This window comes from Hemibagrus wyckioides, linkage group LG06 (assembly GCF_019097595.1).
Source record: "Hemibagrus wyckioides isolate EC202008001 linkage group LG06, SWU_Hwy_1.0, whole genome shotgun sequence".
Lineage (NCBI taxonomy): Eukaryota > Metazoa > Chordata > Actinopteri > Siluriformes > Bagridae > Hemibagrus > Hemibagrus wyckioides.
This window is the reverse complement of record NC_080715.1, coordinates 21341725-21549572: the sequence shown is the minus strand read 5'-3', so window position 1 is coordinate 21549572 and position 207848 is coordinate 21341725. Positions and strand designations below refer to the sequence as shown.

Sequence of the window (207848 nt, the reverse complement as noted above, 5' to 3'; positions counted from 1 at the left end):
TCCCTTTGCTGTTATAGTAACCTTCACTCTTCTGGAAAGATTTTTTACTATGTGTTGGAGCGTGGCTATGGGGATTTGTGTTCGTTCAACCTGTAAGAGCATTAGTGAGATCAGACGCTGATTTTGGATGAGGCCTTGGGTTCAGTCAGCATTCAAGTTCATCCCAAAGGTGTTCAGTGGGGTTGAGGTCAGGTTTCTCTCCACTTGCACTCTAAGTTTGGCAAACCATGTTTTCATGGAGTGTACTCCATGCACAGAGGTATTATCATGCTAGAAGATGTTTGGGCTCCCCAGATCCAGTGAAAGCAAATTGTAAATCTACAGCATATGCTGTCCTATACAATTGTGCGCTTCCAACATTGTGGCAACAGTTTGTGGACGAACAACATCAGGTATCCACAAATGTCACCCAAATGAGGATGAGTTCCCTTTTGAGTCTGGTTCCTCTTAAGGTTTCTTCATACCATCTAAGGGAGTTTTTCCTTGGCACCGTCACCTCAAGCTTGCTCACTATGGATGATTTTGTCTAACATCTAGGACTTTTTGCACTCTGTTTTTGTTTCTTATGTTCTGTAAAGCTGCTTTGAGACAATGTTCATTGTTAAAAGCGCTGTACAAATAACATTTAATTGAATTGAATTGAACTTTTGGCCATAAAGTGTAAGAATCTGGTGTCTGTCCCTAATCCTGAGTAGATTACATTTGTTGTCTGAGATTCTCCAGTGACTCACAAAACCTTTGTTTCTACAGAACCAGCATTGTCACAGGCACCTGAGTGTGTTACTTCTCTGACCATGTGACAATATTACAGGAAGTAAAGAGACAGACAGAGGTCAGAGCACAACATGGTCATGACCTAAGTGTAGATCATTTAGTTTTTGTCATGACCCAAGTGTCATGACCAAAGTGTAGTCATGACCTAGAGGTCATGACCTAAGTGTAGATTATCTAGTTTTGCTTGTTTTAAGTGACACTGTTCTTTGCAAAGGACTTCAGCTTTTCCACACTGAATAATCCTGGCAGTGGGATACGATTAGGACAGGAGAGGAATGAATGGCACGCAGGTCATATGGTAGGCACGAGTGCCATCCCTTCAGGCACTCTTAAGGAAAGGAACAATGTGACTTTTTGTGATATCTGCCCTTTCTTTATTCTCTGGGAACTTACAAGTCTAATATCACATCATTTTATCTCTCCAGTGTAATTCTTACTCACTGTTTGTGCTGCTCTTTTAAGGTAGAGTACATTAAAGCCCCATGGATTTGCAGACTTCTGAGCTGGATTGGCTTGTTCAGTGTGTGTGTGTGTGTGTGTGTGTGTGTGTGTGTGTGAGTTAAAGTGGCCTAAATGTTAAAGTGATACTATCAGCATGCTGAAATAAAAGAAGAGCAAGACAGGAGTATCAAACTGTGATGGTAAAATCTTACCTACAGAAATTGGTAACAAAAAAATCTATGCTCTATTATATGTTAAATAAGGGTGAAATATACATTCTTTGTTTCAACTGTTCCTTTAAAAAAAAAAAGAAAGAAAGAAAAACAGAAAATGACCTGTCTTATCTGGTGTGTTTCAATAGCAGTCACTGGCAAAAAATGGCTCGTCTCTGAGCAAGTCCATGCACATTAGAGGAGGAGAAACAAGACACCATACATAATTTCTTTCTCTCTCTCTCTCTCTCTCTCATTTCTTTTCTGTTTTTAAGTGTGTTTTGGAAAGAGAGAGAGGGGTGGGTTCTATTTTGTTCTGTTGTTAAGACATGAGTTCTGATCGTGGGAACAGTTGAATCCTTTCACCTCTCATCTTATGAAAAATAATTCTTTTGAACCTTAAGCATCTAAAGCACCATCATCACAGGCACAGGAGTGTTGAGTGTACTGCATGCAAAATTACTGGGTCTTCATCCATCAGCCATCACTCAAAGCACTCCGTCTGGACCTTCTTTGGCCTTCAGTATTGTGCACTAATAGACCACCACTAAAGCCTTGTCAGCAGTTCAACTAAATCCTGTCAGCTTTCAGGAAAGAGAATATATTACATATATTATGGCTTCTACCTTACGTACTGAGACACTCACATGGTCAGATTACATCCTGAGAAAAATAGTCCAGAATGGTTTGGGTGCTTCTGTGCAGATTGAGATGAGTGTGTGATTGACAACTCTGAGCTGAGTGTGTGATTGCAGCCTAAGCATGGTGCTTTGCTGCAGTCAGCAGAGCCAAGCTGAATGCTGACTCTCTTTACTGCTTATATTACTCCCCTAAAGCTCCTCAGCCTCAGAATAGCTCTGAGCAATTTTTTTATTTGTATATTTTTTTATTTTGTTTTTAGCCAGACCTGAATGTTTGGATGAAGAGGAAAAGATGTTATCCAGGATCCAGTGCTAGTACACCATTACTACTCAATTTATATAGTCAATGTACTGTACTCAGTAATATGCTATGTATTGTTCTAATAAAAACTCCAATTATTAAAAAAAGAACTTGGCTAATCATCCAAAATCAAGATTTACTTTTCTTTATAATAGATTAGGAGCGATGAGATGATTTGGACCTTCCACTATAGTGAGCCTGGATCAGCTATAAACAGCCCCAGAGCTGACATCAGCAGGGCAACGTGTCTGAACAGGCATGGCTGTCCCCATGGAACCCAAACAGCCCATAACAGCCAGGCCAAACACAACATCATTATCCCACACCAGATCAAGTGCACCAATCAAAGAAAACCCAGCAGCTCAAGTCACTAACACAGAGCAGCCCACATGCCTGAGCCCAAACCTGACCACAGACACATCATGCAGTTCACCATGTGCTTGCCACAATCACAGCAGTACATGCAAACAGCAGGGAGCATCAAAACAAGTTTGGATGCCTCTTTCTGTCAAACTCACACATTTATGTAATTTCTGTTAATGTTTAGAACAATGAGAAAGTTTTTCCAATCAGCTGGAAGCCCTGTATTACAATCAGCCTGAAGTGGTCTCTTGGCCCATCGGATAAGAGTTATATTTATATTTATATGATGCCTGGGAAAACCCACACAGTGAAATGTTGACCTTTCTACTCTTACATACTGATTTAATGCTAATGATGTTTTCAAGCATCATGTTTAACAGACAAGATGTTATCTCACAGGAACTGATTGCTACAATTCACTGTCATGGTGGTGGCTTTTCACTATTGTGTGAGACTAATCTAACATTGAATCTCCCAGCCTGTCTATTTCACACCAACACTCTTTTGATACTTATCCAATCTATAAAACTCTAAAAGACAGAAATCATACGTTCCTCAGCAAGAAAGCTGTGATCTGACACTAAAATTACAATCAGAAAAATACAGGTTTTCCTGAATAGAAATATATTTGTCTTGTGCAGAATTTATTTATATTTTCTTGCAGAAATCAAGTAAAATCTCAAAAAGGGAGAAAAATTACATTTAATAATCACATTTCAATTCCACTGAAATACCAACACTCTTAGTGTCTAGAAGCAACTGCCATGTATTCATTTAGTTTACATTTAATATATAATATTAGATATAATATTCCATGTATAATAATAACGTCCTTGAGTCAATTGATTTGAAAAATGAATCTGATCTAAATGGTTATGTTTACATTATAAACTAGATTAAACTAGGAGTCCTTAATAACACTGCTGGCATCTGCATTATTTCAGTTGGATTTATCATCGCCTGATTTGATATTATTTTAGGATGCAAGCTTTTTGCAAGCGTATTCCCCACCTACCTCTACATTTGTAACTTAATTTCTTTATTAAAAATGACATTAGTGACAGTGTTATCAAACAACTATCAGCTTACGATGGAAAACAACTCATCATTTTGAACATCATCATCATCCATATCATTCTTTCTAGTCTCATCTCTCTTTACTTTTTTGCTTCAGTCTTCACTCAGACGTCAGTGCTGAATTACTTCAGTGTTTTTTTCTGTTGATTAAATTTCCCATATTTTTCCAATTAACATTCAGACATTACACATGTGTCCTCTGTCATCTCTACTGTTTAATCAGCAGTGTGTATGCAACATGGATAATTTGACAGTGGGTATTTACATCGTTCACCTACTCCGTTTTCCTACAACTTGATCAAAACCTGATAGTCAGTGCATGAGGAAAGCACACACAGCTTATGAGCTATTTTACTGAAACATCTTTAGGCAGACAGACTTTCCTTAGCAACAAAAATTGGTGAACTGGCTTATTTGCATGATATTTGTCTAAGTAAGAAAGGTTTTTATGTCATTTGTGGTAGTTTAGCCATAGTAACTTCCAGATTTGCTACACTGCCACACAAATGTCTTGTACATTTAGCTTGCCATAAGGTTTACAATCTATCAAAACACCAAGATACAATGAGACTAAGGTGGACTTTGAGCTGTGGTGGTTTTCACACTGGACACATTTACTGTGGTACGAATCTATTGGTCTGGTTTCAGACTCAATTGATTTTATTAAACCCTGGTGCATATGTGTTCATCTAACAGCATCTCAAATGTGCATGGAGAACACAACACGACTTACCATATTTTTTTTGTTTATTTTATTATTTTGGCACTATTACGCACCTCTTCTGTGTCCCACATTGTTCCCCTGCCCCTGTTATGAAAACTAACGATGTCGTCATCTGCTTAAAAACACATGCAGGTTACTTTACTTTGTGAACAAGTGCAGACCCGAATATGAGTTGCATTCACATTCACAGGAATCACAACACAGTTCCAGTGCAGCCGAATTCACACCACCTCCTACAGGTAGCTTCGGGTTCTATGCTTCCTGGTCCAAATGACGGCTTTCGCATTGTGTGAAAGCCCCTAAAGTGTTTCTGATCTCATAAGCATGGTGCTCATGATTAGGCCTGAAAAATGTAAACAAAAACCTGAGACTAAGAATCTACTACTTCAATATTATGTTCTTGAAATTGTTTTATAAGCATGTAAACTATTAAAAATTGACATATTTTAAAATGTTTTAGATGTTTACAAACAAAAAAACTCATTTGCTTTTGCACATTAAATAATGTCACTATAATAAAATATAGTCACTATAGGCAACAGTATGTCTTCTACCTGTATGTCTTCTTGTTTTTTCACTAGTTATAAACAGTAGCAAAGTGTTTGTCTTATGGCTTTAGAATAAAAGATTCCATTATAGCCAGAGATTTGTCCTTATTCGGTGTCTGGTGAGGTTTTTTGACCTTGTATAACATTCAGTTTGGCCCCTGAATCTCAAATGTGGTTGGTTTAATGTCTGTCAGCTCTGCAGTGACTGAAACACTGTGCATTTCATCTAAAGCTGGGATCTGAACCATAAAGCCAAGTACAGACTGTAACAACAAGAAATGAAACTTTTAGAGACCCTTAGAGCAAGCACCCTGAATTGCTGTCAATCCTAAACACAAACAAACAAACAAACACACAAATAAATAAACAAACAAACTACATAGCACATTAGCCAGCAGTCTGTAATTCCCACTTGGATTTCTGTCAAATAATCACAAGCTGGTGTCTAAACAAGATGGATTGATCTTATTAATACACCAGCTTGTGATCATTTGCTAACACCCATAAAATTGAAATGGTAAGGTTCTGTGTTTAGAGTGACAATGAAAGATTAGATTCAGCATAATGCTTATGTACATGGATATACTGTAGTGTATGCTGTATTGGTCTTTTATATTCAGACTCTGTTCATAGGTCTGTCCAAAGTATTGTGTCTGCCTAAAGTAGATTATAAAAGACTAGAAAAGAATATTTTCTTTTACTGTGTTCACCCCCTGACTGATTTATGTAGTAAACAGACTTTCTTCCTTGAGGACAGTGATGTGCCATCACCTTGACTTCCTGACCTGACCTTGGAATCTTGCAGCCCTTACCATTCCACCCTGCAGCATCAGACACCCACACACACACACATAGACAAAGCATAAACACCCCCAGCCACCTGCAAATACACACACACACAAGCATATACATTTCCAGCCACCTGAAATACACACACACACACACACACACACACACATATATATATATATACATATATATATATATATATATATATATATATATATATATATATATATATATATATATATATAATTCAGGCTCTTGCACATCAACAAAACAGAAAACGGGGTAAAGCATGTAAAAGCTGCTTGGGAATTGGAAAGTAGTGCCCACCTCCCAAGCCAGGGTTTTAAGTGAGTATGCTGTGCTAAATTGTCCTGAGGTGTGTCCTGACATGGACTGGCTTCCTATCACATATGTATTTCTGCCTCACAACCGGTGTTCCTTGGGCAGGCTCCTGATCCGCCATGACCCTGACAAGGAGAAGTGGTTCTGAAAATGAATGAGTAAATAAGGGAGGGAGGGAGGGAGGGAGGGAGGGAAAGAGGGAGAGAGTGAGTAAATGAGAGAGTGAGTGAGTGAGTGAGTGAGTGAGCAGGTGAGTGATGAATGAGTGAGCGAGTGAGTGAGTGAATGAGTGAGTGAGCGAGTGAGTGAGTGAGCAGGTGAGTGATGAATGAGTGAGTGAGTGAATGAGTGAGTGAGCGAGTGAGTGAGGAATGAGTGAGTGAGCAGGTGAGTGAATGAGTAAATAAGTGAGTGAGTGAATGAGTGAGTGAGCGAGTGAGTGAGTGATGAATGAGTGAGTGAGTGAGTGAGTGAGTGAATGAGTGTATGAGTGAGTGAGCGGGTGAGTGAGTGAGTGTATGAGTGAGTGAGTGAATGAGTGAGTGAGCAGGTGAGTGATGAGTGAGTGAGTGAGCAGGTGAGTGAATGAGTGAATAAGTGAGTGAGTGAGTGAGTGAGTGAGCAGGTGAGTGAATGAGTAAATAAGTGAGTGAGTGAATGAGTGAGTGAGTGTATGAGTGAGTGAGTGAATGAGTGAGTGAGTGAATGAGTGAGTGAATGAGTGAGTGAGTGAGTGAACAATACAAAATTCATATTAATTTCATACAAAATGTGTTGTGCTAATTTCAAATTTGCATATAGAAGCATCCCAATTAAAACTTGTGTAAATGGTAATAAATAATATAAAACATGTACACAGCAAGAATGTATTAGTAATGTATTAGTAACAACATAATCAACCATGGATATTGAAAACTTACTTTTCATTAAATTCCAATATAACTGTAACACATAGACTAGTCCTCCTTTTTCAAACCACCCACTTGTGAACATGCAAATGAATAATATTATCTGATTTTTATGACTAATACAGGTCATAAAACAGGGAGAAACAGATAACTATTTTATTTCAGTCTTGTATAATTGCAAGCAATATGTCAAGCTACATGCCTACCTCTAAAAACCTGCTGACCTTGAGAAAGGTAAACAGTGGGAGTATATGTTAATTAATTCACCAGCCATGTAATTAAAAACAGCTGTATTATCATAATAGAATAAATTTCAGTTTAGGCATCTTCATATCAGTGGAAAATTCCACTGACTTAGATAGTAGTCACCAATAAACAGTGAGCAGGTGGATTAAACATCAAAAGTAGAATTTTTGTGTTAAATTGTCCACATTCACTTGAGAAAATCAATACTTCTTGTTTTTCAAATTGCTTCTCATAGCAACGTGATATCTGAAGCAACAATATATTTATTTATAACAGATTTAATTCACCGGAGGTTAACTGTAATCTCCAACCACATGGCGTTGTGGGTGTGCTTTACCTATCATTAGGATGTTTTGCCCCGTGTGATTTATTAAACACACTGTATGTACCTTCAAGACACTGCTACATTAACACTCCCAAAATGGTGCACTATGTACTGGATAGGGAACTGTTAAAGCAATCCTTTTTCTTCATATAAATATATATATATATATATATATATATATATATATATATATATATATATATATATATATATATATATATATATATATATATATATAATAAAACATTCTGATGATCCTCTAATGATGCTAGAGGAGAGATAATTACACACTTACACATAAGGCTCAAACTTAAAAATCCTACTCAGTCAAGAAAGAGTAACTGTCCTAGTTCAGGGCTCCACATTTCATATAAAGCATGAATTTATGCCCTGCAGCTCCACTGTGACATGGATTCTTTAACATTCAGTTTTTAAAGCACTAATCATTGCATTCAGGGCGTATCCTCTGCAGACACCCAACTACAGAAACAATGCTAATGATTATACAGCCATGGAGGTAATCCCTTTGTATACCTTTAGCTTCTGCAGCCTTATTGGATTTGTCTCTCTGGCTCAATATAACCCACAATTAGAAATAATGGGCTTTAAGCTTGCTAATAAATTGCATACCTATATCCCTGACTCAAGCATTCAGAGGGAGAGGGATTTGAGAAGAGCTGGATCATGTAAGCAATGCTCAGTCTCTCTTTCTTCATCTCTCTCTCTCTCTCTCTCTCTCTCTCTCTTTCTCTCTTTCTCTCTCTCTCTCTCTCTCTCTCTTTCTCTCGTTTGCAGAGAACATTTATCTTTCTACTGTCAACTACTCTTCAATGCCTTCCTCTTTGTTGATATTTTCCATTCTGCTAGCCTTTAGTTCAAGGTCAGAGGTTGGGCAAGGCCTTACATTGGATGACAGAGGTGGAGGGGAGAGAAGATAAAGGAATGTAATGCTCTGTAAAAGGCTATTGAAATGAACACATATGCAAATTAACCTACCCACCTCCAGCATCCAGCATGTTTTATTTTCTCGCTTTATGTTCAGAAAAAAGGCCATCAAGATCCGTCATTGTACATAGACAAGAGTGTAAGTTTGACAAATGGACTTGATCTAATTGTTTGTGTTTGTGAATGGTTTGATGGATTGCTCCATCAATAAGTGAATGCCCACACAATATCAATAAGATTCAAAAGTGAAAGCCTACAAACATATGGTTCATGCTACATTATCTTTATCAGCACTACTCACTGCATTAACTTAAGTCAGTACAATATCCTGAGCAATGTGGGCCTGTGGATTGTGTGTAAAAGCACTATGATTCAGACAGGGTTATCAGTGCTAATCAGTAGGCCATGCATGGCTGTCGCACTGCGTAATGGGACTGCCTTAAAGACGACTGTTTCTGTAATGAAGCAGGATCACTTGGTAGAGAAGCTGAGTGATGACATGGCAGCTTGTGTGATTTAGTGCCCAGAGTGATTACCAGAGTGATTACTAAACCTGAGGTGATTTAAACCTTATCACCTCATGCATACATCTACTGCTGATTTTAAATTGCATAATGTAGCGTGAAAACCAGTGAAACCTAAGATGTAATACAAAAGGGTAAGATAAAGTGGACTGGTTAGAATGTGAAATGAGAGGCTTAGAATTTAATTCATCTCTACAAATGAAGCTCAGTTTGGCAAAAATTGAGATTATCGTCATCCCTGCCTACCACTCAATCAACCACAACCTCACCATACAGCTACACTCCACCACACTCAAGCCAACCAGTACAGCCAGTACCCTGCAAACTTTCCTGACCACGTTTCAACAAATGCACTGTTATGTAGGTTCATTCTGTCTATCATCAAGATAATCAGACACTCTATATCTGATCACAGCTACTAGTTTAGGTTCTTGTTACCTCAAAATTGGGCTATTGCAACACACAAGTTCAAGACCTCCCAGCCAGCTCCATCAAACCCCTTCAAATGATTTAGAATGCAGCAGCATGCCTTGTCTTCAACCAGACCAAAATGACACACTTCACACCCCTCTTCGTCTCCCTACACTGGCTTCATCTATGTGCTTGCATCAAATTCAAGGTCCTGCTCACATACAAGACCTTTTCTGGAACAGCACCCCCCCACACACCTCAACATTCTGCTTAAAGTTTATGGTCCCTCCTGTGACCTGCGATCCGTTGATAGTGCCTACAAGGCATGAGGTCCCATTCCACAACTTGGTGGAATAAACTTCCAACCTCAATCCAGACAGCAGAATCGTCACTATCTTCAAAAACATCTAAAGACCCACCTCTTCCGTGAACACTTAACTAACTCCCAACTCATCCCCAGTAAAAAAAAAAACTGCAACTTCACATAAATCTTGTATGGTAGCATCGCTTGTATCATCCTCTGTATGAATATATCACCTTGCTTGTGTTTACTCATTTGTAAGTCGCTTAGGAGAAAAGTGTCTGCTGAATGAATAAATGTAAATGTAAATAAAACAGCAGAGCAGTGAACTAAGTATGCCTACAGTACAACCCTCTATAAATACACAAACATGCATGACCAATGCTAATGTCCCCTAGATATGCTGAGCTAGAGCTGCTGAGCAATTCCTCATCAACCACAGCCTGTCAAGTGAGATATAATGTGTGTGTGTGTGTGTGAGAGAGAGAGAGAGAGAGAGAGAGAGAGAGAATGATTTCAATGTCTAAACTCGCTCCTTATTGGGTATATTCACAGATAAGAAATTCCCTTTGTTTTTCTGCCTAAGTGTTTAATTTCACTGCACTATGGGGAGAGAGGAGATGTGTGCATGTAGATTAATTCAGCACTTTCTCTGTATCTATAACAGACACTATCCCCTGTATAAATACTAATTAAGCCAATATGATCCCCACGTGTATTTTTAGCTGCACTTTCATAAGGCTGGACGAAATGTCAGCACAGATAATAGAGTTATATACAAAACAGATTAAAAGTGTAAAGCAGTAGTGTCCAATATTATCTGGAAAGAGCCAGTGTGGGTGCAGGTTTTCATTCCAACCAAGCAGAAGCTACACCTGAGTCTTTTGAAAGCCAAGATCAGCTGATTAAAAAAGTGGACTCAGGTGTGGCTCCTGCCTGATTGGAATAAAAAACCTGCACCCACACCGGCCCTTCTGGATAAGATCAGACTTATCCTGCTGCTGGTGTAAAGGAAGATCAGTGTGATCTACCAGGTAATTTCTCTCATGCTCTTTTTGCTGTTTAAGAATGGGTGCATAAGAAAACTAATCTAAATTCCCAAGCCCATTAAAAATTGTATCTCACACATAGAAGGTGGGGGGCAGGGGGAGAAAATTGGACTAGTGGGGCAATAATTTGAGGTTTTACACTTATAAAATTCTTTTATCATTTAGCACAAAGGAAAACCAAAGACACAAAATAGACAGATGTTTGCTGACCTGAACAACCTTTGTAATGATACACAAAATAAATACCAAAAAGAAAGTTTCCTTGCTGAATCATTCTTATTAGTGATGGGAAGTTCAGATCATTTTAGTGACTCGGATCTTTGAGTCTCGTTCAGCAAAATGAAGTTATCTTTTTCATTTTGTTCATTTCAGCAGAATATAATTACAGTCTTAAGTGTTAATAGCCAATTACCTTGACACATCTACTTACACAAACGTTTCACATTTAGAATAAGTCAAAACTATAAATCAACCAAGGCCAAATTGTAGGAAACAGAAATGATTAATGCAATCTGTTGGTTTACCTCATCTCCCATCCGAGTCTTTCATTCTTCTTTCATGTCAAATTCTTATAGATTGAAATTATGCAGTTTTTGTACCATAAAAAGAGAAGTTCATCTCCTGAGTCTCCAGGTCCGAGTCACTTGTTGTTTTGTCACCTGATGTGACAGCAGTATTGGTTACAGAAATTAGTTAATTTCTAACCTTCCATACAAGCACACGCATAATCAGTTATTTTTAACTCTTAGTTACATGATTGGTTTCTGGCCTTATTTGGAACTCAAAATTATTTCTTACAATTTGTAAATTTGTGAATTTCTCTCAAGATGGGTCTTTTCCATATTGAATTTGGTAATAAAAATTTGGTTAATGCCTTAAACTTTATCCATATGATGGGGAAATACGAATTTGATAAAGCAAATATACTTGTTTACAGTGGATTCTAATCTAATGATTAGATTAATTATTTAAATCCATACTGTTATTTGCCACTGTCGTACCACTGTGTCTCTTATGACATAATTTTTAATTTTTTTTTTTTGTTACATGTCCAGTCTGCAGTGGACTTCACCTGCACAAAAACAGCAGCTAAACAACGGTTTTACTCACAGCAAACGCCTCACGGAGAGCACACAGCTTCAGGCTCATATCAGTCACCCCTCTGTCTGTAAGATGGTCTCTAATATCCAAGAGATGTAAATGCTTAGTGTATTAAACATGCACTACACTGTTACACCATTAAACTGTGAAGAGGCTTATACCTAATAAAGGGCACCTCCATCTCCTCTTGGTTGGCTCTCCTCACTTTCCTGCAAGACACATTAGCAATAAATCATTCAAACTCGCACAGTAAATGTTACAGCCTCCCATTCAGGGGAATAGCAGCATCTGTAGATACACATCAGGTCTGAAATGCAGAATTACCTCAGAGTCATACTGTTCCTCTGAATAACTGTGGGGAGAGTGAACCTGCTCCTGCTCCCAGGTGGAGGTGTTCACCTGACCATTTTTAGCCATATGCGGGAACGTGCAGGACACTTTTATTTAATGTTTGCTGTTAAATTAAAAAACAACCAAGCCAAAAAAAAAGATTAGCACTACAGACACATAAATGTACAAAAGACAAAATTTCAAAAGTAACTATTTACCATACTTCATAACATTGCAATAAATTTACCACTTAATCCTCAAGCTTCATGGAATGGGTTTCCATGGCCAAGCAGCTGCATCCAAGCCATACATCAAGTGCAATGCAAAGCGTCGGATGCAGTGGTGTAAAGCACGCCGCCACTGGACTCTAGAGCAGTGGAGATGCGTTCTCTGGAGTGACGAATCGCGCTTCTCCATCTGGCAATCTGATGGACGAGTCTGGGTTTGGCGGTTGCCAGGAGAACGGTACTTGTCTGACTGCATTGTGCCAAGTGTAAAGTTTGGTGGAGGGGGGATTATGGTGTGGGGTTGTTTTTCAGGAGCTGGGCTTGGCCCCTTAGTTCCAGTGAAAGGAACTCTGAATGCTTCAGCATACCAAGACATTTTGGACAATTCCATGCTCCCAACTTTGTGGGAACAGTTTGGAGCTGGCCCCTTCCTCTTCCAACATGACTGTGCACCAGGGCATAAAGCAAGGTCCATAAAGACATGGATGACAGAGTCTGGTGTGGATGAACTTGACTGGCCTGCACAGAGTCCTGACCTCAACCCGATAGAACACCTTTGGGATGAATTAGAGCAGAGACTGAGAGCCAGGCCTTCTCGTCCAACATCAGTGTGTGACCTAATAAATGCGCTTCTGGAAGAATGGTCAAAAATTCCCATAAACACACTCCTAAACCTTGTGGACAGCCTTCCCAGGAGAGCTGAAGCTGTTATAGCTGGAAAGGGTGGACCGACGTCATATTGAACCCTATGGATTAGGAATGGGATGTCACTTAAGTTCATATGCGAGTCAAGGCAGGTGAGCGAATACTTTTGGCAATATAGTGTGTATATATATATATATATATATGTCAAGTTTCTATGGCCCATACGACTGGGAGCACTACCTGTCCCTAGTGTTTGAACAGGCAATTTCATTAGCCAGGTTAATTTTAAATGTATTTGTCAGAGACTGCAAAAGCAGGTGGACAGAATTATGCGGTACACATCATGGGTCACATCAGTCAATTGTACACAGATTTTCAAAGAAACTGAAAGGTGTGAGATAGGGGCCTGACCTCTATGCCTTCATTAAAACTGGTTATAATGCCTGCAAAAGCTAAATGAGTGCATAGGCCAGATCAGTTAGCTTGATTCCTTGCAAAATATTTCATGATTTTTCCATTAAAATTCATTTAGCTATGGATACCTGTTAATTGGCCCTAAAAGGACAGTTTTACAGACTTACAGACATTTATTAAGCAAAAACATGGAGCTCAGCATCTAATTTTGACAGGTTTTGCAGCTTCACTGCATCCCACGTGATTCTCATGTTTGAATGAATGATACTTAATAGAGAACAACATGCACACTTTGACTAAACGTTTTTGTTAAAAACAAAATAAAGGGAGGCATCAACATTATGAGTGCTGTGTGTTATTTCCTGATGGGTGCACTGCCAGGACATGTTAAGGATATGCTTTGATATGCTGTCTTCCCTAGTTTTAAAGGAATTGCCCTTGTAACATGGAACATAAAGAAGTTAAACAGAAAGTTACATATGTAAAAATGATTCAACAACAAAATGGAGGACCTCCAGGACAGCTTGGTCCTTCGGATCAATGAGAATAGCCAGAGATATGATGTTGATGAACATCTGCTATATGCCATCCTCATAGTGTTAGGGTCACAAGGAGACAAATTTTTATTCTATAAAGGAACTACTCAACTAGTTGTTAAAGAAATTGACCTACCAGCCATTCACCTAGTTGTAGGACCACAGTTACATATGTAACCTTTTCTTTTTGGAAAAATATTAGCTTATTACACATATTAACTTTCACTATATAGATCAAAAATTTCTACAAACCATTAGAAAAAGATCTCCTAACAATTAGGGAAAATACAGTCTCAAAGGAACAGTGGGAAAATATTAAGGGAGAAACATCCCGATTGTGTTTTCATTATTACTTTGAAGCCTATCTAAACATTAAAGTCATATATCTTTAGCATGACTATTGACCATGAAGAAAGGAAAAGAAAGAGGCTTAACTTTGCATTACAGTTCATTTCCTCTTAGGCAGCCCTTAACTTTTGCTCTCTACATGACCCCATATCTTTAGGGCTGTGTCTATGTGAGTAGCATCCAGTCCCACTGGGCCCTTTACTCACATATGTGGGTCAAAGGTCATCTGTGAATTCTCAGGACACACCCATTAGACCACTGTCTGCTCCATATGTGAAAGGACAGCAATCTAACCTTAGTACTGAGCTAAGATTCATTACTCCAGCAACCGACACTTCAGGAAGGGTTCAAGCTCTCTGCCTCCTGTACAGCCCTAGGATTGTGCCTTTATACCACCATAAACAGACACATGCACACAGGGGATTACACCGCCTCACATGTGTTGCCCCACTGTTTGTTTACTTTCTCAGGTAATTGTTCTTTGAACTGTGTACTGCCTTGACAAAGGAAATAATAATGAAATGCCAGCAATGGGATCAAGGTCAAAGATTAACCGGAAAACAACAGCGTAAACTGCAAAGTAGCCTCAGTGTTATTTAACATGAATGTCAAAATGAAAATGAATGTTTTTTTCCTGTGGGCTAAAAAGTTAGAAAGATACATAATTAAACAACTACATCTTTTCATTCAATAAAATTGATGAGGGAAGCATCGTTATTATGAGCTTCAAAAAATAGTAAAGTTCCTACATTTTTAGTAACAGAAACAATGACAATAATATTACTGCTTGTCTAATATAAGACATAATATTTCCATAATATTAGCGTTTGTCTGATGTAAAACATTGTGTGACTATTTGAAGCAACCCATTATTACAGCAGATCCTCAGAATTTTCTGTGAACAAATCTGTGAACCAATAGATCTGTAATGTTCAGAAACCTTTCTGCTAACTTGAAATTATTAGCTGAGACATTCAGCAGCCACTTCCACAGACTTGTGCTGCTTTTTTTTTTTACTCCAAAGCATTTGGTTCAGCAAGGGATTCTCAACCATCTGATGGTAGTGGCACAACAGGAGGTGCACGCAGGCCCTCATGCATTTTATATCTGATAGCAGACCTTCAGCATACAAAAGAGATTAGCCATTATCAGCTCCACACAGAGAGAGAACATGCATGTGTGTGTCTGTGTGTCCACTTGTTCTCCGAAAAACATGACAGAAATGACAGAGCAAATGTACAATTTAAGAAGTAAAATGTACCAGCATGTAGTCCATGACAAAAAGATGAGAAAATAAAAAGATAAGATTCAGTAGGAATAGCTGAGCAGGCGAGCGCAGACAGGTGGATGGAAAGAACGAGCAACGATAGTGAGACGGAATACAAAGCAAGCTGTGATGGCTCGCTGCCCACCCATCGCCCACTTTCCTCTTCCTCCTCTCATCCCACACACACTCTGTTCCTGTGACGTCCACTCAAATCCCCCACGCTCGGCCGTGGGCGTCTGCTCGCCCATTCATCCATACGCCTCTGTTCTCAGCGCTGCTCCTTCTTCCTCTCCAGCTCCCACTCCCATTCTCAATGAACTCCTGTCTCAGAGGTGTGATCCGGGCTGCAATTCGTGATGGAGAGAAAGCAGGATGCTGGCTAACAAGGCATCAGTATTTCTTCTATCTATATATAAGCTCTATTGCAAAACTGAATCTGACTAACTTTAAGTCTTTATAGAGAAAGCAACTTGTCATGGCAGGGACCTGAGCAGTGGGTTATTGTATTTCAGTGCTTAAGTTTCAGCACAGGATGCTGGGCCTGCTCCTAGGCACCTTCTTCTCTCAGGTTCACCGTGTCCTAATGTTACCTCCAGGGAGGAATAGTCAGCTGATGTGCCAGACTTATTTCAACTGGTCGCAGAGTTGCAGCATTTTCCGTAGGTCTCTCCTAATCCTATCAAAACACACATCATACTTTCCATGGAGACTAACCTGTTTTCAGGGAAAATGCCCTCCTGCTCCATTACCATTACACAATGAGTTGGATTACAGCACCATCATTCATTATTAGTAGATATAAATGCCACCCCTATTTTAAATGATTACAAGCTTGAACAGGATATTGCAGTTACTTTCCAGTGCGTTCCCTGTAGATTCCCAGTGTGCAAATATGTTTCTGCCATATACTGCTTAAGAGCTTTTAATTCAGCTTCACCTCTGATGTTTTGTCAGTTACTAAGATATAATGTTGGAGAATTGAGTAGGGCAACTCTTTTTAGCAACGCTGCCTTCCTATTCGTTGAAAGCTTTTCATGTTTTTCTGGAATGGCTTGGTTCATTTGCCACATGGCAGGATATTTGCAGAAAAGAAATAATATCCAGCATGGATATATGATGTAGTTGGAATAAAAAAAGTTGGAATAAAAAAAGACGCAGATCTCAAAAGATCAATACTGGATTATTCTTTTCCAGGTACTTTCTCTTATTGCTGCTCTTTAAATGTACAGTATATTCTTACAAATTCAACAAAAGTGATTTTTTCTCCGAAATAGTTTTCTGAAATATATACTTAAAAAATTGTACAGTCTCAGTTATGTTTTCCTCTTCACAGCATGTCGGCTTTTACAGTATTTTGTAGGTTTTTCTGTAGAAACGTCAGATGAAACTAGAACTACGTGCAGAACACCTTTTGCTGTAATGCGATAGCCTCAGTGCTTTTTCACCTGTGTTGCAGGGAGGCTGACTCACCACTGCTAAAGAATGAGTTGTATGGGTTACGCCCCTTCACATACACACTACTGATATTCCATGAATAGGGAAAAGTCCACAGTTTCTGATATGAACCAACCATCTTAATTGTGTTTGCTGTTGTGAGACCCAAAAGATGAAAAGTTCCAATATTTACAGCAGATTTCAGTAAGATGCCAACATTTAGGATTTAATTGACATTTATTTGGACTTTTTTTTAGCCATGGAATGAATAAAGATTAGTCTTTTTGTTGGCGTGTTTGTTAACTTACTTGATTTAATAACATTACATATGGTTTATTAATGCTGAAGGTCCTTGTTTTTTTCCACATTAAATAACACTCTAAAATATGTAAGTTAAGGGAACTTTAATGGCCTCACCGATATTTTATTGCTCATCTGTCTGACAGGAGATTCCCTCTAGCATAAACATGGTCTCACTTATTGAATCATCAAGGACATACCTTTATCCTGACATTGTTGGACTGAATCATGCATTCTTAACTATTAATACAGTTAGAAATCAAAAACAGGCATGTGAATAGCAAGTCTATTAACCACATCTAAGGTTTTTATAAATACCACTAATCTTATTAATCCTTTTAGCATTCAAAGCTCTGGTCCATACCATGCATGAGACACAGTTTCATCAAGATCATAACTGTTTTCTCCCACATTCACATGAGGGGCTAGATGAAAGTAGTAAGTGTGGGCCAGCACTAGGCTATTACTCATGATTCATTTGCTATCTCTTGTTACCTGTTTTTCTTATCCTTCAGCAAATGCATAAAAGTCCCTGATCACTGTCGTTCAACAAAGAAGATTGTTTGATTTGGGACAATGGGATAATGTGATCTTGCTCAAATCTTTCATTGGATACTTGAATGTCATGATTTATGTATCCCTTCATCTTGTCCAGCTTATCCACCCATCCCTCCTTCCCTAAATGCTGTTTACCTCCAGGTGTGTGTGTGTGTGTGTGTGTGTGAGAGAGAGAGAGAGAGAGAGAGAGAGAGAGATGAACAAACAGGAACTTTATGTGATTTTACATGGGTTTGTTTTCATTCCCACAGTCACCGCTGCAGTCATTCATATAAAATAACACCCTTTGACGCTTATACAGGAAGGGTATAGTAACTCATATAATCACTCTTAATTGCAAACTGTTACAAATGATACAAATTCTGACTCTACAAACTGTTGTGTGTGAAAATCCCAGGAGATCAGCAGTTTCTGAAATACTCAAATCAGACCATCTGGTACCAACATCCATGCAAAAATTCCAGATATCAAACTTTTTATACCTTTCTGATGCTTGATGTGAACATTAATTGAATCTCTCGACCTGTATCTGCCTGATCTTATGCATTGTGCTCCTTCCACATGACTGAATCATTAGATAACTTGAATCATTAGATAACCTAACTATACAGGTGCAGGTATACAGATGTTCCTATTAAAGTGTAAAGTGAGTGTACCAGATACCACTCATTTTGTTTAATGTCCTTCTAACAGTTTTTAACCATTATCTTTCTAAATATCATATCGAGGACGTTAAAAAGCACATACTGTGGTTTGTAAAGTGGTAAGTGTAAAGTAAAGTAGAATACACAGGTCAGTGTCCTCGACCAAGTCAGATTAAACCTTAGCAAATGTTTAAAAAAAAATAGAAATAAATAAATTAGATCAAAATAAATAATTATATGGAGATGAGAATTCATAAAGCTGGATGCTAATCTGGATGAATGATCATACATTGGGACTTGTGATAACATGATAATATGTCGTGGCACAGGTTGGCAAACTCTGGCAGTGTGCATTAAACCTTACAGTTTGACTCCCTTTAATTCAGTTCTAGTTGTCAGACATTATTTACAGCCTGACTGAATGCTTAGTGATATCCAGACCAATTATGTTTTCCATTTATCTGCAATGGGTTTTTACTGTGGTTGTAAGTGACATAAAATACAAAAATAGCTGTTTGTTTATAGTCCATAAACATATCCTGTGAGTGTAGCTGTGTGTTAGTGAGTGTATTTATATATTTAAGCGTGGGTTTGTATGTTTGGGGAATCGAAATGAAATTGTGGTTTCACACCCAGACTACATGATGTTGTACGCTTTATTTGTGTGAGGACACGTCACACAATAGTCTGTTGAGTAGTGAATTTAATCTCGCACTGTTTTGTGTTCAGATGGATTAAAATGATCTCTGTAGGTGATAATTCAACACTAAACTTAATTAAACTCTGGGGATATTGCGCTTTCTAGTTGTGACACACACACTCTTGAACCATGTATTAATAAACTGATAAGTACTACAATGCTCTTGGAGAGATCAGACCCAGCATAAATAAATAAACATACAGAAAGCAGAGTTGTTGTTTTTTTCATATGCTCAGTGTTGGTGTATTTAGACTGAGGCTGAATGAAACACATCAAGCTTACTGCAGGGTGTGGTACAGCCATGAATGGGATGCTTGTAGTTCTGCAATGCACCATGTGTTTGTGTTTGTAGCATGGGTTAGTGTTTGGACAGGATAGACAGCATTTGCAAAGATAAACATACAGAGGTCTTCCAACATGAGGACTTCGGGAATAGAAAGAATGAATAATGGTAGTTATTTGACCGATGACTGGTGTGTGTGTGTGTGTCTGTCTGTGTTAAGGAGGGTGAAGGCATGTGAGTGCATTTATCCTATCCTCATGTTTCATCATTGTCAGTTGGTTGTAACCTGAACGGATGGGTTAGTCTTTTGAGTAGGTCAGGGGTCACTGCCCAATCCAATCATTCACACCTGCAGAGGTCAAAGCAGGGTGACTCAGATTTATATATATATATATATATATATATATATATATATATATATATATATATATATATATATATATATATATATATTATTATAATCATTGCAAAATAAAGTAGCTCATTAAATCTGTGGCAAATTTCAGTCCAAATAAAAATAAAAGACATTATGTTAAACAGTTCAGCTCTGTTCTGCTTATGCTAATAAAAATGCCATTTCATGAGTCATGGCTAAATGTACGGCTCAGCGTTCTGGCAGGGAAAATAATCAGTCTCCTTTTGTGTCTATTTTACATTTGTTCCTATAATTTATCATGTGTTATATCAAGAAAGAAAGAAAACAAGCAGAAGAAACCTCAGCCATGTCAAGAGAAAAAATTCACTGGACAGCTAGCTAAACAAGCTGCTTATTTCCTTGAGAGCTCAAATACTTGACAGTCATTAGTAGTGTGTGTGTGTGTGTGTGTGTGTGTGTGTGTGTGCGTGTGTGTGTGTAGGCAATGCCATGGATCTGAGATGGCAGTGAAGAAGGAGCTGGGGTCCACTTATGATGCATTTGTATATGTGAGAAAGAAAGTGCGTTTGATAGAGAATGTGTATAAAGTTGTTGGGCTTTTTCTTCTGCATAGATATTGCCAGCAGCAGTGTTACTTGGCAGAAAAGGAGTTCTTTGGCATTGGGAGAGTGTTCCAATAGCCTCAGGAGCCATCTTCTAGTGCTGGAACAGCACACTTGTTCATGGCACACCATGCTCAAAATGCCTCCACACAACCTGGCACCACACAAGGCACATGCATAATACGAGTCCATTTCTGTACCTAGCAGCAGCACCATATCCTAAACAGCAGCACAGTTTTCCTGTGAAGTGAAATGAGCTGTGCAGATCTACGAAGCATGTTCTTTATTCATCTACAGGAAAGCCAGTCAGCGGGTGTTGCTCTTTTCTATCAAATGCATGAGTGCCAAAGGTGCAGTTTTGTTGCTATATGCCCTCATATGGAAAACAATTGTAATGGATCATGACAGTGGCAGATCTGGGCATATAGACAATATAGCCAGCCTCCTAGGATGGCAACGCACTCAGGGGTGGCAAGAAGCACCTCCTCTACATGCAGCTTTCAGACATGCACTTCATCTCTTTATAGTTCATTTGAGGCTGTTTCACACTGGATTGTGCCAGCTCTTTGTTTCATATGGCACAAGATGCACCCCACTCATTGAAAATTAAATCTTTTGCAGCTCCTTTTGGTACACTTCTCCTTTCTGCCATCCATCACACCCCTGCTTATGTCTGTCTGCTTACTAAAAGCTTTAAATGAGGAGAGATGATATTTTAATATTGCCTTACAAAAAAAAAGGGAAATTGCAATAAGATGCTTCCCTACTCTTGATGTACAACAGATATCATATGATGAAGTCATTGATGGCTTTGCATCAATGAAGACCAGGAGAACCAAATAGAGGGGTGTTTGTGTTCACCAGAAGCCCCACTGGATAAAGACATTACAATCAACAGCTTTGTGGTGCTGGATTTGCCTTTCAACAATCTGGAATTAATCAATTAATCCTAGTATCCAATCTAATTGCAAAAATATTAGCAGGAAGAAAACATATTTTGGAAGATTATGCTGCTTTCTCCTTAAATTGAAAGCTTCAATCAGAAGTTTTAGTCATTTTTAATGGAACCAATAAAATGCAGGGTACAGCATGTACATTCAGCATGCTCAGAACTAATCTGACAGAACCACAATTTCCAACAATTTCCTAATCTGTTTGCAAAAAATACAATGGAAGGTAATGGAAGGCAGTGTTTTTGCTATAAAAAGGGAGATCAGGCTTAATTGTAATAGTCTATCACAGGTTATGTGCACACAGTGAGACATAGCTCATGAATATTTAAGCAGAGAACATATAACACATAACATGTCACCCTGAACAAATTGGTGAACATGTTGAACAGCATGTGAATAGCAGCATTTAAAGCTATTACTAACAATTATTATTGAAGATAATCCATCTTCTAGATACAGAGCACCATTGAAATGTAAACTAGAGAAATATACAAATGGAAAGAATGTAAACCTGACTGTTTCTGTCATAGGAAAAAGAAATTTAACTTTTTTTCAGGTTCTAAATAAATTGTGTGGTCCTCTCCACACAATTTAAATTGAAGTGACCAAAATAAACCCACAACAGATTTCAATACATAGCAATTTTTCCAGAAAGTACACCAACATTTGAAACCAGGTGCATCCTTTAATTCAGTAACATGTAAAACCGTCTTTGTTGAAGTGAACATTTTCTGTAGGAGTTTCAGTGAATCACATCATAATGGAGAAATTTTGATCCACCCTTCTTTACACCCTTCTTGTCATTGATGAAACACCTGCCATGGCATCTCAATATGGTTGAGGTCTGGACATTCTAGCACCTTGATTTTTTTCTTCTTTAGCCATTCAGATGTTGATTTGCTGGTGTGCTTGTGATAATTGTTTAGTTGCATGACCCAATTTTGCCCAGTTTAGGCTGCTAGATAGATGGCCTAACATTTGTCCCAAGAATCATCATCATTATCTTCTTCTTCTTCTTCTTCTTCTTCTTCTTCTTCTTCTTCTGGTTTTCCCCTCAGGGGTCATCTGAGTGAATCATCTCTCTCCACCTATCCCTATCTTTTGCATCCCCAAAACTTGCACCCACTAGCTTCATATCCTCATTTATTACATCCATAATTTGCCCCAAAAATATTCTGGGATAAAGTGGAGTTTATCAATGACTTTATACTACGATTTTCCCAGGTCCTGTGATGGCAAAGCAAACCTGAATGATTACCCCTCCACCACCACCATGCTTGACAATTGGTATAAGATGTGTGATTTTCACTAAACACTGCATTGGGTATGAAGACCAATCTTGGCCTAAGAGATATTATTCCAGGACATTTCAAACCTAAACCATGCTTTCGTGTTCTTTTTGGGGAGAAGGGGCCACCCTAACCACCCTTCCATGAAAGCCATACTTGTTCAATCTTTTCCTGACTGTGTCATCATGAACATAAAAATTTTATGTGCTTACTGAGGCCTGTCAGTCACATGTACTGTAGCTCTTCAGTTTATTCTTTTTATATCGGAGCATTAAACAGTCTGACCTTGAACTGATGGGATCTTCATTCCTGGGAAGATTGACAATTGTCTTGAAGGCTCTCCATTTGTAACCAGTCCTTCTTTCTGGAGCATGGTGAATTTCAAATTGTTTGGAGATGGCCTTATAACCTCTCCTAGAGTGATGACCAGCATCAATTGCTCCTCTGTGGTCATGGCTGAAGTCCTTTCTTTGGAATGATGTAGAAAGTTCTCCAGAACACCAAACTGCCAAAAGTTGTGGTTTTATAGAGATAGTCACACTTCTTGATGGTTAACTAATCTTGTGCATTGCATTAGTAGCACCTGGCTGCTAATTACTACACTCTTGGGAGTCAGAAGGGCATACTTATTTTTCCAACCTGATTTTTGAATATTGGGTTACTTTTTGGGACAAAATGACTACATAGTCATTTTAGCTCTCTAATAACCTGTCTGTATAAGGGTGCACAGCCCGCAGTGTGTGTGGATGGGTGGGTGAGTGAGTGTATTCAGCCATTCAGTCACCTACACACACTCAATAGTGACAAAACAACCTTTGATCTTGTATATCTGTGGTTGGGTTTGAATGTGTGAGTATGTGATACCTTTAATATTCAGACACCCTGAGGTAATGTTCCCTTGAGAGGTAAATAGTACCTCTGTTGTTTTTTGATGCACTGTGTACATTCATGCTAGCAGGTGCACTCAAGTTCTAGGTAAGATTAGGCAATAGTTTTGGGAAAGCCACCTCTCTCACTTTTTCACACTGAGCCTCAGGCACCAGAATCAGCTCTTTGTTTACCTGCCACATAACACTGAGCGGGAGTAAATCTTCAAGAAACAGGGTGAAACAAAAGATGTTACAGGAAAATACGATGAGACCTGTTCACAGTGTACTTTTGGCAAAGGACGAGTGGTGGAGTAAGAACAAGAGAGGGAGGTGTGGTGAGGTGTGGTGTATAATACTGTCTTAGAATGTTTGTGAGAATAAGCATATGAATAAGAATGATCACCTAGGAGATCATGTAGGTAATTCCTCTAATGTAAAAGTGTAAAGAATAAGAAAACACATAATAGGATTCATAGCAAATGCAATAATTATAGCATATTGTAGCATACAAATAAAAAAAAAAAAAACAATCCAGTAAATCCCAAAAAGGTGTGTTGAAATGACGTTACCAGAAGTGTAATATATAATGTAAAGGTCCATTCAAGGTCCCTCAAAATATATTTTGATAGTAGAACCAGGAGGAAGAAAAAATTGCCTGAAAAAAGGCATAGAAACTGCAACACCATTGCACTTTCATTTCTCTAGTGACTTCACATCCCATCAGTAAGCACATATGGCCAATTATAGGAGTGGATTCCATGAAGGCATTTTTCCCAAGTGACCTTGAACCATGCATTCACAAATGTTTACCCATGCTACCATACCTCAGTCATGAGACTATGCTCATTCAGCTGATTGGTTGCCAAGAGGCATGTTTGTTCAGCCTCCATTGATATCACTGTGGCACACGTCAGAAAAGATTAACAGGATTAGCTTCTTTTTGGGTTACGGTTATCAGGTTCTCTAACACTCTATGTCCCTTTTTAAGTTTTATCTTATATTGTGTTATGTAATTGCTTGACTCTTCTGGACATGTTTCCCATCCCATCCATATTTAATAACTGAATGTCCAGACAAGACACTATGAGCTCACTGCATACTCATCAGCACACTCATCTACTTAATTTTTTTGAAATAAAGGACCCCTCACCTAGATGTCCAGCCATTGAACCCTACTCATCCTGCTCAAGTGTAGTGTCTCCAATGGAATTTCACAGCCTTGCTCAACTCCTCCACTGGCTACATAAACACTCACTATTGTAACTGTGAACCCAAGTACATACTTTAGACTAACTCAAAAGCGCCGCATGACGAAGACAGGGGAAAATACCAGAGGTGGTTAAGAGTATCTTTCAAAGTGTGTGTATATATATATTTTTAAGGATTATACACCACAGATATTTTATATGGCATCCTCTCACAGAATCCTATTATAGTGGTGAATATTTTACATTCTTGATTACAAGAAGTCTGCATTCTCAGTGTGAAGAACCTCTAACCTTCCATTAAGGACACAGAACTGAAATATTTATTCTTCTTATTTCCAGAACTTAAAAGTGCAACAGGTCTCAGCAATGAAGCAATGTTGTATTACACTACTGTTCCTGGGATAATCTTTTTGGCATGGCTCTTCTCTAATAATCTGCCCAATATTTTAATGCTGCATCGCCCTCTGCAGTCAAACATGTGTCTCCACCTAGTGTATTTCTCATCTAGTTTGTCTGCAGCTGCAATTTCAAAGGGGTCCTCTGACAACTGAAAATAAAGCAGCTGAAAACAAAAACACTGTATCATGTAAAAGGTTTTTAACAAGTTGAATGATTCCAGACATTTCTGGCAGTGTTACAATATGTACAGAGGAACCTAGTAACCTTTTAGTTAAAATGTTCCAGTCACTTGTGTGCGGTCACAGTAGTTCTTCTCAGGTCGGTTAGAACACAGAAAAATATTTTTGAAAACTGAAGATTTGTGTCGAAAATTCAGTTCAGATTAATATTCGTTCGAATTTGTTTGCAATGTTGATATTCGTTGCAAACCTGTATGAAACAAGAGCCAATGTTCCTGACGGTCGTGTTGTACACCAAAAATATTTTCGTACACCAAGGTCAAATTGACTTGAAAATTCGAATTGAATACCGAAAGTTCGAGCACAGGGGTGGTCAAGGACTGAGGTACCACTGTATATGGATATAATAAATGAGGATATGAAGCTAGTGGGTGCAAGTGTTGAGGATACAGAAGATAGGGATAGGTGGAGATAGATGATTTTCTGTGGTGAGCCCTGAAGGGAAAAGCCAAAAGAAGAAGAAGAAGAAGTCAGTACCATCCAATAATGGTCTTAAATAGTACTAATTGTGATTCTTCTCAATACAATGGTATTTCCATTCAATGGGTGGGGAAAAACCTCAGCTAGCACTTTAAAACACAACAGTGCACTTCATGTAACATTTCCTTATATGAACTCAGGCTTAAACGGCTTAAATTTAAATATATATTTCAGCAAAATATGTAATTTAGACAGATTAATACCATTGATTTTAGGGTAATTACTTGCTTATGAAGTTACAGTATTTTACCATCAATTTAATTAACATTTTCTATTTTCACAGTAACAGTGTGTATTTTTTGCTTATTAGGACAGTAAAAATAAAAGAAAGAAGATGGACAGTCACAAGCCATCAAACAAATTCCACCAAATTTAGTTTCCTTAGTTAGTACATTAGTATTAATGTTGTCTTTGCATTTTTGAGGTCTGAAAACACTGCATCTTTTTTGGTATTTTGACCAGTTGTCATTTTCTGCAAATAAATGCTCTAAATGACAATATGTTGTTTATTTGGAACTTGGGAGAAATGTTGTCAGTAGTTTCTATAATCAAACTAAAATGTTCACCTTATTCAAACACATACCTATAAATAGGAAAACCAGAGAAACTGATAATTTTGCAGTGGTCTCTTAATTTTTGCCAGAGCTGTATTAATCATAGTTTCTCAGAACAGTACATCCTTTTCTTCTCTTTCTACCTATCTAAGTTAAACAGGAGGTAATAAATTACCAGTAATCAATGTGCAAGTTGCCAATTGAATCGCCAATTTAAGCTACTCTATTGAATTCACATATATTTGTAAATATATTCTGACCATGAACCTTACCACACGTCACTGGTGTGAGCATATTGTGAATAAGAGTCTCAGGATCAGCTCAGTTTTTATGATTACAGCAGTAAGGTTTTTATTTTTCAATATGTTTATATGTTTATTGTCATTTCCTTCTCCCACCACACCTCATCATACAAACATCATACCTCAGAAACAACCACCCCACACACATATCCCACTCATCACGCATACTTGCATGAAAAAAATCAACAAAAATAAATAAAACTAAAACAAGATAAAACAAAATACAATACAATAAGTATGAATATTGTTTCCAATTCATTTTCAAGTAATGCCTGTATTCCCAGTTTTCACAATGCTCATGTATGGTTCCCAGAGCTGAACAGAACTTTCCGCTTGTCCTTAACAATGCAAGTTAGTCTTTCTAACCCAATACAGTCTGCTATTTCCCTTATCCACATTCTCAAAGATGCCATCTTCATACTCTTCCAGCACAATACAGTCACTCTACAGGCTTGGAGACATCAGAAATCTAGAAGTTTAGTCTGTTTCAGTGTTTGTATAAAGTCCATTAAATATTTTCTAGGAACACTGAGTTTAACGTTGAAGAGGATTTAGTGTTAAATGTATCTGGCAGACATTTTATAATCTCCTTCCAGAAATTGGGAATTTCTGGACATTCCCAATGGCAGTGATACACTGTACCTTTCTCATCCAAACATTTAGCACACGTCTGGAATATTAGCAGACATATGATGAAGTTTAACAGGAATTATATACTTTCTCATTAACCATTTTCATTGAAGTAATTTAAACCTTGTATTTATTATCTGTGTTTGTGCTTTTAGGCAAGCATTATTCCAGTCTATCTCATCAATGTCTTCTTGTATGTCCATTTTCCGACCATTTAACTTCTCTAATGTTGATTCAGTACTATATTTAACCACTATGTTGTAATATCTAGCTGTATTTCTGTTCCTTTCTAAATTACCAAGTCTTTTTTCTTCAAATTTTGATCAAGGTGGTGTACATGTTATATGTTTATATTTCGATGACCTGTAACAGTTTAATTCATCTTTTTTCCTCTGAGAGCTACTTTGACAAAATGAAGGTGGCCAGGTGGCTAACCGAGTTAATGAGGTTTTATCAATTTTGTACATATTCTGTGAAAAGAGGTGGGTACCAGTGGCTCGTGAACAACATGTTGGAGACCCCTGAATCCTTTCTTTATTTGTGGAAAATAAATAAAATAAAACATATGGCAGCAGCATATTAAAAAGAGCAAACAGAAATCATCCAGTTTACGTTTAAATAGGACTGAAGGTCATTTAAGTGTGCCATCATCCTCTCTTTTCTTTTCTCAGACACCTACAGCATTCAACAGTCGAAACCACATCTACATGAATTTAGGGTCCAATATGCAAATATATATATATATATATATATAGTATATAATATATAAATAATAGTGTATTAAATGATAGCCACAAAACTAGCCACAGTAGTTCTTGAAAGTACATTTGAAAGTATGTTTGCTCTTCTCAGCTTTCTGCAGCAGTTCTGAAATTGCTCTTTTTCGCTCATCTCCAGCTTTGGACTTTTCAGTAAATGTCATATGTTTGTTCTGGACATGTCTTTCTACATTAGATATATATATATTTTTTTTTTTTTTCCTAAATTTCTCACCACATATCAAGCATCTCGGTAAACCAGCATTATTAGGCAGGTGGTCATAATGTTATGCCTGAACAGTGTATATGATATATAATGAAACGTATACAATTGTATAATATAAACTCCAGCAGTTCTACGTATATTTAAAAGGATATTCAATATGAGTATATTGTGAATAAGAATCTCAGGATGAACTCCTCCTGAGTTTTCATGATTACAGCAGAAGTTTATAAATTCAAGTCTACATTATATTCATATGAGATCTTCGACTGAAGCAATGGTGAGATTTGGGCATAAACTGTTGATAGGAAGTGCAGATTTTTAAGCTATCCATGTGTGTTCATCCACAGCAGCAGAAGTTGAGTCATAAATGCAGACAGCTCCAAGCAGAAGATCATTAATATGATGATATTGAATGAAAGCAAACAGCAGCCAGACAGATATGATGATCATAATTTATTTAATTTATTAAGTTTATTAAATTTATTATTATTTATAAGGAATTGATTTACAGTAATTAAAATTTATTTACAGGAATATATTTACAGTGATTCTAATATATTGGTAATTACAATTTGTTGGGTAAGTTGTTGGGTGCTGATGTTCTGATCCAACATGGCCTATTCATCATCTGTGGAATAAAAACATGTTTAAATTAATATAGAGTATTGTAGAACATAATGTTTCCTTATTTGATTTCTTCATGTTCATGTTTCTCTCAAGAAAATAAAATTACATAAGACTTTATTTTTATAGAAGAATGCAGTAGTGTTCTAGTACAATCCATGTGATCTAGATTATATTCTATGTTAGTTCATTTTAAGTAGATCTGATGTTTTACCTGGCTAACCTGAAAGGTCTTCTGTGAACCACCCATGTTTACTGATCTGCCTCAGGCTTGGTCTTTTGGTGGGATCTTGCTCCAAGCACCAGTTGATCAGATGACAGTAGGCTGTGTGGGCAGTGATATGAAACAGAGACAGAAATTTAGTCACAAATTTTTAACTTCTGCTTGCAGCTTCACTATCATTTTTCTCAGATTTAGTTAGATACAACTAGTTAGATGACTGTAACTATGTACTATACCCTAAAAAGAACAACCAGTCTCAGTAAGACTGGACCCTTACAGCCACATCACATAGTCACAGCCACACCATACATCAGTACCCCTAAATAAACAGTTCAATCACACATGTATCTAAATTACACACACAAACAAAATACAAATGATGCCTTTGTGGATTGTTTTTCTTAGTATTACTAACTTCACCATTATTATTTGCATTTGTGCATCACTTTGTGTTCTCCATTTTCAGGGATTTTTACTTTGTGAAGCATCTGATAAAGCTAGCAAACATGTTATCACGAGTCAATCAAGAACAAACAAATCAACAGCAAACAAATTCTTTAGTTATCCAAAGAGGGACCATAGTGAAAGATGAATCACCTGCAGCATGATCATTTTGGCCAGCACCTCACTGAGTGTGCCTCCTTCACTCAACAGTAGCTCATATACGTCCATGCAGGGGATTGGTCTTTCCAGGACTAACAGGAGGCAGTTGTCCATTTCAAACGAGTCCACAAGCTGCAGAACGTACTGGCAGTGAGGTGGCTTTGACAGCATTTGCATTAAAGCCACCTCTAGATGGAGCTTGCAGGTCTCGCCAGGCTAGCAATAAAAAAATCCCATAAAATTAGCATAGTTTCATAGTTTTCAGTATATGAAACCTAGATGCTGCTGTGAGCTAAGACTAATGTGACTGAACTGAGGAGAATTAGACTTTGAAAGAAAGATATTTGCAGAATATGGATGTAAGAATCACAAAGAACAGGTATAAAAAAAGAAGACATTACTTTTTATAGGAATTATAGTGCTGTTTAGCTTTTCTTTATCTCAGTCTCAGTTCTTCACTAATGTATGTGAAATTTTGGAGGTCATGTGACGTCCGGTAAGATGTTATCATGGTGAAAGTACGCTAGTTTGAAGTGTCAGTTACCTTTAGATCATATTATATTACTTGTTCAATTTATAATGAATATGTTGTTGCTTATATATGATTTGATGTAATCTAGTTATTGACCCTAACTATCTGATTGGAGTGGGGGTGTTGACTTATGAAAGTAGTCAGGAACAGTGACTAATGCAGCATCTAGGATTCTTATACTGAAAAATGACAGCAAGTTGCATTCGTTTTGCATAGTTTTGGTCTTTAAAGAAATTGTAAACAGGACTTTATTGCTACTATAACAGCAGTCACGTAAGGTTACTTACAACTGTGATGTACAGCTCCGAGCCATCCTTACGGATGTGTTTAATGGCGACCTACAAACAAAACAAAAACAAAACGTAAACAAATAGGAACGAGCCTTAAGCATTAAATCTAGTAATAGCTCTGTTCAGTGTGTATCTTATTACAACCGATATTAGAACTAAAACCTAGACACATTTTATTTATACCATTTATAGGTTAGCTCTGTACCTTATGACAGTTGGTAGGTTAATGTCTCTAACTAGATAATCAACTTGTGCGTTGTAACCGAATAAACTACCAGTAAATTTTATAGGGATAATGTAATTGCATTTTCTAAGGTGTAATCTGTCCCAGCATTTCCTTATTCCTGTGTCAGGAAATAAAAATGTGACATCACACGAGCTGGAGACAGAACCTGGGTGTCTAAAACCACTAAACACCTGGTGTATATATAGGGAGGCTTATCAAGGGAAACAGGTGAGGGCAGAAGGTGCGAACAGAACAGTGAAATAGGTGGGACAAATAACAACGAGATCACGTGACACAGAATTCATAACCGCAAGCTTAAAACTAGTCCCGGGATTAATATAGTTCTATCTAATCTTATCTTATCTGATCTTATCTTATGAAAAACAAAAAAAGTATTTCAATAATCCTCTTTTTAAAAAAAAAACAATGAGGACTTGAATCCTGTGAAGTAAACCTACAAAAAAGGGATGCCCTACAATGAAATTACAACCTTATTATAGATTTAAATCACCAGAGAAAGTTTTTGAAGAAAGTGCACATGCAGAAATCTGGACAATGCTCATGTCATTAACCTCATTAATGCTCTACAGTTCATGTATTGTGTTGACCAGTGCAATCTGCAGGATTTGCACAGGCATTTACCTGCTGTCCATCTTTCCTACGAACTCCTTCGTACACTGATCCAAAGCCTCCACTCCCCAGCAGATTTCCGATGGTGTACAGATCGAGAAATCTCTGTGCTAAAGAAAACAAATAAAGAAAGACACGAAATGAGCCTCGTGTTTGTTGTCCTCTTCTGTGTGTATGTAGCGCGCTGAGTTAGCATTAACGTAAGGGATCGCTCGCCTAACTCAAGATGCAGCAGAAATCACACGAAGCTCACACAGGTCGCATTTCACATCTCGAGGGGTTTTTAATAGCAACAGCGTTATTTATTTAAAGAAGACAACTTAAATGAGCAACAGAAATGAAAATAAAAAGATCGGAGCCGCACACATGCTGTACTCGCGGCTCAGGTGACTGCAGACTGACCACAACAAAAAACAAAAATGGCGCTCTGCTCTTAAAGGAGCCACAGCTTATTTCACTCGTTACAGGTGAAATGGTCAGTAATAAATCAGAGGTTTATTTCATGTATTTATTTCAGTCATTTGTCTTACATACCCTTTGGATCAGTGAGGAATTCCAGACAAGCAGGGTGTAAAGTGGGCACTGTCATGGGGGCTTCCACCTCTACCTCGCGACCACGCCCCCCATCACCGGAGTTCTAACACCCTCACCTGACACATTATCTCACACACTACATATCTCCCTCTCACCACACGAGCAGCGGCTAGTATTAAAGTTATTAGGTGATGTTCCTGTCTGCTTTCCCCCAAGCCCTACGTCGTGCTAACCGCTGCTTCTGCCCCATCTCACCGTGTGGAAACACATCTTCAGTTCTCCATCCACTTGCACAGATAACACTCTTTAAGTTACGTTTTCAGTTTGCTTTCAGTTTTGCACTTCTTGGATAAATAAAGCACCACGTTACTCACCATCTGCTCTCCGGTCTCTGTTCCTGGATCCAGTGTGACAGGCACCTCTTGGACCTGAAATATCCAATATCACCTTTACAAAAGTATTCTCTCACATTATTTGTACATACATATTGCTACAGCAGCGTTTGGCTCAAGTATAAAAATAAGATATAACTTGAATTAAAAAAGAGTTTATTACCTCGTCGTCCACATCCCAATCCTCAGACTGGATAGTCTTGGTAGGTTGTGAACTTTCAAATTCAAATTTTATTAAATCAAATTCAAATTTTATCAAATTCAGATTTTATTAGTCACATACATAATTGTATACAGTATGATATGCAGTGAAATGCTTACACGACTGTTATGACCCTAGGAAAAGGAAAAGGAATAAGGACAGAACAAAAGACAGGATAAAAAATATAAAAAAAATAAGAATACAAATTATACTAAAATACGAAATATAAAAATATAAGAACAAGTTCACAGTAAGCTAAAAATATAATAGAATAAAAATAGAATAAAATATAATAAATATAAATAAAGTAGGGTATGTATATATAATATGTATATAAAATAAGATAGAATATGTGTAAAAGTGTAAAATGTACAGGAAGTATAAAATACAACAGCTGTGATGCAAAGTTATGTAAAATTATAAAATTATATAAAGTGTAAAGTGAATAGAGTGTAGTGCAATAGTGTCCAAGGTGCAGACAGCAGCAGTGCAAAATTATTGCAAAAGTATATAAAGTGAAGTGTGTAGTGTGCAATAGTGACCAAGATGCAGACAGCAGCAGTACTGGGTGGTCACGAAGTGGAATGAGGTGATGAGAGTAGTGGTATTGTCCATCTTAAAGTGCAGATGTGCAAAAGTCCTTCTTTGTATGTACAGGAGCAGACTGTGCAACATGTATGTTATGTGTTTGTATTGTGTGCACAGTATTGAAATGTGCAAATGTGCAGATGTACATTGTGTGTTTATTGTGTGCCACAGTCCTGTAATGTGCAATGTCTGGTGTGGTTGGTTGGAGTTCCAACACATGTGTGTAGGAGCATAGTAGGTCTAATCAGATGAGTCCTATGTGAGGTTCTGATTGAGAGACCATATAGCCTGTGGGAAGAAGCTTCTCAGTCTCTCAGTGTTGGCCTTCAGGGAGCGGAAGCGCTTCCCAGACCTCGACAGAGAGAAAAGTCCATTGTTGGGATGGCTGAGGTCCTTCACGATCTTCCTGGCCTTGGTCCAGCACCACTTGTTGTAGATCGAGTGCAGGTCAGGGGGCTCGGTACGGATGATGCACTCAGCTGATCGTACCACCCTCTGAAGAGCTCATCTGTCCTGCATGGTGCTGTTCCCGAACCAGGTGGTGATGTTTCCCATCAGGATGCTTTCTATGGTGCAGGAATAAAAGTTCCTTAGCACCTTAGCAGGCAGTCTAAAGTCTCTCAAGCTTCTGAGGTGGAAGACACGCTGTCAGGCCTTCTTCACCATGGTGTTGATGTGACAGGACCACAACAGATCCTGCGTGATGTGAACACCGAGGTATCTGAAGCTGTCCACTCTCTCCACTGGGCTGCTGTTGATCACAGGGGTCTGGTAGTTCCTCTCCTGCTTTCTGCTGAAGTCCACTATCAACTCCTTAGTCTTGCTGACGTTAAGGTGGAGGTTGTTCCACCGGCACCAGTCCTCCAGAGTCTTAATCTCCTCCAGGTAGGCCGTCTCATTGTTGTCGGAGATCAATCCGACCACAACGGTGTTGTCAGCAAACTTGATAATGTTGGTGGAGTTGGTAGTGGCCATGCAGTCATACATGTACAAAGAGTACAGCAGGGGGCTCAGAACACAACCCTGAGGGGCTCCAGTGCTGAGGGTGAGTGAGGCTGACACATGTCTGCCCATCATTACTGCCTGTGGTCTGCCAGTTAGGAAATTGGAGATCCACTGACAAAGAGATGGGCTGAGTCCCAGGTGCTCCAGCTTGGTGGTGAGTGTGGAGGGGATTATAGTGTTAAACGCTGAACTGTAGTCAACAAACAGCATTCTAACATAATTCCCCTTCCTAATGTCCAGGTGAGTGAGTGATGTGTGAAGGAGGTGGGAAATGGCATTGTCAGTTGAGTGGTTTGGGCGGTAGGTGAACTGTAATGGATCCACTGTGTCTGGTAGTGAAGTGATGATGAAGTCTCTGACCAGCCGTTCAAAGCACTTCATCACTACCAAGGTCAAGGCTACAGGGCGATAGTCATTGAGGGAAGCAGGATGGGGTTTCTTTGGGACAGGAACAATGATGGACTCTTTGAAGCACGTGGGGATTGGTGACTGGGTTAAGGAGAGGTTGAATATGTCTGTGAACACTGGTGCTAGCTGGTCAGCGCAGGCTCTGAGGAATCAACCTGAGATTCATATCAGAGTGCTGGCCATCCCACCTTTGTATTCTACAGCTGTGCCATGCTAAGGCGAAGGTTAAATGATTTTGTAGTGTTATTTAAGAATTGTTGTTCTTTAACATCCGGGCTGCCCACAACCCGTGGGGCTCTCCGTGGACACCGCGTGCACCTGCACAGCAAGGAAATCAGACCCATGCGCAGGAGTAAATGAAGCACTGCTTTATTCACAGGGGTAAGACAAGACTAAACAAAATGTTAAACAAAACTAAACATAAAAAAATGAACGGTCCGTCATACGGACCGGTAAATGTAGAAACATGACAAAACAAACAAACAATGACTGTCAAAGGACAGGTACACAAGGGCTCATATTATATATATATACAGTATCTCACAAAAGTGAGTACACCCCTCACATTTTTGTAAATATTTCATTATTCTTTTCATGTGACAACACTGAAGAAATGACACTCTGCTACAATGTAAAGTAGTGAGTGTACAGCCTGTATAACAGTGTAAATTTACTGTTCCCTCAAAATAACTCAACACACAGCCATTAATGTCTAAACCGTTGGCAACAAAAGTGAATACACCCCTAAGTGGAAATGTCCAAATTGGGCCCAAAATGTCAATATTTTGTGTGGCCACCATTATTTTCCAGCACTGCCTTAACCTTCTTGGGCATGGAGTTCACCAGAGCTTCACAGGTTGCCACTGGAGTCCTCTTCCACTCCTCCATGATGACATCACAGAGCTGATGGATGTTAGAGACCTTGCGCTCCCCCACCTTCCATTTGAGGATGTCCCACAGATGCTCAATAGGGTTTGCTGTAGGTCTGGAGACATGCTTGGCCAGTCCATCACCTTTACCCTCAGCTTCTTTAGCAAGGCAGTGGTCATCTTGGAGGTGGTTTTGGGATCATTATCATGTTGGAATACTGCCCTGCGGCCCAGTTTCTGAAGGGAGGGGAGCATGCTCTGCTTCAGTATGTCACAGTACATGTTGGCATTCATGGTTCCCTCAGTGAACTGTATCTCCCCAGTGCTGGCAGCACTCATGAAGGCCCAGACCATGACACTCCCACCACCATGCTTGACTGTAGGCAAGACACACTTGTCTTTGTACTCCTCACCTGGTTGCCGCCACACACACCATCTGAACCAAATAAATTCATCTTGGTCTTATCGGACCACAGGACATGGTTTCAGTAATCCATGGCCTAGGCCATCTTTATGTAGAGCAACAATTCTTATTTTCAGATCCTCAGAGAGTTCTTTGCCATGAGGTGCCATGTTGAACTTCCAGTTACCAGTATGAGAGAGTGTGAGGATGATAACAGCAAATTTAACACATCTGCTCCCCATTCACACCTGAGACCTTGTAACACTAATAAGTCACATGACACCGGGAAGGGTAAATGGGTAATTGGGCCCAATTTGGACATTTCCACTTAGGGGTGTACTCACTTTTGTTGCCAACGGTTTAGACATTAATGGCTGTGTGTTGAGGACCATTACATCGCCCAGATTGGTGTTACCGGGGCCCCAACCTGGAGCCAGGCCTAGGGCTGGGGCACGCAGGCGAGGGCCTGGTTGCCGAGTCTTCGCCTATGGGACTCGGCCGGGCACAGCCCGAAAGAGCAACGTAGGCCCGTCTTCCCGTAGGCCCACCACCCACAGGAAGGAGCATAAGGGACTGGTGCTATGTGATTTGGGTAGCAGTCATGGGAGGGGGCCTAGATGACCCAAACCCTGGTTAAAGAATCTGGCTCTTGGGACATGGAATGTCACCTCACTGGGGTGTATATATATATATATATATATATATATATATATATATATATATATATATATATATATATATATATATTTAGTATATTTTTTTAAATATATTTAGTTTCAAGAGTGACAATTTGGGTGTACTGAAAGTGATCACAGCAAAGTCGACTGATGGCAAAACAAAAACTGACTTTCCTTATAAACTATATAAGGACAAAAGGGACAGTTTGGGTGTAATGAAATAGATCATAGCAATGTCCAGTGATGTCCAAAGGGACAATGATTCTCCCTCTAAACTATATTACTATATCAATATATATATGTGTGTTTATATATATATATAGTGTATATATATATATATATATATATATATATATATATATACACTATATTGCCAAAAGTATTCGCTCACCCATCCAAATAATCAGAATCAGGTGTTCCAATCACTTCCATGGCCACAGGTGTATAAAATCAAGCACCTAGGCATGCAGACTGTTTTTACAAACATTTGTGAAAGAATGGGTCGCTCTCAGGAGCTCAGTGAATTCCAGCGTGGAACTGTGATAGGATGCCACCTGTGCAACAAATCCAGTCGTGAAATTTCCTCGCTCCTAAATATTCCACAGTCAACTGTCAGCTGTATTATAAGAACGTGGAAGTGTTTGGGAACGACAGCAACTCAGCCACGAAGTGGTAGGCCACGTAAACTGACGGAGCGGGGTCAGCGGATGCTGAGGTCGCCAACTTTCTGCAGAGTCAATCGCTACAGACCTCCAAACTTCGTGGCCTTCAGATTAGCTCAAGAACAGTGCGCAGAGAGCTTCATGGAATGGGTTTCCATGGCCGAGCAGCTGCATCCAAGCCATACATCACCAAGTGCAATGCAAAGCGTCGGATGCAGTGGTGTAAAGCACGCCGCCACTGGACTCTAGAGCAGTGGAGACACGTTCTCTGGAGTGACAAATCGCTCTTCTCCATCTGGCAATCTGATGGACGAGTCTGGGTTTGGCGGTTGCCAGGAGAACGGTACTTGTCTGACAGCATTGTGCCAAGTGTAAAGTTTGGTGGAGGGGGGATTATGATGTGGGGTTGTTTTTCAGGAGCTGGGCTTGCCCCCTTAGTTCCAGTGAAAGGAACTCTGAATGCTTCAGCATACCAAGACATTTTGGACAATTCCATGCTCCCAACTATGTGGGAACAGTTTGGAGCTGGCCCCTTCCTCTTCCAACATGACTGTGCACCAGTGACCAAAGCACAAAGGTCCATAAAGACATGGATGACAGAGTCTGGTGTGGATGAACTTGACTGGCCTGCACAGAGTCCTGACCTCAACCCGATAGAACACCTTTGGGATGAATTAGAGAGACTGAGAGCCAGACCTTCTCGTCCAACATCAGTGTGTGACCTCACAAATGCGCTTCTAGAAGAATGGTCAAAAATTCCCATAAACACACTCCTAAACCTTGTGGACAGCCTTCCCAGAAGAGTTGAAGCTGTTATAGCTGCAAAGGGTGGACCGACGTCATATTGAACCCTATGGATTAGGAATGGGATGTCACTTAAGTTCATATGCGAGTCAAGGCAGGTGAGCGAATACTTTTGGCAATATAGTGTATATATATATATATATATATATATAGAGAGAGAGAGAGAGAGAGAGAGAGAGTCACCCAGAAAAATGTATACACATGTATACATTTGTATGCAATGTATACACATTTATACAAGGTATACACATTTCAGGATTTAAGAAATTTTTTTATACAAAAATTTGTATAAATATTGTATTACTAAATTTATTTCTATACGTTATGGATTGATTTATATGATGATATTATGATAATATTATGATAATATTATTAATATTATATTAATATTATTTACATCATACTATTTTACTTTTCCTGAAGTGTATATACATTTTTTGGCTGACTCTGTGTATATAAATTGTGAACATGAAGCCATATTTAAAAATATAAAAATAAAGGGGAAAGAGCCTCTAGTGGACATAGTCTAGTACTGCAGGAGTCAGGCCAAAACCAAGTCTAGTCAATGGACTGATAAATTTAAATTTTGTTGTGAGCGGTTTGAGCATCACAAAGTCATGAAACTAGGCAAACTTATTCACAACCAGTTGTTCGTTCTATGTAAAATGTTTTGAAACATTAGGACTTTCCACTGTTAAGATATAAAAAGATTAATTTTCTTCTATTATGTCCTCACCATAGCAACATCATTCACAATATCACAAATTCCTTCACAGTTTCACATCTGCCATGTCTTGCTATTATTCTGACTGATTTTCAACCAAATCAGATGAAAGAAAGGGACAATATATTAGATTTCTAAAAGTGACACACTTCCTGCTGCCAGTTGGTGGCGCTATGACTGAGACTCACAGTAGTCATGTCTGTGTGATCAGCTTTCTTCTCTTAACATAAAGTTGTGGTTTGATGTACATCACTGATTTTACAACGAAGTTATTAGCCACTTCCTGTTTCCTTTTATTCGTCATAAGTTTAAGAGCTCCTCACGGCTGAACTGTTTGAGATTTTTGATCCTCAATGTTCAGATCATATTGGACCCTGTTTGGTCAAAATCATACAAATCCCCTAGGAGGAGTATATCACATTCCGTTGGGTGCGTTTTTCAAACATCCCAAAATAACTGACTTCCTGTTGAGCAGATCCCATGACAGGTGGATGAACGTCATGTAGCTCAATGAGATCTAAATCTATACCGCATGTCATGCATATACGTGCAAGTGAATATGAGCTGTGCAGCTATATTTCTGACAAAGTTCCAGGGGGCACTGTGACAGCCCTGTGCCACACCCGGGAACCAGCCACACTGGACTTTCTCATATCCATTTACACTCTCTATGTGAAATATTTTGGAACATTAGGCCTTTCCACTCGTAAGATATGAGAAGATTCATTTTCTTCTATTATGGTCTCATGTAAATCGTCGCCATAGTAACACGATTCAAGGTATTAAAAATTCCTTCACAGTTTCACATCAGCCATGTCTTGTCATTATCCTGACTGGTTTTGAACCACATCAGGTGAAAGTAAGGGAGAAAATATTAGAGATTTCAAAAAGTGACACACTTCCTGCTGCCAGTTGGTGGTGCTATGACCAAGACTCACAGTTGTCATATCATTGTGATCAGCTTTCAATGCTTAACATAATCCTAAGGTTTCATGTAGATCACTCAATGTACACAGAAGTTATTAGCCACTTCCTGTTTCGTTTTATTCACCGTAAGTTTAAGGGCTTCTCACGGCTGAACCATTTGAGATATCAAAAATCCCTCATCAATTTTGCATTATCAATGTCTTGGCATCATTTTAGCCTAGTGGCAGTTGTATCAGTTCCCTAGGAGGAATATTTCAAATTCCATTTGGTGCGTTTTGCAAACAACTCAAAATAACTCACTTCAGACTTAATGACATGCAGTGTGAAAGTTGTTCAGTTCAATGAGACCTAAGTGTGTACCAAGTTGTACATGGATATGTGCAAGTGTGTATCAGCTATGCAGCATGATGTTCCAGGGGGTGCTGTAATGGGTGTGTGCCACGCCCAGGGCCGAGCCACAGTGACTTCCTATTTGCCGCAGATTCCAACCTGTCTGCTGATTTTCAAGAGTTTTTGAGCATGTTAAGGGGTCCAAAATGCCCTGAAAGTTTGAGAAAAATAAAAAATAAAAATAAATAAATAAATAAATATAAAATTCTAACAAATACAATAGGGCTTCCGCACCTACGGTGCAAGGCCTCTGGCCTTGCTCCTTCAGTGCTCGGGCCCTATATATAAAATTCTAATGAAAACAATAGGGCTTCCTCACCTACAGTGCAAGGCCTCTGGTCTTGCTCCTTCGGTGCTTGGGTCCTAAATAAATAAATATAAAATTCTAACCAAAACAATAGGGCTTCCGCACCTACGGTGCAAGGCCTCTGGCCTTGCTCCTTCGGTGCTCGGGCCCTAAATATAAAATTCTAACAAAAACAATAGGGCTTCCGCACCTACAGTGCAAGGCCTCTGGCCTTGCTCCTTCGGTGCTCGGGCCCTAATAATCCTTAGAAGAACAAGAGGTCCCTTCTGCTAGTGCCTGGGCCCTAAATATAGTTGCAAGCAACGATGATCAGGCCCAAGCAACGGCACCATCTCTGCCCAGGTGCACCAGACACAGTGGGTACATGCATTTAAATACCAAAAGGACAAAAGTGACAATTTGGGTCTAATGAAAGTGATCACAGCGATGTACACTGATGGCAAAAAGACAACTGCCTCTGCGTCTAAACTATATAAGGACAAAAGTGACAGTTTGGGTGTAATGAAACAGATCATAGCAATGTCCAGTGATGTCAAACGAGACAATGACTCTCCCTCTAAAACTATATCACTATAGCAGTTTATATATATATATATACAGTGAAACCTTGACTTATGACTAACTCAACTTACGAGTTTTCCGAGATATGAGCCATCGCTCAGTCGATTTTTTGCTTTAAGACACGAGCTGTGATCTGAGTTGCGAGCGAGCGAGCTTATGCCACCTGCCACTAGGTAGCCCAGCGAGCGGTCAGGTCACGTGGTTATCTTGCCGTGCAAGCATCTCTGTCGTAAATTTCTTAATTTTAACCATGGGTCCTAAGAAAGTGAGTGCCAAGATCAGTGCTGAGAATAATAAAAGGATGATGTCCTTGGATATAAAGCACAAAATCATCGAAAAACATGAGCAAGGTGTGCGTGTTGTCAACTTGGCGAAGCAGTACAATCGTAGTACTTCTATGATATGTACAATTTTGAAGCAGAATGAGTCAATAAAGGCTATAACGCCAGCCAAAGGCATTTAAGATTATTCCAAAGTTCCAGACCTCTGTCCATGAAGAGATGGAAAAGTTGTTGTTGGTGTGGTTGATGGAGAAGCAGCTCGCAGGAGATACTGTGACTGAGAGCATCATCTGTGAGAAGGCACGAGTCATTCAAAGCCAGTCAGGGATGGTTTGATAATTTTAAGAAGAGGACTGGCATTCATTCCGTCCTCAGGCATGGTGAGGCAGCAAGCTCGGATGTGAAGGCAGCTGAGGATTTTATAATAATTTTTGCCAAACTGATAGAAGCCGAAGGATACATCCCCCAGCAAGTCTTCAACTGTGACGAGACAAGGCTCTTCTGGAAAAAGATGCCGAGGAGGACGTATATAGGGGCAGAGGAGAAGAGCATGCCTGGCCACAAACCTATGAAGGATAGGTTAACCCTTGCACTTGCGAATGTGATTGGTGACTGCAAGATTAAACCACTACTCGTATATCACTCTGAAAACCCCAGAGCCTTTAAGTCTCATAAGATACTTAAAGAAAAACTGCAGGTTATGTGGGTCACCAGGGAGTTCTTGTGCAGAGGGTAAACCTGGTCTTTGGTCCTGCGGTCAAGAAGTACCTTTTGGAAAATAACCTACCCCTGCAAGCCCACAGTTGAATTCCTTGGTGTCCATCTGGCGGAGAACTTCACCTGGTCACTCAACACCAGCTCCATCACCAAGAAAGCCCAGCAGCGCCTCTACTTCCTGAGGAGGCTGAGTAAAGCCCATCTCCCTCCCCCCATCCTGTCTGTGTTCTACAGAGGGACCATCGAGAGCGTCCTGAGCAGCTGCATCACTGCCTGGTTTGGGAACTGCACCGTCTCAGATCGCAAGACCCTTCAGCGGATAGTGAGGACAGCTGAGAAGATCATCGGAGTCTCTCTCCCCTCTATCACAGACATTTACACCGCACGCTGCATCCGCAAAGCCATCAGCATTGTGGCTGACCCCACACACCCCTCACACACACTCTTCACCCTCCTGCCATCTGGAAAGAGGTACCGGAGCATTCGGGCCCTCACAACCAGACTGTGTAACAGTTTCTTTCCTCAAGCCATTAGGCTCCTCAACACCCGGGACTGAACTGTTCTACACTCTCACACACACTCTCACTCAGGACTGAACTGTTCTACACTCTCTCACACACACACACTCTCACTCAGGACTGAACTGTTCTACACTCTCTCACACACACACACTCTCACTCAGGACTGAGCTGTATACTAACTCTCTGTCTCTCACACACAGATACACACACTCTCTCTTGACTGTGTGGACACAAACACACACACACATAATTTATACTGTTCATTACTTACTGCACTACCTCTACCTGTCATCCGCTGCTATAGTTATATTTATGTTTATTCTATTTGCACTACCTCAACTGCTGCTGTGTATTTTTGCACAATATTTTTGCACAATACTTTTTTTTTTCTACATCATTTCACTTTATCTATTTTATTTCACTTACATTCCAGTACACGTTCTTTTATTTCCTTTCAGCGCTAAGTGTCCTGTGTTCTTTTGTGTTGTCTTTATTGTATTTATTGTCTTTTTTGCACTGTCTTGTCTATGCTCTGTTTGCACCTAGCTGCACACTGTGCACTTTACGTGGCTAAGACAAGCTTCTGTCCTAGCTCTGTGGTGTTGTTTGTTGTTTTGTATTGTACTAGTAGTTGTATGTTTATGTAGCACCAGGTCACAATGTACTGCGCCAGCTATATGTGGTTGAAATGACAATAAAAGCTTCTTGAATCTTGAATCTTGAATCTTGAATCCTTCTCGTCCTTGATAATGCTCCCGCGCACCCACCAAACCTCGCAGATAACATCCTTGAAGAATTTAAGTTTATTAAGGTCCTTTACCTTCCAGCCAACACCACCCCTATCCTGCAGCCCATGGACCAGCAGGTGATTTCAAATTTCAAAAAGCTCTTCACCAAGCACCTGTTCCAGCACTGCTTTGAGGATACGGAGAGCACAAACCTCACCCTTCGAGAGTTCTGGAAGGATCACTACAATATCGTGACCTGCCTCAGAATTATCGACAAACTCTGCATGGAAGAAGCTGTGGCCTGAGGTTCTGTCGGAAAGGGATTTCGAAGGATTCAAACCTGAAGTGTTAGTGGTGGAAGAGATTGTGTCCCTCGGAAAGTCCATGAGCCTGGAAGTGAATGAAGAAGACGTTAACGACCTCATAGAGAAACACAATGAGGAACTGACAATGGAGGAATTAAAGGAGCTAAAGCAGCAGCAGCATGCAGAGGTTTTGCAGCTAATTAACGTAGAGGAGCCAGAGGCGGAGGAGGTTATCCCTACAAGTGAGATTAAGGAAATGTTGGGAATGTGGGAGAAAATTTCAGAGTTTATTGAAAAGAAACACCCTGAAAAAGTTGCAACAGGTCGTGTGTTGGCGCTGTGTAACGACACTTGCCTCACTCATTTCCAAAACATTTTGAAAGGGAGGAAGAAACAAACCTCCTTGGACAGGTTTTTATTGAAACGCCCAGCAAGTGAGAGCAAGGCAAAAAAAGGGCAAAAGTCAGTGAAGAAGAATAAGATTAAGTAAGTAAAATTTAGCAATAAATTGTAGCATGTGTAGCGAGTAAGTTAAGCGATAGAGCATGAATTGGAAAAACTCCGCAAATTTCCTCCACCTCCGCCAGCATATTCGTCAGATGTTCAACGTACATACTGTGCACTTAATAAAACCAGTTCATTTCTTTACGTTCTCTGTTATTATGTGTGATTTTTTACACATTATTTGTTATTTATAAAGTACATTAAAAACACGTAACAGAAAAAATGGTGTGGTTTTTGGGGTGCTGGAATGGATTAATAACATTTCAATTCATTTTAATGGAGAAATTTGATTTGATATACGAGCAAATTGAGTTACGAGCTCGGTCACAGAATGAATTAAACTCGTAAGTCAAGGTTTCACTGTATATATATATATATATATATATATATATATATATATATATATATATATATATATATATATATATATATACTACCAGTCAAAAGTTTGGACACACCTTCTAATTCCATGGTCTTTACTGAAAATAATGCACAATAATGTCCTTTGAACAGTTGATATTGAGATATGTCTGCTACTTATGCTCTGTAAAGCCTTCATAACGGCTCTAATCTGAGGTGCTGTTAATTCTGGTTGGTAACTCTAAATGTACTTCCCCTCTGCAGGTAAGTTTTGGTCTTGTTTTACTGGGAGCCAGTGTGAGCCAGTTTCATCATGATGCTTGATGGTTTTTGTAAATGCACTTGACAATACTGTTCTTGCAAAAACTATTCCAGAACACCTGACCTTCGTGTCTTAAAATAACAACTGACTGTTTTTTGTGGTCATTACATATGGATTACTTAAGTCCATGTGTGTTATTTCAGTTTTGAAATCTCCAGTATTGTTCTAGAATGTACAAAATAAATCCCTAAAAAAAATAACACTGAATTAAAAGGTGTGTCCAAACTTTTGACTGGTAGTATATATATATAGCCTTCAATATATATATATATTGAAGGCTACGCTTCCTCTATACTGGATTACATTAACACCACGACAGACAGCGTCACCACCCAGAAACAGATCACCATGTACCCAAATCAGAAGCCTTGGATGAACAAAGAGGTTCACCTCTTACTGAAGGCCCGCAACGCTGCCTTTACATCTGATGATGCACAGGCCTACAGTACAGCCAGGGCCAATCTGAAGCGGGGCATTAAGATGGCCAAGTACTGCTACAAGCTGAGTATTGAAGAACACTTCTCCAACTGCAATCCCCAGCAGATGTGGCAGGGCATTCACGCCATTAGCAACTACAGGTTCATCAACCCTTCACCCCTGTCTACTGATATCTCCTTTCTCAATGATCTAAACAACTTCTATGCTCGCTTTGAAGGGATAATCTGGAGCCAGTAATCAAAATCGAGCTCCTGGCAGACTTCCAGCCACTCACATGCTCCACTAATGATGTCAGTGCAGTACTAAGCAGGATCAATGCAAGGAAAGCAGCAGTGCCTGACGGTATCCCCAGGCGCGTCCTCAGAGCATGTGCTGGGGAGCTGGCAGGGGTCCTAACAGACTTATTCAAGCTGTCTCTAGCCCAAGCTATTGTGCCCACCTGCCTTAAGACCACCTCCATTGTGCCTGTACCAAAAAACTCCACTGCATCCTGCCTTAATGACTACCGCCCAGTAGTGCTCACCCCCATCATCACTAAGTGCTTTGAGCGGCTGGTCCTGGCACACCTCAAAACCTGTCTTCCTGCCACCCTTGACCCATCAATTTGCTTACCGTCAGAACAGGAGCACGGAGGACACAGTTTCCACAGCGCTGCACTCAGTCCTCTCTCACGTGCACAATAAAGACACCTATGCATATATTGTTTATATATGCAAATTATTTATTGCTATATATTATAGCATTATATAGCATTATATATGCTAATTATTTGCACTGCGAAAATGCACTTCTGGTTAGATGCTAACTGCATTTCATTGCCTTGTACCCACATGTGCAGTGACAATAAAGTTGAATCTAATCTAATCTAATCTAATCTACTCTAATCTAATCTAATCTAATCTAATCTAATCTAATCTAATCTAATCTAATCTAATCTAATCTAATACTACTCACAAAAAGTTAAGGATATTTGGCTTTTGGGTGAAATTTATGGAAAATGTAGTTCATGCTATAGTGATATTATATCATGAAAGTAGGGCATTTAAGTAGAAGCATGCAATGGTGATTTCCTCATCTCAAACAATTTATTGAAACAAAAGCCAACAATAGTGGTGGGTATACCACAACAAAAAATGTCAGTGTCTCAATAATTTGTCATGTGCCCTTGACCGTCAATTACAGCTTGACAACGACATCTCATGCTGTTCATGAGTCGACTTATTGTCTGCTGAGGCATGGCATTCCACTCTTCTTGAAGGGCGCCCCTCAGGTCATTGAGGTTCTGGGGAGCAGGGTTACAAGCCTCTACACGGCGACTCAGCTGATCCCATATGTTTTCTATCGGATTCAGGTCTGGAGAAAGTGCAGCCCACTCCATTTGAGGTACCCCAGCCTCCAGCAGCCATTCCCTAATGATGCGACCTCGATGAGCTGGAGCATTGTTGTCCATGAAGATAAAATTAGGCCTGTGTTGTTCATGCAGGGGCACAATGACTGGATTAATGATGTTGTACCATTCACAAGATTTAGGGCAGTTCTGTATTGAGTAGACAGACCTGCCCAGACTGTAACACCACCAGCACCAAAGGCTCGTCTGGTGACAACAGTGGCTGATGCATAGCGCTCTCCTTGATGTCTCCAACATCGTTGGTGGCCATCATTTCTGCTCAACTTGAATTGACTTTCATCAGAGAACAGCACTGAGGCCCACTGGTCCCTCGTCCAACATAAATGCTCCCTGGCCCATGATGCCTGTGCCTGGTGGTGTGGTCAGGTGGCAGGTCATCTAGCACGCAGACCACGCTGATGTAGATGGTTTCGAATGGTCTGATGTGACACTTGGGTGCCTCTCACCTCCCTTAAATGTGCCTGGAGTTGAGTGGCATTCATCATCCAGTTCCACAGGGCACTGTACACTTCTATGTCTTTCTGTGACTCTTCCAGTCTCTCTGTATCTCTGTCGCAACCTGCTGATGACACTCTAAGCTCAGTGGCCACTTGTTCTGAGAACATCCTGTTTGAAGCCTCGCAATCGCGAGGTACTGTTGATCAATTGTTAGGTGTCGTCTTGGTCTCATGATGTGGTCAAAATGTGAACAGCATGATGAAGAGGACTGTTTAAATACCAATTCTAATTGAACCAGAAAATTTTTTGGTCAATTTATGGAACAAACACCAGTTGTGAATATTGCTGTTAAGCACCTTGTTAGAGAACAGCAAGTTACGCAAAAAGTACTGAAACACTGAACAGTTGGACATGTGCATTCAAAAGTGTAGAGAAGGTCAAATTAAGTTCACCTGTAAAGGTTATAGTGCATTTTAGGTGCATCCTGAAATTTCACCCAAAAGCTGAATATCCTTCACTTTTTGTGAGTAGTGTATTTAATTTGTCCTTAGAAATGTGTTTGGAAGTTGTCTCCCCCACTCTCATACGTTCACTCAGGTTTGTTGATGGTGGAGTGGCTGGAGCTTTATGTCCCAGGAGGCCCTTATGTCTGTGTCAGCTTCTGGCTCTCTTTTTTAGTTATACTTTTGCAATGCCCCCTCCAAGTCACCAGTGTGAGCCCTCACCTGAATATTGAACTTCTTGGTCAAGATCACTTCTGACATGTCATTGTCCCAGTATATCACAGTGACCATCAGACTGGATAATATGCTGTGACAGCAACAGTATAAAGGGTTTATCTCAGATTCAGACTCAGTACTTGGGAGCTCCCTAAATCAGACAAGGTGCTGCAGTGAATCTGATCAATTAACACCTCATCTGGGAACTACGACTTCCCACGATACCATGCACTACTCCTCTCCATGTCACCGACGTCGCTAAAAAAAAGTGCACAGACCCTATTGGAGAAGGCTACATCATGTATCAAACCAATGATTCCACATACACATTTTTGTCCAACCTTTTATTGATAATTTAGTGGGGTGGATGAAGTAGAGAAACAGTTGCATCCCTACCCTATAGCAGGGTCTATTCAAGATTTAAATGCAGCTACCATTCTAGATTTCAATGGATACAGTGACCATAATTGGGATTACAAAGCATTGTCCCATCTCTTCCCCTTCTCCCACTAACTAGTCAGTATGCCTTGCTCTTTATTAATACATGTCTAAATAATATACATAGTAAGACAGTACAACTGATCAGAGAGACCTCATAGAGTTTGCAAACTATGACTGCTGCATTTACAACCAGAGGAACCTGTGCAAAGTGCAGGCAGGGACTCCAGCAAAACTAGCTATTACAGCTTAACTAAAAGGGAGAGCCAGAAGGTTACACCATCATGACAGCTTCCTGGGACATAAAGCATCCAACCACTTCATAGTCATCAAGCCTGCATGAATTGCAAGAGTACTAAGGTGACAGTATCCAAACATCCTGGTACATCAAACACACCATGCCCATGAACTAACCAGATCTAAAGTCAAGTCAAGAAGCTTTTATTGTCATTTCAACCACATATAGCTGACGCAATACATAGTGAAATGGAACAAAGTTTGTTGTATGTTGTGCTACATAACATACAACATATAATTACAAACAGAAACAACAACACAGAGCTAGGACAGAAGTTTGTCCTAGCTACATAAAATGCAATGTGTGCAACTAGGTGCAAACAGTGCAAAGACAAGACAGTGCAAAAACAGGAAGTACAAAAAACAACACAAGACAGGACACATAGCGCCAAAGAAGAACATGTGCAATGAAACAAAATGGAATGATGTGCGAATTTGAGAACTCTAAAAACCAGGTATGACTGTAACATACATATAGCGGCATGACAATGTGGATTGTGCAAAAATGCGGTAGCAGCAGATGAAGTAGTGCAAATAAGAAATAAACATTATAGCAGTGGTTAAAATATAACAGTGGTTGAAGTAGTGCAAATAAGTAGTGAACATTATATTGTGAGTCTGTTTACACAGGTGAGTGTGCGTGTGTGTGTGTGTGAGAGAGAGTTTTGTACAGTTTCAGTTCTGGATGTTGAGGAGCCTGATGGCTTGAGGGAAGAAACTGTTCAACAGTCTGGTTGTGAGGTCCAGACAGCAGGAGGGTGAAGAGTGTGTGTGAGGGTTGTGTGGGGTCATCCACAATGCTGTTGGCTTTGCAGATGCAGCGTGTGGTGTAAATGTCCGTGATAGAGGGGAGAGAGAATCCAATGATCTTTTCAGCTGTCCTCACAATCCGCTGCAGGGTCTTGCGATTCGAGACAGTACAATTCCCAAACCAGGCAATGATGCAGCTGCTCAGGACACTCTCAATGGTCCCTCTGTATAACACTGTTGATCTGCTCCTTTACATAAGAAAAACTATACATTTGTTTTCAGTCTAGACTTAAAAACTGAGACTGTGTCTGAATCCCCCACTAATTGGAAGGCTGTTCCATTACTGTGTGCTTTTGTAAGAAAAGGCTTACAGTCACTGCCAAACATATCTCTATTAGTTCTAGATACTGTAACAGAGGGGTACAAACCTCCTCACACCGACCCCAGGTGCCGTGACCACTGTAGTGCGCAGGGAACAGAGCCAGTCTCTCTCTCCCTCTCTCTCCTGTGCACGGGGGTCATAGAGTGTCATATTCCATTGCATCCAAGAGGGTTCACTGTTTGTTTTTAGATTGCATCAAGTTTCAAAGCAGGACAATCATCAGGGATGTAACAGGCACATACTTCTGCATTAAAGAATAAGAGAGATACTTTGGTCAAGTCCAGTCCCCCGCAAGTCACTGGGTTGTACATGGGTTATAGACCAGACCCTGTGGCAGCCTCATGGTATCCATGCACTAATCTGCATAAATGACTGGCTGCTTCTAGTTCAGTCATTGTACTGTCACAGTCTTTCCCTGATGGATGTTGCTCTTATGGGCTGGGATGCGGTTCTTGGACGTCATCCCTACCAGGGCTTTTGGGGAGGTTCTTGCCTTCCCTGGTGTGTGAACTGCCCAGGAATGAGTGCAGTGTTTTCGCCACTGGAATTCCAACACAACCCAGGGACTAGTATGTGCAGGACTGCCCAGACACCCACATCTATTTAGAACAAGCTTCACTAGTGCTCCTAAAAGTACTCCTGGAAGTTTATTAGGAACTCGCTTTTAGTGGTGCCATGGTGGCTCACCCAGGTTTAGCCCATAGACATGGGGTCTCTCCTTAGTGTCACTATTTAAACAATTCCTGACAGAAGGGACTTTTTACCATTATACCATACTACCCCATCTAAACATGTGATTTGTCCCCTTATGGGGACAAGCTCATAGACATTGGCCTCTTGGCTTTGGATTCCCTCAACCAGAAACTATATGCCCTGAAGTTGAGGTTTTCTGCCAGTGGTGCACTTGGCTCCAGCCTCCTGCCCTACTGGAGTTCCTCCAACAATATCTCATGTCAGAGTTAGCTCCTGCTTACCTTGAGGTGTACATGATGGTGTTTTTGGCCAGCCATGCACCGATTCTCAGGACTTCCATTCACATGCAGCCATGCGTGGTGCCAGAAGGCCATTTCTGCAGGCCACAAACCTCTTGGGCTTCCTGGTGGAGATTATCAACCTGTTTGAGCCACTGGAGTCAACCTCAGAGAAGATTCTGGCTCTGGAAAAGGCTCTCATCTTAGTCTTTACCTCACTTATAAGGTTTACCTCTTAATATCAGTGCCCACCCTGAGGTTTAGCATAATGTCAAGCCATGATGCAGTGTTGAGTTCCTTCAAAAGGGAACGTCTCAGGTTACTTATGTATCTCACTTCCCTGAGAACGGAATGAGACACAGCATTGCTTGCCATATATTGAACATGCCTGATGTCTTCCAGAATCTGTAGGACACATTTATTGTTACAACCCCGGTTCCGCAAATGCGTGTGCCACAGCACCAAGTCATAATGCAGTGCACAAACAAATATGCTCAAACTTTCCCTTTCAGACCAATTGGTGATTTAATACAATATGTTTATATACGGTTAATGGTTCAATGACTTCATTGACCATATGTTAAAAGACACAGATGTAAGAAGTTTAGTCACTTATGATCTTTTTCACCTCAGGTATTTCTGTCTGGTATATCTTCTGTCAGGTGTTGAATACAAACCTCTTAGTGATTTATATTTTTTAGTGTTCCAGACCCACAATGATTGGGGTTCATGATGTGTTTCCTCAAAATAGCAAACACAGAAAACAGAAAAGCTGTAACCTACAACCTAAGGTGGCTGTCTGAAGTTGGACAAAACCATGCCATCAAACCAACAGGATATTCAATGTTCTGAGCAGTACAAAAGAAATATTTTGTAAATGCAATGGAGGGGGTGTACGTTTTACAGTCAACAATGCTTGGGGAATTACAGAAACATTCATTCTTTTGGGTCCTTCCCAAAAAAGCAAGTCAGCAAGGCTTTAGATTTCTTTTGCATTTTTGACTGCAAGTGTTGATGTAGACCTACAGATTGAGCCAATTAGCTACTGGTTGATAACCTTTAATGATCACTATTAAATCCATTTCAGTTTCAAGTTATAATTTTTCTTAAGTTATAATTTTCATAAACACTTTACGCGCTCAACAAAATCCAGATAATTCATATATTTTATGGTGACTGTAACAAAATGCCGGAGGTGGATGAAGTAGGATCCATGTGCATATTTATTAAATAATCCAAAACACAAGGCAAACATGGAAATGCGGATGGGAAATCAAATACCGAAAAATACAAACACAGTAGCAAACAAAACTGACAGATGCAAAACTGGGAACCGAAAACGAGAAATAACAGGCGAGAGTCAAACACAGTAATCCAATAGCAATAGACAATGGCAAGGCTCGGCAACGTGGCAATCACAATACTTCGTGTATTGACGAGGCTAGCACGCTACTTAAATGTCTATGAAACCCAGAAGTGTTCCTTCGCTGGTGGCATCAAAACCCGATGCCGGAGGTGATGTTACAGTGACACTATTAGTCAATCAGTAAGCACGATTTTTTGCTATATAAATAACTGAGCTTGTACAGTAGACAATCATTTTTGCCAAACATGGACAGAGGAACAGTGGGAAACAAATGTAGTACATTTATATTTTATTAATCATGAAAGTGGTTATAAATAGCAATATTAATAAATGGTTAAATAAATGCAGTGCCAAAGTATCATACAATTCTATTAATAAAATAATGACAAAATAATGTATGATGTGAAAAGAACTGCTCATGTAGTACCCTCTAAATCTGTGAAAGTGAAAATTGTGAAAATTATGTTAAATAAATCATGCAGGAACAGGAGCTGCTACATATACAATTTTATACCATTGAATACAATAATTAGGTGAGTATGTTTTGTCCATCGCTAGCATGACTAGCATGACCTGAGCCTATTTGTATACTAAACACATAAAACTCATAACAGCACAAACTTTTAACAAAAAACACTTGTGGAAACAATAACGTTTTCCACAGATAGTGCAAACCTATAGTGCCAACTTTATATTGTCATTGAAATTAAACATTACATACCTGTAAAAGGGGAAAATTGTGTTAAATAAATCACACAGGAACCAGAGCTGCTGTTTCACTGCCCCTTCCCCCACAGGTGAATACTCTCAGTGAACAGTAATCAATAACATAACAACAGACATAATTAATAACATATATAAATAAAGGTAAATTAAAAGACAAAGATCACATTTTCAGCATTTGAAATATTTTCTATAATATACACACAAAACAATCTCACAAAAGTGAGTACACCCCTCACATTTTTGTAAATACTTTATTATATCTTTTCATGTGACAACGCTGAAGAAATGACACTCTGCTCCAATGTAAAGTAGTGAGTGTACAGCCTGTATAACAGTGTAAATTTGCTGTCCCCTCAACATAACTCAACACACAGCCATTAATGTCTAAACCGTTGGCAACAAAAGTGAGTACAACCCTAAGTGGAAATGTCCAAATTGGGCCCAGTTAGCCATTTACCCTCCCCCAGGAGCATTTCTAGGATTGAAAACATCAGGGGCTGAGCCCGAAAGATCAGGGGCTAATTAGGGAGAAGGGCTAAGCAAGAATAACATAAGTTTTGAAAGAGCATTTTTATGTAATATTGTTTAATAATAAACACAAATAAACAGTATCCAACTTCGCACACTCTCGCGGTATTTTGGCGTGTGTGCCAAAAAAACATTCGGGGCTAGATTAAAATCATTCGGGGCTCGAGCCCTAGCGACGCCCCTGCCCTCCCCGGTATCATGTGACTCGTTAGTGTTACAAGGTATCAGGAGTGAATGGGGAGCAGGTGTGTTAAATTTGGTGTTATTGTTCTCACATTCTCTGATACTGGTCACTGGAAGTTCAACATGGCACCTCATGGCAAAGAACTCTCTGACGATCTGAGAGCAAGGTGGGCAAGACCATACAGCAGTTTTACAGGACAGGTTCCACTCAGAACAGGCCTCGCCATGGTCGACCAAAGAAGTTGAGTGCACGTGCTCAGCATCATATCCGGAGGGTGTCTTTGGGAAATAGACGTATGAGTGCTGCCAGCATTGCTGCAGAGGTTGAAGGGGTGGGGGGTCAGCCTGTCAGTGCTCAGACCATACGCCGCACACCGCATCAAATTGGTCTGCATGGCTGTCGTCCCAGAAGGAAGCCTCTACTAAAGATGATGCACAAGAAGCCCGCATACAGTTTGCTGAAGACAAGCAGACTAAGGACATGCATTACTGGAACCATGTCCTGTGGTCTGATGAGACAAAGATAAACTTATTTGGTTCAGATGGGGTCAAGTGTGTGTGGCGGCAACCAGGTGAGGAGTACAAAGACAAGTGTGTCTTGCCTACAGTCAAGCATGGTGGTGGGAGTGTCATGGTCTGGGCCTGCATGAATGCCAACATGTACTGTGACATACTGAAGCAGAGCATGATCCCCTCCATTTGGAGACTGGGCCGCAGGGCAGTATTCCAACATGATAACGACCCCAAACACACCTCCAAGACGACCACTGCCTTGCTAAAGAAGCTGACGGTAAAGGTGATGGACTGGCCAAGCATGTCTCCAGACCTAAACCCTATTGAGCATCTGTGGGGCATCCTCAAACGGAAGGTGGGGGTGAAGGTCTCTAACATCCTCCAGCTCTGTGATGTCATCATGGAGGAGTGGAAGAGGACTCCAGGGGCAACCTGTGAAGCTCTGGTGAACTCCATGCCCAAGAGGGTTAAGGCAGTGCTTGAAAATAATGGTCAATAAATATTGACACTTTGGGCCCAATTTGGACATTTTCACTTAGGAGTGTACTCACTTTTGTTGCCAACAGTTTAGACATTAATGGCTGTGTATTGAGTTATTTTGAGAGGACAGGAAATTTACACTGTTATACAGGCTGTACACTCACTACTTTACATTGTAACAGAGTGTCATTTCTTCAGTATTGTCACATGAAAAGGTATAATAAAATATTTACAAAAATGTGAGGGGTGTACTCACTTTTGTGAGATACTGTATGTATAATATACACTATATTGCCAAAAGTATTCGCTCACCCATCCAAATAATCAGAATCAGGTGTTCCAATCACTTCCATGGCCACAGGTGTATAAAATCAAGCACCTAGGCATGCAGACTGTTTTTACAAACATTTGTGAAAGAATGGGTCGCTCTCAGGAGCTCAGTGAATTCCAGCGTGGAACTGTGATAGGATGCCACCTGTGCAACAAATCCAGTCGTGAAATTTCCTCGCTCCTAAATATTCCACAGTCAACTGTCAGCTGTATTATAAGAATGTGGAAGTGTTTGGGAACGACAACAACTCAGCCACGAAGTGGTAGGCCACGTAAACTGACGGAGCGGGGTCAGCGGATGCTGAGGCGCATAGTGCGAAGAGGTCGCCAACTTTCTGCAGAGTCAATCGCTACAGACCTCCAAACTTCATGTGACCTTCAGATTAGCTCAAGAACAGTGCGCAGAGAGCTTCATGGAATGGGTTTCCATGGCCGAGCAGCTGCAGCCAAGCCATACATCACCAAGTGCAATGCAAAGCGTCGGATGCAGTGGTGTAAAGCACGCCGCCACTGGACTCTAGAGCAGTGGAGACGCGTTCTCTGGAGTGACGAATCGCGCTTCTCCATCTGGCAATCTGATGGACGAGTCTGGGTTTGGCGGTTTCCAGGAGAACGGTACTTGTCTGACTGCATTGTGCCAAGTGAAAAGTTTGGTGGAGGGGGGATTATGGTGTGGGGTTGTTTTTCAGGAGCTGGGCTTGGCCCCTTAGTTCCAGTGAAAGGAACTCTGAATGCTTCAGCATACCAAGACATTTTGGACAATTCCATGCTCCCAACTTTGTGGGAACACTTTGGAGCTGGCCCCTTCCTCTTCCAACATGACTGTGCACCAGTGCACAAAGCAAGGTCCATAAAGACATGGATGACAGAGTCTGGTGTGGATGAACTTGACTGGCCTGCACAGAGTCCTGACCTCAACCTGATAGAACACCTTTGGGATGAATTAGAGCGGAGACTGAGAGCCAGGCCTTCTCATCCAACATCAGTGTGTGACCTCACAAATGCGCTTCTGGAAGAATGGTCAAAAATTCCCATAAACACACTCCTAAACCTTGTGGACAGCCTTCCCAGAAGAGTTGAAGCTGTTATAGCTGCAAAGGGTGGACCGACGTCATATTGAACCCTATGGATTAGGAATGGGATGTCACTTAAGTTCATATGCGAGTCAAGGCAGGTGAGCGAATACTGTTGGCAATATAGTGTAGGCCTACACTTCAACCCATGCTGGTGCAACAGACATTAATCTACAGGACATTTGGATTACTGTATGGACAGTAGGACAATGGACAGATAAGGCTTCCTTTGTTTCACACCTTTTCAAACAGCAGTGACTGAAATGCATGGGTATGCCTTTGGGTTTCTGTGTTGCAGTGGTTGTTATGTTTTGGGGGATTTGTTTATGAAAATTTTTTGTGTCCTTTCAAATAAACTCATACTTTTGGTGTACATGGTCCTGGGATTATGTATTTAGGTTTTAACACAAGGGTTAATTTGTGATTAATTAGTAATCTGGTTGGTGACTCCCTCGCTCTCTTTAGCAGTTAGTAGGGAGATCGTTACAACACTATGGTCTTCAGTAGGCATGATTTTTCTGTAAATGCATATTCGAGCTTTTATTTGAGATAGGATGACTTTTACAAATCTTTTTACAACACAAGGATACATGAACATTGAGGAATTTATGTAGTAAATGTTTCTTTTATAAATAAATAGTGATAGATAGCAATATTAAAAAAATAAGTGCTGTGCCGAAATATAATACAACTCTGTAAATAAAATAATGACAAAATAATCTATGATGTGGAAAGAACTCACAGCCAAGATGTTTTCCAACAAATTCCTTTTTTTTGGTCAGTATTTAATGTCAAGTAGTTTTTAATCTCTACTTCTCCCCTAAAACTCTTATTATAATGTACAGAGTTATAGCAATTACAACTGATGTTATCAGGTGAAATTCAAACATAAAACTTTTTACATTTGTTTCATTTAAATAGAATCTAAAACAAACAAAAAAAAAATAGATTTAAAGGTCACAAGTTTCATTTTCTACTGTATTATTTTTTTCTTCTTTAACCTTGTGAAACACAACTCCATCTGGTTGTTTGTGCCATTTCATTGTGATGTTCTCTGTATTCAAATTATCCTTCAGTTTCTGGTTGATCTGAAGAACAGAATAAGACTTTTATTACTAAATAATGCAGGATACAGACTCTTCTGTAGAAAAAAATTATACAAACCTGAATACAACAATCAGAATCTAGTTTTTATATGCCAGAGCTTGATGAACACTGTGAAATATAGATTATAATTCTTGTGAGACCCACCTGCTCCAAGATGGCTGCCTTTACTGCATCATTCACATCCTCACTGGACTGGACCTTCACTCTTACTATTTGTTGCCCTGTGATTACTAAATGCAGAAACAATAACTATTAAATTATCATTCTGAATTCAGTTTAATTTTCCTATATACACACGGAATAAAACATTAACTCACCTGAGTAATAGAAGAAAGGCATTATGTCTGAGCACTGTGCATCAACAGCCTGAACGTTATTTAAATAAGCACAGTTTTCATTCTTCAGGGCATTATCAGGTTTTCCAGTCATCCAGCTGATGGTAGAGAAATTGGTTTTGTCTGTCCACTTCCAGGAGTCTCTGAACAGACCAAACCAAGTCCAACCAGGGATCAGTCCCTTTATTACTGAGTCTTCAGTTGCATCTCTTGAGCTGGCCAAGTCTGTGTGATGCAGTCTACAGTAAGCCTGAGCTTTATGCCATGTCATAGTAGTAGAAATGTAAATGTACTGCTGATTTCCAGTATTCCTGTCTGTGAGAATTAAAAAAAAAAAACACACATGACAAAACATTAGTATTCAGGAAATTTTAATACTTTCAAAAATAAAAGTTATACAGATTAAAAATCACAAGGCAATATTAAAAAAAAACATACAGGTCAGAATTTTTATTACAAAACAGCATTTTCTATTGACAAATAGGAAAGTGATCAATAAGTGAAGTGATCAATAAAGGTGTGTTTCGCTCTGCAGTAAGCCTGAGCATCACTCCAGGTTTTCCCCTGCTGGATCAGATAGTACTTACGAGGGACAAAGGGAACCACTCCTTTGGAAGAGAGTGTTAAAGGATTCATCAATGTTAGGACTTTTAGAAATTAGGTTTTAGAAATACTACTAATGTTCTTGTTCAATCTTTTCAATGTGAAAGGTCTTTTTCTCATATATTTGTTTACTTAATTGCAAAAGATCTTATTTTAGAAGTAATTATTTTGGTTGTGATGAAAACTCTGTGTTCAAAAATTATTATAAAAATGTGCCAAATTTTTAGATCAAAAATCAATTATTAGCTTATATAATTTAATTATTTCAAATGTAAATTAAAAATGTATTAACAAAATGTTAATGAAATTTTTAAATAAAATTTTTTTTTTACATAAATGTTTGTCCACATTTTTAAATCCTTACTGTGACAGTTTATCAAAGCCAAATAAATCAATTGCCAAAAAACAAAAAAAAAGGTTATCAAAAAACAAATAAATTCCCTGACAAAGAAAACAAGCTTGATGCTATGGGAATACCCCAGTGGAAGCATTTGTGAACACATGAAAATTTCATTGGTTTTAAAGGGGGTCACATATCCCCAGATTTTAATTCTGTAAAGGAAAACATCAGGCATGCCAGGAAGTGTGGCAAGCGATATACACATAGGGTCGATTCCAGGTTTAAACTGTAACACCAAATTAATGTGTTCAGAGAGGCTCTGCATGCTGCGGCACAAGTATTATGCAGGGGGATGTCCCTGGCCCTGCATGATGCTATAATCCTGAGTGGGCCCTGATACCTGAAAGTGAGGCCATCCCATGTGCCTCATATGAAGGAGCAATGTTATCTGTAACCCAATAAGAGATTTGCTGCTTGGAAAAGGGTCACCGAAGCAGGCAAAGAGTTGAGAAGACTTACATTTCAGAGTCAGGAACTTCTCAGAGACTGACTTAATGGGCTCAAAGGGGGCTTGTAAAAAACACTTCAGAACCACAGAGAGGTCCCAGGAGGAAATTTTTGGTCTGCAAGAAGGCCTCAGACATCTGTTAGCTAAATAGCCAACCATTATAGCACTGGGAAAGTGATTGTGGCGAGGAAAGCCCCTGATCTTGACCTGGAACTGGAACCATCTCATGCTCAGAAGGCCCAAAGAAATGACGCTGGCTGCAGTTGCCATGAGACCTTATAACCTTCGAGTCCGTAGGACTGACAGATCTTGGCATAGCTTGATGCTGTTCACAGTTGCAGGGATTGAATCCACACAAGCAGGAGACAGATGTTCCTGTGTGACTGATTTGTGTCACAATGATTCTGCACATCAACATATTAAATCTGAATGTAATCAAAATACAGTTCAAGGCATGCAGATCTAGAATGGGTCGCAGCACCGGGTCATCTTGGGTACTAACTAAAGTACCAACAAAAGCCTGATTCACCTACAAGTATGGGAACATTCACTATGGCCCAGGAGAGAGAAAAGATCCTGCTGGAGAAATAGGATTTTTTCCATGTAAAGCACTGAGGGCAGCACATCTTTGAAACAAGGGAGCATTAAGCAAACTGAATTCTCTACTCTTTTAATTCAGTATCTAGAACTCATTGAGATACATTTTGCAGCAGCAGCAATGCTGTCAAATCCGAGGGGGGATCAGTTTTTTGACAGTCTAGGCCTGTTCATGGGCCTAAAGCAGCATAGGATGACTGAACAGGTTGAGAAAAGATTGTAGAAGTGCGAGTCAAGGGCAGATGTACTGCCAGGTTCACATGCTCCCTGAAACAATGGAGATGGCAGGGGTGTCTCTGGAGAGCATCAGAGTGGGTCGGGGACCAAGTGTAAAAGTATAGTAGTCTGAGCCAAGCTGAGGGGGACTGATACTAGATAGCTGATCCCTCATGTGTCAGGCGCCATTTTTGGCGGCCTTTCTCTTGGAGATGATCGTCTCTTCCCAGCTAAGGCTGACACCGAGTGTGATGGTAGAGGCTCCCAGCTCCAGAATATAGCAAGGGATGAACTCCTTGAACGCCAAGTATAGGTTCTTCTATGACCTCAGAGTGAAGGTCTGGGAAAAAAGGAAGTTTGCGATGCAGAGGTAGCATGTGGCCTGACGTCAGAAAGTAGTCATCAAGTACAGAGCAGATAAAGCTATATTGCTCATCAAGCCAATCTAAGCACAATTTAGTCACCACACATATAACTACCTTGAACAGCACCTCTAAAACAACCAAAATGAGGAGGCTGCTCTGCCACAACCCAAGATTTTTCACTAACATCAAGCTCCACAGAGCCTTAATTAATTCCTTGTTCAGCTTGGAGGAAATCAAAGAGCAAGCTTTTGAGTTTAAAACTCAGAATCAACTCAACATGAGTCAAGTCAGAGGAAAGAGAGCAGGACATAGGGGATCAACTGGGTCATGCTCTGCTTCCATTAAATCAATCTGCAAGCCCCATAGTCTCAGCTCAGTTGTGCCACCTTAGCAGTTGAGGTACCCTTTTATGGTCTTGTTGACTCATGCTCCTACATCACCTGACCTTCTTTTCAGCGAATGAAATTTGCATGTGTTCATTTGTGCTACAGACACTGGTGGCAGCATTGATCTTCCCTTGAAAGGGAACCCTAATTTTCCCTGGACAAAAAAAGGTAAATATCCAATTCTTTCTGAATATCCCTACCACAGATCCTATGATTTATGATATTCGGGTCCAGGGTGAGAAATAAATCGATTCTAGAACAAGAATAGCATTTCTAGCGTAGTATAAAACCATATACTTATTTATAATACTTATATATATATATATATATATATATATATATATATATATATATATATATATATATATATATATATATATATATATATATATAAAAAACTCATCTTTCAATTGACATCAAGGTTGTATTTGTAAAATGTAGTAGCATGGTCGCTTGTGTTTGCTTTGTAGCACACACAGTTTCGTGTTTTTTTTTCTGTGTTCATTTAGCTGCTTGATGTTGGATTTGTGTTTAGTTGGAAATAGTCCTGGAAGTCTTAGAGCTGAGCTTTTTCTCTTTCTTCTGGTAGAGCTGTATGTTTAAGAAAGGATAAATACTAAGGAAAAAGCTGAATTTTTAGAAGGGGTTCTATTGCTTCTGGTATTATCTGTTTGAAGAAACTTATGAAGGTAAGGGATCTAGTACACAAGTTGGTGATTTTGAAGAGGAAATTCATTTAATTAGTTATTTATCTTAGTCTGTCAGGTTTTAAATTTATAGTAATTTTTTTTCTGCCTGACTTTCAATTATACCTTTGAAATAATTCAAGTTATTGCCACTACATATTGATGGTGTGCATGTTTGAGGATGGCCCCACATGAACCGCATGGAGATACATGGAGCCATGGAGGTGGCTTTGGACTGCAGCTGGTGCAGTAGTCTAATTTTGTGTCATGTTAATATTAAAAAACTTCAAATCTGTATTTATTGGGCTATTTAAATGCATTTGTGGTGCCTTATAACTACTTCTCTTACATTTTACACACACACACACACTCTCTCTCTCTCTCTCTCTCTCTCTCTTATCATTTCTCTTACCTGTGAAAAACATGAGTAGAATCAGAAAATTCTTCATAACTTATGGTTTGCTGGAGAATCTGAAAGGTAGAGGTTAATAAGAAAGTGAGTGTTAAAATCTCTGAACACTCTTACTTAAAATAGTGACACTGGCCCCGGGGCCATATTCTGAATTCCTCTGTGAATTTCAGATTCATACATAGTTGTTTCTCTAGACAAAGCATTAATTGTGAGAGACACAAATAATAATGTTGATACTATAAATACATAATATTAATAAAATGAATATTATTAAACTACAGCAAGATGGCAGAGCATTTGTTGCAATAGATTTCCCGGTCGGTGCTTTGTTTGTTGTTTTGTGTACGTGTTGTTTCTCGTCTTGTGTATATCCTGTTGGGCGAACAAGACCTACAGCTAGCACAATCTCCTTAAGATAGGAGTTTGTTATGAGCGAAGTGCTACAGACGAGTTTCTCCACTCACACTACATTCCAGTGGACATGTTGGTGTGTGTTTTGATTTTCACAACAGGCAACACAGCACCTGTCAACAATGCCACACATGCCTGGCCAATAGAAGCAGGCCAATGGACAGTTTTATGTTTTGTCCTGACCTAAATGCCTTGCCATGATGAGCTGAAAGGAATACAATTTCAATAACATAGTTTATAACAAAGTTTTCTCTATAACATAGTATAACTGTTATAATCCTTAATAATCTCAAAGCATGGGAAGAATAGTGTACGGTTTGGCTGAAACTGGTGAATATAATTGCTTTCACTTTGGCCACAGAGGCCTGCCTAAATGTTTTGTCTTGCGTCTGCTCCAAGGAGAAATACCTAAGGGTAATTTTTCTAAAGTGAGGAGGGGTAGATCTAGGCTTCCTGACCTATATCTAACAGTGATGACACCAGGTAACATCTGCTTGCCCAATGCAGTGCACATCATGCACCATACTACACTGCTGCAGGATCCATCCACACACTTTCCCCTCAACAACAAGTGAAATGACACCACAGATGTGTGAAATGTTGTTCAGATGAACACCCAGGTATTTATAGGAATGTCCTTTCTGCAAGTGTAAATAGTTAAGTGAGGAGATTTTGAATAATATTTAAGTATGAGAATCAGCATGATTTCTGAATTAATTAAAGATTTAACAATTTCCTTCCTGCTTAAGCCATCAAATGTTCAATGATGGATAATCGAGCGCAAGACGGTAGCAACAGTTCAAAGCCACCACCATGGTCTCCAAGTGGTACTATCCACAGCAGTCCCAAATATCCCCAGGTAGTCCATGTGGGGCAGCAGCAAGAAGTAATCAGAAGTAGGGTTTTAGGATGGACTAGGCAGGTCAGAGCAGAATCAGTCAAGATCTCTGGGAGAACAGGAGTAACATAAAATTATAAAGTATGCTTGTGTTCATGTAATGGTTAATGACAATGTACATTATGTGCAAAGTAAAAGGTAGGGACTCCGACAAGACAAGCTATGATAGCATAACTAAAACAGAGCCAAAAGGTGACACTGACATGAAAGCTTCTTGGAAACTAAGCAGCTAGCTACTCCACTGTTAACCTGAGTGAACACTTGAGAGTCAACGGAACAACGCACGCAGAGCACACAAGACATTTACAAGTAATAGCGCATGATCCATTCAGTGGAATATCCTGTTTTGAGGGACATTTTACATAAACAGGTACTATTTGAACAATTTGCTGGAAATATTCCTTTTTAATATGTTTGAGGACTGTTCATACAGCTATTTGTGCGCTGATTCTGCAAAATGGATGATGATGACTCAGCACATTGCAGTACAGATTCTCGCCACAAGGCGCCAAATGATACGGTGCAAATGGAAGAAGCTTCCAACGTCCGACGGAAAAGGACACTTAAAGTAACTGAAAAGGCATTAGAACTAAAGCTGCACAGTCTAAAAAGGACAGAAGAGCAAAACTTGGCCAAATTACCAAGCTAATGAACGAAATGATAGTCTTAAAGATGATGAGAGGAATCTGAATAATGTTGAGGAAAAGCTTCAGAACTTTTCAGAGTTAAATAAAGAATTCAATTACCTCAATGCTGAATTAGGAGTCCTTCTGTCTGCGGAGGAAAGAAAAGCAGATCATGATAACTGGTTTCAGCATAAGGCTAACTATATCGAGGAGTTTGTAAAACAGATGCAAACTTGGATTCTTAACACCAAAGATACGATAGAAGCTTTTAACATTGGACCTGAAGACAGTGTTTCTGTTGTTTCATCTCAAAGACACAAAAAGAATTATGGGTCCACTGGACGAAGGTCAAATGCATCTAATCGAAGTTCTACAGCTCACCTTAAACAAGAAGCAGAACGTGTAGCATTATTAGCTCGTGCCGCGGCTTTGAGAAAGAAACAATCCATTGAGCAAGAGGTGGCAAAATTGAACGCAGAACAAGAGCAGTTGGAGATTGAGACAGAAATTGCAGCTTCTTTTGCTAAGGTATCTTTTGCTAAATGCTCAAGGTATTTAAAGACTATGACCTCCTGCTTGAAAATGAATGAGTGAATGTCAATCAAAAAGTGCAGATGTACATAGTACAAAGGAACAGAAAGACTCTTCCCTCGTGGAACAGCATAGTAAAAGAGACCTGACACTACCGCCTTCCTAGAGAACCCACAGTACAAGATTTAGAAAAGAACTTGTCAAAGATAGAAGTTCTGGGGAACTTGAAGGTGATTTATATAGTGTAATGCAACGACAGAATGAGATCACTGAGATGTTTGTTAAACAACAAAATTTGTCTCATTTGCCACAAAGAGACATTCCAATATTCACAGGAAATTTGACGGAATACAGAACCGTTGTCAGGGCTTTTGAACGTGCTATCGACACCAAAACGGAGAGTGCAAGAGACAAATTACTACTAATACAAATATACTATTTGGAGCAGTACACTGGTGGAGAAGCCAAAGATCTTGTCCATAGCTGTGTTCATATGGAACCTTATAAAGGCTACAAGAAAGCTTGGGACCTTTTGCACAAGGAGTTTGGCGATGAGCTGAAAATAGCTAGTGCCTATATAGACAAAATGCTGAATTGGGCTCAGATAAAAACAGAGGATGGAAAGGCATTGAAGACATATGCTCTTTTTCTTATTGGATGTCGAAATGTAATGGAGGATCTTGAATACATGGACATAAAGCCTTTGAAATTCAAGAACAACGTGGAAGGAGAGCAAGATTTGCAGACCTTGTGGACTTTATAGACAGAGAAGCTAAGGTAGTCACAGATCCATTGTATGGAGAAATTCAAAGCTTTTCTGTTGGGGGTGAAGGAAAAGAAAAGGCTACAACTTTCAATATCAAAGTTCCAAAGAGGATTCCGCAAAAGGGTAACAGCTTTGTCACAGCCATTAATTCTCTTGGAAGGGAAGCACCAGGCTCTTCTGCAAAAACAACCCCAGTGGTAACTGTCAGCGCATTTGAGAAACCATGTTTGTTTTGTCAGAAGAATCACACACTTGAATCCTGTAGTAAATTTGTAGAGTGCTCTTCAAAAGAAAGAATAGACTTTTTAAAGTCAAATGGCTTATGCTTCGGCTGTCTGACATTGGGTCATCTTAGTAAGAACTGTAGAAAAAGAATGATATGCCAACAATGTTCACAGAGACACCCAAGTATACTCCACATTGATAAGAACGGTGATCAAGTATACAAGCAAAAGAAAGAAGACAGTACGGAAGAACAAAGTGTGTCCTCTGCTCTGGTCTCACTTGAAAAGGAATCATGCAGTAGTACTGGGGCTGGAGAGGGTTAGTCTATTCTTGCAATTGTGGCCGGAAAAGTCAAATCCAAATGGAGTGAGAAAACTTTTTTTATGGATCCGGGTAGCTTAGCTACGTTTTGTACTGAGACATTGATGAGACGTTGAATGTTAGAGGAAGGAAAACTAAAATACTGCTTCAAACAATGGGGCAGGAAAGGCCAGTGGATAGTTACATTGTGTCAGATCTGTAAGTTTGTGGACTGGAAGAAAAAGAGTATATAGATCTTCCAAGAGAAGATCACAGAAAAGTATTCCAGTAAGGAAAGGAAACATTCTCTCACAATGACACATAGAGAAATGGCCATACTTGAGTAAAGTGCACCTTCCTACTACTGATGAAGAAATTGGCTTGTTAATAGGAACCAACATTCCTAAAGCATTGGAACCTTGGCAGGTCATTAATAGCAAAGGAAATGGTCCCCATTAAAAACTACCTTGGGTTGGGAAGTAAATGGGCTCAGCCAAGAAACCGATAGCTGTTGTAGTAGAAAGGGAATGCAGCCAGCCATTGCTGTCAATCGGATCTCTGTTGAGAGCATTGAACACTTGTTAGTGCAGCAATACAATACAGAATTTGCAGAACACTGCAGTGAAGACAAACCTGAGATGTCACAGGAGGACCAGGAGGCCAGTTCATGAGGTTTGTTGAAAAGTCAACACAATTAGTAGATGGGCGCTACTGCATTGGCTTACCAATGAAACATGAAACTGTGAAAATGCCAAATAATTATGGTGTTGCAGAACAATGTGCTAACAGTTTGGAAAAGAAGGCTGAGTATGAACCAAGACTTGCATTAGGATTACAAAATCTTCATGAAGGATATCATAGCGAGAGGTTATGCAGTCCGAGTTCCAAAAGAGCAACTAAGCAGAGATGATGGCAGAGTGTGGTATCCTAAAAAGCATAAGAGTCATGTAGTCTTTGATTGCAATGCAGCGTATCAAGGTACCTCACTGAACAAGCAGCTGCTGCAGGGACCTGATCTCACAAATTCTCTGTTAGGAGTTTGAATTAGGTTCAAACAAGAACCAGTGGCTCTTATGGCAGACATAGAGTCTATGTTTTATCGAGTAAGGATTCCAGACAAAGACACTGATCTGCTACGTTTCTTATGGTGGCCAGAGGGTGACTTGAGACAACCCCTTGTGGAATACAGAATGGTTGTGCATCTGTTTGGGGCCACATCTTCCCCAAGCTGTGCAACCTATGCATTTAGGAGAAAGGTGGAAGATGCCAGACATAAAGTATCTCTGGAATTAGTGGACACAGTGTTGCGGAACTTTTACGTTGATGATTATTTGAACTCTGTGTCAACAGAGACTCATGCTATAATCTTGGCAGAACAGCTCAGAAATTTATGTTCTAGTGGTGGGTTTCGCTTGACCAAGTGAATTAGTAACAGCAGAGCAGTCTTGTCTTCCATTCCCATAGAACACAGAGCTAAAGAAGTCAAAGACTTAGATTTGAGTCACAATATTTTACCTATGGAAAGAGCTCTAGGAGTCCAGTGGTCAACTGAAACTGACATGTTCACATTTAAAGTGCAGATACAAGTAAAACACGCTCATGTCGGTTTCTTCTGTACAACATTAGAAGGATTCGACCATTCCTCAAAATACTCAAGTGCTTGTTCAGTCTCTGGTTATTTTGAGACTGGACTACTGCAACTCTTTACTGGCAGGTCTTCCTCTGAATGCCATTCGTCCACTGCAAATGATCCAAAATGCAGCTGCACGGCTTGTTTTCAACCTGCCTAAGTTCTCCCACACCACCCCACTGCTGCGTTCCCTCCACTGACTTCCGGTAGCTGCACGCATCAGATTCAAAGCACTGATGCTTGCCTACATAGCCAAGAATGGACCAGCACCATCTTACCTCAAAGATCTTATTACTCCTCGCACTGCACCTTGCTCCCTCCGATCCACTAGCACTGTCCGACTGGTCCCACCGTCTCTCAGGGTAAAAGGTAGGTATTCATCTAGACTCTTCTCTGTTCTGGCACTGAGGTGGTGGAATGAACTTCCCCTAGATGTCCGTAGAGCAGAGTCTCGGACTGTCTTCATACAACGTCTTAAGACCTACCTTTTCCTGAAGCACTTAAACTAGCTTTTATCTTTCCCTGTTCATGTATTGTTATATGTTTAATAAAAAAAAAAAACATCCAATTTTAGGCTAATGATATCCTAAGTCTGTAACCTATTGAACCAGTGTTAATGTATTCAATGATAGAGACTTAAAGCACTTTTGTATGTCGCTCTGCCAAAGAGCGTCTACCAAATGCCAGAAATGTAAATGTATAACAGACATTATGTAAATAGGAATATATTGAAGTATATTGTTACAATTGTTAGTACTGCATTTGTATTTTTTTATGACCTTTAACAATGTTTACACTGTTATATGTGCTTTATTATGTCCTTGTTAACTGATGAGGTGACTAAGACATCATATCCGGGGACTAAGACGTCTTATCTGGGTCAGTGGTGTAGCAAGCAAGAGACAGAGCAATACAGTTTTGTACAGTGGTCGTTCCATATTATGTTGTTATTAGGGCTGTCAAAATTAACGTGTTAATAATGCGTTAATGCAAATTCATTTTAACGGCACTAATTTTATTAACGCGCAATTAATGCAGCGCACATTTTCTGTTTGACCCTTGGCCTTGCCCGTAGTTTAGGAAATGGGAGATGCAGCAGCAAACTGAAATTGAGAAAGAAAAACATCTTTATATATAAAACGATGCCTGATGGTTCAGTCAACAAGACAAAAGTTTGCATTTATTGTCGGTGTGAATTAAGTTCTCACCACAGCAGGTCGAATTTAAAATATCACTTGATGGCGAAGCATACAGCTGATGCAGAGAGCTCTCCTGCCCCTCTCCAAAGGCAGACAATACTAGAGTGTTTTCAGCGGAGACGCAACGTGAACCTGTGTTATGTTCTTTTCTTCATGTGTTTGTCATGAACAAGTTATTTGACAAACATGTCTATGTTCTTTATGCTCTATATTTAAGGCGGTTTCAGTAATAAATGTACACCTTGCGTGTTTAGAAGAAGTGATCTGAAAATGTTAACAGGCTTGTGTAAGTAAATAGCTCAGTGCAAAGAAAGAAGTAATTGTTTTCTATGTTCTTTTTTTCATATGTTTAATAGACATGAACAAGTTCTTTGAAAAATATCTATGACCTTTGAAACATGTCTAGTCTTCATGCTCTATGTTGAGTATGGTTTCACTAATAATAAACAACATACGTTTCAGTATTTGTCCATACCCATGTTGATTAGAGTATTAAAAAACTAAAAAAGTATTAATTTAAGGTACATTTAGAATGGCTAGAAATGTGCAATTAAGTGGCGATTAATCACGAGTTAACTCATGACAATCATGTGATTAATCGCGATTTCAGGAGTAAAGTCACCCAACAGCAATGAGAAAGACTGATCAAGTTCATGCCAAGACATATGGAATTCATGTGATTGAAAATAAGGGTTATTTCACCAAATATTGATTTTTGTAATTCAAAATTTTGCAAGTTAAAACATTAGTGTTGTGTTGTTCAAAAATGAATGAGTTGGTTTTCTTTGCATTATTTGAGGACTAGAAACACTGAATCCTTTTTGTTATTTTGACCGATTGTAATTTTCTGCAAATAAATGCTGTTTATTTGTAATTTAGGAGAAATGTTGTGAGTAGTTTATAGAATTAAACAAAAATGTTCATTGCACTTTAACGCATACCTATAAATAGTAAAACCTGCTAAACTGATCATTTTGTAGTGGTCTCTTAATTTTTTCCAGAGCTGTATTTAGTCACACGTTTGATTTACTACAGTAGTATTTTTCTCTTTTTTTCTCCTTGTGAAACACAACTCCATCTGGTTGTTTGCACCATTTCACTGTTAAGTTCTCTGCCATCAAACAATCCTTCAGTTTCTGGTTGATCTGAAGAACAGAATAAACTTTTTATTTTATTTTGTTATTAAATAAGGCAAGAGGCCTCCTGGTGGTCCAGCAGCAGGATCCTGCGCTCTCATTGCCGCGGCCTGGGTTCGATTCCCGGGCGGGGCGCCACCCCAGCCACTGAAGAGTTGACTCTCAGTGCCAGTCCCAAGCCTAAGGCAAGAATATTCTAATCCTCTACAGTCAGTCAGAATCTAATTGCTATATATTTTTTTATGTGTCAGAGTTTGATGAATACTGGGAAATGTCCAATATAAGCCTTGTAAAAAATGAGCTCCACCTGCTCCAAGATGGCTGCCTTCACTGCAGGATCATTCACATCCTCTTTGAACTGGACTTTCACTTTTACAATTTGTTGTTATCCTGTGATTACTAAATGCAGAAATGCAAACAATAACACAAAGTTAAATTATCATTCTGAATTCAGTTTAATTTTTCTATATACAGACTGAATAAAACATTAACTCACCTGAGTAACAGAAGAAAGGCATTGTGTCTGAACACTGTGCATCAGCAGCCTGACCATTATTTAAATAACCACAGTTTTCATTCGACAGGGCATTATCAGGTTTTCCAGTCATCCGGCTGATGGTAGAGAAATTGGTTTTGTCTGTTCACTTCCAGGAGTCTCTGAACAGACAAGTGAAGCTAGAGATCAGTCCCTTTATAAATGAGTCTTCAGTTGCATCTCTCACGATGGCCAAGTCTGTGTGATGCAGTCTATAGTAAGCCTGAGCTTCATGCCATGTCATAGGATTAGAAAGGTAAATGAATCTCTGATTGCCAGTTTTACTCTCTGAGGATAAAAAATGAAAAATGAATACATAAGTATTCATTCTGGATAAAATAGTACTTAGGAGGGACAGATTTGACAAGGGGGACCACTTGTGGATGAGAGTTTTAAAGATTTTATTATTGTTAAGACAATTATTTATCAATGTTTTATCAAGGGTAAGAGCCTTTCTCAAGGGCCCAAAATTGGCAGCTTGACAGTGCTGGGGGTGGAACCTCTGAGCATCTACTCCATAACTCAGAGCCTTAACATGTGAGCCACATATTGATGATATTAAAATTAAGCACACAGATATGCAGTGTCCATACACTACCACTGAACCTCACTTAGAGTTTAGTGTGAGTTAATACTGAACATGAATGCATTGATAAAACACTGCACACATAGATTTCTGTTATTTTATACCTGGCCAACTGTTTGTGCATGTGTGCTTGTATTTATTATTTTTTGCTGTTATATTAAGCTCCACTCTTCTGGTAAGGCTTTTCACTTGATGTTGGAATGTGGCTGATAGAATTTGTGTAAATTCAGCTACAACAGCATTAGTGAGGTCAGGGGTTCTGTGTAGGACACATTGTATGCTTGCCTAAAACCCTAAGAATACCTGATATGCTCCCAGTATACACCTAACCAGTGCTGCTGAAGTCCCTAAGTCCTAGCTAATTTCACATGCCTAGATAAATTTACATGCCTTAAGATGAAGTCTATTATTATCTATCAATTTTCTCACAGGGTGCTTCACTGAGGGGAGCAAAGTTCTTAGACATGTGAAAAAGAGAGGAGTGGTGCTCTCGTGGAGGAGCCTTACCATTACTACACTGTATAATGTACTCACTGTGCATGAAGTGGAATATTTATAATCTGTCTTTTTATATGTGTCTTTCTTCTGGATATTTTCTTGAATCTCAAATAAGTTTAAATCCCACATTAGGTGTTTTGTTCCCCAGCATATTATTGCCCATTTTTTAAATTCAATTAAAATACACTCCTGAACAAAATCTTAAGGCTGAGGGAAACACACAATACAACAATTACATCCCTGCACACCATGGCGGTCTTGCAGGCTGACTTGCTGAAAGAGCTCGACTGTGGCGAGGGATTTAACCCTAAAGCAGTCTCTGAGCTCCATCGAGCCACAGATCTCGCGGTCTGTGCCATGAAGCAGATGGCCACGCCATAGGCCGTTCTATGGCTGCGTTAGTTGCCACAGACAGGTACCTGTGGCTTAACTTAACAGGGATTAAGGATCGAGATAACTCCTTTCTCCTAGATGCCCCCACTTTGCCTCAGGTCCTGTTCAGCTACGCAGTGAGCACAATCGTCGACCGGCACCAGGAGGTGAAGCCCCTTCATCAGATCATTGGAGTCTCTCACCCCTCTATCAAGGACATTTACACTACATGTTGCATCCGCAAAGCAAACAGCATTGTGGATGACCCCACACACCCCTCACACACACTCTTCGCCCTCCTGCCATCTGGAAAGAGGTACGGAAGCCATCAGGCTTCTCAACACCCAGGACTGAACTGTACAAAAACTCTCTTTCTCTCTCTCACACTCACACACACACACACCCAGGACTGAACTGTACAAAAACTCTCTTTCTCTCTCTCACACTCACACACACACACACCCAGGACTGAACTGTACAAAAACTCTCTTTCTCTCTCTCACACTCACACACACACACACCCAGGACTGAACTGTACAAAAACTCTCTTTCTCTCTCTCACACTCACACACACACACACCCAGGACTGAACTGTACATAACATATATATGTTCCAATCACATCATTTCATTTTATTTCATTTCATTTCATTGCACATGTTCTTTTTCCTGCGCTAAGTGTCCTGTTTTTTCTGTTGCTTTCTTGTACTTATTGTTTCTGCACTTTGCTCTGTTTGCACCTAGTGGCACACTTTGAACTTTATGTGGCTAAGACAAACTTATGTCAGGGCTCTGTGTTGTTTTTTGTGTTTGAACTTTATTTTGTATGTTTATGTAGAACCAGGGACCTGGAGAAACGTTGTTTCATTTCACTATGTACTATGTCAGCTACATGTGGTTGAAATGACAATAAAAGCTTCTTGAATCTTGATCTTGAGCAACCTGCTGTGGGTTGAGCAAGGCAGGTAGCAGATGTAGTCTCTGATGAGCCTCTCAGAGCATCTACTGACAATAGGGTCCAGAGCAACAGGACGCCAGTCATTTAAGCAGTCTACCACTGATTTCTTTGGTAAATGTGTGTGGATATCACAGCTTTCAGTGAGTGAATGTGTTCCACTCTAAGCTGGACTTGTGCATGGGACTGTCTGTGCTCTAACTGTTAATTCATAACAACCTGTTTTCAAAATTTTAGTTTTCAATGAATTACTGCCTCTGGCTTCAAGTTCAGCTGAAGCCGTTATTCTGATTTGCTCAGCTGTATGTCACTCGTTTATCTTGTGTTGATTGGTTGAAGTGTTGAGAGTGGAGGAGGCATGCAGACTCAGTCACATTGGCTTTAGTTTAGTTAGTTCATTGTCTAAATGTCAGAAAACAGAGAAAACAATGGTGGAAATTGTTTAAAAACAAATAGAAATAGTTCATCAGGCATGATGGTCAATTAGAGAAATTAAAGCAGGACTCATAAGCTGAGTAAGAGTTATCACTATAGCTTAATCATGTATCTGACCAATGTGTTTATATTGGCTTCCTTCAGTGGTGATCTTGCACCATTATTATTTGCATTTGTGCATCACTTTGTGTTCTCCATTTTCATGGGATTTGTACTTTGTGAAGCATCTGATAAATCACGAGTCAATCAAGAACAAACAAATCAACAGCAAACAAATTCTTTGGTTATCCAAAGAGGGACCATAGTGAAAGATGAATCACCTGCAGCATGATCATTTTGGCCAGCACCTCACTGAGTGTGCCTCCTTCACTCAATAGCTCATATACGTCCATGCAGGGGATTGGTCTTTCCAGGACTAACAGGAGGTTATTGTCCATTTCAAACCAATCCACAAGCTGCAGAACGTACTGGCAGTGAGGTGGCTTTGACAGCATTTGCATTAAAGCCACCTCTAGATGGAGCTGCATTCGTTTTGCATAGTTTTGGTCTTTAAAGAAATTGTAAACAGGACTTTATTGCTACTATCACAGCAGTCATGTAAGGTTACTTACAACTGTGATGTACAGCTCCGAGCCATCCTTACGGATGTGTTTAATGGCGAGCTACAAACAAAACAAAAACAAAACATAAACAAACAGGAACAAGCCTTAAGCATTAAATCTAGTAATAGCTCTGTTCAGTGTTATTGTAACGGCGTATGCGGAGTCAGAACACCAGAGGGCACCGTCACCCGAGTATCGATAAGTTGGTACTCATTTCCAGTCTTGCTCGGTTATTTAAACAGCTCCCTATCTAGTGTTCTCTGTGAAGTATCGTTTACCCATTTGGAGTACGTACTGAGCCTTGTCTGATTATTTCTAGATTGTCTTAGTGTATGACCTGTGCCTGTTCTTGTGATTACGATTCCTGGTTTTGCGGTTTTGGTTTGTTTTTCCGAGTGTGTTTGATTTCCCGGCTTTTGACCCTGTTGGCTATTCCATATCGTTTCCGATTTTGCCTGCTGTTTTAGATTTAATAAAGATCTGCAATATGGATTCTACTTCATTCGCGTCCGGCGTATCCTTACAGTTATCTTATTACGACCGATAATAGAACTAAAACCTAGACACATTTTATTTATACCATTTATAGGTTAGCTCTGTACCTTATGACAGTTGGTAGTGTAATGTCTCTAACTAGATAATCAACTTGTGCGTTGTAACTGAATAAACTATCAGTAAATTTTATAGGGATAATGTAATTGCATTTTCTAATGTGTAATCTGTCCCAGCATTTCCTTATTCCTGTGTCAGGAAATAAAAATGTGACATCACACGAGCTGGAGACAGAACCTGGGTGTCTAAAACCACTAAACACCTGGTGTATATATAGGGAGGCTTATCAAGGGAAACAGGTGAGGGCAGAAGGTGCGAACAGAACAGTGAAATAGGTGGGACAAATAACAACGAGATCACGTGACACAGAAATCATAAACACAAGCTTAAAACTAGTCCCGGGATTAATACAGTTCTATCTAATCTTATCTTATCTGATCTGATCTTATCTTATGAAAAACAAAAAAAGTATTTCAATAATCCTCTTTTTAAAAAAACAATGAGGACTTGAATCCTGTGAAGTAAACCTACAAAAAAGGGATGCCCTACAATGAAATTACAACCTTATTATAGATTTAAATCACCAGAGAAAGTTTTTGGAGCACATGCAAAAATCTGGACAATGCTCATGTCATTAACCTCATTAATGCTCTACAGTTCATGTACTGTGTTGACCAGTGCAATCTGCAGGATTTGCACAGGCATTTACCTTCTGTCCATCTTTTCCCATGAACACCTTCGTACACTTATTTAATAGTAACCTATTAAATAAAAGAACAACTATAAGGACCTCCATTTTAAGACATCCACTCTGTTATACAACATAGACAGTCATGAAGGATCGTGAAAATTGTAGCTGTGTTTGTGTTATATCAATGAATATAAAAAGTATTAGAACAGTTGAGCAAGTGACCAAAACGTAGCATGTATGACAAGGTCCAAAGATCAACTCTTGAGGAACTCCACATACTAACTTAGAAGACACACATAAGGGACACAATTACTGATGCAGGGCAGTACCAGTTCAGTGGAGCTGAGTATTGACAACATTAATGAGAAATCAGAATGCTGGCCATCCCACCTTTGTATTCTACAGCTGTGCCATGCTAAGGAGAAGGTTAAATGATTTTGTAATGTTATTTAAGAATTGTTGTTCTGTAACATCCGGGCTGCCCGCACTCCATGGGGTTCAAACCCAGATCTCTGTGGACACAGCGTGTTGAAAAGTACTGAAAAGTACAACCACTTATTAATATTTATCCTCGACAAGACCAGCGTCTGATAAAAAAGGAGGACTTATAGAAAAGGAAAGTGATTGATGAGTTCCATTCTAAGAACAACTGCTTGCAGATGACAGCAACAAAGACAGTAAGAAATATATTCTCCTAAGTGAAAGTGAAATTATCTCAAGCATCTCTTTTATACTTTTAAGTATGTAGGTTGCAAATTACAATCAAATGTCTATATTCAATTAAATGAATAAATAAATAAATGAATAAATAAATAAATACCCTGTGCTTGGTGGGTTTCCTCCGGATGCTCCGGTTTCCTCCCACAGTCCAAAGACATGCTTCTAGGCTGACTGGAGTCTCTAAAATTGCATAAATTAAAATCACTTGCTACCACACTTACAACATATTGTTATTCAGGCAGTCAAGGTTCAATTCTAGCTTAGGCTCTTTGCTGCAAATCATAAATATAAATAGTTTAGAATCTCACCATATTGCTGGGGGTCACAGTGGGCAGCAAGTTGTTTCCTCCAAGTCTATAACCGCTAATATGAGTTTAAATGCATACCTGAAATGTTGCAACATTTACTGTTTTTGATGACACGATGGCTTATACAATAGTAATGTGTTCAAAAAAACTAAAAGTGTGTAGATTGTCAAGAGCACCAAATTCCTTGGTGTTCACCTGGCGGAGGACCTCACCTGGTCACTCAACACCAGCTCCATCACCAGAAAAACCCTGCGAAGGCTGAGGAAGACTCATCTTCCACCTCCCATCCTGACCACCTTCTACAGAGGGACCATCAAGAGCATCCTGAGCAGCTGCATCACTGCCTGGTTTGGGAACTGCACTGTCTCGGATCGCAAGACCCTTCAGCGGATAGTGAGGACAGCTGAAAAGATCACTGGAATCTCTCTCCCCTCTATCACAGACATTTACTCCACACGCTGCATCTGCAAAGCTAACAGCATTGTGGATGATCCCACACACCCCTCACACACACTCTTCACCCTTCTGCCATCCAGAAAGAGGTACCGGAGCATTCGGACCTGCACAACCGTTAAACTGTTAAACAGTTTCTTCTCTCAGGCAATCAGGTATCTCAACAGATCTCTATGTTTAGCTCTATGTTTGTCTGCGTCACTGTACTTTGTCTGTGTTATGTGTAGCACCTCTGGTCTAGGAGGAACATTGCTTCACTGCACTGTGTACTGTATCAGCTATATATGGTTGAAGTGACAATAAAGCTTCTTGACTTTCATAATCAGAGAGGTTTGAGATGAGTGGTAGGACTCTCTGTCCACTGTTCACTGTTGTCTGTTCACTGACAATTGCTACTTGTTTTTCATATTTTCAACTTTTGTTGAAAAAAATTGTTGTTCACAATTTTGTAGTCTGTAATCAGCATAAACTGCTCTGAGGCATAGCAGAAGGTTCCTGCAAAGAAGATACTGGTAGAAAATAAATAACATCACACCAGTCAGTACCATCCAATAATCTAGCTATGGAGGTCACAGTCCAGTGACTTCTGTGCCGGTTAATAGAGAGCGTTACGTCAGGAAGGGCATCCGGCGTAAAAAATTGCCAAATGTAATAATGCGAATCGCCAGTACTCTGAATTTCCTATTGGATTGGTCAAGGCCCGGGTTAACAACGACTGCCATCGGCACCGTTGACCTACAGGGCACCAGTAGAAATTGGGCTACTGTTGGTTGAGGAAGTAGAGGAGGGAGGAGAGTGTGTAGACAAAGAGAGAAGAGGAAAGGTGAGAGTGTAGGACTGAGCATAGGAACTCTGAATGTTGGAACTATGACAGGGAAGGGTAGAGAGCTAGCTGATATGATGGAGAGAAGGAAGGTGGATATACTGTGTGTACAGGAGACCAGGTGGAAGGGTAGCAAGGCTTATAGTAGAGGAGCAGGATTCAAACTGTTATTATGGTGTGGATAGTAAGAGAAATGTGGTAGGTGTGGTCCTGAAGGAGGAGTTTGTGAGGAATGTTCTGGAGGTGAAGAGAGTGTCAGACAGGGTGAGGAGTCTGAAGTTAGAGGTTGAAGGGGTGATGTTGAATGTTGTTAGTAGTTATGCCCCACAGGTAGGTTGTGAGTCAGAGGAGAAAGAGAGATTCTGGAGTGAATTAGATGAGGTGATAGAGAATATTCCCATGGGTGAGAGAGTGGTGATAGGAGCAGATTTTAATGTACATGTTGGTGAGGGGAACACAGGTGATGAGGAGGTGATGGGCAAGTTTGGAGTTAAGGAAAGGAACCTAGAAGGACAGATGGTAGTGGACTTTGCTAAGAGGATAGACATGGCTGTGGTTAACACTTATTTTCAGAAGAGGGAGGAGAGCACACAAGAGTGGAGGTAGGAGCACACAGGTAGACTACATCCTATGTAGAAGAGGCAATCTGAAAGAGATTAGTGACTGTAAAGTGGTAGTGGGAGAGAGTGTAGCCAGACAGCATAGGATGGTGGTGTGTAGGATGGCTTTGATGGTCTGTAAGAAGAGGTCAGAGATAGAGATAGAGAAGAAAACCAAGTGGTGGAAGCTGAAAAAGGAGGAATGTTGTGAGGAATTTAGACAGAAGTTTAGGCAGGCTCTGGGTGGTCAGGTAGTGCTGCCAGATGACTGGGAAACTACAGCAGAAGTGATCAGGGAGACAGGAAGAAAGGTGCTGGGTGTGTCATTGGATGGAGGAAAGAAGATAAGGAGACTTGGTGGTGGAATGAGGAAGTTCAGGATAGTATTCAGAGGAAGAGGTTAGCCAAGAAGAAGTGGGGCATGGACAGGACTGAAGAGAATAGACAGGAATACAAGGAGTTACAGCGCAGAGTGAAGAGGGAGGTGTCTAAGGCCAAGCAGAAAGCATATGATGAGTTGTACACTAGGCTAGACACTAGAGACGGAGAGAAGGACTTGTACAGGTTAGCTAGGCAGAGGGATCGAGATGGGAAGGATGTGCAGCAAGTTAGAGTTATTAAGGATAGAGATGGAAAGGTGCTCACAAGTGAGGAGAGTGTACAGAGGAGATGGAAGGAGTACTTTGAAGAGCTGATGAATGAGGAAAATGAGAGGGGAAAAAGAGTAGAAGAGGTGAACTCTGTGGAACAGAAAGTAGATAAGATTAGAAAGGATGAAGTCAGGAAGACTTTGAAGAGGATGAAAAGTGGAAAGGCAGTTGGTCCTGACGACATCCCGGTGGACGTCTGAAAGTGTCTAGGACAGGCAGCCAAAACTGTTAAACTGTCAATCAAATGCAGGAAAAATTCATCTTTTTTGAGAAAATAAAATATGCAGTACATTTCATCAGAGAACCAATCACTTTCCCTGTGGAAAAAAATCAAGGACTTGGCTGTAATTTTCTGTTTGCCCCGCCGCGCACTAGAAGATGAACTGATGGATGTTCACGCAAGAGGACACAGCCATACCGTGCAGCAGTCATCCTCAGTTGCAGAAATGTGCCGAAACACCTCTGGATAAAACCTCAGATCATTAAGTTCAAAAGTGCTTTCCATATTTGGATCAACATACATTTGCGAACGCACATTGAACTTGGCCATAGTGTGGCCCACTGAAAAAAAAGGTTGAGAACCACTGGTCCAGAGTAATGGAGCGTGTGGGAAAGAGGAAAAGAAGCGAGTGCAGGCAGGTTGGAATGGGTGGAGAAAGGTGTCGGGAGTTCTGTGTGATAGAAAAATATCAGCGAGAATCAAGGGGAAGGTGTACAAGACAGTGGTGAGACCGGCCATGCTGTATGGTTTAGAGGCAGTGTCACTGAAGAAGAGACAGGAGTCAGAGCTGGAGGTAGCAGAGCTGAAGATGTTAAGGTTCTCTTTGAGAGTGACAAGGTTGGACAGGATTAGGAACAAGTACATCAGAGAGACAGCTCATGTTGGACATTTGTGGGAAAAAGTTATGGAGACCAGATTAAGATGGTTTGGACATGTTCAGAGGAGGGAGTGTAAGTATATTGGTAGTAGAATGTTGGACATGGAGCTGCCAGGCAGGAGGCAAAGAGGAGGGCCAAAAAGAAGGTCCAGTGGTACCTTGGTGTTCAACCTTAATTCATTCCAAGTCTGGTGGAATACCGATTTGGTTGAAAACCGAATTATGTTCCCCATAGGAAATAACGAATTTATCTGTTTCAACTCGATGGTTGATCTCACAACTTTCCTCTTTGCAACATTGATGCCTGATTTACCCTTTTTCAGAGACATGGCTACAGAAATTATACCACAAAAGATAGTGTGAGGTTATAACACAAGCACTCACAGATGATGCTTTCAGAACAGATGACCCGCGTAAACTGCTTTATCTCCATTGTCTACGCCAGGGTACGTCGCATGTAAAGCGTGTGCGGCATGGCCATCGCTAGGCCATTTTTGGGGGGGCTAACACTAAACATTTCTAACATTTCTACTCAGCCCCCCTAATAATTCTGAGATTCTCCATAAACTGTACTCAAATTCGTGATGGCCTCAGTCCCCTTTAAATTTCATATGAAAACGGCGGCAGACTTCGGCTCCTCCACGTCCTTCAGCGCGTTCTTCAACCTGCAGACTGCGGCATCACAGAGCGAGGATCAGAGGACAAGTGTGTGTCTGTGTGTGTGTGTGTGTGGAATGCTGCAATAAGTTTACCACCCTACCCTGTTAGTCAAATGTTTATTTTATTTAATTTTTTTATTTTTTACTATTATACCCTCTTTGGGGGCTGAGCCCCACTTTAATAAAAATCCTAGAATCGCCCCTGCTTGAAGATGATAAATAAGGGTATCACTGAAGTTAAATTATTTGAAGACAAACCTCCATACACAAGAGGTGAACTAAGGGCCCCATTCAGAGACAGTGTCTTCCTGAAAAAAACAATAAAATCTAATGACATTCTGAAATTCAGGCTCTGCATTTTACAACTCAGTACATGCTTTCATAGGAATCAATAGACCTTTGAAGAAAAAAAAAAAAGAATTGCTAATAAGCCCTGTGAAGCAGGAAGATCAGATATGCAGTTTGAAGAGAGATGGAAACAAAGTTTATTAGGCATAAACATCTGTTCAAGAAGCACCACTGGGAATGACATAGAAGAGTTTGTTCAAGCCTACAGTGTAGATTCAATTCAGCCAAATTAATTTAATTAACAACCTGAGCCACATCTGTATGCAACAGCCACCATGATGCAGCAGTGTGGTGCACACCTGGATGATTGGAACTGAGGGAGGTTTCAGCAAATGCAACCTGTTTTTGGTCTTAATACCTCTTCTTTTGTTTTGGCTTTTAAGCAATTCCTTTTCACAGTTTCACAGATATTTTGTATTTTATACAGATGTTTACTTTTACAGATATTTTATACAGATGTGCACTCAAAGCTTTTTGCACTAACGGACTTATTCCATGTATCATCATACATCAATTTTATTTTATTTTATTTTATTTTATTTTATTTTATTTTATTTTGTATTTGCACTGATCCTTTTTTTAACTACTCTGTGTGCCATAAATTGCCCCTTGGGGATAAATAAAGTTTTTTTTTAAATGGAACTAAATTTAATTTAATTGAACTGAATTGAATTGAAATTCAGAGTTGGATTTCAACCATATACTTCCAGTGAAGAGGTTCTAGCACACATGGGCATTGTAAAATATTCCCACATTCTTGGAGCCTGGTGTATAGTTACCATTAAAATGAAATCATAAAAAAAATTATTTAAAAAAAGCCCCCACCGAACCTGGTGCTGTTAAGTCTGGTGATGCATAAGTACTGAGAGAAGATGCTGAGCCACCAGGAGACTTTATTCTGCAAAGACATTTTTCATTAACGTAAATGGCTTTAGATGTGCACTTTAGTATAATTATCCTTGCACTTCATGAAAGTGGAAGAGAGAATTTCAGATCAACTGCAGACCTCAAAAGTGGCCAGACTTCTCAAAAATACTTGTAGATTTTGGCCAATCCAGGAAATACATTATAACCTATTGCACAGGTCTGGGGTGGAAGCAATCAACTAACGTACATTACATATTTCAGCTTTTACATCAGCTTCTAATAAAAACAGAAAAAACAGGTTTGATATGATTTTCTAAGGAAGTGGAGCAGATTCAAATATTGTTAATACAAACAACTTGCATTTCTTTTAGTTCCTTGTTAATAAATAGAATCATATAATAAATAGAGTCAAATAGAGTCATACAAAGCCCATTGTGCTCATTCACAGTGATTGTTATTTTCCATTTCCAAACTTTAGTCCTTCAACTATAAATCTGTGAAGTCCTCTAGACCAGCATTTTTTTTAACTGGAGGCCAGCCTCCAAACCTGATTGATTAATGTTGTAGTGGAAAATTCTTCAAGCAAGAAAAGGATATAGGGACATAGGTCAGGTTCATTAATTCAGGTTCAATAAAAAATACAAGATGTTACATTTGACACTAATATGCATATATTCTATGACTGTAAACAACTAAACCAATATAAAATATATTTATATATAGAAAAATAGCTCACAGGTAAACTAATCCTTCACTTCTCAAACTACAGGGAAACAGCGCCCTCAAGTGTACCACTAGGTAAACTATTATAAGATTCCAAAACCAATCCCATACTCTGACCGCCTGATCACCCGTTCTTTAAACAATTTGGGTTGATGGCTCATTATTTAAGTCCTCTTTGTAAGACCCAGCTTTCTAACTAACTCTCTAGCTCCCTCATGTTAAATCTATTCACTCATCTCAGATTTTAGACCCAAATTGGTGCAGCTCAGACATAAAAACCACATGCTGCATGATCCCTAAAGAAATAGGAATCACAATTTATTATTTTAGAATTAAAATTATGATTCTTACTAATTCTTTGACCAGATTTGTAGGCTGCATTTGATAATGCTTGCATTATTCACATTACTGTAATACTGTAATAACAAAAAAAGATCTGCTATTCATAATGAAACTATAATTATAAAAGGGAATATAATGGGTCCTAGCAGCATGTCTTGACCATGATCATATCCTGATCAGGAGCAAACAAGGTACAAAAATCATCCTGGAAATTTGCTGTAAACTGATCCCCATACATTTGTTCAAATGGTATAAATGAAAGTGTATCAACTATTATTACAACTTACAGTAGGACTACACTGAAAAAAATAATTAAACATACCCAAAACAAAAAAAAGCTATAGGCAACAAATGTGTTGTGCGAAATTATGAATCTTTTAGTCTAGAATGTTTTTTCTTTTACAGGATCTTGCAAAGGCTTGTTTTGTGATTAGACTTTTTGTAATTATTGCCTGATTTCAATTAAACATCAAATAAACAACATGCTAAAGGTAAAACACATACATGCACCTCATCTTATATACTTTATCCAATAATTTCTTTACTGAAGCAGTGACATTGCTGATTGGTTAGCAACATTCTGATCAAATTTTGATTTCGTGAAATTGCACTGGTGTTAATATTTATTAACATTTCTTTCTCTCAAATGTTTTGATGTATGATATACAATTGAATAGAATGCAGTATTATTATGTAATGTTATAAAGCAAATAAGACTTAAAATCCCTCTGTATTGCTCCTGAAATGATCCCAACTGCCCTCTCAATCACCAGCTCTGGAGTATGTTATGTATTGGGGTCTGCTTTGATTCCTTCAGATGTGAAAGAGTGACATAAGATTTCTACAACAAAAGACTTCTACCTAAAACGTCTACAAAAAGCATTTGTCCATGTTCAGTTTGAGTCCAATGATGTTTTTTCCCAGCTATTGTTTTATCTCTGCACATACAAGAACAACATCCAAGTACCATATTATAGTAGTCAGCCCACATAATCTAGAGCATGTGATCTTTCAGTAAGCCTCAGGTGCATGATATCATCCAAATGGGACCGTAGAAGAATGATAGCACCTGCAGTGTGATGAAGGTTGCAAAATATCTTGATTCTTTTTTCCAGATTTACTTGGCAAAACTCAATCTCCATTATTCATGCCAAACTCTAACACTTCCTATTGCTTAGTCATCCCAACTGCCTCTCTTATTTATCCCAATCCCTCCCTCACTCATCCCAATTGCCTCTCTCATTTATCTCCACCCCTCCCTCCCTCACTCATTCCAACTCCCTCTCTCACTTATGCCCACCCACCCTCCCCACTCATCCCAACTACACTATATTGCCAAAAGTATTCGCTCACCTGCCTTGACTCGCATATGAACTTAAGTGACACCCCATTCCTAATCCATAGGATTCAATATGACGTCGGTCCACCCTTTGCAGCTATAACAGCTTCAACTCTTCTGGGAAGGCTGTCCACAAGGTTTAGGAGTGTGTTTATGGGAATTTTTGACCATTCTTCCAGAAGCGCATTTGTGAGGTCACACACTGATGTTGGACGAGAAGGCCTGGCTCTCAGTCTCCGCTCTAATTCATCCCAAAGGTGTTCTATCGGGTTGAGGTCAGGACTCTGTGCAGGCCAGTCAAGTTCATCCACACCAGACTCTGTCATCCATGTCTTTATGGACCTTGCTTTGGTCACTGGTGCACAGTCATGTTGGAAGAGGAAGGGGCCAGCTCCAAACTGTTCCCACAAAGTTGGGAGCATGGAATTGTCCAAAATGTCTTGGTATGCTGAAGCATTCAGAGTTCCTTTCACTGGAACTAAGGGGCCAAGCCCAGCTCCTGAAAAACAACCCCACACCATAATCCCCCCTCCACCAAACTTTACACTTGGCACAATGCAGTCAGACAAGTACCGTTCTCCTGGCAACCGCCAAACCCAGACTCGTCCATCAGATTGCCAGATGGAGAAGCGCGATTCGTCACTCCAGAGAACGCGTCTCCACTGCTCTAGAGTCCAGTGGCGGCGTGCTTTACACCACTGCATCCGACGCTTTGCATTGCACTTGGTGATGTATGGCTTGGATGCAGCTGCTCGGCCATGGAAACCCATTCCATGAAGCTCTCTGCGCACTGTTCTTGAGCTAATCTGAAGGCCACATGAAGTTTGGAGGTCTGTAGCGATTGACTGCAGAAAGTTGGCGACCTCTTCGCACTATGCGCCTCAGCATCCGCTGACCCTGCTCTGTCAGTTTACGTGGCCTACCACTTCGTGGCTGAGTTGCTGTCGTTCCCAAACACTTCCACGTTCTTATAATACAGCTGACAGTTGACTGTGGAATATTTAGGAGCGAGGAAATTTCACGACTGGATTTGTTGCACAGGTGGCATCCTATCACAGTTCCACGCTGGAATTCACTGAGCTCCTGAGAGCGACCCATTCTTTCACAAATGTTTGTAAAAACAGTCTGCATGCCTAGGTGATTGATTTTATACACCTGTGGCCATGGAAGTGATTGGAACACCTGATTCTGATTATTTGGATGGGTGAGCGAATACTTTTGGCAATATAGTGTATATCACTCACCCAAGCTTCTTCCGTCACTCAACCTCACTCCCTCACTCATCCCCACTTATCCCTCACTCACTCATCCCAACTTCCTCTATCATTCATCACTCAGCAACTTCTTGATGTGTAGATTCTTTTCATTCTTAGAACACAAGCCATGATTACTTGAGCCATGTCCTATGCTGCATACTGCTAGACTATAAAGTATATTTCTATATTATTAGGGTTAATACTATTAGGTGTACTATATTTTGTGCATTGTGATAGTTGTAATAGAGCATTGAATTCTAAATTAAATGTATTTATAGCAGAAGGTAATATGAGGCAATGCATTACTGCTGTATATAAATAGTAACCATGGAAACTTGTTAGCATTCAGGATAGTAACCTGTAATGGCAAGTGGTGGACACTGATGTAACAGGGGTGTATACACACACATACATACATACATACAAATGTACACAAAACACACTCTAGTGTTGTATAGGGTATTTAACATGTAAAAGAAAAGCTGTGGTAACAATAGCATTATTATATGAGGACCTGCAAGGCTTTATCTAAACAGATGTCAATGACTGGTAATACACTACTCTTTGTAGCAACCTTTATTCTTGGAGTAATATGATATGGATCATTTCCTGTGTGTGTGCTGTTGTGGTGCCAGCTGTGAAGTTGTGTATTTTACTGACATATCTTGTTGGAAAATTGCCTTGGAAATAACAGACAGCCAAAAAATGGACAAACTGATTTATTGTATGTGTTCAATACAGAAGGGACAAAGACACAAAGTGAACTAATTTGAAACTCAAGAAAAACCCTGTTCTTGAAAACCCCATCCATCTCTGTATTCTTCCATGAATCACAATGGTGAGCAAGTGCTTTTAATACTGCAACTGAACATTCACGAGAAAGACAACACCAGCAAAAACCCCAAAGCACAATAACTTGTAAGTGGGCTTAGTGACATTACATGAAAGAATACAATCAGTTGGTATGAGATAAACCAGGACAAACATTTTATGGGTACTCTAAAGTAAATCCTTATAAAACAGAAGAGGAAGCACTGGGGGAAACCTCTTGTAATTTATGAGGATTGTGATATGTTACATTAGATGCCTTAGAGATTTGGCTAAAACAGTGGCATAGTTTTAACTGAATATATTCCTTGTGGAGAATATAGGGGATCCTGAAATATATAACATTTGCAAAGTCAAGTATATTCAGTGTAAAACTAGGTATGTGCATATGTGCATATTCTTTGGTCTAGCATTCAATTACCACTTAAGACAGCAAAAGGAATTGAGACACATGGAGTCTAGCAAGAAAAATAATCAAGTGTCTTGAGGAGAAGGAGCAAAAGTCAGATAAAGGAAAGGAACATGGCAATCATGCTCAGTTTTTATTGACATCACCTGCATGGTAAAATTCTTAATGCTGGCCTTGAGAACTGCACGTAGTCACATATATGCTGTACATGTTCAGCTTCAGATTAGTGTAGAATGCTAGTGTTTACCTAAATCAGGGAATCTACCTATTAGGTTGAGGGTGTGTGTGTGTGTGTGAAAGGTATTCGACTTCTCAAGAAACAATGTGTCATGAAAGGACTCACACCACTGAGATACACTGCTGTGTGTAAGATTGAAAACTAATCAGACAAACTGGGAAAATGTCCTCTCAAATAAGAAGGTATGACCACTGAGGGATGGCAAAATGCATGCACACACATTGCACACTATTTGCACAAAAAAATGCTGATATTGCTTGTATGATGTAAACATGTTTTGCCCCACTGCACTCTCTGGCACTGAAATAATAATCACACGCTTCAAAGCTATACACAGATATATGCTTACTTAAGCATATAGTGATAAATTCTACAATTCACTATTATGTGCCTTAATCAAATTGCAAATTATATTGTGACTTGGTCAAGAGAGTGGAAATGGCCATATACAAAATGTGTCCTTGGTCTCATTATGTCTTATAGCCTTCATAAATAATTCTGACAAAACTAAATGTATTTTCCTGAAGAGATTATGTTGACAAGATGTTAATTATAAAACAAAGCGATATATTTACAACAGAGCACAAAGTACATCCTGGCTTCTGGACTACATGGAGGACAGACATAACTTATAGTATATTACTGGAAAAAAAACCTCTAAAGTTAGTATATGATAATGAAAAACTGAGTGGAACAAAAGAGAGAGATAAACAGGATACTTATTCTGGGTGTTGTTAAGTAAACTGGGCAAAACAGTACTTAGAATTTTAACCAAAAGTATAGCTGTATTTATTAAAACATGATTCAGAAGACCTCTTTTCAAAATGGCTGCCTGTTTACTAATAGATGTATTCAGTGCAATTGCAAACAGGTGTCATTTATTTAGGAAAGACAATGAGGATATTAGTGTAGTGTTCTATATGAAGCAGAAGCACCAGGGTTTGGGGTTCCATCACTCTGGAACTTCTTATATTGTTTCGTTCAGCAATCTTAAGTCTGAAAGAACATTTCAGTCCATCTCTTCTCTCTCTCTCTCTCTCTCTCTCTCTGTGAAGTAGCACCATACTGTTTTTCTTTTGTAAGACTGGAACATAAAAGCCAACTGCGGAAAAAGGTGTATGACCAGGTTAAGTCCTCTTCATGCACACTTGACACCTACTGATGTGAGTTCGCAGATTCCCAGCCTTTAGTGTGGTGGGGACAGGTTTGCTGCAAAGAGATATGGAAATTAATCAAAGGAATATAAGTTTTAATTCTCCAAAACACATCAAAGCAGCCAGACAGTTTGCTAATATTAGATTAAATATGCCAGGTTTGGAAGAAGTCACCCTGATGTACAATTTTCCCAAGTAACTGGGAGAAAATAAGCCATAAATAACTCATTTCAAATCTTTCAAATCTCTCATGACAAAATACCCATCTGACAACAGACAAGTGTCCATTACTGACTGGCCAGACTGAAATTATGCAGATTTTGGTCCTTTTTAAGTCTGTCCTACTCTAGCATGATTTGGAGCACAACTATATTTTCTTTCAAGCCTACATTAAGTTTAATGTGTAACTGTAATCTTTTCAGTGTCGTCTAAAAGTCTGGATTTTTCACTTTTCTAACCAAAATCTACCCGTCAGATGAACATTACAGCATTTAAACATTTGTGCTCACTGTATATACTAAACATGAACAAACCTCAATGGCATGAAAGTTAGAACTATCACAGGTGGAAGTTTACATACATAGATTACTACTTAATGACTGAGAGCTGATAAATGATTCTGACATGAGTTGATATTTGTGACATTTACTTTGGATTACATTCTCTTTTCCTTCAGCTTTCCTAAACCCTGGCATATTTATGTTTGCTGTGAGCAAATGAATGTCTTTAGATTACAATATCTCTCTGCAGTCATGAAGTTCTCATTGACATTGCCCGACAAATTACAATTTCATTATGATAACCACATTGTACTGCATCATGAGTGGCTTCATGACGGGCTATAATAAGCCAAATCATCAGATATAAGCACTGAACCATGGACATGCAAGTGCAAGACAAACACAAACGGTTTTTGCTCCAGGCCTGTGCAGATGGAATATTTGCATAAACGAGTGTTCTGCTGCCCTCTAGTGACTGAAACATAGACATTTGCTTTCATCCTGAATTCCCAGGGAATGTTAATTATAACAATTGCAATTCTGGCTTACTTAAGATATAAGAATCTAATCTGGAATAAATTGCTTCCATAAAGAAGGATGTATTTCCATGCAGTTAAACAAGTCGCAAATTTCATATAGTGAAACATGCAAATACTTACCTAAACATCTCATTATCCTCAATGGTGGCCAACCAGAAGCTGTAGGAGTTTGCATAGTAGTTGCAGGTGCCACGGCCATGACACTCAATGAAAGGAGCAGAACGGAACTCCTCCAGACAGGACCCAGGAGAAGCCAGAGCCTGACCGGAGCCCTCAGCACCTGCACTGGTATGCTGAAACAGAGACAGAAAGCATGGCACACTGATCACTACTTGGTTGTTCAGGGTTCATAATTGACACTGTGTTTGCTGTTTTTTTCTCACCATGACAAAGGAATAACCAATCCACAGAGAGATCCAGCCTTGAGGGCAGGGTGGGATGGCTATAGTCTGACTGTGAACAGCAATCACCATGGCAGGGGCTTCACACACTGCACATCTATGGCAAGACACACACACACATGAACATCACTGTAGATAGCTACAGATAGAAAAACATCAACAAGACATTCAGCTGCCCACTCTCAGTCACTGATGCACAAACACACCGACCTGCTGATGAAAGGTTTGATGCTCTCGCCAGTGATTGGAGCCATGCTCATAGGCATGGGCTCAGGAGATGTGAGCCAGTAAGAATAGTCATTACGAGAGGCAAAGTTGCACACATTGTTGATGTTACAGAAGAGGAATGGCATTGGGCTGAACTTCCTCAAACAGCTACCCGCCGTACCTGTGAAGAAAGATAAGCATTTGCAATATATCTAATTATATAGTTTTCTGTTTATTTGACATGTCCACAATTTGCTTCATCCACAGTAAGAATGTATTTGCATCACTGACCAAGGTCTTGGCCATGGGATCGCTCATTTCCCTGCACGTACAGGAGGGAGTACCCATCATAGATCAGAGTGGTGCCTTGTGGACACAGGGGCACTTCGACTGACTGACTGTGCCGAGTCACTAGAAAACCATGGTCCATGGAAGAGGGTCCAGGAGGGCCAACCTGACCTGGGACACCATCAGGACCCGGAGGACCTGGATATCCTCTGGGTCCTAAAGGAAGCAGAGTAAAATAAAAAATTATACTGGGAGAATGTGGCATAGACAAAACTGCATAAATAATATGAGGAAGTTAATATACCAGAAGGTCCATTATGCCCTTGTTCTCCTTTAGCTCCAGGAAACCCATTAAATCCTGGTGTCCCATCCTCTCCTTTAATACCTTGTATACCCAACAATCCTTAATAGGTAGGAGAATGAGAAAAATATGAGATGGTCAAAAGACAGAGACACAACTCATACAAAATATTAAATATGTTTTCCTGAAGCACTGTTTACATCTAACAGAGTGTTTGCTTATAAGATTACCTTGCTGTCCTTTTGGTCCAGGATACCCTTGAGGCCCTGGTAAACCTTGGGGACCCTGTGGTCCTGGGAAACCAATGTCTCCTTTTATAAAAGTATGGGGTCCAGGAGGTCCGGGAGGGCCATCATTACCTGAAATATATGATATAATGAATAAAAAGTATTTATACTTGAAAAAAACGTTTAAGTGCCAAATGTGAACAGCATTCACAGATCCTATTATTCCACACACCTTTAGCACCTGGAAATCCTCTGTCACCAGTTTCTCCTTTGAAACCAGTCAAACCAGCCTCACCCTTTATTCCTGAGAAAAAACATGTTGCAATGTAATCATATTCATGTTTAATTAGCAATACACAAAAGTGATTGAAAAAATCAAGCAATAAGATAAGAACTATCATGCATTCAACACATTGCACTGTTTATAAATCACATTATACTGTTATTGTCCATCAAAAAAAATCCCTTCTATTATCTATTTCCCTTCTATTATCTCCTCTGTTTTCTATTGCAGAATTGTACAGCAAGTAAAAATATAAACATCAGTAGTCATTTGGTATTATCTTTTTGTTCAACCTTAAATATGGCTCTTACCTTGGAACCCAGGAAGGCCTGCAGGTCCCATTTCACCCTTTACTCCTTTACTGCCTGGTATACCAGGTTCACCCTGTATGGCACATAATACACATTTATAAAATATGTCTTGATCTTGTTCAATATTGTTGAATTTTAAATTTATTTTACGCCTTCTGTACATAATTTAACTCACAATGTCTCCAATGAAGCCTTTATCGCCTTTCAAACCATGATGACCCTGTATGCCTGGGAAGCCTTTTTCTCCTTTCTCACCTTTAGTTCCAGCACTACCTGGAACACCTGCTGGACCTGGAGAACCAGTCTGCCCTAGAAGTGTGATATGAGAAAAATATCAATTACACTATCTACTAGATTTCATGTATTCACTATATTCAACACTATATACTACTTACTACAACAGTGTCTCAAAGCTTAAGTTGGCAGAAGAGGTTTACCTGGCTCTCCAGGCTCTCCCTGAATTCCTTTATCCCCTTTAGGGCCTTCCATTGATGGCCCTGGAAGTCCTCTTTCACCAGGTCGACCATGAGTACCTTGGAATCCAGGTAGGCCTTTCTCTCCTTTGGTTCCAGGAACACCAGGGCTTCCAGCCATGCCAGGGGGACCTGGGTTGCCTTTTTCACCTAAGAATTGAAGAGGCGTTTTCTAGTACAAAGAAAGCACTCAGTATCCAGCAACTCAATAGCCAGGCCAAATTCTGCCACGTTTTTTACTATTATTGAAAAAATTATTTAATTATAAATTATAAATATAAATAATATGAAGAAACCCCAAAACATCACCGGAAGGGAAGACCGAATGTGTTACTGCAATACCTACACTATATTGCCAAAAGTATTCGCTCACCTGCCTTGACTCGCATATGAACTTAAGTGACATCTCATTCCTAATCCATAGGGTTCAATATGACGTCAGTCCACCCTTTGCAGCTATAACAGCTTCAACTCTTCTGGGAAGGCTGTCCACAAGGTTTAGGAGTGTGTTTATGGGAATTTTTGACCATTCTTCCAGAAGCGCATTTGTGAGGTCACACACTGATGTTGGACGAGAAGGCCTGGCTCTCAGTCTCCGCTCTAATTCATCCCAAAGGTGTTCTATCGGGTTGAGGTCAGGACTCTGTGCAGGCCAGTCAAGTTCATCCACACCAGACTCTGTCATCCATGTCTTTATGGACCTTGCTTTGTGCACTGGTGCACAGTCATGTTGGAAGAGGAAGGGGCCAGCTCCAAACTGTTCCCACAAAGTTGGGAGCTTGGAATTGTCCAAAATGTCTTGGTATGCTGAAGCATTCAGAGTTCCTTTCACTGGAACTAAGGGGCCAAGCCCAGCTCCTGAAAAACAACCCCACACCATAATCCCCCCTCCACCAAACTTTACACTTGGCACAATGCAGTCAGACAAGTACCGTTCTCCTGGCAACCGCCAAACCCAGACTCGTCCATCAGATTGCCAGATGGAGAAGCGCAATTCGTCACTCCAGAGAATGCGTCTCCACTGCTCTAGAGTCCAGTGGCGGCGTGCTTTACACCACTGCATCTGAAGCTTTGTATTGCACTTGGTGATGTATGGCTTGGATGCAGCTGCTCGGCCATGGAAACCCATTCCATGAAGCTCTCTGCGCACTGTTCTTGAGCTAATCTGAAGGCCACATGAAGTTTGGAGGTCTGTAGCGATTGACTCTGCAGAAAGTTGGTGACCTCTTCGCACTATGCACCTCAGCATCCGCTGACCCCGCTCCGTCAGTTTACGTGGCCTACCACTTCGTGGCTGAGTTGCTGTCATTCCCAAACACTTCCACGTTCTTATAATACAGCTGACAGTTGACTGTGGAATATTTAGGAGCGAGGAAATTTCACGACTGGATTTGTTGCACAGGTGGCATACTATCACAGTTCCACGCTGGAATTCACTGAGCTCCTGAGAGCGACCCATTCTTTCACAAATGTTTGTAAAAACAGTCTGCATACCTAGGTGCTTGATTTTATACACCTGTGGCCATGGAAGTGATTGGAACACCTGATTCTGATTATTTGGATGGGTGAGTGAATACTTTTGGCAGTATAGTGTATGTAGTTTCTATTTGTGTCCAAAATCCCAAAAACTGAATAAAAGTGAATATATGCAAGATGATACACAGTAATTATTTCATATAATTCTTCCAGGTAGATCAGAAACTGACCTTTTTCACCTGCCTGCCCATGGGTTCCTGGAAATCCTCTACCAGGTATACCTAAAGAATAAAACAAAACAAGCAAATCAGCAAATTTCTCGAAATATAGTGCATTTAGTATCTGTTTAAATCTGTTTGTCTGTGTTCATGAAAGATTTAAGACCAATATTATAGCTAAGCAACCAACCTGGGAGACCCCTTTCTCCAGCAGCTCCAGGGAATCCGTCTTTTCCTGGCTCTCCTTTCGTCCCCTGTGTCCCTGGGGGACCCTGCAGTCCAGGTTCACCTGGATACAGAAATATGTTTCAACAGGACTATTTATTTTGGCTTTCAATAAGTGGATAGTCACAGACGAAAACTGTTCTTGAAAACTTATATACTTAATAATCTCAGAAGGAACATACACAGAAACATAGTAACAATAGAAACATAGGAAATGTCAGCTAAACATTATTATGTATTTATTCATGGTTAAAAGGTCTGTTTACCCACCTGGCTGTCCTTTAAGACCAGTCTGCCCTGGTAATCCAGGCAATCCAATGGCTCCTTTTTCACCTGGCACCCCAGGGCTACCTGTTCAGATAGCAGAAATATTTGCATTTGAGGAAAGCTAGCAATGTACGTTCAACAGAAATGGCAAACATTTCAAATCTCAGACTTAACTATAGACTTAACCTCTATTCATAGGTTACATGAGAGTTGTACAGGTACATTAACAAGCAGAGAACAAAGGATCTTGCCTGGGTAACCAATCAGTCCTTGGTCTCCTTTTATCCCTGGGGTTCCAGGTATGCCTGGGATTCCCATGGAACCTTTCACTCCCTTCTGTCCAGACTCCCCAGGAAAACCAGGTGGACCCATTTCACCCTACATGTATAAGATACAGGGAGTACACATCATGAATATAACAATGATTGGTTTGAGCTAGAATTTTGAATATAATTTTTAAATAAGACTTTCTAAAAATATTTGTAGTAATGCCCTTGCCTTTGACCAACACATGTATCATATCTGCATGCATATATATGTGTGCATATATATATGTGTGTGTGTGTGTGTGTGTGTGTCTGTGTGTATGTGTGTGTGTGTGTACCTTCTCTCCAGGGAGGCCAGGAATTCCTATTCCTGGAAGCCCTGCTACTCCCTTTTCACCCTTTTCTCCTGTATCGCCCTTAAACCCAAAATGGCCAGGCTGACCAGCAATACCTTTACTGCCTTTTGGCCCAGATGGTCCTGCAAACCCACACATAAATAGGTTACTACCCATCTGTGGCTCAACCATAGGGGCAGGTGTGGCAACACCCCACCATTTAACAAATCATTCATAACTCAGTGCATTTTGAATTCTATTTAAATCCAACTACCTGTAATGAGAACTTTAAAATAATTTAACAGATATTCTTTTGCTTTGCTTGTATTTTTAGATGTTCTGGGCCAGACAGCTTCCATACAGTTATTAAAGCCTTTTTTGCCTAGTGGTCAAAAACTATAACTGCAACAAATTCTAACACTGGGGAACCCAATCCAGCTGTTCCAAGAAGGAAACTGAAAAGTTTGGGCCAGATTGGACCAGTATAAAATTCAGTGGCCAGCAAGATCTTGTTTTATAGCAAATAACTGCAGTTACATGTAATAACAATAACAAATCTGTAAAATTGTTCAATAAAGACTTAATTATGTTATTTTAAACTGATTTTCAATTTGGTATATTTACATTTTCTTCATTGTCTCCCTTACAGTAAGAAACAGTAATGCTACAGATAGTGTTGTATGTTAGTTGGGGAAAATGCATTATACATAACAGAAAATAGAGTGATAAATAAATAACTAAATTTATAGTTATCAAAAAGACTCAGTTTTAGGGTAAAATTAAGTATATTTATATAGCAGTTATAAGTAGTTTTTTAAAAAAATAAATTTTAGAAAAATAAATATTAACAATTGTACCAGTTATACAAGTAGGTTTTAAGGTGCCATAATATATTGACAACAGGATCATTAATCAAAAGAAACAGTCAACTAATCCATTATCAACAAAATTGAAAGTGACAGCGCTACTTGTTTCTGCATTATTCCACTATGCCACTGAAGTAGCTGACTTGAACCGGTTGTTTTACAAGTCTTACTGAAGAAGTTGATAAAGCCAGATCATGAATCACTGATCAATTACTCAGTTCAGTACAATTATTAAATCCAGGTTTATTTGTAATAGAGTACTATACAGAGCATATTCAATGCTCCACATGTCAACATTTAGTTCTATGATTTGTGCATTTTCATTTGTACCTGGCAATCCCATTTCTCCCATGCTGCCCTTTGCTCCAGGCTGCCCATCTGGTCCGGTTTGTCCAGGAAATCCTGGATCACCTTTATCACCTAAGTTGCAAAAAATGTAACATTAAAAATAGGTCACATAATTTTCTTTTGCTGCTGTGGTAAACTATACAACTGAGAAAATGATAAGATCTTGTTTACAGATTGCTGACATAAACTTTACCTGGCTTTCCTGGTGAACCAGGCATTCCATCCTTTCCAGGCATTCCAGGATCTCCAGATTCTCCAGCAACCCCCTTCTGTCCTGTAGGGCCTGGATCCCCTGTAAATGGATATCACATGTCATTTACTCACCAATTACATGTATATGTAATTCTACATACTGATGCAGAATTGCACTAAGCCTTCACTGTTAAGATAAGTCTCGAACCTCTCTCTCCGCTGTCTCCCTTTTCTCCTTTCATATGCTCCATTTCCACATCAGTCATATTACCAGGTGGTCCTTGAAGACCAGGATCTCCTCTTTCTCCTTTAGGGCCTGCTTCGCCAAACTCTCCCGTAGGCCCTCTCTGACCAGGGTCACCTACCAGTTTAAAGAACATTTTAAGCATAGGTAACCAATACATGCATGCATAACCAATAAAAAAGACAATTAAAATAAATTTGTAAAAATGTTCACAAATTGTTCAGCAGAGAAATCTGAAAATGTTTGAAATAGGTTAATTTGACAGTAAGACAGCAAAAAAAATTTAATAAATCCTCTTTAGAAAATCCAAATCCTCTACCTCTAGGTCCGACGGCACCAGGGAATCCTGTATTCCCCGGGAATCCAGGTGACCCTGGAATTCCCATTATTCCAATATCTCCTTTGGGACCTAGAAATAAATAAATCCAACAGTGAAATAAGGTTAATTTGTTGATTTCTGATTATTTTTCATGATGATTTGATCATTTTCATTTTTTTCATGTTCATTGATGATTTTTATAGAAGAGTGTATATAAAGAGATTATTACAGAAAAGTACAGGGAATCACACAGTTCTTACCTCTCTCCCCAGGGAATCCATCTTTACCTGGACTTCCTGGTTCACCTGGCAACCCTTTAGGGCCTGGTGATCCAGGTAAACCGGAGCTGCCTTTCTCACCTTGAGGACCAGGTTTTGCAGGACCAGGAAAACCTTGGGGGCCTTTCTCTCCCTTTTCACCAATTCGACCTAAAACATTACAGAAATACAGTATAGGGGTCATCAAGTGTCAATAATGATCATGAATCATATACAGTTTAGACATTTCTACTTAAGAAGAAACTTGCCTAAGGGACCAGGTTCTCCAGGAGGTCCCATTGGTCCTGGTTGTCCAGGCTCCCCGAATCCTGGGGGTCCAGGTGGGCCTGACAAACCTGGGAACCCAGGAGGGCCAGAATCACCTAGAAGTGAAAGATTAAGGTAAATCACAGAAATTTGGTTCCATTTGATTTTCTGGTAATGCTGTAAGACTAAGACACTAAAAATACTAATTTATTGTACCTTTTATACCCTGAGGACCAGGTGGTCCAGGTTCTCCTTCAGTTCCAGGTACACCTGGCATTCCTAAATTACCCTTTTCACCTGGAAATCCTTGAATTCCTGGCTGTCCCATAGAGCCCTTGGGTCCACGAAGGCCAATGCCAGGTTCACCCTTTATGATAATAACAGCAGTTAATTAAAACAGGAGCAAATTAGTTTGTACATACAATTTGATACTCTTTCAAAATCAGTATTTCTGTCAAAATAATACTTTTGGTCCAGGTGTTCCTGGGTGTCCGGGAGAACCATCCTGGCCTGGATTTCCAGGGTCTCCATTGAACCCTGGTGCACCTGGTAAACCAGAGTGACCTAAACAAAAATAGAAAGAAAGGCATTTCTGAAATATCTGGCATTATGAAAGTAATTTATTGTTATAATTTCCAATTTAAAGCAGCATTTTATATAAAAAATCTAATATACCTTTTGGACCTGGTGGACCCGGAAGTCCAATTCCTGGAAGACCAGGGTCTCCTTTTTCACCTGGAAATCCTGGCAATCCTTGATCTCCAACATAACCCCTTTCACCTTCAGAAGAAATGCAACCAAACATAGAACTTTAACTGAATCTAAGTGAATGCAATAAACTTAAGCATATATATTGCATTTTGCCATTTTAAAACACTAATGATATTGGTAAAAGCTACATATTAAGTTACCTTGAAGGCCACGTAATCCTGCCTCACCACGAGGTCCTGGTGGACCTGGAGGTCCTGGTGTACTTATACCTTTTCCAGGTTCACCTTTAGGTCCTGTTGTAAGGATGGGAGATTCTTATATTAATATTTTAGTCAAAAAAGTATGTGCATTTTGTACATATAAATTTTATATATTCACATGACAATTGAAAACACTTTTCACTTTTTGAAAACAATTTTTTCAACAAGTACAGTTGGAAGTACTGGCCTGCTTTTCCTGGTGTTCCTGGAACACCAGGAGCTCCTTGACTGCCCTTTTCTCCTGGCTCTCCAGGCCGGCCGATTCCAGGGAGACCTGGGGGTCCTCTCTCACCAGTTGGTCCTCTTAGCCCAGTATCTCCATCTGGGCCACGGTCACCTTTAATGCCCTCTCTAGCCTTTGAATTAATAATGGTTTGTAGATTACATACACAGATATTCTTTTATTTAATTATAAATTTCAAGTATCTACACACATACTCATATAATGCTTGGTGTAGTTTGTTTAAGATATGAAAACTATTAGTACTTACTGGTTCTCCTTTCTGTCCTGGCAAACCTGGACGTCCATCTGCACCTGGTATTCCATCTATGCCTGGCAGTCCCCTACTACCAGGAAACCCTGGTAAGCCCTTTTCTCCCTTCAGCTCTGGGGATATATAGATATCACCTGGTTCACCCTTTGCCCCAGGAGTACCCATTAAACCTTGGGTGCCATCAATCCCCTGTGGTTTAGAGACAAGACAAAGGGTTTTTTTTATTATGCAATTGTTAAATACGAAATTGTTAAATGCACTAGCCCACAGTGTCCACGCTAGCCTTAGCACATTTGGTGGCCTAGCTACCAACAGCACAGTCAGGTTTGAATATACCCCTAGGTCCTGCCTAAATTATGTTGATGTATGGATGTTTTGCTTTGTGGGAGTGGTAAATTAGGCTACCTTCCTTCCAGAACTGGACAAATCATTTCAACACCATGGTTAAATTCATTTCAGAGTCCTACTGGCCAGGTAAGCCTGATAATGAATGAAAAAAATCCAGAATCAAATATAAAACTGTGATTTCCATCACCCACCGGATATCCAGAAGGTCCAACAGGGCCAGTCTCACCCTTTTGTCCTTTACTACCTGTAGGTCCAGGGAAACCTACATAAAAAAATGATAACCAAATGCATTACTCATATTAAACCAATAAACTAATATGAATACATACATGAACAGTAGATGGAGAGACCCATGCCTCGTAGTTTTTTGGCAAATGTTAAATAAGCATTTGTGTTCCTCTTGGTTAACAGTGAGTTTTGTCCTGTAGCTCTCCCACAGATAAGCTTTTGCCCTGTTTACCTCTAATGGTGGAATCACAATCACCCTAATCTGAGTATCATGTCTCATTGAGAGGCAAATTAGACCTGATTTTACATGATGTTTAGACTTTTGAATGGCAGTTAGCAATGCTGGGTGTCAATTCAATATGGTTAACTTATTTGATTGTATTAGGTGGTAATTACATTTTCAAACAGGGAATGTTGGTGTTGGATATTTTGTGCTTCCATACATTAAATTATTATTTAAAAACTGTAGTTTGTGTTCATTCAGGTTGTCTTTGTCTTATATTCTCTTTAATATATAAAAAAGAGAATATAATGTTATATATGTGTGTGTATTTATATATATATATATATATATATGTATATATATACTCTCGCTCAGGAAACACAAACAAAATTAGTCTGAATAGAAAATATAGCAAAAGAACAGGACATGCTGACATGTCAGAGTTATAAATACTGTAATGATTTTGATGGAAATGATGAATGTTTTCTTCAAACTTTGCCTTCATAAAAAAGACCTTTTGTAGCAATTACAGCCTGGGCATTCTAGCTGTCAATTTTTACAAGATAATATGATGAGATTTCACCCCATGCCTCCTGGAGCATCTCCCACAAGATGGATTGGCTGATGGAGTCTTCCTCCATAGCTGAAATCAAGCTGAATTATGCAAGTGATCCCAAACTTTTGAGCGGTAGTGTATATATAGTGTATATATATGTATGTCATACTTCATACTTATAATTTACTAATCCTCTATTAGCAGTAGTTAACACAAACCCTTGCACTGCCAAGTCACTTGTGACCGTCATCTGCCAGTGGCGGGCCATGAATTTCACACCTAGGCCTTCACTGGCCTTCACCAAATAGATTTCTTATCCTCTGTCAGCCATTGTGGGTTAAAATATATATATTTTATTTAGTTTGTGTGGTTTGCAGTCTCTGACCACTCCAATTATCCAATCAAAGGACAGGAAATTGCTGACATAATCGTATGCCTGCTAGATGGCCCCAGTGACACCAACTTGAAATCTGATTGGTTAATGGAACAGTTTCATTGTCACTTATTTTAAGCTATGGGCGCCTGCACTATTGATTCTGAAGGCCTTAAGGCAGATTTCTTTCACCCTGGCAACACACAATGTCAGCCACTGGCTGAAATATGATTGGATAAATATTCTTATCATATAGACTATTGGTAATAATTTATTACACATATATGAAAAAATATATTAAATATAATAAAATGCAAATCAGTGATTCAGATCACTGCTGTTTAGGCCAGCAGAGAAGGCCTTGCTGGCCTTGACAGCCCACCACTGTGTAAATGCATTATTAAAACACCTACTTTTTACAGATATTTCACATGATTCAAAATAAATCATCTAAAAATAAATCACTGAAATCTGATGACGTTTTTTATTCATTGCTAAAATTGTCAACATATCAAGAGTCACTACCTTGATTTCCTTTTGGTCCCTGAGTACCGGGTAAACCTGGGGGTCCGCTAGCAGAGCATTGTATACAAGTGTCTCCTTTTTCACCTAAACAAGGAGGTCAGCAAAACAAATAATAAAAGGTCAGTTAAAAACTTTCAATTATTAGTTATTCCAAAAACTGTAATTTAACAATATCAGCATGACTATGTTTCAAACTGAGGCACAATGTCTAATGTCTCTTGATTGATCTTACTTGTTTGTACTTTACTTCATAATTTATGTGCATTTAAACCCTTGTGTGTCTCATCATCTCGAAGAAGTGTTCGTTCAATTCATACTTAGAGCCTATCAATACCAAGCCTTTTGTTCATGTTCGCAGTTTTTGTTTTTTTGATTCTTGCTATGTTCACTGTTTTGATTTTGCTTGCAATTGTCTGATCTGTTCGATGATCACCAGACCTCTGCCTGGTTTGGATTATGCTGTGATTTTGCCATGTGTTTTGGACTGTGTTATTATTGTTATTGTCATTATGATTAAATATTATTCTACCTACAGTTGCATCAGTCTCAGCCAATAGTTTGTGATTGGATAACAATACACTAAATATGATTTATTATGCTCCATGATTCACAGAAATATAAGTGATACATGAAACAAATAAATAATTTATAATATTTAAAAGATGTGGAAATACTTCTGTGGTATCAGTTTATTCTATGAACAAAGTTGTCATGGGCAGCTTGGACAGTTCCCTGCCAAAACACCAGAGGATGTTCTGGCAGAGATTCTTTCTGTTATGTCTTGTGCCATGTGCTTTTATTTTTGCACATAATTGCCCCACCCAATCCTTTATCCTGTTCCTGACTTTGCACACCTATTCAGTTTCCTTAACTACCTCTGTATATACCTGCTGTCTTGTGTTTACTTTTTGCTGAGTCCTTGCCTTTTGTAACCCGTTTTCAGTCTCCTGTTTTCTGCCTCATGTTTTCTTGTTTATTTTTCTGTATTTTTGTTGCCTAAGTTTTATCCCTAGTGTTTCTTGTGTCTGTTAGTGTCTGCTTGTTTAGTTATTTTACTAATAAAAACCCCGTCTGCCACTTATCCATGCATTTGTGTCTGGATTCTGTTCCTACAGAGGCACCCGCAACTGACAAAAATCATTTCAGAGGATTTTCACCAAGGTTAAAATCTCCTTTTTGTGTTTATAAATGGCTTAAGGTGCTTGAGTACATTCTTTCTCACCTTTCTGTCCCACCTCTCCTTGCAAGCCAGGAGGTCCAGGAGGACCTGGTTCTCCATAATTAATGTCACACTCCTCACCTACAGGAAAATAAAATGACAAGCAACAATGTATTAAAATAGGAACAGACACATTAGGCAAGAAAACACCATAAAATAGTTTCCTGTAATAAGTATTGTATTATGTCTTGATAAAATTAGTAGCATATGACGAATTAGCAGTGCAATAACAATTAGCAGTTGTTATATGTTGATATTTTTGCAATATAAATTTTTATTTATTTATTTATTTATTTTTTGGTTCTGGTCTAAGATTGCTGGCCTACACCTAGGCATACTATACCCACCTACTGGTCCAGGGGGTCCAGGTGGACCAGGAAGTCCATCAGCTCCCTTGGGTCCTCTGAGAGACTCTCCATCAGCACCTTTGTCTCCTTTCTGTCCAATCTCTCCAGGAAAGCCCCTCTCTCCAGGGGGTCCAACAAGGCTTTTACCTATAACCAACCAAGGACACAAGGAAAGAACACCACAGTGTGAGGCAAAAAACTTTGATGATACAGTCAAGGGAATTCAAGAGAAACATTTATTTAAGAATATTTTTATTTATTTATTTATTTATTTTTATTATTTAAACTGATAGTTGGATTACAATGTATTTGGAGTTAACATCAAGTACTTCTCTTACCTGGGGAACCAGGATCTCCAGGATACCCAGGGGGGCCTGTGAAAAAAGACCAGGTCTTATTCTGGAATGATTCCACATTATGTTTTTAGTTCATATAATTTCTTTGTTAGCAAATCAATAGTGGGTGAAATTACTCTTTTTGCAAGCCTCAAAAACATAGCAACTGTATGTGAACTCCTTTAATGGTTTGGATTTTATTCATTTTAGTACAGATTAGATCAAGACCACCAGAGGGCAACACTGTACATATTTTTGAGTTTCTTCTTTTGTTGTGTTTTTCATTTCCTCCCATGATCATGCCCACCTGTGTTGTGTTGTCACATTTAAGTTGCTGTTTTCCCATCATGTGTTTGCCGTGCAGGTGTTGTCATCACTGTGTCTGTGTCTTGCTTACCATAGTCTTTATCCTAGTGCACTCTACTAAATATTTTTTTTGCACTTGTGTCTGTCTCCATCTTCATATTGTGTTGTTGGCTTACCTGTCTCTCCAACTGGTCCGGGTGAGCCTGGAGGACCAGGAGGGCCAGGTGCACCATGACCCTTAAAAATATATTGCAGTACATTACAGTTTGAGCTGGTTTATAGACTAAAAACTAGGTGCTTAAAATCGCTACTATAAAATATGTATGCTGTATATCTAAATAGTATGAATATAAATGGTTGCATTCTTACATATCCTGGAGGTCCTTTCTCTCCCTTTTGCCCCTGTTAGGAAAAAGATGAATATCAAATTCCATTCAAAAGCACTAAACGAGATGAATATACCTGTTGCTGTGGCATATTGTAAAAGAAAAAATGCATTCACCTTTAAGCCAGAATAGCCAGGAATACCAGCATCACCCTTTTCCCCCTTTAAGAAAGAAAGAATATTGTAAAATATTTCCCACATATCTTCTTTGTTTAGGTAGAATGTACCTAATATTAGCCCTAAGCTAAGGTATTAAGGTACATTATCAGGTAACACATATAGAAAATGTGCATAATACCTTAGCTCCATGTTCTCCATGCTTTCCCTCTTTTCCCTACAAGGAAAAAAATATATTAGGTTACTTTATGTGCATTTGAGCTACCTATATTTGTATTTTTTAAGTTCAAAAGCTTAAGATCATTACAATTAGGAATTTGTTGCAAAAATGATGTCAGAGCTTAAACATCAACTCACTATAGGGCCTGGAGATCCTGGTTCGCCTTTAATTCCTGCTTGAAATGGTGAACACTGCTCGAACACAGAATGGTTAACCATTACCATAACAAGAAAGGATGAATTCCATCTTACTGCTGACTACATGTATTTTCTCTTAGAGACTATAAAAATGCATTTTTCCATATTTCAGATCTCCTATGTTAAACCTTTAAAACATTCACATCATGTCTGGGCACAGATATGATTAAAATCACTCACGTTTTCACCCTGTTGTCCAGGAGGCCCCTTATCACCCTACAAACAAACAGTTTGTTGAAGTTGTAAGTTACAATAACAAATAAAGTTAATAATTTCATAATAACTTCCCTCGAGTAACAGGTTTCCAGAGATTTAAATAATTCACTGATGCATGACAAGCAATCTGATTTATTAGTTGAACTTACTGCAGCTGTGGGTAAATTAATAGAAATCTGGATTATCAATCAAATTAGTCTAAAAAATATCAAAGCCATACCTTTAGTCCTTTAAGATAAACCAATAAACTTCCTTCTTGCCCTAAAGGAATTCCAGGGGGCCCTGGTGGACCTGTGAGACCTTTTTCACCCTGATAAAGGAAGTACACAGCGAATTGAATGATGTTAAATTTCTAGAGCTGACAGCAGTGTTGATTACTGGGCAGTTTAACATTCACTATATAAATTCAGCCTTCACATGAAATTCAAGCCTCAAATTTTTCTTGTGTGTAAGTAAAAAAAAAAAAGACTTGTGTAGCATACAATGTTGTCTGTGGATGCAGACCACATTTTGTACCAGGTAGCTACTGTAGTTCAGGTTGGTCATATGTTTTTGCGAACTGTTTATTGAGCAATTTTGCATAATGAGTGACTTAATTTAGTTGCAGGTGATTTAAAGTTCTTGAGATAATACTGTCTTCTGATATGACCTTAGACGCTGATCAGGATGTGTATTTATGTTTATTAAGACTGCATCAAGGCTGCTGTAAGTTTACATTATCAATGTTTAATACGAAGTTGTTTTCTAAGTATGTCTGTGTCTGGTGGCCTCATTACCTCGACTAATTTTTTAATTACAATTTGTGCACATCCATGAAAATAAACATTGAAAACCAACTAGCAGAAAGATTATTCTCATATTATAACTAGATTATATGTCCAACCTTTGGTCTTAATAAAATTACACTTGAAAAGGAAACATTACACTCAGGAAAAAGTGCCTGAAAATGATATTTATGTCGGTCAACCTCAAGCTTAGTGACAAAGAAGTGTTCTTCTAGGTGATATGAGGTGTGTTTACCTTGTTGTCATGATGAACAGGTGTGTGTGTGTGTGTGTGTGTGTGTGCCTTACTCACCTTTTCACCTTTCGGACCAACAAAAGAAAGCCTATCACCCTGCAATACAAATCAAACAGTTATCTATACAATTTACTTTTATCAGCATACTACTTATTAATAAAATAATAAGAACTTTAAAACTTACAGGAGGGCCAGGAGGGCCGGGTTCACCAGGATATCCCTGAAAGGAAGGGTAAGGAAAAGAGGGATGTCATTGGATGAGGTTTAGAATTGATATCAATTATAAACAGCTACTGCAAACATTATTCTCATGTACAATAATGCTTGTATATTTCTTTCTGTCTGTTTGAAGCATTTACTGTGTCTGGTTAGATGCAGTCACTCACTCGATTCCCATCTAATCCTGGTGGGCCAATTGGTCCTGGTGGTCCAGGGTTTCCTGGTGACCCCTTAAAAAGAGGAGAGAAAATTCAATACTACATATAACATATGCATATTAATTAGGGAAAAAAACATAAGAACATATAAAACTGTATCAAGGCCACACTTACTTGCTCTCCTGGTGTTCCTGAAAATCCTCTTTCTCCTTTCTGAGGAATAAACCCACCAATAACACCACCTGGGTCACCCTGAAAGAGAGAAACATAAGATAATGTGTATACTAGACTTCTCTGAATGAACAAGTGAAAGGTTAAAATTAGGGTTTTAAAAAAATCACACAATGAAAAATGTAATAAATTATGTCAACATCAGGCCTTGTTTTTTTTGTACCTTCATTCCTGGATCACCTGGAAAACCCTATAAAAAATAGGAAAATCTAATTAATGAAACTTAAATGGTGTTAAATATAATTATTTCAGATAATCACAGAGGCAAGTGTATAGCTAAGCAGTCTAAAAAGCTGCTATTTCTGTGAAATTAGTTGGCTTTTCCTTACTGGTGGTCCTGGCAATCCTGGTATGCCCGGGATTCCATCTCTACCTTGATCCCCCTGCAATATAAAAACACTTCCTTCATTTGGATTTGAAATGCTAAAATATGCAAATTTGCAAGAGATATTCTAGATTCAACACACATTTTCTTATTTAGTAACAAAAAGACAAAATGTTAATGTTTGCCTTTGTTCCATTGCAGCCTGGGATACCCGGTGGTCCCTGTGGGCCATCTTGACCTGGGATACCCTGAAGTGGAAATACGACACACAATCTAGTTACATACACTTTAGTTTATTTCAGCATTTCTGAAGGCACACAAGGAATAAAATATAAATAAATAATTTGATATATTCAGTATAAAAATAGAAAGAGTATGCATCACATTACAGGGTCAAGGGTCATGTCTATTAGGAAATTTAACTCATGAACACATGATTGTTTTGAAAATAATGAATTGTTATGCTGCCATCTACTGTGCTGAGCATGCATGTGACCGATGGTACAGAAATTAAAATTAACCAGGTAGTAACCAGGTAGGAAACAGTAAGTACAGCCTATTATTCTGTTTCATTTTATCACCTTCTGCATGAATAAATTAAAGTAAATATTTTCTGTAGGAGTTTTAGTCCATCACATCAGTTTGGAAAATTTTGACTCTTTACAACATTGCTTCAGGTGAGTGATGTTTGTGAGAATTTTTTATGCACATCTATCTTAAGATCCCACCACAGCATCTCAGTATGACTGGGGTCTGGATCATTCTAACACCCATGGCTGTAAAACAAGCCTGACAGATCACATGTCCACCACTACACTTAACAGTTGGTATGAGGTGTTTGTGGTTATACACTGTATTTCATTTTTTACCAAATATGATGTTATGCATGAAGACCAAACATCTTCTTCTTGGTCTCATCAGTCCAAATTATACTGTTCCAGAACTTCTGTGGTTTATTTAGATGCAATTTTGCAATGCTGCCATGTTCTTTTTGGAGCAAAGGCTTTTTCCTAACAACCTTTTCATGAAAGCCATGCTTGTTCAACTTTTCTGACTGTGCTTTCATAAACATAAATGTAATGTTCTTACAGAGGCCTGTACATCACATGATACAGCACTTTGGACTTTATACCTCTGAGCACTCTCGGAAAGACTGGCAACAGTCTTAAAGGATCTCCAAACAGAAGATTAGAAACGATTGTTGCTCCCTGTGAATATGGGAAGGGTTCACCATTCTACAATGAGGACTGAGAGCAGGAGAGCTGGAGAATCTTGAAGGCGCAACTCCTGAGGTTGTGGGTGATGTTCTTTCTTCTTGGCATGATATAGACACACACCTGAGCATTTTAGAACACCAAACTGCCAAATGTTTTGCTTTTCTAGAGGTGGACACACTTCTTGATGATTACCTGAACTTGTGCATTTCATTAGTAATTAACTATCTTAATGATTATGGAAGCAGGAAGCTCACCTGAGCTTATTTGTTTATAGAAGCTGATGAGGATCGCACAATTGTTTATTTAGACAGAAAAAATATAAAATTACACACACAGAATTAAGAAATGTGATCTTTCTTTTTCCAAAGTATGTACTACTTTACCAATACTGAACATCATATTAATGCATTTTAGTAATTTATAGATGACTGCATCTTGGTTATATCTGGCATTGTCTCAACTCGGGTATATCTGGTGTTATTGTGTTATTTTTATGCCAATGCTGCTGAATTAGCATTGTAATTATAATGGCTAGTCTAAATGAACTAGAAAATATCTATGGTAGTGAATACACTAAACATAAAGAAGCAATTATTAAAGGTGTCAAAGCTTTGTGCTGTAGTTAAAGACAACTGTAACCAGAATAGAAGTTGTTATGCAGCTAGATTCAAGCAGCGTTTACATTTTTAACAAACAGTAATGCAGTAATGAATTATGAAATTTAATTTATAAGGCAGTGCAGCCTGGAAGCCTCTAATCATTCAGATGAATTTAAAATGTTTTAAAGCTGATCAAAAGAGGTGGCCTGGGGGAATTCTCCATTATTCTAAAGATAAGAATAGTAGTTAGTTCACTTTACTACTTAGTTGTCTGATTTTTTTTTCAGTTCCTGATCAGAGTAACATTGCAGAACTTACCGGGTGCCCAGGAATTCCTGGAATACCAGGTAAACCAGGAGGGCCCTAGAACAAAAATATTGATATTTAGTATTACATGTTTTTACATTGTTTGTCTTTGTTAAAATAAATATATAAATATATGATGCTTCAGAAAATAAGAATACTGATAAAAGAACAGTTGGCCAGAAAGCCTTTCAGATTTCTCACTCATTTCAGGATCACAATTCCTATTATGCAAATAAAAAATAAATAAATAAATACTGAAATATGAATAAAAGAAATATTACTTACACGTATTCCTTTCATTCCTGGAGCTCCTGACTCACCAAGATCTCCCTATAAGAGTGCATAAGTCATCTTCCAGTAACTGATTCATTTAATTCTTGCTGGAAAACATTCTCAAATCTCTGCTTATGTTGGTGAATAATTCAGGGAGTTAATCAGAAGCAGAATTACCCATGAACTACTAGACTCTACTAATTAAAATTAATAACACACACTTATATTGTATATTGTCATGAATTCACCCTCATCAGTGAGTGTGAATTATCTGGGCTTTGGTTATTACATACCTTTGGTCCCATTGGCCCTTGGGGGCCCTCGTGACCTTGCACACCAGGAAATCCCATATTGCCTTGTAAGCCAGGTAAACCTCTCTCACCCTGTACCAAGAAAAGAAAAATTTTTTTGAATTTGTGACATACTAGAGCATATATTATGCTTAAATATCATTTTTCTGATGGTTTACTAAAGTGAGACAAAGGCAGAGGACAAAAGTAGAGGACTCCACTAGATGGAGCAACAGATTGTGGAAGTAAAACCTGCCTACAAAATCATGTCTAATAGGCCATATATTACAGGTTTTTTTCTTTATTTACTTTATGGGTATTTTTTTCACCAACACACTGGGTGCTTAGAGGATAACTCAGTTTAGGTAAATTAAATGTGCAAATGCTATTTATTATACAAATATTTTGCAAATTATAATTATACCATATATAAATAATTAATATTAATAATATTATAACTATCATAATTATTAATATATAATTAAACATATAAATGTATTAATTTAGCTAGTAATAAGAGTATGAAAATATTTCACACTATAATAAAAAAATGTAGCATCTCAAAGTGCTGTACATGTGTAAAAAAAAAAAAAGACAAATAAATAAAATAAGAATAAAATGCTTCTGATTGTACTGACTGTATAATTAATGAGGCATATTGCATTACACATATAAAACACCACTGCTTGTAGGCATAACATTTTAATTTAATTCTGGAGTACATTAAATTATATATTTACCCTAAGTATGAATCTGTATTTTAAAAATATTATTATTATTATTATTATTATTATTATTATTATTATATTATAGTGAGTATTTATTATAATTATACATGACTAATTATTTAATATAAAATGTAATTGATTTTTAAAAAAATATTATTTAATTATTTTAGCATAAAAGTAAATAACGTAAAATATTTATTTACATTTCATAATTTATCATGTGGTAGAATGTATATGCTGGGGGGGAATGTCACTGAGAAAATAGTAAATTAACACGTAATAAACATATCACAGACTGTACTACATTTTAAAATGTTTATTTATTCATACACTTATGTGTTCAGAACACCAATACACATCCTTAACCTGCATAAATTCAACATAATTATCCAGTTCAAATTTGAGTTTGTCTCATAAACAAAAAAAAAGACACAAAATCTTCAAATACACAAGACTGTAAAGAAGCAAAACAATGACCTGGACTGTGAGAATTGAGGACACATACCTTTGACCCCTTTACACCGCTGCAGTCACACTTCCCACATGATGAGCCTGAACACCCCTGTAGAGAACATAATGAGAGATAATAATGTATTATTAAAGTCCACCACTAGGTGGCAGCAGGTTTACATCCTCCAATTACAGAGTCACACTCGAAATACACACCACATACAGTATGACTCCAGTAATAATGGAATTCACTCAAACACGGCCTCTCCAGTAGTCTGAAAGTAACTGATATTAAATTAGGTAATTAAAATGTAAAAATAAAAACATCATGGACTGTATCATCCCTCAGAGACAATGTTGCTATAAGATATTTTTCACCAACATGTTTTTTCCATCCTGCTACTACTGGGACAGTTTTCATTTTCCTTTGCATTACACTGTAAAGTCTACAATTTACAGAGAATTGTTTGCACTTGTTTTCTTTTATCCAGTGCTGTTTTGTAGTTCTGTCTAGTTAGTGTGTCATGTGTATTTATTGTATATGACAACAACATCCAATTGACTTGGCTGTTTACACCCTAATAAACAAGTTCTGCAGACCAATGTCACACCGCCAGCTAGGCCAAATGTTCCTTGCTTCACACCCCAGTCCTCTTCAGTGTGCTTGGCAGTATATCCTGGGAATGGAGATGCACTCATCTTCTGCTTGTATGTGAGGCACTTGGCCAAATATTTGCAGCCAAAGAACAGGCCTGAGATTCAATCCACTCCTGCCCTCGCAACCCCACCTCCTCCTTTTGTGTTTTGGGTAATTGGATCAGTGTGTGGGTGCTGTGCAGGACCATGAGAACTGCTGGTATCTCAACATTATCTCATCATTTCCTCTAGGTCAGTACATTCTGACCATCAGTGGCTGTCCGGGCAGGGAGTTAAAGGACTGTCGTTTCAAGTCTGTTTAACATATTTGACCCTGCTTAGTTAACCTTAGTATAATGACAGCCTTTACCATAGCCAATACCTTTAAAAATTCTAATACAGATAATAAAGCCTTCTATAACTATATATAAGGTTTCTGATGTTCTTTAATCTTCACTGCATGACTGAGGTAATTAAATTGCCCTGCAATCCACAAAAAACCCTGACATACATGAAGGGTCATATCTCGAAACATGTTCATGTATCCTTTTATCACTCCAGTCCTCTTATAATGGCCATCTTCCAATCTTCCACTCCAACATGCTAATCTCAGACCTGGATCACACGCACTGAAACATGGATCTTATTTTCCTTCTTATGCCAGTCTTGCATTCCCAAAAACCCAAACATGACATGTACAGAAAAAAGACAAAAAACATACAAGACCGATTAGATGATAATTATCTCAATATGCTCCCTATAGGGCCTCTGTAGCTGTGGGGGAAAATATAAGAGTTTAATATTATGTACATTGTGTGCTATGAGGACAAACTGTGTGACTGTCATGACTGTGAGCAATAACATGAAGCCACAGATACATAAACTGTTGTTTTGGAGGGTTTTTTTCCTGTTGTGTTTCAGAACAAACTAGTATAGATATACTGGAATAAGAGAAAGTGTTGAAAAAAGAGGTGAGAATGGAAAGATTTTTTAGCTGATCCAAAGCCAAGTTTTCAGGTGAGAAAATTTCAACAAGCAAATAACTAGCAAGATAATTGGAAAAGTACACAGCAAAGTAAATGGATGAAGGTTCTCAGTATTCACAGAATGTGCACATTTACAGGATGAAAGGATTACAGGACTTTTATTTTGTTTAGATCTTGTGATCTTGTGTATAGATGGGACGCATACCAGTCAGCCAGGATACTTCCAAGAAGAAAATAAGTTCTTTTTCTCTGATCATTTAAAGGGTAAACAGTGATAAAAAGTGTGTAATGAGGCACAGTGAAGACCAGAACCAGCAGTACCCTGGCATCTCTCCATCTGTTTCTCAGCACTTCAGGAACCAGATAGTTGAGCACTCAGTCTACATAATAGTGTAAGACGTCATGCTGATGTCATACAACAGCACACAGATGCTATGAAGTGGTAAAAGACTGATAAGAGATATCTGCTAAAATCTAGCACTTATTATAAGGTAAACACAGAACATTTGGGTTATGAAATTAGATGTCTGTTTCATGGCATATCTCTCATAAATGATGACTTAGTTATTCAACTGGGTTAAAAAATGTTTTCTGAAATCCAGATAAGCTTAAGGATTCATCCATCTATAGTCAAACATTTTCTGGTAGTTCTATACATTTAGCTGTATCTATACATGTGCTTCCTCCTATACTATTCACTAAATATAAACAGCATAACCTTGAATTATAGATTGCATCAGTCAAGTTTTAGTCTGTATCTTGACCAAGAAACGTATTAAGTTTCTTATGACCTTCATTATACTTTTCTAGTAATTCATCACGTTTATGGTATACAGGAGCCTGGAGACTTTCCCAGGGGACCCGGGGCAAAAGGCAGGGGACAGGGTGCCAACCCATAGAAGGGCACAATTACACACACACACTCCTGACAATTCAGAGAATCATGTTTTTGGACTGGGAAGGAAAGCACAGGGAGAACATGCAAACTCTGCACACATAGGGAGGAGGCAGGAATCGAACCCCTAGCCCTGGAGGTGTGAGACATACATACTAACCACGAAGCCACTGTGTGCCTTCTATGACTAATTAAACAACAATAAAAATATTAAATCGAAATATCACATTATTTCAAAATGCTATGATTTGTTACTAAAGCCTCATTCATTCTGAGCCAAAAATCATTATCTTAAATTTCTACCAACAGCATTAACCAATGTGCAATTCCTCAACAAGGAATTTGGTGACATCATCCAGCCAAGATATATTTGTGTAGACTCAGTGTAATAAGACAGCAGCACATGTGTGAAGCCAGAACATCTGCTTGTTGGACCGTGGAAAGAACTCATGAATCACACTGATTTGCGAAATCGCTGTTCGTTAATGTCTCCCAGAATGGTGATAATTGGCCTAACTTGTTGAAATTTCAGGAAATTCTAAACAGATTTATTATAAGGCAATCACCCACGCTTGTGTCATCTAGCAAAACTAATCTGGGTTTCCTAGAAATCTGATACGGACAGAGGCCCATGATTCCCATATATTTAATAAACAAGAGGAAAGTTTATAGACTAATTCAATTTAGTTTATACATTATTGTTGTCCATTATCTGAAAAGAATACGAGTTATTGCTGTTTCTGTTTGCCAAAAAGCTCCAATAAACACCTTTACACCAAATAGCTGTGATAGCTCACTCTACTAGCACTTTTCGACAGGTCCCACAATTTCTCAGCGTGAGAGCTAGGTATATGTCAAGACTCTTCTCTGTTCTGGCACCAGGGTGGTGAAATGAACTTCCCCTAGATGTCCGAACAACTGAGTCACTGGCCATCTTCAAACAATGGATGAAGACCTACCTCTTCCTGAAACACTTAAACTACCTCTTATTTTCCCTGTTTGTTTCATGATTTAAAAAATACCTCCCAAAACAGTGTTTAGGCTGATGGTATCCTAAGTCTGTGACCCATTGGACCTGTGTCGATGTATTCATTGATAGAGACTTCAAAGCATTCCTGTATTTCACTCTAGATAAGGGCATCTGGCAAATTCCAGAAATGCAAATGCAAATTAATAGTTTGATGATAATTAAGATGTTTTAATTATAGTCAACAGATTTCAAGACCTATCACAAATTTTGCATAGATGATATACACCTACATAATCAAAACAGTAACTGAGGGTATATCCTTTGAAAGAATGGTGATCCAGCATAGTCCCAGAAATTTGTAGAATCTGTGCCAAGGTATATTGAATCTGTTCTAGTGGCTTGTGGTGGACCTACACAATACTAAGACACTTAATATATTCTTTTGTACTGCTAGAATTAAATATTTTAAATAAAAGTCATTCAAGAATTTAACCACCAAGCTGCAAGATCCTCAGGCTCATATTCATTCCTATACAGTATGAATGTCAGTTTACCCCAAAACATTTCCCCCAAGAGGGAAAATCATGCAGAGCCTTTGTTGTGGTCATTTATTTAACTGCTAATTATTTTTAAGTACAGAGGGTAACAACGACACAGTTATTTAGCTTATAGTTAGCAGAATATGTAGAGACTGTATTCTTCATATGAAACGCACAGTACTTGTACAAAGTAGCATAACTTTCATGAAACCTAACACCCACTGAGCTGACCATGATGTCTGAAAATCTGATATTTGCTGTGTGTACAAAGAGGGCATCAGATCACTTGTAATACATCTTGTGGACAATCTGGGTGCTTTAACTCTGTTTTCTTGTACTGCTGATCATGCTTCTCTAAATACTTTCAGATATCAGACCACTCTGATCATTATGAAAGTTTATAACAAATACAGCAGTGGTAGCTCAAGTAGTTAAGGCTCTGGATAGTTGATCAGAAGATTGGGGTTTAATCCCCAGCACTGACAAGCTGCCACTGTTGGGTTTTTGCGCAAAGCCCTCAACCCTCTCTGCTTGAGGGAACCATATCATGGGCAACCCTGCGCTCTGACACCAACCTCCAAAGTTGGGATATGCGAAGAAAGAATTTCACTGTTCTGTTATGTGTATGTGACAATAATAAAGGAAATAAATGTGGAGTTGAATATTTCATAATAGTTGATTTGTGTTTGTAAACCTCAGCGTATTTGCAGTGGTCATATGGGGACAACTAAGATAGCTTTTCTTCTCAGTACCATTTATCCTACAGAGGGTTGCTGGAAGCCTGGAGTCTATCCCAGGGGACTTGGTGCAGAAGGCACCCTGGATAGGGTGTCAGTATATCACAGAACACAATAATACACATACTCACACACCCATCAACACACTAGGGATAATTTAGAGCCTTAAAACATGTCATTGGATTGAAGGAGGAAACCAGATGACTTGGAGGAAACCCTGGAACACAGGGAAAACATGCAAACTCTTTGAATGCAGGGTGTAGTTGAGAATCAAATCCCTAATCCCAGAGGTATGAGGCAAACATGCTAACCACTAAGCCACTTTAATTTAAAAAATCAGGCTTAATTAGCCCACACATGATAAGAGCATTTTATAAGCCTATTTGCTAGAAAACTGACCAATAAAGTCAGTCAAATAAATGGAAAGTGCGTTAAACAGAATACTGCTTGAAAACAGTTGCTACTATTTTGGAAAGTGAGAAACATATCTATGCTGAGAAATCGATCACAAAGCAATTATGACACAACAGTGTGCAAAACTCTTCAGTTCAGACATCAGATCTAATGGTACAGTTGTACTGCTAGAAAGTTAGAAAGTGTTGTTGTTGATCTTTCGGCTGCTCCCTTGTGCGTGAGGGGTCGCCACAGCGGACCAACTGGTCCGCACAGCAAATTGGCACAGGTTTTACATGTGTAAACTTCTCTATAATGTATGTATGCACCGCCTTATGTCTTGCTCTGGGAAGTCTGACATCCTTTAAGCAGGAAACACAAGTTTCCTATATGAGTCAATCCTGAATAAATTCTATGGCGCTAACACCATTGTCTTAGTATTTAACAAAAGAACCTGGACTGGATCCTCTAAACTCAAGCCAAGTGGAACAGTAGCGAGGAAAGCTATGTGAACTGGGAGAATAGGCGGAAACACAAGGGAACCCAGCTTGTGCAGAGAAGCAACCGTCACTACTTGGATGAAGTCACTGTTCAATACAGTGTGAAGTCTCATACTGTCAGCTCTTATCTGGGGCGTTATCTGTTCTCTGTAGAACAGCTCACTGGTCAGGGAAAAAAATGTTTCTCATAGTCACTGCCAGAGATATGGAATCAGGCTTTTCTGTCATCTTACAATGCACATATTGAGACTACACTGGTGGGTACATCTGAGGCCATCAGCAATGCATTCCTGAAATCATCTGAAATGCACCAACCCACATGTCTGATGAACACATATTCTAGAAACTCTTAGAATCTCTTCTGCACAGAAAACATAGAACATGCTTGATCATATCACAATGCCAATATGCTAATTTTATAAAATAAATAAATAAAACACATAATAAAAACATAATAAATATATTAAGCATTGAATGAGAAGTATTAATCACATGCACCATTTTATATTTGTATTGGTTTTTAGGGCTTTTTATCCTGATGTGTGGTATGTCGTCATGCTTCCTGTGGTTTTTGTGGTTTCACTATAACACACAGCTTCTGACCTTACCTACCACAACCTCATAAATTACCGTACAGCTCTGGAAAAAAAATTAGAGACCACTGTAAAATAACCAGTTTCTTATGTTTTTTTCTTACAGGTGCATGTATTGGTGAGATGAAGAGTTTTGTTTCATTTTTTGTGAACTGCAGACAATATTTCTCCTAAATTCAAAATATAACTATTGTTATTTAGAGTGTATATTTAAAGGAAATGACAACACATCAAAATAACCCAAGATCATGCAGTATTTGCAGACCTTTAATAACTAATAATAAAACAAAATGCAAATAATTTGTAAACAAATTGTGTTAATGCTTTGGCTAAATAACATTAAGAAATCAGTATTTGGTGGAATAACCCTGATTTGCATGCGTTTTGGCTCCATGCTCTCCACCAGTTTTTCACATTGCTGTTGGGGAACTTTATACCACTCTTTTTGCAAAAAAGCAAACAGCTCAGCTTTGATTGATGGTTTGTGACCATCCATCTTCCTCTTGATGACATTCCAGAGGTTTTCAGTAGGGTTCAAATTTGGAGATTGGGCAGTGGTCTCTTATTTTTTTTCCAGAGCTGTATATCCGATATATTTCCCACGACATGAACTAAGCACTGAGGCCAGAAGAATATTTTACACCTTAAGGTTAAGGAGACTTGATGGAAGCTAATCTTCAATCAGTTTTAAATATTTATTACCACCAGACAGGAGAAAGGGCAGAAGCATTAGTCACTAAACACCTCCCACATGGATGGATTTGAAGCTGTTGTTTTTTTCCTTGTGTCGTCTGGTCTGATGGAAGCAGAGACTTTGCTGTGCCTTTGCCATAGATGGTAGATGAGAGGGAGCTGGTTTCTAAGCAGCACATACACACTTGTATGAACAGGCATAGTCACATCTAAACATTCAAATGTCCTTGTGTAGCTCTGAATTCATTTACAGTTGGGATGGGAAGAAATGTAAGACAACATGTGCACAAACATTTACACACATACTTACACACTAGTGACAAGAAAAATAGGCCAGACTATGACTATGAAAAGTCAATGACTGCAAAGAAGGTTGTGTAGAAAGTTGAAAAAATGGGAAACCTAAAGTGGAAAATTCCTAGAAATGTATATGACCGAGTGTGTAGGTAGGAAAGAGATAAGAGATATGGGACCCATCAGCACTTAGATTGTTATGCAGTAGCCATGCTGATGGCTAAGTGAAACCATTCATCAGGCTTTCAGTGGGAAGAGGTAATGATGAGACAAGACAGCCATTCATGCTGGCAAAACATAGCAAATGGAAACACAAATGGACCACATCATGGCCCCATTAGGCCAGCACCCAGACCAGTAAAGATGTCACAAGCTTCAAAATGATGTCACAAATGGTCCTTCACATGCTGATTTAGTCTTTAGAGGTCCATGAAGAACCTAGAAACTTTTTGCACTGGCAAACTAGCTTCGTTAAACACTCATAGAAATAATAAAAAATAATAATTTAAAAAAATCTGCTTTCATTTTCAAACACATTTCAAATTTCTGCACCTTAAATAAATTGAAAAAATATAATTTCTCAGTCTTGTAACAGAACACATGGTCAGTTAGTGCTGCTAAAGCCAGTCAGCTGCTCACACACCCAGAGCTCACCTCTGCCCTTCACATTCTTCGCTGGTGTAAACTGAGGTCTTTTTTTGAAAGTCTGAAGGAAAGCCTTAGTCATTAAGTGATTTTCTTGTCTCACCTATAACCACGTACGCATACTTGAACTCTTCCTCTCTACACACTGACTGAGAACATCCAAGAAACAATTCAAAACAAACATGCTACAATCCAAAAAGCTCAGTGCACTGGCATGAACAAAGATTTACAAAGAGGATTTCACTGTTTACTCATGTGGTCTGGCGATTCACGTTTCTGTGATTTTTGCATTGTAGTTATTTAATCGTTAAGGAAAACATTTAGAATAGAATATATACAAATAGTACTCATTTGCCATGTGAACGCACATTCAAACTGTTTTACGCACTTTATTATGTTGTTTCATTATTTAAGAATGAAAGCTATTCAGTTTGTCAAGACCTGAGAGATTTCACATTCTCATCTGTTTGCCAAGCTTTAAATGTGTGTTTGAAGGTAATGTGGCTTTTTTAGGCAACAGGTGAAAATAACCCAGTGATTTATTTGTACAGTTCTGGAGTTCTGCTCCGTTCACGTTCCCTTCGCTGCATGAGCAGAAAAATGCATAAATGCAGTAAAAACAGATGATTCCCAGCACAAGGCAAACACGTGAAACACAATTTCTAGCACATGGGAAAAAAACAAACCTTCTTGGCTCTAAAAACAGGCATCATTAATGAAAGATAAAAAAGGAAAAAGGAGAATTTAAACAAAAGATGTAATTGATGAGCTTTGTAGTGTTGTGTTATATTGAAACCAAGGTCCTTTTTGGAAGCACTTAAAATAGAACTGTCTTCTGAACAAGGCCAGGGAGATTTTGCAACGGTCCAGTTTTTCTTATGAACAAATAGGGCATTGAGAACAACAGAGGAGGAGGAGAGAAGAATGAGGCAGTGGTCGGTTTTTGACTCCTTTGCAAACTGCTTGTGAACATGAAGATAAGCAAAATACCCTAGGGAGAAGCCAGCTGCATAGGTCAATGCATCTCAGATGTAATACAAATAATTTCCGCACACACACACACGTATTTGATTAACGATCCTAAATGCTTTTCCTCACTTGTGAAACAGACAGCTACTAATACATGTGGTGAGCTCAGGAACTTCCCACAACAATTCTCTTTATCCATCTATCTGCTCCTATTTATCTGAAAAGATTTAGTATGGAGACTGAACATCCTGAAATATTTCTATACAAACTCCAGTTGGAAACCACATAGGAAGCAACCGAACACTAAAGCACTATGACATTTTTTATGACTAGACTGTTTAATCACGTCACAGTCATAGCACCAGCAAACTAAGATAAACATATTCTATTCTTATTCTATGAGATAAACTTACATTGTTTACAACATGATGACGTCCTGTGTAGTCTGATGTAGTGTGGAATAACAATAAACCCATATTCACTAGTGACCCGCTCTCAGACAGGATGCTCTTCCCACGATAGGTCAAGCAGGAGAGGATGGATTCGAATGGAAACTCAGGACATTTTTTTGGAATTCAAATCATTGCCAAACCCTATATATAGACAGATATGTTCCAGTACACAGACTGCCTAAGTGACAAATCATCTGTGTCTGGTTTCAGTCTGAAACGTGTCTGGCTGATTCTGACTTCAGGTAAGTGCAGTCATAATGAAACTGCTTACCTAAGGTCTCTGTAATACATTAAGGAAAGAGTATTTTTCTCTATCCATGTGGGAAACACCCTTAATTTACACTCAATTATTATGTTTACACATCATTTTTAATGTGAGAAATATAAAAACAAAGTCTTTAATTTCAGTTTCAGGTTAATATGCACCTCATCCAGCTAAGACCAGTGTCTGTATTCAAGATATAAGTGACCCTGCATCTGTTAGATCTGCTGATGTGTGAATATATACAGGAGGGACCACAACCTCAGACAACTGTGAGGAACAAATCCTGTACAAAATCACCAAGATGTTACAATCTGTTAGATCTGTTGGGTATGAGTCACACATACACACACATGCACATGTATGCACACACCCATACACACGGGTTTTATTGTCACTGTGTTGTTAAATAATGCTCTAGCTATCCTAAACTTGAGCCCATTAACTAAAATGTAATCTTTCTATATGCTGTAAAAGCTGTATGTTTGTGCTGCACAGCACATTATCTTTCACTATAATCTCAAATTTTGAATTATGAATGATCATAATAGTAATCATGTATTACTGTCATAATGAGCTCATTTCACTTATCTTCAGTAAGCACTTTATCCTAGTCAGGGCTGTGGTTTGTTCAGAGCTTACCCCAGATACACTCAGCACAAGGCAGGAATGACATGCAGGACACCATGCACACACACACACACACACACACACACTGGACTTTTGAGGTGGCAATGCTACAGCACAATGCTGCCCTAATGAGGACATTTATTTTACACAAAAGACTCTCTCTCTCTCTTTCTCTCTCTAAAATATATATAATTTCTAAATGCTTTTTTTTTTCAAGTTTGATCTATATGATTTGGTATCCAAGGCTGAACTGGCTTTATTGATATCTCTTCTCTTTTCATGCCTCCATCCTGTCAACAAATAAAAGAACAAAACAAAAAGAACAAAAAAAAATGTTCTGTTCACTTACATGGTGTCAGAGCTAGTTAGATGACCAGTCAGTTTCTCTTCTCAAAATCTATTTCAACTCATTCAGATATTTGTGCTATGCAGTTTGGAAAAAACTGAATACAAGACAAGGACAAAACTGTATTTAATTAGTAAAGATATGCATGTATTACTTGAAAAAAGAAACATACAGCCTCCGGTTTCATCTGTGTGGTATAGGAAGCTTTATAGGAAATAAGCTAGCCTTCCTGGCCCAAACAATAGCAGGATCAGGCTGCATATGAAACATTGCATTCAGAGGGGTGCTGTATACAACAATGGCAAACTGTTCTCATAGGAATTGCATGGAGGCCTGTGAAGCCTACTTATACATGAGAAAATTAGGTTTTTACTAGGGTTTTTTTTCCAATAATGAGGTTCTCTCTCTTGTTCTCTCTCTAGAAGACTGCAGTGAGGGTCACATTAGAAGGATTTTCTGCACTTAATTACCGTATGTGTTTAAGAGAACTTCCATCACATATAAAACCATGTTTCTGTAACCATAGTGTAAAAGCTGAAGTAATAAACAGGTCTGACTATTGACCTGAGAGGTAATGTACAAAATTGAAAAATCGCTATCATGTGTAACTATTATTATGGGTTCATATATGTGCAAAATGTTTGATTCTTCCTCTAAGTGTAGGACAAGGTATCTTTGGAAGACACTGTTCTTACAGTTGGGTCCTCTCTCATCTCTCCTATCAATTAGATCACAGTGTTATAAATGTAGCTAATCACAAATTCTATCCAAAAAAATAATAATAATAATTGCTCACATGACATGACAGCTTAATCACATTCACCTGAAACTGTCCTCCCTCGTGGACAATTTACATTGCCTAGAGCAGTGATGGACTGCCTGTCCATTATGTTTTGAGATCCACAAAGCCAGCTGCAAAAGCAAGCCTCCAGACAACACTAAATGTGCTCACTTAATATGATAGCCTCCTGGGGTACAAAAGAGGACACATACCTGAAAATCACTGTTCTATCAGTAAGAGCAAACTGAGAGTTTAGCATGAAACAGGAAAGTTAATTTACCTTACTTCTAAACACAATCTAGCCATTTTAACCACATTAGTTTGGATGCCTTGAGACATGATTCTGCTGAGAGACAACACTAAATGGACTCCTGTGCCCAAACAAGTGAGCAATTCAAAAGTCATGCATCTGATGAAAAAGTCCCACAGTCCCACATGACCATGCAGTTTAGATTGTAGCCATGGCAATAAATTAAATAAAGACAGTAATGCTAGGTCTGAAGCGGCTCCCTGTTTGCTGTACAGTGCACTTTTTGTGGATTTTTTTTGTCCTTTTGTTTCCATGTCTGAAAATAGCTTGTGTAAAACATCCACCCAGGTAACAAAAAGCCATTTTAACCACAACACAGGATTAGAGTGTTCAGGAGGTATTCCACAGGTTTGAATAAGGATAAACTGTAACACCAATGTGCCTACAATGTTCTTAATTTATCTGCTGTTAAATGGTTGGATTTGCAATGTTATGTAAAAAAAACAAAACACAATTTTTCCAGTTACCTGAAAAATAACTAGAAAAATAGGAACTAAAATGTTACAGTAACATTGTTTGAAGGTTAATAAACATTAAGATCGAAGGGTACCAGATTCTCAAAGCCAAATGTTCCTTAAGTGTAAGTGTTCTGCTAACCTAAAATCCCTACTTGGTCAGTGCACTCGTGCAATAGCCACAGCCTTAGCTAGTGTAAATGTTTCAGAACTCATTAAGAGCTAATGCAAGGCCAAAACATTTGCTTCATCTTTAGGCATTTGAATGACAAGGCAGGTGGAAGGTGCAAACAGGATGTGGACAGTTGAACAGGCACTCTGCCAGTGCTGAGCCCAAAGAATCTGCTACAGCTATTCTCCAGGCTCAAGCTATCATTTCAGTGCAGGAAGCTGAGATTCTACAGCTCCCAATGGCCAAGTCATGCCCTGCAAATCACAGCATGGGTGTCTGAGAAGTCTCAAAGTTTTAGACAGATTTTATTATTGCTGTGAGGGTGTATAAGTGATGGACTCAACTGTGCAAACAACCCAAAGGTTTCTTGGGGTCACAGATACAAGAGGATATACGACACTTCTGCTGTTCAAACACACATGCAGATTGGTGTCTGTAACAATATGTGTGTGTTTCTTGCTTTCCTTAAAGTAAACCTGAAAAAAGTGTAAAAGCATAAGATGAGAGTTCCAAACATAGTGTTTGTGTTTGGCTTCACAAGAATCTTCGGGTAAGTTGGAGATCTTTGGATAGTGAAGTGGGTTAAGAGACATTGAAACCTAATGGCTTTATTCTCCAGGACCACCCAGAATTTAAGGATGCTCACACCTGAGCATTTATAAAATGATATACAAACTAGATCAATATATGCAGGGAAATGTCTCAGACTCACCAGAAATATATAAAAATATTCAGAAATATTCAAATTCTAATATTCAAATTTTTACCAAGAAATATCAGAAATATTCGAAGTTTTACCAAGTTTCAGAAAAAAACAATAATGGGCACTCAAATATATGCTAATAGCAGATCAGTAGCTAAAATAGGCAATTACTATTAATTAAATGTAATCTTATTAGTATAGAGCTTTTAGACAATGGGCATTGATACAAAGCAGCTTTACAGATATATATATAAATGCAGAATATATATTACTGTAGTTTATCACTAATTACCAAATTCAGAAGGGAAGCCCACCTCATCCTCAATTCCCTTCTATAAGTACAAGTCTATTTTGTTGAATAATTAACTGTCCATTGATGGAGAATTGAGTGCAAAACTGCTAACTGTTAATTACAGTCCAAAGTTATCTCCATGGTTACTAATCCTCAGCAATCTTAGATATCTTTAGGCTGTAAATGTGGAGCCATCCTCAGCAGCAGTGAGTGATTTCCAAGGGATGAGACTTCAGCCAGAAGGACATCAGGATGAATCAGGCGAGTCCAAATAGTGAACAGGACTGGCTAGAAGCTATACCATTGCAATGCTGGAAGAATGGAGGAATAGTGTGGTTTTTCAGCTTGTAGTTAACTAGCTAAATCAGCTAGCTGACACTTTTAAGTTAACATTAGATATCTCATTAACAGCAAACAACAAATTGTTTGGGGAAAATAGCATTTTTCATGCTAGTTTTCGGTCACAAACTTAGTGGATTAATTGCTATGTAGGATTTAAATAAAGAAAAATAATACTTATAATTTCTATCCACAGCATCCCAAAAACTAAACACAGAAGTTATCATCTAACTAGCAACATAAACTTAATCCCTATCAAACCTGGGGAATTTTTGCGCTATATCTTTAGTCAATGAAGCCATGTTCAGTTTTAATTTCTCAGAGAATAGATCCAGAAAATACTCCAAAATAACTTAAAATAAACAGTAATTCAGAGATTAATTCTGAACATTGCGTTCAAATTTACCAAATACCTCCCATTAACAGAGAATTAGCCATGATTGAGAAAAGGAAGGCTTGTGGATCTTGCACATATTTCTTAAATCCTTTTGGCACAAAACTGGCTACATAAAATGTCACCCACGCCTCTCCCACACTGCCCCCAAACAGAGAGTCAGAAAGGATACTTAGGGACAGAGAGTCAGGAAGATAAACAGTAGTTACTGTTATTTCCTCTGTTGATTTGTTTTTCATTCCTCTCTTGACAGAGAGCAGAACAGTAAGACCTGTACAGGATGGTCATATGAGTATGGTGAAGTCTATCACGATTTCCCTCTTGGCCTTTAATCCACTTCTCCTCTTTACACATGACTGTTCCAGGAATCAAACAGATAAAGCAATGAAATTGTTCCTTTGCCAACTCAAAGAAGCAGGGTATACTGCAGAATATCAAATCTACTAAGGTGGAACTTGCATAATGTAGGTCATTTGCCAAATGATTTAGTAGTGCAGACCAGTACATAAAAATACATTTCTTTTTCGATCGATGGAACACAGTTTATATCTAGAAGTTATAGTTATTATCCTTATTTGCTATATCTGAACAGGATGTCTCCCCAAACCCCAAAATGTGGTGTTTCAGCTGCATTATTCTAAATCACTCTACTACTTATCTGATCAGTTCAACATTCTGTACAATCCATTTGACTCAAAGAGGATTTATTCTAGCCTTCAACCTTAGCAAGGTCAATTAATCTCAGGAAGTGAAAAATCTGGCAGACATGCTCATCTGATAGGAGCTAAGCTGGAGACACATGAGGCTATCCTGGCCTCTTGGGAATCTTGAAGAATAAACAAAAACCATAATCAAAGCTACTTGGAAGTTCAGACTAACTCAAATAATCAGGTCCACCAGCTTCATATTAATGTTAATCTGCAGGGAGGCAGATGAATAACAAAAGTGTTACTCAAAACTATTTCTGGACATGGTTTCTGTTTCTTTCTTTTCCACCTGGAATCAGAATCTGGATCATTCTCCTAGTGCATGTGTACAGTAAATATGATAATCAAATTAAAATAGTAGACTTAACAGTTTAAGTTTATGTAAGACTGATAGATCAATCAAACTTAGATTGATAGATTAATCAACTTATTATCAATCTTATTGATCAATCTATTAAGTTGGTTTTAATAAAATCCATACATATATCAGTAACTCTGCTTCATGTACAGTAGAAGGTAGAGATCATCATGATCTAACTGAACTGAGTTTTCGTGGGGCAGGACAACCCTAATAATGACATAGCAAAGAAACTTCAGAAATATTATCAGAAGGCTTCAAAAAAGCTCAATAAAGGCCTAAAAACAAAAGTCAGTAGCCTTGACATATGCTATAGGCTTTTATTTAGTGATTTTTTGTTGTTCATCCTTTATTTAACTGAGTTTGATACAGTTGGTTTGTTTTATGTGAGGCATGCGGTGAAGACCTAATATCATTAACAAGTCTTGCCAATTTTCAGCAAATTTTCTAGTATAACTACATCTACAGAACTCTATCTTCCTTCAATACAATAGAAATAGGCCTAACACACTGTCTGCACGTAGACATTACCATTGTCTGTGGAAATCATTTACATTTCATTACAATTATTTGATATAAACCAGGATCTTAGCAGGCACAGAATATTTTTTTTCAAATACTTGCTATAAAAATGCCTTGTCATTAACTGTCTTGTCTGCTGCACCCACAGAAAACTTTCATAGAACAAACGTTGGGCAGCATGATTCCTGCCCCATTGGACCTCTATTAGACCTTTGTTGCAGTTCCCTTAAGATGTGGATGCTAAGTAGGGCAGTGAGCACACAGCTCCATGGTTGCACAGCAAAACATAAAATTTCATCTATCAAATAGCAACATTTTAAAATACAAGTTTGTTGGTCACTTAAAAGAGTTAAATTTTTTAATGAAATACAAATGTATAGAATTACGAATGTGGAACATATTAGGATTAAAAATTGTTGAAAGGCTGATTTATGAGGGACTCTGTCCACTCCCCTGCCCTTATGGATAAGCTGCTCTGGTCCAGAAGTAGTTACTGTCTTTAGTATGGGGAAAGAAAATCTATATAAAATATTTGTAAGTTTAATTTAAACATTATTGTGAATTCCATTTAACTGACTGTTTAAGCCATAGCGGGGGTTTATAGGATTTATAGGCATTAAGGATACAACAGAAACAAGGAAAGAGTGTTGGCTAAAATTCAAGTTTAATGTGAAAAAAGAAGAACATTTAAATATGGAGTCTTACTTAATCATCACCATATGCATGGCAATGACTTTCTAAGAAATTAAAATGAGACAGTCTGCTTCAGCAATGTTATGTAACAACTTCTCCAAGGGACTATCACTAAACCAAAGCAGTGGGTGTTACAGGTTAGTAACTTTTCCAGACATTTCCAGCACAGATCACTGGTATTCAGAAATGGTCTAAAGGCCATATGGAATAGGTCATAAATTATGGATTGTTAAGGTTTGTCACAAAGTTTATATTAAAAGGAATGATTACATTTACAGCAGCAACTTTTCCACATTACTGAAGTATCCAAGGTCATGAATCTTCATCATGCTGAACATAAGCATGTATTCCGTTTTCTAAGGAGAGCCTGTAAATCCCTCACCAACACTCCCAAACTTCATTCCTAAAACTATGGACTTTTAAATGCATTTGAGGCATTAAAACTAGATGGTGTTTTAAACTCATGAGCTATCATGTAGGATGCATTATAAACAAATCATCCACAAGCATTGGAATAATATGATTTATATGCAGACTATATGGTTTATGACACTTTCTGGTATCTATACTCCTTAGCAGTTCACCCCACCCTCCTGAATCTAAGCTGCCTCCACCCAGTTTCCAGAGGTCCTGACCCACAGAGGAGGGGCCAACATGTGCTACAGAATGGACAGGCAGACTTTTTATCTGTTCAGTGACAGAATGAACAGACCATGGCATTTCATAGCCAGTGGTACTGAAATGCATCACATCACATCACAATCAAAATTACTACATATTAGTGTTTATGTCATTAGTCCAATTATACAGAACATAACGGAAATACTAATAGGAATACAGATTTCCATATTTTTGAGTGAAATAAAAATATGAATATTAATTTCCAGCTTGCATCTTTTTGGAAAGTATTATTCAGTGAAGTGAACTTTTTGCATTTGATCTCTTCCCTAAAGATAAATAAAGAGTGACAGACAGCTAAACAGTGATGGAACTAACTACTGTATAACTTTAGATTGGGAATACCGATTTATATAACACACTTTGCACGAGATCTTTCAATCTATCAAACGTACCCGTGTGACAAAACATAAAAATAAACTCAACGAAGTGAACTTACCTCAGCTCTGCTCAGATGTGCGCTGAACAAAACAGACGCCACAAGAATCAGCAAGACGCGCATGGCGCCTGCAGTTGCCCCGTACAACACTGCAGATAGCACAAAAAGCACAGCTTGTCCGCTGATTTTCCTCCTTATATGCCTACTTTATATCACTGGAGCCTAATCTACAGGTTTTGTCCGCATCTTTGCTCTCGACGTTATGCGGTTCTTTCCAAACTAACAGCTCCTAGATGAGTGTAATACACTCCCCCCCTTAGACCTCCCACCACCTTCAGCACGTCTGAGCACAACCCTGTGCGCCAAACAAGCACTCACTTTTCGACATAGTTGAGAGAAAGTGTCTCCAAAGTCCGACAGATCAAGCAGAGATTAACATATTCTTCTAAAAGAAGCTTGCACCGTCGGATTCCAGGACGTGTTATTTTCTCTTTCCTCCAACGTGCGCGCGTAACGCTATCGCTTCTCCAGGAGCGCAAGCGCCGAGGTAAGAGCGCGTCTGACTTCTGCAACTTTGCTTAATTCTTCATTAACTTTAGCAGTGTATTTAACCATATATTTTGTTCAAATATATTGTTTACAATATAGTTTGTTCAGAAACACAACAGAGAATCATTGATTTCAGTGTTAACTTTTTTTAAAGAATGATAAGTGAATAAAATGAATAAAATGTCATCCTAAATTTCCCGTGCATGTAGGTCTTGATTAGAAAAAGGTTTGTTGACAATCACGATCATTGCAAGTGATATGTTAAAGGTTAAGATGTAAGTTATGGTTCAAAACCTTTAGTGAGCCTTTGTCTTTAATTTCGCACTGGGAATCTAAAAAACTTTGGTTGTGTGTAGGCTGCCATGTGGTGACGGCGTTCCCCAGTGAGCGTGCAGGAGAGAGAGAATGAAATGTACATTGCGGATGGAGGGAGTGATGCAGCCACAATACCGGACACTAGTGAAAATCCTGAGGTAAACACCACAACACTTTGGACATTGCTTTGTATCATGCACGCATTCATACAAACCCCTCATTTGAGTGTTTTCTCTATTTTTAGGGTTCTTTTGATTTGTCTCATCGTCCTCGCCCTGACTTCAGAAGTTAACGCAGTGAGTTGGTTTATTATTAAAAGTATATGACGCCTTGATACGTATCACTAGCATGCCAGACTGGATAGTGTGCACTTCTCAAGTGGGCGTGTCTAGGGAGTGTTGAAGCAGGGCTGGGCCTGATATTTAACCCTGTAAAATGAATGTCCACGTGAAAGCTCTATTATTATTATTATTATTATTATTATTATTATTATTATTAAGATAGTATATGTTTATACACATAATGGCTTTTTACTTCCTACATATGAATATGACTGTATATATGAACAAAATGTGTGTATTCCTTAGCTTAAAAAATATATGTTAAAAAAAAGATAGAAAGAAAGGGAAATGTTTTGGACACTATATTATACCCTCATTGAGCACTTTATTAGGCAAACTATACTAATACAGGGTAGGGCCTCACTTTGCTCTCAAAACAGCTTCTATGCTTCATGGCATGGATTTCACAAGATGTTGGAAGCATTGATTCTGTTGTCCATGTTGACATGATTGCATTACACAATTCCTGCAGATTTTTTAAGTGAAATTTTTTTTCTGTGAAATTCCATTTTGCCACATTCCAAAGGTGTTCAGGATTCAGACCGGGTGACTGGAGAAACCACTGAAGGTCCCTGAAATCATTGTCATGTGTTAGAAGATGGTAAATTGTTGCCATGAAGAGACAATCCTTAAATAGTCTGTGGCATTTAATTGATGATTGATTGGTAATAACCAATCAATTGTGCCAAGAAAACATTCCCCACACCATTACACCACCTCCACCAGTCTGGATCAATAATACAAGGCAGGTTGGATCCATGGATTTATGCTGTTGGCACCATTTTCTGACCCTAGCATGTGCGACTCAGCGGAAGTCGAGATTTATCAGACCTGGCTAAGTTTTCCAGTCTTCAACTGTCCAGTTTTTGTGAGCCTGTACCAACTGCAGCCTCAGCTTTCTGTTCTTGGCTGACAGAAGTGAAACCTGACATGCTCTTCTGCTATTGTAGCCCATCCACCTCAAAGTTTAATGTGTTTTGAATTCTGAGGTGCTTTTCTGCTTACCACAATTGTATAAAGTGGTTAAAGCAAAGAGACATGGCAAAAAGACCTTAAAGGCCTTAAATATTCCTGTCAATTCTCTGAAAAGGTAAGAGAGAAGCCACCAGGCAGTCAAAAAGAGTTTAGACAAGTCAAACTCTTTCAGGACAGTCAGCCAAATCTGAAAATTTAAAAACTCTTCACAGAAGGATTGTGTATATGACCCCAAGAACAGCATAACTTGCGTGGAGGTTGGAGTATCATTATATTCTCTGTGAATGGTACTGGTACATTAAACATCACTGAAAGAAACTTAAATGTACCAGAACATATTAAAGGAGAATTTGATCTCATGAGCCAAGAAAACAAGTCTAGGGAGGAAAGCCCCAAGCATACAGATAAAATAACTTAAAAGTCTTTGCATGCTTCTGACTTAATCCCATTAAAAAATAATAAATAATGGATACATGCACTGGGAGTAGATTAAATGACAAAAACAAAAGTGTTTGAATACTTAATTCCCCTCATTGTATGTTCACAGTATGTGGAAGAAATGTGGTTAATCATGTCACAATTACTTTTATAATGTAATAATGTAATTACTGACATGTAATGTATCTGAAATTAAATGGCTCCTTGCAGTCTGTATATTATATAACAGACCTTTTAGTTAAAAGAAAGCATTAAAATGCCACAGCATTGAACTCAAAAATTTTATATTTTATATTTAACTGAAATGCATAGAGCTAGCTGGAGGATGGGAACTGATGCAGTAAGCAGTTACATGGATGATACAGGATGATACAGATAGTTATACCCCTAAAAGGGATATCCCCATGACTTTTATTTAGCTGGGATTTGCACAGCAGTAGTGATGTATGAATTAATCCAATCATGGCATGGTTATAAAGGAATCATATAAAAACAAATTATAAATATGGCACAAATAACATAATATATATTATTATAATATATCTCCAATAAATAAGCCGAGAAATGGTCCACAATGGTTTTTGCTCCAACATCAGCAGCATTTCACAGGATAACTGAAAGAATGATTGATTTAGCCTTAGAGTTGAAACACTCATGAATAGAAATCACTTGCTTTTGCCATCTCTACAATGTTTAAGACTTTACCCATAAAATGTGGATGAGCAGCTAACTAAATTCTGAAATTTAGATATACAGTGTTTGTCCAGAAGTTTAAATCATTATAAATCTTTATTAAATCATTATTTTCTATTAAAAAATACTGTATAAACATGACAATACTGTATAAACCTGATAATAGAGACCCTGAGATTCTATATAACAAGTTAAAGATACACATCCCTGCAGTTTCATTTAAATTTTAATTAAAAAAAAAAACTTTATTCAGTGTTTCAAAGTCCTGATGTAGAACTATACTAATATCAATCCCAAAGCAAAACCTGCCAGTCAGTGGTGCCATGAAAAAGAAATTGATGCTATTGCTGTAATGCATGGCTGTATCTCTGTCAGATATGATCTGCTTGTTTTATGGATAAGGAGAAAAGTGTAGGAAGTAGTGAAAGTCACTTCATATCAAGCCATGCAGTGGAGCACATTATATCTGAGGGGCAGGTTTTATTTCTGTTAAAGCCAGGAGGAAAAGACAACTCCTGGGGTTGTGATATGGGTGGCGGTAAGCAGAGACCATGGAGATAACTAGCTAGTTAATTAGTAAAGACAGTGACCTCATGGTGTTAAATGTATAAGAATATGTGGTATTAAAAATGTCATTTAATAAGTATTAACAGTAGTATATTAAAGGAATGTTATACCATACTGAATGGTGTGGCAACCAGGTTATTAACCATTTATGGTTATTTTTTCTGATGAAGCTTTTTTGTCTTAATTTTTTGCACAAAGCTGTGTCTTGAGCAACTAAGACTATGCAAAATGCTAACATTTTGTTTCTACTATTGTCTCAATCTATGCAATCAAAACAGTTATAGAAACTAAATTGTAAATGTTAATGTCCTGAATGCAGGTTTTGTTATTTAGCTCTAAAACAGGAGTAAACTAACTATCTGTCCATGATTAGTGTTCAGTGCCAATGCAATGATGTGCTAACATAACTAAACAGAAGAAGGTTATACTATATATAATATATTGGCCACTATCTGGTAGACATTTTTGACCACTTCAGAAATAGTTGTATTAGCAATTAAGGGGTAATCTGATGCACATTGACATACTCTTTTGCTACTTGTCAGGAAAACTCCAGGCATTATTCTTTTTTGCTGTAAAGGTCAATGCAGACATTCTTGTTGAAAGGTTAAGATCCAAGTGGGAAAGATAAAATTTCTCTCATGTGTGTCGAGATTTGTTCCTGTCCTGTGCATTTTCCTTTGTGCATGTTAAATGTCATGTAACTTTTACAGTTTGCCACCAGAGATTGGGGGAAACCCAATCTACTACTAGTGACATTCATTATATTGGTTTCACATGTTCTCCAGCAGAACACCATGTACTATGAACTACTGCTCCACAGTGATATATTAATATCATACTCTGCATTTCATAAGTAAAGTAATTTGCCAAAGTGGAAGAAAGGTGCTCCTTGTTTATAGGCCTTATCTGATTTTGTACTTTCCTGATGAAAAGCTTGTGACAGTGTCAAGGGTGTACTTTGTGCACTGTGCTGACCTGCAGCACACTGATTATTTTCAGTTCAGCATCATTCCAGAATTCTGTAAAACCTCAGTTATACAATGATGTACTAGCTCCAGAAATACTAGCTCCAGTCCTGTGAACATGTCTTCGTAAGTTTACATCAGGTAGTCATAAATTGGTTTTCTATCTAAATGCCTTATGAATGCGCCTTTATAGTTGCCCTTTAACCTGCCAATAAACCCACTAAAGTGTGGTCTACTGTCTACACGTCTCTGTGCAGCATTACAAGTATACATGTGACAAATAACCTAATTTTGTGCTTAAATGATTCAGTGAAAGATGAATTTAAACTGAATGACTGATGTTTCATATTAAGTGGGCTTTAGGATTTCTCCTTTTCCCAGAAAATATGGTAGCATTGTTGGAATGAGAATAATTATCCCATGTGTTTGCTAAAAAATCAAGTCCTGAGAAAATCCCAGTATTTCCTAATGGGCCATGTAATCAGATTAGAAGTGGTATTAAATTGCACTGATCAGCAGAAAAAGTAGCAGTTGACAAGACATTAAATATGCAAAGAAAACTTACAGAACAAGATTCTTCATCCTGGTGAAATCATCGGTTAGATTTGTATTGAATACAGTTCCCAGATAAAGCCATAAAACTAATCCATTGTATCGGATTCATGCAAAGGTATCATATATTTGTATTATTTGCGTAAGTAAATGTCATAGTGGGTTTTTTGGCTTTGAATTTGAATGTAGGAGGAAAGCAGTAAATGCTGAACAATGGGACAAAAGCCTGGCCCTAAAGTAACAGCTTTGATGGAAAACATGATGTTCGCATATTTTCCCATGGACATTCCTTTTCACTCAGTTTTTTTAATAGGCATTATATAGTAAATTGCTAAAATTACTGTGACGGTCTGGGGAAAATCGCCAGCTGTTGTGTGGCTAAATTCTGCAGACAGCCAAAAAAACACATTTTTGGCAGTAACCAGAATTTAAAATCCACTTTAATTTAACTTTAAATGTTGTTGTGATCAGGGGTGTAAAATACCTGCATACTTGTACTTATTAATATGCATGTAGGTATTACTCATAATAAAGTTATATTTACTTTATACTTTACCTAATATTTTAATTTAAACCTCCAAAATATTTGTTACAGATCTAGATGATCTCTTTTTTTTCACATCAGTCTAATCCAATTAGCAGCTAATCAGGTTCACCAATGTAGGGAAAACTTTTTCAAGAACTATGACGATTCACACAAGTTGTGTAGTCTCATGCTGTACAATGTAGTTATGTTATAGCTACTGTACTGAACTTACCTAGATTCAAAGAATTTTTTTCAGGAAAAACTGTAAAACGGATTAGTTGGTTTGTACATGAAAACATGACTTTAATTAGATCAGTTAAAAGCATTTACATTTTAACTTTTAATACTTGAGTATATTTAAACACAACTTTGCTTTCACTTATATTTCTACTGTCTACTGTAATTGAGTAAGGGCTGGGGGTTCGTTTCCTGCTTCCGCCCTGTGTGTATAGAGTTTGATTGTTCTCCCTGGAGGGGTTTTGGGGGTTTCCTCCACCAGTCCAAGGATATGTGTTGTAGGCTGATTGGCATCTCTAAATTGTCCCTAGTCTTTTTTAAATGTGTGTGTGTGTGTGTGTGTTGGGAATGTCTGTGTTGGGTTGGTCTCTCCATGACACTGTGTAGGATAAGCAGAAAATGCATGGATAATTTCTCAGTACTTTGTACACCCCTGATTGAGATGATTGATGCTAAAAAAGAAACATGCTTCAGTGGTTTTCAGAAGTGAAGGGTTGTCAAGGGTTTTCCCAGGGATTGACATTGTGAAAATATTTGGCACATTTGCCACCACACGAGTTGTATCCTCTTTGGGGAAACCCCTCTGACTTTGGCCAGGTTTTGTCTACAGGTGTTCCCTGAGGTTGCGTGGTTGCATGTGAGATTGGGTGGGTGTACCTTTGGATTTGCATGTAAGGAAAGGCGTTGATCTAGGCAAAGTGTGATGTCTATGAGTGATAAGAACAGGAAAATAGACGCTATATCATTGCCAAAATAATCCCCTCTGAAAAAGGAGACAATTGAGGGAAGATCTATTGTGTTGGATTAAAGGAAATGGGAAAGGAATTGAGCCTCAGATGAGAAGACCATGTGTGGAGGAGCTTATTGCTTTCATTTTAAATTAGTTCAGCTTAGCAGTGTAGATCTAATTGGTTATTAATGTTTTAGTGTTTTAGTACACAGTGTAAATGTGTTGTAATAGCTCCTGTGTGTGAATGTGAATAGGTTTGTTGATGCACATTTAATGCTCTACTGAAATGTGCCCTTTTACTGAATACCAGATGCAAAATGGTGTACAGTGAATGGGTTCTGAGGCTTTTGCCCATTCTCACTGTCCTGAAACCTTTTTGACCCTGTATTGACTCAGAGAATTTTGCCTGCCAAGAAACACAAGACCACTGTGTTCTTTGACGTGTGCATTGAAAGCAACACTGCTGTATTCTTATGGGCCTGTTAATTAACTGCATAATAAAAAGTAGTTTCAAGAATCACAAGCTCTATTCGAAAGGAACATCGTGGCCTTCACTTTTTGGACAAAATTGCTGCACATATTACTTACTTTTACGATCCCTCCTTTTTTTGCGTATGCTTCTGTCTCTCTTTCTTCCTGTTGTTATCTTTCTGTCCGTTTCATTGAAGAGGATGTACATCTGTTTAGAAACAATGTGCTAAACATCCTGATTTTAAAATAGTCCTGTGAATGGTAAACTAATGGGTTCACCAGATCGTTCAGCTGAGAGAGTCAGGAACAGGAAGGGGATACATGCCAAAAAATTTCTTTAAGATGACATTCCCAGAAAAGAAGTCCCTGTGCTATATTTTTCCACTGATGTTCAATGTTACACTGAACAGTACAGATTAAATATGTTTGAAGTAGAGAATTGGTTACTGAATTAACTAAACATTTCAAGAATTCTTTTTTAACACAAATCTTTACGTGTCATTACAAAGCCTTCAGATGTCCCTCTTGACACTAGTTTAAAGTCTAAACTCATTTAAACATAGCAATATCAATGGAATTACTTATTACAACACTTATGTTACATTGTTGTACTGTTGTAAATGATATTAGGACATTTTGCAGACCTGGAATATTTTTTAATTTTACTTTGCACCAAACCTCAATATTGTATATTCTTGCAATCAGTGGTGGGCCGTCAGGGCCAGCAAGGCCTCTTTGCTGGCAGCATTGATCAGCAGTGATCTGAATCACTGACTTGCATTTTAATATATGTAATATATTTTTCCATGAATGTGTATTAAATTATGTCCAACAGTCTATTCTCTACATTTCATAGTTTTTTTTCTCTGTTGCGTTGCTTCCAGTAGTGTATATTTATGATAAGAGTAAGAGATGATAAGAGATAATTTATGATCATGTGTTTCCAGGGTGAAAGAAATCTGACTTAAGGCCTTCAGAATCAATAGTGCAGGCGCCCATAGCTTAAAATAAGTGGCAATGAAATTGTTTCATTAACCAATCAGATTTTGAGTTGGCGTCACTGGGGCCATCTTGCAGGCATACGATTACATCAGCAATTTCCCGTCCTTTGATTGGATAATTGGAGTAGTCAGAGGCAGCGAACCGCACATATACATTGTTTCTATATTCTCTGTGTCTCATTTCGGATGCTGCATCCTCCGAAGATTGCAGTTTGCTGCATACATCAAGAATGTCTTTTTTGAGAAAAGTAACCGTAATAAAAATGACAATTCCTTGTGAGGTGTGAAATACTGTAGCCTAATTTCTTTTTTACTTTGCTATTTAACGGTTGATTAGTATCTATTGCTGTGGCGTCATAATGATGGTATAGAGGTGGATTAATTCAGGAAGGACACCAGTGAAGGCCTAGGTTTGAAATGCATGGCCCGCCACTGTTTGCAATATTGTTGAGCTTCAAATAAACCAACTCAAACAAATATAGATTACATAAGGCATAAGGTATACAAGTCGTCAAAAAAATATACAAGTCTTCTTCATATCACTTCATTAATATATAAGTATTGTGCTGAAAGCAGAGCCTGACATCATATTCAAATGACATCACATTCACACTTGTCCAAACAAACCGTAATGTGGAGGCAAACACATCATAGCTTTTAAAGAAGACTAGGAGGATTCCAGTGATTTCATGTAATGATGAATGATTGTATACTGACTAACAGAAAGCTTCAGTGATGTCATACACAAGCAAGTGGGTATGTTGTGGTTTCCAGTTGGGTTTAATGGATAATGGTTGGTTAATGATGATTAATACACACTTCAGCTCATCATCTGGTCAATCTTCAAGTAAGCTCATGGCATGTTCACAACCCTGGCAAAATCCTCTACATTTGTAAGCCTTTTATGAAATAGGGGCATACATGATTTCATACATGCCATTGCAGTGCCAGTGCCATATACTCTGTGGTCCATTATGAACTGATAAATCTGATACAGGGCATGCAACTATAAACAGTGTGTTGTATTGTATTGGAAAGTATTATTCCCCCAGAAGATTTCCACATTGTGTGGTGTTATCTGAAACTTAGCTGGGATTATGTTATAAATGAATACAAACACTGCTTATAACCCTGAGAACATCATCCAAACAGTGAAGCATGGTGGTGGCAGCATCTTGTTAAGCATTAGTCTTGGCCTCTTGGTTGATGTCCCTGATTAATGCCCACCTTACCTGTTCACTGACATGGCATTTATAAACTATTAGTTGGTGAATGACCTCCTCTAGGCAGATAAAAAATATAGTAAGGGAGGCACTGTTTTGTTTAGAAACTTGTTGCCCCATCAGTCATAAAATTAGTATGCATATGAGGCAGCTTAGGTAACTGCTGGGAGCTTAGCCTAAATTGTATGTGATAATGATAAGAACAATAATAATACATTTAAAATACTGAAATACTTTGGTGTTGAGGTACCAAACATATAATAAATAAGCAAAAAAAAAATTTTTTGCCCAGATTGTCACTCATAAGAGGTCAGCTTTTGTAATTGGAACATTTTTTGGCACTTGTACTTACTTGAGTGGAAATTTAAAGTGTCATCTTGCTTGAATAGCTCCTTAGAGTTCAGGCTTCTGTTTGTTTAGTCTCTAACAAACTAAGGGTCCTTTCTGAAATATGTGAAACACAACATTTGCAATTTTTAGGTCTTATGTTTGTAAAACTTTTGTCTAAATGTAACAGTCTGCTCATGCTGTTGTGTTCAGTTTAGACAAACATGAGAGGACTCCCATGGATTCCAGGGCTTTCCTTACTTCCTTTTATAGGCTGTTAGCTACCCCTCATAGTGTATGATTTCACCCTCTCTCTATTTGTCTTTGTGAAGTTACTGTGGGTGGTGGTTTAGTTTTGGCAGTGGTAGTCAAGGAAACAACATTCCCGTGTCATCTCTCGCTCTCCACACGCAGTGCTGATCATGTAGCTTGTCCTGAGGGAAAAGATGGATAATGGCTTTTAGATAGTGGTATGCGTAAGTGAGCTAAGTCTCAGCTGTGTTTGTATATTGCTCATTAGAACAGTTAGATCAGTAACAGACCACCTTGGAGTACAGGTGCTCTGATTTTACTGAACGCTAACTGGTGTAAAAGCAAGGCTGTTCATTATTATAGTTTATGTACTCTTTCCTGTACTTAGAATGTAATGGTTGTAAACATGTACAATCCAAAGGAATGGGCTAATCATAAATTTATTAGCTAGTCTACAAGGCAAATGAAATGAAATGTGTGCCATGTTTGGGTTGCCTAAGTGACAAGGCTAAAAAGGGGCAGCCATTACATAATGTAAAAAAGGTTAGTTAGTTAACTAGTTAAGGCACTAATAAAGATGAAGGGATACAAACTTCTATGAAGCATATTTTGTTTGAATGTTGACAAAAAGTCTGTAGGTCATTCGCAAACATTTCAGCTATAAAGATTTGGTGTCTGTGTCCTGTCCATGTCCTTGTTGTGACCTTTTGAACTGTGAGGTGAATAGGTGTTGAGTTTAGTGGGGGTTTTTTTTGGTTTTTGAGCACTACTTATATGCCAGGCAACTAAGAACAAAAACAATTGGGGCCACTAACAAAATCCGCTTGTCTGTTAATTGTCTATCCCTGATACATTAGATAGCTTCATAAGGCTAACCCTATCCCTAAATCTAGGCCCACATCCTTGCTAGATGACAATCTAACCAGACTCTGACCCACCATTGCTGTAGATGATGAATGACCTAAATATTAATTATTATTAATGTATTATATCAACAAGAAAGATATAAACAAGAGATAAACAAAGATGATGGCGTATTTCACATATTTCTGTCCCCATCTCATGCATTTCCATCTGCCTACGCAGGTAAATAAATGATTCCAGCAGTTTGCTTTCAGATCAATTGGCCGTGTTATAAAAGTGAAGAATACATTGTGATTAGAAAGTGCTATGTGTAATACACAGTGCACACAATGAAAAACATACAGTATGATATGCACATAGTGTCTAGAAATGTAAGCGTAAACACGTTCACCAGCACAAACCACACGTCTCAGTCATGATGTAATTGCTGAATTTGTTTGTGTCTTCCGGAAATTGAAAACGTTTTTCCTGGGATATCTCAGATCTGTCCAGTATCTTTCCCTCCCTGTTAACCTTATTACTCCCCCATACTTTTCCTCTCTTCCTCAAGACCAGCTTCATTTCCTAGAAAGAGATGCTTATACAATTCCCTACAGACATAACTCTTAACCCAAACCCCTAATCCATCAAAACTATGAAAGGTGGAATTCATGTCTATATTGGCATATATTGTTTTTTTTGTTTGTTTCGTTTTTCGTTGTTTAACCACACTCTTTCCTGTGCAGTACAGCTCTTGTTAATCTCCTGGTTCATTTAGCTTTGTCAAGAACAGGAAGCACTGATTAGAGCTGTGGGCCCCTGGGAGTTGAAGTTCAGTTTTTCTTGACTGAGAACCAGTTTGGTGTGGAGAGGTCCAGCTGTGCTTGGCTGCTCAGGGCGGTTTGAGGATGTGTTGTTGACATAAAACTAGAGCCAGAATATCAAACAGAGATAGAGCATGGTCATTTTCTCTTCCTCCCTGGTTTCAAATATCTGTGTTTTGGTTTATACTCATCAAATTGCGTTACATTCACAGAAAAGAGCCGAAAATGTCTTCGTCTCTTGGCTCACCTAATATGGACAATGTTGAGACAAAGGATTTATATTTCAGTGTTAGTCTTTACAGTGACTGTGTATTTTTCTCTCTAGTCCATTAGATTTGTCATTATTTATCCTCTATTTATTGCACGTGCATTCATGTACACAATTTGTTTCAAACAGTTCCCATGCTTTTGACATGGAACAGAGTCTGGAAGCTTCTGGAATCTTCCCCATGGGAGATGGAAGTAAAACAGGCACTTTTGACCTACAGCTGCTCATGGAAAGGGGCCAAAAGAATATACCTCCTATATTCTTGTCTCTGTCTCTCTCTCTCTCATTCTCTCTCTTGCACTCAGGTTTAAGTAAAGCATAAAATCGCACACCAAACTGTGTAAAGAGCATGGTTTACTGGTGAGAACTGCATGTTTATTGTTGTTACTCTTAGCAGCCCATCAGTCATAAAATCCAATGACAATAATAATAATAATAATAATAATAATAATGATACAAATAATAATAATAATAATAATAATAATAATAATAATGATTTCCATGTTTTGGTGTTTTTTAAGTTGAGGTGCCAAGCATATAATAATTTAAAAAAAAAAGCCTTTTGATAAATTTAGTGTTACTTATTTTTTGGCTGATGATTAACTTTCCCAGAATGTCACACATATGAGGTCAGCTTTTGTAACTGGAACATTTTTTGGCACTTGTACTTTTTTGAGTGAAAATTTTGACCATTTTTGGACAAAACATTTAGAGTGGCTGAAATTTCAATATATCCCTAATAAGATATAAATGAGGACCAGCTAAGGATAATCAGGAATGTTGTAGGGCTCAGACAGAAGCAAGTGGTAGAGGAAGCATGGACTGTTTCCAGGAGCAACAGTAAAGGCAGATGGAAAGGTGGGCAAGAGAGGAAGGACAAAATACAATTGACATGAGATAAACACTGACCTCAAGGAAACTAGCTTATCTGATGTGCTGTTTAAACTAGGAAGATTTACTGTTACAGTATGTGGAAAATAAAAGAAAACACCTTGAGTGCATGTGTGTTTGTTTTTGTTTTGTTTTTTTTGGCATTTTGCATTTGGATGTAAATTGTGTAAAAAGACGCGTCTGCATCTGTTAACAGTTAATTATACTATTGGAATTCTTGAGGTAATGGCAGCATACACAGGTATTAATATCTGCCATTGCCAAGATATTCTTTCTGTGTGTGTGTGTGTGCGTGTGTGTGTAAGAGAGAGAGAGAGAGAGAGAGTTACTAATCATTTATATAGTAAGTAAATCAGCTTTGGCAAAGTAAATGTTGGTTTTCTGCATCACAGTTGATGTGTATGATGTCTGGATGAGTGTTCATGCTTTTGCTGCAGAGGCTGATTTTTTATCTTTTTTTTGGTTTGTATCTCAAGTTGGTTTAAACCCACTTGTTTTCCTTTAGAGCAAGTACAGAACAAAATACATGTCTCTGACTAGGACGAGTCAGTCATCCCAGCCATAACATTCCCCTAATACCCTTTCACATGGCATATACCCTCTTTTAACTTTAGTCTCTTTTTATTTTTTTCTCTGCACATTTTGTCCCTACATAAGAGTCATTTAGATGTAGTTGCAGCTGAACAAGGGCATTACCATTACCTTTTTGTTCCTCTCAGTCTGGGATGCTGGTGTTCTCTTGTGGAAAAAGAACCCTTAATAAGGAAGGGTTTATCAGTGTGGATTATAAGTTAGGTCTAAAAATGTTACTGAATGAGTTCCTTAAGGTGAAGGTATGGACCACTGTACTAACAGGGAAGCTAGAGTGGATTAAAGACACACTGCACAGACAAAACTAAGGGTTATTGAGTTTGGTCTTGACATAGCGCATGCTTCATATAATCCAAGAATTAATCATTATTTGAATTAGACAAATATTATACAAGTTATTATTAGTGATTGCTTCTCATTTTAATACATAGAAGTGTCTGGCAGTGTGTCTTTAATATTTAAGATTCCTTTTCATTCCCTCCTTTCAGTCCTGTGTCTGGCTCCATAAGAGAGAAATAGGTCTATGCCTCTGAATCGTCTAATCATTTCTCTGAAAGACACAGCCACTGTGCTTCAGTTTAGCCTGTTAAAGGAGATTAGCCTACTAACCCACACAAATACACACAGACATGAGTATGTACTGTATATGGACAGTATTTCCCCATCTGTACAGAGCAGATGTGCAGATGTTTCATTTCATTGAAAAGCCATATTGAACGCATTTGCACTGAACCTGTCACTGTTTCTCATCGCATGTTATCTTGCATCCATAATTTTGCAGGAGGCAGTTAAGATATGTTCAGGAAAGCCATATGGTGTTTGCTGGCATTGCTGGCATTTTTTTCCTACTGCTTAGCAGACATCTTATACTTCCTTATATGTATGAAGCAGAGCAGCCTACTTTTGTATAACAAAACACACCCACAAGGCACATTCTTACCACCATACTATCTCATTAAACCATTAAACATTTGTTGAAAGGTGGGATGCCTTCCTCCTGTGCAATCAGGCAGTTTCCCTATATGCCTTATTGGGGGTTAGACTTCCTCCCCCATGTCATGTTCACAACAGCAACTTAGCAGCTCCCCCTAATCTAGATCATTGAGTTTATCTAAGATTGAGAAAGGGGAGTTTTCTGCATCTTAAATCATCAGTCTTATCATTAGTTTAGTTAGATAAAGAGTTAGGATAAGACTATGGTTCTACTGAGTAGCAACATTACTGCCTAAGAATTCCATGATCCCTGGTATGATTCTGAGCTGAAATAAATTGACCCAAACTTTGAATGTGTGTGTGTGTGTGTGTGTGTATGATGCCATGTGTTGTGGTATCTCATTCAGGGTATATTCCTACCTCTGTCCAGGCTCCAGATCAGCCATGACCATGAACAGGATTAATAGCCTATTAAAAAAATGAATACGAGAATAAGTTCAACTGACTTGCACAAACATTTCACTCATTCAAACCTCTTCAGTAATTACTTTATCCTGATCTGGATGGATCATGCTTGATCTGGAGCCTATTCCAGGAAAACTGGATACGAGGTGGGAGTTCACCTGGATATAAAAGTAGCAGAATAGTATGCACTTACTATGTGATCAGTTTGTCACAGAAATATTATATAATCCACGTTTCCAAGCTTTTCCAAGTCAAAACATCAAGCCAATGTTTGGTGATCACTGATTCAGTGGGGTCTTGTGTTGCAGATATTCAATCGCTGTTACCCTTTGACACTTGGTTAGGGTCAATGCTTCATGCAGATAGGATCACAGCAAAGGTCAGAGGTCAGGAGACAAAGGGCAGAAGGTCAGGGTTCAGAAAGCTTTGAGTAATTCAAGTTATGAGACCCCAGGACCTTATTACAATCCTAATGAGCAGTTCTGTAGCTGAACCTGCATTGAGTTGCATTTTAGCCGTCAAATCGGGCAGTCACATCGAACACTGGGCTTTTGCATTTCAGCTGATTGTGAAAATAATAAAATGGAATAGAAGACAGTTATGCAGTTTTGTGGGTTGTTCTGTTTATTCTCTTGCCATTTGAAGAGCATATGTATGTCTTCTATACTATAGCTCAGACCTCTATTTTAGATGAATTCTGTGACATGAAGACTATTTCTTATTCATGCAGATCTAATCATATGGTTTGTGGACACCTGACCATCACACCACCTTAACACCCATGTAAAGTATGTCTTTGTATGCTGCAGCAATACAATATGCCTTCACAAATCATGGTCCGTGAGATATGGATTCTAGAAGTCAGAGTAGTCAGACACCTGACCTCAACCCAACTGGAACACCTTTGGGATGAACAGGCACACTGACTGCACCCCAGACCTCCTTACTCAACATCAGTGCCTGATCTCACTCATGCTCTTGAACCCGAATGAACACAAATCCCCACAGCTACACCAATATCTAGCGGAAAGCCTTCCCAGAAGAATGGAGTTTATAACAGCAAAGGGGGAATAAATCAGGAATTAGCTGATTAAAAGGGATCTGTGGATATAATGGCCAGGTGTCTAAAAACTTTTGGCCATACAGTGTAGATCTTACTTCAAGTTTGTCTTATCTATCATCTAATAGATTTGGCAGACATTAAAATGTCAAAGTACAAGTCAAAAAAATGTTTGGAATCTATGTTAGAATGTCAGAAACCATTGCATGTCCATATTTGGTAGCTGGAAGCAACGTTCTGAATTTTTCAGGATGCCCTTTTCCCCATGAGGAGGTCAAAAGTAGTAACAGCATTCCCAGTGGCACTTGAAATGATTCCACAGCAATGCACAGTACTCATGTCTAATGACTAATGTCTAATGACAACTGATTAATGTCTAATTTAAAATCAAGCCCTTCCGTTTTACACCGTGTTAAATCGCTTCACTTCTCAAGCTAGTAAGTTGTGACTTATGAGTCATTTTCAATCATTGTACACTTCATTTAGTTCATTTACAGTTAAAGCACATGGAAAAAGCTAGTCAGTGTATATAGCATCATAGCACATCTGCTGTTATCAATCTGTTTTTTTGTTGTATCACACAAATCAAGGCTCAGTCAGAAGCTTCAGTGAACAGAGACTTACTGTGATTTTTCTCCAGCTCTCACGCAAAAACTTGGCGTCTGGAGCTCAGTTTGTGCCAGACACCTGTCATCTGGCTTAGCTATGGCTGTTCTCTAAGAGCTGGGAGAATATTGTGGAAGTGGCTAGAGAAGTTGTGTCTTTGCGGTTAGTCAATAGCCACAGCATTGCTCAAGCCTGACCGTGGAGTTTCCGCTTAGTCTGAGCTGATTTGAAATTAGACAAGGAATATGTAGCATCCCTTGGTGTGCCCACAAAGCATATAAACATGCAGTGTTTAGAATAACTTCTCTGAGTCATCTTACAGTCATCAGGCTTTTTCATCTAAACACACTTAGAAAGTTCTTACGTCAAAGCCATAAACTAAAATTTCATTTACCGTTGCATAATTTACTGTTAAATCCAAAGCAATCCCATGAACTCAAATGTAACTACAGATTGTTTACTGTTACTGTGATAAAGACTTCATAAGCCACCCAATAATGGGATATATCAGATTACAAACATTCTTTGTTGAATTCACTGAATGTAACCCAGAGCCTTAAAAATTAAGCCACCACTGTCAATGTCAATGGGAGCCAAACAAGCCAGTCAAAAGCCAAACAAATTATTGTAATTCCATATCTTTTTGTTTTTAAATGTTTTAAGTGTTTAAATGTTTGTTTGAGTAAATGATTTCAGATGCATGCTCGCATTAACTAATATAATTAGTTAACAGCCATTAACAGCCTACATCCTTTAACCATTAACCATTAACAGCCTACATCCTTGGTCCATTATCTGCGCAGCTCTTTACCGTACTGATTGATGCAGTAAGCAGAGTGTAGTGAATTTCTTTAATTGCAGGTCTATTGGTAGAGTATCTTCATCATATAATCTGACATGTAGAACACATGTTATCGTCTGTTATAGAATTTTCCAAGATCATCTCATGATGTAAGTAATGATCTTAAAAGTCTGCTGAAAAGGCCAAAATGAAACAGGCTTAAATTCAGTGACGACCTTTATCTACGCAATTAAAGAGCTATAAAAAGAAATTGCATGTCATGTTCAAACAGAAAAAAATGAGTCACTTCCATAAACAGCTTCATTGAGCAGTTTCTGCTAGTATACCCCAAGGTGTTCCTAGCAAAAGAGAGAGTATTAATTAAGAATGCCTTAGTGCAGCAATATGTTCTGTGAACACAAGATACAATGTGAAAAGACAAACAATAGGTTTGGACCTGTCTCTCTGAAAAAGCTATCTAAAAAATAGGAGACATATATTACTCTATAGCCCACTTCATTAGAAAACAAAATCTTCATTAGAAAACAAAATCTTTCTGTCACTTTCTTCTCCCAGTATACAGCAGGGGTTGCAAGGTTTTCTGTAGTTCACTCCCAGATTTCTCATATTCTGTATGCAGTCATGTAAGGAAATTAGCTGACATTTTAATTATTAATATTACAAATATTCCAAGCATAAATCCTGAAATTAGTAAATACCACATGCATATGCAATATAAAATTGTCACGGACATTTATGGTTTCAGGGCATTCGTGTGTCAGAGTTGTGGAATGAGGCTGGGAATTCCCCCGTCTAGTTCTGGGGGGTCTGAAAATGTTTCAGTGTGAATAAAGACCATTGAATATGGTTTTTAGTTGCATAACAAGTGGTCTCTTATGTCTTCAACTCATCAGTGTTCACTGTCAGTAACTAGCACATTTCATTCAGATATACGTATTGTCAGCTTCTTTTATTTTTATAGACCTAAAGACTAGGGAAAAGTGTACAAGTTCCTCAGTGCTCTCATTGTCAAGTGATGATTGTACTGAAGCCAATGCCCTCAACTGTGAGATTCTTAAGAGCTCTCTTCTGGTGGGATGGAAAGTCATGCTCATGTAGAATATCCTCCAGTGTCATTTATTGAAGTAGAAGCACAATAACAAAAGCAATATTAGAAATTACTCCAAATGTCACTAAGATCCTACCAATATCATTCTGCAGTTACAGTTCACTTTGATTCTAGCTGCCATGTTCTGATTTTGAACAGAAACTCATTTAGAAATTAGCAAAATGTGTGTAATGATGTAAGAAATTGACAATAATTTTGTGAAATAAGTATGTGTCTTTAATAAACCATTGTGAGATGCTTACTGCTCTATGCTGTGGCCATAAAAGCAGCACAATATAAACTATAACAAAAGAGATGGATTAGATTTTCCTCTGGATATTTTAATGCTTTGCTAAATTTATTATTATGAAATCTTTTCTTTGCTTTTGAGCATGGCCTACAAAAGCTCAATTTCTTGGGACCCAAATGTCCAACAGTTGAACTCTTTTATAGTGTCCAATTATCTGGGCATTTTTAACTATGCACATTCTCCATGTTCCTCTGCGAAGGGGTTGGCTATTTTATCTGGATTGTTGTCTCTGTGTACTTGCTTAAGTCCTGGCAAACATGGTTAACCAGACTAAAAAATACAGGTTTCACACAGAGATTTAAGATTTCACTGATTATGAAGTGTGTTTGGACAATGTGGTCAGGAAAAATTGTTGTTTTTTTTAAGCTGTTTTTTTTTATTGTGCCTTGTTTATGGACTGTAACAATTCATTGTTCTATTTTTGTTTACAACCTTTTTAAGTACAGCTTATTGTATTGTAATTACTTTTGGTCTAGTGTTTTGGTAGTCTGAACATTTAAAAAACATCCTAGGAATTCAATGTCGTTATTAATCTTCTTGTTTATCTGACTGTGATTTCTGACCCTTCTGAGCTTTAGACACCGCCTACTGCCAACTATTGACCTTCTGTTAATGACTGAATACGTGCTACTGCACAGACCTCAACTGTTTTTTTTTTCTTTCATGGCTTTACACATGCTTTTACTCAACATCCAGCACTGACTATGTTCAACCTGACATTATTTTTAAGTAATTGACACATTTTGCACACTAAAGAGTTCCGGTATACCATCCATCACATGTTCACAGTGCAGAAATGAACAGATGTGTACAGATGTGAAAAGAACTTAAAAGAGGCACTTCAGACTAAAGCAGAATAGTTTTTATGAATTATTTATATGAATGACGTACATATGGTAAATATGAGATGTTCTGAATATGTTGTCTGTTTGATTCACGAGTTGTATCGCCTAACTATTAACCCAACCACATACATGCATATAAGGAGTTTAAAATAATATTGTACAAAGGTGGAAAATTTGAAGTTTTTGACCTTAATCTGCACTAATCAGATATTCAGCAATAAAGTTGGTTACTGTTTTCTTCATTGTTTGGGTTTCCGCATTGGGTATCTTTTGTCCCATGGTTTAATCTTTCAACTTTTCCATCTGACAGAACAATGTCTTTAGTCCCCCGGAGATCCCCCACATGTGTTTATGAGATGACTAGTTCGCAAATGAAGATTCCACAGATTAGACATTTTTGTCCTGTCTAAGGATAGTTGCCATAAAAAAAAAAAAAACATTGATGTGTCTATAACAGTTACTTGCTCCACTCAAAAATTGTTGCATAGCAGCAACTCATACTAATTCATGTGCATGTTTCAAGAATAAGATTCGGGACATTGCATTACTTAGAGACTTAAATATCTGTTTTGTGTTTTGGAGACCGAATCTGTAAATGGAACTCTTTGTGGTGTAGGCCAGATGTCTCAATGTGGCCTTTGTATGTTTTACATCCAAAATCTCATGTCTACGTAACAAGACAGAATTCCTTCTATTCATATTTCCACTTCTTTGCACTATAAGAATAAAACCCACCAGTTTTCTTCTTGACTTTTATGGAGAAACAGAAGGCACATATTGACTTGTGGCTCCATGGAGGGTCATGTCTTAGAATGAAGCCTCTAAGGATGTGAACACTTGAATTATAGGTCTTACAGAGTATCTATGGAGTGAGTGTGAATGACCTCTTACACATATATGGACTATCACAAAACATTGTTGAAAATATTTTACAGAATAATTTGATGACTACATAATTAGTCAATAGGGTATGCAAATAATTAATTGGTCTAATTAATGAATAACAACAGTCTAGTATGTAGTGTACCATTTCAACTGAGATTAAATTGCTATTTAATATAGTCATAAATTAGATTCATAGTGGAGGATTACCTACAGGCTTCATTAGTGTGTAGTTAACAGTGTTTATTGCCTTACAAACTAATGATTGTGTATTATCTTTTCTTTTCTAGGGTGGTAAGAAGCATGGTGAGATATGCGGGGGCAGAGACTGCAGTGGCGGTTGTAAGTGCTATCCTGAGAAAGGTGCAAGGGTAAGTTTCTCTGTCTGTCCAACCATCCACTACTTATCATTGCTATCTCTATGGACTTAGCCTTAGCCTAAATCATTAGGAAACAATGTGAGAGGATAATGTTCTGGGTTTTTCTTCTTTCATTTATTTTTTACAACACCACAAAAGACTAACACCAAAAAACGAGTTCCTATGCACTTGACCTCAAACACATAATTCATTGCAAATTGTAGAACCATTTAAATACCTATCATTTTACACCTCACACTTACAAACTCTCTCATTTTGACCTCAAAGGTCACGGATCAGTTACATACGGCTGTTTTTGGTTTGATGTCTCTCACACCTGTCTTTGTATGTTTTCATGTTTCCAACTTTCTGGTGTGTCAAGGTTCATAAGGTCAACTGCAAAGAGGAGTGGGAGACATTTCAAAGAAGCTGACCAAATGTTATGAGAACAAGCACATAGGAGAAGACCAAACAGTATGCATTAATGACATAATAGGAGCGCAAAGATATAAGGAGGCCTCAATAATAACCATTAAATGTGTGCAGTCTTTCAGCAAAATTTGTTATACAGTCTTCCGTGGAGAATATGACTAAGTTATGCCAGAAAGCAGCTGCATAATGTACAGTAAATGGGTCCTTTCTGCCTTTGCTATCGACTTTTGGGATTTTATGATTGGACTTTTGGGATTTGGGATTTTGCAAACCTAGAATTTCGTAACTTTATCTGACAGATATTTTCAGTAATTCTGAAAATCTGTTATTAAAATGTCACAGAGCTCATGAACTGCACTGTCCTGTCGCTAGAAGTATAGCTACGTTGCATGTAAGTGTACTGTTTGTACAACTTAGGGGTGACCTTATGCTTACTGTGGTCAAAGGAAGTCTTTTAAGGAGGAGTAAAGGGAGCGAGAGGAAACATTCCAAAGCAAGCGCCAGGATGCAAAAGGGCCTCTCGAGCATGGGTCAAGTCGTCAGCACTATCTTTTTTCCTTTTACCGGAAAGGGAAAGAAGGTTTGATTGTTTTTCAGAGTTGTGCATTAAGTGCATTAAGTTTGGCTTGTTCTGGAGGGGTTTCCTAAAATATGTTTTACTTTTGTTCTATCTACCATAAAAATGCAGTGTAGAAATACAAAGCCGGCAATCCCTGGTGGTCTGTTACATCTATAAGCATCCCAAAATTAAAAGGTCATTTGTTTCGGCTTGTTTATTTCCCTCTTTATTTCATTGTTTATGTATCCAGTTCCTTGTATATCTTCCAGCATTGCGTAGCATCCATATTCCACCATCCAAATCCACATCCTGCCATCCGTGTATCTATCCATAAATACTGTCTTTAGGGGAAACTAGAGCCTCACAGATGTCTGGGCTCATCTTACATCACTCTTATGGTCCCTGTGATATTTGGTTGTACAAGACACAAGTGTTGTTTTTGTACAAATGGACAGAGACATTAAACTTATAATCTTTATTCGCAGAATATAATTTTTCAATCCTATAGAATTTAATAGGGAGTGAGTTCGATTTGCTGCCAAGATTTTATGTCCATCAAACAGAGATTTAACACAGAGTCTGTCTGTTATATTTTACTGCAGGAAATAGGAGAAGCGTACTGGCAGAAGATGTAAGATTTTGCAGAGTTGTTTTTTAGTGTAAATGAAGTTTTTGGTGCAAATGAAGGACAGTATTTATTTCCCCAGTGGTCTTAACCTGTTGTCCATCTTTCAGTATTCGCAGTTGTTTGACAAGGCAGATTTACAAGCGCATTTAAATGATTCCTTGAGATGATTCGCATATTCATCAGCTTGACATCTGCATTAAAACCTCTCTCAATTCCATTATTGGATAATAAACGGTAAAGGCTCCCAGAAGACTGAAGACCAAAACTGTGAAATGCAGATGTGAAATGAAGCCAAAGTTTACACAAAACAACATAAAAGCCAAACAGAGGCATTGCACAGGAATTTCAAGCAAGGCCGCCAGATTGTTTAGAAGAATTGTTAATTTTATATGTTTGCTTTATACAAGTGGGCGGCCAAATATCTGGGTTTGACCAGTGTTCGCCCACCGCCTCATTCAGCTCTAATTTGTGTTGTGCCATGCCCTGCTGGTTTGTGCTTTCAGACATAAGGGCATGAGGGTGCTTGGCAAAATTCCTTGAACAAAATTGACAGTAAAACAAATATTTTGTTTCAAAAAGAGAATATAGCTATAAAGAAAGCCTATACTGGCTTTATCCAATGTGGGAAAATGCAGTGCACAGTACTCCTGGAAAAGGAAGTGACACACGGATGTTCAGCACAATGAGTACTATCAGATCTCATTTTGGGAAAAAACACACTAAAGCCTTTCTTTTTTCACCACATACATGACCAGGGTCACTTATAATTGGAACTATTTCCATAAGTAAATACATGGAGCATTCATTTAGAACTCTAAGGAATGTCACATATGACCCTAACACTCCAGCAGAGAATATAATAACTGACTGTGATACCACCATTTACAGCTGAGTGGAAAGATCAGATAAACTTAGAGCCCTTTTTCTGTCTCTTTTGGATTATGAACATGCCAGTCCCTGTTCCCACATTTTGAAAGCTGACCAGTATTGTAACCTATGGCTTGAGTGGAATTTCCTCCACCTGTAACTGACATTTAATGTTGGATAATGAATTTATCAAAGTATGCTGTTATGGGAAAGTAGTCAGCAACAGGGTGGTGCAATGACATTAAGGCCCTAAACTGATTCTTTTCCAACAGAGGGTCCTGAAGTGTTTTATTCCTCATATAGCAAAGCAAACAATTTTTAATTCTTTATTAAACATCATTATCATAGTTACATTAAATTTTTTGTGAACATTAATAAGAAATAACAAAAAATAAGTTTTTGTTGCCACTTACCTTATAACAGTTATTTCCTCACCATCCTCTCTCTGTTAGAGGTTGAAGTTAATAAGACAAAAACTTTAGCTTGTTGTAACAAACTCTTTCAGGTGGTGAACTACTTAAAGGAAGTAGTTGAGGTTAGAGCCTATCTGGCACCAACATACATGCCAAAATGTCACACAGATCACACTATTTCTTCATTTTGATGTGAACTTTAACCAAACATTAAATTGACCTGTATCTGCATTATTTTTATTTGAATTAATTATTTTTATTTATTTTATTATTTTTTTATGTAGCATGATTCACTAATAAGGTAAACTAATAAGGCCTCACACCTCCAGTGTCCTGGGTTCGAGTCTCGTTCCCGCTCACTGTGTGTGTGTGTGGAGTTTGCATGTTCTCCCCATACTTGGTAGGCCCCCTCTGGATGCTCCGGTTTCCTCCCACAGTCCAAAGACATGCTACTAGGCTGATTGGAGTCTCTAAATTGCCCGTATTGTGTGAGTGAATGAGTGTGTGTGTGTATGTGTGTGCCCTGCGATGGGTTAACACGTCCAGGGTGTATCCTGCCTTGATGCCCGATGATGCCTGAGATAGACACAGGCTCCCCATGACCTGAGAATAGATCGCATAAGCGGTACAGACAATAAAATGAAATGAAAATGGATTCTGTCCACAATAAGGCCTATTAGGCCATGGATTTTATATTAAGTCTGCAGCAAAACCCCAGATGTATCTACAGCATTACATGGGCTGGTTGTGGGGAATATGAAACCCAAACATTTCCCATTCACTCAAAATGTTAACCGAAGCTGAACTACGATATTGTGGATAAGATAAGGATTAATGCTGGCTTGTTTCCAGGCTAAAATGGATTATGGCAAGTCCTAGACTACCAGTTTAAGGAGACATGATACAAAGACAGTTAAAGTTGCAGGGATGTGTCCTCTTAGAGAGCAATAGCTTGTTAAAGCTCCTATATGGACACAAGAAATTCCTCAAGTTGCAGGTAAGCTCATCAGAGGACATCCTGAGTGGCATACATTGACCTCAGAACAGTACAGAAGGGAGATCATTTTTACAAGCAGTGGAGATTTTCAACCTGGTTTATGCTAATACCATTTATTAAACATTTCATACACTTGTGTATTTTAACATGTATTTAACATGAAGAATTCCCATCAGGTTACATCAGTGGTATACTGGATTCTGTAACATTTCTGACAGCTTCTTTTTCCCCCAAGTTCAAATATCAGGATAACAAGATTTTCCCTTATTAAGTTCTTGTATGTTGTATATGCTTTGGGTGAAAGTAGCTCATCTCTTTCTTCCCCAACCCATTCCTAAGAATATGCAGCTACTGCAGCCCTTGGAAGGCTTTTTGGCATTACATTTTTGGGTTCAAAGGATAAGAGGGGCTTTGTATGTGTGCGCACAAGCACAATACACAAGCTGTGATTAGAGATAAATAAGAAGAAAATAAGAAACTTCCCCTTGGATATTTAGGGCACTCTAAACAGCTCTTAAATTGTCTTTCGGGGAAAAGACAGATAGCCTCAGATACATGAAACTTTCATCTTGTGCCATAATGTCTAGCTGGGAATATGACATAAGTAGGACAATTAAGTGTCAAAGGGCTTTGAATTCAAGGAGCTGTCATGAAATTATTTTGGAAATGAACACATGGCCCCATTTGAGATTCTGACGTTGATGTATTTGATGATCTTTTATTGGTGGGAATGGAATGTAGGTAGGTTTTATCTTGGCGGATATGGTCTGGGATTAGGTCTTCAGTGCGAAGACTTGCCCGTTGAAACTGCAAACACATAGAGATATTAGGAACATGCTGCTGCTTCATGGTAATGCAGGAGGAGCTCCCCTTGTAGCAGATCTAATCAGGTGGTGCTAGAGAAGAGGAGGGTAAGAAGATAAATCTCTTACTGAACGCTGGGGTTGAGCCCAGGAGTTTAGTCTGGATAATATGGGATTTTAGTGGATAGGGAAATGCACGGTCTTTGGACAGTTCATTTTTTGCATACTCAATCTGTGCTCCCAAAGTGACTTTCAGGTCTAGTAAATCATATTGTGGGTACAAAGTTAATCATTTTTTAATTGACTCTGTTCTGTATTCTGCATCATTAAGTAACTTTAGCAAATATTCATTAAGCAAGTGCTATGGTGCAAATTCTAAAATCTAAATGGTGAACATTTTAATTTGGTCAATTTTTGTGATTTGCAAAATGCAGAGAACTGTTCAATTAAATGTTTTACACATGACTGAGATTGCCTTCAAATCCTATAAATTCTCTAGCAGTCATTGTAGTCATTAATATTGGTCAGTATTTCACCACACTGATTTCCAGTGATGTGAGAGCAAGTAAGACTTTGACGTCAGTAAGTAAACTTCAGGACGTGTGTAAGGCTGACTTCAGCAAAGAAGAGGAAAATATGAGTCACGGCTCTCTGTAAAGTTTAGTGTAATCATCCAGAAGCATAACAGTCAGAAACGTTCTGTGTTCCTTTTGATTAATTACACTTATTTGCTGTAGCTGAGGGCTTTAAACATGTGTTAGCTTAATAGCTACCACATTTTATGGCACCATTGTTATCTGTTTGTTCTGTTGTTAAACAGGTTTTGCATTGTTATCTTGCAGTCTTCTTTCAAACAGTTTGAGCAAACATAACAACGGTACAGTTTTAATTTGACCTATAAAGATATATTTAAAAATAACCTTAGGAAATATTATTGCTGATCAAGTTGGTCTTTTAAGTTGCTTTTTTTTTCTCTAGTGGTCACATTTTAATGGCCTATAAATGAGCTCAGCTCCCAGCCAAAACAAAGCTGCTCTATTCTGCCCCTTTTGCATAAAATGCAACACATAAGGTGGAACTGTTTGTAGATATATGGAGGAAAAGTCATTACATTGTGAGGATCTCAGCATTATGTATTGCCTCTTTAAAACGGAAGTCAGAGATGAAGAAATTAATTTTGGTGGAATATTCCTTATACAATGTCATGAACAATCAACTGAAATGAAAGGATTTTTTCACTGCAGCCACATCCTATTTCTTTCCATTCTCTCTCCTTCTCAAGTGCTTATACTATTTTACATCTGGAAAGGAAGAGGTGGCAACTTGTCTTTTTCATGGCATCATAGTCATGATGCCGATTTTTCTGTTTCCTGAAAGGCTCTGTGAAGATTCACAATTCACCCAGGGCTTCCATATGATTTCACTCAATATCACTGACTTTCTTATTTAATGATGTTACTTATACTAGTAATTATCCCAACAGCAATCAAGCATGTCGAGTTTCTATGTCCTGTAAACCAGTTTAGAATCCATTAATTATTACAATATTCATTGGAGGGAGCATACACGCCATTATTTTAGAAATATTAAAACTCTAAATAATTCTCAAAACCCTTTTCTCTTTGCGCCAACACACCTTATCACAATATCCTCATTCACTCTTGATTTTATCCCATATTATACTCACCCTCCCACATGTGTTTATTCATGCTTTACGATTGCTCTGTAGTCCGAATATATAGCTAAATCACATTAAATAGTTAAAAATAAATTGCACATGGGAAACATAGCCACTACACCTGGTTCAACGTCACTAAACCATATGTTTCCCATCACATCCCTGCAGTGCTGTCCAGGGCTAGCCCTGTGCCAATTTCACTCAAATCTATACAGGGCCTTTGACGGAACATCTGACAAGCGCAACTTTTCTGGAGGAACGATTGAAGCAACAAGGTAATTTGTGCACTGCTGTTCCTAATTTGAAACAGTGTGTTACACAGTATTGATAGACAGAACAATATTTGATCTCAGTTCAGTGTGCAAGCTTTAGTGATTTACATCAGAAAGCACATCCTGGCAGACATTAAGCTTGCCCACATTTGAATCCATGCCCAGATTTTGAATTAGTCTGCTAACGCACACTGGCTTTAGAACAGCTGGACTGGGAGAGGGTGTTAGGTGTCATGAGAAAGTGAGAGTTTCTGCACAGAGTTGCTCACTGTACTGTGGGTTTTGAATTGCAATGCAATTTTTCAGATCTTTTAAAAAGACAATGCAGATTTACCTTAGATCTATTATCTCTGTAATATATCCTGTATTATATAATAAGCTGCCTCATCACCTAGATTTACTACATATTTTTTAATAAAACTTGGTCTTACTGTAGCTATCTAGTATTCCATAAAATGAACATCTCCTTTCTATATGCTCCCATTACACACTCCACTTCCCAGAATACCGTGTTGACGCTGACTACTTCCACAAACACCATTTTTCAGAATTCACAGCCAGGTAATGAACTACAGACTTTGATCACATGGAACATAGCACATTGCCCTTAGCAGTGCTTTACTGAGATTCCTAGCCTGATGTTTGTTGGATAGCTTTTCCATTTTTAGTTTGACCTCTGTTTGCTTAATTACTTTAATTATGATTGGCTATGACCGCTATGACTGTCTCAGTTTGTTGCCTTTGGCTTGCCTAGATTTGTTATTGGATTTGCCCTTTTTAGTGTTTGCAGTAAATCTTTTAATTTGGATCCAAGCCTGTGTAAGATTCATGAAAATATTTTACCCAATGATGCCATATGAAGGTCGTTATGTATTTGATTTTTGTGTAAAAGTAATGATAAACAGTGATGTCAGTTTGTGTTAGCATATGAGCTAATGAGAAAGTACATTCAGTGATTAGTTAGATTGTGTAGCTTTTCATCCTCATATTTCAGTTCCCTCCTGTATGTTCATACACACTGCAGCTGGACCCTGTCTCCACTCTGTGCAGGACCTCAGTCAGTCCATTCCTGAAATCTGAGGCAACTACACAGGTGGCTGGCCCCAAAGACCTCTGGGAAGCTGGAGGCCCTAGCCAAGACACAAACATTCAGATTCACACATATATGCACGTGAACACATAATCCCACACAGGCTTCAACACTTATCTCAGCCCCACCCACTTTCTTATTCTTTCCCTGGACATTTATACACATCTTTAGATTATTACTTTTAACTTTACTGAAACAAGTGATGTGGATTGAAATGCCTGTTGTATGTGCTTGAGCTTATATAAAAAGCTCCAGTTGGATTGGTCTTTAACTTTTATTGGTCTGAGGCACATGGTTTTGCACGTGTGGTTGACTAATTATGGCCAAGTCTAAACATAATAAGAGCAGCATAAACACCAGTTCACAGTGTAGAGAATACATGCTCTGGAGAGCTAAAGAATTCAGCCAGTGCAGTGCTGAAAAATGAGCTGTGCATGAACATTGTCTACTCTACCATTCTAAACCACTGTTCATTTCAAAAAGGCTTAACTGCTATGATTATATTCAGTTATAGGACTTTATTTTCCAGTCTTTCTGGGATAGGCTCCAGATCCAACACAAGCATGTGTAGAGCTATTAATTAAGATGATTGAATTGATGAATGAATACATTATGATGCATAGGATTGTATTAGAAATCTGAGATTTATTCATCTTATTTTAACCAGAAGATAAAACAGTTTCTGTTTTGTTCAGTAAATGTTTGTGTGGGTTGCTGGTTTTCACTCAACAAAATCACTACAGAAAGAACATGTCCACATGTCTCATCCAACTTTTAGATCATAGGTTTGCTAGTACATCCAGAAATGGTGCCAAACTCCAAGCCAGTCTTTCATAAAGTAGCCAGTAGTTTATGTGTAGATCATTGAGTGTTTATTCTCATGTTTATTTTATTGTTATGAGTATTGATCCTGAAGGGGGGGGGGAGCAAATACTCTGGAACAACTGTACATTTGCCACTCTCCATGGAATTGTTCCCATGAGGGTGTTGATTTAAAAGTATCAGTCCAAGCAAAACAGAAACAGAGTGGAAAAAGAAACTCATTTCTATATTTCCATAAGTAAATGTATATTTAACAAAGTGGAAGTACTGGTGCAGCGATCTAGGTGCGACACAATTGTCAGAAGGAAGACATTAGAAGACACCCACATGTTGCCTGCCATTCTCTCCCCTCTCCTCATTTTTTCCTGTTTACAATCAAGACTTCCCAAATGAGCGATATCCGTTACTGAACTAACAATGCAAACCATGACTGTTACTCTTCTCCCTTTTGCCTGTCTATCTTGTAAATAATTCATTGGGAAACAGCATATAAGGAAAAAGTCTGGGGGGGATGTTTGGTGCATCTGTCTGAGAGATAGCCCACCCCTGCTCCCCACCAACCCTCGATCCCCCCATCACCACTACAACCACCCTCCAACCTCCTGCCAAAGGGATTATGTGAGAGAGCCATTTTATGGCACAAAATCAGTCTGTCTGTTGAGATTCAAATTAAATGTGAACCGGAAATGACTACAGTGACCCCTGGGCTCCAGGCCCAAAAATGCTTCTATATATGTATGATTCTAGATGGTAAAGGTCAGTTTGTAAGGAGATTTCCCATAATTTTATGTTATGAAGTTTTTCTTAATGTTGCCCATGAGAGATCAGTGCCGTCATGGGCAACATCAAACCAGATTTGGATCCATATTGTATGTTTTATATCTGACATTGTTTATTTAAATATTTCTGTCTAATATCAGATTACTATAGTTCATTTGTAGGTCTTTTGGGGAAAAAACATGCAATAATAAAACAGCTGTAGTTTTCACGGTAGATGTCTGTTTCCATATGTCTCCTTTCACAATGTATAGCATTAGTCAGCTCCTGATATGGATATGCTGATTGTTTTAAACTGCTGTGAATATTGTGATGACCTTAACAGGGTTGAATGTGACTGTATATGGGTTTTCGTGTGTGTCTGAGCCTCTGCTTGTCTGTTAGCACGGGCACTGACATTCTTTTCACACATGCATGCAGCTCTGGACTTCCTCACAATCCATTTCTCCCTTTTCTTCTATTGCTGTCTTGCTTTTTCTCTCTGCAGCTCTGTGTTTATTGGCACCCAGTTGGGGCTCTGAACAAACTGAAGCTGTAGTTTACCATTTAAAGACAAAGACGGTGAGCTAGACAGCTCTCAGGGCTTTCTTAGTGCCAAATCTCGTTATAGGGAAATGAGCACAGGACGTCTACTGGTTCAGTTATTTATGGTATTTGTAGCTTCTGTGTGTGCCAAATTCTGGATATTTTCAGACAGAAATTAAATTTCCAATCAACTACTGGGTAGAACTTTTCATTTACAGTATAACCAGTTTACTGTAGTTGGAGAAGTACATGCACATTTCTTACCCTGAATGGCATTGCTGTTTGTTGTTTGCTTCAAATGACTCTTGACTTGCTGTGACTCCTAAGACAGGAGCAAGTTTATTATCTGAAGAATGTAAAGGCCAAGTTAGGGTCAAGCAAATGCCAGACTAATGGAGACTTTTAGATAAGAATGTCACATATTTCTATTGTTTGTAACACATCAGTTTTGTAAACATTTAAATTCCATAGATCATTATATAATTTAACCAATGATCAGGTAGAGGTAATAAAAGAGTTTCTTTATGAGTGTGGCCCATTAATCCCTCTTAGAGAGATTAAATCTCTGTATCTGTATGCTTTATTTCAGAACACAACTTCCCAACCCTTGTCCTGGAGTACCTCCTTTCTGGCACATTGAAGTGTTTTCCCTGCTCCCAACATACCCACCTTACCCCCTGAAAGGCCATAAATTAGCTAGTTAGTTGAATCAAGTTTGTTTGGAGCAGGGAGCAGGATGGTTATCCAGAATCAGGACTAGAAACTGATAGACTTCCTACCCTCCTTCCAAAAGTGTTTCAATCAGTTAATTAATTCTAATGAAACGCTACAATGAAAGCTGCTATGATCGCACTGGGCCATGTGCAAAGTTGAGTTAATGTGTAGTACAGAGTTAATATAGAAATTGTGCATATCTGTCTTTAGATCTCATTAACTAAATTAACTACACGTACATACAGAATGTAAAAACTGCTTAGACATTTAGACACTATTTGCGTATGTGCTGAATTTGACAAAAACAACTCGCTTACAGTTCTAACTTCAAACTCAAGTCTGTTTTCTATGTCTGACACTAACTTGAGCTGGATTACATCCAGTGTCAATGTCTAATTGTTGATATAACCACTATTCCATTTATGTGTTGGATGATGTAAAACCATGGGGCATTTGTTTGTAATTTAATGCAATACTTTTCATTACAAATGACATTACTGACAACAGTTTGAGTGAAAAGTACAATCTTTGACATGTTTACATGAATTTCAGAGTTTCTTAATATTTGTCCCTTTTTTTTGCTTTAATGCACTTGAGCTCACATGAACTCCGCAAGTTCTTCAAAGTGTTGTCTGAACACATGCTTCTGTAGATGACATTAAGCATGAGGAAAATCTGACCTTTTGTACAAATCAGTTAATATGGTCAATATCACATATTTTCTTACATTTAATCAGGGATCTAAAAATATTGCATAATTTTGAATATTAATTATAAATATTTAAAAATACTTAAACCTTGTGTTTATTTCCAATTTCAAATTTAAAAAAATGTCAAATTTCAAACAGTGTAGTGACAAACTCTTGGACCCTACTGTACATATATACTGGTAAAAAAAAACAAGCGAACACTAAACCATCACAGTATAACACTGAGCCAACTAAACTTCAGGTATATTAATCTGTCCATTTAGGAAGCATAAGTGAAGATGAATCAGTTTCACATGGTGCAAATGAAAGGGACAACGGGTTTACTGGGGAGGCAGAGAATGGTTCTGCAGGTGATAGCCACATACAATTGTGCTGTCCTTATGCTTCCTGAGTTATTTTGTCTCTAGTTTTGTGTTTTGTTAGGGTCAATATTTTTAGCATGAGGCAGTACCTCAACCCAGGTTGCACAGGTATAGATAGCACATCCTTATGTCAGCTGTTGCAAGGAGGTTTGGTGCGTCTCCCAGCAGCATGGAGCAAATACCTGGCCATTACACGAGGAGAGCTGGACAGGGCTGAAGAAGAGCAACAACCCAAGAGCAGGACCAGTATCTGCTCCTTTATGTGAGGAGGAACAGGAGGAGCACTGCCAGAGCCTGACAAAATGACCTCCATGACCAAACTTTTAGGAACAGACTCTATGGGGGTGGCATGAGGGCCCGACATCCTCTAGTGGGACCTCAGTGAAAGCTCAGTGAAAAGGATTGCGTTCCTACTGAGTGCATTTCTGAGCCTTTATATACTTTATATATGAAATCTACACTCAGATCCTACCTCTTTCAGACTGTGCAGTCAGTCACAGAACGCTTCAAGTTTTCTTTCTTAAAAGCAGATTGAAAAGCAGATTTTTTAGACATAAATTGGATCAGTTTGTATTTGAGATCCATTATTGTTTTATAAAAATGAGCAGCAGACTGCAGAATTCCAGGCTTTTTTCAATTTACATTTAATGTCTTAAATGTCAAGCTTGAAAGGTTTGGTTCTTCAGTTAGGATGCCTGCAAGGAGAACACATTCAGAACTATCTAAAGAACCCTTGAACCTCTTTGCTAAGGGTTTATACATATCTGTGATTTAGTGGATGTAATTGTCTCAGATTGTTCTAGATTGTTTCTTTGATGTTTTTACTTGGATAAACACTGCAAGATGCCAGTATGTCTGTCAGCATTTCATTACCTTAACACAGACTACCTGCACTACTTGCGTGTCTCTGTACCTATACACTGTGCTCAGCACATAATAAATAACATTGTACGTCAAATAGATTTACAGTCCAAATGCTAAAGAATTGAGTAGTCTCAATTCTTTTCTCTTGCTACTCCAGTCTCTCTGTCTCTGCTTCTCCATTTTTTCCCTTCAGTTTCCCACGCCAGTGCTTTGGAGCTCTGGGACAGCATGTGTGTCTGGGTGGGGGTGTAAGGAACATACAGGCCAGCTTTGGGGTTTCAGAGCAGCTCCTATGACTAATAGGATCCGGGACTAAGGCACACAACACTACCGCTTGGATCTCTGCCCTGGAACAGACTACAGCTCTCACACATGTGTGGCAGGGAGACCTGGAATTTGCATGGATTCCGTAGAATAGCCTGTTTTTCACGTTACTGGAATGCACATTGATGTGTTACATCTGCTGCACTGGGATGAAGCGTACATATGGAAGCTCACTAGAGATTGATTAATTCTAACATAATTAAGTCAAATCAAATTTCATTATTGTGCAGTCTGAATGGAAGTCTGTTTAACACTAGTCAGTGACATGATGCTGTGCATTTACTGTAGAACTCAAAGAAAACATAGTGAGGTTCAGTGGCCCGTAGGTTTTAATAAACAATTTATAATCAAGTAATACATATATTTAATATAACGTATTAATATTTAGTTATCAGATTCATTTGTAGGAAACAAGTGAATATTCAGAGAGCATACAGAACTCCAGACCAACAGCATCATAAGGATTATGGTGTCCTTACTAACAAATTAACTAATAAAAAGTTTTATTTAAATAAAGGTCATAAGAATGAAAATGCCATTAAATTTAGATGATTAAAAAATTCTTCATTTAATAGCACTTTAATTTTTTAATTCATAAACCGGCAGGCATTACCTCTAACCCTAAAGAGGCATTACCCTACATTCACACTTCCTCTACACCCAACACTTCTCAACATTTTGTTAATGAGCTGAGGAGGTGCAATTGGGCTTTCAGGCCAATTTTCACAGCAGTGCAAGTGATAGAACCTAAGTTTAGTGGGGGTTTTTTGTTGTTGTACTTTTTAGCGAAAGTTACAATTTTTATGGTTTATTACATTTGATATTGAGGGGAAACAATTTTATGAAACCAGTAGTGCATTAAGGACTTGAAATTAAATATTAGAAATTATAAATGCAGCTGCATGTCTGGCACATCATGACATGCAAAAAAATGATCTTATATTAATGTCTGGATAATAATGCCTACACTGATATGCACACCAGTTTATGAAGTCAACAGATGCTTTGCTACTATCACTGTCTGTTAATACCATTCCTACCGATTATCATTCGCCTCCTCCTCTACACCCCAGCTTCCTTTTGGAGACCTGCCATGCTTCTTTTTTCCAATTTTTTCCTTAGACAAATTCCAGGTGAATTACTGTAATGGAAGAAGAGTTGAGAGAATGATGCTTACTGGTAGCATACAGTGAAAAGGGTGACCAAACCAACCGGGAAGTAAGAGTAAGATAAAGCAGTTAAAGGGATCAACAGGTAATGAGAAAAAAGGAAAGTTGTAGAAAGAGAAGCCAAGGGAGGTCACAGGGGTGAGACGGTGAAAAGTAGGAGATTTATGTGGAGAGGAAAGAACAACATAAGGCTGAGAAAGAGAGTGAGAGGAACAGGAAATGGCCTGTGATTGTTTTGGTCATTTCTTTAAATTTGAGAGCGCTGAGAGTTTAACCTAACTTTGATGATATATGCTGTATACTTATAGCCTTTCACCAGCTTTGACTTGAGTAATCACCTCATCACGCACCCTCTTTAAGAATTCTGTTGGCATTTTCTACAGGGTTTAAGTGCCATACGGTAGCCTACTCCCTTCCTTTGCTTTTGTGTTAAGGTTTGGTTTATTCTATGCTTCCCTGCTCATTCCACAGGGACCGGATGTGCTGTTATCCATGTGTCATTTTCTCCTCACATCCTTTCTGTCCATATTTAGTGTAGTTTGGATTACGATCACTTCTCTGGTCTGTGTTTCAGTTTGATATCTGCAACGGTAAAACCTCATTATCAAAGTACGGAAATTGAAAAATACCTTTAACCTCTTTCTGTTTGTCACGTCTGAAATGCCCTCATTTTATACAAATGGACTTGGCTTGTCAGATTCACGCATACACACACACACACACTGGCACATGTACACAACCATTCATTCTGTCTGGTTTCAGACCCACAAATATCTGTGATTAAATATACTCCATAGGTCTTAGACCTTTTCACTTCAGCATGTGTGTGTGTGCTATAAAGGATGCCATGGCATGTGCAGAGGTGAACTACAGCTCTATCTGTTTTCTACATCATCCAGTTCAAAATGCACCTTCTTTATTTACAAAAGTGTACAGAAAGTTCACACATTATGTCATAATGACATAGCATGTACAACAAATGTTTACTACAGAAATGTATTCGGCACAGCTGGTTCATCCATATAGACAAATTAGTTAATGTTTTAGATAATTAAATGTATGCAGGAGTGGCCAAAAGACTCACATAATGGATTCCATATATGACACTTTATTAAAAGAACAACTGATTGTCTAAGGAATCTGTCAGTTATCCTACTTGTATTGTGTGAGTGTGCTTTGTCTAAGTAGTGGTATTGGCTATTGGAGCATGCTGGAGTTTATAAAAACTTTATATGTAAAGAATTACACAATTCATACCTATGGCTTTTTTTAGACACCCTTATTCAGAGCACCCTACATTTATCTAATTTATACAACTGAGCAGTTGAGGGTTAAGGGCCTTGCTCAAGGACTCAGCAGTGGCAGCTTGGTGGTGCTGGGATTCAAACTCATGACTCTCAGTAGCCCAACACCTTAACCATTGAGCTACCATTTCCCACTTCATTCAGCGTTTCGTTTTTGTTTCATGTAGAACCTCTCTTGTGTAATGACTTTTCCTTTGCTGTTTTACTCACCCACTCAGCTCTGTCTCTGGCTCAAACTAACAACTCCACTCCATCCCACTTAGCTATATTTGTTGGCATTAACATCCTTTTGTCTCTTTTTTATGCTGTGTTGTGACTAACTTGGGAGTAATCATAAAGCCTCTTTACACTACCTCAGTTGTTTTCTTTTCTCTGCCTCTTTGTCTTGGTTGAGGGCTTGAAATCTACTGTATCTGATAGTGTTGAAAGCAGTCCACATGGTCTGGGCTGCATCTCTCCCATGAAGGAAGTAGAAGGAAATATGGAAAGAACCATAGGGGCCTGGACATGAGTGACACAACAGCAAGATTCACTAGCAGATTTGCGAATATAAATTTAATTTATAACGTAAGGAGAGACATCCCATCTTGAAAGATCCCTTGTACTCTCCAAAATTCTTTTTTTATTATTCAGATTTTAACATGCACTCCAAACACCAAATGTGTACATATATATATATATATATATATATATATATATATATATATATATATATATATATATATATATATATTGTGTGGAGAGAGAGAGAGAGAGAGAGAGAGAGCATTCTGTTAGAAAGGAATGTAAACAATCTTTGTCTCTTTTGATGGTTTACTGTGGTTCACCCACTGACATCAGAGCAGATATCGCTACCAGATATCGAAAGGGTGGGGAGAGTTTTGACTCAGGTATGGTACAATGTTGAACATTTTTAATAAAACACTACTGATTCAACAAGCTGACGTTTGGGACATTTGGAGTTATTTCAGTTTATCTGGAACATCAGAAAAAAAAATCACACAGGCAGAATTGCATGACCTAGTGGCAAACCCATATAAACAGTTTGTTAGGTGTGGCAGAGATACGGAACAACAAAGAATCAGGGCCTCGTGTTTGGGTTTCATTTCTATCCAGATGCTTTTATTCTAATAAGCATGATGCATGACCACATCTATGAGCAAAAACAGTCAAAACATCCCGGCTTTGAAGGCTCTCCAGGTCTCCGTTTGGGATGATTCACACCACAGTTCTTGCTGGAACTCTGTGTTATTGCTGCCATCAGGGGAAATCCTCAAATCCTGATGTTGGTGTGAGCAAATGGAGAAGTGTCAGTGGTTTAACAGAACACCTGTCTCAGTGCCCGGCCTGCAGTGGTAGTTTAACAGTGGCTACCTGTCAAAACCAACATCCTCTTTACCTTTAGGCTGTGTTTATTAAATTGTTCTGAAAACACATGGCAAATTGTGGTTGTTAGTCATGTCAGGAATGACATAAGTGGTTATTTGACACTGAGTGAACCTAAATATATTTATTTAGCGGTTAGCACTTTAAAGCTCTAATTGATCACCCAATATTTATACCAACACATACCTGCTATGTATCTTCTCAGTTTGTCTTTTCAGTAAGCCTACTAAAATATCCAACTCACACTGGATTTTCTTTTGAGTAAATAGCAGTTAATATTATATAGTATAAATAGCAGTTTAAGTATAAGACCTTTTCCAGGTCATCAATTATGATGAAGGGGTTATAATATATTAAGCCGCATTTCCTTGGGAAAACCTTTTTGCATCTATTAATGGTGGTTTCGGTAGATTTTTTTGCCTTATGAGGAACAGTTTCTGTTGTTTTGGACATGGTCCAGACCTCCTGGTCAGAACCCCAAGAGTGGTGAAATATTGCTCTCCCAGGGATCCTGTTATTCATCAGCCCAATTGACTTATAACATTTGTACGCTTTAATGCTGAAACATTACTTCAGAATTAAAGCTTATAATCATTGTTAATGCTCTGTTTATACCCTAGCTCTCTGAACTACTTGCAGTTTTTGTGTGCTGGCATGTGAGCTACAGTGTGATCTGTGGCTTAGATCTAAAGGAAGTTCTCACAGATTCTCATATCCCATATGACTACATTATTTCCCATGATTGCTTTTCACTGGAGTGAAACTTTAATACAAAATAAGAAGACAGGTTTATATATAGGGGTAAAAGGTTATTGGGAAGTCAGAGATTTCATATAATATGTATAGTGCAAACATTAAATGTAGTGGTAAAGAGAAGCATGAATGACTGCATACATCTTTGAATGGTGCAAAAAATAAATTAAGTAGTATAAGTAAAACTGAGCAAAATGCGTAAGGATATTAATAAAGAAGATGCTGTATGAGTACTGTGGGTATAAATTGTAAGCAACACTGAAATTAACTTTTATTTATGCCATTTTTATTACATAATTAAGTTTTATGGAATGTTTTATTCAGTATGTATTACAACTAAAGTATATTTGTGATATTTCCATTGTCAAACCTTTGCTATCCCCAGAGTTCTTCTTTATAACCCCATGCCTTTCATCACACAGAGCTGTTTTTTGACCTTGGCCCTAACTACACCTCTAATCTTTCTCTGTGCGCCCATATTCTGCCAGGAGCAGATGTAGACCGACTGTGTTTCAAGTGCGTATTTGAGATAGCAGCGCTGGCTATCAGTGCAGATGTCAGTGAAGTGGGCTATTTCAGCTCTATCACAGAGCACAATGCAAGTCTCAACACAGATTCCACTACAAACTTGTGTGCTCTAACAATTCTATAAATGTATTTTAAAAATCAGCTTATCCCTGTGGACTGTTCCAAATTGAATAATATAATTTTAAATAGTATTGTACTCATTTATAAGACATTGACAGGGCAGCATGGTGGAACAGCAAGTTGCATTGTTCTCTCGCAGCTCACTGGTCCCTGGGTCAGTCTTGACCATAGGTTACAATCTGTTTGTTCTCCAAGTGTCCATGTGGGTTTCCTCTTGTTCTCTGGTTTTCTCCCAACTCCCAAAACATGCTATGGATTGGCAATGCTCAGTGTGTGTGAATGCATGTACAGGGTGTGCTGCCATGTACTGACATTCCATTGTGGGTGTATTTTGCCTCATGTCCAGTGTTCCTGGGGTTGGCTCTGGATCCACCCCAACTATGGCCAGGATAAAGCATCAGTGAAAAAATAAACAATGTATTATTTACTAGTGTACAACTAAAGTTTTGCATTGAGCTAATACTTTTAGCCCTACCTCAAATCACAAGTGAAAATAACAAGAGAAATATAAATTGGTAAATCAATGATTCCATTATTGCATGAAATTTCCCTAAACACAAAAATCTTCTCAACCAATATGTTAATTTTTAAACTTTTTGTACTATTTATGATAACAGAATTAATTTATCTCAGGACAGCAGCAAGAGCACACACACACAGGCCAGTATAATGATAATAGGTTTCAGTGAGTAAGGAATTTACATATTTCTGCTCAGGTTTGTAACAGCAACATTTTACAACACACCAGTTTCACAAGTTTTATTCATGTATAAAATACTTTCCTTTCATTAAGTATGATATTGTCTAGCATCTATATATGTGGGATACTTAAAACTCTGAAGTGAGAGAACCTGACACTGGTAAGGTGATTTTTTTGCTAAATAAATTATGTTGCAAAGAATTTTCAGCAATAGGTATTTAAACTGATGAAACAGCTTCAGGTTAGTATGTAGCTTGTCTGTTGTGTTTTAGAAATCCACCACTTGATGTACAGTTTCAGTAAAGCATAGCCACCTGTTAATAGAGCTGAGAAATAGCAACTTTCCAGTGTGGCATGGTCTTTCAATGGTCTTTGCATGGTACATAATTAATGCATGTGAATATTGCCATCTAGTGCTCATATGTATTATGTATCAGGATGAAAATATGGTTACTAATATAACCATGTACAAATAGTGACTTAAAAATAAGGTAGATAGTTTTATCATTTTAATAATAAAAACTTAAATGATGTTTTATATATATATATATATATATATATATATATATATATATATATATATATATTTTTTTTTTTTTTTTTTTTTTTTTTTTAAAAAGGCCCTCGAGGAAAACCTGTATGTATATATATATATATATATATATATATATATATACACACACACACATATATATATATATATATATATATACATACATATATAGACTTTTGTGGTGTTGTAAAATCATTTTCATTATCCTCAGAAAATTATACACATAGGTTTCTTACATCATTCTTCTCTTTCTGCTAATAAGGTGAGTCCAGTTGGATGTTGTTTTTAAATTACACTACCACTGACTAAATATTTCAGTATGAATTTTAAATATGGCTTGCTGTGTTCTCTGAAATTTCAGCACTATAATACAGACTATAATCTTTGTGTAATGTCCTTCTTTATTTCAATTACAGGGCCAGCCCGGTCTCCTTGGCCCTCAGGGCCCCACAGGGCCTCCAGGACGAGTAGGTGACCCTGGCCTGCAAGGTCTGAAGGGAGAGAAGGGTAACTCGGGTCAGACAGGAATCACAGGACTGAAAGGGTCTCAGGTGTGTGTGAATTTTAGCCAGCTTCAAACTAGAAATTATTTTGAATTTTAATAGTGCTAACATAAAGTCATACATTTTTTCAGCAGTGATAAAATTGTGTCAGCTAACAAATTTAATCCCATTTGCTTCTTGTTTGTTTCTGTAGGGATTGATAGGAAGTCCAGGGTTTCCAGGAGCAGATGGTATTCCAGTAAGTGCCTTCTCTTTTTGTAAATTAGCTGCTTTTCTGCATTAATTGTTCATAAAATATGATATGATTTTCATCAAAGTCACAAGTATTGTACAAACACAATATGCTTAAGCAAACAACACAAAAACAATTCTCAGTGTTTAGGAAAAGTAAATGAACAACTGGATTTAATAGCTGGTCTGAACCAATCGTTTCTGGTAGGTGCGGATTAGAACTGCTTCAGCACAACCATATTCGTAGGCTATCTGGTGTAAACAGCTCTCTGGTCATTCCTCAGCATCTCTGTGGGGTTATGGTTTAGGCATTGACACAGGTACTCCAAAAGGCAGATTTGTGCAGATTAGCATTGTGGAATATCAAGGTGGTCTTTGGCAAACTTTAAGTATGCAGAAATAAATGTATATAATATATAAATATTATATAAATGTCTGTAATTCCAATGGGGTTCACATAATATTTATTGCTTATATATTTATGCTTACACACTCACTCACTTGCTCACTCACACACACACACACATAATATATATTTAATAATTGACATATTCATGCAATATGCCGCATTCTAGACAATATATATTATGTTACATAAATGTGTGTTACATTTTGATCTTCCCTTTGCAGGGTCACCCAGGCCAACAAGGCCCTCGAGGAAAACCTGGCGCTGATGGCTGTAATGGAACCCGGGGAGATCCTGGAAAATCTGGCTTTGGAGGAAATAATGGTGCTGCTGGTGAAAAAGTATGTGGAGTGCTTTAACGGCGTGTAGATTTTCTGCTACATTTCAGAACCTAATATTATATTCTCATGTCATAACTCTGTCCCTATTTCTTTTCTTAATTCCTCTGCAGGGTAAACCAGGTATAAAGGGTGAGAAAGGGGATTCCCTAGATGTCAGCGTTTACATGGAGAGATTTCGGGTGAGAGACAATTAGTATCATTATAAAAACAGATCACTTTTTAGATTTATTTTTTAAAAATGTCCTACGGTTTATGAACATATAGTAGTACCTCTGTTGTACATTTTGAAATCAGTAGCAGTATATGCAGTCAATAGTTCTGTTATAACCTTCTTCCATTTTAATTTAGGGTGAACCAGGACTTCCAGGATATCAAGGCCCAACAGTGAGTTTAACATCATCTAAGCTTCCCTATACTTATAAAGGTTATGTTCAGAAGTACCATTTTTGAAATACTATGTTTTGTCTTACTTTCTCAACTCAGGGCCCTCCCGGAAACAGAGGGTATCAAGGACGACCAGGTCTCGCAGGTGCTCAGGTGAGTGTGTAGTGTTAATTTATTAATGTTTATTCTCAGATACACATCTTGTATCTATATCATCTATCTCTTATATTCCTCTCCACTATAGGGTGAAAAGGGTTATAGAGGACCTCCAGGACCAAAGGTAGCCCAAAGACACTGAATAACACTGACTCATAACATGTTATATCTTTTACTGATGAGTATGAAAGGTATCAATACAGAATCTTGGTTAACTTTATGCAGGGCAGTGCAACTATAATCCATCCAGGAGAAAAAGGAGAACAGGTAAAACGAATATAATAATGTTGCCCACTAGATTGTAAGGTTAATTAGATTAGAATAAAGAATTTGTTGACCGTATCAACAACTGGAACTGCAGTTCTTTTTTTTAACCACAGGGGGATGTTGGAGATCGAGGGCCACCAGGGACTGGTGAGTTAAGAGAGCCACCTAAGGTCAGTCATGTGTCTGGTGTGGTTTATTATGTATTTATTAGCACAATTATTAGTCTAGTGATTTAACAGCAATCAATTTCCACAGGGCGACAATGGCGATCAAGGTGACAAAGGTGAACCAGGAAATATGGTAAGTTACATCATTAATGAGGTCACTTAGACATTCCTTCTTCTGGTAGGCAAAAACTGAAACAAAATCTAAACTGTAACAGTATTCTTAAAATGCAGTACCGATGTCTGAAACTCCCAAAACATCATGATCCTCATCATGTGATCTCTACGCTAACACCTATCCCTGCCTTTGTTTTCTGCCTTATCTTAATTAATGTAGATTTACTTAGCATCTGCTGATAAAATAATATTCTGCATCTTCTAATAAATAAGTTGTTATTTTACATAGTTCCTTATTACCTGTCTACATTTGTACAAATTTGTGGTTGTGAGATCTGCTAAGATTAAGGACTATCATTGTGTGAAGTTCTTTCTTTCTCTGTGTGTGTGTGTGTGTTTGATTTAGGCTAACTATAAGTTTAAAAGAAAATGTGGGATATATACTTATGCAATTACATGTTTTAATTAGTATCATTTCCATAATTAATACACTGAAACCACTTCTTTCATTGCCTGAGTGTCTGAATAGGCGTGCAATATGTGTGTTAATCAATATATGTTCACTGTAAATACTAAACATACTGTGTTCTAGAAATCTATAGGGTGATATTTTTATTTCCCAGACAGGTGAGACATTATTCAGGTGTCTTTAGTGCTTCAAATAATCACAGTTTCAAAGTGTCTGTGCTTTACTGGAAGGTTTTAGGCTCTTTGACATTAGCTTTATATTTGATATCTAAAAAAAATATTTAAAAAAGTCAAATAAAAAGTCTAATAAAAATTAAAGAGCCATATATAACACAAAAAACAAAACAGGCAACAATGGACATATTGGGGTCACCGCAGCAATCTACTGATGGACCACCAGGAGGCACACTTTTAAATTACAATTAAATAATAAAATTAAGGAAAAGCAAGGACAAAATCTATTTAAAGTATTGATGTAGGGGTGACTAATATGTGAAATGGAGTTGAATGACATCAAAGGCAGCATCATGGATATATAGTTAACTCTTGGTACAATTAATGACCCAGCACTAGGCGATTGTGCGTGTATAATTTTAGACAATCACTGAATGCGTTACAGTTTTTTGTCAATACTTACTTTAAAAACAAGAAAATATACAGTAGTTTATAAGTGAGATCTTTCATTGGCACATTACAGTAGTCCAGGCAAATGGAAAAACAAAATAAGCCTCTTTATAACCTGCTTTCTAATAGAAGAACTAACTATTACAAAAAGACACTTTACTGACATTATTTGATATATATATTTGACATCAAAGCTCATCATAATCAAGGCTATGTTTTACAATACATAGCTATAGATTAATATGTTTTAGGACAGTTAATTCCCACATTTTTACACTTCAGTTGACAAAGATAATGCTCTTATCTTTCCTTGATATGGTGGAAATTAAACAATAAGTGTATTAATTATGAAATGTATTTTTTAAGAAATAGCAATTGTTCTACTTTGTGTTTATAAAATCATTTGTGTTTTTTAAGGGGTCTTATGTCAAAGGAGAGAAAGGAATTAAAGGATTACCTGGAGGCCGGGTATACACTTGATATTTATTTGTGTTATCAGATCCTTTACTGATATTTTCCAAAAAAAAAAAAACATGTTTCTGTTGGACTCAAATAACAAGGAAATGTTTGCTATTGCTAATAGGGCACTCCAGGACAGAATGGCTGGCCAGGAGCAAAGGTATGTTGTTGATCATTAGTCTGACAGAACATCGTCTATTACAGTGAAATGCTGTTGATGTCCCTAAACATTCCCTTTCTGTTTTTCCCAGGGTGATGCTGGGGATGCAGGCATTGATGGGCAGCCAGGAAGCAAGGTATACATTATTGTGTGTTAACCCTTTCACTGAGTTTATTTCTGGTAATTGGTGATGGCTGGCTGTATATGAACTGCAGTTGTCAGGGATTCTCAGAGGCATGGGATGCAAGTGCAGACCTTTGTTGTGTAGGGTGCAATAACAACTAAAGTGATGAGTATGCACAAAGCAGCAAAAACATACAGACTATGGTCCAGACTGTGGTAGACAAAGCAACACACAGACACAAGATCAACAGAAGCATGACAATGAGGTACAAAGAAACCAGAACTTAAAAAGGGATGCAAATCAATGTGAAACAGAAAACAGGGGTGAGAGATTAGTGCCATGTGCTGGGAATAAGGGGACGTGTATTTTTGTCTTACCCTGACAGCAGTGCCTTAAAGTCTGCACAGGATTTATATTTTGAATGTTGCTCACATGTGAATGCTTCAATAGGGGGAACCAGGAGAAGCAGGAGAGCTGATCTATTCAGATGGATACCCTGGAGGTAACAGAGTATATCTTTTTATTCCAAATGTCTCTATTCCATCCAAATAAATCTGTGGTTTTGAGTTTGGACACATTATTTTAACCCTGTTCACATATTCCTTTGCTGTTACATTTGTAAAGTTAGCCCACCAGGTCCTCCAGGAGAACGTGGGCCACCGGGAACTGATGGTCCCAGAGGAAAAAAAGGATTACCGGGTCCCCCTGGGACAGATGCTCAAGAACAGCTTATTGGTATTTGAAAAGTATTTTGGCATCTAAGTAAAGAAAAAATGTTAATACAAGCATTTGTTCTAACTGTTTATTGTTTCTATATTTCCACAGAGTTGTTTGGCTCTTTTGGACCAAAAGGGGAAAAGGGGAGGAAAGGTGATGCTGGGAAAAATGGTATCACAGCCTCAGAGCCTGGGCCTCCAGGTTTTGATGGCCTACCAGGACCACCTGGACCACCTGGACCAAAAGGATCATGTAAATATATAACAGTCTCTGTATATGACATTTTGTACCTTTTGTTTGAACTATTAATGGATCTAGTTTTTATATATGCTGTAATTCTAATTATTATAAAAGGGAAGCGCTCTCAGATAGGAAATCATATATGAAACACGCAGTATATTGAATACAATGTCGAAACCTGCCATCAGTACTGGAAGATTGTGTTGTCAGTGTCAGTCTGTTTGCCACAGGGGGTGTGCTTTTAAGAGGGCCTGAAGGGCCACATGGACGTCCAGGAAATGCTGGAGTGAAAGGACAAAAAGGTAATGACCAGTGAAATCAGTCCATAAGCTCCTGTTCATGAAACAGTATAACTGTAAGATGAATATACAGTACAGTCATCATAAATTGAATTGCTCACAGTGAATGTACCGCTTTTCAGGTGACGAAGGTCATTGTGAGTGCACTTTGCGAACCTCCCCTCCTGGACCCCCTGGAACACCTGGCGATCAGGGTGACCCTGGAGTAATAGGCGAGCAGGGTCAACAGGGTGATCAGGGAGATCAGGGACAAAGAGGCTTCACTGGTTTGCATGTTAGTTGCCAGCATTACAGTTATGCTAGAAGACATGTACCAGTCAAAACCTTTAGTCATATGTGAACCATCTGAAACTGAATTTTTTTTTCCAGGGCTTTCCTGGGCCACGGGGGCTGCCTGGACTGAAAGGCTTGAAAGGAGATAGAGTAGAGGTTAAAGAAAAAGGTACATCTTTTTATTAGAATGCTGTGTGATTTTAGTTTACATTAAAGGAAAAACTAGTGTATAATTAATTTATGTGTGTTTGTGCTTCTACTTATGTATTTAACAGGATCACCTGGAGAACCAGGAGACCCAGGGTGGCCAGGTGAACATGGAATTCAGGGCAGAAATGGGACTAGAGGAATAGATGGTCCCCCTGGACTTCGTGGTCTTCCTGTGAGTTTCTCATTAGCAATTAAGTGCTCTGATCTAAAATCACTGATTTAATTTTGTCTTTAGTAAAAGTAACAGTTTAGTAACAGTAACAGTTTACTGCTACCATGATGCAGTCTGCTCACATTACATTAGCTGTAATTAACAATGTGTGCTCTATATTTTAAATCATATTTCCAAACCTTCTAATCATATTTCCAAACCACAGGAGTGCTATAATTCAAATTTAATTGTAGCATTGTGATTGATGTGGATGAAAAACAGTGATTTATTGCAACAAAAATGGATTTGTTTTGCACTGGAAATTGCTGGTTGCATCTTCTTATTATAATCAATTCTCTTTCCTGATTGTAAGAGTAGATTAAGCCTACCAGTGTAAAACTACAGCTACAGTCTGTGCTGTATTGATGTACTGTGTGCAGGGAGAAGGGGCAGTTGGTGAGCGTGGAGAGAAGGGTTACCCAGGAAGACCAGGTCTGCCGGGATTCCCAGGAGCAGCAGGGGAACCAGGTCAAGTAATCGGAGCATCTAGGGGTGTTAAGGGTATTGCTGGTGATGCCGGATTAAATGGTTATGATGGACTCCCAGGCCAACCGGGTACTTCAGGTATGCACTCTGTCTTCTCTGCTTCCTCTCATTCTTCCATCATTCTTAATTCCAATTTCTCATTCCCTAATATGTTTTGCATTCCTTGCTTTATCTGTTTACTTTGGGTTCAGTGTGCTTAAAGTCATGGAATCCATACTTTATGGAAACATTTTAATGAAATTAAGCATTTAACCATACTCTCTGGCAATTTTATTGCGTGTGAAGGTTTTCATTAAAAAAGGATTCCATGAGGAATTTTCCCTGAAAATTCAATGAATGGTCATTTAATTATATGATCTCTGCTGCTGATTCAGTTGCAATCAGCTCCTGTCTGTCTGTATCTACTGTGGTGTTATCTGTTTCTGTCTGTCAATATCTCTTGCTTGACATTTAAAGGAGACTGTAGTCTACAAGGAGAAGGAGGCAAGTGGATTACAGCAGGTAGCTAGATCGGTGACCAGCCAAATTCCTTCTTAACTCTTTTCTGTCTTAGTGCTTTACTGCATCACAATCACTTTTTTACTCACAGTCACTGTTAAAGCTTTGGGCATTATTAATCTTTCCCTTATTAGAACAAATTAAACCCACAAATGTTGTTGTACACACTATATTGTTATGTGCTTTGTTTCACACTTGGCAATGAGTCACATGTTATTTAGGCATGGCATTACCCAGGGGTTCCCAAACCTTTTGAGAAAATGACCCCAATTGGATATTATGAATTTTCTGAAACCCCACAGACAATTTTATAATTTACTTTTATACAGTTATATAATTTAGTAAATTCATTTGCTTGTTGTTTGTTTTATAAGTTAATATCATCAAGGAAGCAGCAGAAGTAGAACGGACAAAGAAATTTGTCCATTATTATGGCTGGGCTGCTATGCAGAAATGCTTTTGAATTAAATTTTACTGTAGCTTGTTTAAATATTAATCCCTGTAACCCCTAGTTTTGGAACCCCTGCTATAACATGTCGATTGTTTCTGTTGATGGCAAATCAGGAAATCAAAAATTCTAATTTGTAATATATGTTGAGGCTATGAATTTATTTTTCTTGTCATGACATATTTTATGGCTTTGGTGTATCCCCCAGGGGATTGTGCAGCTATATCTGGACGCCCAGGAGAAATAGGACCTGCAGGACAACCTGGATTGGAGGGAATGCCAGGTAATATCTTATAATACTGTAATAGACATCATTTAATGATATGTTACAACATTAATAATGCAAATGTCAACCTTTACACAGACTTGGTAATGTCTGTTTTTTTCTAGGACTGCCTGGTCCAAAAGGATTTCCAGGAGACAGAGGTAGGATAGGAACTAAAGGAGATCAAGGAGACCAGGGCATTGGTGGCCCACCTGGTAAAACAGGTGAGCTGAGTATACAAGGGTTTTGTCCTTACATACACTCAGACATTCGGGTTGCTCTTGAGAATTATCTTGTATGCAGTTTGTGTCTGCCTTCCTAATGGTTTTCTTTACAGGTTTTACTGGACCTCGTGGAGACGTAGGCACTCCTGGACCAAAAGGTCTCAAAGGTTCTTCTGGCATCCCGGGTAGACCAGGGATTCATGGTGAATCTGGAGAAAAGGGTCCTAATGGTGAAGCTCTAGGAGCATCTCCTGGGCCCCCAGGTGAACGAGGGCCACCAGGACTGCAGGGGATAAAAGGTCCCATTGGAAATTCTGGCACAAGTGGATTCCCAGGTGAGAAATACTCTGTAAGGATGAACTTACCTTTTTGATAATGGCATTTTCTCTGGACTACTACATTCTAGCTTGGGTTTTATGGACATATACTGTTTATACAATGATTTAAACTGTGGTACCCTATAGGCATACACGGAATGCCTGGGATGATTGGATTCAAAGGTGAATCAGGTCCTCCAGGATTACAAGGAGAACTAGGAAGGCCTGGACCAGCAGGAATATTTGGTTTCCCTGGGAAGCCTGGTCACACAGGACTCCCTGGACCTCCAGGCCACACTGGACAACCAGGTAAAATAGTAATATAATTTGAATCTCTGCCTCATTAGAGAGCTATCAACCTGACCTGTCAATACCATTGAGGATAGAACAGTCTGTTCATGATAGAGATATAATAATTTTTCCTGTTCATCAAAGGCCTAAGGGGAGAAACAGGCAATCGAGGAGATGGTGGTCCCCCTGGGCCCATAGGGGTGAAGGGTGTAAGAGGAGAACCAGGAAGTGATGCTGGGCCAGGAGATTACGGACCACGGGGGGATACAGGAGACCCTGGATACGTTGGGCAGATTGGTGTTCCTGGACTTAAAGGTCAGAACATTTTCACATTACAGATATCAAATGTCAAACACATTGTAAATCTTATGTAGAGAATAAGGTACAAATGGCACTGTCACATCATTACAGTTATCTGTTATATCAGTACAATACTTAAATCGATACTAAATCAATACTTCTTGTGAAGCGTTACACTCCATGATGCAAAATTTCACATGATATTAAAAACACGACAGAACATCTTTTGGTCATCAAACAAAAAAGCACAAATATAAATTTACCATTCAGGCTTATTTTCCATTTTTTACCATGTTTTTTTAACAAGCTTTTAGAATGTTTCTCCCATAGCTGAATAGTTCCTCCAAATAATATTACTGGACACAGCTAAGGTCTGATTTAAGTTTCTGCGACAGTGTACCTATAAGCATGTTCAGGCCTTATGCAAGGACACTCACATGTCCACCTCCATACTTGCACATTTTGACGCAGTTTGTCCACTAGAGGACAGTGTTGCATGAACTAAAACAGGATTTACAGAAAAGAGAACGCAAAAAAGAGCCATCTCTAAGCTCTAAGCTCTGTTTTAACACAGGACTCAAAAACAGAAGTCAATGTAAGTAAGTATGTTTTTTAAAAAAAAAAAGTATCCTTGCATTTTCAATTATAAACCATGTGAATTTTCAGCGAAAACATTTCTGAAATGTTTTCATTCATTGTTAAGCGGATCAACCAGTTGAATCACTTCAAAATGACATTTATATTGTTTACACAAAATTTTTGGGAGAACATTACCCTTAAATAAACCCATGGAAGAGGGGCTACAAAGTTTCCTCATGACATACAAAACCAAAAAATATCAGTCAGTCGTAGAAAATCAGTCAGCATTTGCTTGAAGGCCAGCTGACTCACAGCACCATAGACAAGCACAATGCAGAGTTAGATCTCAAGGGAAAGCATGCGAGAGTCAATGTTGTTCTATACCTCATATTCTCTGCATCATGACACAGACACTCAAACATACTTAAAGACAGTAGGTAAATCAACCCTAAATTAACAAAGGATTCACTTTATCTATTGTACAGCATGTGTTTTAGGACAAGAAGGTCACCACAAGCTACCACAACAGCTTTAATTTGCATTCTACACATCTCTACACACTCACAAACAACACAACTGTGCTAGATGAATGATCCAGAAGACCTTCGCTTGTAACTTTGATCATTAAAAATGTCATGTCCACACCTGTCACAAACTCAAGCTCTCATGATCTTCAGGAAAATTTGTTGTTCAGATATTTACCAGTATATTTCTTGTATATTTCTGTAGGTGTAAAAGGCTCTCAGGGCATGGCAGGTTTTCCAGGTATGTCAGGAAAGACCGGTCCAGAGGGCAATCCAGGACTGAAAGGGCTGGAAGGAATAATGGGCCTACAAGGAGAGAAAGGAGGCATGGGCCAACAGGGGCAAAAAGGTTCTTGTTTTGTCTTATAGTAACAAATGTATGCACTTTAGATTGTTTTCCTTCTATCTTTTATGTTAATATGTTAAATTGGAGGTCAATTTTTTTGTCGTGAATAATCTCTTTTTATCAGGTGAAAGAGGAGTTATGGGCCCTCCAGGTAAAATGTCTGTCGTAGAAATGACTCATATGAAAGAGGTTATGAAAGGTGAAAAAGGAGACTTTGGACGTGAAGGAGATCCAGGTTTTACTGGGCCCCGAGGTAAGTCTTATTATTTGCTGTTATACTGTGTATGGAAGTAAAAAGTGATATGACATTTTGAATTAAAAAGTGTATATTAAAAGAAATTAAATGTCTTATATTGAAAATTAAAGACCATCTTACTATATCAGCAGAAATCTGCCTTCTATCTCTTATAACATGGAATTTCTTAAGCCAGAGTCTGCAGCAGGAGTGTGGGAGAATTTGCGAGTTATAAAAGATCACACTTGATGTTTGTGGTTTTTGTTTAATCATTCATTCGAGCCTCCTGGTGGTCCAGTGGCAGGCTCCCGTGCTCTCTTTGCCATGGCCCAGGTTCGATTTCCAGCCAGACGACTTTCAGTGCCAGTCCCAAGCCCAGATTAAATGGGAGGGTCACGTCAGGAAGGGTATCTGGCGTCAAAACCTGTGCCGAATCGAAACATGCAGACCAAATGATCCGCTGTGGCAACCCTGAATAGGGAGCAGCCAAAAGAACAACATGGTCTTTAATTTTAAATATTTAGCATTCAGTGGGTTTTTAAAAGTAAAACATTTTTTAATTCAAATATTTGTCACATTTTTACTTCCATAGCTAAGCAACATATTCTTTGTTATAAAATAAATAAATCCTTAAATGTGTGTAATACAAAATGGTTTAATGAATTTGAAGCTATTGTTATCCTATCACCTGATTCTTAATATTTCAACATGTAAAGTTTCATACACTGTGGGTTATATATCACTCACTCTTGTCTTGGTAGACATTCATGGACTGCATATTTGCTTTCACAGAAATAACAAAAATAAAATAAAATAAATGTACAAATTTAAAGATTACAATGAATCATAACTCAAATGCATGTTAAAATTGATTGGGTCATTAAACATATTCTCTCTTTCACCCTCAAGGGACCAAAGGATTGCCGGGGGTTCCAGGAACAGAGGGGTATCATGGATTACCTGGGGAACCCAGCCACATAAAAGGTCAGCATGGACAGGCTGGAGCTCAGGGACTTCCTGGTCAGAAAGGAATGCCAGGCCCGACAGGATCCCAAGGAATTCATGGTTTTTTTGGACCAGGTGGCTCTAGGGTAATTCTTTACCTCGGCATTTACCGATTTAAACATGTACCAGTATATGTTTAGAGTTTTTTTCTATAGGTTGGTTGTGGTATTGAGGTTGTTTGTAGTCAATACTAACTTCAATATCCTAGGGGGAGAAAGGTTCACCTGGTGCTTATGGAGCAAAAGGAGGGTTTGGATTCAAGGGGTTCAAAGGTAATATTGAAATGTTAAATTCGCCATCCTCAAGTTCTGCTTGCACCATACATTTTGTACTGCACTGTATTTTTTGTACTTTTATAATGCTAAATCAAAGACTGTATGGTGTATGGTGCAACAACAATTATGTAACATAAGCCTTTGTTGGAATCTCTGACCAACACCTCACATCTACCAGTTATTGCTAAGTGAGATTGTTCTGCTTCAGGTGACCAGGGTGACGTTATCGATCTCCCAGGACCCACAGGCCCTAGAGGGGAAAGTGGACAGCTTGGACCTTTAGGTGAGGCAATAAAATATCTAGTTATTACCTAAAAAAGGTATCTTTTCAATAACAGGTGTGTGGATTGCTACTGAAGATTTTTTATTCACATAATTGTACCTTTGCAGGTCACAAGGGTTTCCTAGGTGAGTCTGGAGTAAGAGGAAGTCCTGGTTTTGATGGTATTAAAGGAAATAAAGGGACTCAAGGCGATCCTGGAGGAGAAGGGCTATCAGGTAAGAGAACCCGCTCAAAATGAATGACTGTGCTCAAAACAATTTTTTGTTGAAGTAGCAGTCTGGTTCCTACATACACTGAGAAATTATGCACAAATGGCTCTCTTCTTGTCTGTTATCAGGTGCTGATGGCCTAAAGGGCTTTCCAGGAAACCAAGGCTCTAAGGGCTGGCCAGGAGTGCCAGGAGAGGCAGGAACCCCTGGTAAACCAGGACATACAGGACAAATAGGTATGTTCAATCTAATATAGGGATATACCCAAATGTGGAATCAATAATTTTATCATTCCAGTTAAATGCATTATCTGTGAGACAAATTTATTCCAAGTTATCACTTACTCTATTTTTTCATGAAGTTAATAAGATTTTAAAACATGCAAGTGTCATATTATGGAGAACTGGTAGGCACAAACCATTTTGTCCTGAAGACTGCAGGAAAACGTATTAACCTTTACAATGTGCCAACACCAGAGACTCCTTCCATAAATATTTCATAAATGTCTCCTTAGAGAAACTTCAACATATAAATGATTATATTAACATTCTTTTTAAATCTATTTATTAGACTTACTGTATATATGAACCATCCACCATACACCTACATGGAAGAAACAGGAAGAAATAGATGAGAGACATCTGATATGATTGAAAGGAAATGTTCATCTTTTAAATCATATATTTAGGCTTCCAGTAGTATTAAAATATATTCAGGCTTCTCAGTTCAGTACCTACATTGAAAAATGTTCATCAGTTGATGAGAATAAGAATTACCCTGCTGTAATACTAATAATTTTCAATTATTCTCATTATTTTAAATACTTGAAACCTCAATAAAAAACACAGCATCAGTGAGTGCACTAACAGTGGGGCAAAATGTGAAAGATAAAGCTTTCTTTTTCTTTTCAGGTTTTCCTGGCCTTGCTGGGATTCCAGGATTGCATGGCCTTAAAGGTCAAAAGGGCCTTCCAGGTGTTGCAGGTAGTTATTTAAAAGTTATCTTTTGATTATTAATGCACCAAAAATTCAGGGGACACAGGCAAATGTCAGGACATGCTGAATTCTGAATACCGAATCCTTATTATGAAATCTTATTTCTTAAGACATTAAATTTCTTGTTACACTGTGTACTTCTACATTAGAGTAATATTTTAGACTAACGTTGGGCTAAATGATTACAGAGCATTCAAATTTAGTTAACTGAGAGAGAAACTGATTGTTCTACACTCTTGGTTGGTCTCCCTCTGTTAACCAGAAAGTCAAACTAGCCAAGTGCATACAGGAGTTTACGTTTACAGACCTGGGGATATAGCACTCTCATCCAAAGTTGTTGTTGTATAACAGTTTACCCTTCTAGACTGGTAGCAATCATGTGATTGAGTGGGGCATAAAAAAGCATATATATGAACTGCCTACTGAATTAATACATTTTTATAATCTGCTATAGTCTTGTCTTTGTCAAGAGAATTTGTTGAATTTGTTAGCCAGTTTTATTTAATAGCCATAATCTATATGCTTGTTAGGTCTTGACAATTGGGGGATACCAGGTGAGGATGGAGAAAAAGGAGAAATAGGAGATCCAGGTATTCCCAACACAGAGACTGGGATCCCTGGAGCTTACGGCCTTAAAGGTTCAACAGGAGATCCAGGTGGGTCATCATAAAGCATATATTTTCTCTTTGACTTTCTCTAGTCATTTTGAAAGCTAAAACGTCTAAGCTTTTTATAGGTGATCAGGGTGAACCAGGTCCTCCAGGAGATCAAGGGCCCCCAGGAGCACATGGAATTCCTGGCATAAAAGGTGTATCAGGGGACAAAGGGCTTCATGGTCAGAAAGGTCTTCCAGGTAAAGTGCTTAATATATTGGATCACAATAATAGTACCAAGGGAGTTATTACCATATATTTCCCGCAATGATAAAGCTTGTAACATTATAAACATTATGGTAGTGCATAGTCTGTTGTGGTGTGATCAGCCTTTCTGATCCAATGTTTAGGCTATCCCGGAGCCACAGGCCATCCAGGTTTTCCATCTCCACCTGGAATTAAAGGAGGTCGTGGCATTGAGGGGGATCTCGGAACCTCAGGACCAAAAGGGCCACAAGGGGACATTGGAGACGGTGGATTTCCTGGACAGCCTGGTGTGTCAGGAGAAAAAGGTATGGTCCCAAACACTAGAAATTCAATGTACAGTTTATCATCACATTTTTAAAAGATAGTGCTTTAAATAGTATTACCTTATTAGCATCCTATACAATCCAGTGTTTGCTTTTGAAGACTTTCTAGAACTAGGTTTACTCTGTGTCTGATCTTTTTTAAAAATGTGTTACAGGGATAAAGGGAGCCATGGGAATGATGGGTATCACAGGACCACGTGGTTTACAAGGTGATAGAGGACTTACTGGATCAAAAGGAAATACTGGACCGCCAGGTATGTAAACATTATCCTTTTTTTTTAATTAAAAAAAATAGTAAATTTATATTCACCAACTTATCCTGCCTTGATGCCCGATGACGCCTGAGATAGGCACAGGCTCCCTGTGACCCGATGATAGATCGGATAAGCGGTACAGAGAGTGAAATGAAATGAAAAATATTCACCAACTTGAAATTCCCTGCATTCATCATAAGTTTAAATATATCAAAAATAACTCAGACACTCTATGTATCACCTCCTTTAGGCTCACCTGGCACCCCTGGGGCTAAAGGACTCCCTCCAGGTCCTGAGAAGATACCAGGGGAGAGAGGACCCCCTGGTCCACATGGTCCACAAGGACCGCAGGGACTGAGTGGGGACATTGGTCCTCAAGGATTCCCTGGAGATCCAGGTAAGTGAAATGAAAGGTTACCAAATCAAAATATTAGACAATTTATTATATTTTAGCTCTAAAATATAAGCATTTGCTATAATATAATTCTTACCCTAGGTTATATTGGACCAAAGGGGCAAAAGGGGATGCCAGGGGTGCCTGGTATATCAGGAACACCAGGTGTCCGTGGTGATGTTGGACCAATGGGACATCAGGGCCTCCAGGGTCTAGAAGGTAAAGCTCACAAAATTCTGAGCTAAGCTAATGTGTCGACAAGTTAAAGTGGAACGTCAGCAAGATACCCTGGCTGGTTTTATAATAATCAAGCAGTGTCTTGCATCTTGAGGAGCAAGATTATAGTAAGAGCACTGCTGCTGTAAAACAGTGATTTTAGCACAGTGTCTGGTCATTTTACTGTATATGGGTTGTTATGCACAAACCTGTAATATAAAAAGCTGTTATGAACAAAGGTAAAGAATTTCCAGTTCAATAAATGTGATCAAGTTAAGTCTTTATGGAAATTAAAAATCTGGTCACATTTCAGGGAACCGTGGCCGTCCTGGTACTCCTGGTCCCACTGGTATGCCTGGACGCAGTGTGAGTGTTGGGTACCTGCTAGTGAAGCACAGTCAGTCTGATCAGACTCCAATGTGCCCTGTGGGAATGTCCAAGCTGTGGGATGGTTACAGCTTGCTTTACTTTGAAGGGCAGGAGAAAGCTCATAATCAGGACCTTGGTACGTAAATAAGACTTAATCAGTATACCAGAAGGTTGAAACTAAATCTCAATCAATAAATAAATTTGCAAATAGTATTGGATCCATTTTTGGTGTATACTACCAACCACAATTCAGGTTCTTTAAGAACATTCTCTACTGTCTTATCCAGGTCTGGCAGGCTCCTGTCTCCCTCGTTTCAACACCATGCCATTCCTGTATTGCAACCCTGGTGACATATGCTACTATGCTAGTCGCAATGACAAGTCTTATTGGCTTTCTACAACTGCTCCGATTCCCATGATGCCTGTGGAGGAGTTAGATATAAAGCCCTATATCAGTCGATGTTCAGTATGTGAGGCTCCGTCTGTGGCTATAGCTGTGCACAGTCAGGATACAACTATCCCACAATGCCCTACAGGCTGGAGAAGTTTATGGATTGGCTATTCTTTCCTCATGGTGAGTTTCTCAGGATAAATTTATTTTTGTAGGTATTTACTACATAAGTAGTTGCAGATGATATAAATACATGTCAAATAAAATAACAATAATAATTAGTTATTAATAATTTGTGATGAACTGTATCACACCATGTCCAATAATTTTACAAGGTTATACAGCTCCTGCATTGCAGTCGAAATGCTTGTGGAAAAAAAGAGCTTTGTCTTTTCTACACAGCATACGGCAGCCGGTGATGAAGGCGGTGGTCAATCTCTGGTGTCTCCAGGCTCGTGTCTGGAGGATTTCCGCACCACTCCTTTCATTGAGTGTAATGGAGCTAAGGGTACCTGCCACTACTTCGCGAACAAGCACAGTTTCTGGCTGACGTCCATTGATCAGAGCTTCCACAGTTCCCCTGAGTCAGAGACTCTCAAGGCTGGACAGTTCCTCTCACGCATTAGTCGATGCCAAGTCTGCATGAAGAACCTGTGACTTGTATAAACTTTGACCCGAGGGTATGACATTTTGACATTTTTGTGTGCAGTCCATTACAGAATTCCAAGGTAAACTATAAAGAGATCATAGTAACTGTTATGTCCATAAACCAAGCAGGATTGCCGAAATAAAGCTCGTTAACAGCTCCTAATCACATCAATTATATACTGCATACTTTTACATCATGAGTGACCCTCAGATTTTATTACTATGTACCCTTCCCTGTGTGCCTAAGGACTGAAGATATGTAAATGTGCTGAGAAAAGAGGTCAAACAAGCATCAAAATCTTAACAATTTCATTATCTTTACTCATGTTACATTTGAAATGGTGCTTTTCCTAACTTATTACCTCACTCATCAACGTGATTTGTATAATTGATATTACCAAGACCATCATACAGCAGAACCAAAGACACCCATGTTAATGCACTGCTTCCCTTATATTCTTCTATGTATGACACTCCCTGTAGCTATTATAATGTCTCAGTGTGACTTATACAACTGCCAAATGCTTTACACTATAAACTATATGTTGTGTTAAAACCGTCTGAGTGACGCCTCAAATAAAGTGTTGCTTATATTTTTAACCATGATTTTTTTCATCAGGTAAGGAACTCTGTTTTACTAACACTGTTCTGCAACTTTCCATTTTGCTTTGTGGGGAATTATTTGCACTTACAGCATGTTGTCATTGTCATTATATTAAGCTTCCTCAACAGCCTCTGAGCACAAGCATGCTCCATGTTAAAGAACTACAGAACTGAGAGCTGTCTTTACAGACCACAAGTTACAGCTTTGCATAGTGGAGTTCAGAACATTTTCTGATTCATTTGTTTTCTATTCTGTTACACAGACTGCACTGATTTTACATAATGATAATTGTCCATATATTTAATTTCTTTCTTTGCACAACAATGACAAATGAACAGTATGTTTACTACAGGAATACTTCTTAAAATCTGATATTTAATGATTAATAGACCAAATTCATCAGGTGAATGACCACATTTGTACTTTGCTCAGCCATGTGCCTTCTCAGATTTATGTGTCTAGAATAGCCTTATCTGACCATAAACAATTAAAAAGAGATTAAACATTGGGTTGTTGAATTGAACATTAACAGGCTAACAATGTATTTATGTGGAATATGTGTCTGGACCATGCTCTGATTGATTGTGACTGTTAGCATTACTGAACAGCAGCAAATTAAATTCTTGTTAAATTAAATGTTTGATGTGTTCGGTGATTTGTTTGTACAGACCATCCAGACATAATTGTTTATGATTATAGTCTCTTTACATTGAACAATAATGTTTTGTGGGATTTTGGGTTAAAATCTACTGTGTGTGTTAAAAATAAGACAAGGCAAATATTCAACAAACAGCTTCATCAAAGTTGCACTCTCAACAATGGATAACATTTCTTTCTATTATTCCAAACATATTTCCCATGACAAAAAGTAAAAAGAAAAAAACATAATATTATTAAAAGTATTTTTGGAAGGTAGGGTGGTGCAGCAGTTAGCATCGTCACAGCTCCAGTGTCCATGGTTCAATCCCAAGCTCAGGTTACTGTCATTGTGGAGTTTCTCATGTTCTTCTCATGTCTGTCATGTTTCTGATGAGCTAAGTGGAATATGCTTTCAGTGCTTTTTGCTTTTTCATCTTAGTGGTGATGGCGTTGGACTACTGAGCAGAAGGTTGTGAGTTTGAGTCCCAGATCCACCAAACTGCCACTGCTGGGCCCCTGAGCAAGGCCCTTAATCCTCAATTGCTCAGTTGTATGAAAATGAGATAAATTGTAAGTCACTCTGGATAAGGATGTCTGCGTAATGCCAGAAATGTAAAATGTGTTAAATGTAGTTTTAATTGGCTATGTGGATATTACCAATAGGTGTAAATGACTGGGAATCTGTGTACATAAATGTCCTGTGATGGGCTGATATCCCATTCAGGGTGTATTCCTGCCTGGTGTTCCTGGGATAGACTCCGAATCCACCTAGTACTATAATTAATATTGGTGAACGACACTATATGGACAAAAGTACTGTACATGCACAACCGTCCATCACACTCATAAATAGGCCTTCTCTAAACTGGTCCCACAAAGTTGGAAGCACACTATTGTATGGATATACAGTAATCCCCCGTTTATCGCGGGGGTTACGTTCCAAAACCACCCATAATAAACGAAAATCTGTTACACAGACCACCAAATGCTTTTTTTTTTTTTTTATTGTTTAAGCTGTAAATTCCCACACTCTTTAAACACACACAGAAAGCATTTGCAAGCATATAGCGAGATGAATTTTGGGTAAGGACAGTGACACGCGAAAAACTGCGATGCTGGAGAATTCTGCTTCCCTTTCCGCAACTGCACGCATAGCCAGCAGCCAATCACAACCATGATTAAATGAATGGGGCATTCCGATTGGCCAGACTCGTTCCTCCAGCCGTACTGTATTTAGATTTTCAGCATCACCGCACCGCGCTTTCCTAAACAACCTGTTCTGTGTCTCTTGGGTAAATACACTGTACAGTATTTTATATATTATTAACATTTTAATTGATGTTTATATTTTGTAATTAATAATTGTATTTTTATTAATAAATTACCTTATTTCTACATAAAAACAATTTACTATAAGGTTTGCGGTTAACGCGATATGCCAGGAAAAAAAATTAGTTATGTTCCAAATAAAAATCCGTGATATACCGGGACCACGATATATGAACCGCGATATAGAGGGGGATTATTGTACTGTAGCTTTAAATTACTAAGGGTCCCCAAACCGGTTGACAATGCCCCTATGCTCAGAGTGAGGTTCATAAAGACTTATTATGCCAAGTTTTGTGTGGAAAAACTTAAGTACCCTGCACAGAGCCCTGATCTCAATCCCCCTGAACACTTGATGTGAATGAACAGAAGAGGAATGAACTGAAACAGACCGCACTCTAGGCCTCGTAGACCTCAGTGCATGATCTCATTAATGCTCTTGCATCAGAATGAGAAAATCCCCAAAGATACATTCCAAAATATAGAGAAAAGCCTTTCAACAAGAGTGTTGGCTGTTGTATAAGCAAAGGTAGACGACAAACTCTGAAACAGGATGTTCAAAAAGCACATATGATTGTGATAGATTAGTGTCCAATTTTGGTCTTATAGCATAAATCACAAAAATAATCACTGACATGCAAGCTTGAGGAAGAGGAATATCTACAGCTATCTGATTTTAAGGCAGCTAATAGTTCACAAAATACTTTAACTTTAAATTCGTGGACTGGCTTCTTTTTTTTTGCCCCACCACAAGGGTCCCCTTGGAGCCCCCCCTCACCTCCCCTGCTCCACGACAATCCGGACCAGGATAAAACAGGTACTAAAGATGGAAAAATCATGATTATCTGCATGCTAACTTATGATCATTCGTACCTTTTATTTTTCAATTGCATTTTTGTGATATTTGTGTACACTTGTCACAAGAAGGCTTCATTTACAAAATAGTGGAAGCATAATCACAGCACATCATAAAAAATTAAAAGTCATTCCAGCAGCACAAATTAAAAATACTGTTTAAGAGTTGTTGCCTTCATATTGTTTTGAGCTTGAGCAGTACTTTTTGTTTGTTGAATTATACAATTCTCAACACTGATCATTTAAATATGACTTGATTTACAGAAATGTGGTCTTCCTTTCTAACAGAAAGGGTTACTGGAGTTTAAACAAGCTTCTGTGCCTTCATTGTATTACGGATTAAATCCGCATTCCCGATCTTGACCCTCCTCCTAGGTACAGCAGCCGGCTTTATTACTCTTTCCTGTGCTGGGTGCTTCCAAGTCAACAGTGGAGCTCTCGCCCTCATTCCTCTTCTTCAGGATTGAGGGCACCACCAACTCAAACATAGTTTCAAACATCATATCCACATTGTAGCCAGTTTTAGCACTGGTTTCAAAGCACATGCTTTCAGCGGGCAGACAGGCCTTCTCATCCAGCCCTTTGTAGTGTAGCACGCGTGCATACAGAGCCATGGCATCCTCTCTGTTCACCTGTTTGCGCTGAAGTGAGGAGGAAGAAACAGACATGCGTGCAGGCTTGTTCTCCTCCTCTCCCTCTGGATTTGAAGCCTGGGCATGCGAGTCAGTCAGGTCAGCTTTGTTGCCTACTATGGCAAATATGCAGTCACTGTTAGCAGTGTCAGTTAGGGATAGGAAGCGGTCCTCCAGCTCTACGTAACTTTGCCAGCTGGTCATGTCATAGGTGAGGATGACTGCAGCTGCACTACGACAGTACATAGAGCCCAGACCGTGGAACTGCTCCCGACCTAGAACACAATCCGATCAGCGTAAGGTGACGACACATAGGACAGACAGATTCATCAGGGGTCCCCAACCACCGGGCCGTGGACCATTTGGTACCGGGCCGCAAAGAAACAAACATATCATTTTATTTATATAAATTATATGTATTTTATTTTTAAAAATTGCCACTTCTGCCCGCACCTGACTCCCGCATTTGGTGCAGCCGCGGGTTTTTCCATACATCAGTAATGCAGAGTTCACACTGCAGGATTTTAGCCCTGATTTTCAATCACCAACAGGTTTTGCGAAATCGCTGACAAATGCCAGAAATCAGAGGCAAATCGGAGTCAGTTCGGGGAGGAGTTATAGACCACAATATCAGCAAACATGGCTTCAGTTAAAGCACAATATTATAGTTTAATAGAGCTTATAGGTTTTTATTAAAAAAATTTCTTAAATATAGTTATATCAGAATAAATAAGCTTTACAATTACATCAAACAGAAATAAAGCAGAAATATTTGCTTGACCAGCCGCATCAGCAGCAGCACATTGCAAAATTATTCATTTGGTCAATTCTGCAGAATACAATCCTTGTTCCCCGCACTGACCATTTTTTTGCGGGGTTCCATTTCCAGTCTCGCAAGAGATCTCTGATCTCATGTGTGATCTTCCTCATCACTTTTCGCGTACGTTCGGTTGTGAAACGAAGTTTGCGGACCAGACAGAGTTGTTGGCAATTCTTCCTATTGTGAAGTCATGCAGTGTGAAAGCTCCTGTCACCGATCCATCGTGCAGAGTGAACACAGCAGTGACTGAATGCTACCCTAGATAGTCATGCAGTGTGAAAGCAATAGTGATCCGACCACTTTAAAAATCGTGCAGTGTAAACTCAGCATAAACCTAGCTAAAATGAGCTCCCTCTAACACCCAAATACCCCGGGGCCGCGGATAAATTGTCCGGTATCAAACCGGTCCATGGTACAAAAAAGGTTGGGGAACCCTGCATTACATGATGAATTAATACATGCACATAATTTTTTACACTTTACCAAAGGTTGATATAATGTTCAGAACAGTGGCAAGTGAAAAACAAAGGCTGCCTGTTGTGGAAATATGCAGTGGTCTTCAGCCCTCAAGTCACAACAATAGCGTCCAGTGAGTACACAGCTGTGCTTGCCTGAGGATGTGAGACTGGCCTTTGTTCTTCATTGCCCTTCACATTTTGCAAATATGTAATGTACAAATTACTGTAAGCATTCTGAGCATGAAAGCTTTCTCTGTGTAATAATAAAACCATTACATTGCAGCCCTGAATATAATGTGTATAGGTGATTCAACAACCAATAACCAAGAAATTAGCAGTCTCCATCTAATCCGAGTCCATGTGACAGAGCTTCGAAAATTTTGCCAATAAAAAAAAGAATCCAAACATGCAAAAAAAATAAAATAAAAATGCATATTACAGAAAATAAGCAGTGTATTACCAACTAATGTCCCAGCTGAGTGAATCCAAATTCCTGCTTTTTTTGGCTAATTAATCTTTGTGTAAAAAAACATTTCTATATTTTAAAATAAAACATATGAAAGTGGCACTTTTCAATGAATATATAAAAAAGCAAAGTGTTGAGTCACACTGTTTAGTGAAAGATAAACACTCAGTGTGAAGAGTGTATCACACACAGCACATGACTTGGTTGAATGAAACTAATCTGCGGCACTTTGGGTCAGCTGTCAGCAGCAAGGAAACTAATTCCACAGGAAGTGATCTAGCAGTATGTTAAGAGGCATAAGTTTAGCAGTGAGTAACAAATGAGCTGAAAAAAAAGAGACAAAATGAGTAATCTGAAAACAACATCTAAAAACATATAATGCCCAAGTATGTGTGGGAAAGCAGAGTAATTACCATAAGATCCTGTGACAAATTGTTCACCTTCTCACTGGAACAGTCTGCTATGCCTGCTCTATAATAAGAAACCAAGAGACCTCATGATGTCTCATCCGAAGCCCATGTTGACTCAGATGCTTTGATTTGACTGTGTACATGTGTGCTGTTTCTACACTGTATATTCTGGGTAAATAAAGAGACTTTGTAACATGAATCATGTGACATATTTCTCTGGTGCTTGCACGCAAGATAAACAAGAGGTCTGTTCAATGATACAGAATCATACACCATACTGAATACAGCGTTCCCTCATTTCTGATTAAAGAACACATGCTAGAACCTGTGGCTAAGACACAGGACACTTCTACTTCCTAATTCACGATGTTCAAGAGACACAAAAGATTATTTTGGGATTTTCTTTTATATTTATGCTACAGTCTGTGACCATTTTGAATCCAAGATATAAACTAAGATATCTGGTTCAGAAAGCATGTTGTATGGTGCAAAAGACATCTGTAACTTTGCATACTAAAATATTTACATACTATGTATGACTGTGGATTATTTTATGCACTTATGCTATATGAATAAAGACTAATGTTATGGTTGCTATTATTATTATAATTTTTATTATTATTATTACTATTATTATTAATAATAATATTAAACTACTCAGTCTGAGTCACATTTAAGGAACAGTGATAAGAATAGCTTAAGCTTTGGATGCCCTAGATTATCTGATTGACTAGATTGTCTGATACTAATGAAAAAATAGCTAAAATGTCCCACAATGTCCCTTATGAATGTAAAAGGACACCATTAAAAAATTATTAATAATTTAATAATGAGAACTACTTGGTGCACAGGATTTGCTTGATGCCCTTGTAAATTTGCTAACATCCTGGACTTATCTGATGATCATTCACTCATCTTTACGAAGTACTTTTTCCTGGTCAGGGGTGTGATGGATAAGGAGCCTGGGAGCAAGATAGTGACCTGTCCATGGCACGAGCGCGCGTGCGCGCGCACACAAACAGACACTCACGAGCAGATTTGGGAGTCACTCACTGGCATGTTTTTTTTTTGTTTTGTTTATTTGTTTGTTTGTTTTTAAACCGGAGGAAACCCACATAGACACGGAGAATGAATAATTAAGTACTGAGCTGAATTTTAGCACTGCAAATGTTTGCATGGATATAATAGATGCTTCTTCGGCTTAGAATGAATGAAGAGTTGAATATGCCTGACTTGCACAATTAAATACTAAATATTATCATCATCAAGAATCATTATCAATATGATTATCGATCGTTATCAATATGATTAAATATGATCATCATTAAACTACACGTTTGTAAATGCAGCCTGCAGCCTAATCTCTTACCTGCAGTGTCCCATATGGAGATATTGTATGGTCCCCACTGCTTGAGAAAGAAGGCCCCTCCAACTGTGCTCACTGTGTCCTTGAATTTCCTCTCGGTGTACCTATGGAGCAAAGATGTTTTCCCAACATTCATGTCACCCAGCAAGACAATTTTCACGTCAGGCTTTTTCAGCTTCTTCGTGGACTCGGCCATGGTCACAAGTCAACAAACTCCGCTCACACTACGCCATGTTTAACTTTTTCCCTTTAAGGACAAATGACAGCACAAAACAAAACAAAAAAAAGTGAAAAATGGGTGTTTTAGTCTGTTTCTCACATGACATGGCTGAGTTTTTTATCCCCCAGTACGTGAATAAATAAGATTGCGGTCATAAAGCTGAGCGAGTCGGACACTTCTGAAAAGAACGGATTCACGAGAATAGTGCAAACTTGCAGCGGTCATTTTTAGGAAGTTCAAGTTCAAGTCTTTAAAAGCTTACAACGCAGGAAATACCCCCGATGTGGGCGGGGCTTCACAGATGCCTGCCCATGTGTGTAAATAATCGATTGGACTACACCTTACTTCAGTTTACTTATTATAGCATATAAAAACATTTTTTAAAACTCCGTTTAACTACACTTTAAACTACAAACTGTGCTCCAGAGAAAATAAATCAGGGGTTAATGATCACTTCCGCGTGTCCAATCAGAATCCAGCCTTGGTCGCCTTTTCCTTAATTTTGATTGGATGATGGACTGACGTAATCCACTACAGCGCAATCCAGTGCTTGTGGTTCACTTGAACACACACCGAGGTGAGCTCGATGCCACTTAAACGTGCAGTCGGCAGCCTTGCTGCGTCTCTCCAAAGTTGGTCCGTCGGTAAGACCAGAGTTCATCACTGGCGGTGTTGTTTTAGAAACTGTCACGAAATCGGAATGCATGGAAGCCAAGTTGCTCCTCCGCGTCCTAACCGTAGCCTTCTGTTTCGCAGTAACTCTTCTGCATAAGAAAGGTAAATCCAGATCGAGGTGTTCAAACTGCAGCCAAGCCTTCCTTCACTTAGGCCCGTGGATAACAGCCAGGGCGCTGTCATTAATCATACACGGCGAAGTAAAGTTGAAATAATATTCCTATCCGGACCCTTATTTTGTTGTCGTGCTTAAAATGTGTGTTCTACTAAATGACGTAGTACGCAAAGTCTCTGACGTATGTGTTGTTGTGGCTACAGAGAGGAGGAGCTCGGATTAAGTTTTGATAATCCTCTCTGTAAAATAACGGTAACGTGATTGTAATTAGCGCCTTTCGGTGGCTGTTATTTATTTATTTTTGCCGAATGCGTGCGGACATTAAGATATCTGAGACTCGGTTTTCTTACAATTGCCACCAGGAATTATGGCATACGCGAGGAAAAGTAAAAAAAGGTTAGCTAGATAAGTAGCTAGATTTTTGGAATACGTCGTCGCCTAGCTAGCTGGCGAGTTGAATGCTTAGCTAGTTTACAGTAAACAGACGCCTGACGCGGTTCTTGCTTAACAAATCCGGTTTATTTATTTTTGTTGCACCGCTCGATCATGTTAATGAATCCCACCCGAGGATACCACTGGTCAGACGCGGAGACGAGAGCACTGTTGACTATTTGGGGAGAACACGACGTGCAGACGGCGCTGGACGGAAACTTCCGAAACAGTCACGTTTACCGCGACGTAGCTGGCCGTTTGGGGGACATGGGCTACGATCGGACCCCGGATCAGTGCCGGGTGCGAGTTAAGAGCCTGAAAAGACAGTACTTCCAGGCGAAAAAGGCATCGAAGAAAAACGGGCACTATTCCAAGATCTTCAGGTTTTATAAAGACATGGAGAGGATCCTGAGCTGCAGGTCGTCAGCAGGCTTGGATGCCCATGATCTAGACGGGATGGGTGCTGAAGGAGACGAGACCCTGGACGGCACTGAAGAAGATGGAGAGAGTGTGGACCACCCGCACGAGTCGGACGTGGACGGTGCAGGAGAATGCTCAAACATGGATTACCCTGTGAAAATCGAGTACCCACCTTACCCCATCCCGGTGACTGTGGGCAGCTGCAGCAGTAAGTCCTTATCTCCTCACTTGCCAGCTTGCAACACATAGAACACGCACAGTGGCATGTCCGTTCACCTTCTCGCTTCTACCATGTTACAGATGTACCAGATATTCCAGCAAAGCAGACTGAAGAGCAGACCACCACCATGCCGTCCTCTGCAGGAAGCAGGCGGCACAAAAAGCGCTTTGCAAACCTGTCGCTGGAGAAACTTATGGAGAAGTTTCTGGAACAGAGTTTAGAGGCAGAGGAAAACTTCTATAGACTCGAGGAGCAGCGGCTCCAAGCCGAGGATCTTCGCAGGGAGACAGAACACACGAGAGAGATGCACATGTTGCAGATGCTGGGACAGATGTTTTCTGGTCTCACCGCACCCACGGTCACATCGTCACCTGCTCCTCAGTCCACTCGGAACTCAAAGACCGGCCCGTCTGTAACTCGTGCACGGACACTTGGTGGCAGCCACAGCCATCAAACTTGTCATGTTGATTACGCCACCCCAAGTCCGCCAGCTGCTCCAGGTCTGCGCAGGACCGATGCCATTCACTACTGACCTAATGTGTTCTGGTTTCAGTTAGTCATATTGGATCGCTGATTAGATCTCGTGCAGCCACTCAGTTCAGCTTAATGTATATTTTGCTTTCTGGTTTTGTTTCTGGTTTGGGCGTTTAGAGCTGGAGAGAACTGCGCTTCCAAAATTTGCATATCCATTCACATTATGAATTATTTGCATCAAGTATGACTTGAAACCCTCATGCTCAGTCAAATATCAAGAAAAATAGTTTTCTTTTTAGCATAGTGCTGAGGAAATGGAATGATGGATTCATTTGGATTATTGTGGTCTGTTCTTTAGTTATCGAGCGAACATTTTCCCTGGGAGGGGTTGCACACAGAAGCATGGACGTCCTGCCACTGGTTAAAAACATCATTCCTCCGCTGACGTCTAAAAAACACAAGGGTCAAGATGGCCGCATAGGAGTCATCGGAGGATGTCAAGAGTAAGTAACCGCTACATTTTAATGGACAACAAATGTTGAATACGCATCAGATCCTTTATTTATCCCCTCAGTAATTCTCTTCCGTCTCCTTAGGTACACTGGAGCACCTTACTTTGCTGCCATTTCTGCACTGAAAATTGTATGTAGTTTAATATCTAAGGAAATATTTGCACAAAATACTTCAATCTTGACCTCTTTTAATCTTGTATGTGTCATTGTCGTCACGTTTGGTTTTTTTCCCCGTAAGGGTGCGGATCTTTCCCACGTGTTCTGCACCAAAGATGCTGCCACTGTGATTAAATCTTATAGCCCTGAGCTCATAGTTCATCCTGTTCTGTGAGTGCATTAATCTAATCATCTAATCTGCTTATTATGTCTATATTCACTAGTGATTAAAGTGCTCTGCTCTCTCATGGTAACTTACAGAGACAGTCCCAATGCTGTGCAGGAAATAGAGAAATGGCTGCCAAGGCTTCATAGTCTTGTGGTGGGTCCAGGCTTGGGAAGAGAGGACAAGCTTCTTAATAATGCAAAGGTAAGAGAAAACAATCAATAATTAGTAGGTTTACTTAACTGTTTACATCCGGAGGTCGTTTACTGCTCATAATGTCTAATCATGATACTTTTGTAGGAGGTTATTGAAAAGTCAAAATCAAGAGGAATTCCGATAGTCATTGACGCAGTAAGTAGAGAGATTTGTTTTCTGGTAAAATTAGAGACATATGAAGCAGGTATAACAGATGGAAGTTTTTTAATGTGATGTGTTTTCCTACAGGATGGACTTTGGTTAATTTCCAAAGAGCCATCAGTCATTCAAGGTTATCAGAGAGGAATCCTAACGCCCAATTTCATGGAGTTCAGTCGTCTCTATGAGGCAATGGTGAGGGATGTGTTCAGAGATTTTAGATAATCAGCATGTGGTTTTTATTATTTCTCTAATCTTTTAGTTTTTCCAGGATTTCATGATCACAGAAAACTCTGATATCGAGAGTAGTTTGCAGTGTTCGAAAAATTCCCGCAGATTTTCCGAAGATATGTTCCAAAACATCTCATGTGACATCATAACACACATTCAGCCAAAGCCCTGTTTAGTTCATGTGTGTGGAACATGAGTACAGCTATTACAAGGAGTCATTGTGTCTTCACTGGCAAGAATTTAAGAGTAAGAGTTGCTAATTCAAGTAGTTTTCTGCAAAAAATGTGTGTGTGTGTGTGTGTGTGTGTGTGTGTGTGTGTGTATATATATATATATATATATATATATATATATATATATATATATATATATATATATATATATATATATATATATAAAAGCAGAATCAAGCATTTTTGGCCACAACAATCATAAAAAAAAACATGAAATCCTGGACAATTATTCATTATTATTTTTAGTCATTTATAGAGCCTGATGTTATCATATAGAACTGAACAATGAAATAACATTAGAAAATGTTTTTGACATATCAAAAATTTAGCACCATCAGCCCCTGGACAGCACTGACCTCAGGGTCACTGCCCAGCAGTTGAGCATTGCACTGGGTAATGTGACTCTGGTTCTGAAAGGGGAGGAGGACATCATCACTGATGGAAACCAGGGTCAGTTGCTTTATACCCAACCATTTCCTCTTGAGTGTGCACTGTTTTTAAAAATGCAGTTGCTTATTTTTGTTCCTGTGGCCTCCCATTGTCTCCAGTGATAACCTGCAGGCAGGAGGGAAGTGGGCGTCGCTGTGGAGGACAGGGAGATCTGCTGTCTGGTTCTCTAGGAGTCTTCTCTCACTGGGCTTTCAGTTCATCGCTAAATGCAATTGATGGGTAAGTTGCCAGTTAACCATTTTCTGTATCTCTCTCTCTGCCCTCCCTTCTCTCTCTCTGCCCTCCCTTCTCTCTCTCTCTCTCTCTGCCCTCCCTTCTCTCTCTCTCTCTCTCTCTCTCTCTCTCTCTCTCTCTCTGCCCTCCCTTCTCTCTCTCTCTCTGTCTGTCTGTCTCCCTGTCTGTCTGTCTCTCTCTCTGCCCTCCCTTCTCTCTCTCTCTCTGTCTGTCTGTCTCCCTGTCTGTCTGTCTCTCTCTCTCTCTGCCCTCCTTCTCTCTCTCTATCTCTCTCTCTGTCTGCCCTCCCTTCTCTCTCTCTGTGTCTGCCCTCTGCTCTCCTTTCTCTATTTGCCCTGTGCCCTCCCTTCTCTCTCTCTCTCTCTCTCTCTCTCTCTCTCTCTCTCTCTCTCTCTCTTTCTCTCTCTGTCTGCCCTCCCTCCCTTCTCTCTCTCTCTCTCTCTCTCTCTGTCTGCCCTCCCTTCCTTCTCTCTCTCTCTCTCTCTCTCATGCACGTTTCTGTTTCTCTCAGTGTGAATCCTACACTGGTGGCTGCTTTCGGTGCAGCCTCGCTGACCAGACAGTGTAACAATCAAGCCTTTCTCAAGTACGGCCGTGCCACCACCACCTCTGACATGATCCAGGAGATCTGTGCTGCCTTCAAGAAGCTGTTCGAAACCTGAACTTCTGAACTTCTTCATACGCATTCTGAGCTTTCAGCTTCATCCCAGCTCTGTGTTTCTCTCCCTTAAGAAAGAAGGGTTCAAATGCACAGTTAAAAACAGACACAGTGTTTCATTCATATGAATTATTTTGCCTAAAAAAAATTTTTGTGTCCACCTTTGTCCATCTTCCTGCTTTTCCATCAGTCTCCTTTTTAAAACAGCACCTGAAACCGAGCTACACAGCAACACAATCGCTTTTGCAACTGAATAGATGACAGTGAGATTTACCCCAAACGTGTGTCTAGGTAGTCGACCTTATTTACTAAAAATCTACGGCGTTATCGCAAAGCTGAAAGTAGATGGTGCACTTAACAGCAAATGACTCCATGATCTATAGTAGATTAAACAGAATATCACAGCACTGTTGAATTCTCCAGTCTGATTTCTCAGAAGGTGTTGATTTGGTTTTCTATATCAGCAGCTCTTACAGTAATTCCAGTCACACATTTATAAGAATGCACTTATTCTAATACGTTATCTTTTCTATAGTAACTTGCACAGGATCTTGTGTGCTGGATGTTCCACACATTTAAAAAAAAAAAAAAAAAAAGGCATATTGTTGATATGATGAAGTTTTCTGTGAGGAAGTGTCTGTGCTTTGTTACAGGTAAAGCTGGTCCTTAACATTTACAGACAGGAAATTCTTCACATTATAGAATGAGGCAGCTTCTCTAAAATGTGACAAACTAAATATTTTCATCTCCTTAATTTTAGTAAAGAGAGAAAACAAATGCTGGCAAACAAATGTCTGCTTATAGCTGTTAAGCAATTGGAGGAACAAATTTTTTCCCCAGCATTAAACATGACTGTAAACCATAAAATGTGACCCGTCCTGCTTTTAGGAAAGAAAGCGTTAGTGTTGCTGTGGTAAAAGACAAATAAAGCACTTGCTGGTTTTGGAAAATAATTGGGCGCTGTTTATATTTCTTCATTTTTATTTCTTTATTTAATATTTAAACCAACTCCTCTGTTCAAATAACTTTTTCATAGACAGCAAGTTTCTCTGGCAATGTTTTTCTGTCCCCCAGATGTTTCTTTCTTAACAGAGAAATGTTCACATAAGCTACCAAAGAAGACGGTTGCTTTGTATAAATCACAGTTCATAAACCCCATCCACACCATGTTCACAGGTACCACACCCATTATCATTCAATAATTATGGTGCTCTGTGCTGAATATTTTAATAAATTTGTGTGTGTGTGGGTGAGTGGGTGGGTGTAGACGAGATACTCTCATACAGTTTTAGTACTAGCACATTGTGCTATAGTCCTTGATGTGGTAGAAGGTACATCACTGACCTGATAAAATAGATACCAAATATTTATTATTATTATTATTATTATTATTATTATTATTATTATTATTATTATTTAGATGTATATTGTTTTGTCAGGTTTAGATTATTTTTCTCTTCTTGGCATATTCGTTTAACTCCTGTCTTGAATGGATAAACCATTTGTATGTGAAGTGTTTAAAAGTCAATCCTAAAAGCAAATGCTCTTACACGTTGGTCTCCCTGTACAGAAATTAAAAGCATCCTTTTAATTCCTCCCTTTTCCCCTCACAAAGCGTATGCGGATCCTGATATATTTTGTTAAGAGCCTTAAACTCTCAGCAATTTGTGCACAAGTTTCAGATGACTGTACATCCAAACAATAGCAGTGGTAAAATGTTGCTTTATTTCAACTGACTGTGTTAGTCATTTCTCAGATGCAATTCTTTTAAGGCATATGGCATTTTATTTATTACACACGTAAAAAAAAAAAAAAACATAAGTGCAGAAAAATCACTTTCCATAAGTTCAGTGGCTTATGCCAGTTAGTCTTCAGGTTTAATTCCCAAGTATCTCAACACACGAGGAGTGTAGGATGTTTTTTGTTTGTTTTTGTTTTGTTTCTGTTTTTGTTTTTTTGGCAGTTGGATTTTTGTTTCTAATAAAGTCTCTGAACTCAGTTCATTTGTGTTTTCACTTTTAGCAACCATGTTTACATGTGTTCAAATGGAAAAGTATAATGTCTAACTGTGCACCTTCAGAATGCAGCAAACAATTCATTGTAGCGTTAATAAAAGCTCTGCTGCACCTGATATTATACACCACTGTTCACTGGTGCTGCTGAAGGAAGGATCCGTGTACCCAGGGTTTAGATTGTGACCCTGACTAGGATGTAGTGGCTCTTGAACATGAATGCCTCCACAATGCAATTTCTGGTCTCTTTACATAGTGGGACTGTCAATTTGTACTTTGGAATAGTACAAGTCACTAACTGTACTCTAACAAAGTTACATATATTGTACACTTGATAAAGTACACGTGTGTACATGGTAGGTGTAACGAATAACCCAGCAACTAGGCATTTTTGCTGTATCTGTTATATCGCCATTGAAAGAAAACTGACTAAATCCAAAACCATATAAACGTACACTGATCAGCCATAACATTATAAGCAGTGACCAGTGAAGTGAATAACACTGATTATCTCCTCATCGTGGCACCTGTTAGTGGGTGGGATATATTAGGCAGCAAGTGAACATTTTGTCCTCAAAGTTGATGTGTTAGAAGCAGAAATGGGCAAGCGTAAGGATTTGAGCGAGTTTGACAAGGGCCAAATTGTGATGGCTAGACAACTGGATCAGAGCATCTCCAAAACTGCAGCTCTTGTGGGGTGTTCCCAGTCTGCAGTGGTCAGTATCTATCAAAAATCTATCACTGTTCCTTCCAAGAACCAGTGACAGGGTAATGGGCCAAGGCTCATTGATGAACATGGGGAGTGAAGGCTGAACCATGTGATCCGATCCAACGGATGAACTACTGTTGGTCAAACTGCTGAAGAAGTTAATGCTGGTTCTGATAGAAAGGTGTCAGAATACACAGTGCATGACGGGTCAGGGCTGTTTTGGCAGCAAAAGGGGGATCAACACAATATTAGGCAGGTGTTCATAATGTTATGCCTGATCGTTGCATAAAGTGGTATAGATGCCTTTTTTTTAACAAATGAGGAATGAGGGGACTTTTATTGTGACAAATGCGACTTCCGCTGGGGTCCTTTTGGAAATCCCTTATGAGTTGCTGTATTTCTTCAGCCAAATTCAGGTGGCTAACGTGAGTTAGTTCTGCCGTAGATGCTATCAAAAAGGACGTGGGAATTTAGAACTTGGTCATTTAGTTAATATATGATAGAAAACTTGTCATTAGAATGAATGGGACAGCATACTCAAACTTTGATAATCAAGAACATGTCCTCAAATTAGGCGAAACTTTCGAGAAACAACCAAAAAGTGCTTTCCATACGGTACGATGTAAGTGGCATCTTCTTCTATATACATACTTTAACCAATTCATCACAAACACTTTCTTTTTTTTTTAATGATAAAATCCAAAAGCTGGCACCTTATGTTACTTTTCATGGTACAAAAAAATACAGGCAATTTATTAGTCAGCTATTAATGGTAAACTACCTGCTGAGTGTTGAGTTTATGTAGCAATGAAATCCAAACATCTATATTTTATCATCCTTATGGTTTCAGGCTTTGAGTTTTTGTGTTTATGTTTACTTTAAAACAACTGTTAGAAAATCCATGAAAAAGCTGCCTCGTTCTATGAGCCAGAGGCAGACGGAGAGCACGAGCTTGGTGTGAGATGATAGCTGCGCCCTCTAGTGGCGTCACTGCTGTTTTAGAGGCTTTCAGGGGAAAGTTAGTAACGCGTACTCGAAAAGTCGCCAGATGACGTCATGCTCAAGTTGCATGTTTGCGTGTTATCCGAAGAAGGAGCAATTCTCTGGTATTGCGTGACAACCTATTTATAAGTCGTGTACAAAGAAACAGATTGGTCAATGGAAACAGTTGTGATTGCCAAACCTGGGATGATTGATCATGATTGGGATGAACGGGAATCGCTGAAGGATTTAAATGGATTATAATTATTATAACAAAACAAAATTGTGCTGAATTTTGTAACATTTTCTTTCTTCTTTTACTCTGTTTTTAGTCCTGAATGTATCGTAATAGCCTGTACACCTCTGACAGATATGACACACCATCACTCTGCATCCTGCTCAGACACACCCCTTCGATCCATGTCATTAATTTCCGATTAGACATTAGAATGATGGTATTTTGTACATGATCTCACAAGCCTGCTGACTGGATTTTGGGGAATGCAAGCTTGCACAAACACAGCTAAGCCAGGCTTGTCACTGGTGGTGTGTTGACCTGCTCTGCTCTTTCCACTGCAGCGGTGTTGTGAGTTGCAAAAAAAAATGTCAATATTTGACTAGGCTCTTTCTTTTTAAACCAGAGCAACAGACCTGCTAAGTTGCCAACAGTGGGCATAGCCTTGACCTTCTATCATTGATATGTGACTTAAATAGCTTTAATTCTTTTTTCTTTTGTACCTACAGATGACTTTAAACCAGCGTCCATAGACACTACATGTGAAGGGGATCTGGAAGTTGGAAAGGGAGAACAAGTCACTATAACATTACCTAACCTGGAGGTAGGACAGTCAGACTCATCGGATTTAACAAACGTCATTCCAGACAAATGACAGAAATACTAATAAACGCTTTATTACTCTTATTATTATTCCCATCCAAACCTACAGGGATCCACTGCTCCAGTTACAGTGTTTAAAGGATCCAAAAGGCCTTATACGAAGGAGTGCATTCTTATTGTAAACCATGACACAGGAGAATATCGTCTGGAAAAGCTTAACAGCAACATTTCGGTTAAAAAGACAAGGTGTGTATGTCTTGCTGTAACACCCAGTTCTACTGTAATGAAATGTTCTGTGTCTCAGTGCGGTTTGTCTCTGTTTACGTCTGACTGTTTGACCACAGAGCGGAAGGCAGCAGTAAGATCCAGTCACGTCTGGAGCAGCAGACCTCAAGGCTCAGTCAGCAAATGAAAAGTGGCAATGGAGGGAAAGCTCCGAACAATTCCAAGAGCCCCCCTGCTAAAGAAAAGTTGTCTCCTACTTCCCCCATGGACGATATTGAGAGAGGTAACCTGTATTAAATGTTGTATAGAAAGCAGGCACTGAAGAGTATTTCAGGAGAACTGAGTGTTGGAAAAAATAAACGTTGGGGGGTAATTTGAGACTTTTCTAAATACACGCTTTTGTGTAAATGATTTAGCTGAAGAAATCTCATGGGAACAGAGAATAGCTATAGGATTAAGTACATTATGTCTGTAAGAAGAGCAATTTTCATCAATTTTTTTTTTTTTTTTTTGCTCAGACCCTCTTTTTTTATTTGCGTCTACTGTGTTAAATACAAAACAGGTTTCTTACATGTTCAGGGTTCCTGGCACTGCTGCTTCAAAACAATACATAGCCGATTAGAATTGTCTTATATAGCCATTGTTTTTTTTCCCATTTAGTGCTGTTAAATTCTGTATAGATGATTATAACTAAACCTTCACAAATTTTGGTTAAATACCCTGATCTATAGCATCTCATTAGCACCATGAGTCCTAGTGTTTGTATTCTGTCTCAAGCTTGTGTATACTGTATTCTGATATATTTGCACACTTTACTTTCTAGAATTGATGGCTGAGGCTCGTGTGATGGATCAGATGAGCAGTGGTGACAGCTCCTCAGACTCTCAAAGCTCGTCCTCATCTAGCAGTGAGGACAGCTCAAGCAGCAGCGATTCTGAAGATGAAACTCGGCCTTCGTCAGGCAAATCTCACACAGTGCCTGCGTCCACCCACAGCATGCCCATCCTCACCACTCATGAGCGCATGGAGGATGGGGGTGGACACCACATGAACACACTCGGCAAGTGTTCTCATTTGTTTATATACACTATATGGCCAAACGTTTGTGGACAGCTGACCATTAGACCCAGATGTGCTTTTTGAAGATCACATTCCAGGTTCAGTCCCTCCTTTGCTGTTATAATAGCCTACTTTGATCATGGGGTAGTGTGTTTGCAGGGTACATGGGCATGGCAGGGTAAAAATTTCACTCAACTCAATACGGTCGTCCAATAATCAATTAAAAATCATTCTTTCCAAAAGCCAATAAAGCCAGCCCCAAAGTGGAGTTAAATTATGTTCCTTATGAAGATCATTGGTCTGTGAGTTGAAAAATAGTTTAGAAATATTTACAAAATTGCATCATAAAATTTTAACCAAACTGTCCAGCAATTAATAGAATTAAAATTCTAAAATAATGATATTGCTAAAGATGCTATCATCATGATACATTTATACAGTAATGTACTGAGAGATGTGAATTGGCTCAACAGGTACACATATGAGACAACTCACATGGCCACTACTGAATGCTGAGAAGTTTAGCATGTATATCAGTAGCTGTGTCTTGTATATACACTTACCAGACCATCTGGACACCTGCTCATTCATGCATAACGATAAAAGGAATGAAAGTGATCTCAGTGTCTTTGACTGTTGCATGCTTGCTGGTCCCAGGTGGCCTGGTTTCAGAAATTGATTGCAGAAACTGTTGAGCTCTTGGTATTTTCACATACATGGTCCAGAGTTTACACAGAATAGTTTGAAAAACATCTTGCTGTTCTGAAGGTAGACTAGCCTAGAGGGAGGTTAACGGAGAATGGTGAGTCAAGCTGCGAGGACGGCTATGAAAACCACTCTTTGCATCCATGATGAGCAGAAAAACATCTCAGAAAGCACAACATGATAAACCTTGAGGTGGATCGCCTACAACAGCAGAGAATCACATCCATTCCTTTCAGCTGAGAACAGCAATCCGAGGCTAAAGTAAGCTCAGGCTCGAATAAACAAAAGAGGTATAGATTGGAAAAAGAGCAGGGTGATGTTTCCAATCTTCAGTTGTTAAAATCTTCCCAAATTCTAGCTAGTGAGGTGAAGATGATTTAAAGAAATGGAGAAAAAGATCTACTTTTTTAAGGTCTGGTTTACATGTAATCCAAATGGGGATGGTGGATGCATTTTAAAAAGTAATAAATTCCACTTGTAATTTGTGGAAAGTTTCACAAGGGGAGTATTTATACAAGGCAATGTAAACACTATATAGTGAATTATAACAAACATTAGGTCATATACTGACTTGTCGAATCTTTTATATTTTGATGCAGAAAACGATCTTCGGCTGAGCGAATCTGGCAGCGAGAGTGACGATGATTGAGAGCTAAAGGACTTAAGGCACACTCCTTGTTGTGGAACCGAGAGATGGGGTTATCAGGACCTGCCCACTCACTAACACTGTGATATGGGGATTTTTAATTATCTATCAAACTTTAATTATTAAACATTTTCTTTCTTCAGAACAGCAGTGTTTTGTCAACACCGAACATGCTGTTTGGTTGACAGGTTAAAGCTGTGAAAGTTTTCATATGGATTTAATTATTTATTTTGCTAAAGGCAACTGTGTAGAACCTAAAGTGTTTTGTTTTTGTTTTTTAAAGAGAAACAGTTATTTCCACTCACAAAGTGTGTACAGGTGCCAAAGGGGTGAGAGAATATTACTTTAGTTTTGGAGAAATGTCTTATTTGTTGTCTGAGGCTGTTTGTTTTAGCTCCAGATGCCAGAGCAGCATATAATTTGTGGTCTTATGATCACTTGGAAATAATGTTATTCATTGTACATTACAATCTTTAATAATTACAATCTCATATTCAGCAGTTTTTGCTTAGAGCCTGCAATACTTGAATGTGTCTGTTGTAATCACAGTTATTCTAAGAAGGATGCTTAAAGCCGTTTCAGTGCTGTAATCTATTGATAGGAGATGCTTTTGATAAGAAAAGAACGCCAGGCTGCTTATTATATAATTATAGAGTATAACGAATGTTTTCTGCTTTCCACTACATTCACCTATACCATGCTTTGGTTTCTTATCTGTGATGAAGTGACACTCAGAGAGGTCAAAGATGCCTGTAGTCAATTCTGCATCTCTGCACAAATAGACTAGAAAGATATGGTTTTGGATATAATAAATGTGCTTCTACAAATAGTGCTTGAACATTAAAGGTGTTTAGAACAATAACATGATAGTCTCTTGCTTTTATTTGCATCATCTATATCTATATTTATTATTTTAAATAAGAGACAGTGACTTAACGCATCAGACTCATCACTTTATCACTTTATTGCCTATGAGTTGTGCTCACAGGAATTGTGGCATTGTACAAAATTACACTGTATATCAAAATATATACTCTGCAACAAGCAATCAGTGCAGCAGGATCAGACGCATTATACCATGAACAGACAAAGACAATAGACATTACAACAGCATTTATAGTTACACAGGAGCAGGACATGTCTGAGGAGTGTGTGCAAACTGCAGTGGAAAAAAATTTATGTGGTTCAGTAAGAGCTGCTATGGACTTGTGCATCTGAGTACCTGGGTAGAGTCTAGAGCAGGATTGTCCAGTCTTATCTGCAAAGGGCTGGTGTGTATGCAGGTTTTCATACCAATCAAGCAGGATTCCATCTGTTTAATCAGTTGATCTTGGCTTTCAATAGAGGTGTAGCTTCAGCTTGGGTGGAATGAAAACCTGCACCCACACCGACCCTTTTCAGATAAGATTAGACACCTCTGGTCTAAATCTCACTGCAGTTCTGAGGCATGTAGTTTAGGAGGTGATGAATCTGTAGAGCCTCTTTGATGGCAGATTTTCCCTGATGGTGTGTAGATTTCAGAGCTGCTGAGTTCAGTGGTCTTGACTTCTTCTGTTCTCTGCACCTGCCTGATCCATTCTGATCCCCTACTTCTGGTTGGAGTCTCATTACTTGCTTGCTGCTGCTGAGGATGGCCTGACATGGATAAGCTAAAGATACATGGGATTGCTGTGGATGATACCACTTAGAAACCATGAAGATGGATTCGGACTACAATTACCAAGTTTCCATCATTGAACAGTTGATAACTTCAAATGAAATAGACTTCAAGTTATATACCAACCAGACTTAACATTATGAACACCTGCCTATTATTATTGTGTTGGTCCCCATTTTGCTGCCAAAACAGCCCTGACCTGTCATGCACTGTGTATTCTGATACCTTTCAATCAGAATGAGCATTAACTTTTTCAGCAATTTGAGCAACACTAGCTTGTCTGTTGGATAGGATCACACGGACCAGCCTTCACTCCCCACGTGCATCAGTGAGCCTTGGCCGCCCATGACCCTGTCTCTGATTCACCACTGTTCCTTCCTTGGATGACTTTTGATAGATACTGACCACTGCAGACCGGGAACACCCCACAAGCGCTGCAGTTTTGGAGACGCCCTAATCCAGTCGCCTAGCCATCACAATTTGGCCCTTGTCAAACTCAAATCCTTACGCTTGCCCATTTTTCCTGCTTCTAACACATCAACTTTGAGGACAAAATGTTCACTTGCTGCCTAATATATCCCATCCACTAACAGGTGCCATGATGAGGAGATCATCAGTGTTATTCACGTCACCTCTCACTGCTCATAATGTTATGCCTGATCAGGGTAAGTAGGATGAATTTACTGGTTACACAATTGCACATTTTGACCATATGGTGCACAGTTACATAAGTAAAATTAGTTATAATCTCGCTCTCCGGTGTCACCAAGAAGAGGATGGGTTCCCTTTTGAGCCTGGTTCCTCTCAAGGTTTGCATTGAACAATCACTGACCCACGGAAGGTTCTGTGGTCCACTGTCATCATCCATGGCACCTGAAAATGGGATCCAGAGATCCTTCTGTAGCGTTTCCTGGCAACACATGGTCCACATGCACCATGCGCCTTCTTTGACCTTCCTGTACGAGATAACTTACAGGACCCTTTCGCTCAATCACAGTTGCGTTCAACTATTTCTTCTGCCCCCCTGAAATTTCGGACTCGCACTGGTTCCTCCTCCTCAAAGGATCTTAGCCCTTTTTTTCCTCGATCATGCTGTTGCTTTTGTCCCAGCTACTTTTCTTGAACAGACTTAGCTGGATCAGGCTTGAACAGTGAAAAACATGTTCGGATTTGGTGCTTAAGGAACAACTCCGCTGGGGTGTACTATGGTACATTATCAAGAAATTTACCAGGCTGTGCTTTAGTGGGAGCATCTGCTTACTTTGTTTTCCCCAAACACCCTTCAGAAGTGATTGTTTCAGTATCTGAACTGATCTTTCTGCAGCATAATTTGAGGCTGTCCATCACCATCCAGTCCATCACCAACTACAGGCCAGCTCCACCTGCCTGTGACAGTGATGCCTCCCTTCCAGATGTGCTTCTACACTCAGTTTGAGGCATGAAATGACGTGACAGAGAGGAAGACCATCCCTCCTCCAGAGGACCAGGTGCTCTGTCTCACCACAGCTGATGTGAGGAAAACTCTACGCAGAGCTAACCCACGGAAAGCTGCTGAACCAGACAACATTCCTGGCAGAGTGCTCCCTGAGCAGCGCCATCGTCCCAACGTGCCTAAAGTCCACCACCATCATCCCTGTGCCGAAGAAGTCTCCAGTGTCCTGTCTCAATGACTACTGTCCTGTTGCACTCACACCCATCATCATGAAGTATTTCGAGAGGCTTGTCATGAGGCACATTAATTAGCACATGCTGCTACCTTCACTTGACTCCATGCAGTTTGCATATCGTCCAAATCGCTCCACAGACGATGCCATCACCACAACCCTCTATCTGGCCCTCACACACCTGGACAATAAAGACACTTACCTTCGAATGCTGTTCATTGACTTCAGTTCAGCATTCAATACAATCATTCCTCAGCACCTGATCGAGAAGCTGAGTCTGCTGGGCATCAACACCTTCCTCTGCAATTGGATCATGGATTTCCTGACTGGAAGACCTCAGTCAGTCCGGAAACAGCACCTCCAGCACCACCACGCTGAGCACTGGAGCTCAGCTCCTCAGTCCACTGCTGTTCACTCTGCTGACTCATGACTGTGCAGCAATGCACAGCTCCAAACACATCACGTTCGCCGATGACAAGACCATGGTCAGGATCACTTCTGAAACCTAAAACGCTCCACAATCACTAACGGTTGTGGTCTGTAATGCGCTAACAACGCTCCTTTCAGCTCGTTGTATGACATTTCACTCGGCTTTGTCGGCGTGACTAAATTCTTTAACAATCCATATGTTCATCCATCCATCCATCCATCCATTGTCTATACCCGCTTATTCCTAATTAGGGTCACGGGGGTCTGCTGGAGCCTATCCCAGCGCACATAGGGCGAAAGGCAGGGGTACACCCTGGACAGGTCGCCAGTCCATCGCAGGGCCACACTTAGACAGACAACCACACACACT

The 207848-nt window shown here is 38.8% G+C and overlaps 5 protein-coding genes and 1 long non-coding RNA gene across 10 annotated transcripts; 3 read left to right on the top strand and 3 right to left on the bottom strand.

The window, feature by feature from the left end:
- Positions 1 to 29101: 29101 nt before the first annotated feature.
- On the bottom strand, positions 29102 to 30242 carry LOC131354927 (uncharacterized). Its single transcript, XR_009204795.1, has 3 exons — positions 30038 to 30242; positions 29432 to 29542; positions 29102 to 29221 (listed from the first exon to the last, which is right to left on the bottom strand). It is a non-coding gene; the product is annotated as an uncharacterized LOC131354927 (long non-coding RNA).
- A 54880-nt stretch (positions 30243 to 85122) lies between these two features.
- Positions 85123 to 126329, bottom strand: col4a1 (collagen, type IV, alpha 1). The gene is made up of 52 exons (XM_058393045.1): positions 126118 to 126329; positions 108790 to 108846; positions 107560 to 107649; positions 107279 to 107323; positions 107006 to 107050; positions 105057 to 105119; positions 104876 to 104929; positions 104710 to 104736; positions 104490 to 104567; positions 104325 to 104387; positions 104123 to 104158; positions 103996 to 104034; positions 103139 to 103228; positions 102883 to 102918; positions 102643 to 102696; positions 102467 to 102502; positions 102286 to 102330; positions 102153 to 102185; positions 101960 to 102020; positions 101481 to 101516; positions 101143 to 101289; positions 100799 to 100876; positions 99577 to 99660; positions 97863 to 97933; positions 97321 to 97512; positions 97017 to 97185; positions 96770 to 96862; positions 96534 to 96638; positions 96325 to 96422; positions 96075 to 96225; positions 95861 to 95974; positions 95595 to 95762; positions 95335 to 95424; positions 94980 to 95132; positions 94773 to 94871; positions 94562 to 94651; positions 93369 to 93508; positions 93016 to 93142; positions 92768 to 92848; positions 92463 to 92561; positions 92285 to 92335; positions 90543 to 90728; positions 90281 to 90414; positions 90106 to 90178; positions 89744 to 89815; positions 89515 to 89643; positions 89288 to 89386; positions 88987 to 89199; positions 88699 to 88876; positions 88471 to 88585; positions 88208 to 88380; positions 85123 to 87103 (listed from the first exon to the last, which is right to left on the bottom strand). Exons 1-52 carry the CDS (start codon positions 126178 to 126180, stop codon positions 87022 to 87024), a joined length of 4905 nt encoding a protein of 1634 aa, XP_058249028.1. The 5' UTR covers positions 126181 to 126329; the 3' UTR covers positions 85123 to 87021.
- A 103-nt stretch (positions 126330 to 126432) lies between these two features.
- col4a2 (collagen, type IV, alpha 2) lies at positions 126433 to 184027 on the top strand. Of its 2 annotated transcripts, XM_058393043.1 has the most exons (48): positions 126433 to 126604; positions 126963 to 127079; positions 127166 to 127217; positions 146920 to 147000; positions 166755 to 166889; positions 167035 to 167079; positions 167703 to 167819; positions 167930 to 167998; positions 168168 to 168203; positions 168303 to 168356; positions 168448 to 168483; positions 168585 to 168626; positions 168740 to 168796; positions 168882 to 168926; positions 170417 to 170467; positions 170583 to 170618; positions 170710 to 170754; positions 171193 to 171244; positions 171367 to 171477; positions 171568 to 171711; positions 171930 to 172001; positions 172121 to 172272; positions 172368 to 172440; positions 172547 to 172653; positions 173073 to 173256; positions 173635 to 173679; positions 174333 to 174407; positions 174515 to 174613; positions 174727 to 174948; positions 175078 to 175239; positions 175366 to 175536; positions 176830 to 176973; positions 177095 to 177223; positions 178115 to 178296; positions 178419 to 178482; positions 178694 to 178768; positions 178876 to 178983; positions 179106 to 179213; positions 179889 to 179960; positions 180503 to 180628; positions 180709 to 180825; positions 180976 to 181137; positions 181311 to 181409; positions 181660 to 181806; positions 181906 to 182022; positions 182333 to 182524; positions 182676 to 182962; positions 183182 to 184027. In XM_058393043.1, exons 2-48 carry the CDS (start codon positions 127012 to 127014, stop codon positions 183434 to 183436), a joined length of 5022 nt encoding a protein of 1673 aa, XP_058249026.1. In that variant the 5' UTR covers positions 126433 to 126604; positions 126963 to 127011; the 3' UTR covers positions 183437 to 184027. The 2 variants fall into 2 exon arrangements, with proteins under 2 accessions (XP_058249026.1, XP_058249027.1); XM_058393044.1 differs by lacking the exon at positions 173635 to 173679.
- A 2826-nt stretch (positions 184028 to 186853) lies between these two features.
- rab20 (RAB20, member RAS oncogene family) lies at positions 186854 to 191610 on the bottom strand. Its single transcript, XM_058393053.1, has 2 exons — positions 191007 to 191610; positions 186854 to 187758 (listed from the first exon to the last, which is right to left on the bottom strand). The coding sequence occupies exons 1-2, from the start codon at positions 191197 to 191199 to the stop codon at positions 187223 to 187225; spliced, it is 729 nt and encodes a 242-aa protein (XP_058249036.1). The 5' UTR covers positions 191200 to 191610; the 3' UTR covers positions 186854 to 187222.
- Positions 191611 to 191672: 62 nt separating this feature from the next.
- naxd (NAD(P)HX dehydratase) lies at positions 191673 to 198552 on the top strand. Of its 4 annotated transcripts, XM_058393048.1 has the most exons (11): positions 192239 to 193073; positions 193166 to 193585; positions 193918 to 194062; positions 194156 to 194201; positions 194310 to 194398; positions 194489 to 194597; positions 194694 to 194744; positions 194838 to 194942; positions 195541 to 195661; positions 195760 to 195880; positions 196407 to 198552. In XM_058393048.1, exons 1-11 carry the CDS (start codon positions 192560 to 192562, stop codon positions 196555 to 196557), a joined length of 1872 nt encoding a protein of 623 aa, XP_058249031.1. In that variant the 5' UTR covers positions 192239 to 192559; the 3' UTR covers positions 196558 to 198552. The 4 variants fall into 4 exon arrangements, 3 of the variants coding, with proteins under 3 accessions (XP_058249033.1, XP_058249032.1, XP_058249031.1); XM_058393050.1 differs by lacking the exons at positions 192239 to 193073; positions 193166 to 193585 and adding an exon at positions 191673 to 191867; XM_058393049.1 differs by lacking the exons at positions 192239 to 193073; positions 193166 to 193585 and adding an exon at positions 191865 to 192000.
- A 1217-nt stretch (positions 198553 to 199769) lies between these two features.
- Positions 199770 to 204588, top strand: eaf2 (ELL associated factor 2). The gene is made up of 6 exons (XM_058393054.1): positions 199770 to 199896; positions 201000 to 201094; positions 201203 to 201339; positions 201438 to 201601; positions 202142 to 202378; positions 203682 to 204588. The coding sequence occupies exons 1-6, from the start codon at positions 199794 to 199796 to the stop codon at positions 203729 to 203731; spliced, it is 786 nt and encodes a 261-aa protein (XP_058249037.1). The 5' UTR covers positions 199770 to 199793; the 3' UTR covers positions 203732 to 204588.
- The last annotated feature ends 3260 nt before the right edge of the window (positions 204589 to 207848 follow it).

Coding starts and splice junctions, on each gene's coding strand:
- col4a1 (XM_058393045.1), bottom strand. CDS start 126,180: ATGCGCGTCTTGCTGATTCTTGTGGCGTCTGTTTTGTTCAGCGCACAT. Junction 102,186..102,285: donor CTGGCTATTCTGGCTTAAAG/GTGAATGCATTT, acceptor TTTTCCTAACAG/GGGCAAAAGGGAGAGAAAGG. Junction 89,387..89,514: donor TGGACCAAAAGGACAGCAAG/GTAATCTTATAA, acceptor CTACCTATTAAG/GATTGTTGGGTATACAAGGT.
- col4a2 (XM_058393043.1), top strand. CDS start 127,012: ATGAAATGTACATTGCGGATGGAGGGAGTGATGCAGCCACAATACCGG. Junction 172,441..172,546: donor AGTAGAGGTTAAAGAAAAAG/GTACATCTTTTT, acceptor TGTATTTAACAG/GATCACCTGGAGAACCAGGA. Junction 175,537..176,829: donor TGGTGTTCCTGGACTTAAAG/GTCAGAACATTT, acceptor ATATTTCTGTAG/GTGTAAAAGGCTCTCAGGGC.
- rab20 (XM_058393053.1), bottom strand. CDS start 191,199: ATGGCCGAGTCCACGAAGAAGCTGAAAAAGCCTGACGTGAAAATTGTC. Junction 187,759..191,006: donor CTCCATATGGGACACTGCAG/GTAAGAGATTAG, acceptor ATTGTGTTCTAG/GTCGGGAGCAGTTCCACGGT.
- naxd (XM_058393048.1), top strand. CDS start 192,560: ATGTTAATGAATCCCACCCGAGGATACCACTGGTCAGACGCGGAGACG. Junction 194,598..194,693: donor AGCTTCTTAATAATGCAAAG/GTAAGAGAAAAC, acceptor ATACTTTTGTAG/GAGGTTATTGAAAAGTCAAA. Junction 194,943..195,540: donor GTCGTCTCTATGAGGCAATG/GTGAGGGATGTG, acceptor TCAAAAATTTAG/CACCATCAGCCCCTGGACAG.
- eaf2 (XM_058393054.1), top strand. CDS start 199,794: ATGAATGGGACAGCATACTCAAACTTTGATAATCAAGAACATGTCCTC. Junction 201,095..201,202: donor TAACATTACCTAACCTGGAG/GTAGGACAGTCA, acceptor CCAAACCTACAG/GGATCCACTGCTCCAGTTAC. Junction 201,602..202,141: donor CATGGACGATATTGAGAGAG/GTAACCTGTATT, acceptor TTTACTTTCTAG/AATTGATGGCTGAGGCTCGT.